Here is a 288,358-nt window from a genome sequence, read left to right on the forward strand (position 1 = left end):
TCCTATTTTATTCTTTTTGATTCTATTTTAAATAAGATTGCTTTTTTAATTTCTTTTTTAGATAATGTTTCAGATATACAGCTGACGGGTTTTTTTTTTGAGACAGTGTATCACTCTGTCACCCAGGCTAGAGTGCAGTGGCTTCATCATAACTCACTGCAACTTCAAATTCCGGGGCTCAGGCAATCCTGCTATCTTAGCTTCCTGAGTAGATGAGATGTACTGAGGCATATGCCATCATGCCTGGGTAATTTTTCTAATTTTTAAAGAGACAGGGCCTCATTCTTGCTCATACTGGTCTCAAACTCCTGGCCTCTAGTAGTCCTCCCACTGTGGCCTTCCAAAGTGCTAGGATTACAAGAGCCACCATGCCTGGCCCACAGCTCGCTTTTGTATGCTGCTTTTATAAGATTTGAAACTGTTAAACTTCAAGAAGAAAACACAGAGAAAAAAATCTCTTTGCTATTGGTTGTGGCAATGATTTCTTGGATATGCTCCCAAAGCATAGGCAATGAAAGCAAAAATAGACCGATGGGATTGTATCAAACTCAAAAGCTTCTGCATATCATCAACAAATCTATGAAATGGGAGAAAATATTTTCATGTCAGCATCTGATAAGGGATTAATATCCAAAATATATAAGGAACTCAACTTATATAACTCAAACATACACACACACAACCCTCCCCCACCATAACCTGATTAAAAAATGGGCAAAGTATCTCAATAGACATTTTCCAAAAGAAGACATACAAATGGCCAACAGGTATCGTTCAACATCACTAATCTTCAGGGAAATGCAAATCAAAATCACAACGAGATACCACCTGACACTCGTTAGGATTAGCTACTATAAAAAAGACAAGAGATAAGTGTTGTTGAGGGCACAGAGAAAAAGGAATCCTTGTACACTGTTGGTGGCAATGTAAATTAGTACAGCTATTATGGGAAACACTATAGAGGATCCTCAAAAAATTAAAAATAGATCTATTGTAGAATCCAAAAATCCCATTTCTGGGTATATAACCAAAGGAAATGAAATCAGTGTCTCAAAGTAGCTGTATCCATACATTCATTGCTGCGTTATTCACAACAGCCAAAATAGGAAAAAAACCTAAATGTCTACTGATGGATGGATGGATGGATGGATGGATGGATAAAGAAAATGTGGCATGTATGTGTGTGTGTGGCATACTTCTGTGCTTATGTGTAATAGTTTATGTTACAGAATTACATGCTTATGATTTTGAAATAAAAGGTTGGTATAGATCACCGCTTATAAAAAGGGGGCATTATTTGTGCTGTTATTTGTGAATTACATTATTTGCATGTATTTCTGTAACATTACAATATCACAGTCAAGTACAAAAGGTCATTACTACTGTTGGACACTGTATAACACAATGGAATATTATTTAGCTATAAAAAAGAAGGAAAGATTACTGTAACAACATGGATGAACCTGAAGAACATTATATTAAGTGAAATAAGTCAGGCACAGAAAGATAAATACTGTATAATCTCACATATATGAGGAATCTACAGAAATGCAATTCATAGAAACAGAGTAGAACGGATGGTTGCCAGGGGTGGGGTGTGAGGAAGTGGAGTGATCAAAGGATATAAACTTTCAGTTATAAAATAAACAAATTCTGAGGATCTAAGGTACAGCATGGGTGGTGATAGTATGTTAATTAATTTGATTATGATAATATTATACAATATATACATATATCAAGTCAACATTTGTATATATACATACATATGTACATACATATACATACAATCTTTGTCAACTAAATACATAAAAATTTTTAAGTAGGGCATAAAAGAATTGCTGGGGTGACTCCTCAGATAATTCCAAAGGACATCCAATGAGAACCACTGCTTCATTGGATTGGAAGAAGTTTATGAGAAACTGGTTAGGAGCTATATTGGAGATGGAGAAAAGCTCTGATTATAGAAAACTTAGCCATGTAGAGCTAATTACTTTATTCTAATTCTAATGTTTTGTTACAAGCTGCCTTATTTTCTTAGGTTGGGGGTACATTAATACAGAACCTGGAATATTAGATAATGTAGGCAATGGAAGATCATGTAGGGTCTTTGAAGATTTTTGAGCAGAGAAGTAATCCAAATAAAACAACATTTTGAAATACAAACCAGATGTAGGGTCTTACAGCAAGAAGAACAATATCTAATGGAACTTGATCTTGACTGGTGAGGTAGGAGGGAAGGGCTGGTAAGGGAATGAATTCTGCTCTCTAATCCTGTTAGTGTTGAGGAGACATTACCTAAGGGAGAAAGAGTCCCAGAGGTTCTAGGCGTGGGATTGCAGGAAAACAAATAGCCCCAGGTATTAAGTATCAGGTGGTTTCAGAGGTGACCTCACCATGTTTATGTGCAATAGAAAGAGAGGTGTGTAGTTCACAGGAGAGATCCCTGTTCGTATTAGAACCAGCCAGGCCAGGCATGGTGGCTCACATCTGTAATCCTAGCACTCTGGGAGGCTGAGGCAGGTGGATTGCTGAGTGCAGGAGTTCAAGACCAGCCTGAGCAAGAGTGACAGCCTCTCACTAATAAAAACAGAAAAGCTAGCCGAGCTTTGTGACAAGCACCTGTAATCCCAGCTACTAAGGAGGCTGAGGCAAGAGGATCACTTGAACTCAAGAGTCTGAGGTTGCTATTAGCTATGACTCCATGGCACTCTACCCAGGGTGACAGAGCAAGACTCTGTCTCAAAAAACAAACAAACAAAAAAAAAAAAACCATAAAAATACATTAGAATCAGCCAGAAAAGACTTGGTATTCCTGGTAATTAGGCCTAAGTAACAGTCCAGCTAAATGAAGGCAAAATATATTGGAGGAAGAAGTCAGAATAATAAATATGCTAAGCCTTGAAAAACTGAACACAAAACCAAACTGCTTTCCCAAAGATTACCTACTACATTCTTGTATAGCAAAATATATTTTGAGTTGAAAATAATATAAAGTAATATGCTTATTTTTTTAAAAAGGTGTCCACTAGAGAAGAAAAAGACAAGATTAAAGTACTGAATATTATTTTTAAAGAGGTAATGCCTCCTCAACACTAACGGTGTGAGAGTAGAATTTGTCAACAAAAAAGTCTGAGAAATTTTCAGTTAAAGATATCCTTAACATTCATGGGAATGGGAATCTTTAATTAAGAAAAGGAGAGATTATTTTTAACCTATTACTATTATTTCAGTTATCTTTTACTTAGTAGTATGTATTTGATGATAGTTTCTTGCTATGTATATTAAGGAACCAGGGAACGAGGCTATTTATTTTTTAATTATCTTGCAAAAATTTAAATTAAAAATTTTTCAGTTAGGTATTATAATGTAAAAGAGAAAATCCTGTCCTCACTTCATTCCTTACCCAGCTTAAATGTCATGCTCTGTCACTTTAACTAGCCTCCTGCCATTTTCTTTTCATCATATCCAGCTGGCAAGGCCCCAACCTTGGATGAATCCAACACCTGTCTTTGCCCAGCCTCCACCTGGGCTGTTGAGTGCTGGGGAAGAGAATTGCCCAACAGGGCAAACAGATATTGCTATGGGCCCTGCACATTGGCTAGAAGTCCCGTGATGATATCCTGCCAGCAATCTCTCCCATTTTGCCTAAAGATCATTTTTAAACTGACAGTCTTTTCAGACATATAATCACCGCTTTTTCTCTTTCTATTCCTTCCTCTAATTCATAGCAGGTGAACATTTCTTCTACTTTACAGAGAAAGCAAAGCCATCTCAAAAGGAACTGCTTCAACAGGCATCCATACTGGGGTAGACTGAAAAACATGGCCACAATATTTTGCATTTCTTACTATCAAGAAGTGGAGTCTATTTGCCCATTCCTTGAATCTGGGCTTGTCTTGTGACTTGCTTCAGCCAAAAGGATGTGGTGGAAGTGCTGTGTGAATTCCCCAAGTCCAGGTCCCAAGAGACCTTACTTACCGCTTTCATCTTTGCCCTTTCAGTACATGCTCACACCATGTAAAAAAATTTGAGGTTGATTGCTGACTGAAGAAAGACCATGCTCAATGAGAGGCCCAGCCAAGAGCCAGCACCACGGCCAGGGACATGTAAATGAGGTCATCTTAGCCAGGCGTCCTCAAACTTTTTAAACAGGGGACCAATTCACTGTCCCTCAGACCGTTGGAGGGCCGGACTATAGTTAAAAAAAAAACAACAAAACTATGAACAAATTCCTATGCACACTGCACATATCTTATTTTGAAGTAAAAAAACAAAACGGGAACAAATACAATCACACCGCCTCATGTGGCCTGCAGGCCGCAGTTTGAGGACCCCTGTCTTAGACCCTTCAGCCCTGCTATTAACTGTCTACAGCCATGTGGGTAATGTCAGGTGATACCAGCAGAACCACTTGGCTGACTCTGAACTATAGAATTGTGAGAAGTAATAAATCCTTATTGTTTTATGCCACTATGTTTTGGGTTGTTTGTAGGGCAGCATTAGTTATGTCATATGGATTGTTATTCTTTTCTCTTTCTCTTCTGTTAACATGGAAGAAATGTGTCTCCTCCAGCTCAAGAGCAATCCTTCCACCTATTCCCTCTTATAATTTTAGAGATACAGAATTATTATCCTCAATATCTTTCCTTGCAACTGGTTCCATTTAATCAGCAATGAAATATGGCAAGTGTGTTCTAATGTCTCCCCTCAACCCCATGTTCACCACCAGTGAGAGTCCTCTCTTTGATACTTAACTACTGGCTGCAGGCCTTATCTTTCATCTTCCTTTCCCAGCTAATACCATGAATGAGAAGAATAATTGCTAACACAGAACACTTACCATATATGGTAGGCAGAATTCTAAATATTCCACATATAAAATAGAAGCTCTGTAAGTGGACCATCCAAGGGACTGTAACAAACTGGTCAACATACAGAAGCAGTCAACATAAGGAATGAGGCCTACAGTACTGATACCTATTATGTGGTGCATGTCTGGTCTGTGAAAACTAGGTCAACTTAAGGAGGTGGTCAACATAGGCAGGTTGTCAACTATGGAAGTTCTACTATATTATTATTAACTCCTTTTATTCTCCCCACAACCTTATGAAGTAGTTGTTACCTACTTTTATAAATGAAGGAACAGAGATACTAAGAAATAAAGCAGCTTGGTCTGTTAGAGGTAGGTTCTAGAGGCCAGATTGCATGGCTACAAAGGCCATCCTCTTAACTATTCTGCTATAAATTTATCTAGACTCCTTGATTCATTTCCTTACTTCGAACTCACTCTTCTATCCACTGAAGACTGGCTTTGGCTCCCACTTCACCATCACAGCTACTCTTGTTAGTAACAAACATCATCCCTATGTCGACCAAGCATGCATTCTTAATGATGTTGCCCCTGAGGGGGCAAAGGTTGATTCTTACGGATTCAAAAAATCTTAAGATATTATAATGGCTTTTGTGGCTTTCTAAAATGTCACAGTGCATAAGCAGATGTACAGTATATCTGTGGTATTAAAATTCATGGCAGTGACAATTAGGAAAAAAATTAGTTTCTTTGGGGGAAATAATTTTAAAGAGGTTGGGAAACACTGATAAATTCAACACTGTGATCTTTATTTTGTTTGACTTCTTGGCAGCATCAGCAATATTGACCATCACTCTTTTTCCTTGGCTTTTGGGACACCATATCCCCTGATTTCCCAACCAACCCTCTGCCCTCTTCCTATCTGTCTCCCTTTCTGGCTCATCTCTACTCAGCCCTTGAATGTTAAAGGTCCTCAGGGACCTTTTCCTTTCTCATTATAACATACTTTTCAGGCAATTTAATCAACTTTTATAGCTGGTGATTTACAAATTCTTATCACTGCCCTGACCTCCCCTTTGAGCTTCAGACTCCACCTGTCCACTAGCTGTATTCACTTAGACTTCTGAGGCATCTCATGTTTGACATGCCCAAAATGGAACCATTACTTTTTTCTCCTAAACTTGTTCTCTCAAAGTCCTCCCCACCTCAGTAAGTAATAATGTCTTCAGAAGTCATCTTGATTCTTTCCCTTTTGTTTACTTTCCATCCAACCTATCAGCAAGTCCTTATGCATGTCTGTCTGTCTATCTATCTATCTTGCCTCCTACAAGCATTCTTCACATAGCAGCTAGGATATTCTTTTTAAAACATAAATCACATCTGGTCATTCTCCTCCTTAAAACTTTCCAATTACTTTCCCTAAAAATAAAACATAAGCCCCTTACTATGGTCCAAAAGGCCCTATGTAATATAGTCCCTGTCTGCTTCTCTGTCCTCACACAATTTCTGCCTCTTACTTACTACACTTCCTCTTTCTTCTAACATGGTGCTCCCATATGGATGCTTAATAAATGCTTTTTTGGTGATAAAGATGATGAACATACCACTTGCATAGTGGCAGGTTAGGTATTTTTCATTGATAGTATGCTTTTATTCTGAGTGAGAAAACAGAATTCAGAGAGAATGTAAAGATCAGAAGTGGTCAACTATGAAGAGACCCACTTGGGTTTCTACATGAACATACCATGAAGCACTGAGTCCATTTGGAACTGCGAAATGTACATGTTCTGAGGCAAGACTGAGACAAGATGCTAAATATTTTAAAATGAGCCCCTACCTTTATTATTGTTAAGGTCCATTTCAACCTTTATAGAAATCAGTCCAATTAAACACATTCTAATATAGTTATGCTAACTGTGTGTGTGGCACTGTAGGAGATACAGAGACAATTAAGGCAGAGACTCAGTCATTAAATTTATTAAAGGGTAGATTTTTTTAAAACTGTGTAAAATAAATGATTAAAATATAAGGGACTGGTGATGTTTCTAAGTGAGTTACAAATAAAGTACAGTGGTGCCAGGGATAGGGTAGAGGTTCACAGTAAAGAAAAGTCATATCCAGTTGTAAGAATTAGGAAAGGCTTCATGACCAACTGTATCTTGGAGGATGAGCAGGATTACAAGGTCAGAGATGATATGAGGAAGCATCTCAGCCCTCAAGAACAGGGCAGACAAAGGTGTATTTGGCATGAGCATAAAAGACAATGTGTAGTTAATGAAAGCCTGTATAAGTGGGGTTGGCAGTAAAACAACCAAATGACTATCTACTGGCTAATAATAGAAATAGGGAGGTACTGGGGACAGGATGGTATGTTCAGTTTCAGAAATTTTGTTTGAAACGATATCAGAATATTCCCTTAGGTGGTACAGAAGATAGCTGAAATGTGGGGCTGGTATTTGGGAGTCATGTTAACATTGGAGATGTTAAATTTAGACTGTAAATAAAACCACATTTTATGCAAAGAAGTATAAGCACTATTTAGAACCGGGACCAATGAAGGTCATGCACTCTACAATATCACTGGAGGTCATCATGGAACAAAGATATATGGGACATTAATATGAACTGGGATTGAAAAATTACACTGAAATGATAGGTCTGTGTCCCTTATATGTTCAATTCATTCAAATAATAATTAAGTCTGAACCTCCATCCCTTGGTCTAAAAGAAGTCCATTCTAAACACAGATTCTACTTCTCAAGTTTTTGCAATAGTAATAGCAATATGCTTTGCCTCTGCAGGCCACTTATTATCTGGCATAATCACTTTTTTTTAATTAAATCATAGCTACGTACATTAATGCAATCATGGGGTATAATGTGCTGGTTTTATATACAATTTGAAATGTTTTCATCAAACTGGTTAACATAGCCTTCACAGCATTTTCTTAGTTATTGTGTTAAGACATTTATATTCTATACCTAGTAAATTTCACATGTACCCTTGTAAGATGCACCATAGGTGTGGTCCCCCAATTACTCTCCCTCCACCCATCCTCCCCCTTCCCTTCCCTCCCTCTTCCCTTTCCCCTTCTTCTTGGGCTATAATTGGGTTAAAGCTTTCATAAGAAAGTTATAAATTGATTTCATAGTAAGACTGAGTACATTGTATACTTTCTCTTCCATTCTTGAGATACTTTGCTAAGAAGAATATGTTTGGCATAATCATCTCTTATCTGGCATAATTGACTCTCTGGTTGAAGCATTCCCCTTTCCTCAAAGTATGGACACAGGCTCGACAGCTAAGACCAGGCTAATAGCCTGGGAGAGAAGCAGGTAATTACTACACACACACACACACACACACACAACGCCCCCACACACATATATGCACACAAGCCTCTTAAAACTAGGTATTAGATGTTACTGCTCCTAAGTAACGTGGTTCCCTATGAGGGATCTCTAATGGCTATCTCTTCCTCAGCTACTCATCCTGTTACCATGTTACCAGGCCAGCTTACTTCATACCACCATATTCCTTCAATCTGGAGTCTAGACCTCTAACTCTCACCCTACCTTCAGAGAGAAAAGCAGGCCTTGTTCTTCCCTAGTTCAAGGACAGCTTCCTTTCTTGCTCTAGGATTACTGACAGTCAGGATACTCAGTTGTTTCAGGGAGAATTCTTACCTTCGTCCACAGAATGGAGCCAGCCAATCAGTAGCGAAAAGTACATTTTTAAAAGTCTGAGACCTTCAGTGTTCCAGATCAGCATTTGTAGGTGGCACAGGATGTGAAAGCAGGGGGACCACCAGTGGGGCAAGACCAAGATGAGTCCCATGCCTCTTCACAACTTTACCTCCAGGAGGATGGTTTGATTTCTCAAGATCTATGAGTAAAAATATGGACAAAAATATATAGGCCTCTAAAAACATAAAATCCATTTTTTAAGGAAGATTCTACTCTAAATTCATATTTAGAAAAAATGAATTCTTTGTGCAAAGGAGTTCTGCTAGAGAGTGACCAAATTTACATCACTGAACAGAAAAAAAAATCTATTCATGAAAATTTACATTTATTTTGCACTCACTCAAAGCTGGGGCCTTTTCTATTTCCATTTTGCAAAGAAAAAACCCCAAGGCTTCAAGAATATACTGCTAATAAATGGTGAAGCAAGATTCAAACTCAGGCCCATCCAACCAGAATCAGTATACTTAAATTGTAAATAATATTTAGTATTTTAAGTAAAAACAATTTAATTTAAACCAGTAGTGAAGTTACTAATTTTCTCCAAGGAAATTTATATAGAAGAAGGTTCCTTTTTTTTTTTTTTTTTTTTGAGACAGAGTCTCACTGTGTCACCCTTGGTAGGGTGCTGTGACATCACAGCTCACAGCAACCTCAAACTCTTGGGCTTAAGCGATTCTCTTGCCTCAGCCTATTTTTTTTTGTTGTTGTTGTTGCGGTTGTCATTGTTGTTTAGCTGGTCCCAGCTGGGTTCAAACCCACCAGCCTCGGTGCATGTGGCTGGTGGGTAACCACTGTGCTATGGGCGCCGATCCAGGGAGAAGGCCCTTTTAAGGATTTTTCACAAAGTGGTATCATTATTATCATCATCTGTACATGGATATTTACGATATAGACATGTTTATTCATTAATTTAACGATTGTTTACTATGCATAATAATCAACACATGACATTAGATGCCATGGAAGATGCAAATATGACTCTTCATAGTATTTTATAATATAGAAAGGGAGAAAAAATAAAAGACAAAACAGAATTTGATAAGTGCCGCAGGAAAGACGGGGGAGAAAGCGTTATGTGGATTTAAAAATGGGAAAGATCAGATTACATTCCCTTTGGGGAGTGGGGAGCTTTAGTGGAAATAACAACTGAAAACTAGAATAAAAAATAGATGTGCAAATAAGAGGAATAAGACAAAATGAGGGGTTACTATTAAGGTACCAGAACTCCTACAGCAGATTATCTTACCCACCTTAAATCTATTAACAAATTAGTTGCCCTAGTTTTAGATCCTTTCTATAAACATGGCTAAAAATTGGTGTTTTCATGGGCAGCAGTGCAGAGAGCTGTGCTTTATCGACGCTCCCTTTGAATGGATGGAAAGCATTTGGATGGTCCCATAGTCACGTCAGAAGAGTAACAATGTATAGAAGTAGCGTGGACAGTCATCATCGATTCACTTTTATTGATGTCTATAACGTGAGTCAGTATGTTGATATTATTGTGCAACCCTTATCAGATTGTGAACGCCAAGAGTACCCCATCGCTTCGCTCACGAGCTGTTTACAAATATCACATAGACTTTTTCCAGAGATAGTGCCCTTTAAAATCCGGAGTTGGAAAGTGGCACAAAATGTGATTTTAATTGTAATTTCAAACTAGCCTCCCACGCACGTGAATTTTGTCAAATTTATAGTCAAAATAAGACTCTAGCTACACTGCTGTTTAAAAAACAAGCAAGCAAACAAACAAAAATTCTCCTAAATGCTTGAAAGGAATTCTCATCTTGGACTACTAATCCCATAACGCAACGGCCCCTTATTCCCATCGTATGGGGGTGGAGTCGTAGAAGGGGCGGCAACAGCGGCAGCGGCGTCCGAAGCATTGTGGGCATGGTAGTCTGGGGCTCGGCCACCGCTGGGGCTGGTCCACGTGGTGCATTTAGCGGCTGCTCTGGGCAGTGGCTCTGTAGCTCTCTTCACAAGGTCCTCCGGGGCGCGGGCGCCAGCAGGGGCGGGCAGGCGCCGCGGGAGCCGACCGGTGAGCCGAAGGCAGCCCGAGGCTTCACGACGTTTTTGCGACAGCCGCGGCCGTGTTCCACCAGTGCCCTCCCTCCTCCTCTCTCTGAGGAGGTGCCGGCTGTTGTGCGGCGCTGCCTTTCTGTTTGAGTGTATGAGTGAGTGAGTGTGAGCGTGTGCGTGTGAGAGAGGGAGAGGCGTGAGTGAGCGTGTGAGAGGAGGAGAACCCGCCGTGGCCGCCCCGCTGCTCCCACGGCAGCGGGAGCAGAACGTGCGGCCGGAGAGAGTAGGACAGCCGGCGCCCAGGGATCCCGCGGGGACAAGGGCAGAGACACCGCTCCCCACCCCCAGTCCTCCTCTCTCAGCTCTCCTTCGCCCTGAGAAACATCCCCGTCTCCTTCGGCCGGCCTCTGCCCTGCTGCCCCTCTGGATGTCCTCGGCGCTCTCGCGGGGCCTCCTCCTGCTCTTGCCGCATCAGTGTGGCTGGTGCTGCGGCTGGCGGGTGTAGAGCGGGCGGGCTCCCGGGGGCTGCGGCTGCCGGTGCTTCCCTGGTCCCCACCCCTGCCCCCCGGGCCTCCGGCCCAGCTCCCCGGCCTCGGAGGCTGTGACAATGGACTATGACTTTAAAGTGAAGCTGAGCAGCGAGCGGGAGCGGGTCGAGGACCTGTTTGAATACGAGGGCTGCAAAGTTGGCCGAGGCACTTATGGTCACGTCTACAAAGCCAAGAGGAAAGATGGGTGAGTGTTTCTGTCCGTACTAGTGTCCGCGCTGGGCGGCGCTCCCGCTGGCGGAGGCAGGTAGCCCAGAGGGAAAGTTGGACTCTGGGGTGCCAGGTTCTGACTTCCTTGAAGCTCGCATCTGTCTCCGCTAGCTTGGCTTAAGGAAGGAAGTGGTCGGTGTACGAAGGAGTCAAACCCTTAAGAAATCCTGTATGCCGTATCTGCGTTGTACTGTGGTGTTGGTAAGAGGGAGAAGGGGCCTCTACCCCCGGGGACTGTATACTGTTCCAGGATTAAAAAATCATTATAAAACGCCAGTTCAATGATTTTTTTTCCTTTGGTTAATTTATCATGGTAACCTGGGGATTTCCTTACTCGCCTCTGGAGTGTCATCCATCAGTCTGGAAGGGAAGCTGTGATCCTTTCCCCCACCAGTTTGTGATCGATTTGTTATCAAATTTGGATTTTATTTGGGGGAAAGAAGGCAGCAAGTAAACGTGGTTCTAGAGAGTTCCTCATAGTGATCATCGTTGCAGTTGCTATTTAGATGACATTAGCTGTGAGTTTTTACATAGAACAATGGGGGTTTGGTGCAGGGTGGGTGGTGGGGAAAAAGACTAGTGACAAATAGGGCTATCTTGTTCAGGCTGTTTCCCCCATATTTAGGATCTGGCAATGAACTTTAAATACTTTTTGCTGTAAATATTCTTCCCTCGTAACAACTTAATTAAATCTGTGACTGGTAATGCTCCCAATTTAGTTTCTTAATAGGCAAGTGAAGTGTTCATTTTTTTCTTTGTCAGTAGGTGAATGTCTTGTAACATGACAAAAGAGAAGGCAATTCTTAGTTGAGGAGCAAATATATTTTATTAACTCCTTATTTTCCTCGTGGATAGGGAATTATTTGAAAGATAATATCAAAGCTTATTATATAATCTTTGGGTTTTATTAGAATAAAGTAGCTTTATTTGAACATCCCTGTTAATTTGGTTAGCTGCTATTTAATGTTTAAAATAATTACTTTAAAAAATTAGGTAGGATATGTTCAGAACTCCATTAGCACTAAAAAAATGAAGCCATTCATAAAGCTGAAGTAAGTTCTCTGGCTATGGAGGGGGTGAAGGAAGGTGGCCATATTTATAAATACTTTAGTATTCTGGATGTTGAAAAAGGAAGTGTATGTTTATTCAACAATTTTTCTTAGGATTACTGAAATGTCTTCCTAAAATAATTTAAAATGGACTCCAAGGGGAAGATAGTTTTAATGAATTTGGAATATGTATATCTATGCTTTTGGGCAACAGAAAAACAGTAAAAAAAAATTGGCAAAAGGTAGGAATTTGAAATCTTGATACTAGATGTTGCATGTATTTAAAAGTACTTGTAGCAGAATGGATAGTCTGGTGACATTTGAGAAATCAGTATCTGGAGTTACTGCTGATTCTGTTGTTGTCTAATTAGATTTATTGTAGTTTTACTCTGTAATGACAGATATTTAAAAAATGATCTTTGTTGACTTACAATACCATATTTTTCAAAAGCCTTAAACCATCTCCTCATCCCCCAATATTATGTAATTTTAGATATATTCATAAAATCCTCAGTTCCCCATGAGATTAGATATTGTAATACATTTGACCAATCTGTCATGTTATATAAAATTCTAATGCCTTTAAATTATTTCAAATCAGTATGAAAGAAGCCCGTTCTATTTTCATAAATTATCAATTTAAGCTAATAAGATATGCAAATTTGTTTTAACTTTGATTTTATGTTTGACGTAGTATTAAAAGACTGTAATATTGTATCTTGGCTGGAGGTACTTTAAAGCACATTTCATATCTCTAGTCAGGTTTTAATTTTACAATTGAAAATATTATGAATTACACAATTTCAAATTATCTGAAGGTATAGTGTATAAGTATTTCTTAGTTATTGGTGATAGCTGAAAAATAACATTCTATTTTGGAAAAAAGAAATTTTTATTTGTATCCTTTGGGTTTGTTTTCCAGCAGCCTTTAATGATTCTGTTTATATGATAAACTTTTCTTTAATGGATCAAATATTAAGAGAGTTTTAAAATTACTTGAAGCAGTGTTTGTTTTCCAGAAGGAAACAGGAATTTTTTGGTTTGGCTTCTTTTTTATAACCTTGCTCTGGTAAAATACCACATAGTATTTTGATCTTATGTCAGTGAAATGTAATTTAATTCATTTTAGTCGTAGTAAAATAAAATTTGTGGCTGTTTAATCTTTTATAATAAGATGATGATCAAATAATTTGTTTCTAGTATTGATTTACTTTCAAATTATATATTCTGCAACTGAAATTTCAGAGTTCTCCAGGAACTCAGGCAGTAGCACCTTAAAAGAGAACCCTGAGAGTTACAAGAAAACAAAATGACATAAATGAGCTTTGTTTAGACATATTTTACTATTAAAATGAATGTATGTAAATGTTGTGACCTTTAAATTGTCCAGTGAGCATAGAATGTGACTAGGATTGGTAAAAGAATTTAGACCAGAGGAATTAGCTTAAATTATTAAGTTTTAGGTAATAAAAAAGCTTGAAAGATCATTTCTTTGACTGAATGAATTAGTAATACTACATGATGAAACCAGTATTTTAAGAAATGTAGGAAAAGGAGAAATACTTGATTTGAGGCATGATTATGTACAGGGAAAAAGAACCTTTTATAATTGTGTTAATTTCAGGTTACAATAGAGTTAAAATGTACGATAAATTTTGGAATTAATTTGTTTTTACTTATGTCACCATAAATGAGGAGAATGTTCTTGTGTCTGAACACCAAAAGGGTTTTCAGTGAGAAGCAAGGGGAATTCATTTTCTTTCTGAGTTAGTTGAATCTCCTCTTTGCAGAATATGGGCAAACTCATTTTATTTGAAAGAAGGCAGAAACAATTCGTTTTTAAATTCGAGATTCTCAATATAGGCATTGGGCATTTGTGTAATTTAAAATATCAATTTGGAATAAGAATTTTTTCTACAAAAAAAGGCAAAAAGATTTCCTTAAATAGGGTTTTTAATCATTTATAATCTTATGTTCACAAAAACAGATAGTATATAATTAAAACTGTGTATGTACTAAACATACAGAAAACTTTCTTTGGGGCTCATTTGTGGAAATGAGGTTAGTAGGCAATGATAATGATAATAATAGCTAAATTATTGAGTAATTAAGTACTAGGTCCTGGGCAGAGCACTTTATATTCATCATCTGTTTAATCTTCCCAAGGACTGTATCAAGTTGATTGTATTATTTTTCGGTTCTATAGGTGAGGACATTAAGGTTAGGAAGGTTAAACAAATTTGCTGAAGGGTACATGGCTAATTGAATGTCAGCTAGGATTAGAGGATTAGGTTTAGGTTTTTTATTCCAGAGCCCAAGCTCTTAACTAGTATATTTCATGTAGTTAATATATTAGGTACATATAAACAAAGATGGAGAGTTTGATTTCTAGTGGTTCATTTAGGAATCCCGAATGTCTTATCATAGGACTATTCTTTTCAATAAACAGATGTACTTTTTGGGCCCATTTCCAAAGGGCCCTAGTTTTTTTAAGTGCTATAAAAGTATTATGTAGATATTTGGGTATGTCTGCAGTATGAACACACACATAATACAATTATATACATATATCTACAGATGTATACACATATGAGTGTATAGGACCAAATTCAAATGAAAGGCAGTAAGATATAAAGTTCTTCATCCAGGGAAAAGAACTCTAAATTCAGTTTTAATTCTTTATGATCAGAACTTGGTTAGAATTCTTTATTTCTGAGTGGGGCCTGTGGCTCAGTGAGTACAGCGCCAGCCCCATATACCGAGGGTGGCAGGTTCAAACCTGGACCCGGCCAAACTACAACAACAACAACAATAAAAAAAAAAAAAGCCGGGTGTTGTGGCAGGCACCTGTAATCCCAGCTACGTGGGAGGCTGAGGCAAGAGAATCGCCTAAGCCCAAGAGCTGGAGGTTGCTGTGAGCTGTGATACTACAGCACTCTACTGAGGGTGACAAAGTGAGACTCTGTCCCAAAAAAAAAAAAAAAAGAATTCTTTATTTCCCCAAAGGAATCTAAGAAGAACAAGTCAGAATCCCAATCCCCATTTTTTCCCTCCCATGTTGCTAAACTGTATGTCTGCATTCATTTTAATTTAAGCATTTCTTTAGATGTCAGAATAACCAAATACAACATGTAGTAAGTTACTTAAATTTTCTATGTTCATTAAGGAGTTTTCCTTATAACTTTTTAAAAATGTGATGGAGAGAGACAAGCAGAATATGGTTGGTCCTCTGTGTGTATCTTCAGATTCTGGATCTATGTAATCAACCAACTGAAGATCCAAAGTATTGGGAGGAAAAAAAAATGGGTGCATCTGTTTTTTTCCCCTCGTTATCATACCCTAAAAAATACAGTATAACAACTATTTACATTGTATTATGTATTATATTACTAATAATATACAGATGATTTAAAAAGTATACAGGAGGATGTGCATAGGTTATTTGTAAATATCACACCATTTTTTATAAGGAACTTGAGCATCTAAGGATTTTAGTAATGGGGGATGCCTGGAACCAATCCCCCCATGGATACCAAAGGACATCTATATTTACTGTGTACTTTTCATCCAATTGCTGTTGAATTTATCCTCCTTATATATTCTGTGCATTCAGATCTACTGTTAGGTCACTTTGAACTTTTGTGAATAGATCCCATTTTTTAGAACCAAGCTTGCAAATTAATTAATGTTCAGTTTGTGTGAGTTATTACTTTTCCCATCTTTCAACATTTAAAGAAATCCATTTACTCATTCATTCAACAAATATTTATTGGATCTTTCTATGTGCCAAGCACAGTCCAAGGTATTGGGAATGCAAAGATGAATAAAATATTCTATTATTTGAGGACATGTCTGTTGTAAAGAAACTGTTGCAATTTAGTAAGCATTATAATAATTAATACAAGGTGTTGTTGGAACCCAGAGAAGTAAGTCTCTACCTGCCTAGTGTTTTCAAGAAAAAAACCTCGCAAAGATGGCAACATTTGATTTGGATCTTAGAAGATGAAATGATTTCATCAGAAAGGGCATTTCAAGATGAGTAGAACAAAGAGGGATCCTTCTTTTTATTGTGTTTTCTGCAGACCCCAGTTAATTTTGTGGGCTTGAAATATTTCTTCTGGGCCGGGTTGGACTCCCGCGGCGAGTATCTGTAATCCTAATACCCTGGGAGGCCCAGGTGGGCAGATCCCTTGAACTCAGGAGTTTGAGACCAGCTTGATCAACGTAATGAAACCCTGTCTCTACTAAAAATAGAAGAAAATTAGCTGAGTGTTGTGGCGGGTGGGTGTAATCCCACTTATTCAGAAGGCTGAGGCAGGAGTATCTCTTGAATATAGAAATCTGAGATTGCTGTGAGCTAGGCTGTCGCCACAGGACAACAGAGTGAGACTGTCTCAAAACAAACAAAACCAGAAACCTTTCTGTGCCTTTTCCCTCCCCTCATTTTCCCTAGCCAGTTTTTTGAGCTCTTGCTGTAACATATTGTACATGTACTACTAATGTTCCATTGCAGCCGTTGCACATGATGGCGTATTTAGCAATAGGTATAAATTTATCAGCATGCACCAAACACCTTAACTGTGTACATAGGTGGTTTTTCCTAAGAATGTTGGCCATTGAGTATGAGCAACTTTGAAAACCAAATGTCTGCTTTGAGATTGGATTGCAGATGATTCTGTTTTGGCCTCACCTCCTTGAGGAATGGGGAGTTAGAATTTTCTGTGCTGTGGAGATGGTGGCAGCAAAAGATTGGAGGGGGAAAGAAGTTCTTTTACCTAGGGTTTAGAAAGTAATGATATTTCTCTTGTTGGGGCTCTGATATATGGAAAGGTGGAGGTGAGGACAGAGCTTTTGGCACACTGAGTTTCAGTTAGGAAGGCAGAAATAATGAAAAATTATAGTAAATCATTTTAGGCCATTTGCAAACTTAATTATTTCTCTGCAAAAATGTATTCAATTTCTGATTTACAAACATTCAAAATGTGACACATTTGTTAGAAGGAAACTGTATATGCCAAATTAGTGTTGATAAATGTATATTATTCCTTGTGGCTAGTGTCATCTTTCTTATAATGCCTTTCACTACTGAATTTAATCTTCACTGTCTCTTTGCTGTGTTTCTGTTGCAGCTTCTAGAGAATGAAAATCCTACTGTCATTTCTTTCTTCAGAACAATTTATAAATTCTTTCCTTTAGGTAGGCCTTGGTCCTCTCTTTGTTACTTAGAATTACTATGAGTTCTTTTGTCACCTCAAGGCAGTACTTGTTGTTACTAAAAGGTGGTTTCACCTGTTATTTTCACCTAATTAATATTTAAAGACCCTTTGGCATCATGATTCTCAATATTCTTTATACAGTATTGTCAAAGTTCCCAAATCAGGCCTCGCTGTAGGAAGCTGCCTTTACTATTAGAATTACATCATGATATGTAGTGGCAGAAAAAATGCTGAAAAACCCTTTTTAAAATCATGATTTAAAAAGCCACATTCCACAAAATTTACCCTTTAAAGTATGTGATCAAATCAGTGGTTTTTTAGTATATTCATGCTCTGCAACCATTACCACTAATTCCAGAACATTCTTGTCACTCCAAAAGAAAATGCTATACCCATTAGCAGCTACAATATATTCCCCTCTCTCCTCAGCCACTGACAGCCACTAATCTACTTTCTGTCTCTATGGATTTGCCTATTCTGGACATTTCATTATAAATGGAATCACATAATACATGGCCATTTGTGTCTGTGTTCTCATGTAGAACATGTATCAGTACTTCATATCTTTTTATGGCTGAATAATATTGAATTGTGTGTATATTCCATGTTGTATAAACATTCATCAGTTGGATGTTTGTACTTTTTGGCAATTCTGAATAATGCTGCTATGAACATTCATATATGTGTTGTTACGTGGACGTATGTTTTCAGTTCTCTGGGTATATACCTGGAAGTGCAATTTCTGAATTATATCTAAAAACAATTGAGAACCAATTTTGAGTGGCTTTTCATTGACTCTGGTATAGGATCAAATTCTTTGTCTTTTGTCTGTAAGACCTGACTGAGTAGCCTACCTCATTCCAGGACAATGCTCACACCATAATGTGTTGCAGTGATCTTGAAATATAGTTTTATATAACTGCTCCTCCTCTGTCAAGTCAGACCACTCTGACCTTTTTCTCAGGCAGCACCTTGTGCTGGAATTATTTTTCCTCTAGCCGAAAAAGATTCTAACATTCAGCCTCAGAAACCCTAAATACTTTATCTTAAGATTCAAATCTAATAATTCCCTCTTCACTTATCACCCCACAAAACATAGTCCTTCATTGATATGTAACTGCTTCAGTGTATATGTGGTTAATGTTTATATGTCCTTTGGGTCTCTCTGGTGAATGTTTATGGGTTAGATATTATAGATTTCCTCTAGGGCAATTATATTGTGTTCCCTTCAGGTCCTGGCACGTTGCCAAATGTTGAAATGTTGACAGGTATTTAATGCAATTTTGTGTGTCTCTGTACTTGAAATTTGTATTTGAAAATCTCCTAGATTTGCTAAAATTAAAAACTTCAGGCACATTAAGTGAGAGTAGAAAGGCAATGCCTTGTAAAAATACCAAATGAAGCAAAATTGGATGGGCTTGGCTGTATTGATACCCTGAATAGAAGTGAACAAAATCAAAAGTTAAAGCCAAAGGCAAACTTTGTTTATGGGTTGGATCCAAATGGATGATCTAGGTGTTTGAAAATTGAGCCACTAGATATAATGGCTTCAGTTACTCATAACTCTAGACAAGCTTTTTAAAATCTATAACTGTATTTTAGCTTGTGAACTCTAACAAACAATTATCTTCTGGAGAGGAAAATAATTTTACATTATTATGCAAAATCTATTCTTGGTGTTTCTATCCACCTGAATTTATAGATTGTCTAGAGAACTAAAGTGACTTAATTAAAAAAAAACTTATCAAGTAGTGTTACTATGGTTTATATTAAATAAGTCATATTTTGGGAGGAAAAGGGTGAAAATTAATAAGTTGATGGTGAAAATAGATAAATTTTTTTTTTTTTTTTTCACTTTATAAGAAAATCCCTTTAGGTGAGCTTGCCTAATGCTTTATTATGTGACTCAGTTTGCAAAAATTGAGTTTATACACTATTTTCAAGATAATTTCAAACACAAAGCCAGACTAACTTTGTGATTTGTTTTCTAATGTTGACTTAACCTTGATGATTCTTTGAAGTGTAAGATTAAATTAAATATTTGTCATCCCATTATAGTTTCTCTTTAACTATAACTCTTTTTATAAATTTGTATGTTTATGTTTTATTTGGTAGCTACTTACTGAATGTCTCAAATGTGCCAGACATAGGTGATACAACAGTGAACAGCAGTGAATAGCTCATGGTCTAATTCTTTAGGGAACTTACAGACTTTTGAGAGGCGTAGACAAATAAACAATTATAACAGGATAAAGACTGCAGTAGGGTATGGGTTGCCATGAGGGTACCTAATCTCTTTTGGGGGGAGGGGCTCAAGTATAGTTCACTTATGACTTAAAAGATAATTAGAAGTTATAAGGGTGCAGTAAATATGATTGGGGGTTGGAGGTGTTATGGTACAGGCTGGAGAGGTAACATGAGTTGTGGCTCCAGAATTACTTTATATAGGAGGGAGTTGCTTTCTGGTTGAAAAGAGAGTATAGTAATGTGTAGCACCAAGTTGTAATTTAAATTTTTATTTGAGGTAATTTTGGGAGCTTGTGTGTTGTAGGTGGGAAGACCAAAGCTCTCCTCAGTTACCCTTTGCAGCCACCACTGAGTAGCATGTTCAAAGATATGGCAGGTATGGTGGCTTATACCTGTCATCTTAGCACTTCAGGAGGCTGTGGCTGGTGTATTGCTTGAGCTTAGGAGCTTGGGACCAGCCTGAGCAAGAGCAAGGCACCATCTCTACTAAAAATAGAAAAACTAACTGGGCATTGTGGCCGGTGCCTCCCAGCTACTTGGGAGGCTGGGCAAAAAAAAAAAAAAAAAAAAAAAAGAAAAGAAAGAAAGATATGAAGGAAAGATAGTATGATGAGAGAGCTGAAAGAAATTCAGTGCTAGATCGTGGAAGGGAGTAGGGGGTGGAGTGAAAAATATATAAAAAAAAAGTTGGATAAGTAAGGCCATTATTGTAAATCATGTTATGGACTTTGTTGTACTATCTTCTGAAGGTGGTGGGAACCATTTGTGGGATTTTAAGCAGATAGCAATGATTTTAGATTACTCATTTAAAAAGATTGCTTGGCAACACAATCAGAATGGCTACAGGGAAGTGTGTGGGTCAAAGAATGCAATAGTAATTCAGGTGGGAGATGCTAGTGACTTAAATTAGCGAGAGAAGATGAGGAAGAGAGTCAGTAGGACTTGTTGACTTATTATATGTAAGAGATGAAGGAATGAAAAGAACCAAGGGTAATGCCCAGGTTTCTGGCTCGGGCAGCTGTATATTGCCATTCTCACACAGAAAACAGGAAGAAGAGCAAGTTTGAGAGGGAAGAGGATTGAGTTCTAGTATATTGAGTTTAGGTGAGCTATTAAACACCTAAGAAAAAATGTCCAGTGGACAGATACATGAATCTAGTACTCAAGAGAGGAATCTGGATAGAGATGGACTTTGGAGTTACAAGTACTTGAAGTTGTAGCTTTGAGTGGTGATGAAATGGCCTAGAGCAGTGGTTCTCAACTTTGGGTCATGACCCACAGGAACTGTATTAAAGCTGCAGCATTAGGAAGGTTGAGAACCACTGGCCTAGAGAGAGTGTGTAGGCTGCAGGGGTGTCCCACCTGTGGCTACATGCTATTTTGTGAGAACTTTTTCTGCACATCTGTGTCAGATACCATGGAAAATTTGCACGGACCTTTTTTTTTCCATCAGTCAGCTTTCATTAGTGTTTGTGGATTTAATGTGTAACTTAAGACATCGCTGCTTCTTCCAGTGTATGGGAGAGGGGAAAAAAAAGTTGGAAACCTCTGACATTGTAGAGTGAGAAGAGAGCCTAGGACAGTGTAGAGAAAGAGATGTTTACCCAAAAGACCAAGTAGTGGAGTCTAGAAGAGAAGAAAAAGCAAAGTTGCTCTCTGTGCAACAGTAATTGTGTAGTGTGCAGCTTATTGGTTTTACACAGTAGCTCAGACAAATACCAGGCCCTAGCAGGCAGGATCATAATACCCAGAGGGTGAGTTCTTCCAAAAGGACTGATAGGTAGGGAGTTCCAAATGGGACTCAGAGGGTAAGAGATGTAATGAAGTGTCTGGGTTAAGCAAAATATTTTAAACAGAATAAAAATTCAGCTGATGATTTTTGGACATCAGAGCTTAAATCATAACATACTTTGTAGATTTTATCCAAAATGTTTTGGTACTTTTCATGTTAGCCTTATCGTTCAGAATGAAAAGGCTTTTCACGCAATGAAAAGCTTCATTTCCATCTTTAGTTCTACACTGGCTGTGTTACTGAAGCTAAACCTGTAGGTGCCATTTATTTATTTATTTATTGCATGCTATTCAAGATAGTTCTTATATTTTAAAAACAAAAATAGCTTTATTTTTTTCTGATTATAAAAATGGTAAATGTTCATTGTAAAAAATGTAAATAGTCCAGTAATGTGTTAAGAAACTAAAACCTCTAATTCTACATTTAGGAAGTAGTATTTTCCTTATAAATCTTTTAGATAAGTCTATGAATATGTGTTATGTATAAATTAATGAAATCTGTGATCTTATGTTTTTTCACTCAGAAATATTTTTCATCTTTCCATGTCAGTAAGTGTAGTTCTAAATCATTTTTAATTATTGCAGAGCATCACATGATATATATGCATTTAATGTATAGTTAGACAGCTACAGTGCTCCAAATGTAGTAGGAAGTCCTTGAAGTGAAATTTCAGAGTCAAAGGTTATATACTTTCAACAAGTATATTTTTATTGTAAAATAAGATTGGATTATAAAAATGTATCCTCATGATAAATAAGTTCAAACAGTACTTAAGTATACCAGGGAAATCTAAATCCTCCTTTTATCTCAGATTTAGTTCTTCTCTTTAAGGGTAATCATTGCCAGTGGATTCTTGTGTGTATATATGCATACAGCAACAAATACATACAGGGATAGACTTTAAAATTTACTGTAATGCTTTATTATTTTTGAACAGATAATACATGCATATGGAAGATTTAAAATATTTGTATACTTCTTCAACTTCCTATCTGTAAGGAGTACTTTCCAAAGTTAATTAAGGAGTCACTGTATCTATGAAGAAAGAATTATATGTAGCAGTACTTAAAAGTTTTTTCAAAATTAACAAAATAACAACATCAGAGCTGTCTTATAATTACCTGCCTGCTTACCTAACATAATGATTACCTCTGAATACAAGAAGTCAAACAATTCCACCAGCAAGGGGCTCCAGTTTCTTGTTCTATGGAGCAAACCCAGAGGTGAACCCAACTGAGAAAGGTGACAAGGAACAAGGTCAAAGCCAGGGTGATGTTTGCTTCATAGAACGTGTTGGGTAGTATTCCTTCTTTTTCTGTATTTTGGAACAGATTGAGTAATATAGCTACTAGTTTCTCTTTAAAGGTTTGGTAGAATTCTGACATGAAGCCATCTGGTTCCGAGCTTTCCTTTTTCGGGAGATTTTGTATGGTTGATGCTATTTCAGAACTTGATCTAGGCCTGTTCAACATTTCCACTTGATTCTGGCTAAGTCTTGAAAGGTGACATGCTTCCAAGTATTGGTCAGTTTCCTTCAGATTTTCATATTTCTGAGAATAAAGTTTCTTGTAATATTCATTAAGGATTTTTTGAATTTCTGAGGAGTCTGTTGTTATTTTGTCTTAGTTGTTTCCTATTGATGAGATTAGATATTTTACTGTGTTTTTCCTGGTTAGGTTAGCCAAAGGTTTATTTATTTTATTGACCTTTTCAAAAAACCAACTTTTCGATTTATTGATCTGTTGTATAATCCTTTTGTTTTCAATTTTATTTAATTCTGCTGTAATTTTGGTTATTTCTTTTCTTCTACTGGATATGGGGTTGGAAAGTTCTTCCTTTTGCAGTTGCTTGAGATGTCCCATTAAGTTGTTAACTTCCTCTTTTTCCATTCTCTTGAGGAAGGCTTGCAGTGCTATAAATTTCCCTCTTAAGACTGCCTTTGCGGTATCCCAGAGGTTCTGTAATTCGTGTCTTCATTGTCATTTTGTTCTCAAAATTTGGCAATTTCCGTCTTAATCTCATCTATGACCCAGCTATCATTCAGCATAAGGTTATTTAACTTCCATGTTTTTGTATGTGTATGCAGATTCTTGTTGTTACTGAGTTCAACTTTTATTCCATGGTGGCCTCAGAAGATGCAAGGAATAATTTCTGTTTCTTTAGATTTACTGAGGTTAGATTTGTGACCTAAGGGCGGTGCCTGTGGCTCAAGGAGTAGGGCACCGGCCCCATATGCCAGAGGTGGTGGGTTCAAATCCAGACCCGGCCAAAAACTGCAAAAAAAAAAAAAAAAAAAAAAGACTTGTAGATTTGTGACCTAAGATGTGATCGATTTTGGAGTATGTTCCATGGGCTGATGAAAAGTATGTGTATTCAGTTTTGTTGGGATGAAATGTTCTGTAGATGTCTGTTAAATCCAAATATTGGATGTTTAGGTTTAAATCTAAAATTTCTTAGCTCAGCTTTTTATTGGAGGATCTATCCAACACTGCCAAAGGAGTGTTGAAATCTCCGACTATTATGGAGCTGGAGGAAATCAAGTTGCTCATGTCTGTTAGAGTTTCTCTTATAAATTGAAGCGCATTTTGGTTGGGTGCATAAATATTAATAATTGAAATCTCATCATATTGAGTATTACCCTTAACAAATATGAAGTGACCATTCTAATCCTTCCTTACTTTTGTTGGTTTAAAGCCTATTGTATCTGCAAATAGGATTGCAACCTGCTTTTTTCTGATTTCCATTTGCCTGAAATATGGACAACCATCCTTTCACCCTGAGTCTATATTTATCTTTTAAGGTAAGATGAGATTCTTGTATGCAGCAGATATCTGGCCTGAGTTTTTTTTTTATCTAATCAGCCAACCTGTGCCTCTTTAGAGGACAGTTTAAACCATTCACATTAATGGAGAATATTGATAAGCCTGGTAAAATTTTGGGTATCGAGTTTTTCCAAAGTCCAGTGGACATTTTTAATCCTTTCAATACTGTGGAAGTTGGAATTTGATCAAAAGTTTCTCAGTGAGTTTACTTTTGTGGTAGAGGATTGTGCTGGTCATTACAGAGTATAGGTCTGAGAATATCCTGAAGAGACGGTTTGGTTATGGCAAATTTCTTCAACATGCGAATGTCATTAAAGTATTGAATTTCTCCATCATAAATAAAACTCAGTTTAGCTGGATACAGGATCCGGGGTTGAAAGTTATTTTGTTTTAGGAGATTAAAAGTTGATGACCACCCTCCTCTAGCTTGAAAGGTTTCAGCTGAGAGATCTGCAGTCATTCTAATATTCTTCCTCTTGTAGGTTATGCTTTTCTTATGTCTGGCTGCTTTGAGAATTTTCTCCTTCATATTAACTTTAGTGAAGTTAATTATGATGTGTCTGGGGGATGTCTTATTCAGGTTGAGTTGTAGTGGGGTTCTGAAACGGTCTGCTATGTGAATTTTCAGAATTTCAGAATCTCTTGGGCATGTCTGGAAAATTCTCTTTCATAATTTCATGAAGAAGAGCCTCTGTGCCTTGCAAAGCCACTTCATCACTTTCAGGGATTCCAATGAGGTGGATATTAACCTTCTTCGAATTATCCCAGAGCTCTCTGAGAGAATGATCCGTTTTTGCTCTCCATTTCTCTTCCTCTTTGAGAGTTTGGGAGCGGTCAAAGGCTTTGTCTTCAATGTCAGAAATCCTTTCTTCTGCTTGCTCCACTCTGTTACTGAGGGATTCTACTGTATTTTTCAGATCTTTGAGGGCTGAAAATTCTTGCTTCAATGTGTCAAAATCTTTGGTGATCGTCTCTTTAAATTTGTTGAATTCTTTTTTTTTTTTTTTTATTTATCATTTATTTATTTATTTATTTTTTTGTGGTTTTTGGCCGGGGCTGCGTTTGAACCCGCCACCTCCAGCATATGGGACTGGCGCCCTACTCCTTGAGCCACAGGCGCCGCCCAAATTCGTTGAATTCTTGAGACAACTTTTGTATTTCTCCTCAAATTTCCAATTACCACTTTGCCTCCATTCTATTAATCTTGTTTGCAATCCAAACTCTGAACTCGATTTCTGACATCTCAGCCATCTGTTTATGAATGGTATCTTCAGTTTTGTCTGCCATATCTTTCCTGGGGTGTGGGGGGCGGGGTTGATCTACTCTGGTTATTCGTGTTACCAGAGTTTTTCCGCTGATTGCCCTATGATTATTTTATGCCGTTTGACTAGCTGAGTGGATAAAGAAAAGTTGGATTTTGGTCTCCAGGAGTAGTGATTAACCAGCCCTTTGCCCAAGTGCTGGGACTGGTGTCTGTACCTTTTCCCCTGGAGCTTTGCCAAGGATCCATACAGCCTGCTACGGCCTGAGAAACTGGGGACCTGTTTGGTGTAGTGGAGTAAGTGGCTCTGTCTTGTTTTCAGCTGGTCTCTGTCCGACCCTACTGAATTCAGTTACTCTGGGTTGAAGTCTCAGATGTGGAGAAATACTAGCAATTAAGTCACCCTGCCCCCCACAGGCAACAATTGGAAAAGGAAAATCAACCTTCCTACAATCACACACACAGGGCACCACTTGGATAGTCCTTGGGTGATTGGCCCAGTTCAAGAGGTCCAAATCAATTGTCTCAGTCAGCACCTGTCTCAGGTGGGAGAGTTTCAAAGGTCTCTGACAACTCCGGTGATCCATGCGGTCAGGAGGACCCACCCAGCAAATAGATTAGTCTGGGAAGGCTGATACCTCCTTCCCCACCTTGCACCTCTGTCACAATCAGTCACTGATAACCCCGCAGTGCTGTGACCCAGATCCCTCCAATGAACAGATACTCCAGGGATTTCCACCTGTCTGAATCACAGGGAGATCTGTGTCTCCTCAGCCAGGCTGCTGCTCTCTGCCACTATCCGGCTGGGGGTTGTGAGGCCTGACAACCATGGGTGCTTAATGGAGTCTGGGGCTGTTCACTCAGTTCCAGCCCCTCCCCTGATTGATGTTACTGACAGAATAGAACAACTTCACAGAATTTGTTTCTGTCTTGGCTATCTTCCCCTGCAGAAGAGAGGCTGTTAGAGTTCACAGAACCTGTCCCTCAGGCCCTGTCTGTGCCACTGCCTGGTTTCACTGCCATTTGTATTCCAGCAGCACACGGTTAGCTGTCAGTTCCAGCCTCTTCCTGTCCTCCTTTGTCTGGGCTAATGATCCCCTGAGGGCCAGTACATCCCAGGCTTAGTAAAGCCATCCTCTGGGTCAACCCTGCCCTGGGAATCTGCTGGCTCTGCGCGTGTGTTTCTAGTCCCTGGGCTCCACCCATGCTGGTACTGCCTCAGGCAAAGCCTTTACTCATGGGGCATGGGTTTCTGTTCCAGATCTGTTCCGCCAGTGGCTGCCACCAGAAAAGATTCCTGGCCTCTTCTGGTTGCCCAGAGAGTCAGGGGGTGTGACTCTGGAATATCCAGGGGTGAGCCCTATTGTTGCCAAAAACAGCTGCTGCTCTGTGCCTCTGGATACCACTGCTCCTGTGTGTTCCCTCTCAGCTGACCGTCCTCTCCTCACTCCCGTGCCACAGAATCAGCACTGACTAGCAGCAGTCCATGCCCTGTCCACACCTCTTGAGAAAATACCCAAGAATCTGGACAGGCTTCCAGACCTCAGAGTTGAGAATGGAGGGGAGTGCTGGGAGCTCAAAATTACGATAGAGAATATATACAGTTTTATGCCTGGCAGGAGAGTGCCATGGCACCCTAATAAGGGAAGTAGGTTCAATTTTTAGAGGGTCTCTCCTGTGGGATATAATGTGAGGAGTTTTGAACTCTGCTCATTTGTTTATGGGTACTCCGAGCCATTCTCATGGGGGAGGGGACTCCTGTCCACTTGGCAATGGATTTTGTAACTTTTGTTTGTATCCTTGGGGTTGCAGATTGCCTCAGCAGGGTTGATGTGCGTTCTTCAGCCTTCTCTCTTGGTGCAGCTCTAATCCACCAGGTTAGTTGCTAAATTTCTGTCCTTTAACGCTCCTTCTGGATGGGAGCCTTTGTAGAAAGCTGGCTTCAGTCAGCCATCTTGTCTCCGCCCCCTATATTTGTTTTTTATTTCTGGACTTTCTTGGCTAATCCATTGATCCGTCTATTCCTGTGTTACTCCTCTTCAGTTTTAAGTCTTACATATTTATAATATCTGTAAAACCAGTACTTACATTAGTCTTCTTTGAAAAAGAAATAGTTTTTCTCGTTCATTTATTCTAAAGTCTAAAATCAACAATTCAAACTCTAAAAAATATTTTGAGTTTGAGTTAAATAGTATTAAATATATACAATAATTGCTCTTCATACTCAGCAATATGATTATGTTTTTGATTTATTCAGATTCTATCTTAAGAACCTTGATAATGCCTTATAGTGTTTTTCATGTAAGTCCGACATATTGTTTATTGCAAAGTATAAGGTATATTATGTATTTAAGTAGTATTTGCACAGGTTTGTGTATCATAGGTCTCATGCAATATTTGTGACATGATAAAATATTTTTCATTGTTCATCTGAAATGTGGATTTATCTGGTTATCCTGTATTTCATTTGCTAAAACTGGCAACCCTATACACACTTTTTAACCATTCATTATGGGTGTTTGCTAAAAAAAAGCCCAAAGTGGAGACAGTTCAGTGAATCCCCAGTAACCAACCATGCATCTCAAATAATCATAAACTTTTCTGCACTTCTTATGTAGATAGTTTACATTTTATTGGCTTTTTTTAGTTCACTATCTTAGAATTTATAGGTATTTGTATAACCTGCAAATATTAATAGTTTTATTTATTTATTTTTTTTTTTTTACCCCTAGTACTTCAACTTCAAAAAATCTGGCGCTAATGCACTGGCTGTAACTTTTTAATAACTTTTTAAAAGCTTTAACTTCTTACTAGAAGTGTTAGAGATATTTTCATCTCGCTTTTGGTTTTTAAATGGGAATATTTGTAGTGTTTATCTATTAAGTAAGAGCTCTTATTTTTATTTTCCTAATATTACTAAATTTGAAATTGACATATATGATGGACTAGCTTCATGAGATTGAGCAATTTATTTAATCTCTCTAAGCACTTTGGATTTCTTGCCTGTCAGTGAATTCATCTCACAGAGCTCTTTTGTGTAACATAATAAGATAATACATGTAAAACAAGTTTTCAAGCTCGCATAGGCCATAAAGTTACCTATATTGTACTATATTAATCACACTCATTCTGTCCTTTGTGATTACCTATTTCTCTACTACTAGATTATGCTAAATTTATATTTTTCTTTTTTTTTTTTTTGCGTGGTTTTTGGCCAGGGCTGGGTTTGAACCCTCCACTTCCGGCATATGGGACTGGCGCCTTATTCCTTTGAGCCATGGTTATTTATTTTTTTGTTGCAGTTTGGCCGGGGCCGGGTTTGAACCTGCCACCCTTGGTATATGGGGCTGGTGCCCTACCCACTGAGCCACAGGCGCCACCCTAATTTATATTTTTCAATAAGAATTTCAGATGTTTATTAGATCATCGTCTGTAATGGCTTTGTTTGCAGTTAGCAAACTATAGTTGTTTCTGCTACAATGTTTTGGTTGTGTTACTGAGAAATCGCAAATAAGGAAAAGTATCTTACAAAAATAGCAGTTTCATTAGAGAAAGAGAACTAGAGAGTCTCTATAGAACTTACAAATACATAAGTATTTGTATAGCAGTAATCTAAAAATAATAAATATGCTGACTAAAATTAACAAAAACAAGCCAAATGATTCTTACCTGTTAGTCCACACATTCAGAAGATTCTTAATTCCTCCTGTCACATTTGTCCTTGACCACGTAGTTTTGTTTGCAGAACTGTTGTCCGCTGCCATTGGTAAACCAAAGAATAAAAGAACACTTGAGTAAACAAAATAGTTCTATTTCAGAAGTTATTTACACAATGCAGCTGTATGTGCCTATTCTTTGCATGCGACTCTTATTTTTCCTATTTACACTGTGCTGATTCCAGTTGGCAGTGTAATAATAATGCTTTGTGTGCTGATTTTCCCCCTAATTCAGCGGTTCCCAACTTGTGGGTTATGACCCTTTTTTAACAATGAAAATACACTGCGGCATTAGGAAGGTTGGGAACCACTGCCCTAATTAATCGGTGGTGGTAAATCTATACTGTCTTATAAAAACTTACGCTACAAGAGACTTGCTCACATTTGCTAGTACAGAGGAAATAGAACTGTAAATACTTGTTGATTGTAAATGGCCAAATACCCATTTCAAATATTGAGACTTAACTGTTACTGCCCTAGCTGGGTGCAGGTATTCAAGCCTGGCTTAGTAAACTGTACTTATTGGATATTGGTTGAAAATAAAGTAGAAAGTATAATCCTGGTATTGTACAGAGTCATAATACCTTTTTGATTTTGACAAATATTATTACATTACTGGAAGAACTACAACAGGTTTGAAGAAAGGCAAACGATGATTTGGGGAGAGTACCATAGTATATATATATATAGTAAAGGGGTTTGGGTTGTTCATCTTGGAAATTAAAGGAGTGGATTTGAAGTATAGAAAACTATGAATCATGTAGGTAAGTTGGACTTGTTTTCAAACCTCAGCCTGATAGCTATCCTTTCTTCTTTTCCCAGTCTCGAAATAGAACAGTCAGATAGAAGCTCTATCCTGCTTTACTGCTTTATTTGGAAGTTGAAAACGTAATTAACTTCCATAAAAGTTTAGGTATATTCATGAATGATAGATTCATAATTAGTTATTAAATGGAATTAAACTAGTTTAAGAATTAAACCCTTATATCCTCAGTCTTGTGAGAGTTAGATCAAGGTGCATAAGTTCATTTAAATATATGAATGTAAGTTAAAATATTTGCTTTGCTATTATATGGAAGAAGGACAAGACTACTTTGTGACCTAACATGTAGAACTGTGACCAAGGACTGAAACTAAATAGAACACACCTTGGCAGTGTAACGTAAGGAGAAGCTTATAACAGACAAGTAGATGCCAGCTTTAAGATATTATAATAAAATATTAGGAAACATTAATTAGTTACAGAATATTGGCTAAATGGGCTATAAATCTAAATAATGGAAAAGAAGTTGTGCCAAAACCTGGAGGTAGTTGTTTTGCCTTTAGAATTTAGATGAACCACAGCCCTGTTTTACATTTTTTAAATAATACTTTAAAATTTGAAAAATGAAGTGATCGATCACATAAGAAATAATAGATAATAGAAGGGTCTGAACTAAAAGTAATAGTGCTCCAATCTTCTGATCATCTTTTTTCCTTCTCTAACTAGTAGTGAGGGAAAGGTAAGTGTTGAGAATTTCTTCCAGACTCGTGGCTTGAATAATTGACAGTGGAGTAGCCATTAGATGAGAGACAGAGTAACCCTTGGAGGAATAGGAAGCTGTGTAGAGCAAGAAGTCATTCACTGAGTTGTCTTACATTGTTTGATTGAATTATTTAGGCCTTAAATGAATTGTTCCAAAAGTAGGAGCTGCCTTGAAGAGGTTTTTATTGGCCATGTTTGGAATAACTTGAGTATCAGAAAGAATATACAGTCAACCCTCTATATTTGTTATGGGTTCTATATTTGTTTGTATCTATGGATCCAGCCACAGAGTGAAAATGTAGTTAGGCTTGTTATGGTTGTATGTGCACCGAATATGTACGGGCTTTTTTCCTTGTCATCATTCCCTAAACAATACAGTATAATAACCATTTACATAGGATTTACATTGTATCAGGTATCATAAGTAGAGACCCCATCTCTACTACAAATAGAAAAACTAACTGGGTGTTGTGGTTGGCACCTGTAGTCCCAGCTACTCAGGAGGCTAAGGCAGAGGGATGAGTTGAGCCCAAGAATTTAAGGTTACTGTGTGCCATTGATGCCAGGGCACTCCACACAAGGACTCTTGTAAATAAATAAATACATAAATAAAGTATCAAGATGCTGCACATTATCTTACATGCAAATACTGTGTTCTTCATACTTATTAGGCTCTTGAGCACCTGTGGGTTTTGGTATCTTAGGGGAGTGGTTCTGGAACCAATTCCCCCCACAGACACCAAGGGATGCTGTGTCTTATAATACGTGATACAAAGAATTCGTATTGATAGTAAGAGCGGGGGAATTCTTTACAGAAGAATGTCAATTGATAAATGTAGAAGGAATGATGAATCAGAAAAACTATTTTGTTACTCCCAGTGTAATAATTGATTCAGGCAAGAATCCTTGATAGATGCTAAAGTTATTGGGCAAAAGTTTTGAGGGAATAAAATATTCATATGGCTTAAAAATATCCCCTCATAAATTATTTGCTACTAGGTTATTTTAGTATAAAATGTCTGATTTCCTCAAGTTCTAAGACAAGTTTGACAGTTGATATCTCTGACATTTCACTTTGACACTTCTTGTTTTATCTGTATTGTGAAGGTACGTCTTCATTCTTTCAAACAAATATTTTTGCTTGTGGTTATCTTTCAAAGTTTTCTTAGAACAATTTTTTGGAACCATGGATAATTCAAAAATTTCTGTTATTTTCAAATATGAGTTCGTTGTGGAACCAGTGCAGTACATACAGACAGCTAGAAATATCAACAAAGTATTTGGGAAGGATGGGGCTAATGAATGCACAGTATGTCAGTGGTTTGAGAAGTTACATTCCAGTTATTTTAATCTTGAAAATCAGATTTTAATATTGAAAATCTTGAAAACACAGACAATTTGAGACCAAGGTGGATAATGAAGAGTTTATGCTACACTGCTGGCATAAACAAGCTACTGTTAAGATGGCAGAACTGTGTTAATAGTTTAGGTGTGTACCCTAATTGTACTGCTTCTTATTTGAGATGTAGTAAACTAAATTGTTGATTCAGAATCATATATTTAATGACCTAATAATTGCAAAAGGAAAATGTACCTTTCTAATGGAGAGATCTGACAGTCACCAGCTTAATCAGATCATCAAAGTGGGACAGTCCATCATTTTTTGTCTTTGATGTGATGCGGATGGAATTATCCCACCAAAAACATTCCTTCTTGGAGTCTTCTAACCTCATTAAAACCTGAGCCTTAGCCTCACAGAAAACTGAACTGATGCAGATTTGAACTGAACTGATGAGGCACTGGCAACTGAACAATTCCAGGTCTCTGTAATAGTAAGAGTGACCTACCCAGGAACTGATATTACCTGTGTGTAATTTAAGCCACTACAATGGTATATCTATAGTAGTTTCAGTTTTCTTTCACTGATAGCTAATGAATGTGACCACCTTTTCATATGATTACTTGCCACTTGAGAAGTGTATCTTCTTTTGTGAAATTCCTGTTAACATTTTTTTGCCTCTTTTTCTACTGGCTTTTCTGCCTTTTTCTAATTGATATGTAGGAATTACTGTCATTTGTTGAATATACATATGTATTCAGCAAATAACTATAACTCTCTCAATAGTATCTTTTGATGAGACTGATGTCCTTGATTTTAGTGCAGTTTAATTTATTGTTTTCTTATGAACCGCAGTTTTTGTGTCCTGTTTAAGAAATTACTACCTTCTGTAAGGTTGATTTTTTTTTTTTTTTTTTTTTTGCATTTATAGATATAGTCCATTTGGGATTGACTTTTGTGTATTGTGCTAAATAGGGGTCAAGATTTATTTTATATGCTGTCTTAATTACTAGCCTTATAATAAATCTAATTTATAGTAAATATAATAAGCCAGGTAGTATAAATCTTCCAATTTGTTTGTTAGGATGTTCTTAGCTGTTCTGAGTTCTTTTTATTGTCTTACACTTTTTAGAGTTTACATATCAATTTCTACTAAACACACATAACATGTATATCCATACTTACACACATACATCCTGCTAGGATTTTAATTGGGATTGTTTTGAATCTCTAGACCACTGAGGGAGAAATAACATCTTTATAATTCTGAACCTTCTAATCCATGTTTATTTATTTATTTATTTGGGACTTTGATTTCTCCCAGTCTTTTGTAATTTTCAGTGTAGAGTTCTTACACATCTTTTGTTGAATTTATACCTAGATATTTGATTTTAGTTTCATTTTGTATTCTGTATTATTTACTAATTTCATTTTCTATTTGTTACTGGTATGTAGGTATACAATTGGTTTTTATATATGGACCTTATATCTAGCAAACTTTAAATTTGCTTCTTAATTTTAATTGTTTCTTAAGGATTCTTCTTATTCTTTTTTTTTTTTTTTTTCCGAGACAGAGTCTCAAGCTGTCACCCTGGGTAGAGTGCCATGGCGTCAGAGCTCACAGCAACCTCAAAATCACTTGGGCTTAAGTGATTTTCTTGCCTCAGCCTCCCATGTAGCTGGGACTACAGGCACCCACCACAATGCCCAGCTATTTATTTTTTGTTGTTGTCATTGTTGTTTTAGCTGTCCTGGGCCAGGTTCGAATACCCACTGAGCTATGGGCACTGCCCTGGTTCTTCTAATTGTTCTTGGTTTTAATCCCTGGCCTAAGACCTCCCTAACATGATCTAGTACACAAACACCAATGTTTGTAAAAATTTATTAGATTTTCTCCAGTGCATTTAGACTGGAAGTCACAATTTTTTTTTAAGAGACAGTCTCACTTTGTTGCCCTCAGTAGAGTGCTATGATGTCACAGCTCACAGCAACCTCCAGCTCTTGGGCTTAGGTGATTCTCTTGCCTCAGCCTCCCGAGTACCTGGGACTATAGGCACCCATCACAACGACCAGCTATTTTTTTATTGTGGTTTGGCCAGGGTCACGTTCAAACCTGCCACCCTCGGTATATGGGGCCGGCGCCCTACTCACTGAGCCACAGCCACTGCCAGGAAGTCACAAATTTTTGATATTAAAATAGTATGTTATAAGCTTTGAGTTTATTAAGTATTTGTAGTAGTGCAAATGTATTATTAAATGTGATTTCTTGTATGTAGAAAAATTAAAGAAATCCTATACTAGAAAGATGCTACTTTTTACCATTGCATTCTTCTAGAAAGAATTTGAGCAGAACCATATATTAAATGTTATTAAAGCAGTGTCAAATCCTATAATACTGATTTTTGAAAGTCCTGCTTATTCACACTTTTCAGAAATATGCTTTGTTTTTATTTTTTTTATTCATTTGTCAAACATTTATAAAGTGCCTTTTGTACAAGGCATGCAAAGATTCTGGAGTTCAGTAAGAGTAGTAGGAGTTGTAAAACAGATACATGAGTGTAACGGAGTGATACTCATCTGATTGCAGCAAGCTCTGTATGCCATAGGAGCTAAAAAGGGGGGGTTACGTAATCCAGAATGGAGGTTATTATACCTCCATTAGGTTATTGTACCTAAATAGTAAAAGTGCATTTTGGAATGTGATTGCTTAATACTACATACATAGGTATATGCATATAAAACTTACAGTTTAGGTTCCCTATGAGTAGATTTCTTGAAAGTTACTTTTAATCTGTCCCTTTTTGCTTTTTTTTCACTGATTAGTTAACATCGAAGTGAGTTGAAAAACTTCATTATTATATTGGAATTTGTTTAGGTTCCAAAGAAAATAACATTTTTAAAAAAGACACTTATTTAGCATCATTATCAGATTATGGCAGCACTCAACAGCAAGAGCAAAAAAAAAAAAAAAAAAAAAATTCTACATTAAAACTCTTTGTTGGAGTGCTTTACACTTACCATAAAACTGAAACTGAAATAGCCTGTTGTACAATTAGTCACGAGTACAGTCCTTGAGTTTTTTGCCCATGAACATGAGTATTGTCTAAAACATGTCTTCTTTGTAGTATATAGGCCCTGCCATCACTATGCTAGGCTGAGTTCACAAATTTGTTGTAACCTGTCCCTTCTCTGGCTCTCCTCTCCTGGTAGGCATTGTTTCCCTACAGAAATTGAAATCTTTTGCTACTGCCATAGCTACTGCTGCTACTGGAACTGCCATAGCCATCTTGGTTTCATGGTTTGGTAAAGTATCAGCCTTCATCACCACAGGTACCAAACTATCTGCCTGCAAAGTTTCCTCCCATCATGGGTCCAAAATTTAAAGATTGATTGTTGTCATTGCCAAAATTATCGTAGTTTCCACCACCTCCAAAATTGCTTCCATTGTTACCAAATTCATTCTAGCTATCCCTACCCCTACTACACCCACAAGCACCACAGCTACCACCAAAGTCACTGTGACCAGGCCACTGAAGTTTCCTCCTTGACTGGTGTTGCCATTCCTACCAAAATCATGTCCATGACCACCACCAATATTTGCAGAAGCATTTCACCCTCTTTGGCTAGATGAAGTGCTAGCCATCTCTTGCTTTCCTTATTTCATAGTTGTGGCTGTTCAAAGGATGATATTTCTGAATTATACTCTTATCTACAGACTCATGGTCAAAGGCTGTAAAAGCAAAGCCCTTCTTGCCACTGCCTTGGTTAGTTATGGTTTAAGTAACTTTAATGTTCTCATACTATTAAAAATAATCTCTTTGGTGATGTTCTTCATTGTCTTCTTTAATGCCACAAGCAAAGATCTTTTTCATAGTTAAGTGGGCACCTGTTCTTTGAGAATCTTCTTTTGAGACAGTCCTGTTTGATTTCACGACTGTTCCATTTACCTTGGAAGCCCTGCATTCATAGTTGCATCCACTTCCTCCTCAGTGGCTTACAAATCCAAAGCCCCTGAAGAGCTTTGTGTTTGGATTTCAATTGCCACACGGTCCGTGAACGTGACCATTCCTCGTTGCTCAGGACAGCTCCTCAGATTCTTATCAGTTGTTTCTCCTTCCTTCCATCCTCCCTCCCTCCCTCCCTCCCCTCCTTCCCTTCCTCCCCTTGGTAGAGTGCCATGGTGTCATAGCTCACAGGCAATCTCAAACTCTTGGGCTCAAGTGATCCTCTTGCCTCAGCCTCCCAAGTAGCTGGAACTACAGGCGCCCATCACCACATTGGCTGCTTTTAGAGACGGGGTCTTGCTCTTGCTCAGGCTGGTTTCAAACCCATGAGCTAAGGCAATCTGCCCACCTCAGCCTCCCAGAGTGCTAGGATTATAGGCATGAGCCTACGGCACAGTTGTTTCAAAGCTCGACCCTTCAATGAAGAAGCTGTTTACACTCTTTAGGAGACTAACTTAGACAAGGACTTAGACAAGAGAGACTTTAATGATGCTTCCTTTGTGCTGTGCATGGGCATAAAGAACATTTATTTTTTATAACAAAAGTAATATATCATTTTATTGTTGAAATAATATATTTTTTTATATAACTTATATAACCATCTAGTCCTACATTGCTTAACAATGGGGACACATTTTGAGAAGTGAGTCATTAGGTGATTTTCTCATGTGAGCATTGTGGAGTGTATGTACACAAACCTAGATGGTGTAATCTGTTGCATACCTAGGCTAGTGATACAGCCTGTTGCTTCTAGGCTACAAACCTGTTTAGCATGTTACTGTACTGAATACTGTCAGGTAGCATAAAACAATGGTAAGTTTTTGTGTATCTAAACTTATCTAACATAGAAAAAGGTATACTAAAAATAGGATATTACCATCTTATGTAACCACTGTTATAAATATGGTTCATTATTGATGGAAGTATTATATGACCCAAGATTATATATAATTTTTTGGAAAAAAATATAAAATGTTAAAAAATACATATCTAAAATGTCATACATAAAATGTTAACATGAACACAAGAAAGGCAAGAAGAAATTCGAGCTGAAAGGGAGTATGCCAAGATATTTATTTCTGAGTGATAGGCAGACAGATGACTTATACTCCAAATTTTCAGCACTAAAGACTATTATTTCCTTCTCTTGGACACGGAAATAAAAAAGAATGTATTTAACAGACCTCCTATTTTAGAACATTTAAGTTGTGATATAATCTAATCTTGAATTGACACAAATATACCTTGAACAATGTTCTGTATATTTTAATGCAAATTATACATCACTGTAATTTTTGTCATAAATGTTATTAGATGACTAAGTACACCAACATCAGGTTTTGTTTTGTTTCTTAATGGTAACAAGGAACTGAATAGCAGATATAAAACTTAGATGACTTTCTTTTATCTCATTTCTCTTTGTTCTCTTGTATTTTAAGATGGAGGATAGCAAATATATATTATTTTCTTAGTACCATGACTTATTTGAATTGTTTTCCTTTCCAAATTGACCTTCTTTAAAAAAAAAATATGTGGAATAATGGTCTTTCTCTAAAACTTTTCCAAATATCGATGGCATTTTGCTGTGATGGCTTTTCTAATTATTTTTTATAGAAATTTTTAAAGATTTCTTTTGCGAAGTTCTTATGTATATTAGGTAGAAAATAGAGGTGAACTTTTTTTACGCTTAAATGAGGAAGTTACTACTCTATATATGGAGCCCAGATTACATAAGGAACTGTATCTAAACAACTATGAAATAGTCCAGTGCTATATAGTATAAAGAATTAGAGTGTGAATCAACTTTCATGCTTATGTTGAATATACTCCGTGATTATAGTTCGTTGGTCTGCTAAAGATTTAGGCATATTTTATGTTCTTTAAAGTGCTCTGCAATCCAGCTATCAGCTGTCACTTCATCTGTTAAATCTTAGGTTTTCCAGTGCCTCATATTGCTTGTCTTCATTGTTTTCTGCTGATGACATCTGAAATCTGAACTCAGCACCTCTTCTAGTTCCCCCCACTTTCATCCCCTGGCATACGCACAAATGCATTACTGAGCAGTATAGACTTTACAGAAGTGTTTGTAAAGGAAATAGAGGAAGAGCTTCATATGCTTTCAAAGTTCCTAATAGACTTATGTGGTTTCTACAGCCACTTATCCTTTCTATATCACCTGCTTACATGGAGCGTCCAACATCCCTGACTTCTCTGCTTTACCTTGTTTTTTTTTCTTTTTTAGCTAGAATCTCACTCTGTCACCTGGGCTAGAGTACAGGATATCTGTATAGCTCACCTAGTTTCAAGGGATTTTTCTACCTTAGCTTCCTGAGTAGCTGGGACTACATGTGAGCAACACTATACCTGGCTATTTTTTCCTATTTTTTGTGGAGATCGGGTTTCACTCTTGGTGAAAATGGTCTCAAACTTCTGGCCTCAAGTAGTCCTCTTGCCTCAGCCTCCCAGAGTGCTAGGATTACAGGTATGAGCCAGTGCACTTAGACTCTGGTTTGCGCTTTTTTTATTTTATTTATTTGTATTTTTGAGACAGAGTCTCACTTTGTCTTCCTTGGTAGAGTGCTGTGGTGTCAGAGCTCATACCAACCTCAAACTCTTGGGCATGAGTGATCCTCTTGCCTTAGCCTTCTGAGTAGCTAGGACTACAGATGCCTACCACAACGCCGGGCTGTTTTTAGAGACAGGGTCTTGCTCTAGCTCAGGCTGGTCTTTAACTCTTGAGCTCAGGCAGTCTACCTGCCTCAGACTCCCAGAATGCTAGGATTATAGGCGTGAGCCACCACTCCTGGCCTCTGGTTTGCTCTTGACATGCCTGCTCCCTGCTCCAAATTTCTCTTCTCTATGCTTCCAAATTTGTATGCTCCAACTCTTTGTAATGCTTAATAAATAACTGTTAACAGTTTGTGTTCGTTGTGCTTTACTTTTTATCATTATTTTAGAGTGTATTCCTTTGACTTCTTAAAAAAAAAAAAAAGTGAATTGTAAAATAGTCACTCGCAGGTCCTTCAGAAGATATTCCAGAAGAAAAGATTGCTGTCATAGGGGCTAACAGGTCCCTGAATAGTATTGCCTCTGAAGACTTTCCAGTGGGACAAGATGTGGAGGTGGAAAACAGTAATATTGATGATCCTGACCCTGTGTAGGCCTAGTTTAATGTATGTACTTGTATCTTAGTTTTTAACAAAAAAGTTTAAAAACTTAAAAAAAAAAAACCTTAAAAAATAGAGAACAAGCTTATAGAATAAGGATTTAAAGAATTTTTAGTTTTGTATAGCCCTATCCAAACTTGTTTTAAACTAAGTGTTATTGTAAAAGTGAAAAAAAATTAAAGGTTTATAAAGTGAAAAGGTTACAGTAAGCTAAGGTTAATTTATTATTGAAGAATGAAAAATGTTTACAGTAATGTATAGTTTTATCTTAGGTCTTCACAGTCAATCACCACTTACTGACTCACCCTGAGCAATTTAAGTCTCGCAAGCTCATAATAAGTGCTCTATACAGGTGTGCCAATTTTTAAATCTTTTAAAATGTATTTCTACTGTACCTTTTTAATGTTTAGATATGCTTAGTTATACAAATACTTAACCATTGTTTTACAGTTCCCTACAATAACGTACTGTATAGTTTCATAGCCTTAGATGTAGACTGTTCCGTCTCGGTTTGTTTTGATGTTTTGCCTAATGGTGCATTTTTCAGAAAATATTCTTCTTGTTAACCAATATGTGACTTCTGTGTTCATAGAGAGAGAGTTGTTACACTGGTCTCTTGGTAGAATATTGAAATTGGGACAATGAAATGGTAGCTACTTAAGATTTAAAGAAAAATCAACATAATACATGTTCAAATTTTAAAAAGTAAAATTGCACCACAAAGCTTAGGCAAAAACAGCATTTTTGGCCCCAATTCTCTCTACCTTGTGTTTTTGTTTTTGTTTTTAATAGCAGTATGCAAGCACTTCTGTATCTTGGATATTCTCTATAACTTTAGCATAATGGTGTTATTTCTCCTTTTTATTTTTAAAATGTAGAGTTATCTCTTGATTTCCTAAAATGGCATATGAAGGATTTAGTACTATTACAGTTTCCCCATCATTTATTTGCAGATTTTCCTCCCTTATTCTCATAAGATGTCCTGGGACTTTCATGTACTATCATCTTCAGTATTTTCATTACCTGTCTCATGTTGAAGTTTTTATCTGGTTCTCCATTATCTTTCTGGGTTTATTCCCTTATTTTGCTGGAGGACTTCCTTGAGTAGCTTTCTAAGAAAGAATGAGTAGAAGGTACATTTTTTGAGACATTGCATGTTTAGAAAATGTCTTTATTCAACTTTTGTATTCATTCATAACTTTATATTAGTTAGGTTCACACATCATATTCATACATTAGATTCACTGTTTTCTATAAACACAGAACAAGAACGAAAATTGAGATATTAGATAAAGAATTATTCCTGTATTTTTTTAAAAAGTCAATTTGGAAAGTAAAATATATAAATGATAAAGACATTTGTTTTTCTTTCATATCTGAGGTACTGAGCAGTAGAAGGAAGGTAGGTTTGATTTGTTTGGCCTTCCAGGGATCCAGGTGCCTTCTGTTTACTTTATTGTTATACTGTTCTCTGATCTTAGGCCTCACTTTCCAAGTATGATTCCCAGAAAGATTAGCAGCATTACTTGGGAGATTATTAGAAATGCAGAATTGCAGGCTTAGCCCAAACCTACTGAATCAGAATCTGTACTAGACTATAGGTGATTCATGTGCCATGTTAAGAACTGTTTTGGGATTTAACCTTATGTACTCAAAGATGGCATATTGCTCTGAATTCTTCAACCAATGGGAAGGATAAAAGAGGAAGTGGAGAACAAGAAGATGTGTATTAAATGTATGAATAAAAAGCTGCTCATATCACCTTCACTCAGATCAAAAAGTTGTCATATAGCCTCACTTATTAAGAGTTAAAAGGGAAGCCTGTTTAGTTAGGTGGTTATGTGCTCAGCTTTTCTTGGGGAGTCTTTGTTGCTAAAGGAAAAAGAAAAAAATAGATGTGGAGGGAAACCAGCAGTGATCTTTTGATGAGATATGGAATTCTAGTTCGAAATTTTTTTTAAAGCCCCAGAATTTTGAATGTATTTTCATGTTGTCTTCTAACTTGAGCTGTTGAAAACAACAATGGCATTTAGATTTTTTTTTTTTTTAAACAGAGCTTCAAGCTTTTGCCCTGGGTAGAGTTCCATGGCATCACAGCTTACAGTAACCTCCAACTCCTGGGCTCAAGTGATTCTCCTGCCTCCATCTCCCAAGTAGCTGGGACTATAGGCGCCCACCACAAGACCTGGCTATTTTTTGGTTGCAGCTGTCATTGTTGTTTGGTGGGCTCAGGATGAATTCGAACCCGCCAGCTCAGGTGTATGTGGCTGGAGCCTTAGCCGCCTAAGCCACAGGCGCTGAGCCAGCATTTGGATTATTGATCTCTGTGTATAACTAACTTGTTTTTCTTGAAAGGTTTTAAGATTTTTAATTTTTCTTCTTTTTAAATTTCTGTTTTCCTGAACATTCATTATTATGTATTATTTGCGGTTCCTATTTCATTTATTATGCTGAGTCTTGAGATGTAGGACAGGGGCTTTCAATTAGAAAATACTTGTCTTTCAGTTTTAGGAAATGTTATTATTTGATAATTTTTCTTTTTGCATTTTCTTTATGTTTTTCTGAACTCCTAATTTTCTTTCTTTTTTTTTTTTGTAGAGACAGAGTCTCACTGTACTGCCCTCAGGTAGAGTACCATGAGGTCACACAGCTCACAGCAACCTCCAACTTCTGGGCTTAAGCGATTCTCTTGCCTCAGCCTCCTGAGCAGCTGGCACTACAGGCGCCCGCCACAACGCCTGGCTATTTTTTTGTTGCAGTTTGGCCGGAGCTGGGTTTGAACCTGCCACCCTCGGCATATGGGGCCGGCATCCTACTCACTGAGCCACAGGCGCTACCCATTAATTTTCAGCTTTATCTTTTCAGTCTTTCTGTTTATTTTTTTATTTCTGCTTTATATATATTTATTTGCCATCTGAATATTTTTCATAACCTTATTTAGATTTCCTGGGTACCATAGCTTATCATAATTATTTTAAAGCTATTTAAATTTATTTTTTATTGACAAGTAAAAATTGTATATATTTATAGTGTATGCCATATTTCAAAATGTGTATACATGTATAATAACTAAATTGAGCTCATTAACATATGCCTTAACTCATTTTTTAAATGAAGACACTACAGTTTTCCAGTATATACTATGTTATTAATTATTGTCACTTTGTTGCACAAATATATATCTTAAATTTATTTCTTCTATCTAACTGAAATTTTGTATCCTTTGACCAGTGTCTCCCCAGTCACCCCCTTCCCCTTCAGCCATAAGTGACTACCATTCTATTCTGTACTTCTGTGAATTTGACATTTTTAGATTCCACAATATAAGTGAAGCTTGTGGTATTTGTCATCCTATATAGGACTTATTTCATTTAACATAATGTCCTCCAGGTTTATCCATGTTGTTGCAAATGACAGGATTTCTTTCTTTTTAATGGCCAAGTAATGTTTCATATGGCTATGAATCATATTTTCTTTATCCAGTCATCTGTTGATGGATGCTTAGGTTATTTCCATATTTTGGCTGTTGTGAATAATGCTGCAGTGGTCATGGGAGTGCAGATACCTCTTCAACATAATGATTTTAAATCCTTTGGATATATACCCAGCAATATAAGATTGCTAGATTATATGGTAGTTCTGTTTTTAATTTTTTTGAGGAACCACTGTACTGTTTTGAGACAAAGTCTTGCTCTGTCACCTGGGCTACAGTGCATTGTGCAGTGACATCAGCATAGCTCATCACATTCTCAAACTCGTGGGCTCAAGTGACCCTCCTGCCTCAGCCTCCTGTATAGCTGGGACTACAGGCATGTACCACCACACCTGGCTAATTTTTATTTTTAATAGAGATGGAGTCTTGCTCTTGTTCAGGCTGGTCTCAGACTTCTGATCTCAAGCAATCCTCATACCGCGGCCTCTCAGAATGCTGGGATTACAGGAGTGAGCCTGTGTGCCTGGCCTTGCTTGCTTTTCTAATCTTTTTTCATAATAGTAAAGATACCAGAGAGGATTGAAAGGTTGTATGTATAACATTTTCCCCCTAACACAGACTAACATTACATTAAAAGTGTCTCTTTTCTGAACTATTCTCTATCTGGTTTCATAAACCTCTTGGATGAAGAGTTCTTTAGTTTTGTTTGCATTGTCTAGTTCCCTTATCATTCTCTAAATCTTAGCATATAGAATTCTCCCTACTTTTTTGTATAAAGCTAGAAGTGAAGAAGTTTGATGTGAGAAGGAAGCAATTCAGAATCCCCTTTAGTGATTAGGGAATTATATTCTTGAGTTTTTTTCCAAGAGAGAAAAAACTGGTGGACCAAAGTGGGCTCTAAGTGATACCAGCAATGGTCCTGAAGGGAGGTTACAGTTTACCAAGGTAACAAATCCTTGATTAGTTTGCAAGTAGTAGCAATAGACCATTAGGCTGCAAATCTACCATTAGTCTTTAGGACCCACCTGATAATCTATTGGGGCAAAATATCCCTATTGGAGTTGTCAAAGAGTAGTATAACATGGTATTAATTATCAAGAGCAATCCACTGCCAGGCATTGCATCAGTATCAAGTAGCTATAAAGCAGAAGAACATAGGTTTGAGTTTAAGTGGTCTGTCTTCACTGTAGATCTGTTGAAAGTGAGACAGCCTCCAAATAAATACCTACTGTTCTTTGGCCCTCTTCCAAAATCCACAAGTAGTGTTTGGATGAAGGTAGGAACCTCTTTTTCTATGAATGACATGATAGATGGCCTCTATTGTGAGGGTTGCTATTTAAAAACATACTTAGCCGTTGAGTCTGGTTACCTAGGAAACAGATTGATTCATTGCAAGGAACCAGTACCAAGGGAAGTTGAGTTAATTGCAACGGAAAATTGTATACATAGTAAAAACCCAACATTCAGTTTAATTGTATGCTTTAGTCAAATCATGAATAAATTTTAGTCAGTTATTGGGCTTATACTATGGAAAAATGAGTATTAAGAATAGGGGCCTCATAGATAACATAGCTAAAAGACTAACCTTGATAGCAAGAGAGGATAGCTGCAAAATAAAGACTAGAATAAAAGAAATTAAAGTATGACAATCAGTAACCTTTCAGAAATCTTGGTCTAAAAGTCTTTGATTAAAGCTCTTTCCTTCCAGAGACCTTCTGTGTCTAGAAGATTCCTCAAAATTTCTCCACTTGAGATCTCTGGTTAGGGCAGTATTCCAGTGATTCAGGCTGACTTAGGTTTTTTAACTGAGAGAAATGAGTACCAGGAGTTTTGCTGCCATTCTAGTTGTTAGCGGTAGCTGATAACATGACTTTCTATCAGATTCAAGGACTGTCTTTTTCTGTATTTCCCAAAAGACCATGTCTACAGGTTTAATTAAGGTCATACAGTGGTTATTTAGGAGGATGTTGAAGGGCTCCTTCTACCTATTGACTGGCTATATTGTGTTTGCCTTAGGCAGTTTGGCTGCTATGTAGTATAACAAAATATCATACACTGGGTGGCTAATAAACAACACAAATTTATTTCTCACGGTTAGGTTCTGGCCAGAGTCCTCCTTAGGGTTGTAGACTTGCCCTCTTCTTGCTGGAGAGAAGGCAATACAGTTCTCTAGAGTTTCTTTTATAGGGATAACAATCCCATTCATGAGAGATCTACCCTCATGCCCTAAATTACTTCACCAAAGCACTGTCTTCTTGTATCATTACATTGGAGGTTGGGATACAGACCTTCAGGCCATAACAGCAAGAGTCCCTTGTGGTAGTGCGTATTTACAGTACAGCAGTACATACTTTGCTTACTGTGGGGACTAGAATCGGTGATAATATTCTTTGTTGTAGGGGCTGACCTGTAAAAACTTATACTTGAGTATTGATTGAACTTCCCAAACAGTTGATCTCATTGTCATTAAAGCCAATGGCAATATGTTAAGCTATGGAAGTTCAAAAGAGTCTAATACCTTTGCTAATATTAGTCTCAGAATACCCTTTGTTCTTTCTTCCTTTCTTGAAGATTGTAGGAGATGTGGACAGTGCAGTTTCTGAGTAAGTGGAAAGGTTCTGCAACGTTTTCAAATAATAGCTCTAGCAAAATGGGTGCCCCTAAGAGAAAGTTTAGATTCCCCAACTTGCAAACACAAAATTGAGTTTTTGCTGCTGTTTAAACTGTAGGTTTCTGAAAGGAAAGGTCTAACCCCAAATAAGCAAATGATAAATAGAACATAGTCAAAACCCACAGCAGGGGAGTAGTTAAATGAATACCATTTAGTGGTAGTTAAAGAGACCTTGAAGTTTGGACTTTTATCTGTGCTCCACTTTTGCTTTTTTTTTTTTTTTTAACCAAGATTATGCTAATGAGAAATGAGACACAGACCTTGATACCCTCAGCAATTGTAGTGAGGTTTTCCCATTTGCATTAATAGACTTCGTTTACCAATTTGTCTTTGCCAGGTTATATAATTTTATTTCCCAGGTTCCATTTGAGGACCTCTGGTGCCACAAAGAAACAACCCTGGGAGCACCATTGGTTAACTGGTAATTTGCACCCAAATTTTACCCAATACCACTTTTTAAACTCTAGAGTTAGTTGCTAGTCTTCTCATAGCCTTCTTTGAACCTCTTTAAAGATTTGGTCCTTTGAATGTCTTGAAGGCTAATACCTTAGTAAGGGATATCTGTCTCTCAGAATGATCAGAGAGTATTTTCTTTACCCTGCATGTTATTTCTGTCTTTTTAATGGACTTATAGCTTTATAGGAGTTATCTTCTTAGGAAGCATTAATGCTAAAGTCAAGAGGCATCATTGTTTGCAAAGCATCTCAAGATCACAGACTTTTACAAAAGTGGCTCTATCTCGGTTTATACCCATATGTACAGTCATGTGTCAGTTAACGGACAGGGGTATTTTCTGAGAAATGCATTATCTTGTTTTTGTGCCAGTACCGTGCTGTTTGGTTACTATAGCCTCATAGTAACTTGAAGTCTGCTTCCTGATTTGTTCTTATTATTTAAGGTTACACTGGCTATTCAACTTCTTTTCTTGTTCTATATGAAGCTAGAATTGTATTTTGTAGATCTGTGAAAAATGATCTTTGAGTTTTGATGGGGGTTTCATTGAATCTAGAAATCACTTTGGGTAGTATAGCCGTTTTAGCAATGTTGATTCTGCCAATCCATGAGCATGGTGTGTTTTTCCATGTGTTTACGTCCTCTATAATTTCTTTCTTCCATGTTTCCTAGTTCTCCCTATAGAAGTCTTTCATCTCCTGAAATATATTCCTAGATATTTTATTTTCTTTGTTGCTTGTGTTGCTTGGGTCTTTGACTTCATTCTCAGCTTGACTTTGTCGACCTATATGAAAGCTACTAATTTGTGTACATTGATTTTTATAACCTGAAACTTTTCTGAATTTATTGATCATTTCCGGGAGTCTTTTGGTTGAGTCTTTAGAGTTTTTATGTATAAGCTCATATCATCAGTAAATAGCAATAATTTGATGTCGTCTTTCCCTTTTGGATCCCCTCGATTTCCTTCTCTTGCCTGATTGCTCTGGTGAGGACTTTGAATAAAAATGGTGAAAGTGAGCAACCTTGTCTGGTTCCACTTCTTAGCCAGAATGCATTCAATTTTTCCCCCTTCGATATGACGTTAGCTGTAGGTTTGTTGTATATAGCCTTTGTAATTTTGAGCACTTTTACAATTTATTTCTTCCTACATATCATACTTCTTTGGGGATTATTTTCCTTATGCCTGAAGAACACTCCTTAGTATTTTGTTAAATATGGAACTGTTGACAAATTCTGTTTTAGTTTATGTGAAAATATCTCTATTTCACCTTCAATCTTGAAGGACATTTCTCTGTGTATAGAAGTCTACCAATTGTATTTTAAAGATAATCTTACTTTTTTGGTTTCTCTTGTTTTGTTAAGAAATCCATCATCTGTCAATCAAACTAATTGTTTCATTGTAAGTGATGTGTTTTTTCTTCTGGCTGCTTTTAAGGTTTTCTCTTTGTGTTTGTTTTTTAATGTAAAATTTCTAAGTGTGGTTTTCTTTTTACTTATATTGCTGTGATTCATCCTACTCCTGAATCTGTAATTTGAAGTCATTAGTTTTAGAAGATTATCAGCCATCATCTCTAAATATTTTTTATGTGTTTTCTCGCTCTCTTTCTTGTCTTTATGGGATTGATTTGTGTGTATGTCAGTCTTCTCATCTGTATTATTTATTGTCTCCTACTTACTCTTTTCATACTTTTCATCATTTTTTCATTCCATTCTTTATTTTGAATATCTTCGATATCTCTTCTAGTTCATTAATCATCCCCTCTACTTTACTCCTGCTTTTAGACCCAAAGGTTATGTTACTAAATACAGTTATTTTAATGTTCAGTTTTAGATTTTTTTTTCTCAAAAATTTGCTGTGTCCTATTTGGGGGAACTCTATTAAAATTCTTAGTCTTTTATCATCCTAATATTGCATGTGTAAGAACTGTATAGACCATCTGGTGAAAAGAGTCTGTTTCTGGTGTTTGTGATTTCCACTCCTTGTCTTGTCTCTTCACATGATCTGGTTGTTTGTTTTTGTTTTTTATATTTTAGACATTGTGTTTGACATTTTTGTTGAGGAATAACTTGATACCTAGGAGATAATATCTTCCAACAGTGAGCACTTTTGTTTGGTGCCCGAAAGAGCTGGATATTTGAAGCTGAAGCATGGTCCCCACCAGAGTTAGTGTGCTCCTTATTCATAGTACTCTTAGAGTACTGCTCTTCAAGGTCTCGACTAAAAGTACGTGGGCGTTTTCTAACTAGCCATTTCTTGCTTCCTCAAGGCCATGCACTATAAGTTTTATCTCCTGATCCCTACGAGGCTATCCAGAAGTATTATTCAGTTCTTAATACTTCCTTTGTAGGATTTAAACAGTGTGTTCATTATTTATTAGTATATAAATTAATGTTATTTTATTACAGTTTTGCTTATAATCTAATGCTAATGATATTCTACTATTTAGTTTTTTTTAAATAATTTGAATCCTTTTTTTTCTTATCATAGGAAATGTTTTGTAGAAAGAAGTCAATGAAAAGAAAATCTGTTCGGATTTCAGCAGGGCCAAGGCCTTGATTCTTCCCTACTTACCTTCTTTTCCCCCTTGCATTCAGATCTGAGTGATCTCATTGAAATTTTATGACTCTCCAAAAGTTTAAGAAACTTGTCTTAGAAGAAAGTCTCACATCAACACCTTTTAAACATATTTGAGGCATATAAAAGGGTACAATAAAAAATGTAAAAATACCTTTCTTCTCTACTTAAGGAGTAAAATATTAGAAAAGCATAGCTCCTTTTAGTATTTTACTGTGGTAAGGAAAATAATCTCCCCACCCCCCAAAGATGATTATGTCCAAATCCCTGAAACCATTGAATGTAGGGACACAGAATTAAAGTTGGAGATGGAATTACAGTTTATAGTCAGCAGACCTCAAAATAGCAAGATTCTTCTTTTTTATTTTTGGCCGGGGCTCAGTTTAAACCCACTACCTCCAGCATATGGGGCTGGAGCCCTACTCCTTTGAGCTACAGGTGCCGCTCCAGATATATATATATATATATAGATAGATAGATAGATAGATATAGATATATATACACACACACACACACACACATATATACATTTTTTTTTTTTTGCAGTTTTTGGCCAGGGCCGGGATTGAACCTGCCACCTCCAGTATATGGGGCCAGCGCCCTACTCCTTTGAGCCACAGGTGCCACCCAATATTATTATTGATTATGAGAGATGTGCAATCACAAGAGCACTTAAAAGTAGAGGAGGAAGATAGAAGAGTCAGAGAAAGATATGATGACAGAAGCAAGGTTAGAATGATATGATGTGAGAACTTGACCCACTGTTTCTTGCTTTGAAGGTGGAGGAGGAGGTCCATGAGCAAAGGAATGTGGTGGCCACCTCTAGAAGTTGGGAAAGGCAGGGGAATAGATTTTCCCCTGGAACCTCCAGAGAAGAGGTCAGCCTGTTGGCACCTTAATTTTAGCTCAGTGAAACCCACATTGGACTTTCTACCTGTAAATCTATAAGAAAATAAATTTGTGTTGTTTAAAGCCAAGTTTGTGGTAATATGTTGCAGCAGCAGTAGAAAATTAATACACTCTTCCTGATCAAAGTTGGATGCCTCATCCTAGAAATAACCAACATTTTTGTGTTATATTTTCTGTGAATGCCTTTATACTTTTATACCATATACATGTACCCCTAAACAGTGTGCAGTGCTGTGTTTAAACTTCCTAAGAGTGGGATCTAACAGTACTTACCATACTGTGACTTTTTAAAAACAATTTTCTATATACTTGATACACATAGCTGTACTTTATTTTATTACCGTAAACTTCATTATACCTTATGAAATTTATTCTCCTCTTGATGGACATTTGGATAGTTTAATAAGTGGATAAGCAGGGGTATTTTTGGTTGGTTGTTTGTTTTTTGTTTTTAAGGAACCAGCATTTTAAAATTGGAAGACTTCCCATCGAATTCTTTATTTCCGGCTTATCCTAAAACAATTATAATATTCATAGTTTTCTAGAGTTGTGCTGTTCAGTGCAGTAACAGCTAGGTCACATGTGTCTGTTTAAATTTAAATTAACTAAAATGAAATAAGACATAAAGTTTAGTTCCTTAGTCACACCAGCCTTATTTCCAGTGTCCGATTCTATGAGGCTGATGAGCAGAGCAGACATAGAACATTTCCATCCCTCAGAATGTTCTATTGGACAGTGCTGTCTATAGTTGAAAGAATATAGATAGACTCTTTGAGGTAAATGTTCTCTTCAGTTTACCAAAGACCCCATATCACGTGCAGTTCTTTAACCTTTTCAGTAATACACATAGAAGATGCACTAGAGCATCCCAGCTAGCATTGTGAACTTGGCCAAGTACCAGACGTATCTCCATTAGTTTTCTCATCTATAAAATTGGACTAATTTACCATTCTCAACATTATGTGTGTTAAATATTAATAGATAAGAAGTATTTAGAAGAGTACCTAGTATATTATAAATGTATATATGTTTTCATCACTCTTATTATTACAAAGTTACCTGCATGATCTCAGTAGATATTTGAGTTTTCTACCCTACCTCTAGTATCAAGTTCAACAAGAATATGACTTTTTCTGAGCATTGAATCTTAATCCAGTTACCAACCTATCCCTTATCTTTCCTTACAGGCATATTTCTTAAAAGAGTTGATTCGTGTTGCTTCTAGTTCCTCACTTTCCATTTATTCTTCAGCCCACCTCAGTTTGGCATCTGTATCCGCCATTCCATTTAATTGTACTTGGCTGCTGTCACCATTCTCTGTGTTGTCCTACCCAGGCGATACTTACAGAGTCAGTATCACATAATGGTTAAGAATTCAGGTTCTGGAATCTGCCTGGCTTGCTAACTATGTGACCTAGAACAAGTTACTTAGCGTTTCTAGACCTTAATTTGTTCAGCTGTAAAATGGAGATAAGTAAAAGTGCTTTATCATAGGATTATTGTGAAAAGTAAATGAATCAATAATTTGCTATACTTATAAAAGTGCTAGGAACATTATACTCATTTAGTAACTACTTACCATTTTGTGTATATATATATATAATTTTTATTAAATCATAGCTGTGTACATTAATGTGATCATGGGGCACCATGCACTGGTTTTATATACAATTTGAAATATTTTCATCAAACTGGTTAACATAACCTTCGTGGCACCCTCTTAGTTATTGTGTTAAGACATTTATATTCTACATTTGGTAAGTTTCACATGTACCCTTGTAAGATGCACTGTAGGTGTGGTCTCACCAATCACCCTCCCTCCACCCTTCCTCCGCCCTCCCCTCCCCTCCCTTTCCCCTTTCCCCATATTCTTGGGTTATAATTGGGTTATAGCTTTCATCATTAGTTTCATAGTAGGGCTGAGTACATTGGATACTTTTTCTTCCATTCTTGAGATACTTTACTAAGAAGAATATGTTTCAGCTCCATCCATGTAAACATGAAAGAGGTAAAGTCTCCATCTTTTTTTTAAGGCTGCATAATATTCCATGGTGTACATATACCACAATTTATTAATTCATTCATGAGTTGATGGGCACTTGGGCTTCTTCCATGACTTAGCAATTATGAATTGGGCTGCAATAAACATTCTGGTACAAATATCTTTGTTATGATGTGATTTTTGGTCTTCCGGATATATACCTGGTAGAGGAATTGTAGGATTGAATGGCAGGTCTATTTTTAGATCTCTAAGTGTTCTCCAAACATCTTTCCAAAAGGAGTATATTAGTTTGCATTCCCACCAGCAGTGTAGAAGTGTTCCCTTTTCTCCACATCCACACCAACATCTCTGGTTTTAGGTTTTTGTGATGTGGGCTAATCATACTGGGGTTAGATGATATCTCAAAGTAGTTTTGATTTGCATTTCTATGATGATTAAGGATGATGAGCATTTTTTTCATATGTCTGTAGGCCGTGCGCCTGTCTTCTTCAGAGAAGTTTCTCTTCAAGTCCCTTGCCCAGCCCGAGATGGGATCACTTGTTCTTTTCTTGTTAATACGTTTGAGTTCTCCATGGATTCTGGTTATTAAACCTTTGTCGGAGACATAACCTGCAAATATCTTCTCCCATTCTGAGGGCTGTTTGCTTGCTTTACTTACTGTGTTCCTGGCTGTGCAGAAGCTTTTTAGTTTGATCAGGTCCCAGTAGTGTGTTTTTGATGCTGCTTCAATTTCCCGGGGGGGTCCTCCTCATAAAATACTCACCCATGCTGATTTCTTTAAGAGTTTTCCCTGTACTTTCTTCTAGTATTTTTATAATTTCATGTCTTAAGTTTAAATTTTTAATCTAGTGAGAGTCTATCTTATTTAATGGTAAAAGATGTGGGTCCAGTTTCAGTCTTCTACAGGTCACCAGCCAGTTCACCCAGCACCATTTGTTAAATAGGGAATCTTTTCCCCATTGAACGTTTTTAATTGGCTTATCAAAGATCAAATAATGGTAGGTAGCTGGGTTCATCTCTTGGTTCTCTATTCTGTTCCATACATCTACCTCTCTGTCTTTGTGCCAGTACCATGCTGTTTTGATCACTATGGATTTATAGTATAGTCTGAGGTGTGGTAGCATGATTCCTCCTGCTTTGTTTTTATTTCTGAGTAATGTCTTAGCTATTCGAGGTTTTTTTCTGATTCCAGTTAAAACGAAGTATTATTTTTTCGAGATCTTTGAAGTATGACAGTGGAGCTTTAATAGGGATTGCATTAAAATTGTATATTGCTTTGGGTAGTATGGACATTTTAACAATGTTGATCTTCCCAGCCATAAGCCTGGTATGTTTTTCCATTTGTTACCATCTTCAGCTATTTCTTTTCTTAAAGTTTCATAGTTCACCTTATAGAGATCTTTCATGTCCTTTTTTAGATAAACTCCCAAATATTTCATCTTCTTTGGCACTGTGAATAGAATAGAGTCTGTGACTGTTTTTTCAGCTTGACTATTGTTGGTGTATATAAAGGCTACCGATTTATGAGTGTTGATTTTGTAACCTGAGACACTGCTGTATTCCTTGATCACTTCTTAGTGTTTTGTGGTAGAATCCCTAGTGTTTTCCAGATATACAGTCATACCATCTGCGAAGAGTGAAAGTTTGATCTCTTCCAACGCTATATGGATACTCTTGATTGCTTTTTCTTCCCTAATTGCGATGGTTAAAACTTCCATTACAATGTTAAAGAGCATTGGAGACAATGGGCAACCTTGCCTGGTTCCTGACCTGAGTGGAGATGATTTCAGTTTAACTCCATTCAATATGATGTTGGCTGTGGGTTTGCTGTAGATGGCCTCTATCAGTTTAAGAAATGTCCCTTCTATAAACTCATTTTCTTAAGTGTTCTGATCATGAAGGGGTGCTGGATGTTTTATAAAAAGCTTTTTCTGCATCAATTGAGAGAATCATATGGTTTTTGTTTTTTAATTTGTTTATGTTCTGAATTATATTTATAGATTTACATATATTGAACCAGCCTTGAGACCCTGGGATAAAACCCACTTGATCATGGTGTATAAACTGTTTGATGTGTTCCTGGATTCTGTTTGCTAGGATGTTGTTGAATATTTTTGCATCAATATTCATTAGTAATATTGGTCTATAATTTTCTTTTCTTGTTGGGTCTTTTCTTGGTTTGGGGATCAGGGTGATGTTTGCTTCATGGAATGTGTTGGGCAGTATTCCTTCTTTTTCTATATTTTGAAAAAGGTTGAGTAATATAGGTACTAGTTCCTCTTTAAAGATTTGGTAGAATTCTGATGTGAAGCCATCTGGTCCTGGGCTTTTCTTTTTAGGGAGATTTTGTATAGTTGATGCTATTTTAGAACTTGATATAGGCTATTCAGCATTTCTACTTGATTCTGGCTAAGTCTTGGAAGGTGGCGTGCTTCCAAGTATTGGTCAGTTTCCTTCATATTTTCATATTTCTGAGAAGAAAGTTTCTTGTAATATTCATTAAGGATTTTTTGAAAATCTGAGGAGTCCGTTGTTATTTCGTCTTTGTCATTTCTGATTGATGAAATTAGAGATTTTACTCTTTTTTTCCTGGTAAGGTTAGCCAGAGGTTTATGTATTTTATTGACCTTTTCAAAAACCAACTTTTTGATTTATTGATCTGTTGTATAATCCTTTTATTTTCAATTTCATTTAATTCTGCTCTAATTTTGGTCATTTCTTCAACATGTGAATGTCATTAAAGTATTTAATTTCTCCATCGTAAATGAAACTCAGTTTAGCTGGATACAGGATCCTGGGTTGAAAGTTATTTTGTGTTAGGAGATTAAATGTTGGTGACCACCCTCTTCTGGCTTGAAAGGTTTCAGCAGAGAGATCTGCAGTCTAATCTAATATTATTCCCCTTGTAGGTTATTATTTTCTTATGTCTGGCTGCTTTCATAATTTTCTCCTTCATATTAACTTTAGTGAAGTTAATTATGATGTGTCTGGGGGATGTCTTATTCGGATTGAGTCATGCTGGGGTTCTGAAACTGTCTGCTGTCTGAATTTCAGAATCTCTTGGCATGTCTGGAAAATTCTCTTTCATAATTTCATGGAGAAGAGCTCTGTGCCTTGCAAAGCCACTTCATCACTTTCAGGGATTCCAATGAGGCGAATATTAGTGTTCTTCAAATTATCCCAGAGCTCTCTGAGTGAATGATGCATTTTTGCTCTCCATTTCTCTTCCTCTTTGAGAGTTTGGGAGCATTCAAAAGCTTCGTCTTCAGTGTCAGAAATCCTTCCTTCTGCTTGCTGCATTCTGTTACTGAGGGATTCTACTGTATTATTATTATTTTTTTTTTACAGTTTTAGGCTGGGGCTGGGTTTGAACCTACCACCTCTGGCATATGTCGCCGGCGCCCTACCCCTTTGAGCCATAGGCACCGCCCTCTACTGTATTTTTCATATCTTCAAGGGCTGGAAATTCTTATCTCAGTGTGTCAAAATGTTTTGTGATTTTTGTCTTTGAATTCGTTAAATTCTTGAGATAACTTTTAAAATGCTCCTGAAATTTCTAATTCTAACTTTTCCTCTATTATATTAATCTTGTTTGCAATCCAAATTCTGGATTTGATTTCTGACATCTCAGCCATCTGTTTATGAATGGGATCTTCAGTTGTGTCCACCATATCTTTCCTTGGGGGAAGGGGGGATTGATCTATTCTGGTTATTCATGTTACTGGAGTTTTTCCACTGATTCCGCCCCATGATCATTTTACAACATTTGACTAGATGAGTGGATAGAGAGAAGTTGAGTTCTGGTGTCCAGGAGTAGTGATTAACCAGCCCTTTGCACAAAAGCTGGGATTGGTGTCTGTACCTTTTCCCCTAGAACTTCACCAAGAACCTGTACAGTACTATGGCTTAAGAAGCTGGGGACCTGCTTCATGTGGTCGGCTCTGTCTTGTTTTCAGCTGTTCTACCTTAGTGAATCAGTTACTCTGGGTTGAAGTCTCAGCTGTGGAGAAGTACCAACAATTAAGTCACACCCCACCACCCCCACAGGCAAGTATTAGAAAAGGAAAATCAAACCTTCCCACAACCACACACCCAGGGTACCAGTTGGATAGTTCTCGGGTAATCGATTGGCCCTGTTCAAGAGGTCCAAATCAATTGTCTCAGTCAGCATCTGTCTCAGGTGGGAGAGTTCAAAGGTCTCTGGCAACTAGATAGTGGGGTTCTGTTGGTAGGCAAGTATGAGTCACTCCCAGGCTCCATGAGGTCAGAGGGATTCACCCAGCAAATAAATTAGTCTGAGAAGGTTGATGCCTTCTTTCCCACCTTGAACCTCTGTCACACCCAGTCACTGATAACCCCACAGGGCTGTGACCCAGTTCCTGCTAATGAGCAGATGCTCCAGGGGTTTGCACTTGCCTGAGTCACAGGGAGATCTATGTCTCCTTAGCCAGGCTGTTGTTATCTACCACTATCTGGCAGGGGGAGGTGAGGCCTGACAACCGCTGGTGCGTAATGGAGGCTGGGGCAATTTACTCACTTCCAGCCCTGCCCCTGATTACTGTTGCTAACAGAACAGAACAACTTCACAGAATCTGTTTCTGTGCGGGCTATATTCCCCCTGTATATCAGACGCTGTTAGAGTTCACAGAAACTGTGACTCTGCTCTGGTCTGTGCCACTGCCCGGTCTTGGCTGCTGTTTGAGTTGCGGCAGGTTGGTTATGCTCAGACTCAGCTGTCAGTTACAGCCTGTGCCTGGCCACCTTTGTCTCAGACTATGATCCCTGGAGGGCCAGGGCCAGGTGTGTCCTAGATTCAGTAAAGCGGTCCTCTGGGTGAGCCCCGCCCTGGGAATCTGCCGGCTCTGAGTGTGTGTATTCCAGTCCCCGTGCTCAGCCCAGGCCGGTACCGCCTCAGGCATAAGCTTTACTCACAGGGCCTGCGTTTCTGTCCCAGTTCTGTTCTGCCAGTGGCTGCCACCAGAGAAGATGCCCGGCCTCCTCTGGTTGCCCAGAGAGACAGGGGGTGTGACTCCAGAATATCCAGGGGTGTGAGCCCTATTGTTCCCATTGCGTTTGCTGCTCTGTTCCTCAGGGCACCACCACTCCGGTATGGTTTCCTCTCAGCTGACCATATTCTCCCTACTCCTGTGCTGCAGAATCAGCACTGACCAGCCACAGTCCATGCCCTGTCCACACCTCTTAAGTATATAGCCAAGAATCTTGCCTCCTTGGGTTACAGGGTTCCAGACCTCGGGGTGAGAGTAGAGGGGAGTTCTGGGAGTTCAGAATTGCAGGTGGAGAATATATACAGTTTTATACAGTTTTATGCCAGCAGGAGAGTGCCATGGCACCCTAATAAGGGAAGTTGGTCCGGTTTTCAGAGGGTCTCTCCCATGGGATAATAAAAGAACGTCTGGACTCTGCTTGGTCGTTTGTATTAAGTACTGAGATCCCTTCTCATGGGGAGGGGACTCCCATCTACTTGGCAATGTATTTTGTACTTTTTATTTGTATCCTTCAGATTGTAGCTCGCCTCAGCAGGTTGATAAGCGTTCTTCAACCTTCTCTCTTGGCTCAGCTCCAAACCATTGGCTTGCTTGCTAAACTTCTGTACCTTAACTCTCCTTCTGGATGGGAGCCTTCTGTGGAAAGCTGGCTCCAGTCAGCCATCTTGCCTCTGTGACCCCCTTCCCCCATTTTATATCTTCAACAATTTTCTCGTTTTGAAATATATTCTTTGTTTAGCTTTTGATGCACATAGTGGTTTTTCTTTTATATCTACAGCTTTTCCTTCTCATTATTTTATGAGAATGCCTTCTGATTTCTACCCAAAATGTAAATGTTGAAGTGTTGAACTCCTCATGGCTGGATCCCTAAAAGCCTAGATTCTGAAACTCTTTTTTTCTCCCTACACTCTCTACGTCACATTACCCACTTGTGTGCTTTATATACCATTAATATACTGAGTACTATCAAATTTCTACCAGCAGCCAAGACATCTGTTCTGAACTCAAGGCCATAGTATAAAATTTACCATCTTTAACATTTTTATGTGGATAATTGAGTGGTATTGGGTCAATCACATTTTTGTGTAGTGATCACCGCTGTCCATGTAGAGTAAAACTGGGATACATAGCCTTTGGACAATAACTCACTGATCCCTGTGTCCCCAGCCCTTGCCACCATTGTCTGGTTTCTGTCTATGAATTTGACTAGGTAACTCATGAGTGAAATTATATAGTATTTGTGAGCCTTATATTTTTTATTTGTTTCCTATATCATACTTACCTCATGTTCAGTTATTTCTCAGCATAGCAACTGGTTGTGATCTTTTCATCAAATCTGTTCATTGGCTTCACATTGCATTTAACTATTACTCAAATCTTTAACATGGCGTCTAACTCCTGGGTGATTTGTGCTTTGCCTACTTACCTTCCTACTCCCAACTTCACCTCTTATTATTTTCTCTCCTATTCACTATGCTTCAGCTTGATTTTCAGTTCCTCTAAAGCACCTACCTCTTTTATGCTTTAAGTAGACTGCTGATTTTTAATACGGGTAATAAGATCAAGGAAATGGTAGATGTTCATTAAAATGGTTGAATAAATGAAAATGAACCTTGTATATATTTTTACTAGGGATAAAATGGTGTTGCCCAGCAGAGATTTTTCTCATCCTGCCTTCTTTTTGACCTCAATTCTTTGTAACGTAAACCTTATTAAAGATCTCACATTTTCTTTTTTTTTTAGGTTACATTGTTAGGTTAGGTTACATTGTTTGCATTGGTTAGGTAAAAGTTGTAGTTGAGCCTTTCACCCAGGAAATGTGCCACATACCTCTACATTGTATCCTTTAGCAGAGTGCACACCACACCCAATCATCCCTTTTCCCCTTTCCCTCACTTGAATTTGTTATTTTTATTTAATTATTTTTAATTTTTTAATTATATTTAATTTATTTAATTTTTATTTTTCTTGAGTGGGGGTGTAATAGTTTACTAGTTTCATATTAGTATTGAGTACATTAGATGCTTGTTTTACCATTCTTATAGGAGGATGTTCTCCAAATCCACAGGTGAACACTCACATTTTCTTTATTCTTTACTATTTCTTTCTGTTTTTTTCCTGCCCACTCTTTTTTTCTATTACACCCTTCTCTTTTCTCTCTCATTCTGTTTCACAAATAAATAATATGTATTAAGTTCTCCTTTATCTATTAGGATGCATTTGGTGCAAATAATAGAAAATTCTGTCTCAAAGTGATTTAAACTGTAAGGAAATGTTATTATTTCACAAAACCATTAAGTTCTGATTTCAGGCAAACTCTAGTTGTAGTACTCTAGGCCTAGTACCTCATTGATATCATTAAGGTTCCAACTTCTTCTGTCTATACTTATTGTTCTCTGCATCAACTTGATCCTGAAAACAGGTCCCTCTCATGGATGCAAAATAGTTACCACAGGCAGTGGAGCCATGTTCTTCCTGAGAGTCTCTCTGTCGTTCTTTCTCTTTCCCTTCCCTCCCCAATTTTCAACAAAAATATCACAAGACATATAAAAAACAAGAAAGTATGACCTATTCAAAAGAAAAAAAAATAGAAACTGTCCCTGAAAAACCTTGATGGCAGATCTAGGGGGCAGAGACTTTAAAGTAGCTCTCTTAAAGTGGCCAGGTGCGAAGGCTCACTCCTATAATTCTACCACTCTAGGAGGCTAAGGCAGAAGGGTTGCATGTGGTCAGGAGTTTGAGAACAGCATGAGCAAAATGAGACCTTGTCTATTCTAAAAATAGAAAAAATTAGTCAGGCTTTGATGGCAGGTACCTGTAGTCCTGGCTATTTGGGAGGCTGAGGCAGGAGGATCACTTGAGCCTTGGAGTTTGTGGTCACTGTGAACCAGGCTGAGGCCATGGCACTAGCTGAGATGACAGAGTAAAACTCTGTCTCTGAAATCAAAACAAGAGCAACAACAAATAACCTGCTTTAAGAACTAAAGGATATATGGAAAGTTTCAAAAAAAAAGAATGAACAAAAAGGAAATAATCATTTAAGCATTAGAAAACCTAAAAAAGAAATGTAAATGAAAAGCAGTTCTACAGCTAAGAGGCACAATTAACTGAAATTTAAAACTCACCAAAGGGATTCAGAGGCAGATTTGAGCATGCAAAAGAAAGAATCAGTAAACATGAAGGGAGGATGATGGAAGTTTTCAAATATGAGGAACAGAAAGAAAACAGAATAAAATCTTCCATGGGAGGATGCATGGAGGGAGGGTAATTGGTGGGACCACAACTATGGCACATCTTACAAGGGTACATGTGAAATATACTAAGTGTAGAATATAAATGTCTTAACACAATACCGAAGAACATGCCGTGAAGGCTATGTTAACCAGTTTGATGAAAATATTTCAAATGGTATATAAAACCAGCACATTGTACCCCATGATTGCATTAATGTACACAGCTATGATTTAATTAAAAAAAAAAAAAAAGAAAGAAAATTGAATGGAGCCTAAAAGACCTGTGGGACTCCATCAAACAGATAAATACACATTGTGGGAATTGCAGGAGAAGAAGGGGAGAGAGAGAATATTTAAAGAAATAATGGCTGAAGTCTTCCCAGATTTGATGAAACATAGGTGTATATAAAGACTGAAGTTCAACAAGAGACCCACACTTAGACACATCATGATTAAGCTTTTGAAAGAGAGACAAAGGGAGAATCTTGGAACTAGCAAGAGAGAAGCACTTGTCACATACAAGGTATCTTCAATATGATTGTCAGCAAATTTCTCATCAGACACATTGGAAACCAGGAGGCCAATATATTCAAAATCCTAAAAGGAAAAAAAAAACAGAACGAAACAAAACTTGTATGCTAAGACAAAACTATCCTCTAAAAGTGAGGGAGAAATTAAGACCTTCCCAGACCAATAAAAGCTGAGGGAGTTTTTTACCACCAGACCTTACCTTTAAGAAATGCTTAAAGGAGTTCTGTAGTTTGAAGTGAAAGGACTCGAGGCAGTAACTCAAAGCCATATAAAGAAATAAGGATTTAAATATAGATTAAAATATTACTTATAAAAAGCTAACATTATTACAACCATATCTTACAGCTTTAATATGATTTCTACATGATTTAAGGGGCTAATACATTTTTTTAAAAGTTTGTTTTTGAAGTACAGAATGAATAAAGATGTAATTATATGGTATCAACAACCAAAAAGGGTGAAAATGGTACTATAAAGGACCAGGGTTTTTAATGTCTTAACACAATAACTAAGAAAATGCCATGAAGGCTATGTTAACCAGTTTGATGAAAATATTTCAAATTGTATATAAAACTAGCACATTGTACCCCATGATTGCATTGAAGTACACAGCTATGATTTAATAATAATAAAAAAAGGACCAGGGTTTTTGCAGAGTATTATTACTTTAATATTTTAACTGTAATTTCCATGGTAACCACAAAGAAAAATAGCTGTAGAGTATATACATAAGGTATTAAGAAATAAATTTAAACATTTCTCTACAAAATATCCAACTAACCACACAAGAAGGGAGTAAAGCAGGGATGATGGACAAAAAGCTATAAGGCATATAGAAAACAAATAGCAAAATGATAGGAATAAGTCTATTTTTATCTGTTAATTACTTTAAATGTCAATGGATTAAACTTCAAAGACAAAGATTGGCAATTGACAAAATGGATAAAAACACAGCATCCAACTATGCACTGTCTACAAGAGAATTATTTTGGATCCAAAGATGCAAATAGACTGAAAGTCAAAGGATAAAAACAGATAACTCAAAAAAAAAAGAAAAAAGCACTCCATGCAAATACTAACCAAAAGTGAGGAGGGTGGCTATACTAATATAAAATAGACTTTAAATTAGTGGTTCTCAACCTGTGTGTCGTGACCCCTTTTTAACCATGAAAGTACATTGCAGCATGAAGAAATTTTGAGAACCACTGCTTTAAATTAAAGGTTATGGGGCAAAATAGGAGATCAAAGTGGAGATATTAACAAAAGGTTCACCACCACAAGAAAATACAACTAACAACAGACCATCAAGAATATGAAGGAAAAAACTTACAGGGAGGAATAGACAGTTCTACAATAGTAGTTGCAGACTTCTATACCTGCCTCCACAGATGGATAGAATAACCAGCAAGATAAGTAAGGAAGTAGAGGACTTAACCTCATCAACTAGATCTAACAGAACACTCTACCTAACAAAGCAGCATACACTTTTTTTTTTTTTAAGTGCACATGGAGAGACATATTCCAGGATAGGCGTTATGTTGGGCCATAAGATGTCTTAATAGATTTTTTAAATGATAGATATTTTACAAAGTATATTCTTTAACCACAGTGAGGTGAAAATGAAATCTGTAATGGAAGTAAAATTGGAATTTTACAGAATTGCGGAACTTAATACACTCTTTAAATTTCCAGTGATTCAAAAAAGAAACCACAGGAAAACCAGAAAATATCTAGAAATGAATGAAAATGAAAACAGAACATACCAATACTTATGAGACACAGCAAAAGCAGCAGCAGTAGATGAACTCTCACTGTGTTGCCCAGGCTGGTCTCAAACTTCCAGTCTCAAGACATCCTCCTGTTTTGGCCTCCCAAAATGTTGGGATCACAGATGTGAGCCATTATGCCCAGCCCCAAATATCTTTATTTACAGACTTACATCTGTGAAGGTATGTTTTTATGTGTGTTTAAAATTTTTATATAAAGAAATTTATAGTATAAATTTGATTCTTTTAAAAATTTTTCTTTTTTTACTTAACTACACACACACAACCAGTTTATTGCTTTTGACCACATGTTCTCTTTATATGCGTACATCACCTACCCAGTGATGCACACCTAGTGTGCCTCTATTTGTTTGCTTCTAAATAAATGGCACTTTTTGCAGCTTTATGAAACCTTTTAATTTTAAAAGGCAGATTAAGAAGAAAAGATCATTTTTAGGGTGTCTTAATAGCACATCACTCTTGAATATTTATTCATAATAACACTTGGTATATAACATGTGAACATTTCAGAAATGTACAGGCACATTCACAGGCCTGAATGTAAAAATATGCCTGTGGCTCAGTGAGTATGGCGCCGGCCCCATATACCGAGGGTGGCGGGTTCAAACCCAGCCCCGGCTGAACTGCAACCAAAATAATAGCTGGGTGTTGTGGCGGGCGCCTATAGTCCCAGCTGCTCGGGAGGCTGAGGCAGGAGAATTCGCGGAAGCCCAAGAGCTAGAGGTTGCTATGAGTCCTGTGACATCATGGCACTCTACTGAAGGCGGTAAAGTGAGACTCTGTCTCTACAAAAAAAAAAAGTTTCAAGTCATCTAGAAATAAATCACACAGATGTAGCAATTCTACTTGGGGAGAATGATTCTAAGGAAAGACTAGGGCAGGTGTCCTCAAACTTTTTAAACAGGGGGCCAGTTCACTGTCCCTCAGACCGTTGGAGGGCCAGACTATAGTTTAAAAAAAAAAAACAAAAAAAAACTATGAACAAATTCCTATGCACACTGCACATATCTTATTTTGAAATAAAAAAACAAATACAATATTTAAAATGAAGAACAAGTAAAGTTAAATCAACAAACTTACCAGTAGTTCAATGGGAACTACGGGCCTGCTTTTGGCTAATGAGATAGGTGGTCAATGTCCGGTTCTATATTTGTCACTGCTAGTTGTAACAAGTGATACAAGTGTGCATCAGTTAGTCTAGATCTGGTTGGAGATTTCAGATGTTTCATTCTGGAAAAAGTCTGTTCATAGACATAAGTGCTGCCAAAGATGGTTGCCATTTTGAGTGCATGGTTCCTGAGATTAGAATATATCTCAGAGGGGAGAGATGCATAGAAATTAGGAAGGCTGCTTGACTTGAATGCATCTTTCAGAGAGTCACAATTCTGCAGTTCAGCCAGTTCCATTTGGTAAGTTGTATCCACATTTTCATTGTTAGTAGAAAATGGGTTACAGAAAAGCTGTATGTCGTGTTCATGGAGCTGAATCTCTTTAAATCTAAATTGGAACTCCTTTTGCAACTTTTCCAGTGAATCCACACGTTTTGTTTGGGAATGCAACCAATGTTTTTTCCACTAACAGATTTTGAGTTGTGGGGAGATGGCAGAAATTTTCCTCCTTCAATTGTTTGATGAGGAGGCCTGATTTTACTTCAAATGCTTTCACATGTGATTGCATATCACAGATGAGCTTCCCCTTTCCTTGAAGTTGCACATTGAAACTGTTGAGTAGCTCTGTTACATCTGTCAGAAAGGCAAGGTGCCATTTCCATTCTGCATCATTGAGCTCTGGTACTTCTTTGTTTTTTGAAAGCAGAAAAGCTGTAATCTGTGGAAGTAAGTCATAGAAATGTTTCAAAACTCTCCATTGACTTAGCCAACGGACTTCTGTATGGTACAGAACATCTTCATAGGGAACATTTAGCTCAGACAGAAATTCCTGAAATTGTGTGTGGTTTGAGGTTCAGTGCATTAACTCTAATGAAGTTAACACAAGATACCACAGTTTTCATAGTGGAGTCCCACTTCAGTGATTTACTACACAGCGCTTGTTGGTGAATGAGGCAGTGTATGGCTATTGGATGAGAATGGTTATGTTTGTCCATCCCTTGGTTAATGTGATGTTGTCCATCCCTTGGTTAATGTGAGCGATTACTCTTTTCTTTTTTTCTTCTTTCTGTTTTTTGGCCAGGGCTGGGTTTGAACCCGCCACCTCCAGCATATGGGGCTGGTACCCTACTCCTTTGAGCCACAGGTGCAACCCCAGCAATTACTCCTTTCTTAGACCCCACCACGCTAGGAGCACCATCAATTGTCACATTGGCTAGTTTAGCCCAGTCCAGCTCCATATCATTCACAGTTTGGCAAACCTTTTCATAGATATCCTCTCCTGTAGTTGTTCATTTGATGCTTTGCAGTGCAGCAAGCTCTTCTGTGACTTCAAAATAGTCATTTGTCCCACGAATAAAAATTAGAAGTTGTGTAGAATCACAAATATCATTACTTTCATCCAGTGCCAAGGAAAAATAGGAAAGTTTTTTTGTGGAGTTTTGCAGATGCTGATGCAAATTGTCTTTCATGCTGATGCAAATTGTCTCTCATTTCTTCAATCCTTCATGTAATTGTGGGTCCTGAAAAACTCACTGTACTAAATAAATCAGCCTTGTCTAGACACATCTCTTTGGCAACAGAAAGAAGGCATTCTTTAACAAATTCTCCCTCCACGAATGGTCTGCCAGGGCACGCTATTAGCTTGGCAACTTGAAAACTTGCTCGCAGTGATGAAATATTTAGCTGCTCTGCTTCACAAAAGTATTTTGCTGAGTTGTCAATGTATTTTTCAGTTTTAATATTTTCTTTTCTCACTTCTCCAACCAATCATATTTATCTTTATGTTGAGTTTGATAGTGTCAACACAAATTGTCTTCTTTGAACACAGACACTATATTCTGGCATATTAAAACACAGCTCTTTCCTTGTACTGCATGAAAAAGTAATCATTAAGTCCACTGTTCTTTGAATATCCTATGCTGCGACTCAATTTTTCTCTTTCTTGATATCATTGTTTCCAAGGGATTTCAAATTGCTATTAGTAAAATACCAATATATATATACAGCACTACAAAAATAATATACCAGCAATAACTTTGCCCACACAGAGACATATAAACTGCACTGCCCATCAATGCAGTCTGATCAGTGTCCATCAATGCAGCCTTGCCAGTCCACATCATTTCAGCCTCGCCAGTGCCCATGTGGTGGAACTCCGCTTTTACCTCAGGCTCACACTGGTGTGGTGCGGTAACCAGCACGATTACAGAGCTGGTTCCTCCACTACCTTTCTAGTACACACTACCCTGTGTGAACCACACTGCCATCTGTGAACTTGCACAGGAATCTGATCGCATGGGTGAGAAGATCCATGCAATCAAATTCCACTGTAGGAAAAAAGAAGGTATGCCTTTTTTCTTCCGAATCTAATGCGAGTTCAGCCGTACAAGCATATGGTTGAACTTGCACTGCTCAGAGATCACAACAGTGTGAACCAGGGCTTTCACAGCACACAACATACAACATCATACACAACTGAATAGCAATCAGAATATAAATGCACTTACTGTCAATTAAATTGGGTTTCCTACTCCTCGGCTGTCTGCAGAGCCAGATTAAGTTCCCATGGGGCCCTAGGCAGATTACCAGTTTGGGGCCCCCATGCAATAACACTGAGCACTGACCATTTGCATTAACACTGACCGCTGACAATTTGCATTAATACTGAGTGCTGACCATTTGCATTAAGACTGGGCACTTACTATCATTACCACCGAGCACTGACTATTCGCATTACCTCTGAGCGCTGACCATTTGCATTGCCTCTTAGCACTGACAATTTGTATTAGCACTGAGTGCTGACTATTTGCATTATCACTGTGATGCAACCCCCTCAGAAACACCCCCCAACCAACTAACCAACTTTAAAAAAAAAGGCTCTCCAGGCAGCACCTGTGGCTCAGTTGATAGGGCGCGGGACCCATATACCGAGGGTGGCGGATTTGAACCCAGCCCCGGCCAAACTGCAACAACAAAAAAGCCATGTGTTGTGGCAGGTGCCTATAGTCCCAGCTGCTCAGGAGGCTGAGGCAAGAGAATCGCCTAAGCCCAGGAGTTGGAGGTTGCTGTGAGTTGTGATCCCACGGCACTCTACCTAGGGCCATGAAGTGAGACTCTGTCTCTACAATAAAAAAGGCTCTCCTAACTTCAAAAAAATGGCGCCCCCTATCTGCAAAAAAAGACCTCCTAACTGCAGAAGAAAAAGGCCCTACTAATTGCAAAAAAAAAAAAAAAAAAATAGACCTCCTAACTTCAAAAAAAAAAAAATCCTAACTTGTTCTTACCGTGGTCCTCAGGCAGCAGCAGACTCTGCACAGGCAAGCTGGTGACTAGTTTGATCACACCCGAGACTGAGAAGAGACAGAGAGAAGGAGGGGAGTCGGAGAATGCTGTGCACATTCCACACATGCACACTGTGGCCTGGGATGAGTTGGCTGCTAAGCAGGACAGGCAGCTGTGGCAAAAAACACCCACAGGCCAGATAAATGTCCTCCATGGGCCGCATGTGGCCTGCAGGCCATAGTTTGAGGACCCCTGGACTAGGGGATGTAGAGCAGCTCTTTGGGAGAAAAATATTACCATATCTTAATTTCTGTTATTACTGTGCCCATTTCTTATAGCATGAATGTTAGGAAAAAGGGATGATTATAAATGACTGATATGAAAGAAGCAATGAGTATAATTTTTATTTTTAGTAGAGTTGTTGAGAAAAATAATACTTTGGGAAGATGATTTTTTAAAGATTGATAAATAACTTTATAGAACCCCCCCCCCCCCCACACACACACACACATTGTAGCTTTGGTAATGTACTGTAATTTTATAACAGAACAGACAGGAAAAGACCAAACATTTCTGTCAACTGCCAAGGCACATATATTTTTATGCTCCTCTAGCTGTTTCTCCAAACAAGGTAATGATGAGTTTGAAGTATGAGAGCTAATAAAAATTGGCCTGAATTTAATGAGATAATGCAGATGTGAGGTATTCATCACTAGGTTTACAGGAAGCCTTGTTAACTTTTTGCAGCTTGGCATTCAGAGCTGCCAAGAGACTTGAAAGTAATTACTGTTGCCTCCATCCTGTTCATGACCATATCTCAGAGACTTTAACAGTGCCAAACACAGGAACTCCCAAATTGCAGGAAATTCTCTCAAATCTATAATTAATTGTACACATACTAATAATCTTTTTCTTTTTTATTTTTTTTTGGGGGGACAGAGTCTCACTTGAGCTTAGGTGATTCTCTTGCCTCAGCCTCCCAAGTGTTAGGGGACTACAGGCTAGCATTAGGACTACAGACTCCTACCACATGCCCAGCTATTTTTTGGTTGCAGTTGTCATTGTTGTTCGTCAGGCCCGGGCTGTGTTCAAACCGACCAGGTCTGGTGCATGTGGCCAGTGCCCCAGCCACTGAGCTACAGGTGCCAAGCCCTAATAATATTTTTGATAAACTTATATCATTAACCAAAAATTAACTTGTGGATTTTATTTGTCAGAAGAATGATCTTAGGCATTTAATACAGTATATTCAGTGACACTCACCCCCAAACACAACACAGGCATTCTAGTGATGTTACCATGCTGCTTAGTTACCTGAACACATTATTTTTTCAGTTTTTATTTCTATTTATTAAATCATGACTGTGTACATTAATGCATTTATGGGGTACAATGTGCTGAATTGATAAACAGTGTGGAATGCTTGCCTCAAACAATTAACATAACCATCACCTCGCTTGCTTATTTGTTGTGGTAAGATATTTATACTCTATTCTTAATAGTTTTAAAATGTACCATTGAGGTATGCACCTTAGGTGAGATCCCACCAAATACCCTCCCCACTCCTGACCTTCCCTCTCCCTTCCCCCTCCCTCCTCTTCCCTCTTTGTTTCTGGACTATAGTTATGTTTTATCATTTGTATGAATGCGTAGGTGATTATATGTTGGTTTCATAGTAGTAGTGAGTACATAGGATACTTTTTCTTCCATTCTTGAGATACTTTACTAAGAAGAATATGTTCCAACTCCATCTTTACATAAAAGATGTAAAGTCTTCACCTTTTATGGCTGCATAGTATTCCATGGTATGCATATACCACAATTTGTTAATCCATTCATGAGTCACTGGGCACTTAGACTGCTTCCATGTCTTGGCAATTATGAATTGGGCTGCAATAAAAATTCTGGTGCGAATGTCTTTGTTTTAAAATGGTTTTTGATCATCTGGGTATATTCCTAGTAGAGGAATTGCACGGTTTTAGTAGTATATCATGTATTTTGCTCTGAAGTACTCACATATGAATAAATGTAAAAAAATGATAACTTATCAGTAGCATAAATTTAGAGTCAGGAATCACAGTGAGGTGAGGCCAAACAACCACAGATTGTCCACATGGATGGCTCAGATAGTGACATTTCTGCTTTCCGATGGTTCAATGTACATAAATTTTTTTCATGCACAATATTATAGGGTATATGTGAATCATAAATGAATTGAATGTTTATACCTGGATCCCATCTCCAAAACATCTCATTTTATATGTGCAGATATTCCCAAATCCCCCAAAGTCAGAAATCTGAAACACTTTTAGCCCCAAGCATTTCAGATAAGGAATGCTTAAGTCATAATTATTCAGTTATGTGATCTGACTACTTCCACTGAATCGTTATTAACATGAGGGAATAAATCTTCATCTCCTTTGCTTTTTTAACTTAAAAGTGTGTGGGTAGATAGATAAATGTATAAGTGACATAGCACCATTGTATTATGATGTGATTACCTTAGATGATTTTCAAGTGGAGCTTGCCTTTTTTATAATCAAATTTTTTATTTGATATTATTTCTATTGCACATCTCCTTCCAGTAATTTATTTTTAAATGTAAAAAACATGCATGTAATTACTTAGAATGAGGAAGAGGACTTACTGAAAATTAAATTTTTTTTTTAGTTCATTGTGGAGAAATTGTTACACAGCAACTTGGCCACCTTTTTTTTAATTTATTTAATTGTTGGAGATTCATTGAGGGTACAAAGAACCAGGTTACATTGATTGCATTTGTTAGGTAAAGTCCCTCTTATAATTGTATCCTGCCCCCAAAAGGTGTGTCACACACATGACCCCCACCCCCTCCCTCCTTCCCTCTCTCTGCTCTCCCCTTCCCCCACCCTCCAACCCTCTCTGTGTACTAGGTCATCAACTGTCCTTATATGAGAATTGAGTACATAGGATTCTTGCTTCTCCATTCTTGTGATGCTTTACTAAGAATAATGTGTTCCACTTCCATCCAGGTCAATACAAAAGATGTAAAGTCTCTATTTAAATGAATGAATAGTATTCCATGGTATACATATACCACAGCTTGTTAATCTTTTCCTGAGTTGGTGGGCATTTAGGCTGTTTCCACATTTTGGCAATTGTAAAATGAGCGCAAATAAACAGTCTAGTGCAAGGGTCCTTATAAAAGGATTTTTTTTCCTTGTGGGTAGATGCCCAGTAATGGGATTGCAGGATCAGATGGGAGGTCCAGCTTGAGTTCTTTGCGGGTTCTCCATACTTCCTTCCAAAAAGATTGTATTAGTTTGCTGCTACGGACCGCCCTGTCGGTGGCCTTCAGTCCGAGGGAGTGCAGGGAGAAGGAACGAGGAAAGTTGAGAGGTCGGCGCAGGAAAAATGACAGACTGCCACACAGCATGTGATGAAGGAAGCAGCTGTAAATTTATTGGGTACACATGTTGGTATTTATACATTTTTACAGAGCTTACATAATGCAATTTTTTGCTTACGTGTGCGGGTTATCTTTGCGTTTACAAGTGTGATTTATCATGCATTGTTATGTTTTAAAGTTCCGCTTCCGGAGGGTGGCGGTTATTAGTCAACTCTGTCTGCTTTCTCCTATCTCAGTTTCTTATTATCTTTTTAGAACAGCTTGACATCTTCTTTATGTTTAATGCTTGACTAATTTTACATTTACTATTTGATCTTATTGTTATTGATAATTATAATTTTGATTTAGAGTAAATTCCTTGACAAGTATTATTTTTCCTATTGATTTTTATTATGCGTGACAATTGGTGAAACAAGATGTTCTGAACAGGACTTTATGGTGGGTGGATGTGTTTCAGTGACTTTGTAACTTATGTAGATAATTTGTATTTCATGTCCTTGGGCTTATCGTCTTAGCTCACTGGTGGGAAAACATCTTTAGCAGCTCACAAGGCTGTGCTCTATCTGGATTAGTAGTGCATTGTGCTCATTCTTAGGAAAGTACATATTGACAATTTATCAGAACAAACAGACTTCTGGTACAGGATGACAAACACATGAGTAGACGCCACAATCTTTAAACTTAAGCGGGTAACTGAGTATGCTAGGCAACATTTCTGATGCTGTGCATACTGGGGGCAGCTGGGGGCAAAGCTCCGGGGAGCACAAACCACCTTCCCGTCGTTCTGTAACGCGGACAGCACTGCCTCACTACGGCTATATGCCGTGGGTGCGGCATTTCCCCCTTTTTTGTTTTTAAACCGCAGTTCAAAGACTTCTTGGCGTATAGAGATAATAGAGGAAAACAGATACTGTATGAGACATGGTAACAACAACACAACACAAAATGACAAACAACTAATAATGGTTATGAGCACAATATACTGGATCCAGTTAAGAGGATTGAGTGCTTTAAACCCATTAGTTAAAGATTGAGCCAATGTGTTAAGAGAAGTTATTGGTAAATGAGCTTGACTTAGGGCTGTAATATCTTGTTGTAAGCCGTGTAAATCATGTGTTATATCATTGTCTCTCTAAACACCTTGTAAATGTGCTTGTACTTTGTTCTATGAGTTAGATACATTATATGGTAAAGGTGTAATGTAAATGGCTTGAAATGTTGAGTGACATTTTGTTTGTAGTTTCTGTTGTATGTACTTAATGTTCTGACCTAAAGTTAAGACTATCCTTTTTTAACACATTTAATTTAGTTTTAAGCTTATTATCTATATTAGCTTGTGTTATTAATGTTAAAGTTATATTATTGCCAAGAGTATTGACACAGTATGTTGTATGCATTTGTTGCATTAAAGCTGTAGTAGCTACAGCAAAAGTAGTGATTATAGAAATTAAAGTTGTAATGTCTAAAATTAAAGCTGTCACAAATCTCTTAGGCCTAATTAATTCATTAAGTGTTTCTAACACTTGTAATGCTGCATTATCATACCATGGATTGTCTTGTAGATCTACAGGTAACATTACATATGAAGGTTTTTTTTACAATTAACATAACATTTACTTGTTTATCATGTTGCATATTAAAGGACGCAATACAATTAGTTATTTTTACAAGTTAAAAGATTTTAAAGGAAATACATAGTTAACTGGATCACATGTAAATTCTTTCACAAATTTTCTTTTATGAGCTTCATTTAACCTGCACAGACCATCTACAAACATTCTAAACTTTCTTGAACTTTTGTCCTGCCTTTTACTTTCTTACATAACTATTCTGTTTCAGGACAAAATTTATCACACAAGATTCTTTCTTTACACAATGTCATTCTCCTTTCTGTTTAATTTCTCTTACTCTCAAAAACTCACTTTCCACTAAACAGGATCCTAGTTTACTATGAAGTCACTTATTCACTCAGCTAAACTGATAATTAGAAGGTTTAAAAGGCAAGAATCTTATCCGTTGACAAAGATTCAGTTTGTAAAAATATTTTTCTTATTTATACAAATTATTAGTGGCAAAGGGCCAATAATAAAGGTTCTAAATCTCACCCTTGGGATTCTGCCAGTGCTGCTGTCTGGGGGCTGTAACACTTGGGAGGCAGGCCCGCCCCACGAAGGGGGGCCTGAGGGCAGGGGGGCCCTCAGCTTCCTTCTCTGCTGGGCTTTTTCAGCTGTCTTGGAGCCAGTGGAAATGCGCCCGGTGGTTTTGTTTGTTATCGGCGAGTGTACTTTCATTTTCTTCAAGCGGCGGGTGAGATCTTGTAGTAGCTGCTGGCGCCTCCTTCTGCGTTGTCTTTTCCGAAGGAGCTGGCTTGACCAGTCGGTCTGGAATCTAGATGGGTGATTCCGCATCCTGTGGAAAAACACAAGCATACCCTCTTCCCAAAGTTATGAGGACATCTGGTCTTTTATTTGTTAACCAAGTTATTTTAACTGCATGATTTTCTGTAGTGGCCCTTATATAAAATGCTGGTCATTTAAATGATCAGTAGTGACTAATTTTAAATCCATAACATGTAGGAGGTTTTTGCCCCATAGAGTGAATGGTAAAGAGGGCAATACATATGGTTGAATAAAATCTGTTTTTCCTTCAAACTCTCAAGAGAGATAAGCTGTACTTTGCATAACTTCTGCGGCTAAACCAAGTCTGATCAAAGAAGAAGCGGTTTGTTGAACCGGCTAGGACTGAGGTCATTTAGAAGCTGCAATACAGGTTTTGTCAGCTCCTGTATCCATTAACCCTTTAAATGCTTTGCCATTTAATTTTATTTCTTGGAATGGCCTGTTCCACAACCCTCAGTGTCTGTAAAGCTTCTTTAGTCATTATTCTTGGAGACTGTGGATCTGAGTCTCCTTGCAAAATAGCAAACAAAGGACTGAGAGTCCCCGTAGTAATTTTCAAATAAGGCCGAATCCAATTTATGTCTCCTAAGAGTTTTTGATAATCATTAAGTGTTTGTAATTTGTCTCTTCTTATCTGTACTTTCTGTGGAGTGATATAATCCGAATGAATCCACTGACTTTGTCCCCTAGCTGTCTTTAAATATGGTGCAGGTAAAGGGACATATGGTAATAATAATAATTGAGCTATTCTTTGTCCTTTGTGAATTTGCGTTGTTTCTACTAAAGCTCTAACCATTATTTTAATTGTACTTTGAGTATCTGAATCAATTACTCCTGGAATAACTTCAAAATGTTTAGTATAATTTGAACTTCTCCCAATAATAATTCCAACTGTCCCCGGCAAAAGTTGCCCTTTTACTGCAGTGGGGATTAAAGTAACACCGTCCCATTTGGATAATAATACATCCTTTTCACTTGCAAGATCTAAACCTGCGCTCTCAGGAGTGCCCTGTGAAAGGTCATGAATAGTAAATTCAGGGGCTTGAGGATTTAAAGTAGATAAAGGCTGTGTGTTACAAGCTACAGCCTGCTCTCCCTTGGGGTCTGGGCTGGGAGAATGCCCCTTTTACTAGTTTTTTGATCTCCGTACGTCCTGATCCTCAGGATCAGTGTCACCCTTGTCATTCAAGGGGGTTCCATCCTTATGAAATTTTGATTTGCATTCATTTTTCCAGTGTTTGCCCTTCTTACAGCGAGGGCATAAGCCGGGCGGTTCCCCCCTCGGCTTATTGGCATGGGACTGTTTACAGTCCTTCTGCATGTGACCTGGCTTGCCACAATTGTAGCAAGTGTCAGCAGGAGCTCTCGGCCCCTTACCTCCCTTATTGAAGGTATTTTTAACATAGGCGCTGAATTTCTGTCCTTGCATTGCTGCAGCATAAGCCATACCCTGGGCTATAGCTGGTGAGGCATCCATGCATGCTTCTAACTGTTTGAGCAACAGTGATGTGCCCTCAGACGGGGGGAGCATTCTGTTAATGGCTTCTTCCAGCCTTGAAATAAAGTCTTGGTACGGCTCCTCCGTACCTTGCTTAATAAGAAAATGTATAAGTTCCTCCAACCGTTTGAGGGACACATTGAACCCGTTCTTTGCCAACAAACGCTGCAACATAGTACTCAAGATTTTTTCTTCCTTAGTTAATGCGTGCCCCATGGTTCCTGTGATTGCTTACACTTAACCGGTCAGCCTTTACCGGCGGGACTGCAGCTCCCTGGTAAGAGCCGCCCTCAACCTTGAAAAAGAAAGAAAGAGAGAGAAGATTACCTGTCCTTCAGGTCCCTGTTCGGGCGCCACCTGCTACGGACCGCCCTGTCGGTGGCCTTCAGTCCGAGGGAGTGCAGGGAGAAGGAACGAGGAAAGTTGAGAGGTCGGCGCAGGAAAAATGACAGACTGCCACACAGCATGTGATGAAGGAAGCAGCTGTAAATTTATTGGGTACACATGTTGGTATTTATACATTTTTACAGAGCTTACATAATGCAATTTTTTGCTTACGTGTGCGGGTTATCTTTGCGTTTACAAGTGTGATTTATCATGCATTGTTATGTTTTAAAGTTCCGCTTCCGGAGGGTGGCGGTTATTAGTCAACTCTGTCTGCTTTCTCCTATCTCAGTTTCTTATTATCTTTTTAGAACAGCTTGACATCTTCTTTATGTTTAATGCTTGACTAATTTTACATTTACTATTTGATCTTATTGTTATTGATAATTATAATTTTGATTTAGAGTAAATTCCTTGACAAGTATTATTTTTCCTATTGATTTTTATTATGCGTGACAATTGGTGAAACAAGATGTTCTGAACAGGACTTTATGGTGGGTGGATGTGTTTCAGTGACTTTGTAACTTATGTAGATAATTTGTATTTCATGTCCTTGGGCTTATCGTCTTAGCTCACTGGTGGGAAAACATCTTTAGCAGCTCACAAGGCTGTGCTCTATCTGGATTAGTAGTGCATTGTGCTCATTCTTAGGAAAGTACATATTGACAATTTATCAGAACAAACAGACTTCTGGTACAGGATGACAAACACATGAGTAGACGCCACAATCTTTAAACTTAAGCGGGTAACTGAGTATGCTAGGCAACATTTCTGATGCTGTGCATACTGGGGGCAGCTGGGGGCAAAGCTCCGGGGAGCACAAACCACCTTCCCGTCGTTCTGTAACGCGGACAGCACTGCCTCACTACGGCTATATGCCGTGGGTGCGGCAGTTTGCAGTCCTACTAACAGTGTAAAAGTGTTCCCTTCTCTCCACATTCATGCCAGCATCTGCAGTTTTGAGATTTTGTGATGTGGGCCATTCTTGCTAGGGTTAGATGATATCTCAGGGTGGTTTTGATTTGCATTTCTCTAATAGATAGGGATGCTGAGCATTTTTTCAAATGTTTGTTAGCCATTCCTCTGTCTTCTGTAGAGAAGGTTCTATTCTCTTGCCCATTAATATATGGGATTGTTGGCTTTTTTCATGAGGATTAATTTGAATTCTCTGTAAATCCTAGTTATCAAGCTTTTGTCTGATTCAAAATATGCAAATATTGTATACAAGGCCTTAGTGGTCAAAACAGCATGGTACTGGCACAAAAATAAAGACATAGACATTTGGAATCCAATAGAAAACCAGGAAATAAAGCTAACATCTTCCAGCTACCTAATCTTTGATAAACCAAACAAGAACATACAGTGGTGGAAAGAATCTCTATTCAGTAAATGGTGCTGGGAGAACTGGATATACACATGTAAAAGACTGAAACTGGACCCGCACTTTTCTCCACTCACAAAAATGGATCAAGGTGGATAAAAGACCTAAATTTAAGGCATGAAATGATAAAAATCCTCAAAGAAAGCATAGGAAAAACACTTGAAGATATTGGCCTGGGGAAAGACTTGAAGAAGACTCTAGTGGCAATTGCAACAACAAAAAATATAAACAAATGGGATTTAAACTGAAAAGCTTCTGTACAGCTAAGCAGACAACAACCAAAGCAAATAAACTTGGCCATTTTTTGTGTTCGTTTTTTTTTTTTTTTTTTTTTTTGAGACAGAGTCTCACTATATTGCCTTCAGTAGAGTGCCCTGGCGTTACAGCTCACAGCAACTTCAAACCCTTTGGCTTAAGTGATTCTCTTGCCTCAGCCTCCCAAGTAGCTGGGACTACAGGTGTCTGCCACAATGCCCGGCTATTTTTTGATTGCAGTTGTCATTGTTGGTTAACAGGCCCTGGCTGGGCTCAAACCCACTAGCTTTGGTGTATGTGTCCAGTGCCCTACACACTGAGCTACAGGCATCAAGCCAATTTGGCCACTTTTTAATAAGAGAAAGTAGTAGGTGTTAAGGAGATGAATGGTTTAAATCTTTTCTTTCCCAATACTCTCTTTCTCCTTGGAGAACCTATATAAAGAATAATATGCTTAAACAGATAAAACAGAATGTATTCTATTCCTGGCTTAATCATCTGGTTAAGTCAATAACCATATACATGAAAGTGTCTAAATAGACTTATCCTGATCCCATTTTTATTTTTACATCCTTAAAGTATTCTTTCTTTCAGAAATCATTCAGACTTAGTGAGAATTATGTATTCTTAATGTCTTTATATATAATAAGTGTACATGGTGCTTTACTAGAAAGTATGTTACAAAGCTGATTAACGTAAAACAAATTTTTTGTAGAGAAATAACGTTACTGGGATTTGCTTTCTTGATTGTGGATTTGGTATAAAGTATTGTTGTAAAACCAAAAATAAAGCAGTGTAAGTTTTAATAATTAAAAATAGTGAAATATTAAATGGACTTAATTGATTTTATAAGAGGGTATAAATATTCTTAATCAGACCTCCACTGTGCTCTGATCTCTAACCTTATCACCTCTGCCCTTCGATTTAGTATATACCATATTTTGCCATGTACACATAATGTAATGCACACCCACATTTTTGCCCAAACTTTCAGGGGAAAAAGTCTTTCATTTTAATGTTTTAATTGAAAATTTTATTTGCACATATTTAGCTACAGTACTTGTTTTTTGTAAATAATGATATTTACACATCATAGAAGGCAAATAGTCGACATCAGAAGTATCATCTTCTTCAATTTCTACATGACCAGCGTCTTCTGAAGCGTCATTTTCCTTGTCCTGAAAATTTCATCATCTGTAGTTCCATTCCTAGCATTGCTGATGCCACATTAAAAAAAAATGTGTTCTGACTACTTCCTTCTTGACACCATTTCATAATCTTAGGATCCAATCACAAACCTCTGTGATGGATACTTTCTTGATTCTACCTTTAGGTTTTAAATTATTACCGTCTGATTATATTCACAACATCCACTCTTTCTTCATTAGGGCTTTAAAGTGCTCATTTACTGACACATCAAGAGGTTACAGATGGCTGGTTAGCCCACTGGGTATTACAGTAAGTCGAGTTTCCAAGTCTACTGCAGTTGTTTTTGCACTTTGTGTAACATGGACTTTGAAGTGATTAAAAAATAAGCAAAGCTCGTCTGTTTGTTTGTTTGTTTGTTTGTTTGTTTTTCATTTTCTAGCCGGAGTTGGGTTTGAACCCACCACCTCCGGCATATGGGGCTGGCGCCCTACTCCTTTGAGCCACAGGCACCGCTGCAAAGCTGTTTTTTTTTAAATAAAATCCTCTAGGCCTTTATGACCTGACTTTGTTAAACTGGATTTTCATGCCTTCTTTATTAGTTCATCCTTTTTCATGCACAGGGACAATAACTCCACTTGGAATTTTTTCTTTCGGAACTTTTTTGTTTTTTTTCTTGTTGAGACAGAGTCTCATTCTGTTGCCCTGGGTAGAGTGCTGTGGCATCATAGCTCGCAGCAACCTCGAACTCCTGGGTTCAAAAGATCCTCTTACCTCAACCTCCTGAGTAGCTGGGACTATGGGCACCTGCCACAAACCCAGCTAGTTTTTCTATTTTTAGTAGAGACAGGATCTTTCTGTTGCTCAGGCTGGTCTTAAACTCATGAGCTCAGGCGATTCACCTGCCTCAGCCTCCCAGAGTGCTAGGGTTACGGGTGTAGAAAAAACTGGAAATGTTTTTTCTTTTAAAGATGTTCAACAGGCTGGAACAACAGTGAAATGTGTTTCCTCATGTCCACTAGTTTTAACCGCCACAGTCTTTGTTCCTTTGATGTCTGTGGTTCTGTGGGATCAAATGTAAGTGGGACCTCATTCATATTGGGAAAGGTCAAAGTTATCTTTCAGAGATGGATAACATAAGAATGAAATTCCAAAACTTGATTCGCATAGGCTGCTCAAAGTTTGGGGGCAAGTTTTCTTCATGTCCTCATGCTTAAACCTCTCTTCATGAAGTTAAAGCAACAGGTGTCCCTGAGAAATCATCCATGTTTTTTTCGCATACAATCCTTTTGCCCTCTGCTTGTATCATCTTGGTCAAAATGAAGATCCCAGTTTGATATTGCTCCAGAATCCAGGTCTTCACCTCCTTCTTTACCTCTGGCCACTTTGGAGGTTTCCCTCACATCGCCTTCTTCTGTCTTGGCATCTGAAGAAGCTTTTCTTCCTGTTGCCTCCACAATCAGATGGCAGTGTCCGAGGAAGGTGGTCCAGAGTATCTCTCTGCAGCTCTGTTGCCATGCTCTTTAGCATCTGATATTTAATAACTGTTAGTTTAAAGTTTACAGGATACAAAAACCATTTCAACATTTTCCAAGGAATTTTCTAATAATTTTTTATAAAAATATCATCTAGATTACTAGCTTTCCCTAAAGCATATAAAGAGAAAATACATTGCTCTTTGTTGGCAGAAAATGCTTTCATTGGAAGTCTGTCGTAAATTCAACAAAGCTGATTACTGTATTCTGCTGCATATGGATATCGCTATTACTTTCTAAAGTTACACATTTCACGTATAAGCATAAATAAAAGAATTAAAAACATATAGTTACAAAATCATATGTAATGTGCATCCTTATTTTTCCCTCAAAAATTTGGGCAAAAAAGTGTGCAAATGGCAAAATACTATAACCTCATCTCCAATTTCAGAAAAAAATGAAAGTCATTGAAACGGGAACTCTCTCCAGCTTTTTACCTCAGAGCCAACCTGTTCTCATCTGTCTCCAACCTTTTCCTGTGTCCTCTTTCTTCCTATTAAAATGGAACAGGTATTTGTTATTCTAGCCATGAATCTAATTAATTTCTCTTCAGTGTCTCAGGGTCTTTGCTGTCTTAACTTTTCTCCCTCTCTCCTGTGTTAGCAGCTCCTTTTCTCTGGACTCTGTCAGAGCTTAACATGCTCAAGGTTCTTGCATCATAAAAAGTTATTTATTCTTTAACCTCATGTATTATGTTAGCTACTACCTTGTTTTCTTTCCTTCAAAGAATTGCCTACACATACTGTCTCAGTTTACATATTTCCATTCATGGACTCTGCCACTGCATCACTCCGACTGTGTCATTGTTAAATTCAGTTGATAATTCTCAGTCCTTACCTTACTAGACTTCTTTGCAGGTTTTGAATTCTGCCCATTTTGAAAATCTTTTTTCTTGACAGTCCTTTTGGTCATATTGCATCTACTTCATGACTTCTTTTACTGTGTTTATATCATTTGCAATAAATCTGTGTCTTCAGCCCTCTTTTGAGAGCTTTAACATTTATTCATCTTGCCATCAGCATTCCCACTTAGATGTCTCACAGGTCCCCAAAACTCAACATACACAGTATTGAACTTTCTTCTCCCAAATCTCTTCCTCTTAACTTTTTTACAGTGAATAATGCCATCATTCACCCATTGACCAAAGCAGAAATCATTATCTTTGACTATTTCTTACCTGCAATAGCCGATCCCCAAGTGCCATGCTGGCTCTGTCGCGCATCTCTCTCTACTCTGCCTGCTCCCTGTAGTAACCATTACCCTTCTGTAGCCACCATCATCTTTCACTGAATAATTTTAATTAATGCTAATTACTTTTAAGTATTCTGTCTTCTGTCTGTATTTACTTCCCCTAAAAATTAAGACGGCTAAATATATATTTCCCAAATAAAATATAATTGATGCTCTCATTTAAAAAAAAAAAAACAAACCTTTAAAGAAGCCCTTCTTTTTGGAGTAAGAAGACTTTGTTTTTTTTTTTGTTTGTTTGTTTGTTTTTTGTGCAGTTTTTGGCTGGGGCCGGGTTTGAACCCACTACCTCCGGCATATGGGGCCAGCACCCTTCTCCTTGAGCCACAGGTGCTGCCTAGAAGACTTTCATATTCTGGTTTCTAATTTTATCCCCAGTCTTGATTCCAAGTACATACAGTATCTTTTCTCACTAAAATGCTTTATTTTCTCGTACCTCATATGCCTTCACTTGGTCTTCTCCCTCCCAACTGATGCGCACACACACACATACACAACAGTTTTAATGTGTGATCTGGGAACTCCTAGGGGTCTCTGAGATCCTTTCAGAGAGTTTGCAATGTCAACACTATTTTCATAATAAAGCTGTGACGTTATTTGCTTTTTTCATTCTTATTCTAATGAGTATATAATAGATTTATTTCAGAGGTGATATAATATGTGATGACACCATTGCTCTGGTGGCTAGATATGTGCTTTTGTTTCATTAGTTAAAAAATTCCCTTAAAAAAATTCTTATTCTATCTCTTTTTTTGCTAAATTTGGTGAGATCTCATTTTTAAATTCTCATGGTAAATATCAATAGCTATAACAAGCAAAAGCTCTTCAGAGTTCAGTAATTTCCAAAAGAGAAAAGGGATTCTGAATCAAAAAGATTTGAGAACAGCTGTTCAGGCTTCTGTTAGATGGCATTTTCTCTGAGAAGTCTTTGCTTGGGTACTTCGTCATAGTAACCTTTTGGATGCCCTTCTCTGTGGTTTGTACTTACCCTGTTACAACACTTACCATATTGTATTATGGTGGGTTAACTTGTTTATCTGTCTAGGCCAGTAGATATAGAAAACTACATAAAAGAAGGAATCTTGTTGTATCCCTAGGACCTAGCACGGTTTAGATACTTGGTGAGTGCTCAACAAATAATAAATAAATAAAATTAAAGAACATATACAATGAATAAATGTTAAATGACTTTCTTTGAAAGCATTTGAACATTTGAATATTTTTAGTTATTCATTATCATGTTATGACTATAACATGTTTTAAATAAAATCATTTTGTACTTTAGGGATACATTCATTTCTTAACTTTTTCTGACCCCCTAATATCTGAATGGGTTTTAGAAAACAAGTTTTATTTTATATGTGTGCATGTATGGTGTTCATAAGTTAGAGCAAAAGGAGCCTATTGCTTGGAATCAGGAGTTCTGTATTTGAATCTTTGTCTTCCACAAATAACCATGGAGCCTTTGACAAGTCTTTGTATTCCCTTGAAGCTAACTTCCCTTATTAAATAATGGAATTAGACTAGATTCTCTAAAAATTTTTTTGTATGACATTATATGATGATATGTGAAGGTGTCAAATGTGTATTGAATATAATTTGCTTTGTTAAAAATATCTATAAATATAGATTTGTCTGTATATTAAAATAACTTTGTTTTTACAGGAAAGATGATAAAGACTATGCTTTAAAACAAATAGAAGGAACTGGGATCTCTATGTCGGCATGTAGAGAAATAGCAGTAAGTGAAGCTCTTTTTATTATTATTATCGACTGACTTACAAGTGTGTTATGTATGTAAGTCTCCGTATTGTATTTGTCACATTGATTGAAAGCTGATGGATATTTTTCATATCAACTATCTATAGAACAACATTTAAAAAATTTCTGTATAAATTTATTTATTTGGGTTAAAGTTAATCTCAGTTATTTATATAAATATGTATTTTCCCAGTAATGTCACTAATAGTTCAGGGTCCAGTAGTTACTTCGTTGAGTGCAGTAAAAGTTATATGTTAGTCCTCAGTAATACTTCTATTTTAATAAGTTAGGATATGTCAAATTAAAATGAGATATTATTTGAATTTTCACTGCTTGTATCTGAATATATAAAAATTTATGCCTTTTTTATTTTGAAAGCAATTTTTCATATTGTATAGAATCTCATTTTGATTCCATAGGGAAATATTCTTCATGTTAATATATTAATTATTATCCATACATTTAACTTAAACATTACTTTTTTGAAATTTCACTTCACTTTTTACTGTTATAAAACTATGGTTTGAAACTGCCTTTGCTGGCTTTAATCAGAGTAATCTAGTATATATATTATAATATTTGCTTTCACTGCACTCTACACTTATATCTACTCATATATATAGATTAGTACGACCTGGAAATACTAATTTAAATAATTTTGCTAGTTTAACAGATTCCATACTAATGGATCTTCAGCCAACAGGCATTTTTATCATGTACCATGTTGAAAAGGACTAGAGTAGGTAGAAGTAAAAAAGTATATAACAGGCTAGGGTCTCTAGCCACAAGTATTTACACTCTGTATAGGAAAGAGACTCACAGATCTTACAGGAATAGTGTGTCAATTACTATGATAAAAATATGTGGGAATGGGAGAAGGGTATGCATCTAAACTAGAAAATCAAAGAATGGGAGGCGGAGCAAGATGGCAGCCGAGTAACAGCTTCCTTGCATCTGGGCACCGTGAGTCTGGGGAGATAGGACTCCAGGCGTCTCTGGCTGGTGAGAACTGCCTATCATCACTCCTATGAGGATACAGGGAGTCAGCGAGAGACTTCTGGACCCCAAGAGGAGGACTAAATCCGTGGAAAACCGGCAAGTGGTCGCGTGTGTTCAATCCGTCTAAACCCGCCCACAACTGTAAGTTCAGTAGCAGCGAGACTGCAAACCAGAAAGGCCTTACCTGTGAACTGTTTTGATGTCCTTGGACTTGGCACTGAGTTGAACTGCCTTGGGGAAGGCCTGAGCGGGAGTGCGAGAACTTTGGCCGTTGTCTGGGGCACCAGTCTGAGCCGCTGAGCCAGACGGAGCTAATAGTGTTTGGCGGTGGGTCACACGGATCCATTGCCAGCGATCTGCCCCGGCAAGCTCCGCCCTCAGGGTCGCAGAGCTAGAAACGGGTGGGAGCTGGTAACCCAGCAACCAAGTAGCCTAAGGGTGGGGTCTGAGACGCCTTGCAGCCCTAACCCTCAGGGGCAGAGTGAGACCGGTTTTGGCACACTGAGTAAGTGGATAGCCACTTCAGCAGCAATTCCAGCAAGAAAGCTGGGAAAGCTTCTGCTCAACAAGTTTACAAGTTCGAAGTGCCTTTTAAGTAGGCTGAAGAGAGATTCAGGGTGTCTACCTGCTGGGGTTTGAGTAATCAGCAGCCTCCAGTCGTATCTGAACTGTGACTAACATCTCATACCCCAGAAGACCACGTGTTGCCCAGACAATATTCAATAACATATACAAACTGCTTTGTTTTTGGTTGTGTATTTTTTTCTTTCTTTTTTTGCTTGGTTGTTTTTTTTGTTTGTTTATTTTGACGTTGCTGATATTCTTTTGTTTTTTTAATTTCAATCTTTTCCACACAGATCCCTTTTTCTTTCTCAATTTTCCTAGTTTAATTATAATTTCCCATTGCTGCTTTTTTTAATAACTTCAACTTCATTTTTGCTAGTGTTTCTACCGATATAATTTGGTTTTTCACCCAATTTTATCCCTGTAAAGTTTTCTGTTTGCTTCTTTTGGTTTGATTTATAGCATTTTTGTCTTTCCTCTCTACTTGGTGGAGGTGGGGTACTGTGTCTGATCAGGTTAGCAAAGAGCTGCTGACCTCAAGGGAACCACGCAACTGGGCACCCCCAGAAGGTGGGGTTTTTTAAGGTTGTGTCAAAGTACCCTACTGTACACCTATATTGCCCTGTCTCCCTCTTTCTGTTCCTCTCTTCTTTTTGTCAATATTCCTTATACCCACCCCCTCTCCTTTCTCTATCTTTCTTTTTTTCTTATCACTCGGTCCTCCTTTCTTTCATCCCCTTTTTTTTTGCTCTTCAACCTTCTCACCCTTCTGGTCCTGTAACCTTTAGTCCACAGGCACAAGAACTTAAAGAGCAAGAGGAAGTGAAAGGAAAATTAGGGCAAGCAAACAGATAAAAGAAATCACTCATGAGGAAGAATCAGCAGAAAACTCCAGGCAACATGAAGAACCAGTCTAGAACAACCCCACCAAGGGACCATGAGGTAGCTACTGCAGATGATTCCACCAGTATAGAAATGTTAGGAATGACAGAAAGGGAATTTAGAATACACATGTTGAAAACAATGAAAGAAATGATGGAAACAATGAAGGAAATTGCTAATAAAGTGGAAAATAACCAAAAGGAAATCCAAAAACAGAATCAAATAAGAGATGAACGATATGAAGAATATAAAAAGGATATAGCAGACCTGAAGGAACTGAAACAGTCAATTAGGGAACTTAAAGATGCAATGGAAAGTATCAGCAACAGGTTAGACCATGCAGAAGAAAGAATTTCAGAGGTAGAAGACAAAGTTCTTGAGATAACTCAGACAGTAAAAGAGGCAGAAAAGAAGAGAGAGAAAGCAGAACGTTCACTGTCAGAATTATGGGACTTTATGAAGCGTTCCAACATTCGAGTTATAGGAATTCCAGAAGGGGAAGAAGAATGCCCCAGAGGAATGGAAGCCATACTAGAGAATATTATAAAAGAAAATTTCCCAAACATCACCAAAGATTCTGACACACTGCTTTCAGAGGGATATCGGACCCCGGGTCGCCTCAACTCTAACCGAGCTTCTCCAAGACACATTGTGATGAACCTGTCCAAGGTCAAGACAAAAGAAAAGATTCTGCAAGCTGCCAGGAGTAAGCGCCAGTTGACCTACAGGGGCAAATCCATCAGAGTTACCACAGACTTCTCTAATGAAACTTTCCAAGCAAGAAGACAGTGGTCATCTACCTTTAATCTACTTAAAAAGAACAATTTTCAGCCCAGAATTCTGTACCCTGCTAAGCTAAGCTTCAAAATTGACGGAGAAATCAAATCATTTACGGATATACAAACATTGAGGAAATTCGCCACAACAAGACCAGCTCTACAGGAAATACTTCAACCTGTTCTGCACACTGACCACCACAATGGATCAGCAGCAAAGTAAGAACTCAGAAATCAAAGGACAGAACCTAACCTCCACACTGATGCAAAAGATAAAACTAAGCAATGGACTCTCACCAAATAAGACGAATAGAATACTACCACACTTATCCATTATCTCCATAAATGTTAATGGCTTGAATTCCCCACTGAAGAGACATAGATTGGCTGACTGGATTAAAAAACACAAGCCATCCATTTGCTGTCTGCAAGAAACACACCTGGCTTCAAAAGACAAATTAAAGCTCCGAGTCAAGGGTTGGAAGACAATTTTTCAGGCAAATGGAATTCAGAAGAAAAGAGGAGTTGCAATCTTATTTTCAGATACATGTGGATTTAAAGCAACTAAAGTCAAAAAAGACAAAGATGGTCACTTTATATTGGTCAAGGGAAAACTACAACAAGAAGACATTTCCATTCTAAATATTTATGCACCCAATTTAAATGCTCCCGGATTCTTGAAGCAGACCTTACTCAGTCTGAGCAATATGATATCTGATAATACCATCATAACAGGGGACTTTAACACACCTCTTACAGAGCTGGACAGATCCTCTAAACAGAAATTAAACAAAGATGTAAGAGATTTAAATGAGACCCTAGACCAACTATGCTTGATAGACGTATATAGAACACTCCACCCCAAAGATAAAGAATATACATTCTTCTCATCACCCCATGGAACATTCTCCAAAATTGATCATATCCTGGGACACAAAACAAATATCAACAGAATCAAAAGAATTGAAATTTTACCTTGTATCTTTTCAGACCATAAGGCACTAAAGATGGAACTCAACTCTAACAAAAATGCTCAACCCCACCCAAAGGCATGGAAATTAAACAATCTTCTGTTGAATAACAGATGGGTGAAGGAAGAAATAAAACAGGAAATCATTAACTTCCTTGAGCATAACAACAATGAAGACACAAGCTACCAAAACCTGTGGGATACTGCAAAAGCAGTTTTGAGAGGAAAATTCATCGCTTTAGATGCCTACATTCAAAAAACAGAAAGAGAGCACATCAACAATCTCACAAGAGATCTTATGGAATTGGAAAAAGAAGAACAATCTAAGCCTAAACCCAGTAGAAGAAAAGAAATATCCAAAATCAAATCAGAGATCAATGAAATTGAAAACAAAAGGATCATTCAGAAAATTAATGAAACAAGGAGTTGGTTTTTTGAAAAAATAAATAAAATAGATAAACCATTGGCCAGACTAACTAGAAATAGAAAAGTAAAATCTCTAATAACCTCAATCAGAAACGATAAAGGGGAAATAACAACTGATCCCACAGAGATACAAGAGATCATCTCTGAATACTACCAGAAACTCTATGCCCAGAAATTTGACAATGTGAAGGAAATGGATCAATATTTGGAATCACACCCTCTACCTAGACTTAGCCAGGAAGAAACAGACCTCCTGAACAGACCAATTTCAAGCACTGAGATCAAAGAAACAATAAAAAAGCTTCCAACTAAAAAATGCCCTGGTCCAGATGGCTTCACTCCAGAATTCTATCAAACCTTCAAGGAAGAGCTTATTCCTGTACTGCAGAAATTATTCCAAAAAATTGAGGAAGAAGGAATCTTCCCCAACACATTCTATGAAGCAAACATCACCCTGATACCAAAACCAGGAAAAGACCCAAGCAAAAAGGAGAATTTCAGACCAATCTCACTCATGAATATAGATGGAAAAATTCTCAACAAAATCCTAGCCAATAGATTACAGCTTATCATCAAAAAAGTCATTCATCATGATCAAGTAGGCTTCATCCCAGGGATGCAAGGCTGGTTTAACATACGCAAGTCCATAAACGTTATCCACCATATTAACAGAGGCAAAAATAAAGATCACATGATCCTCTCAATAGATGCAGAAAAAGCATTCGATAAAATCCAGCATCCTTTTCTAATTAGAACACTGAAGAGTATAGGCATAGGTGGCACATTTCTAAAACTGATTGAAGCTATCTATGACAAACCCACAGCCAATATTTTACTGAATGGAGTAAAACTGAAAGCTTTTCCTCTTAGAACTGGAACCAGACAAGGTTGTCCTCTGTCACCTTTACTATTCAACATAGTGCTGGAAGTTCTAGCCAATACAATTAGGCAAGACAAGGAAATAAAGGGAATCCAAATGGGAGCAGAGGAGGTCAAACTCTCCCTCTTTGCTGACGACATGATCTTATACTTAGAGAACCCCAAAGAGTCAACCACAAGACTCCTAGAAGTCATCAGAAAATACAGTAATGTTTCAGGATATAAAATCAATGTCCACAAGTCAGTAGCCTTTGTATACACCAATAACAGTCAAGATGAGAAGCTAATTAAGGACACAACTCCCTTCACCATAGTTTCAAAGAAAATGAAATACCTAGGAATATACCTAACGAAGGAGGTGAAGGACCTCTATAAAGAAAACTATGAAATCCTCAGAAAGGAAATAGCAGAGGATATTAACAAATGGAAGAACATACCATGCTCATGGATGGGAAGAATCAACATTGTTAAAATGTCTATACTTCCCAAAGCAATCTACCTATTCAATGCCATTCCTATCAAAGTACCTACATCGTACTTTCAAGATTTGGAAAAAATGATTCTGCGTTTTGTATGGAACCGGAAAAAACCCCGTATAGCTAAGGCAGTTCTTAGTAACAAAAATAAAGCTGGGGGCATCAGCATACCAGATTTTAGTCTGTACTACAAAGCCATAGTGCTCAAGACAGCATGGTACTGGCACAAAAACAGAGACATAGACACTTGGAATCGAATTGAACACCAAGAAATGAAACTAACATCTTACAACCACCTAATCTTTGATAAACCAAACAAGAACTTACCTTGGGGGAAAGACTCCCTATTCAATAAATGGTGTTGGGAGAACTGGATGTCTACATGTAAAAGACTGAAACTGGACCCACACCTTTCCCCACTCACAAAAATTGATTCAAGATGGATAAAGGACTTAAATTTAAGGCATGAAACAATAAAAATCCTCAAAGAAAGCATAGGAAAAACACTGGAAGATATTGGCCTGGGGGAAGACTTCATGAAGAAGACTGCCATGGTAATGGCAACAACAACAAAAATAAACAAATGGGACTTCATTAAACTGAAAAGCTTCTGTACAGCTAAGGAGACAATAACCAAAGCAAAGAGACAACCTACACAATGGGAAAGGATATTTGCATATTTTCAATCAGACAAAAGCTTGATAACCAGGATCTATAGAGAACTCAAATTAATCCACATGAAAAAAGCCAATAATCCCTTATATCAATGGGCAAGAGACATGAATAGAACTTTCTCTAAAGACGACAGACGAATGGCTAACAAACACATGAAAAAATGTTCATCATCTCTATATATTAGAGAAATGCAAATCAAAACAACCCTGAGATATCATCTAACCCCAGTGAGAATGGCCCACATCACAAAATCTCAAAACTGCAGATGCTGGCGTGGATGTGGAGAGAAGGGAACACTTTTACACTGCTGGTGGGACTGCAAACTAGTACAACCTTTCTGGAAGGAAGTATGGAGAAACCTCAAAGCACTCAACCTAGACCTCCCATTCGATCCTGCAATCCCATTACTGGGCATCTACCCAGAAGGAAAAAAATCCTTTTATCATAAAGACACTTGTACTAGACTGTTTATGGCAGCTCAATTTACCATTGCCAAAATGTGGAAACAGCCTAAATGCCCACCAACCCAGGAATGGATTAACAAGCTGTGGTATATGTATACCATGGAATACTATTCAGCCATTAAAAAAAATGGAGACTTTACATCCTTCGTATTAACCTGGATGGAAGTGGAAGACATTATTCTTAGTAAAGCATCACAAAAATGGAGAAGCATGAATCCTATGTACTCAATCTTGATATGAGGACAATTAATGACAATTAAGGTTATGGGGGGGGAAGCAGAAAGAGGGATGGAGGGAGGAGGGTGGGGCCTTAGTGTGTGTCACATTTTATGGGGGCAAGACATGATTGCAAGAGGGACTTTACCTAACAATTGCAATCAGTGTAACTGGCTTATTGTACCCTCAATGAATCCCCAACAATAAAAAAAAAAAAAAAAAAAAAAAAAAAAGAAAATCAAAGAATGTTCAGGTTTTGGAGCACATATAAGAATTACCTCCATCGAGGGAAAAAGAGGGGTGAGATGGAGGACATTGTTAACCAAAGGAATACCATCCAGGAAAATCGGAAGATATTTTTCGTTTAACTGATAAATTTGTCATACTTTTGAATTCTGAGGCCAGATATCTATATGTTAGCTGTCAGTTCTTCTACATGTATTGTATACATAGTTGACCACCTCCTTGCATTGATACCTCCTTATGTTGACCTAATTTTCATAGACCAGACATGTACCTATCAGTAAGGTAGGCCTAGTTTTGTTTGTTGACCAGTTTGTTACAGTCCCTTGGGTGGTCAACTTACATAGGTTATACCATATATGATAGTTGTTTTTAAAGCGTTAAAAGGAATTCAACTATGATCAGTGATGTTAGAAGTTGGTGCTAATTACTGTTGGAGGGAACAGAGAGCTTTCAGGATGCTAGTAATGTTGTGTGTCTTGATCATGCTGTGGGTCTGGTTGCACGGGTTTAATATGTGAACATTCACTGAGCTGTGCACATATTGTTCCCATGCTTCTCTCTTGTTTGTTCTTTAAGAATATTTTTTTAAATAAAATTCCCATCGATTCAGAAATAGGCATGTTAATCTTTACATATATGTTGATAACTATAAATGAGTTAAACACAGAAATATGAAAGCCTATTTTTAATCCCCTTGATCATGGTTCTTTAATCCAAGATGAGCAGAAATTTTTAATTTTGATGACATCTAATTTATTGATTTTTCCATTTATGATTATTTTCTATATCTGGCTGAAAAAATCTTTGGGTTCATGATTGTAAAAATATTTCCTCATGTTTTCTTCTGAAAGCTTTACCTTTTATGATATGTTCACTTAATTTTTGTTTGTGGTATGATGTAGAGCCTGAGTCATCTCCTCCATGTCAGTATACAGTTGTGGCATCATTTTTGGAAAACATTCTTTACCATAAGAATTCCTTTCACACCTTTTGTAATTTTGAAAAATACTATGTAAGTAAGTCTGTTCTGGGTTCTCTGTTCCACTGGTCTCTCTGTCTAGCTTTATGCTAATACCAAATTACCTTACAGCAAAACTTGAAGTCAGGTGGTATAAGCCCTCCAGTTTTGTTCTCCATCAGATTGCTGGGATATTTTAGGACCTTTGCATTATCATATAAATTTTTAAATCAGCTAATTTCCATTTTTTAAAAAAATGCCTGTTGGAACTATAACTTGGATCAATTTGAAGAGTGATACTATTGAGACTTATGCCAATGGAAAGATAAACTGCACTTTTCATTTTTTTAAGGTTTTCATTAATTTTGCTCAACGGTGCTTTGTCGTTTTAGTGTAGAGGTTTTGCATGCCTTTTGTTAAATGTGTTCTTCATGATTGAGTTTGAAACGTGAAGTACTCCATGTCTTCAGGCACTATAAATGGAATTTTTAAAAAGATTTATTTTCCGTTTGTTTCTGTAGACAGAATTGATTTTCTCTTTTTTAATTGTTGGGGATTCATTGAGGGTACAATAAGCCAGGTTACACTGATTCCTCTTGCAATCATGTCTTGCCCCCAGAAGGTGTGGCCCACACCAAGGCCCTGCCCCCCCTTCCTTCCCTCTCTCTGTTTTTCCTTCCCCCCCACATGACTGTCCCCTGGCCTAGAGTACAAGTGGAGTCATCATAGTTTACTGCACCCTTAAACTCCAGAGCTCAAGTAATCTTACCTCAACCTCCCATGTAGTTAGGACTACAAGCGTGCACCACCACACCTGACTGATTTTTCTATCTTTTGTAGAAACAGAGTCTTGCTCATGCTCAGGCTGGTCTCGAACGCCTGTCCTCAAATAGTCCTTTTCACAGTTTCCTAAAGTGCTAGGATTAGAAGCATGCACTGCCACACCCAGCTGATTTTGACATGTGTGTGTACACACACACGTGCACACACACACACACATATATAATGTATATTGTATATCCTGAGGCATTTCTAAAGCCACTTTTTTGTTTTTTTTTTTTTAAAGGTAGAACCTTGCTTTGTCCTCTGGCCTAGAGTGCAGTAGAGTCATCATAGTTTACTGCAACCTTAAACTCCAGAGCTCAAGTAATCTTCTTACCTCAGCCTCCCATGTAGCTAGGACTACAAGCATGCACCATCCCACCTGGCTGATTTTTCTATCTTTTGTAAAAACAGGGTCTTGCTCATGCTCAGGCTGGTCTCAAATGCCTGGTCAAGCAGTCCTTTTCACCTCAGTCTCCTAGAGTGCTAGGATTAGAAGCATGAGCTGTCACACCCAGCTGATTTTGATTATATATATATGTGTGTGTACACACACACACACATATAATGTATATTGTATATCCTGAGGCATTTCTAAAGCCACCAGTGGGTTTTGGTGATTCCTTAGGATTTTCTACATAAATAATTATGTCTCTTATGAATAGGGGTACTTCTACTTTTTTCCAAATTTGTGAAGTTTTTGTGTCTTTTTCTTCTTTTTACTGGCTACGGTATTTCACACAGTATTGTGTGTGAGAGCACGCACCTTTGATTTATTCCCAATTTTGAGGGAGATGCCTTCATTTTCACCATTCTGGCTAATGATTACTATAGATTTTTCACAAATGCCATTAATCACATTTAGGAAGTTCTCTTTTATTCCTAGCTAAGTTATTAAATTTATTGGCACAAATTTTTCCATAATAACCCCTTCTTATCTTTTCATATCTGCAGGTTCTGTAGTGCAATCCCATTTTCATTGCTAATAATTTATGTTTATCTGTTTCAATGATCTCTGCTATTCATTATTTCCTTCTTCTGGGCTTACATTTCTTTATCTTTGTAAGTTGGAACCTTAGGTCATTGATTTTTAAAATATTCTTTTCTATAAAACTATGAATTTTCTTCTAAGCTGTGTTTTATCTACATTCCACAAATTTTGTAATGCTACATTTTCATTATTGCTTAATGCAAAATATTTTCAGTTTCCCTTGTGATTTTTTTCTTTCATATGAGTTATATACAATATATTCAATTTTTAAATATGGAAGGCTTTTCTAGATAAACTAGTTAATGATTACTAATTTGTTTTTCACCAAAGTCAGAGAAAAGAGACCCTATATTTTAGAGATACAGACTGAAATGTTTATAGGTGAGATTATATGATATCTGAGATTTACCTCAAAATACTCCACGGTAGAGTGGGAGGAGTGGGTATTAATATAGGTAAGATAAATTGGCTGTGAGTAGATAATGGTACATAGAAGTTTATTTTAATAGTCTACTTACCTTTGAAATTTGTATAACAAAAATTTAAGAAAAAAGAATTCCCATCTTTTCTGGTAAATTTTATCAGACCTTCCCTTCCATGTATTAATTCTTTTTTTTTTTTGCATTTTTTGCCCGGGGCTGGGTTTGAACCGCCACCTCTGGCATATGGGGCTGGCGCCCTACTCCTTTGCGCCATAGGCGCCATCCCTATGTATTAATTCTTCCTCAGAGAAGTCCTCTGTGTCTTTACCACTTATCTCTGTTATTTTTTATGACTATACCCAGTTTGTTTCTTTAATAATACTCATTACAAATTGTAATTTTAAGGGGGTTCTTTTGTTTACTTTTTGGTAAGTAATTTTTCTGTTACCCCCACTCCCTTTAGACTGTAACACATTTCTTCACATAGTTCTTGTTTCATTAAGTCATTATAGAAAGGAAGAGGGAAAGAAAAAACTCCGAGAATTTCTTCTGAAAGTTAAGAGTGCTGCATATCTTCATCTTATTATTATAAGTGGTTTGTTTTGTAAGAATTTCCTGTGAGCTGGTCATTTTTCAAACTGTTGTCATTAGTGGCCCATCAGAATTCCAAGAGGCTACCTTGTATTTGGGATGGGAGAGAAAGGGTATAATATAAAGCTCCAAACTCTCCTATTCATAGCTCACCTCTGCTTTAACCATAACTCCTCAGTTTTTATCAATTTGTAAGAAATAGGTTGAAAAAAGCTCTATAGCTCTTTAAAAAAATGAAATTGTTTTGAATTTTTTTTATAGTGAATTCAGCTCACCATACTGATGGCATGCATGCAGAATTTATTATATTTGCTGTGTTGTAAGATTTTTAATATTAGAACATAATCTAGCATTAAGAATATTATAGGCTTTTTTACCTACTTTCTTATTCATTATCTAAGTGATATTTGACAAAACATAGTTTTAACTGTTAATAATTTATGTTTTACTTATTTGTACATTAGAAGTTCAAATTAAATGCAATTTTTTTATTAAATGCAATTTTATGTGATAATTGTAATGGATCAAGTTCATAGAGAACAAAATATTAAAAAAAGTAGTACTCAGAAAGTTATAAAGATACTTTTTGCCCCAACAGAATTGGAAGAACAGATAGTTTCTCTGATGGAAACCACTGTATGAATGTATTTAGACCTTTAGTTCCCCCAAAATATTTTAACATAAAATCTTCAGAAGGGCAAGAAATAATTTCAAAACTGTTGAGAACTAGAATCTACGTGATCTGAGGTCTGTACACAGTGCTGAAGTTCCATTTATCACAAAGGAAACCTGAAATACTCCCCAGTGTCAGAGCATAAAACCACACAGTAGTGCATATAGTAGGTAAGACCCTCACCAGAGTTCTTAAGGGCGCTTATCTGGCTCTGCCAGTCCCTAGTTTATAACATCTAAAGCACGTTACTTAATTTCCCTGTGTTTCAGTTTCTTTGTTTGTAAAATTGGAGTAATAATAATATCTCACAGAGTTGTTGTTAGGAACTTAGAGCACTTAGAACCAGAGTATAATAAGTTTGCAGTAAATGTTAGCATTCTCATTAGCTGCTACTGTCACACAGTATTAGAATTGTCTGCCTACTTTTATTTATTATCTTCAATGAAAGGTCTTAAAACATTTGATGTCCCTGGGACCTAACCACAGTACCTACCATGTAGTAGGCATTTAGTAGTATATTTACTTAAAGGTAATACTAGACTCCTAAGTTTCATCTCCAACCCCACAGTGGTCATTTGCTTTTAATCCCAAAGTGACTTGTCTTCTGGGGGGGGTTGGAACTAACCTAATATATGATATTTTGTTTGCTTCAATAGTAATTGTTACTTTATTGTATGTACTAGTTTGCTAGGGTTATCATAACAAAATATTATAGACTGTGTAGCTTAAGCAACAGAAATTTATTTTCTCACAGTTGTGGAGGCTAGAAATCCAGTATCAAAGTTCTGGCAGGATTAGCTTCCTCTGACTCTTTTCTCCTTCGAAAGATAGCCTCCCCTTTCCTGTCTCTTCCTGTCATTCTAGAGGCATGACATGTCTCTTCTTATAAGGACACTGTTCAGATTGACTAGGACTCATTCGGAAGGCCTTATTTTAACTTAATAACCTCTTTAAAGAGCTTATCTCCAAATATAGTCATGCATCACTCAGGTACATATTCTGAGAAATGCACTGTTAGGTGTTATCATCGTTGTGCGTTCATAGAGTATACTTACACAAACCTATATGGTATAGCTTACTACACATCTAGATTATATGGTATTTATACACACACAAATATACACGTGTAACCTGTTGCTTCAAGGCTATAAATCTGCACAGTGTTACTATACTTAGGCAATTGTAACAGTGTTTGTGTATCCAAATATTTTCAAACATAGAAAAGGTACAGTGGGCAGCGCCTGTGGCTCAGTGAGTAGGGCGCCGGCCCCATATGCCGAGGGTGGCGGGTTCAAACCCAGCCCCGGCCAAACTCCAACAAAAAAATAGCTGGGCGTTGTGGCGGGCGCCTGTAGTCCCAGCTGCTCGGGAGACTGAGGCAAGAGAATCGTGTAAGCCCAAGAGTTACAGGTTGCTGTGAGCCGTGTGATGCCACGGCACTCTACCCGAGGGCGGTACAGTGAGACTCTGTCTCTACAAAAAAAAAAAAAAAAAAATACAGTGTAAAAGATACAAAAATGGTACCTCTATATTGTGCACTTTACCATGAATGTGCAGGATTGGAAATTGCTCTAGGTGAATCAGGGAGTAGTAAATGAATATGAAGGCTTAAGACATAACTATACTACTGTAGACTTCATACACATAAAAAATATTTTTATTTAATAATAAGTTAGCCTTACTTTACAGTAACTTTTATTTTATAAACTTTGTAATTTGTTTAACTTCAAGACTCTTGTAATGACACTACCTTAAAACACACTTACAGGTATATAAAAATAGTTTCTTTATATCCTGATTCTACAAGTTTTTTCTATTTTTAAAAGTTTTTATATTTTTATTTTCTAAACATTTTTGCTAAAAACTAGATACTAAGATAATGTAAGATACATACATCAGCCTAGATCTGTACAGGGTCAGGATCATCAATATCTCTTCCACCTCCACACCTCCACATCTTTGGTGGGTCACTGGGAAGAAAACAAAGTCTCACTCCGTTGCTCCAGGTAGATTGTAGTGGTGTCATCATAGCTCACCAGAACCACCAATGCTTGGGCTCAGACAGTCCTCCAGCGTCACCCTCCTCAGTAGCTGAGACTACAGACATACACCACCATGAGCACCAAACACTACCATGGCCAGCAGACTTTCTGTTTTTATTAGAGACAGGGTTTTGTTCTTGCTAAGGCTGGTCTCAAACTCCTGACCTGAAGCTGTCCTCCCATCTTGGCCTCCCGGAGCCACCACACCCAGCTCACCCCAATATCTTGGCCACCTGCAAGGTCTTCAGGGGCACCAAAACCCAAGGAGCTGCCATCTCCTATGAAAACAAATGTCCTCTTCTGAAATACCTCCTTAAGGATCTGCTTGAGGCTGTTTCACAGTTAACTTTTTTCCCTACATAAGTAGAAGGAGTATATTCTAAAATAATGATTAAAAAGTATAGTATACTATAAGCCAGTAACATAGTTGTTTACTCTCATTATCAAGTGTTCTAAGTATTATGTGCTATACATAATTATGTATGTTAGACTTACAATTATATGACTGACAGTGCAGTATGTTTATTTACACCAGCATCACCACACACATGTGAATAACGTGCTATGCTGTAATGTTACAAAGACTGTTAATCTTTAGCACTAGCTAATAGGAATTTTTCAGCTCCATTATAATCTTATACAACCAGGTCATTATGCTGTTCATCATTGACTGGAACATCATTTATGCAGCACATGACTTTTACTGTAACATTCTAACTGTAATGTGGTTAGGGCTTCAGCATTTGATTTTTGGGTAAACAATTCAGTCTGTAACACTATTTTACTACTGCTACTATTTTAGTAGTTATCAACTCACTAGTAAAATCATTACCCTCGTAGATTTGTTGTCTGGCTAATCAGATGGATTTTTGGGGGGATTAATATAAGGGTACATATGATTAGGTTAGATTGTTTGCATTTGTAAGTTAAAGTCCAAGTCCATCACCCTAGAGATGTGCCACATTGTACTTGTTGGGTGGGAGCTTACCAAACTCCCTCTCCCTCCTTTCCCCATCACCCTTCTTGACTTTGTGTTTTTCTCTCCTGGGGGCCTGGGCCTGAGTTGTTCATCTACTAGTTTCAGATTTGTATGGAGTACATCGGAAGCTTGCTTTTGCATTCTTGGGTACTTTGATTAGGAGAATATTCTCCAAATTCATCCAGGTAAATACAAAACCTGCAAAGTCTCCATTTTTTTTTTTTTTTTTTTTTATGACTGAAGAGTATTCTCTGGTATACATATACCATAGTTTATTAACCCATTTGTGGGTTAATGGGTTGAGCACTTGGGTTGCTTTCACATTTTGGTGATTATGAATTGAGATACTGTAAACACTTGAGTGGGAATGTCCTTAGGATAAAATGATTTTTTTTTTCTTCTGGATAGATTACCTAGTAATGGGATTGTGGGATCTACTTTTAGCTCTTTGAAGATTCTCCATACTTCTTTACAAAAAGACTGTATTAGTTTGCAACCCCACCAACAGCCTGTAAGTGTTCCCTTCTCTCCACACCCATGCCAGCATCTATAGCTTTAGGCCTTTGTGATACGGGCTGTTCCCTCAGAGTTAGGTCATATCTCAGGGTGGTTTTGATTTGCATTTCCCTGACGTCTGGGGACAGTGAGCATTTTTTCATGTGTTTGTTGGCCATTTGTCTGTCTTCTTTGGGAGAAGGTTCTGTACATGTCTGTAGCCCAGTGATTAATAGGGTTGTTTGCTTTTTTCTCCTTAATTTGCTTTAGTTCTTTGTAGATTCTGGTTATTAGCACTTTGTCAGATTCATAGTATGCAAGTATCTTCTCCTACTGTGAAAGTTGTCTGTTTGCTCTGTTTATTGTGTCCTTAACTGTGCAGAAGCTTTTTTGTTTGATCAGGTCCCATTTGTTTATTTTTGTTGTTGCTACAGTTGCCAATGGGGTTGTATTCATAAAATCTTTCCTCAAGCCAGTATTGGTAAGAATTTCCCCACACTTTTTCTAGAGTTTTTATTGTGTTGTGTCTTAGATTTCAATCTTTTACCCAGCATGAGTTAATTTTTGTAAGTGGTGAGAGATGTGAGTCTAGTTTGTTTTTTACCTGTAGCTAACCAGTTCTCCCAGCACCATTCATTAAATACAGATTCTTCTTCTCAGTGTATGCTTTTGTTTTGTTTATTGAAGATCAGATAGATAAATGAGGCTGGTTTCATCTCTGAAGTTGTCTATTTTGTTCCATAGATTGATGTCTCTATTTTTAAGCTAATACCATGCTGTTTTGATAACTGCAGACTAGTAGCATACCCTGAGGTCTGGTAAAGTGATGCCTCCAGATTTGGGGTTTTTTTTGTAGAATTGCGAAGGCTATTTAGGTTTTTTCTGAGTCCATATAGAATGAAGAACTATTTTTCAAGTTCCTCAAAGTATGATGTTTGTGTTTTAAGGGGGATTGTTTATTGCTTTGGGTGTGTGGACATTTTAACAACATTGATTTTCCCAGCCATGAGCATAATGTGTTCTACCATTTCTTAACATCTCAGAGTTTCATAGTTCGCTCTGTAGAAAACCTTCACTTCCTTTGTTAGGTATGTTCCTAGGTATTTCATTTCTTTGAAGCTACTGTGAAGGGTGTTGTGTCTTTGATTTGATTGTCAGCTTCACTGTTGTTGATGTATATGAAAGCTACTGATTTGTGGACATTGATTTTTTTTTTTTTTTTATTGTTGGGGATTCATTGAGGGTACAATAAGCCAGGTTACACTGATTGCAATTGTTAGGTAAAGTCCCTCTTGCAATCATGTCTTGACCCCATAAAGTGTGACACACACCAAGGCCCCATCCCCGTCCCTCCATCCCTCTTTCTACTTTTCCTCCCCCCTCCATAACCTTAATTGTCATTAATTGTCCTCAAATCAAAATTGAGTACATAGGATTCATGCTTCTCCATTCTTGTGATGCTTTACTAAGAATAATGTCTTCCACTTCCATCCAGGCTAATATGAAGGATGTAAAGTCTCCATTTTTTTTAATAGCTGAGTAGTATTCCATGGTATACATATACCACAGCCTGTTAATCCATTCCTGGGTTGGTGGGCATTTAGGCTGTTTCCACATTTTGGCGATTGTAAATTGAGCTGCAATAAACAGTCTAGTACAAGTGTCCTTATGATAAAAGGATTTTTTTCCTTCTGGGTAGATGCCCAGTAATGGGATTGCAGGATCAAATGGGAGGTCTAGCTTGAGTGCTTTGAGGTTTCTCCATACTTCCTTCCAGAAAGGTTGTACTAGTTTGCAGTCCCACCAGCAGTGTAAGTGTTCCCTTCTCTCCACATCCACGCCAACATCTGCAGTTTTGAGATTTTGTGATGTGGGCCATTCTCACTGGGGTTAGATGGTATCTCAGGGTTGTTTTGATTTGCATTTCTCTAATATATAGACCTGATCAACATTTTTTCATGTGTTTGTTAGCAATTCGTCGTCATCTTTAGAGAAGGTTCTATTCATGACTCTTGCCCACTGATATATGGGATTGTTAGCTTTTTTCATGTGGATTAATTTGAGTTCTCTATAGATCCTAGTTATCAAGCTTTTGTCTGATTGAAAATATGCAAATATCCTTTCCCATTGTGTAGGTTGTCTCTTTGCTGTGGTTATTGTCTCCTTAGCTGTACAGAAGCTTTTCAGTTTAATGAAGTCCCATTTGCTTATTTTTGTTGTTGCAGTTGCCACGGCAGTCTTCTTCATGAAGTCTTTCCCCAGGCCAATATCTTCCAGTATTTTCCCTGTGCTTTCTTTGAGGATTTTTATTGTTTCATGCTTTAATTTAAGTCCTTTATCCATTTTGAATCAATTTTTGTGAGTGGGGAAAGGTGTGGCTCCAGTTTCAGTCTTTTACATGTAGACATCCAGTTCTCCCAACACCATTTATTGAATACGAAGTCTTTCCCCCAAGGTATGTTCTTGTTTGGTTTATCGAAGATTAGGTGGTTGTAAGATGTTAGTTTCATTTCTTGGTTTTCAATTCGATTCCAAGTGTCTATGTCTCCGTTTTTGTGCCAGTACCATGCTGTCTTGACCACTATGGCTTTGTAGTACAGACTAAAATCTGGTATGCTGATGCCCCCAGCTTTATTTTTGTTACTAAGAACTGCCTTAGCTATACGGGTTTTTTTCCAATTCCATACAAAACGCAGAATCATTTTCTCCAAATCTTGAAAGTACGATGTTGGTATTTTGATAGGAATGGCATTGAGTAGGTAGATTGTTTTGGGAAGTATAGACATTTTAACAATGTTGATTCTTCCCATCCATGAGCATAGTATGTTCTTCCATTTGTTAATATCCTCTGCTATTTCCTTTCTGAGGATTTCATAATTTTCTTTATAGAGGTCCTTTACCTCCTTCGTTAGGTATATGCCTAGGTATTTCATTTTCTTCGAAACTATGGTGAAGGGAGTTGTGTCCTTAATTAGCTTCTCATATTGACTGTTACTGGCATATACAAAGGCTACTGACTTGTGGACATTGATTTTATATCCTGAAACATTACTGTATTTTTTGATGACTTCTAGGGGTCTTGTGGTTGAGTCTTTGGGCTTCTCTAAGTATAAGATCATGTCGTCAGCAAAGAGGGAGAGTTTGACCTCCTCTGCTCCCATTTGGATTCCCTTTATTTCCTTGTCTTGCCTAATTGTATTGGCTAGAACTTCCAGCACTATGTTGAATAGTAAAGGTGACAGAGGACAACCTTGTCTGGTTCCAGTTCTAAGAGGAAAAGCTTTCAGTTTTACTCCATTCAGTAAAATATTAGCTGTGGGTTTGTCGTAGATAGCTTCAATCAGTTTTAGAAATGTGCCACCTATGCCTATACTCTTCAGTGTTCTAATTAGAAAAGGATGCTGGATTTTATCAAATGCTTTTTCTGCATCTATTGAGAGGATCATGTGATCTTTATTTTTGCCTCTGTTAATATGGTGGATAACGTTTTATGGACTTGCGTAAGTTAAACCAGCCTTGCAACCTTGGGATGAAGCCTACTTGATCATGATGGATGACTTTTTTGATGATAAGCTGTAATCTATTGGCTAGGATTTTGTTGAGAATTTTTGCATCTATATTCATGAGTGAGACTTGTCTGAAATTCTCCTTTTTGTTTGGGTCTTTTCCTGGTTTTGGTATCAGGGTGATGCTTGCTTCATAGAATGTGTTGGGGAAGATTCCTTCTTCCTCAATTTTTTGGAATAATTTCTGCAGTACAGGAATGAGCTCTTCTTTGAAGGTTTGATAGAATTCTGGTGTGAAGCCATCTGGACCAGGGTATTCTATGGTTGGAAGATTTTTTATTCTTTCTTTGATCTCAGTGCTTGAAATTGGTCTGTCCAGTAGCTCTGTTTCTTCCTGGCTAAGTCTAGGGAGAGGGTGTGATTCCAAATATTGATCCATTTCCTTCACATTGTCAAATTTCTGGGCATAGAGTTTCTGGTAGTATTCAGAGATGATCTCTTGTATGTCTGTGGGATCAGTTGTTATTTCCCCTTTATCATTTCTGATTGAGGTTACTAGAGATTTTACTTTTCTATTCCTCGTTAGTCTGGCCAATGGTTTATCTATTTTATTTATTTTTTCAAAAAACCAACTTCTTGTTTCATTAATTTTCTGAATGATTCTTTTGTTTTCAATTTCATTGATCTCTGATTTGATTTTGGATATTTCTTTTCTTCTACTGAGTTTAGGCTAAGATTCTTCTTCTTTTTCCAATTCCATAAGATCTCTTGTGAGATTGTTGATGCGCTCTCTTTCTGTTTTTCGAATGTAGGCATCTAAAGCGATGAATTTTCCTCTCAAAACTGCTTTTGCAGTATCCCACAGGTTTTGTTAGCTTGTGTCTTCATTATTGTTATGCTGAAGGAAGTTAATGATTTCCTGTTTTATTTCTTCCTTCACCCATCTGTTATTCAACAGAAGGTTGTTTAATTTCCATGCCTTTGTGTGGGGTCGAGCGTTTTTGTTAGAGTTGAGTTCCACCTTTAGTGCTTTATGGTCTGAGAAGATACAAGGTAAAATTTCAATTCTTTTGATTCTGTTGATATTTGTTTTGTGATCAGGATATGATCAATTTTGGAGAATGTTCCATGGGGTGATGAGAAGAATGTATATTCTTTTTTTTTTTTTTTTTTTGGCCAGGGCTGGGTTTGAACCCGCCACCTCCGGCATATGGGACCGGCGCCCTACCCCTTGACCCACAGGCGCCGCCCAGAATGTATATTCTTTATCTTTGTGACGGAGAGTTCTATATGCCTCTATCAAGCTCAGTTGTTCTAGGGTCTCATTTAAATCTCTTATATCTTTGTTTAATTTCTGTTTAGAGGATCTGTCCAGCTCTGTAAGAGGAGTATTTAAGTCCCCTGTTATTATGGTATTATCTGATATCATATTGGTCAGACTGAGTAAGATCTGTTTCAAGAATCTGGGAGCATTTAAATTGGGTGCACAAATATTTAGAATTGAAACGTCTTCTTGTTGTATTTTTCCCTTGACCAATATAAAGTGACCATCTTTGTCTTTTTTGACTTTAGTTGCTTTAAATCTACATGAATCTGAAAATAAGATTGCAACTCCTCTTTTCTTCTGAATTCCATTTGCCTGAAAAATTGTCTTCCAACCCTTGACTCGGAGCTTTAATTTGTCTTTTGAAGCCAGGTGTGTTTCTTATAGATAGCAAATGGATGGCTTGTGTTTTTTAATCCAGTCAGCCAATCTATGTCTCTTCAGTGCGGAATTGAAGCCATTAACATTTATTGAGATAATTGATAAGTGTGGTAGTATTCTATTCATCTTATTTTGTGAGAGTCCATTGGTTTGTTTTATCTTTTGCATCAGTGTGGAGGTTAGGTGTTGTTCTTTAATTTCTGAGTTCTTACTTTGCTGCTGATCCATTGTGGTGGTCAGTGTGCAGAACAGGTTGAAGTATTTCCTGTAGAGCTGGTCTTGTTGTGGAGAATTTCCTCAATGTTTGTATATCTGTGAACGATTTGATTTCTCAGTCAATTTTGAAGCTTAGCTTAGCAGGGTACAGAATTCTGGGCTGGAAATTGTTCTGTTTAAGTAGATTAAAGGTAGATGACCATTTTCTTCTTGGTTGGAAAGTTTCATTAGAGAAGTCTGCGGTCACTGTGATGGATTTGCCCCTGTAGGTCAACTGGCGCTTACTCCTGGCAGCTTGCAGAATCTTTTCTTTTGTCTTGACTTTGGACAGGTTCATCACAATGTGTCTTGGAGAAGCTTGGTTAGAGTTGAGGCGACCTGGGGTCCGATATCCCTCTGAAAGCAGTGTGTCAGAATCTTTGGTGATATTTGGGAAATTTTTTTTTATAATATTCTCTAGTATGGCTTCCATTCCTCTGGGGCATTCTTCTTCCCCTTCTGGGATTCCTATAACTCGTATGTTGGAACGCTTCATAAAGTCCCATTATTTTGACAGTGAACGTTCTGCTTTCTCTCTCTTCTTTTTTGCCTCTTTTACTATCTGAGTTATCTCAAGAACTTTGTCTTCTACCTCTGAAATTCTTTCTTCTGCATGGTCTAACCTGTTGCTGATACTTTCCATTGCATCTTTAAGTTCCCTAATTGACTGTTTCAGTTCCTTCAGCTCTGCTATATCCTTTTTATATTCTTCATATCGTTTATCTCTTATTTGATTGTTTTTTGATTTCCTTTTGGTTATTTTCCACTTTATTAGCAGTTTCCTTCATTGTTTCCATTATTTCTTTCATTGTTTTCATCATGTGTACTCTAAATTCCCTTTCTGTCACTCCTAACATTTCTGTATAGGTGGAATCCTCTGCAGTAGCTACCTCATGGTCCCTTGGCGTTGTTGTTCTGGACTGGTTCTTCATGTTGCCTGGAGTTTTCTGCTGATTCTTCCTCATGAGTGATTTATTTTATCTTTTTCCTTGCCCTAATTTTCCTTTCACTTCCTCTTGCTCTTTACGTTCTCGTGCCTGTGGACTCAGTGTTCCATGAGTCCTTTTGGTACAGGATCAGAAGGGTGAGAAGGTTGAAGAGCAAGAAAGGGATGAAAGAAAGGAGGACCGAGTGAAAAGAAAAAAGAAAAATAGGAAAGGAGAGGATGTGGGTAAAAGGAATATTGAGAAAAAGAAGAGAGGCACAGAAAGAGGGAGACAGAGCAATATAGGTGTACCATAGGGTACTTTGATGCAACCTTAAAAAAACCCACCTTTTGGGGGTGCCCAGTTGGGTGGTTCCCTTGAGGTCAGTAGCTCTTTGCTAACCTGATCAGACACAGTACCCCACCTCCACCAAGTAGAGAGGAAAGATAAGAATGCTAGAAATCAAACCAAAACAAGCAAACAGAAAACTTTACAGGATGGAATTGGGTGAAAAACCAAATAGTAGTGGTAGAAACACTAGCAAAAATGAAGTTCTCATTATGAAAAAGGCGACAATGGGAAATTATAATTAAACTAGAAAATTTGAGAAAGAAAAAAGATCTGTATGGAAAAGGTTGAAATTAAAAAACAAAACAACATCAAAATAAACAAAAAAACAGCCAAATGAACAAAGAACAAAATAAAAACAGAACCAAGAACAAAACAGTATGTATATGTTGTTGAATATTGTCTGGGCAACATGTGGTCTTCTGGGGTATGAGATGTTACTCACAGTTCTGATATGACTGGAGGCTGCTGATTTCTCTAACCCCAGCAGGTAGACACCCTAAATCTCTCTTCAGCACACTTAAAAGGCACTTTAAACTTGTAAACTTGCTGAGCAGAAGCTTTCCCAGGAAAGTGCTTGGTCACTGGAATCACTGCTGAGGTAGCTATCCACTTACCCAGTGTGCCAAAACCAGTCTCACTCTGCCCCTGAGGGTTAGGGCTGCTAGGTTTCTTAGACCCCACCCTTAGGCTACTCAGTCTCTAGGTTACCAGCTCCCACCCAACTGCAACCCTGAGGGCGGAGCTTCCTGGGGCAGATCACTCACAATGGCTCCCTGTGGCCCACAGTCAAACACTATTAGCTCTGTGTGGCTCAGCGGCTCAGACTGGGGCCCTAGACAAAGGCCAAAGTTCTCCGCACTCCCGCTCAGGCTCTCCCCAAGGCAGTTCAACTGAGTGCCAAGTCCAAAGACACCAAAACAGTTCACAGGTAAGGCCTTTCCGGTTTGCAGTCTAGCTGTTACTGAACTTATAGTTGCGGGCGGGTTTAGACCGATTGAATACAGGCGACCACTTGCCGGTTTTCCACTGTTTTAGTCCTCCTCTTGGGGTCCAGAAGTCTCTCGCTGACTCCCTGTATCCTCACAGGGGTGATAATAGGCAGATCCCACCAGCCAGAGATGCCTGGAGTCCTATCTCCCCAGACTCACGGTGCCCAGATGCAAGGAAGCTGTTACTCCGCCACCATCTTTGAGATCCCCCCAATTAAATTTTTTATAGCAATGCTTCCATGGACAAATACATCCAAAGAGAAAAAGGGAAAACAAATCTTTCAGGGAGGGTGTTTGTCTTTGTCATAGGAAAAGAATAACAACTGCAAAAAGCTAAACAGAGCTCATCCTTTGGAGACCCGGGTTTTATGAGGGATCTGGGCCAGGCCTTAGATGCCAGATCTGGAACAGCCACCTGTCAGAGGTGAGGGAGCTGCCAGGGGGAGAGGATATCTCTAGAAAGAGGTGCCCTTCCCAGGATCCTAAGTAACTCGTGGACATTGATTTTATATCCTCAGATACTATCATATTTCTTGATCCCTTCCAGGAGTCTCGTAGTTGAGACCTTTGAATTTTCTAAGTATAAAATCATATCATCTGCAAAGAGATAAAGTTTGACTTCACTGTTTCCATTTGGATACCTTTGAAATCCTTCTTTTGCCTGATTTCACTGGGTAGGACTTCTGACACTATGTTGAATAATGACAAAAGTGGACATCCTTCTCTGGTTCCAGTTTTGAATGGAAATGCTTTTAGTTTTTTTTCCATTCAATATAATAATGGCTGTGGGTTTGTTTTGACAAGTAGATGGCTTCTATTAATTTAAGAAATGTCCCATCTGTGCCTATATTCTTGATTTTTATTGTTTCAGATTGAGGGTACAAAGAATTTGGTTATAATGTTTATATTTGTTAGGTAAAGTCCCTCCTATAATTCTGTCTCACACCCAGTAAATGTGCCATACACCCTAACATTGTGCCTATTAAGTGGGAGCACCCCATCCCCCTCCTCCTCTCTACTCCCCACTCCCTTGTTTCCTCGCCCTGCCCCACACACACACACACACACCTTGAATTGATTTGAACTTTTTCTCTAATGTGGGTGTGTATTAGATCATCTACTGGCTTCATATTAGAATTCTTTACTAAGAAGAATATGTTCCAGCTCTATCCAGGTTAATAAAAAGATGTCAAGTCTCCAGTTTTATTAATGCCTGAATAGTTTTCCATGTTATACATATATCACAGCTTGTTCATTCATTCCTGGGTTCATGGACATTTAGGCTGTTTGCACGTTTTGACAATTTTACACTGAGCTGCAATATACAGTATAGTGAAAATAGTCCCTTGTGGTAAAATGATTTTTTTTTCTTGCCTAGTAATGGAATTGTGGGATCAAATGGGAGATAATTTGAATTCTTTGAGGATTCTCTATACTTCCTTCCAAAAAGATTGTGGTAGTTTGCAGTCCCATCAACAGTGTAAAAGTGCCTCTAGATTATAAAGAGAACTATTTCTCTAGGACAGTGGTTCTCAACCTTCCTAATGCCACGACCCTTTAATACAGTTCTTCATGTTGTGGTTCCTCCCAACCATAAAATTATTTTCGTCGCCACTTCATAACTGTAATTTTGCTATTGTTATGAATCATAATATAAGTATCTGATATGAAAGAGACCCCTAAAGGGGTCATGACCCACAGGTTGAGAACCCCTGCTCTAGGATATTAGCTCTTGAGAAGGTCTTCTTAGATCATAGAAGTTAGAAGTACTAACTTTGTGTTTTAAAAGTTAATTAATTTTAAAAGTGTTTAAGTCCTGGTTCTACCATTTTCTAGGAATGTGGCCTTGAGAAAATTATTTAACCCTCTTAAACCACTGTTCTCATTTGTAAAATAGGGGTTATATAAATATATCATAGGTGGGTGGCGCCTGTGGCTCAAGGAGTAGGGCGCCGGTCCCATATGCCAGAGGTGGCGGGTTCAAACCTAGCCCCGGCCAAAAACAAAACAAAAATAAATAAATAAATAAATATATCATAGGATAAATTCATGATTAAGTGAAATAATGGATGTCACATGCTTTGTTCCATACTCAGTACCTTGGAAGAGCTTAATAAAATATTTGTTACTGCTGTTTCCTTTTTTTGATAAAGGAGCAAAACCTCATATTAGAGGTGAAATTCAGTGGTATAACTTTATATGTAGGTTTCTAATAATTGTAGAGATCCTTTGCCAGTGCTTTGGAGCTTGTTTGTTACAATTTATACCCTGCCAATTTCCAGAAGGGATTTAAAATAGCTATTTCGCTTAGGAGTGTGTTCCAATTTCAAGGTATTAGAATAAACACTGAAGTGGAATTGCTACCTTAGGATTAGACGTAGTTCTTCCAGCCAGCTGGAAGATCCGGGGTGACTTCAAAATCTATTTATTTATTCGTTAGGAAATGGTCATTTAGATACTGGCTTTTAGACTCCTGAGGATTGGTACATTTCTAAAGCCTTATAAGTTTGAAAGTATATTCTAAAAGCAGAAATGTATAGACTGAATTTGATCTTATACCTCAATAAAATAAATTATTGCTCTCTTCAGAAGATAATCTTTAATATGTGACTTAATATTTAGTTCATTCAAAGTCTCTTCTTTGCTGAAATTCGTCTCAGAGCCCTTAATATGTTAACACTTCATTTATATTAATTCTTAATTTGGTGGCAGTATTCTTAAAAAGTCGCTGAAGTTGTAGTTGTAAGGCCTTGACTTTCTCGCAATGCTATCTGGAATTTGGAGCACATTTGGAAGGGACCATGTAAATCTGTTTTAACTGATAAAGGTGTAATATCCGGCTTCATAAGAAGCTTTTCCTTGTCATTGTTGCAATTGTTTTTGTTTTTGCTTGGCAGGGGTAGGGGTTCTTAATTGAATGAATGTTACAGCCAGCTATTTTGGTTATCATAAAATAAGGAGATAAAAGATTTTAAATGAATATCCATTTTAGGATGTGAGAAAGGCTAAACTCATGAAAATGTGTTCTACTTGGATGCTTCTATGTGTATTTATTATTTTATGAAAAGGGTTATAAAATTTTAATCAACTTTATGTATTTTAAATCCCTGAAATTAGGTACTCTAACAGAGTTATAGATCTTAATTTTCATCTGATATTTAGTGTTCATGAGTGTTTTCTAATGTTGTAATTAGGTAAGCCTTTGATATTTTTTAAAGAATTAATAACTACAGATTTAAGTTCAGTTACTTTATGAGGTCAAAGTATAGACAACTGACAGAATGGGAGAAAATATTTATAAGTCATGTAATTGATAGTGGATTAACAGCTAGAATATGTAAAGAATATCTACAACTCAAAAACAAAACACCATGACTCAAAAGGACTTAAATAGGGATTTCTCCAAAGAAGATACCCAAGTGGCCAATAAACACATGAAAATATGTTCATCCTCATTAGTCATTTGGGAAATGCAATTCAAAACCAAACTGAGATGCCATTTCATACTCATCAAGGTGATTGTTAATTTTAAATTGATGTAAAATATATATAAAATTTACCATTTTTAACATTTTTAAATGTATAGGTTAATGGCAATAAGTACATTTATATTCCTTTTTCCTCCTTTATCCCTCCATCTTTCCCCTTTCCTGGACTCTGATAAACACTGGTCTACTCTCTACCTTTATGAGACCTGCCTTTTTTGCTCCCATGTAGAGTGAGAGAGAACATGCTATATTTATATTTCTGTGCTTGGCTTATTTCACTTATAATATCCTGCATTCATGTTACTGAAGATGACAAGATTTCTTTTTTCTGGCTGAATACTCCATTTTGTATATATGCCACATTTGGCTGCTAATTTTTAATTTAATAAAGAAGGAAAATAATGTTGGTGAGGATGTGGAGAAAGAGGAATTCCTCAGGTGTTGCAGATAGGTATATAAAATTGTACAGCTATGACTTTGGTGGTTTCTCAAAACGTTAAGCATAGAGCAATCATGTGATCAAGTAATTCATTCCTAGGGATGTACCTGAAGAAAGCAGGGACTTAAACAGATACTTGTATACCAAGTACCTAACAGCATTACTAGCCAAAAAGTGGAAACAGTCCAGATGTCCATCAGCAGATCAGTAGATTAAAATAATATGGGATATACAGGCAATGGAATATGTTCATTTATAAAAAGAAATAAAATTCTGATATCTACTACAAAATAGATGAGCTTTCAAGACATTATGTAAAGTAACATAAGCCAGACATGAAAGGACTTGTATCATACAATTCTGTTTATATAGGCTAATTTTTAGAGACAGAAAATAGAATAGAGCCTATGGGAGAAAAGTAGAATAGAGCTTATGGGGAAGAGTAGGACGATCAAACAAGTTCTTATAGTTTTTTTTTGGCTGGGGCTGGGTTTGAACCTGCCACCTCTGGCATATGGGACCAGTGCCCTACTCCTTTGAACCACAGGCGCCGCCCGGATAAAACAAGTTCTAAAATAGATATTGGTGATGACTGCAGAGCATTGTGAATATGCTTAATGCCACTGAATTATACACTGAAAAAATGGTTAAAATTGTAATTTTTGTGTTACATATGTTACACCAAAATAAAAATTAAAACAAAGTAACCAACGAAATAACAAAAAAAAAAAGATTTACTCAGTTATGCCTTTTCACTTATCTTTTTTCCATAGATTTTCCCTAATTTGTTACTAAAGCACTTGTATGTCTTAAAATTGTGTGGGTGCTTTTTAGATTTTTGACATTATTGCTACTGGGTTTGCGTTGCCTTTTAATTACAAATGGTATGATTTTTTTTTTTTTTTTTGGCGGCAAAATTTTTTAATGGATCTCTTGTTTTGCAGTTACTTCGAGAACTTAAGCATCCAAACGTCATCTCTCTTCAGAAGGTGTTTCTGTCTCATGCTGATAGGAAAGTATGGCTTCTTTTTGACTACGCTGAACATGACCTTTGGGTAAGGTGAATTGCTGGTAGACATGAGCCACTGGTTTCAGTTAGGGATTGTTAAGACTAAAAACAATTAGGGGGGTACTCTTACTATAGCATTTATGTTATTTAAATGAAAATAACCTCATAGAATATGTTTGGTGCATTAACAAGGCTAGAATAGTTTGCTTTGTTAGTATTTTTGGTCCTCTCGATTTGACCTTTGTAATACATAATAAAGAAAATAATAGAATCTAAAGAGTAGAAACAACTATTCAATATTGTTTCATAGTTATAGACTTTTTTATAAAATAAAAAAGTAATGTGCTATAAAATTTAAAAGTAGCATATTTTCTTTTATTCTGTAGTGTAAAGGAATATAAAATGAGAAGGTAATATCCTTAAGTAGGAGGACAGATGTCATATTTGGAAAACTAGACTAAGTCTAGTGATCTAATCATTCTACTGTTATTTATCATATAACATTAGGCAATGGCTCTGAAGCTGTAGTTGCCTACACCTGTAACGTGTAATACTTCTCTTAACTTTTTTATAGGGTTTTTCTAAGGAGCAATTTTGTACTTGAAATTGTTATAAATGAAATATACCTTACAAATGTATAAAAATTATTGTTAATCATTTATCATTTACAACTGAATTTATCATTCACAACTGAAATTCAGTATTCTAATGTGATTCTTATTTTCATCAGCGGCAGTTCAATATATCACATCCCTCATAACAAGGTTTTGATCAGTGACGTACTGCATATATGGCAGTGGTCCATAAGATTATAATACTGCATTTTTACTGTACCTTTTCTAGGTTTAGATATAAAGATACAAAGATACCATAATTGCCTACAGTGTTCAGCAAGTAACATGCTGTACAGGTTTGCAGCTTAGGAGCAGGAGGCTATATACCCCATAACCTAGGTGTATAGTATGCTCTACCATTTAGGTTTGTGTATAGTATATTCCATGATGTTCACACAGTGATGAAATCGCCTAATGGCACATTTCTTAGAGCATAATACCCATCGTTAAGTGATGCATGACTGTATTGTATAATACTTACTTGAACTGGGCATTTGGGATTAGGAAGAATTTTTTATGGATGAGAGCTCTACTCCAAAATAAGATTGGTATGAAAATAGATTCTACAGTCTCTTATGGCTTTGGGTTATTATTTATTTGGCCTACGATACAAATATTTTTAGGTATTTGCTTCAAATACCTGAAGATTTTTCAAAGTCAGGTATTTTTCACGTATTGCCATATTTGTTTATCTAATGCAATGAAGAAAATGCTGCAGTGAAAAACAGTTGTGAAATCAGAATTTAAATTTATCTTCCTCAAATGAGTAAAATACGAAACACCTGCCTCTCTTATTTGCACCTCACTAAGCAGTTTGTTTTTAAAATTGGTATTTTAAAGAATCTTGGGTTACTCTAAAATTTACTCCTTTATTAAACATAACAGTTGTATTTGTTATTTATTTTTATTTTTATTTTTATTTTGAGACAGTCTCAAGCTGTCATCCTGGGTAGAGTGCCGTGACACCATCATAACTCACAGCAACTTCCAATTCTTGGGCTCAAGCAATCATTTTGCCTCAGTTTTCTTCTATTTTTAGTAGAGACAGTGTCTCACTTTTTTGTTCAGGCTGGTCTGGAACTCTTGAGCTCAAGCTATCCATCTGCCTTGGCCTCCCAGAGTGCTAGGATTACAGGCGTGAACCACCACCTTTGGCCAACAGTTACATTTTTTAAAATCTAAAACATTATCTTAGTGATAAGACTTTCTGACAGATAAAATGAAAACTGTAACAAGGTAGCCAAACTAATTTTGAAACATGTTAACAAAATTTACATCTTAATCAATCTTGTGTCAAGAAAGAATATTAGTTAATACAGGTTGGAGTTTTAAAAATAAGTGAGCAAACCTCCCATTGTTACCTTGTGATAATTCATTAACAACTACTTTTCTTCTGTGAACTACATTTTTTCTGATATTTAATAATATCTTAAAACATTTTATTGATCTTAAAAATCTATGTTTTGCATGGCTGTGCTTTTATTGAGATAAATAAAAGAAAAACATATATACTGATGGGCAAATATCATGGTTCATTTTTCAGAAATCTCAATTTCTTTTTGCATTTAGCTGTAGTTTAAAAATGCCAATACTATATCAATACAAAATAAAGCTAGAACAAATACTAGCAAAATTATTTAAAATAGTAAACTCACCTCTAAAAATAGTAAAATAGTTTTAGACTGTTTGGCTAATTTTCACAATTAGCTTCATTTATATAATTATAGCTTAATAGTGTCGATTTCAGAAATTGAAACTTGATATGGGTTTCAGATTTCTAAGAAGTGTTTTACTTTATTGATTACTGCTTTTCATAGCTACATATGATTTATTTCAAACTTTTAAAAGAAGTTATCTGAATTGTGGTATATGTATACCATGGAATACTATTCAGCCATAAAAAAGATGGAGACTTTACATCTTTTGTATTAATCTGAATGGAGTTGAAACACATTCTTCTTAGTAAGGTATCGCTAGAATGGAAAAGCAAGTATCCAATGTACTCAATACTAATATGAAGCCAGTAGATGAACTAATATACATCCACATAAGAGAAAAACTCAATTCAATTCAAGATGTGAGGCCCAGGGAGAAGGGGAGGAGGAGAGGATGGAGGGAGATTGATGTGCTTCCACTTAATGGGCACAGTGTAAGGGTATATGGTACACCTCTTGGCTGTGGGACACAACTACAACAGGGATTTTACCTAACAAATGCAAACATTATAACCTAATTGTTTGTACCCTCATATTAATCTGAAATTTTAAAAAGTTATCTGAAAAAGACTGTTTCAGAACTGATAGTAGATACATGAGATTTCTGTTTCATGTTATGAAACTGTTATTCAAGGTTTACGCTGGTTGTAAATTTTTCCTTCTTTGCCAGGGTAGTATTTAGCATCTGCTTTTTTAAAAGAAATCTAATCAAATAGAATTGAGATTCTCTTGAAATTTGTTAAATCAAGGTGGCCAGTGTTCAGTTGAACACTTACCATACTGAAGCCTAATTCCAGGCCAATTTGCAAACAAGTGCAAAAATAACCATAGTGGAACATAGGAGATAGTAGTATATTCAGTGTGATTTCTGATAGGCTGATATGTAAGATTTAACAATCTAATAATTTTACATATAGTCGCAATGATGATACTTTAGCAGATTATATCATATATACTGTTGTACTCTGCATATATATAGTCCATCAATAGCTTTGTCATTATCTTATTAATGTTCGTTTAAGCCAAGTAAGTATTTCTAATGTTCATTTTTAATTTTCATTTACAAAATGATAACTCAGTTTACTAATACTTTTTCATCCATTTTATTTTCTTATTTTAATTAGCATGCTGAAGTAAATTCGCAAAAAGCAGTAGAGAGTAACAAAGCAGTTGCAATAAAAAGTTATTTTTGAAAAGTCACTTAGGCGTTGGTACAATTTCATGGTATGCATATCACATATTTGTTATATAGACCTGGAATATAAAGAGAATGATAGAAACTGTCATTAGTTTTGTAATATTGGTAAAAAAAATAAAAAACGTCACTTGTAATAACCTAGTGAAAGTACTAACTGAAGAAATGGATATGGACTCCATTAATTATCTTACTTCTCCTACATATTTATTTCTTTCATTTTTACTCTGGCAAGGTTTTAATTTTTTTCTTTTAAGTGCTCTATCTTTATTAAGCTTGGAGAGCCAGTGAATCTTTTTAAGGAGAAAAGATTTGATTATCACATCATATCTTAAGACAGGTGACAAAACATTCTAAATTATTAAGTTGTTATAGACCTATTTCGTTTGCCTACTATTGAATATCCTGATACGAAGGCTGAGAAGATGTGGTGGCTCCCACTTATGACCTTGGCACTTTGGGAAGTCAAGGAAATAGTATCACTGAGGGCAGGAGTTGAAGAGCAGGCTGGGCAACACACTGAGACACCATCTTACAAAAAACTAGGGGGAAAAAATTGGCCAGGTATGGTGGCATGTGTCTGTAGTCTCAGCTGCTCAGTAGACTGAAGTAGAAGGATCCCTTGAGCCTAGGAGTTTGAGGTTGCAGTCAGCTCTGATGATGCCACTGATAGCCCCAGCAAGAGAGGAAGACTTTGTCTCAAAAAAAAAAAAAAAAAGAAATTATAAACAAAGACTGAGAAGAAAATTAAAATAGCATAATGCTGCTAGTAAGTTATAGATTTATCATACTACTTATACACTGATACACTTTACCTTCTTGTTTTGCTATATGTTTTTACCTTGGAAAGTAAAGTTCATTTATTCATTAATCATTAGTTGCTCTTTATCCATGCCTTATTCACAGAAAGTAGAAAGTGAAAATGTTAGCCTATAATTTTAAATATCTCACTCTTATTTTTATTATGTTTACTAATTTCAAGAATGTGCTGAATATTCACTTAGATAAATTGCTTACAAGTCTGTTCTGTACAATATTAGTGCCAGGGATATGTACAATGGTGTGCAAAGTCTAGTTGCATACTGCTAACTTATGGATTTTCCTGCAATTTAAGAATACTCTAATTAAAATGAAGAAGACTATTAAGAGAGTTTGAAAGTTTAAGAAAAAAATCTGAGGTGCATTTATTTATAAAGTAATTTTTATATTTGTAAAGTTGTTTTACTGGATGTCCAAAAGCACTTATCCATAGATAGTTTTGATGAATGATATAAGGCCATTTTTTTCCCTTTGTTGGAATCTGTCATATTTCTAAGTATTTAATGTGTGAACTGGTCATTTACATGTTATAATTTCTTTGTGATTATGTGTATTTTATTGAATTATCTCCCCATTTGCTTTCTTTATAACCTATGTCATATATAGGAACCCTTTACATGCATTGTCAGCCAGCCATAAGTATCACTTGAATTTTATAATGTGTTTTGGTTTTTTTTTTGCCCCTTTCATGTTACCATGACAGAATTTGTTCTTGAAAATTCCTACCAGTTAAATAGGGGTCAAGTATAGTCTGAAAGTAATTAAATTTTAATTATACTGAAAAAACACATATTTTCTATTTCCCTGTTGTAATCATTTATTTTCTGAGATACCATCATATACTTAGGAAATGGAATTTTACCCTGAGTTAGTAGGACTTTTAAAGTTATTTATGTTAATTATATTTTCAATATCTTTGGGAATTCCTGAGTGTTTCTTTTTCTGTTAGGAAAATATTATGCATCAAGTTATCTTTCTCTCTTTTCCTTTTTAAGCTTTTGGTGGTCTGTTTTCTTTCTTTCAGCACATAATCAAGTTTCACAGAGCTTCTAAAGCAAACAAGAAGCCAGTTCAGTTACCTCGGGGAATGGTGAAGTCACTATTATATCAGATCCTAGATGGTATTCACTACCTGCATGCTAACTGGGTGTTGCACAGGGATTTGGTAAGTTGATCGGTAGCTGAGTTTAAACTAGAAAGATGCGTTTACAGTTGAATGTTTCCCTAGTTGTCTGTAGATACCAGTGCTATATGTAGGCCTGCAGACCTTATAGAGGGAATGAATACATGTGTAGTGAATACCTTATAGGCTTTGAGGTGGAACTGATCCCCTCGGAAAGATATTCTTCTCAAACTGCCTGTATTTAATATATTTAATCTCTGGCCTTCAAATGAGATGTTCCAGTGGCATGGTTTCTACTACTTTATCTAGCTTCAAGAAATCTCTTTGAAGTACTTTTAATAATAGTTATTTTATCTTTAGTTCTTGTGTCTACTAATCATTTAGACTAGGACTAGTAACACAGCAGAAATTTAGTTGAACTGTTTCCCTTATTTATGCAAACTTTCATTTTTAATAGAATTAGAATATTTTATTTACAAATAGTAGATTTGTAGAACATAAATAAGACAAATCCTTTGGCTTTTTATGAAGCTGACAATAAATTTCAGCTTTTAGGTGTTGAGTCAAGTTAGGGGAAAACATTTTGACTTTTTTATGACTCTCAAAGAAATAAAAGTCTGTGTCATTTTTTTTCTTTTTAGAGTCCGTTATGCTAAAATAGCTCTACATTTTATTTTTCTTATAATTTGGTTCACTTTAAATGTATATTTGTTAGGTAAATATAGACTGATCTTTTAAACCAGTATTTACTTTTTTATGTTAATAATATATACTTGAGCCACATATAGTAATATTAGCTGTAGGAGTGAAAATACTTATGATATCTAATTTCTTTTATCTCTGTTTCAATAAAGCTCATTCTACTGATGTAGCTTAAACAGATTATCTTTGACTTAGGGATAGTATAACAGATCATTTCAGAAGTCTGTTATAGTGACCTCAAAAGTAGAAGGCAGAGATATTAGTGCTCCCTGATAAATGCAACAGGGATACATTGTCTGAAGATGATTTAAAAATAATAATAAGACACACCAAAAGTTGTTGCTTTTTATTGTCACTGTATGCTGTCAGTTCTCAATGAGATCAGTAATAAAATATTCCTCTTCAGTGAGGCAAACCACTCCCATTTCTCTATCCCTCCTGATATGTCACTGCTATCTGTTTATCCAAAATATTTTCCAAACAGCATGCAATGTATTAGGGCTTTCCAGAGAAACAGAAGCAACAAGGTGTCAAAAGATAGGTAGGTAGGTAGGTAGGTAGATAGATAGCAACTTACTTTAATTGGCTCATGTGGTCAGAGGCTTGATAGATCCAAAATCTGCAGAGTAGGCCTCAGGCTAGAGACTTACGGAAAAAGTTACAGTTCTAGTCCAAAGGCTGACTGCTGACAGAATTCCTTCTTGCTTAGGGGAGGTCAGTCTGTTCTATTAAGGCCTTTGATTTAATGGATAACAGGCCTACCCATGTTAAGAAAGGTTATCTGGACCAGGTACTATGGTTCACACCTGTAATTTGGGAGGCTGAGACAAGGATCAATTGAGGCCAAGAATTCAATATCAGCATAGACAACATAGCAAGACCTCATCTCATTAAAAAAAAAAAAAAAGTGATCTGTTTCATTCAAAGTCTACTGATTTAAATGTTAGTCTCATCTAAAAACACTTTGAAAGAAACATCCAGAATAGTGTTTGACCAAACATCTGGGCACTGTGGCCCAGCAAACTTAACAAATAAAATTAGTCATCTTGGCCAGGTATGGTGGCTCAGGTCTATAATCCTAGCACTCTGGGAGTCTGAGGTAGGTGGATCCCTTGAGTTTAGGAATTTAAGACCATCCTGAGCCAGAGTAAGACCCTGTCTCTACTAAAAATAGAAAAATCTAGCTAGACATTGTGGCAAGTGTATATAGCCCTAACTACTTGGGAGGCTGAGGCAAAAGGACCACTTGAGCCCAGGAGTTTGAGGTTGCTGTGAATTAGGCTGATGCCACAACTCTAGTCTGGGCAACAGAGTGAGACTATGTCTCAAAAAAAAAAAAAAAAAAAAATTATCCTATATAAATGAATGAACAGGCACCAGTTGAAATAATGTGGGGTAAGTTATTTGTCTCCTTCCACTCCCTTGTTAAACTGCATATTAAGAATTTTTAGCTGGTAAAAAGAACCAAGTGGGAAATAGTTATGAAACGATCATATAACGATATGTTCGACATTTGTGTACTGTTGCTGAGGACATAAAATAATACAAGCGCTGTGGAAAACAGAATGGCAGTTCCTAAAAAAAATTAAAAATAGAATTAACATGTTATCCAGCAGTCCCACTCCTGGGTATATAGTCAAAAGAATTCAGTGCAGAGTCTCAAGAGATATTTGTATACCCATGTTTACAGAAGCATTTCTCAACAGTAGTCAAGAGGTAGAAGCAACCCAACCCAGAAGTTCACTGATGGATGGATGGATGGATGGATGGATAAACAAAATGTGGTATATATATGCAATATAATATTATTAAGCCTTAAGAAGGAAGGGATTTACTCAGAACAAATGTGAATTTTAAAAAAATAAAGGAAGAGAATTCTGACATATGTACAAGGATGAAACTTGAGGATGTGAAATTAAGCCAGTCCCAAAAACTTAGAAGTGCAGTGCTAGGGATACAGAGAGGGGCGAATATGTGGAATAATTTTTTAATGAATACAGAGTCATTTTAACAGGATGAAAGAGTGTGATGGATGGTGGTAATGATGGCACAACATTATGAATGTATTTAATACTGCTGAGCTATATACTTTAAAATGATTAAGATGATCAATTTTATGTTATGTGTATCTTACCACAATAAAAAATAAAATTGGGAACCTGATGCAGTGGCTCACTCCTAGCACTCTGGAAGGCCAAGGCAGGAGGATTGCTTGAGCTCAGGAGTTCAAGACCAGCCTGAACAAAGTGAGAACCCATCCCTACTAAAAAGAGAAAAAATTACCCAGGCATTGTGGTGGGTGCCTCTAGTCCCAGCTACTCAGGAGGCTGAGGCAGGAGAATTGCTCAGGCCCAGGAGTTTGAGGTTGCTGAGCTAGGCAGAGATCATGGCACTTTAAGCCAAGCAACAGAGCAAGACTCCATCTCAAAAAAAAGGGTGAGGAGGAGGGTTAGGATGAACATGTTTAAGTGATTTGCAGTAAGGAAAATTTTTGAAACTGTTAGCTTGATTGGATTGAGTTTAACATTTTTCTGAGCCCAGTGAAATAAAAAGATATGAAGCAGCAAAGTATTTGACACCTTTTATGTAGAAGCCCAGGTTTGATTTGCAATGATATCTAAACTCTTTTATCTGAAAAGTTAGTCCTTCCTGGTGGAATTAAAACCCATCAGCAAGGGCATGAGAGAGTTTTCACTACCAATGCCTGGGTTGTGACCATTTTGAGAGTAACCAGACAAGTTCACTCCCTATAACTGTTTATGTGGCCACTTTGAGTAGAACTGATTGTTTTGTATAAAACTTTTTAAAGTTAGAATGATTTTCTCATGCAGTTTACGAAATAAATTTCAAAGTTTGCTAGGAAGAATTCTCTGATAAATTAAAAATTTGAAACTGTCAAATTTGCTAGTATTTGTAAATCCAAGTGAACACTGATGCCATAGTCTGACTCCAATCTCCTTTTCTTTCCCTGTCTCACTCCTTAAACTTACTTTCCATCCAGTACCAAAGTTCCCCCCTCCCCTCATCTCCATTTGAACTCCTGTTCATCTTTTACAGCTGCCTGGTCCATAAAGCATTTCCTAGTTCTCCTAGCTGGAAGTTCACAGCTACTTTGGACCACCCATGGGGCACTTATTAGTTTGGGTAATATATTCTCTCTTTGGTTATAAGTTCCTGAGGGTAAAGACAGTGGCTTGATACATGTTCATATCCGTCCTAATGCCTAAATATCTAGCAAAATATACAATCTCTATATACAATATTGCTTATGTTTGTTGTATTAGCTAACTAGTTCACTTGTAATAGAAACAAAGTAGCTTCCAAGGTTTCTCTCTGCAGGTTATTTCTGATATTTATATTATATTTCCCCACGTTTACAGACACATGCATACCCTATTGCATTTCTTTTTTTACCCTTTCCTCTCTGATGTGGTTTTCGGCAGTGTAGCAATGCATCCAAACTTTTCTTTTTCTTTTATAGTGCATTTTAAATCCTTTCAGCTGCTTTCCTCTTACTACCTAAAAGAACTCCAGTCTTGCCAGTCAGTTCACCAACCATTCAACTAATGGTATTGACCTGTTGATCTCCATTTTTTTCTTTAATATTAATGTTGGAAAATTGCCATCATAGTGCATTTATATGTCTCCCTTTATCCAAAATTATCTTAAGGCCCTTTGTGTAAATTATTCTTCAATTGTAGATAAGGTGGCAATGTCTAACTTCTTCTAAATATTGCACCTGTTCTGAACTTGAAATTCTTATATTTTATACTGCGTTAAATTGACTGGTCCATTACTGGTCATGATATAAATGCAGATGTTTCTTGACTTAGGATGTTATTACATCCCAACAAAACCCATCCTAAGTTGAAAATATTTTAAGTCAAAAGTATATTTAATACTCTTAACCTACCAGACATTAGAGCTTAGCCTACCCTACCTTAAATGTGCCCAGAACACAACATTAACCTATAGTTGGGCAAAATCATCTAACACAGGTCTATTATATAATAAAGGTAGAATATCTCATGTAATTTATTAAATACTGTACTGAAAAACAATTGTATGGATATTCAAAGCACTTTTTATCTTCAAGTAAAAAAAATGTATGTTGAACCATTGTAAATTGGTTACTATAATTCTAGCTATATTGCTCATTTTTAGGGGTGCTTTTAAAAGTTTTCTAATGAACTCTTTGTTAGCTATATTTTATGTTTTTTGTTGAAAATATTCATATAGCTATATCAAACCCTAGGAATAGTTTACACTTAACTCAAAGTCTAAGTATTAAAGACTTGGATTTTTTTAATGTATTTTGTAGGAAAATTAATTGAAAGTAGAGCAGTGGTTTTATGACTGGCCTACTAGTCATTTAATTTTGTTAAGTATATGTATTAGAGATCTCCAGAGAGATCGCTTCTCAGCCAAATTTTGGCTAAGATCAAGTGTAGAGTTCTCCAGAGAAACAACACCAACAGAAAGGATAGATAGGTCAGTGGATGGATGAGAGGGGATAAATTATAGAATTTATACTCATATAGAATTCCCATGATAAAGCCATCTGCAAGCTGGAGCACCAGGGAAGCTGGTAGAATGGCTCAGTCCAAGGGCAAAGGTCTGAGAATGAGGGGAGCCAGTGGTGTAATTCTCAATCTGAGGCCAAAGGCATGAGAATCTCAGGGGCCACTCATGGAGGTCTCAAAGGCCAAAGGCCAGAGAACCTGGAATTCTGATGTCCAAGGGCAGGAGAAGATGGGTGTCCCAGCCACATGAGAGAGAGAATTCGCCTTTTCATCTGTTCTTTGTTCTATCAGGAATCTCAGCTGATTGGAATAGTGCCCATCCACATTGGGTGAGGGTAGTACTTTCTTAGTCCACTCATTCAAATGCCACCCTCACAAACTCACCCAGAAATAATGCTTGACCAACTGTACGGGTATCCCTTAATTCAGCCAAGTTGAAACTAAAATTAACCATTACAGTAGTTATTAATATCAAGTTCTAGTATGGTCATTGATGTTTTCCACATTTTGAAATATCTAATATGGTTACTTTAATGGTTTTATTATAGTGGTAGTTAACTTGGGCAAGCACACACATGAGCATGATCTTTTTGTGTTTTAAATTGTTGTACTTAGTAGTATTAAAAGTGCAATATACTATAATTTTTCAATGTGGTTTTGGTTTTCTCTTTAAGCTGAATTTACGAAGATTATATATGAAATTAGGAGTGTTTTGGAGTATTGAAAGTATTGGTAGCTATCTCCTTATGGGCCACTTCTGCCCTAAACCAATTCAAAATAGTATTTTGTGCCATCATAAAAAATTTTAGAAAATAAATCTCTACAGAGATTTTCTTTGGGAGTATCCCAGTGGGGATGTACTACCTTGGGGAGTGCATGATGTGAAAAAGCCCAGTATACCACTGCAAGAGCATATCTAAAAGATGTTAGAGCTATTTCAAAATTTTAATCCAACTTATTTTTTTAAAAATCTGATAGTGCTGCTGTCCTACCATTTATTTTCATTGTACTGGGTGACTTGAAACCATTTGGTGGTGGTGAAGATTATGTTGGTTTCCTAGTAACTGTTAAATAAGATCAAAATCTTGGAGTGAGCCATTGACTCAAACTCAGTTATTTCAGTATGTATTGGCAGTGGCATGGTGAATTATTAGGGCATTTTGGATCTGTTAGGCAAAATGAAAAAACACTTGATTTTTCACTATAGTTTTGTTTACAAATACTAATGTTTGGTCATTGTTATATGGAGTTTTGGTTTGTTTAAGGTGTATTTTCTTAGGGTCTGGACAATTCTCCTACCAGTAAATAGAAAACTTGAGAAGTAAAGATGTAATATGACTTAGTTATGGTTCCTCAGATGCTATAGCAAAGCTGGACTACTGAATTTAGAGTTTTTCCTCCAGATCAGTGATTTTTAAATTTAAACCATAAATGAGTCAAGAAATAACAGAATCTGGTTTTGTTTTTTATTAATGAAATCAAGTAAGATAGAAATTTATCAGAATGTATCATTTCTATAGGGCAATTACTGTTTCATGAAACTTAATTCATTTATGTTTATATGTAAATATTATCATGTAATGTTAAGTGATTCTTTTTTGTGTAAATTGTGTTCAAAAGGTTTTAGAGCTACTACACGAGGCTATTGTTTCTCAGAGAGTATTTGATATAGTTAGGAAGTAACATCAAGAAGCTTAGAAAATACTTAGCCCCAAATTATAAGTACCTTAATGTTTATATAGACTTCTTGACATTGATAATAAAACCATTTTGAATAGCAGTAGATCTTTATAGTTTTCTAAGTAGGGATTATATATGAGCAGTAGAAGTTCCAGAAAAGATTCATTTTCTTTTTTTCCTTTCCAAATTGTTTGAATAGTGTATGGTTTGCATTATTATTACAATCAGAAGACATGTATTAATCTGGACCAGAAAACTGAAGAGAATGTTTATTTACTTTGTTATTGAAGTTCACATATAACATTCAGTGTGGTTTTATGTATTTCATCTTGGTAAAGAATGATTGTTACTTTTTTTTAGAAGAGGCATACATATACCTTCTATTTAAAATGAGGCTCCAGTAAATTCTTTAGAAAAGAAAAACGAAGCAGAAAAGAACTTGAAATTATCCAAATGCTGAAAGTGGCAAAGCAGTAAAGTCATGGGCTGTGGGGAAGAAGGGAGCCTGTGTCCCTTCTGTTCTGTTTATACCCCTTCTCTGTGCTGTCACTTCCTTGAAATGAGTTGGGAAACACATGAAGCATGTTTCTTTAAAACAGAGCTTTTCAGAAGAAGATGCTATATAACTGTCAGGTTTAATCATTCCTTATTATTGCATTAGCAACTGATTGATTAAGACAAACTTAAATGAGATTTACATTAATTTTAGTTAACATAATGAATATTTTGTTTATTCTAGAGCCTGTTTACTTGATTGACCAACTGGGCAGTTTTCCTTCAATAAACAGATTGCTTCTGTAAATAGTCCATTTGTTTTTTGATAAATACGACATTTGCTTAAGGGTGTTATTGAACATACACAATGGACTGAGTTCTGTTATATGTAAAAAAAAAAAAAAATGGCCCACTTCATATTACTAAATGTCACAAATGCAAAATAGCATATAAGGTTATATGGGCAGATTACAAGTTGATAATAAAAATATTTTTTCAGACACAAATATTTTGAGCACAGCGCCAGCATATTTCTAGTCAGACAGACTTCTCACCAGTCAAGAATAGTTATGCTAATTTATCTCATCAAGTTTTCGTTTTAAGTAGTTTCTTTAAAATCATGTTTTTGAGTGATCCTATAAATGTACTAGAGGTAGAACATTATCTGTGTTTTTTCTATTCTTAACATAATTTATATAATACATCATTATGTAATTTATATAACTGTTCCCATTTTTATAAATAAATTTATTTTCCACAGCAGTGTGTTTCAGGACACTGGACAGATCTGGGGACAAGAACTTACCGTATCTCTTGTCTGGATTGGACATAAGCTGTTACTTGATTTAATGTGCTGTCAAATTTGGTAACAACCAAATTTTTCTCTTTTGACCTTTTGACTTTCACATTAGCAAAAGAGAAATACACCTCCTGTAGCCAGACTACCAAGAAATGGGCCAGAGCATGATGGCTTGTGCCCATAATACCAGCACTTTAGGAGGCCGAGGTTAGGAGGATCACTTAATAGCACAAGTTTGAGACTAGCCTGGGCAACATAGCAAATAATGAAAAATTTAGGAAATTAGTCAGGCTTGCTGGTGCATGCCTTTTAAAAAAAAAAACAATTTCGGGCGGCGCCTGTGGCTCAAAGGGGTAGGGCGCCAGTCCCATATGCCGGAGGTGGTGGGTTCAAACCCAGCCCAGGCCAGAAACTGCAAAAAAAAATAATAAATAAATTTCTAAATAATGAAAAATTTAGAAAATTAGGCTTGCTGGTGCATGCCTTTTTTTTTTATTTTGAGACAGAGTCTCACTTTGTCACCCTCAGTAGAGTGCTATGGTGTCATAGCTCACAGCAACCTCAAGCTCTTGGGCTCAAGCAGTTCTCTTGCCTCAGGCTCCCAAGTAGCTGTGACTACAGGTGCCTGTCACAACACCCAGCTGTTTATAGAGACAGGGTCTCGCTCTTGCTCAGGCTGGTCTCAAACCCGTGAGCACAGGCAGTCTACCCACCATGGCCTCCCAGAGTGCTAAGATTACAGGCATGAGCTACCTGGCCCTGCCTTTGTGCCTATAGTCTTAAGCTACTTGGATGCTGAGGCGGGAGGATCACTTGAGCCTAGGAATTTGAGGTTGCTTTTGAGCTATGATCAGGCCACTACACTCCAGCATGGGTGACAAAGTGAGACACTATCTCTTAAAAAAAAGAATAGCAAGAAATGGTTTTTCTAAAGAGGGTTTCAGAATACTCTGAATTATACTATGAAAAAGCATACAAAAATTAATATTCCAATCTAACTTTGTCGTAAAAGAGTGAGGCTGCAGACTAGAGTATGAAATTACTTCCCAAATTTCTGAAGATTTGCAAAAGTATTTTAATCTTTAAAGATAGAATATATTAAGCAAGATTTCCTTTTATCTCAGCTAAAATTATCTAAACCTATTTTAAGACACTGGTGTCTTTGACACACAAACCTTTCCTTAAGTCTTTCTCAGTTTGATAACCTTTTCTCTTTACTGCATACGAGCAAATGAGAGTTAATCAAGTAAGAGGGCAAAAGTAAGTCTTCCTACAGAAACAAACAGAGGTAGATATATATATTTCAAAATCAGTTCAACCCAAAGTTCATTTTGTGTAAATTTGTATAAATGTTGTTTGAGTCAACACATAGGAATTTTTTTAAGATTTAATAAAACTAAAAATTTCCTCAGGTACAATTAAGATGTAAAATCGGTGGCAGTTATTAGATTAGCTATTGAAAAAAACGTTTCTTTATTATAAAGTCTCCTTCCTATTTTCCCCACAAGTACACTATTTTCCCCACAATGATCACCATTATAATGACCTATGTCTATTTTTATTATTTGTGTGCAATTTGCCCCCAGATCTTTATCATGCTGCTAAGTATATTAAGTAGTTATGTAATCTGAGGATTCCTAACATTGTTCTAAAATAAATAGCTGAATTTCTAAGATTAGTTTCAGTTCTCAGTTTAATCACAGATATGCTTGTAAGTCAGGTTAGTATGGTTTAATAGGCCTATTTAACAAAAACAAAAGGTAGAAAATAAACTTATTTTTTCTTTAACTCATTAATCTAAAAATATATTTATGTAAACACCTGGTACCATTTGAAATATAAGTCATTTTTTGTTTTCCTTCATTTCATGGACTAATAGACCTTCAAGTTGGAAGGTATCGTACCCAAGACTATTCCAGTCTCTTACTTAATATAGTAAATCTTAGTATTATCACAGCTGATAACCATCCTCTCACTACTTAAACATTTCCAGCATGGCTAATTATCTTATTAGGGCAAACTTATTGCTACACAGCTGTAATCCTCAGAAAATAGAGTCAAAAATTTGGAATTCATCCTTTCTCTATTTTGATTGATCTTTTCTTTATTTCCCCCTTTACCCCTCCCAATTAATACCAGCTGATAAAACCAAATGTTGTGTGAGCCCTCATACTGAAGAGGAAATGCAAAAAAAAAAAAGAGGTAGGGAGAAGTAAAGAGTAACTAAAGGGCCAGGTATGGTGACTCATGCCTGTGAACCTAGCACCCTGAGAGACCAAGGCAGGAGGATTGCTTAAGGCCATGAGTTTGAGGTTGCATTGAACTATGATGATACCACCTCACCCTAGCCCAGGCAACAGACCAATGCTTTGTCTCAAAAATAATAAAAAAAGAGTAACAAAGGAGAAATTAAGAATAAAAATAAGAAAGAGTTGCGTATAATAGGGTGCAGTAGAGAATCTTAGATTGTCTATCCCTGAGTAATTGATTTCTGTCATCAGAGGCTGAAGAGTCAAGGCACCTGGGCCTGAGGTTTTTTTGAGTTTTGATTCAATTATATAACCTTGGGAAGGGTTAACCTCTCTCTGTGTTATTTTTCTCATTTATAAAATGGGGCCAGACCTTTGTTTTTGTCCTTTGGTGGAAATTCATATGAAACATTAAGACCATGGCACGTAATAAATGTTCAGTAAGTACATTTCTCTTTCAGTCTGTCATCAAGTTGCCCCGGAAGTACAACCACCTTAGGGACAGGAACTATCCATTTTCATTTTTTGCTGCTGTAACATTACTATCCAGAATATCCCATGGTGCCTATTAGATACACACAAATACATTATTGAATGTATAAATGGACTCTTGTCAGCTCTACCATCAAAACATACCTAGCACTCAGGGCTGCTGAGGAGGGAGGATTGCTTGAGTTCAGGATTTGGAGACCCCCATCTCTACTAAAAATAGAAAAATTAACCAGCCATTGTGGTATGCACCTGTAGTCTCAGCTGATTAGGAAGCTGAGGGAGGAGGACCACTTGAGCCCAGGAGTGTAAGGTTATAGTGAGCTATGATGATGCCACTGCCCTCCATCCAGGGCAACAGAGTGAGCTCTGACTCCAAAAAAAAAAAAATGTATCTCAGATCCAGCTACAATAAGACCTCCGTTTATATGAATATGGTAGGTCGACAGTTTTAATCACATGTCCTGTGTAATTTCTCCAAAAAAGAGTAAACTGGGGTGCTTATTTCCTAATGGAAAAAGAGGGTTCAAAGAGTAAACCATGGAGGGAAAGGCAAATATTGGAAATCTTCTAGCCCAGTATCCCTGGATCAATCCAGTAAATCAGTTGCCAACTCACAAAGAGACTCCAGAATTCCCTTCTGCCAGCACATGGATTTGGATTTACCAGATGGGCATTGGGATTGCTAGGTGGCATAGACTCACCTTGTTCACTTCATTACTCCCTATTTATTTACCCTACAATAACCTGACTCCACATTTTACACACTCGAATTTATTAGACGGTATTAATTGCCTCACAGCCTCACTGCTAATCATTTCTATTAGAACTACTTTAATCCAGCCCACCTGGATCACTGCAAAAACTTCCCAGTGATCTTCCTCACTTGTCCACTTGTTCTCGTTTGATCTAATATCCACAATCAGAATGGTCTTTCTAAAAAAAACAAGTCACATCATATTATCATTCCCCTATCTAAAATTCCTCAGTAGCTTCCCAACTAGAAGACTGATATATTCAAAATCTTCCCTAATTACATTGTATGGTGTGATATCTTTTCACTACGATGAAAGCTCTACCTTTATTTTATGTATCACTAAGAAAGAAAACCTACTACCAATTCACAATCACACCATAGAGATTGTAAGATAATCTCATTTTCAGAAACAGTAAAATTTAGAAAGGAAAGTGAAAATTACAATACATGAAATACATTTTTTTTTGTATTATAGAGTAATGGCTAAGACTTACTCATTTAGTACAATAACATGATAGAAGTGGTTGTTACTTCTGTCTTTAATTTCACTATTAGATATGATGTCTGCTCTTGCGTTTTGGTTAAAGGTCAGGTTAAATACTATGTTCTGTTCTATGCCTATTTAAGTTGTTTGTTTTTAACTCAAGAATAGATTTTATTAAATGCTTTTTCTGCACATTTGGAGGGGATCATATGGTTATTTCATTTAATCTGTTAATATCATAAATTACATTTATACGGTTTTATTTTTTTATTTTTTATTAAATCATAGTCATGTACATTAATGCAATCATCGGGCACCATATATGGGTTTTATAGACCATGTGACACATTTTCATTACAATGGTTAACAAAGGCTTCCTGGTATTTTCTTACTTCTTGTGTTAAAACATTTATATTCTACATTTACTAAGTTTCACATGTACCCTTCTAAGATGCACCGCAGTTGTAATCCCACCAATCGCCCTCCCTCTGCCCATCCTCCCACTTCCCTCCCCTCCCTCTTTCCCTTCCCCATATTCTTAGGTTATAACTGGGTTATACCTTTCATATGAAAGCCATAAATTAGTTTCATAGTAGGGCTGAGTACATTGGATACTTTTTCTTCCATTCTTGAGATACTTTACTAAGAAGAATATGTTCCAGCTCCATCCATGTAAACATGAAAGAGGTAAACTCTCCATCTTTCTTTAAGGCTGCATAATATTCCATGGTGTACATATACCACAATTTATTAATCCATTCGTGGATCGATGGGCACTTGGGCTTCTTCCATGACTTAGCAATTATGAATTGGGCTGCAATAAACATTCTGGTACAAATATCTTTATTATGATGTGATTTTTGGTCTTCTGGGTATATGCCTAGTAGAGGAATTACAGGATTGAATGGCAGATCTATTTTTAGATCTCTAAGTGTTCTCCAAGCATCTTTCCAAAAGGAATGTATTAATTTGCATTCCCACCAGCAGTGTAGAAGTGTTCCCTTTTCTCCACATCCATGCCAACATCTCTGGTCTTGGGATTTTGTGATATGGGCTAATCTTACTGGAGTTAGATGATATCTCAAAGTAGTTTTGATTTGCATTTCTCTGATGATTAAGGATGATGAGCATTTTTTTCATATATCTGAAGGCTGTGCGCCTGTCTTCTTCAGAGAAGTTTCTCTTCAAATCCCTTGCCCAGCCTGCAATGAGATCACTTGTTCTTTTCTTGCTTATACGTTTGAGTTCTCTGTGGATTCTGGCTATTAAACCTTTGTTGGAGACATAACCTGCAAATATCTTCTCCCATTCTGAGGGCTGTTTGCTTGCTTTACTTACTGTGTTCCTGGCTGTGCAGAAGCTTTTTAGTTTGATCAGGTCCCAGTAGTGTATTTTTGAAGCTGCTTCAATTGCCTGGGGGGTCCTCCTCATAAAATACTCGCCCAGGCTGATTTCTACAAGGGTTTTCCCTGCACTCTCTTCTAGTATTTTTTTAGTCTCATGTCTTAAGTTTAAATCTTTAATCCAGTGAGAGTCTATCTTACTTAATGGTAAAAAGTGTGGGTCCAGTTTCAGTCTTTTACAGATTGCCAGCCAGTTACCCAGCACCATTTGTAAAATAGGGAATCTTTTCCCCACTGAATGTTTTTAATTGGCTTCTCAAAGATCAAATAATGGTAAGTATCTGGGTTGATCTCTTGGTTCTCTATTCTGTTCCATACATCTACCTCTCTGATTTTGTGCCAGTACCATGCTGTTTTGATCACTATCGATTTATAGTATAGTCTGAGGTCCAGTAGCATGATTCCTACTGCTTTGTTTTTATTTCTGAGTAATATGTTGGCTATTCAAAGTTTTTTCTGATTCCATATAAAACGAAGTATTGTTTTTTCAAGATCTTTAAAGTATGACAGTGGAGCTTCAATAGGGATTGCATTAAAATTGAATATTGCTTTTGGTAGTATGGACATTTTAACAATGTTGAGTCTTCCCAGCCATGAGCATGGTATGTTTTTCCATTTGTTAACATTTTCAGCTATTTCTTTTCTTAGAGTTTCATAGTTCTCTTTATAGAGATCTTTCACGTCCTTTGTTAGATAAATTCCCAAATATTTCATCTTCTTTGGCACTACTGTGAATGGAATGGAGGTTTTGACTATTTTTTCAGCTTGACTATTGTTGGTATATGTAAAAGCTACCGATTTATGAATGGTGATTTTGTAACCTGAGACACTGCTATATTCCTTGATCACTTCTAAGAGTTTTGTGGTAGAATCCCTAGTGTTTTCCAGGTAATACAATCATATCATCTGCAAAGAGCGAAAGTTTGATCTCTTCTGACCCTCTATGGATACCCTTGATCGCCTTTTCTTCTCTAATTGCAATGGCCAAAACTTCCATTACAATGTTAAAGAGCAGTGGTTCCTGATCTCAGTGGAAATGATTTCAGTTTAACTCCATTCAATATATTAGCTGTGGGTTTGCTAAAGATGACCTCTATTAGTTTAAGAAGTGTCCCTTCTATACTAATTTTCTTAAGTGTTCTGATCATGAAGGAATGCTGGATATTATCAAAAGCTTTTTCTGCATCAATTGAGAGAATCATATGGTCTTTGTTTTTTTATTTGTTTGTGTGCTGAATTATACTTATAGGTATACGAATATTGAACCAGCCTTGAGACCCTGGAATAAGACCGACTTGGTCATGATGTATAATTTGTTTGATGTGTTGCTGGATTCTGTTTGTTAGGATCTTGTTGAATATTTTTGCATCTATATTCATTAGTGATATTGGTCTATAATTTTCTTTTCTTTTTGGGTCTTTTCCTGGTTTGAGGATCAGGATGATATTTCCTTCATAGAACATGTTGGGCAGTCTTCCTTCTTTTTCTACATTTTGGAACAGGTTGAGTAATATAGGTACTAGTTCCTCTTTAAAGGTTTGGTAGAATTCTGACGTGAAGCCATCTGGTCCCAGGCTTTTCTTCTTAGGGATATTTTGCATGGTTGATGCTATTTCAGAACTTGATATTGGCTTGTTCAACATTTCCACTTGATTCTGGCTAAGTCTTGGAAGGTGACTTGCTTCCAAGTATTGGTCAATTTCCTTCGGGTTTTCATATTTCTGAGAATGAAGTTTCTTACAATATTCATTAAGGATTTTTTGAATTTCTGAGGAGTCTGTTGTTATTTCATCTTTGTCAATTCTGATTGATGAGATTAGAGATTTTACTCTTTTTTTCCTGGTTAGGTTAGCCAGATGTTTATCTATATTATTGACCTTTTCAAAAAAAGAACTTTTTGATTTATTGATGTGTTGTATAATTCTTTTGTTTTCTATTTCATATAATTCTGCTCTAATTTTTGTTATTTCTTTTCTTCTACTGGGTTTGGGCTTTGAATATTCTTCCTTTTCCATTTGCTTGAGATGTCCCATTAAGTTGTTAACTTCCTCTCTTTCATTGTCTTCAGGAAGGTTTGCAGTGGTATAAATTTCCCTCTTAGTACTGCCCTTATGATATCCCAGAGGTTCTGATAATTCGTGTCTTCATTGTCATTTTGTTCCAAAAATTTGGCAATTTCCGTCTTAATCTCATCTCTCACCCAGCTGTCATTCAGCATAAGGTTATTTAACTTCCATGTTTTTGTGTGAGTATTCAGATTCCTATTGTTACTGAGTTCAACTTTTATTCCATGGTGGTCCAAGAATATGCAAGGAATAATTTCTATTCCTTTAAGTTTACTGAGATTAGACTTGTGACCTAAGATATACTCGATTTTGGAGTATGTTCCGTCAGCAGATGAGAAGTATGTGTATTCAGTTTTGGGGAGGATGAAATATTCTGCAGATGTCTGCTAAATCCAAATGTTGGATGGTTAGGTTTAAATCTAAAATTTCTTTGCTCAGCTTTGTATTGGAGGATCTATCCAACACTGCCAAAGGGGTGTTGAAATCTCCGACTATTATGGAGCTGGAGGAAATGAAGTTGCTCATGTCTGTTAGAGTTTCTCTTATAAATTGAGGTGCATTCTGGTTGGGTTCATAAATATTAATAATTGAAATCTCATCATATTGAGTATTACCCTTAACAAATATGAAGTGACCATTCTTACCCTTCCTTACTTTTGTTGGTTTAAAGCCTATTGTGTCTGCAAATAGAATTGCAACACCTGCTTTTTTCTGATTACCATTTGCCTGAAATGTGGATGACCATCCTTTCACCCTAAGTCTATATTTATCTTTTAAGGTATGACGTGACTCTTGAGTGCAGCAAATATCTGGCCTGAGTTATTGTAACCAGTCAGCTAACATGTGCCTCTTTAGAGGACAGTTTAAGCCGTTTATATTAATGGAGAATATTGATAAGTCTGGTAAAATTGGATATCGAGTTTTTTGACAGTCCAGTGGACATTTTTAATATTTTCACCACTGTGGAAGTTGGAGTTTGATCAAAAATTTGTTGAGTGAATTCACTTTTGTGGTAGAGGATTGGGCTGGTCATTATGCAGGATACGTCTGAGAATATCCTGAAGTGTTGGTTTGGTTATGGCAAATTTCTTCAAAATATGAATGTCATTAAAGTATTTAATTTCTCTATCAGAAATGAAACTCAGTTTAGCTGGATACAGGATCTGGGGTTGAAAGTTATTTTGTTTTAGGAGATTAAAAGTCGATGACCACCCTCTTCTGGCTGAAAAGTTCAGCAGAGAGATCTGCAGTCATTCTAATATTCTTCCCTTTGTAGGTAATAGATTTCTTACATCTGGCTGCTTTCAGAATTTTCTCCTTCATATTAACTTTAGTGAAGTTAATTATGACATGCCTGGGGGGGTGTCTTATTTGGATTGAGTCATGCTGGGGTTCTGAAACTGTCTGCTATCTGAATTTCAGAATCTCTTGGAATGTCTGGAAAATTCTCTTTCATAATTTCATAGAGAAGGGTCTCTGTGCCTTGCGAGGTCACTTTATCACTTTCAGGGATTCCAATGAGGCTGACATTAGCCTTCTTCGAATTATCCTAGAGCTCTCTGAGAGAATGATCAGTTTTTGCTCTCCATTTCTCTTCCTGTTTGAGAGTTTAGGAGCGTTCAAAAGCTTTGTCTTCAATCTCAGAAATCCTTTCTTCTGCTCACTCCACTCTGTTACTGGGGGATTCTACTATACTTTTCAGATCTTTGAGGGCTGCAAATTCTTGCTTCAGTGTGTCAAAATCTTTGGTGGTTTTGTCTTTAAATTCATTAAATTCTTGAGACAACTTTTGAATTTCTAATTCCAAATTTTCCTCCATTCTGTTAATCTTGTTTGCAATCCAAATTCTGAATTCGATTTCTGACGTCTTAGCCAGCTTTTTCTGAATGGGATCTTTAGTTACATCTGCCATATCCTTCCTTGGTGGGGATTATCTATTCTGGTTATTCATGTTACCAGACTTTTTCGCTGATTCTGCCCCACGATTATTTTACACCGTTCGACTTTTCCCCTGGAGCTTTGTCGAGGACCCGTACAGTGCTATGGCCTGAGAAACTGGGGACCTGTTTTGTATGGTGGGGCTAAGTGGTTCTGTCTTGTTTTCAGCTGTTCTCTGTCTGACCCTAGTGAAACAGTTACTCTGGGTTGAAGTCTCGGCTGTGGAGAAATACCAGCAATTAAGTCACCCCACCCCTACAGGCAACAATTGGAAAAGGAAAATCAAACCTTCCTACAACCACACACCCAGGGCACCACTTGGATAGTCCTCAGGCGATTGACTCAGTTCAAAAGGTCCAAATCAGTAGTCTCAGTCAGCACCTGTCTCAGTTGGGAGAGCTTCAAATATCTCTGGCAACTGGATCGCAGGGTTCTGCTGACAACTCAAAAATGACTTGCTCTGGTGCTCCGTGAAGTCAGGAGGACCCACCCAGCTGATAGATTAGTCTGGGAAGGTTGCTGCTTCCTTCCCTACCTTGCATCTCTGTCACACTCAGTCACTGATAGCCCCGCTGGGCTGTGACCCAGATGCCTCCAGTGAGCAGGTACTCCAGGGGTTTGCACCTGCCTAAATCACAAGGAAATCTATATATGCTCAGCTAGGCCGCTGCTCTTTGCCTCTATCCAGCCGGGAGAGGTGAGGCCTGACAACCTTGGGCACTGATAGGGGATGGGGGGTGTTCACTCAGTTCCAGCCCCACCCCTGATTGATGTTACTGACAGAACAGAACAGCTTTTTGGGAATTTGTTTCTGTCCCTGCTAAATTCCCCTGCAGAAGAGAAGCTGTTTTGAGTTCCCGGAATCTGGGGCTCAGGCCCTGTTTTTCCTCCAGCAGGTTTGTATTCACAGCACGGTTAACTGTCAGTTCTTGCTTCCTGCCTTCTTTTATCTATAGGCTGATGATCCCCTGAGGGCCTGGTGCATGTTAGGCCCTGCCCTGGGAGTCAACCGGCCCTGGTGTGAGTTTTCTAGTCCCCATGTTCCACCCTGGCTGGTACCGCCTCAGGCAAACCCTTTACTCACAGGGCCTGCATTTCTGTCCCAAATCTGTTCTGCGGTGCTTGCCACCTGAGAAGATTCACAGCCTCCTCTGGTTGCCCAGAGAGACAGGGGGTGTAGCTTCGGAATATCCGGGGTAAGCCCTATTGTTGCCAAAAATGCTGCTCTGCTCCTCGGGGCACCGCCCCAACGGCATGGTTCCCTCTCAACCGACCATCCTCTCCTCACTCCCATGCCGCAGAATCAGCACTGACCAGCTGTAGTCCAGGCCCTGTCCACACCCTTCGAGAAATCACCCAAGAATCTGGACTCCTGAGGGATAGGCCTCCAGACCTCAGAGTGAGAGTCAAGGGGTATGCTGGGAGCTCAGAATTGCAGGTAGAGAATATATACTGTTTTATACAGTTTTATGCCTGTCAGGAGAATGCCGTGGCACCCTAGTAGGGGATGTAGATCCAGATTTTAGAGGGTCTCTCCCCTGGAGTGTAGTGGGAGGACCTTTGAATTCTGCTCGTTTGTTTGTGGGGCACTCCAAGCCATTCTCGTGGGGGAGGGGACTCCCGTCTACTTGGTGATGGACTTTTTACCTTTTGTTTGTATCCTTGGGGTCACATCTCACCTCAGTGGGGTTGATGTGCATTCTTCAACCTTCTCTCTTGGTGCAGCTCTAATTCACCAGGTTATTTGCTACATTTCTGTCCTTTAACTCTCCTTCTGGACGGGAGCCTCTGTGGAAAGCTGGCTTCAGACAGCCATCTTGTCTCCTATAAGGTTTTCTTTTATTTTTAATGGTGAATTCTCCTTACATTAGTGGCACCAACACTTAGTCATTTTTTTTTTATTCATTACTGGATTCCTTTGCTATTTCGTCTGTCTTCACAAGTGAAATTGATCAATAATCTTCTGTTTATATATGGCTTTTGTACTATTTGTTATGATTACATTAGCCTCATAAAATTAGTCTCTGGAATAGTTTGTATAACATAGGAATTATTCTTCAAAAGATTAATAAAAGTCATCTGTATAACTGTTTAATTCTGGTGCAGCGAAGTGAAGATGATCTTTGACTACCATTTCACTTTCTTTAGTGATTATTATTTAGGTATCCTTCAAACTCTGGACTAAATAAGCATTTTATAATAAAATACAAATTACCATGACTGCTTCTAGGTAAAGAAGTAGAAGAACTAAGTAGATCAGTAACTGAAAAAAATAAAGGCATTTGTCACAGGAGTACCACTAAAAAATGTCAGAAGTACAAATGGTTTCACAATTCCTTCAAACCCACAATCAAAAGGTAATCTTACAGTATATAAACAATTACAGACTACTGCAAGAGAAAGAACATTTTCTTAGTAACTTGGTAAGGAGAAAGCACAGCACTGACACAGAATGTGATAAAAATAATGCCTACAGCCCTAGACCAGTATCACATGTAAATATTTACATGTATATTTTAAATAAAATATTAGCACATAGGATCCTGATGCACTTTATAGAATTCTGTGCTATAAGTAAGGGAGGTACATTTTAAGACTGCGAATGATTTTGTTTTTGGAAACCTATTAACAAAATTCACCTTATTAATAGTGCTGAGACTATAACATTATGGTTATCTCAAAAGTTATAAATGTAACACTTGTATTTCAAGTGTTTCGATTTCATTTACTCAAAAGTTATAAATGTAACACTTCAATATTTGGCAAATTTTAATGTTTATTTCTGGCTGAAACTTTTAATAAAATGAGAAAAGAAGGAAACTTCCAACCTTGAAAAATGTGCATCCCCATCCCATGTCCCAACTCATATCCCTGATCAGTAGCCTTTATTAATCTAACATTCCATCACCAGTAGTGTTTAACAATGTTCTTGAACAGTTTTAGTTCACAAATAAATTATTCATGATAGGGGATTGGTTAAATAAAACAGGGTAAATGCAATAATGCTATCCAACTATTAAACCAGTTTACATAAATTTGTTTATTAATAAGTTTATTAATAATGAAAGCAGGAATCAAGAACTTTTGTTAGATATTAAATGTAAATAATTAAGATGTAGAGAAATTTGAAACTGTTCAACAAAATGTTTATAATGATTTAACTCTGAAGCAAAACTCCAGGTGAATTTCACTTGTATATTTTTCTTTATTATTTAGTCTTATCTACAAGCATGTGTATTTTTGTTACTTTAATTTTTTAAAAACTGCTGAGTTTAACAAGCAATATTTTAATCTGTAAAAGGTATAAATAGATGAAAAACTAAAATGTGATCAAAAGCAATTAGGAGTATCTCATAGAGTAGTATAGCAAATTCATCATCCAGTCCTGCCTGGGTCCCATGTGAGGCTTCCCACCCCCAGATATTTTTACTTAAGAACCACTGTAATAGGGAATCATTGTGCAGGGGTCCTCAAACTGCCGCCTGTGGGCCACATGGGGCAGTGTGATTGTATTTGTTCCCGTTTTGTTTTTTTACTTCAAAATAAGATATGTGCAGTGTGCATAGGAATTTGTTCATAGTTTTTTTTTTTTTTTTAAACTATAGTCCGGCCTTTCAACGGTCTGAGGGACAGTGAATTGGCCCCCTGTTTAAAAAGTTTGAGGACACCTGTAAGTATTAGCTGCCATTTTGATTATCTGATACAGCTAGGACTTTTTATATATCAGGCCTTTTTGTGCATTAGTCACTTTTAATCTATGCAACAACTCTAGATTGTTATTTTTAATCTATACTTTATAGATGAAGAAATGGAAGTTCAGATTACATAACTAGTAGCTGATGGCATCTCTGTTTTTTTCAGCCTCATTCTGTTAACCGCTTAACTATATTTCCTCATCTTCTGAAAAAGTTTATCATATTCCTCAAATATTTAGGGTGAGAACAGAGGTGGAAAACTGTTGGTCTAAAGTCTCCTGTGTCTGTTGGAGTACAGAAAAGGAAGTTACTACCGTAGTATCAGATACTACATAAAGTATATTTTACTGCAAAAATTGAAACAGGCTGGGTGTGGTGGCTCACGCCTATAATCCTAGCATTATGGGAGGCAGAGGCAGGTGGATTGCTTGAGCTCAGGAGTTCAAGACCAGCTGAGCAAGCGTGCGACCCCCATCTCTACTAAAAATACAAAAATTAGCCAGGCATAGTGGTGCATGCCTGTAGTCCCAGCTACTCAGGAGGCTGATGCATAGTTTCTATAAGCTACTATGACACCAAGGCACTCAACCCAGGGCAACGAGTGCGACGGTTTCAAAAAAAGAAAAAAAGATTGTAACACATGACATCAAAAGGATTAAAGTAGTGTAAATATATCAAAGAACTGTTTAAGTTTGGCAATTACACAAAAAGAGATAGAAATTTATGTACCTTGACATTTCTTTATCAGATTAGGAGAAACTTTTGTAAATAAAGAATAAGCCAGCCAGGCATAGGTGGCTCATGCCTGCAATCCCAGCATTTGGGAGGCCACGACAGGGGAGTCACTTGAAGCCAGAGTTCAAAACCAGCTTGGGCAACATAGCAGACCTTGTCTCTACAAAAAATTTTAAAAGTTAGCCAGGCACAGTTGCAGCACCTGTAATCCTAACTACTTAGGAGGAGGAGGCAGGAGTGTCACTTTGCTTGAGCCAACGAGTTCAAAGCTACAGTGAGCTATGATTATGTCACTGCATTCCAGCCTGGATGACAGAATGAGACCCTGTCCCTTTATTAAAAAAAAAAAAAGTTAAAAAAAGAAGGAGCTGAGCAAAAACTTACAGAGTAAAGGAATGTGGTGTAATAGAATCACTTGGCTTTTAGGGTTATCTAGAAGGGTATATTTCAAGTAAACTTCCACTGAAGAAAATTGTGACTGGAATAGCTCTATGTTTACCAGACAATAGAGATATACATGTTAAGTATTGACAAAGGTACAAAGTCTACATTAGTATCTCAGGACACACAAAAAAACTGGAAGTAAAGACAGTTATATTTTCTTGACTGTTAGACATCATCAATTGAAAATGTGCCATTTCATTCAAAGTTTGAAATTACAAAAGATACTTTTCAGTTAAATGTATACATTTCAAATTGAAAGACACATCCCAATATTAGAATTTCTTGAAATTGTACAAATAGCTTCAAACAAATTGTTTGAAAGAAACATTACAAAACACAAACTTTTAGAACACAATAGAAAAAGAAATAATAACAGATCATATAAGTTAATAAAAACACCCAGACTAATACTCACAGGTCAGGCTTTTGATATAAGCAGTTAATTCACTATGGATACATACATAGTTTGTATATATAAACATGTATTTTTAAAAGTTTGATTTCCCTAGCAAAGCTATGGATTGATATTTAGGAGTTACCATTTTTCCTATAAGATAGTAGTCCTTGGTTGTTGACTATGCAGTGACAGGTGTAATGCAGTAGTTAAGAGGATGGATTCTAGAACCTAGCAGTCTGTTTGAATACCCCACTACTGCAGAGGCTATATGAATGGCTTTCATGAACTAACTCAGTTCCACTGTAGCCTTTCTGGCTTTGGTCATTTCATCTGTAAACTGGGTTAATATACCTCTTGGAGTCATCATGAGGATTAAATTTAACTGTGCAGAGGACTAGTCTTGTAACTGACATTCATGTTGCTTTTGTCAAACTGACACTCCTCTGCTTGAAACTCTTCAGCGAAATTTCATGTTACACATAAAAATAACATTTTATTTGCAAATTAGACCCAGCAGTAGCTGACACACACTTGTCTTTGCAACCACATTTCCTATCAGTATAGTCTGTGAATTATGCAATACCCACAAATGCCTTCTAGAATAAACCAAGCTATTTCTCACTTCAGATGTTCTTGTTTTTCCCTCTATCTAAATTTTCCTGCCCACTGCCTCTTAGTAAGTAACCCTTTTCTCTGGCTAGTTCATTCTTATCCTTTAGGTCCTAACTTAAAAGTCACTTCAAAGAGACCTTCCCTCGCCAGTCTGTCTACTGTGGTGCCCCTGTTATTCTGTCTAATTCAATTTTTTTCTTTCCTAGTATTTAGCACAATTTGTTGTTTTTTATGGGGTTTGTTTGTTTTGTTATGTTTTTGTTTTTTTCTAGTGTCTGCCTTCCCTTTGTGACAAGAATATCTATTTTGTTACTATCTATGGTATACCAAGGATAGTGCCTGATACATAATTTGCATTGAGTGTTTTGAATGAATGAATGCTACTGCCGTGATATAAATTACAGTCTTTTTAGAATGTAGGAATTACCTAGAACTTTTAAAAAATTCATTCCTTTTGATCGAGCACTCTTTTAGCAAATTCTCTTACAGATGTTATTAAAAATGGAATAAAGGCCATCATAGAATTAATGGTAGTAATTACAAATTGAAAGAAATCTGGGCATCTAAAAACCTGAGAATAGTTGAGTGAATTATGTCACATAGAAAAGATCAATGGGCTAATGAGCAACTGAACAGTTGCTCAGTTCTAAAAGCTGAGAAAGGAAGACCACTTGAGACCAGGAGTTTGAATCTAGCCTGGGCAATGTAGTAAGACCCTGTTTCTACAAAATTGTTTTCAAAAAATAGCCAGGCCTGGTGGCACTTGCCTGTGGTCCTAGCTACTCAGGAAGCTGAAGCAGGATTGCTTGATTGAGGCTGAAGTGAGGTATGATCACACCACGACACTTTGGCCTGGGCAAAAAAAAAAAAAAGAGAGAGAGAGAGTGGAAGGGGGAGAAAGAAAGAAAGAAAACAAACTGTTGTGTAGTCATTTAAAATTATTTTTGTGGTAAGTTTAAAGAATGTTGTTAATAAAAGCAAACTACAAAATAGGAATGAAATGTTGTGTAAATAAATACATCACCAAAAGAAAGAAAATAGACTGAAAAAATGTAGTTAAATCTGGGTAGCTAATTTTATTTTCTTAATTGTATTTGAAAAAATGAACTTTCCTACAAAAAGGACACCCTTTCTAGAAGGAAAAGGTGTATTTTTTAAAAACTACAAGAACTATTAAAAATTTCAGGATTAGATTCTCATTATTATGAGAACTTATATAATAAACTAGATGTTATTTCACAATAAAGAAGATATCACTCTTTATTGTGAGTAGGAAGAAAAACTTTCTTGCCTGTAATTAAATTTTGTTTGTTGTTACTTGTTTATCTTAAACTTTTTGATACTCACATGGATCATAGAATATAAAAATTAGCATTTTTATTCTAGCTAAAGCTGGAGGTAAATTTCTGACTAAGAATTGACTACTGTCACTACAGGTGGGATAGGGTGAATATAAAAGCACTAGTTGAAATACTCTTATTAGATATGAAATGTAAAATTAGTAGAAAGAGAAAAGCAATATGTGAGAAAAATAGCAAAAATAGTTGAATACACTATCTATAAAATCGATTTGACTATGTAGGCTTAATAACAAAAGTATCTTCAGTAAAATGAAACTAAAGAGTAAATCATAACATGATTAGCAATGAAAGATGTACAAATTAAAATATTTAATTTGCTATTATACAGAGCTTTCAGTTTTGCAGCTTTGTTTTATCATACATGATGGTATTATTTTTATAAAAGATAATGCTAAATTTATAAAACTAATACTTCAGCCTTTCAAGAGCAAAATCTGTTAATGTATATCAAAATGTTTTTAAATGTTTATAGTCTTTACCCAGATATTTTACTTTTTAGGAATATATCATAGATACACAGAAATGTTTGTCATGGCTTTTATTATTATTATTATAAAGCATGTAGGATAACCTTAAATGTTTAATTGAAGATAAGTTAAGTAAGTTATGGTGAATTCATATCAGAAAAGTAATTTACATACCAGCTACTTGGGAGGCTGAGGCAAGAGAATCACTTAAGCCCAAGAGTTTGAGGTTGCTGTGAGTTCTGATGCCACGGCACTCTACCGAGGGTGACAAAGTGAGACTCTGTCTCAAAAAAAAAAAAAAAAAGGCTCAGTGTACATAGCACAGTTACAGCGCCAGCCACATACACTGAGGCTGGCAGATTCCAACCTGGCCCGGGCCAGCTAAACAACGATGACAACCTCAACAAAAAATAGGCAAGCATTACGGCAGGCACCTGTAGTCCCAGCTACTTGGGAGGCTAAGGCAAGACAATCGTTTAAACTCAAGAGTTTGAGGTTGTTGTGAGCTGTGATGCCGTAGCACTCTAACGAGGGTGACATAGTAAAACTCTGTCTCAAAAACAGTAAAAAAAAAAGGAAGGAAGGGAAAAGCAGATTAAAAAATCTTCATGATATAATGCTAAGTGAGAAATATATTTAGTTTGGTGCTTTTTAATTTTATAAGAAAGAAAAAAGACAAAAATAGATTGAAATGCTTACAATAGTCATTGCTTATTTAGAGATTATAGATGATTTGAGTTCACTGTACTTTTCTTCATTTCACAAGTTTTATTCATTTAGCATGTATTACCTTTGAAATTTAGAAAACAAAATACAAAAAAATTTCTTGAAAACTCAGGAAAATAATAATTGGGAAGACAGAACACTAAACAATATTATAATTTACTCTTAACTACCAAATCTGTAAATGTTCATTGTTTAGAATAATGTTTAGATTTACAGTATTTTTCAAATTTGAATATGTTATGTTCTGTTTTTTTTGTAAATTGGGTTAAATTAGTAATAATGAAAGAAGACAGGAACTACTTTGAAAGCTAAAAGATTTTTGATACTCTAGCACTGCCCCTTAGTGCTTCTTCTTTAAGATGCATTTGCTTTTGGTCTCCTTACTGTTACTCAGTTTTCTAGTCTTCAGGTTGCATTTTCCTCTTCTTTCCAATTTGACTTTTCATTAGAATGTGTTTAAACTGTGTTATAAAACTTTACTGCTTTATAAAATGCAATTAACGAATTAGACTTGAGACAATACGTTTCCATCCACATGAAAATGTACACATGTATATTAATATGTACACACATGCACCCACACATATTCTTTATTAGAAATAAGTGCTATCTGTGCCTAGAAATTTAGAAGTATATGTTTATTGCCATGCAGTTTCTGTTCTATGCACGCCTGCTTCATTGTTAAGGATATGAATATTACCATGCTAGTCTCTGCAACAGTTAATTAAATGGTCTTTGTGTCAGTGAAAATAGGAAGTTATATTTTCCATATTGATTTCTTAGCACTTAAACTAGTGTGCTATGCCTCAATTGCCTAAAACAGACAGTTTAAGAATTTTGTAATTTAAAAACAGAAAACCCATGGATTTTAAAGATACTGATTTTAACGTAGTAATCTGAACCATGTTTATTATTTTAAATACTTTTTATTTTTTAGAGACAGAGTCTCATTTTGTCGCTCTTGGTAGAGTACCATAGCGTCTCAGCTCACAGCAACCTCCAGCTCTTGGGCTTAGGTGATTCTTTTGCCTCAGCCTCCCAAGTAGCTGGAATTACATGTGGCAGTTTGGCTGGGGCTGGGCTTGAACCCACCACCCTCAGTATGTGGGGCCAGTGCCCTACTCACTGAGCCACAGGCGCCGCCCTATTTTAAATACTTTTGATAAGATATTTACAGTCTGATGAAAGACCATTTTAGGGCGGCGCCTGTGGCTCAAAGGGCTAGGGCGCTGGTCCCATATGCCAGAGGTGGTGGGTTCAAATCCAGCCCTGGCCAAAAACCACAAAAAAAAAAAAAAGAAAGAAAGAAAGACCATTTTAGTTTAACTTTGTATTACTTACTAGGAAGTAGTTGAAAACAAAAGTAGAGTTAATAGAATGGATTGGAGGAAAAGGTAAAGGAAGTATGAAAAGATAATGTCATCAATAATTAGCACTGTTACTCTTGTGAAGTTAATACTTATTTCACAAAATAACCTTGATTTGCGTTGAAGATGACAGTCAAAGAACCTAATTTCTATTCTCCCTGAAAGGAAGCTTATTAGGTAAGTCAAAAACTAGTCAACATCCCTGTGGTCTAGGGATGTATGGCTCACTCTACTAGAGTGCTCCCTTCCTCCTCCCACAGAGCTTTCAGCCCAGCTCAGTGATTTCTTGAGGCACACTGTGGTGTCCCTCACATTTGAGGCAGTCAGACCTGTGAAACTCTCCCTTTCCTGAATATTCACGTGTTTAGTATAGAGTAACCTTTGGAGGCAGGAATTGTTTGTGTCTTTGTTGATCTCTATCTCTCAGTGCCTCTAAATTCTGTAGATACAGGAATGAATGTGTAGTACTTGAACTGTTTTTTTTTTTTTTTTTTTTTTTTTTTTAATTTGGCCGGGGCTGGGTTTGAACCCGCAACCTCCGGCATATGGGACCGGCGCCCTACCCGCTGAGCCACAGGCGCCGCCCTGAACTGTTTATTGTAGAGGAAGAAATTAGGTGTTATAAGTAACATTTCTGTTGTTCTTATCCAGAAGCAGAATGGGTTTTAAATTCTCCTATTCTTTTTTTCAAATTTATACAAAAGTCTAACTGGACTCTGGTTTATGCCTGTAATCCCAGCACTTTGGGAGGATCACTTGAGGCCAAGAGTTTGAAACCAGCCTGAGTAACATCACAAGAACCCCTTTCCTTTACAAAAAATAAAAGAATTAGTTGGTGGGGTGGCACTCATATAGTTCTCGCTACTTGAGAAGTTGAGGGAAGATCACTGGAACCCAGAAGTTCAAGGTTGCAGTGAGCTGTGATCACACCAGTGCACTCCAACCTGGGAGACAGAGCAACACCTGTCTTACAAAACATAAAATAAACAAAAGATAGGGGAGAAACAACTCTACTAGGAGTTGATAACTTCTCTTTTAGCTTAAAGAGAACTTTAGCAGTAACTCCATTTTAGAAGTAAACATTAGTATTAGAGGTAAAAAGTTCACCGCTTTGAAGAAAACATGAACAACTGCATTATAAAGCTATCTTTCAGACCGTACTCATTGGATTTCCAGATTCCTATCTATAACTTAACTCCTTAGAAGATTTCATTAAAAGTTTTTTTTAATTACTGAATATGTGTTCATTTCAGACTTTGCTGCTTACATTTGAATCACATAGGACTTCTGATACATACGATATGGGTCAGAGTAAGTCATACAGTTCTTTCAGTGTTAATTGTAGTACAAAATAAATCACAACCAAACTGGAACAAAATCATCATTCAGTATCTAGAAAGTTTTCTGAATAGCTGTGTTATTTGCATTGTTTGTGAAAGTTTAATTCTGGACAAATCTTGGAGAAAAGCAGTGGTTTCTAATGGATCACTGTTTATTTTCATAGATCATCAAGAATCAACTTTTCCTATTGGCTCAAAGTCTACAATTTGCCTTAATACATTAGTGAACCTATGAAGACCCCCATTTCACCTCTAGATTAAAGTTCTTGCAGTTAACTTGAGAGATGTGCCACTTCCACACCTATGGCAGATAGCTGTGATAAATGCTGGCTGGTCCTTCATCAGCCCATCTTTGCCTTTCTCCAGATAGAACATGGGTTGGCTTCTACAATGAAACCATTGCCAACACTGCTATATGCCAAAATCATCATGCTGTCCCCTAGCATGACAAATCTGAAGATCAGAAAGCTTCTACAAGAATGGTTATCCTTGCAATATAAGCATCTGCTTTAGGAAATAACAAATGAGCTTTTTTGAGAGCACAGCAGCAGAAGCAAGAAGAAAAGCTTGGGAGAAATAAAACCATAAGAGAAAGGCATTGTTTCACATGATAGCATCTCATTGGTTTATATCATTGTTCAGCAGGCACTAAAAAATGTTCTATAATCTATTCCTGTATATAGGATAGCTATCCTCGAAGATGTTGCCATAATACTTTTAAAGTCATGTTGGACGTCTGATTTCCATGACAGCAAGTATAATTTAATGGAGAATATGCATATGCTTCATAAGAATGTCACCAGCAAAGTTCTGTATATTCTTTCAAAGTTATGTCTGATAACATATAAAAGATTAGAAATTATTTACCAACTTATGGTTATGACTAATCACACAATAATAATCTGCTACCAGATTCTGCCATTGATCAAAGAAAGGAAAGGAAAGAAATTTATTTCAAAAAGTTAGGTTTCTGAGACAGAATATTGTTTCCATGTGGCATTAAGTATTAAAATTTATTAATCAAGTCTTTTGAAGTCTTCCTTAATACTGAATAAGTAATAAAACAGAAACACTGACTAGAGTGGTCATGGCCAGTAGGGCCTTTCTTGCATTTTTCTCTCCAGATTCCCATTAGATTACATTCAAAAGAAAGAAGAAATTTAGAGTTAGATTTGTTTACCAAGTATGTTGAAGGTTACCATCGAAAGTATTGTTCTTAAAACAACATTAAAACTATTCTCCTTTATGATTGTCATGTTCAAACTGAATCCAAATGAAAAGTAAGATAGCATTGGAATAAAAACGAGATGCCAGGAAAATGGCTTTTGGCCCCCAAATCTGCTTCCAATCATGCAATAAGCAGTGAGTTGCCTAACAAAGTAATTTTTAATTATTAACTGGAGCTTTAGCCCCAAACTTTCACAATAGGCCAGACTTTGACAAAGAAACTGTTTATTCCCCACCAGTGCTCAAGCCCAGGTTTGGAACTTGCCCAGTTCAATAAGTCTAGAATAAAAGAAACCTGAAATGAAAAGCAAGAGAAGGATTGGGCAGTGTCTAGCTGCCCAATCCCACCATCCCTGGGCTTCACAGATTTGGGCCCAGCTGCTAATATGCAAGGATAGCAAGGTGAATAAGATCTGGGGAGAAAACTATTGCTTTGTTTCATCTTTCTTTTTTCTCTACCCTCCCCCCTCACTTCCTCCTCCTCTCCCTTCTTGAGGAAGGGGCAACCTATACAGGATACAGGATAGTTTAGTAGATTCCACCGTAACAGTTGTAAATGAGTTAATACAATACATTTTTAGAAAATTTAAAAAGAGTAAGAAAGTGTGTTGAAAGGGAGGAAACAAAAGAGAAAGAGCAAAATATCTTTTCTACTTCATCTAAAATAGAAGGAGGAAAGATATGTCCATGTGTACATTGTGCTTTTGGCAGATACAGACATAATCTTTTAGGATTGAACACTCCAGTGCTAGAAAAATAAGTCACAACAATCCAGTTAATCACTTTGTACCTCTGGAGAAGGTAATGGGATTTGGGATGGGGTAGAAGAGGGATTGGTGGTGAAACATTTAACTGAATACAACTTTGTAGGTTATGTTCATTTATATTCAGAATGTTTTCATGTATTAAATAGTGTTTTCTATTCCTCCTCCCCTTCTATCATTAAGGGGGAGAAAAGAATGAAAATTTAGCATGGAGGAAAAGTCCTTTGGGGCAGAAATAATGCATAGCAATGACGCATTTGTGAAGAACGCTGAAAGGATTCATGTGGCAGCAGCAACAGTGTGGGGCAGGAAAGGAGGGCTGAAGGTGGTGGACACCAGCCTGCAGGTGCTTTGCATCCCGCCACGTCTTATCTAGGGGTGGGGAAGAGCCAATCAAAGTTGAAATAATATATTAATAATCATCATAAAGCAGGGCAAAAACATGCAAAGAAATGTTTGAAAAGATTCATTTATACCTTCATTACTCTATATTTTTGTTCTTCTGTCACTTATTTATAGGAGGTTTTTAAAACTTAATTCTAATCACAATCTATATGTCCTTTTGTGTTCTGGTTTAACCTAGTCTTCTTATCATTGTCCATGTTACTGTGGAAGGTTCTAAGCAGGGGAGTGATATAATTAGATTTTTCTTTTAGAAAGAGAACCCTGGCAATGGAACAGAAGATAAATTTGTTGAGAGGAGATTTAAAATGAGGTTTAAGAGTACAGAATGTATTCAAGAGGTGTTTAGAGAGTCCTGCTCTTAAGAATCATGAGAAGAGAGTTCTAATATAATCATCAAAGTTCCTTTCTGAGCCCAAGTTGGGCCTTCAGAGCAAGTCTCAACAAGTATACAAACAGAAACTCCACCTGATTGTGTTTGAAAAGCCCCTGTTTGCCTGCTGCATGTCACTGTCTCAGAAGCCTGGCTTTACTTTAAAGCAGGCTGAGCCCTAAGAAACTACAGGAATAACCCAGTGTTGATTAATTAACAGTACACAGAAGCAATTTTATTTGTCCTGAGCAACACCTGTGCTTAGCTCTTGGGCAATATTATTAGTGCTGTGCTTACTTTTGGTACTTAGCCTTTTATCCCAGTGGTCAGAGTTTGTGTGGTAATGGTAGAGGATCAGAGTTTTTTTCTTAAATGTTTATATCATCATTTTTATTAAAGAAATACACATTAATTTCAAAAATTGCTACATAAAATTGCTTCCAGAATGTTACGTTAGAAAAGGAGCCCCAGACTATTCAGAGGCAGACTAAATTTTGCTGCAGCCCAACCTTGCTGATTATACTTAGGGTAACCTCTAAAATGTATATCCTACCATTTCAGCAATAACTTTTTTTCCACTGGGAATAAAAAAGTAATTTTTTTCTTTTTGGTAGAATAATATACCAGAAATTAAATGTTGGCAGTAACAGTCCTAGGGGGCCATCACTAACTGTTGTTAGGGAAGCCTATGAAACGTTACCACTGTAAACAGCCTTCATTAAAATCTCTAATTTGATTTTAAGGTTGCTTTGATCAATATTCGAAGAGGATGCTAATCTAGTTTCAGTTTTATTTAGCAGACTGGTGGAATTAAAGTCAGATCAAGTTGCTAGCAGGATAGCAAGGTGAATAAGATCTGGGGAGAAAACCTATTGCTTTGTTTCATCTTTCTTTTTTCTCTACCCTCACCCTTCACTTCCTTCTCCTCTCCCTTCTTGAGGAAGGGGCAACCTATACAGGATAGTTTAGTAGATTCCACCATAACAGTTGTAAATGAGTTAATACAATACACTTTTAGAAAATTTAAAACTGAAATACTTGTTTTGTAAAATCTCATTTAAATTTTAGCTTCCTTTTTCACTTACAAATGAAAAACTCAAAATAGCACCTGTTGTGAAAAATTCCTATTACTAAACTAATTTGTTTTTTAAAGACTTCATTAAATTTCTCAATAATTTGTTTATTTAAACATAGACATATATCTTGCTGTTTCCAAAAAAGGACATCAGTGACTCCTTGCCTGTAATTAATTTACTACTTTGTATTAAATTGTCTTTGCAGGTTTGTTTTTCTTTTAAAGTCATAGACATTTTATATAATTAAAAGAGTGTGAAGGAACCACAACATTGTAACTCTATCTGAGATGTTCCACAGTAGTTAAGAATAGACTGATAAGAGGGCCAAGAAAAGCCTTAGCTCTCTTAGGAGAACAACACTCCCATGTTTGGGCCTTTGTGAAATTTGCATACTGCTTTACATATATACACATACAGTTTCTTTGGTGACTTCCTGTATTTGGTATTAATTTTTGCATAAATGAGATTTTTTTTAAAGATGGATTTATGTTATATTGACATAATTGTCTATTTAAAAGAAACCACTACTGTCTACTGAAAAAAAACACTATTTTGTTTCCACAGAAACCTGCTAATATTTTAGTTATGGGTGAAGGTCCTGAGCGAGGAAGAGTAAAAATTGGTATGTTATATCTTTGATAAGTCACAGTGCAGTGCTCTTTTAACTTTCATAGGCAGCTATATCACTTCTAATTTTTGCTGTAATAATATGCATATATTCATGTGGTTCCATATGATCGAAGCCATTTCTAAAGAGTACACGTAAAAGTGAAAAATGTTTCACACTCTTGAAAGGTGTCATTCTTTAGAGACTGAAGTGTTCCAACTAGAAGTGTTCCACTCTTTAGAGACTGAAGTTGTATCACTTCTAGGAAACAAGGTGTGCAGGTTTCCTAGAAATCTCTGCCTTCATTAAAAATAGCCTACAGAGGTGAGTGGCTTCTATCCCTATTAGAGGCCAGCCTCACCTTTAGTCACAGGGCATACAGCATGCTGATCATTCTGCCATCAATCCTATTCACTTTAGCCACATTCATGAGAAAATAACCCTCTGCTGACCTCATCTAGATTAGGAGTCACCAACTAGGAAAAGCCTTTAGGCCGGGTAGGTATAGAACCTTAAGTTCTAACAATACTATCTTGTAGTAGGCCTTTGCCTGATGGGGAAAAAAATTAATGGGCGTTCTGTACCTTGACATGTTTTCTTATAGCTCTGTTTCGCTCTGTTTCCCTATATATCAAAGCAAGATTTTACCCATTTCTGGTGTGGTAATCTGTAAGGAGAGAACTAAATTTGTTTAACGTAGCTAGTTATTTTTTTTCATTGTCATTTCCAAGTTGTATTTGTCACATATGTTTAGTTTGTTTTTTGTGTGTCTGTGTAAAAGAAATGTTATAACTAAATCACATTAATTTAAAAACAAAAGGACTATAAGAGTATATACTAATAATAGTATATACTATTAATAATTAATAGTAATTAATAGTAATTTCTGATTGAAATTAATATGAATTAGAAATATCAGCTGATTTGTATCACTTCACCAACAAAGAAAAACAAGTATTGTTAGCCCTTCTTCCCTATTTCCCCTTAAAAATTACTCAACTCTCACTTTCTTTTTCTGATTAGACTCTTAACATACTCTTTTATAATACAAACTTTGCAAAGTTTAGTTGTGAGAATATTTGATATACCTCAGCATACTCTTAGCCATTGGCTTCCCTTGAGAACCGGGTCCTGTCAGTCCTTATCCTATGGTCATCAAGTAAATGCCTAAGTCTTTATATGTGCTTTTAAAGGACTATGTCCTGTCCAATTTGGTAGCATCGAATTCAAATGTAAGTTCAAAGCATGCAAAATAGAAAAGACTTAGCCAAGCAGTAGTTTCAAATGTATCATCTACTATATAATTTGGGGAATATTAATATAGTACATTAAAATAATCTAGTTTGGAATTACATGTCTACGTAATGTATATGATATTTTCAGGTTTGAGCAATAGTATGTCTTAAAGTATTCATATGTAAGAATACTATGATATGATATTGTCAGGTTTGAGCAATAGTATGTCTTAAAGTATTCACATGTAAGTTTACTTTTGTAAACTAGTATTTAGTAATCTGACTTGTGGTTTTAATTGTTTGTCAAATTTGGGCGATTTTTACCTCCTTAATTAAGTTGATTAAAATAGAGCATACATTATTTTAAAAATGTATGTTAGGAGAATAGAACTAAACTTATGAAATGGTGGATGAATTTTGAAATCTTTGAATAGGTAGTATTAATAGTGGTCATTCAGCAAAAGCTATGTGTAATGACATGTACAGCAAAACTTTGTACGTGATACTATTAGAGATAAAGAGAGGAAAGAGACACAGTTTTTGCCTTTAAGATTATGGTATGGCAGGATAAGCAGCCATGCCTGGATAACTGCGTTGCATGTTAAATTGTATTAAATTCTATGAACTATATCTAAGCTCAGTTCCAGCTCTGAGGTATGAATTTATGAACTTTGTCAAATCACTTAACTTCTTGAAGTGTAGTTTCCTCATCTGAAGGAGGTGATTGAATTAAAGTCTTTTGCAGCTTAAAATGATACTATAATTCTTTAAAATTAAGTTAGTGAAATTCAACCTAAATAAATGGGAAGGGGGTAGATAGTCGTGTTCACTGGTGTAGTTAATCAGTGAACAGGCTTGTTGATGTAAATGGAAAACCTTACTTGAGTTTCTCAGTGCTTGTGACCAGTACTAAGAATGGAAATGCAGGTCAACAACCCTGTCCCAGTGGTAGTTTGGCAATGAGAAAGAAATCTGCCTAGAGCAGACCTTGATTTCAGGCAGCAGAGCTTGTGTATTACCCAGTTGAAGAGCTGGGTAACAGTAGTTTGAAGAGAACAGAAATCTCAAACTTGTTTTATATTTAGACTTCCAAAAGGGGTGAGATGTTTTGGGGTTTTTCTTCCTAGAATTTAATAGATTTTTCATATCTCACTAAATAAACAGTTTTAAAATTAGTCTAATTTGATGTGTTAGTAAAAATCTATTTGCGTAACATGATTTTTTTTTTCCTGTTTTACAGCTGATATGGGCTTTGCCCGATTATTTAATTCACCTTTGAAGCCTTTAGCAGATTTGGATCCAGTGGTTGTAACATTCTGGTACCGAGCCCCTGAACTGCTTCTTGGAGCAAGACATTATACCAAAGCTATTGGTGAGTAGAACTAAATATAATTCCATGACTTTTTAAAAGTAGCTGTAAAAGATGCATATTCCTATACATTTTTTAATTAAGTAGTAAAGCAAATTATAAAATTAAGAGCCAAAACTAATCCAAAATTCTATCTAGAAATACCCATCATTAGCATTAGTGTATAATTCCATACATCTCTCTGCATAGAAGTGTAGATATTTTCACAATTTTAAAATAAATGAGATCATCCTGTGCATTCTAGTTTAAACAAAAGTTTTGCATTTAATTTTATTTGAAAAGAGAAATAGGACAGTAAAATTTTGAAACCCTTGAACTTCAGACAAATGTTTCTTTCACCAAAAGATATATTAACTTCTAAAAGATATCCCTAAAAGTAAAGGAAAAGCATTATGAAAAAATAATTAGCAATTTAGGGCATATAATTCATTTTTAATAGTATTGATTACCACCCTATTATGAAGATTTAGGAAATTAATGCTCTTACACTTCTCCTACCAACTGGTTTATAAGCTACATTAGTAATATCATCATCATTACTCTGTGAATGTTTGTGTTTTTTTTCGGTTTGCTAACTTCAGTTCCCAATGAAAGGTGTAAACAGTGGTGCCCAGAGACAAGGCAGGTTTATTGAAAGGTTTATTGAAAGGGAGGGTGTCCCACCTTTGTGGTGCAAAAATGGTGTCTGTGCCTGGGGGCGAGGGTGGAGACCACTTTTATATGGGGCCCTGCAGGTGGGCACCTTTCACTGGTTGCCTGTCAGGTTAGGATCTGTTGACCTGAACTTTGGGGAGTTGGGGAGGGGAAACTAGCCAGATCCTTTGTGTCTTTGTCTTAGGAGGAGAGGCGGTGGAGGAGAGAAGGGTTTGTGTGTGGCTGCATTAGGCACCCCCAACACCCACATTTATTATAATGAATTTAATACTCAGCTATCACTCTTCTTTTTTTTTGTTTTTTTTGGCAATCATTTTATCAGATGTAATTTCTAATCTTACAGCCACTTCTTACAGGTACTGAGGGAATTGGGTAAGGATCTTCCCAAAGGTTGTCTGTGCAGGTTCTGTCCAGTTTAAGGTGGCAGGTTTAAGCTTTATGAAGCATTATCACAGCTCATCAGGGGCAGTCACAGCAAAGCAATCCCCTAAACCCAGACAGGTGGCCCCCAATGTTAGAGGCTATCTAATTAATGTCAATCTCTGATCAAAGTCATTGCCTTCCCTGGACCCCTCCCTCTGCCTATAGAGCTGATGCAACCTCAAAGGCACTTGGGGAATTCAGCCTGAGAAGTGGTCTGGTCTCTTCAGTGTGATCACCTGAACTCTAGGTGAGGTCTGGATTACACAGGGTTGCTAGACCCAAAGACACCCTAGAAGGCTGCCAGTATGACAATGTGATTAAAGGCAAGTGGCATTAAAACCTCCTGGGCCAAGCACAGCAGCTTACACCTCCAATCCCAGCACTTTGGGAGGCGCAAGTGGGAAGATCCCTTGAGCCCAGTCCTTCAGGACCAGTCTGGGGAAGACCCCATCTCTACAAAAATAAAAATAAACAAATTAGCCAGGCATGATGCATGTACTTCTGGTCCAGGCTGCTCAGGAGGCTGAGGCAGGAGAATCACCTGAGTCCAGGAGTTCAGGGTTATAGTCAGCTAGGATCATGCCACTCTATTCCCACCTGGGTGACAGAGATCTTGTCTCTAAAACAAAGAAAGAAAGAAAAAAGAAAATAAATCTCACCCTGGTCTGACATTGTGTTCAAAACCCAGAGGTGGGCATGTGACCCAGTGCAGGTATATGCATGATCGCCACCCAGCATTTCCTACTGTGAGTTGGTTAAAGAGAAGGAAAACTTGCAGGCAGGGGATGTACTGGTATACGTAGCACTAACCCTAAAAATCTTGGTTACCTAATTCCCTCTTTTGGTGAATTCCTCCCTTTCAGCTTTTATCCTGCTGCTTGCTTAGCACTAATTTAATTACAGCAGCTTTTACCCTTTCTTTGTTTGTTTTTGTTGTTGTTGTTATTTATTGTTGGGGATTCATTGAGGGTATAATAAGCCAGGTTACACTGATTGAATTTGTTAGTAAAGTCCCTCTTACACATGTAAGATAGACGGCTATCACATGTCTTTTGCCACTACTTCTCCATCACTTACATCTTTATTCTGCTTCATTTTATTCAGTTGCATTTCTTCATCAAGTGGTTTTTTTTCTTAATGTGCTTTGCCTTTTTTCTTTATTATATATCTTTATTGCGTCCTTAATTTGTTATGTTGTATTCTCTGGGACGTTATTAAACTCATGTTTCCTTTACTAGATAACTCCAACATGGAGTTTTCTATTCTGAGTTGATTGGTCTCCAGGCATAATCTGCCATTTCATCCTGGCTTTTTCCTTTTTTATTCCTCTGGGTTAGATCTGTTGCTTTCTAGGTCTCATAATTTCATCTCTTATTTTGCTATAGTGTATCCTTTGGAACAGTATTTTGGAGGTAATGTTTCTGATTCCTGTATTTCTGAAAAATGCCTTTATCATACTTGATAGCTTGGCAGGGTTTAAAATTCTAGGTATAAAATAATTTGCTCTCAGAACTTTGATAATATACCCCCACCCCCAATTATCTTCTAGCATCAGTGTTGCTAATGAAGTCTCATGTCAATCTTGTTTGCAGTCATTGCTGGATAACTTGGGTTTTGTTCTTACTGGAAATAAATAAGATTTCTCATCTTCATGTTTTACTGAAATGCTGGTCACTTAATGTGCACATGCATTCTGACCTTCAGAACATCATGAATCTGTGGGGAACTTTTGTGTGTAGTCCTTTGATTTCCTTCTCATGTTTTCTATTTCCCTCTTTTCTAAACTCAGTATACGCCAATGTTAAACTTCTTGAATTGATTATTTATACTGTTTTTCTTTTCATAATTTTTTGTCTGTCTTTTTTATTTCTAAGAACCCCTTCTTGTTCTCTGATAAGCACTTTTTCATAGTATTTTATATTTTTTTATGGAAAAAAACTTCTCAAATATTTGTGAGAACAGTGGTAATGGTGTTTGTAATTTTGCCATAAAAGCTAACAGTTATTAGCTATTTTCTTTATAGACACTTTTCATTTTATGTCTTGATCTTTCTCTTGCATGTGGCAAGTGTTCTTCAACTGTTTGGTGACCCTTATGTGTCTCCCCATATTTAATAAAAACACCACAGGGGAACTTTGGGAGCATAGAGTATAGGGCTCAGAGACCAACAACTTTAGGGTGATCCATCAAAGCATCACCATTCCCAGAGAAAATCCTAAGTGTGGTAGAACAAAGACTTGCCTCTGAAAGCATTCAGAGTCTTCAGAGAGAATCTTCCAGCTGTTGACCCAAGCTTTGTAGACCTGGCAGCCCCAGGGCAATGATGGAGAGTGAGGAGGAGGATCAGCTGTTCAAAACACAGCCTTGTACTTCCAAGTACAAAACCTTCCCAGAATTGTGTAGGACAAATCTGCTTCCCACTCAACAGCAGTACTGTGGACTGAGGCCTTCTCTGAACTTTTTGTCTGCCTTCCATCTTGCAGGTCTCCACATGGCCAGTTTCTTTTTCTCATTCAGACCTTAGTCAAAGTACTACCTCTTCAGAGAGAACTTTCTTAATCACACAGTCTAAAATAGCATCCTCCTTCTCCTGTATTGTCTTCATTGCCTGGAATATTACCTCAAATCCACTAAAGTAGCTTTCACCTAGCTGTTCACCATTATAAATCCATGCCTTTGTGGTATATAGTAAAAGCTCAAAGCTCTTTGTTGAATGAATGAATTAATCTTGTCCCTGACAAGAAGGAAAAGTAGAAATAATTTAAGCTAGCTCTGTTTCTGAATACATGTTATTAGCTAAATAACACACATGGATGTTTTTTGCAGGTGTATTTAAGACACCTACATAAACTAATTATGCTACTCAGCTATATTTTTTCCACCTAGAAAACAAATTTTTAAAAGCAATGTTACTTTTTGGTAAGATATATTAACAGACTATATAAACAAGAAAGTGATTACCTAATCTTAGCTCCTTTTAACTAAATACCTGAGACTTGAATTATTTTAAACTGAGTAAAAGTATACTATTATAGAAGCTTATGACTCTGGTTCATTATTTATTCTTATTTTTCCTAAGAAACTTATGTTTTATTGGGAACATGAAGATTTATGTAATCTGTTATTCACTAGTCCAGTAATTTTAATGTAGGGTATGTGCCACAAAGCTAACTACCAGCAGTTAGAAAGTCAGATTACATTGTTCCAAAGGCTATATAATTTGGGAGAGAAAAGATGTTTATGATTTTCTCCTTCCTTGTTCTTCTCACTAGCATCAAAAATTATTGGGTAACTTTTGGGTAAACTTTCTAAAACTTAGGAAAAGCCAATATTAATGCAAAGTATGGCCTTTACCCTTAAGAGATTTACAATCCAGGCTGGGTGCAGTGGCTCACTCCTATAATCCTAGCACTCTGGGAGGCCAAGGCAGGTGGCTTGTTTGAGCTCTGGAGTTCGAGACCAGGGTGAGCTAGAATGACCTGTGTCTCTAAAAATAGCCAGGCCAGATGTCACGACACTCTACCATAGGTGACAAAGTGATACTATATCTCAAAAAAAAGAGAGAGAGATTTACAATCCAGTTGAAAAGATAGTATGAATAGAATATATGCATAAAATGACTTTGTGATCAGTGAATATAACATAGAGTCACAGTCTTATCTCTCACTCAGGTGGAGAGTGGGGGTGGTGTTCAGGCTAGGCATTTAGTCCTTTAACCTCATTTTTGGAAAATGAAAATTAAGTCTGAGTCATCTTAGATCTCCTTCAACTCCAAAAGTTATCTAGGGGTCTCCTGAGGTAGGGAGATCACAGAGGAAACCAATTTGGGTACAGATGATTGAAAGCAAGGTTAGAGTCATTTCCTCAGCAGTGATGAATCCCCACCCCCACACCAGTGTACACCAACTTGCCCAAAGTCAATCTTGAAGAACACTTTTTTTCTATCAAAACATGGGCTCTAAAAGTTATAATGTAGATTTCTTACCAATTGCTTTTTTCCTTGAGATGGAAATCACACACAAACCATTTTTAATGTTTTTAAAAACAAAAGTAATGAAGTGTAAAATGAAAATGAAACTTCTTTCTCAATTCCAGTCTCTACGGCAAAGTGCCATGCCTCCTTCCCAGAGAAGTATCTTAAAGGTCCAGTAAAATGCTTAACAGAGTCCTCACACCACCATTAAAGCTATTTAGCAAGAACGGCCCTAGCATTTTGACTGTCCTCTTGTATTGTGAGCAGTTGGTAGAATAACCTTTGTAGTGGAACAGACATATAATTTGTTGAATACATTCACATGTTCATTTTACAGCATTTAGAAGGATTAGATCTATTATTGGAATTTGGTGGATTATGTTAAACTAAAGCTACTAAAAAGGAGCAAAACATGGGGTAAAAATCTAATCTGAACATATCAAACTACCCTGTTTCCCCTGAAAATAAGACAGTGTCTTATTTTAAGGTGTGCTCCCAAAGATGCTGTAGGTCTTATTTTCAGGGGACATCTTATCTTTCCTGTAAGTAGGTATTATTTTTGGAGGATGTCTTATTTTTGGAGAAACAGGGTAACATGCCTGACACACACTACAAACACATTTTAGTGCTACAGTCATTTTTTTTGGTTGTACAGAACTGCAAGCTGAATCATTAAACCAAAGAGGAGAAATAATAGTTTAGTAATATTGTAATTGTTTGTTTGTTTGGCTTTGGGGAGAAAGCTGAAAGAATATCAATCCCTAATGAATTATCACTAACATAGTCTTAAAAGTTTTACTATACTATGGACTTTTAAGCTCAAGTATTTGTCTTCAAATAGTTGAATGCCCACTAAATTAGTGCCATTCTATTAAGTGTGAAATATACAATAAAATAAGGAAAATGAGAATTTACTCTTTTATCAAGATAGAAGTTTGCTATTAATATACCTATGGATTAAAACATTACTGAACAAACTTTTTTTCTCCTCAGTTTTTGTATATGTTGTATACGGAGCATGCCGGTTACTATTTACTTTGCCTGGTTAGCTCAGTAGCTACATATGAGCATCACATACTTTGCAAAGTAAATGGAATTTAAGGTTTTTAATTTGAAAAGTCTGTTTTAATTTGAAAAGACAGTTGGAGCAGTCAGGCACGTAGGTGAGTAGGAAGGAGACTTTTCCAAAATATATGGCACAATCTGAAAAAAATAGCTAAGGTAGGAAGGAGAGACTTCTTTGCAAGAATTAAGAATTTGTCTAAAATAGTAGCCTGATCAGCTGACTCAGTTCATGAGTAGTGTCTGGATCAGGATTCTGAAGAAAGGAAGAATGATGAAACTGATAGAGGTAAAATAGAAGATACAAAGGAAGATGTTACTAGGGCAGGGTTAAGCAAAGGGTCCACAAACTATTTTTCCCTACTTACCTGATTTTTTATTTTAAAAGCAGTAAAGTTATTCTCATCTTTCTTTGCATATTTTATTTTCTTCTTTAGAATTTTTAATAGCTAACCAAATTGTTATAGTGTCTCTTGAATATACTATGAGTAGAGGTTTAAATGTGCAAAATGATTCATCATCTCTTTTTGTGATCTACTTAGCTTGCGTATATGATCATTGATTATCAAGGGTCAGATTTACCTGAGATGCCTATATAAAAAGAACAATCATAAAGTAATTAATTTTTATATTTACATTCTGAGGATAAAAACAAAATACTTTGGCCTATATTTCTTGATGAGACTTTCCCATATAGTTGTATTGGCTACACTTGGTTCTTTGATATGCAAATATGATGTCATTTTAAAAAATCGCTCCCTTATAGTCAAAAGTGTGAGTATTTAAATAAATAGGTGATTAACCTGTTACTTTGAAATACAAATGTGGTAATTTCACATGATATTAAATATCTATGTTCCAATTTTAAAGTTCAGGTATTCTCACTTATAAATAACATTTTTTCTATTTCCTTTTTAAGTGATAGTTTATTAACATACCTAAACAATCAGCTTTAATAACATAGTAATTTTTATTTGTCCCCATCAGTATTTACATTTGTCATAGATATTGGTTAGATAAATAAAAAACAACTTATTGAGGGTTTGCTGTGTGCACACCATTGTACTTACTGTCGGGAAATAATGTTGCCAAGTTAGGGATTTGTTAAGGATAGAATTGGAATATTTTCAGCTTTAAATTCTAAATTGGCATAGAGATCTTACCTTTATAAATAGTTCTATTGAATTGCGAGGTTAATGTGAATGAAAGTATATCTATGTTTTGTGGATAAAGGGAATTTACTTTGTTGTTTCCAGAGAAATCCATTAGCCTGGCTTTTATAAATAATGTTTATAAATTTATAGCCATTCTAAATGTAGTATTTTGCTGCCAGTAATCTTGTCCTTTTTATTAAATACTGAAATTTACAAAATCTAACACTCCTGTAGCATAAAGAAACACTTTAAAAGAAAAACTGTAAAAGTAGAAATGCTGTTTCATTAGACTGTTTGAGGTGAGGCATTGGCTCTTGTAATAGCACCTTGTTAATTATTGCTAACATAAGAGGATAATTATTAGACTTTAAAAATTTTCAAGTAAATTAGATAAAAAATTATTTTGTCACAAAAATTTATGCTGATTGTTTTTGGCGAGTGTTCAGTTTCATAGGCTATTTGGGTTTTCTGTTTACTTTTTGTTCAGTTTTCTTTGTTTGCGGTTCCCATGCTCCATATGCAGCTTTGTATGTATTTCATAGAAAAGGTAATGTTTGGGCCATTTCAAATTTGCCAAATTTCTAACTAATAACTTTAATTAGGTATAGGATGAAGCGACTGAGTGGGCTGGAGGTATAATAGGAAACAATAAGTTAGGGTGGGTGGCGTGGGAGTATATATTTACAAACAATGTTTTGTGAGTTTAGTAATCATAATTGCTTAGGAATTAATATGACATTAGGGAAAGAAGAAAAGAAAAAAAACACTCCCCACCAAAATAAAAATGTATTTTCTTTTGGAAAGAACCACTTTATTTTCCTCCTTTCTTTTTCTTTTTTCCTTGCCTTTTTTTCTTTTCTTTTTTTTTTTTTTTTCTTTTTAAAGATATTTGGGCTATAGGGTGTATATTTGCAGAACTACTAACGTCAGAACCAATATTTCACTGTCGACAAGAGGACATCAAAACTAGTAATCCTTATCACCATGACCAGCTGGACAGAATATTCAATGTAATGGGATTTCCTGCAGGTACACATTATGTTTTTGTTTTTGTTTTTGTTTTTAAATCACTGTTGTTTGAACTTAGATGTCTTCACTGGAAAGATGTATGCTTTTAGTTGATAAAAGCTACTATTACTCAATTCTTTGTTACTATCCATAGAAATGTCAGCAAAATTCACATCTTAGTATAAAAATATTTGTGAATTTCTTGAATACAAGGACTGTATTTTTCTTTCATTTTGTTTTGCTTTTTTTTGTTCTTTGATGTTTGAAATGAAAAAAAAATGCAATATCTGTATTAAAAACATGCCCTTAGTTCTTACCAGTATAAACTATAAATAAAATGCAGTAGTAGGAATTTTTTTCTGGGAGCACATATAATACTGTCCCTATTTGGCATTTGAATACCGATTTGAAACATTATTTAGGGCACTCTACAGAAACACATTATATTGAATAATAGCATTTTTGCTGTATAACCCTTGTTAATAAGAACATTCTTTTAAGCGTTCTGTTAAGAACAGTCAAAATGTGGGTGAAAGTTATAGCACTCCAGGTGAGCTGGCCCACTGTTCTGCAACAGGGAAACAGTTTACAGGTGTCCCATTCCTGGCATTAGTTATCTCCCGCTATATCTCAGTCCCTAGTTACACTACAGAGTGGTAGTTCATCAGTTACAAGAACTTCCCAGAGGTCCAGAATAATGAGAGTTTGTTTAAAATACCTAAATAATTGTTGTTAGTCAAGTATTAAATAGAAATTGTTTCTCGTTAGAAATATTTCTCATGACACCATAATTCAAGACAATTATAGATATATCTGAGATTTTTAATTCTGTATTCCCTTTTAGAGGTGTTAATTATCCATAAATCCAGAATAACTATACAAATACTACCTTTCTAAAAAATTGCTCAACAGTCTTAGGAGGAGCACTTTTTGTGATGGCAGTTTCATTTATTCACTAAATATTTGAGTTCCTGCCATGTGCCGGATACTATCTTAAGAAAAACACATTGATCATGTAATTCTTGCTGTCGGGGTGTTTACATTGTACTGCTATAAGTAGAATGTTTAAAAAATAGATATGGTTTGAATAGATAGTGAAGAATGACCTTTTCTTCCTGATTTCTGAATGTGGCCATTTCTGAAGCCCACAGGGAAAAAGAGACGTAGTTTTATGAGGGGTTGAATGTGGTGGGGTCCTCTAGGAAGTGATGCTTAATGTGTGATTCAACAGTTAGAGTAGGCTCAGTTTCCCATCCAACTACTAACCAGGCCTGACCCTGCTTAGCTTCCAAGATCATGTGTGTTCAGGGTGGTATGGGTGTAGACAAGGGTAGGCACAGTTTATAAGGAACCCTCAAAAGCAGGCAGCAGAGGTTAAGTTTTACATGCTAAAGATTAAGAAGCCACGATAAGTTCTTGAGTTGCAGAAACATGATTTATTTACATTACATTTTATAAAAATGAGTAAGACAGTGGTAGGTAAAAATCAATCTAAAAGAGGTAACTGAAATCAGACAAATCTGCTTGCAATAGCAATGCTACAGACATGAAGTGATAATAAGGACAGAGAATAAAGAACAGATATTAATCTTTCATAGGAACTGTGTAATTAAGGTAAGAATAAAAGATTATCTCAAGATTTCTAACTTGAAAAATTGAAGAGATAGAGAAATTGGAACAAGGACACAGTTCAGAAGAAAATTTCATTTAGGAGTATCCATCTAGTTTACAATACAGGATGTCTTTGGACAATAGTTAGCAAATAATTTCACAAGTAGGTTCAAAGGAAAGCAAACCTCTAAAAGTCATTTAAAAGCTAAAGGTGCAGTTAAGTTACCTGCAACAGTGCTGTGCATCTAGTAGACTCTCAGTGAAAGCCACTGGTAGTGATGGTTATCTACCATGTATTATTTGCAACTCTAAGTTGAGTAAAACATTTTGTACTTAATGTATTTAGTAAGTAGCTGGAGTTGCTTTGGGCAATGTTATTAAGATTAGCCAAGGTACCAAGTGACTTATTAATATACTAGCTATTTCATATCCTGTTTTACTGCTAACAGTTACTACTGTTTACATTGATTGCTGAAGTAAATAAATATATTTAATAAGGTGAAAAGAGGGCCATAACATAAAAAGTGCGACTTAAAGTCATGGAAGGGAAAGATCTTAGATTTCTCATTGAAGAGATTGGTGTTAATTTAACCAAGAAATTTGGAGGTTAAATAGAGGGGAAATAAGTGGTTTTACTAATAGAACTATTTAATTATAGAAATAGAAATATGTACTACTGTATTCCCTTCTAGTGATAGAAATTGAGGTAGCTTATAGTAAAGCAGATAGGAATTAAACAGTTTAAAATGAAAAAGATAAACAGATATGTAAATCTATATAAGAGATAAGGAATTATATTTATGATTCAAGTTGTTTACTGTAGCTGAGCATTTATTTGAAGTCTGAGCTTTCATGGAAGTTAGAAAGTATAGGAAATAGAAAAATAATGGTAAGCTTTTTAAAATTTTTTGAGAACAGTAGCCTAGGTAACATAAAAACTTATCAATGTGTTTCACAGACAAAGATTGGGAAGATATAAAAAAGATGCCCGAACATTCAACATTAATGAAAGATTTCAGAAGAACTACGTAAGTTGGAAAGAAAATAAGACCGTTTATTGATTCTTGCTTTCTCAGAATACTCAGTACGAGATTGAATATTCAACATAATACAATAGTCAACTTAAAAATTAAGATGGCTCGGCACCCATAGCACAGTGGTTACAGCGCCAGCCACATACACCAAGGGAGCAGGTTCAAACCAGGCCCGGGCGAGCTAAACAGCAGATAAACAACTGCAACAAAAAAACAACCAGGCATTGTGGTGGGCACCTATAGTCCCAGCTACTTGGGAGGCTAAGGCAAGAGAATCGCTTAAGCCCAAGAGTTGGAGGTTGCTATGAGCTGTGACGCCATGGCACTCTACTGAGGGTGACATAGTGAGACTCTGTCTCCAAAAAAAAAAAGATTAATAAGTAATCTTATTGTTTAAGTATCTGTATTGTTTAAACAAGTAATCTTTACTTGTTTAAAATATTTCATGATGGGCATCTTCATTCTAAAGATACTTCAATTATATAAGGAAGGTGACTAATATTAGCAGCTGATTTGGATATAAGAAAAACATGAATTCTTTTTTTCCATATTTACTTCTTTATGGAAGGTAGAATTAAGTGGGAAGTATTATGGCTGAAGAAATAAGAGACTAAAATAAATAAACCTTGCTAATAGCCACTTATCCACTGACCTAGGTTATATGAGAGAAAAATGAATACTTCATTTATTTACATATGCAGGGTTAAGAATTAGGGGAGTACAGTTTATAGACTTAGCAACAAATATATCTTAAACTTCTTAGTAAGGCTGAGTTAAATTTTTGACTGAGGTGTTATTTAAAATAATTGTTAAATTATTGTTAAAATACAATTTATGTGAAAAAAGCTATTCAGGGCTCGGCACCCATAGCTCAGCGAGTAGGGTGCCGGCCACTTACATTGAGGCTGGTGGGTTTGAGCCTAGCCCAGACCTGCTAAATAATAACAACTGAAACCAAAAATAGTCGGGTGTTGTGGTGGGTGCCTGTAGTCCCAGCTACTTGGGAGGCTGAGGCAAGATAATTGCTTAAGCCCAAGAGTTTGAGGTTGCTTTGAGCTGTGACTCCACAGCATGCTACCAAGGGCGACATAGTGACACTCTGTCTCAAAGAAAAAAAAAAAGCTATTCAGTGTCTGTTATTCATGAAATTATCTTACATTTAATCACCAGTACCCATTCAAAAGTGACTATTGTGGATGTTGAATTAAATATAAAATTGACGTAATAGTATTCTTTTTGTGCTGATCATACTATTTTCAACATATATTTTATATCAGTTATGATCAAAATAATTCTGTTTGGAAGAACTTTGATGCAAAATTAACCTCAAATCTAATATAGATATTTCATAGTATTTCTCTTTCAGGTATACCAACTGCAGCCTTATCAAGTATATGGAAAAACATAAAGTTAAACCAGATAGTAAAGCATTCCACTTGGTAAGCTTTAGGTAACAGTACTAATGAAGTGTATTTATTTTCTAATTTTCTAACCCAATCTAAGGCTTTCTGATTACTTAGCACTCATAAAAGTACTTTAATGGTAAATGCAGAGATTTTATTGGTATGTATCAGTAAAAACATCACAATACAGTAGAACCTCTGTAAATTGACTACTCAAGGGACTTGTAACCAACTAGTCCATATACAGAGGTTGTCAACATAAGGAACTAGACCTACTGTACTGATACTACACATGCTTCATATCTGGTCTGTGAAAATTAGGCCAACTTCAGGTGGTCAACTATGGAGGTTCTACTGTATATGCATTTCCAGACCCATATTATAGTTCAACAGACTAATGTTTGGTCAGATTATATTTTCCAAAGGTAGTGATTATAACAAGTCTGTCAAAAACCTTTTTAAAATTACCCTCTCTATTTTTCATTGGTTATGTTAAAATTTCAAAGAAGTATCAAGAAGAAAACAATCCCACCATTCAGAAATAATTTTTGTAGAGCTAATTATATTGTATTTCAATTTTTTGAGAGTTTGTTTATAACATTCTTAAGTCTCAAAATAACTCTTATAATCTTGAGTATTAGAAGTCTTTCAGTGAAGGTATATGTTATTTGCTTTTTCTAGGAGAGCGTGAAAGATGCTGTATTTATCAGTGTGTAGTGGAAAAATGATTCGACCTAGAATTTAAATGAATTAATTTATTAGGATAGTTTATGATGGGATTATATTCAATTATTGTCAAATTAAATTTGTTTATAATAAAATTTTTATTACAACACTATAGTAAGTGTGTTTTTTAGCTCTATGTTTTCAAAAAAGGTTTGTAATACATAAAGGGGAGATTTTAGCTGGGTACGGTGGTGTACACCTGTAATCCCAGCACTTTGGGAGGCCCAGGTGGGACGATAGCTTGAGCCTAGGAGTTAAACACCATCTGGAGTAACGTATGAAAGCCTATCTCTACAAAAAATTTATAGAATTAGCCAGGCATCATGGCACAAGCCCGTAGTCCTAGCTACTCTGAAAGCTGAAGCAAGGGAGAACACTTGAGCTGAGGAGTTCAAGGCTACACTTAGCTAGCTATGACTGTGCTACTGTACTCCAGCCTGGATAACAGCAAGATCTCATTTCTAAAGAAATGGGATGAATATGGGGAAATAGGTTGTGTTTTGCTTGCCTTGAAATTATTTAATACTTAATACTAAGTATTCTTAGATGAGAATTTTCTTAAGTAAGGAGTTACTTTCCTTTATTATAACCAGGCCACATGGCAAACATTCCTCTATTTCTGCTCTTTTTTCTCCCTCTATTGCTTCTGCTGCTTCTTCTATATCTTCTACTTACTGTGTCATGTTATATTTTATATCATCTATTTCATATTTTATTAGATATTTAAAAGCAATGATAAAACTGTCATATTATCATACAAGGTATTAACCAAATGATGGTTTATTATACTGTGCTTACCACAGGACCCAAATTGAAAGGTTAAGTCAAAATTATGGGCTTATTTATTCCTTTTTTTTTTTTTTTGTTGAGACAGGGTCCCACCCTATGCCCCTGAGCAGAGTGCAGTGGGCGTGGTAGCTCACCACAACCTCAGACTCGGGCTGCGGGCACCCCGCTGCCTCAGCCTCCGTAAGCCGCTGGGATTACAGGCGCTCGCCGCGGCGCCCAGCTGGGTTTTTCCTTTTTTTTTTCCTTTTTTTTCACGAGTCGGGGTCTCACTGTCGCTCAGGCGAGTCTCGAACTCCTGAGCACAAGCTATTCTCCCTCCTCAGCCTTCCACAGTGCTGGGATTACAGGCGTGAGCCACCGCGCCCGGCGGGGCTTAATTATTCTAAGAAAATAATGATAGTGGGGTAAACTAAAAAGTCATGATTTAGGGGAATTATACCCGCCCCATTCCCTGCTACTCATTACAGTATGAGATGATTCTCCCTATCATTACCACTACAACTAGGGATACACCTTCCTTGTACCTTATTTGCTTTTTCTTACTAGACTGACCTTAATTGTTGATAATCTTGGGTGGTCCCATTTGAAAGCTCTGTTATAATTCCATTAAAATTGTTGGGTATTTTAAATAGCATATCCAAGCTTTTCCTTTCAACTCTAAAAACAAAATTGTGATTTCACTGAAATAGCAGATCATTAAAACCAAATTTGAATCTCATCTGTCTAGCATTTTATCTTCATTTTAAAATATTTTATGTCTTTTTAGCCTCTAAAATTTATCATCTCCCTTAAGCTTAATGTGTCTTTTAGTTCATTAATTCTGTAGTGAGATCCCAGTGCAACAGCATAGCAACGCCTGGAGCCTGTTAGAAATGCAAGTTCTTAGGCTGCTGCCCACACCGACCAATAAGAAACCCCATGAGTAGGACGTAGCAGTTTAAGAACTCGTCCAAGTGATTCTGACACATGCTAAAGTCTGAAAACCACTGTGTTAGATCAGGGTACAAACTAAAAGACCACAACATAATCTCCTAAAAGCACATATTAGAATCAAATATTCTGGTTCATAAAGCCTTCAGTGTACTATGTTTTAACTAAAAAATACTGAATCTTCACGTTAGTGTAAAATTTCCGTATATAGTAAAAGTAATAATAATAACTAGCATTTACATAGTGATTTCTTTTTGCCAGGCACCATTATAATTATTTTTCATATATTCATTTAATATTGAAAACAAATTTGTGATAATAGATAGTATTTTTAATCTCTTTTTTGACAGATGAGTTAAAAAACTTGCCTGGTGTCACTCAACTAAGAAATGTTGAGTCGGAATTTGGACCAAGCTATCTACTTCCAGAGTCTCGGCTCATAATCACAACTCTGTACTTTACAAGTTGTGAATCACAATTTTTATTTACTAGTGCAGCACTGTGCAATACAACTTTCTGTCACAATCTGTCTGCACTATCTAGGAGGGTGGTCACCAACCACATCTGGCTCTTGAGCTCTTGAAATGTATCTGGTATCACTTTTAATTAATTTGAATCTGAATTGGAATTGTTACATGTGACTAGCATCTTATTTGTGTTGCAACAGTTTTTCCCCTTAATAGAAAAAGAGTAGAAAATATAAGAGTTTTAGTCTTGTTCTAAATTAGATAAAGCAATTAAGATATTGTAGAAGGAGGAGAAGAGTTATTGGTTTAGATTCAGAAGACATAAGTTTAGTTAATATGTGATACTCAAGTGAGATAATGAATGTTAGAATGAATGTGAATTACTATATGAAATTTAGTAATTAGGGGGTTTGTTAATTTAGGGACATTAAATACCCTCTAAATTGTGGTGGTATTCATCAAAAAATATACTACCTTCATATATGTACTAAAAGGTTAACTATGAGAAGTATTGCAGTAATGTTTTTTTATTTATATTTTCAGCTTCAGAAATTGCTTACAATGGACCCAATAAAGCGAATTACCTCAGAACAGGCTATGCAGGATCCGTATTTCTTAGAAGACCCACTTCCTACATCAGAGTAAGTAATCTACTTATTAACTCACTAGCATGGAATTTTTGGAGCATGCTTTCGTTTAATTGTTAACTCTAAGTTGCCACACTTACTTGGGGAACCAAGCACAAAATGAGCTCTGCTGATTGAAGTGTCATTTTAGGGCCTTTGTGGTTAAGAGGCATTTCTCTTCATCTCTAGCTTTATGAAATGTCTATCACGTTAGTTTCAGCAGTAATCCAGTAACTCGGTGACAGGTTGATTATGCATACGGGAGCTCCTTCAGACACAGTAAGATTGCTTGCTGCTTGCACTAACATTTTGTGTTCCAAAATTGCTAAGACCATTCCCAAATGAATGTGCATTCTCTGTACCAGAGAGTGAAACAAAAATTATCTTTGAATAGTGGCACATATTTCAGCTGAAATCTACATTTTGGTTATATATAGTAATAAAAGAATAATCCTGGGATAAAAGAAAGCTGAATCATATTAGATGATTATTGATTATTTTTATATAATGAAAGGCCCTTAAATGGCCTGTTGTAACCAGTGTCACTGGTTACAGAGAAAAGATTCATTGTTATCACAGTTGCGTGAAAGGTGCTTTATGTTTGCAAATATGGAGACAGAGTTCATCTTAGACGATTAAAATGAAAATTGCCTAAATGAAACATTGGAGACATTGATTAGCCTGCTAGAAATTGTATTTCTGTTTTTCTCGCAATCAGTGTTTTTGCCGGTTGTCAAATCCCTTACCCCAAACGAGAATTTTTAACAGAAGAAGAACCTGATGACAAAGGAGACAAAGTAAGTATTAAAGTACAGTTGGCAGCTTCTTGTTTTATGAATGCTTCCAGAATATTTTCCTGTATGGATATATTTTGTTCTCCATCTGAGCTGAACTTTATTTTTTTGTTTAACCAATTGAGAAGAACCAGCAGCAGCAACAGGGCAATAACCACACTAATGGAACTGGTCACCCAGGGAATCAAGACAGCAGTCATACACAGGGACCCCCGTTGAAAAAAGTGAGAGTTGTTCCTCCTACCACTACCTCAGGTGGACTAATCATGACCTCAGACTATCAGGTATTTCCAAGTTTATTCTGTACTGACCCTGCCATGCTGGTGTTTGCAATGCCGTTGAGAAATACAGATCTCTATGTTCCTGGGGAAATACATTTGACATGAAATGTTATTGGCATGGAAAAATAAATTGACAATGGTATAGTAGGAAGGGTTTAGACCAGGCGTTCTCAAACTTTTTAAACAGAGGGCCAATTCACTGTCTCTCAGACCGTCGGAGGGCTGGACTATAGTTTAAAAAAAAAACTATGAACAAATTCCTATGCACACTGCACATATCTTATTTTGAAGTAAAAAAACAAAACGGGAACAAATATAATCACACCGCCTCATGTGGCCCACGGGCCACAGTTTGAGGACCCCTGGTTGAGCCAAAAAGACTTGGAATGATCAAATATAAATTATGCCATTTGTTAGCTGTGTGATGTTGGGCAAGTCATATAACATCTCTTGGCTTTAGTTTTTTCATCTGTGAAATGAGTTAGTAAAATACATAGCTTGTAATTGTCAGATTAGTCATGATATGTCTTAGCTCCTGGCTTATAGTAGGAGCTCAACAGATGATTGTTGTCTTAAAGCTATACCATAGTGCTTAAGAACCTAGGCTTTCAAATCCCATCCTGGTCATTGACTTCTGTGTAACTTGAGTGGTAATTCAAACATTCTCAGTTCCCCTGTTAGTAGAATATGGATAAAGATAAATGTGAAGTTGTAGTTAAAATTAAATGAGATAATGTATGCAGAGTCACAGTGGCTAGCCTGACATAAACACGTAATAAATAATACCAATTACTTTTATCATTTTTATTACTATTATCACATTAAAATTCTTAGTAGCATTCACAGTATTTAGTAAGCTTTTCTTAGGTAATGGTAGTACTCGTTATGCTATAATCATAACAACTTATTGAGTACTTACCGTGTGCCACCTTCTATACTAAATGTGAAACATACATTATTAATTCCCTTGATCATTGTGCTAACTTGGGGAAGTAATTGCCATCTCAGGAAACTCAGCCTCCTAGATGTTAGGTAACTTGCACATGGTCACCCAGACTATGCCAGTTGCAGACCCAGACTCAGATCTGCTCCCTGTCTGCTATGGATCCTACCATGTGACACTGTCAGTTCCTTTGTGGAAAGATCTGCTTTGAAAATTTATTGTAAAACACCTGCATATCTCTTCTGCTTTTTCTAATCATAGAAACCCAACTAAATTGGGTTTTCATGTGGAAGGATACTGAAAATCTGACAAATTAGAATTATTTACTTACCAAAAAGAAAAGAGATCTTATGAAACTAATAAGGTCCCCAGTGCCCATTCTTGTACTTCAAGAATTAGATATTAACGCATTGCTTTGGGTTAAGGGAGAAGTCTATCCTGTTATACCACAGAAATCATTGTCTGAGTAGTAATTCTCTTCCAGTTAGCCGAACAAGGAAATCAAGGACAGACATCTGTGGGAGTCAATGTTTGTTCCAACATCATTTTTTTCCCTATCTGAATGGGAAGTGTGTATCTCTGTCTGGCTCACAAGCGTGTTTGCATACTAAGGTGACAGCATCCTTAGAATGAAGCAGAGTCGTGCTCTGACCTTTGCTCTGAAGCCACGAATGTGATGTTGTACTGCTTTGCTGGCGTTATTGTTGCAGTTGGGTTTTGTGCATAATTTTAAAAATAATATTTCTGACTATAGTCTTATAAGTCCACTGTTTTTTAAATGTTATTTCTGCTAGGGTTGGTAAAATTTTAAATTATATATGTCTTGCTAAATATTCTTTGAAAGAGAAAAGTAATAAATTATAGTAAATCTTTTATAGTGTTTATCTTAGGAGCAAATAGTATGAGAGAGATACAGAAATAGAAATAATAATAATGATATAACATCAAAATTAAAGCATTCTAGACTCTCACTGTTCTGCCTCTTTGTGCCATTTTTAGAATTTAGATTACCACTTTTATGTTTCTGTGATTATATATTGTATATAAACTTGTATCAGAAACTAAGATTCAATAATTTCAAGGGAATAAAAATGTGTTAATGCCATAGAAATGGATCCTGTGGTGCCTTTTCTTATCATATTCATTTGTATTCAGTCATGTGTGTGTTGGGTTTTCTATTGCAGAAATGAGCATGTAAATTAGCTTCGAATTTCTTAATGTGTACATCAAGTTGTTATGTAAACCTCACAAGTAAATTATTCACTCTTTCCCAAGTAGATACAAAGCAGCATAAAATTGGGTTGCTGCCCTAGAAACAAAAGCAAATGTATTTGTACAGCATAGTAATAATACTCAGTATTATTTACTAGCAATACTTATGACATTCCTAAAGAAAAGTTGATGTTAAAGATCTAGGTTTTCTGGGGCAGCGCCTAATGGCTCAAGGAGTAGGGCATCAGCCCCATATGCCCAAGGTGGCAGATTCAAACCCGACCCCGGCCAAAAACTGCAAAAAAAAATCTAGGTTTTTTAATTTTTAATTCTTAACTAGTACACAGCACAAAAACTGTACAGACACTTGAATACATACAAGTTTTGCTGCTTAAGATAGAGCTGCTCAATCCCAAACAGAACCTGAATCACTCTTCTCTCTCGTCTCCTTTCCAGCGTTCCAATCCACATGCTGCCTATCCCAACCCTGGACCAAGCACATCACAGCCGCAGAGCAGCATGGGATACTCAACTACCTCCCAGCAGCCTCCACAGTACTCACATCAGACACATCGGTACTGAGCTGCATCTGAATCTTGTCAATGCACTGTTGCGAATGCTGCAGGGCTGACTGTGCAGCTCTCTGCAGGAACCTGGTATGGGCCATGAGAATGTACTGTACAACCACATCTTCAAAATGTCCAGTAGCCAAGTTCCACCACTTTTCACAGATTGGGGTAGTGGCTTCCAAGTTGTACCTATTTTGGAGTTAGACTTGAAAAGAAAGTGCTAGCACAGTTTGTGTTGTGGATTTGCTACTTCCATAGTTTACTTGACATGGTTCAGACTGACCAATGCATTTTTTTCAGTGACAGTCTGTAGCAGTTGAAGCTGTGAAATGTGCTAGGGGCAAGCATTTGTTGTTGTATGTGGTGAATTCTTTCAGTGTAACAACATTATCTGACCAATAGTACACACAGACACAAAGTTTAACTGGTACTTGAAACATACAGTATATGTTAACTCAACGAAATAACCAAGACTCAAAATGAGATTATTTTGGTACACCTTTCTTTTTAGTGTCTTATCAGTGGATTGATTATTTTCTACATTAATCAGTGTTTTTTGACCAAGAATATTGCTTGGATTTTTTGAAAGTACAAAAAGCCACATAGTTTTTCCAGAAAGGTTTCAAAATTCCCAAAGATTAATTTCCAATTTATAAGTTTGCTTTTATTTTCAATCTGTGACTTGACTGGTATTAAAGCTGCTATTTGATAGTAATTGAATATGTTGTCATTGATATAAACATGTTTGGTTCAGCAAACAAACTGAAATGATTGTCATAGACAGTGTTTTATTTTTCCTGTTGGTGTTGCTGATTTGTGAGCATGCTTTAAGATGAAAAAAGCATGAATGGTAACTTCTTTAAAGAGGTGCGGCATCCAATTCAGATATTTTGTCCTGATTTTAAAGCTGGTTGGTATAGTGCTATTAAAATTTTGTTCAGTTAATTTTCTTTATTAAAACTCGTTCGCACGTTGTGTAGGGTGCCCTTACTTCAGCAAAGGAGGAGTAGGAGAGCCTTAGAATTTTTGAGGAAAAAAAAACCTATAACATACAATGTACTGTATCAAACTATTTTACATGAATGACACAAGTATTCTGAATAAAAAAAATAATTGAACATTGTTAAAAACAAGGTGTTATGTAATAAATTTATTTTTCATAAATCAAAATATGGGGTCAGCTGTATTTTTTTATATATACAAAGAGGGTTTTTAGTTTTAATTTTAAAATGTGCCTTGCCAAGTGGCCTCTTAATGAATCTCTTTAGTTTTCATGTTCTGCCTCCATAATGGAGTAATGACTTAAGTCTTATATATTTGTTTTTCTATTACACTTAGTACTGTAATGTAAGATATGAAATACAGACACCTTTCTAATTGAAAGATATATTATCATAGGCCTTCAATCTCTGGAATAATGCTTAATCTATTCTGTGTTATGCTGAGAAGGATTTGTCTATTTGATCCCGAGTCATTCTTTTTCCTCCTCTTTCACAAAATACAGATGATTTCAAAGAAATTAACATTCTTTTTTTCTTAAAAACTCAACTCTTTCATATAAAAACCTTTCTAAAACATTTTAAGAACTAAGGAATCTTAGCACTGATAGGTCTCATCTTAGCAGTAAGGATAATTTTTAGGAGCTGAATTCATGTTTCCATTTTAAGTCCTCCCACCCTAGTTCTTTGACATGATATGGAGCTTCCCTGGGACCACAAACTTGAGTCAAAGCCCGCCACAAGTCTGGTTTCTGTCTGTCTCACTTCTTACCGTGCCTTCCTATTTCCCTTCCACTCAAATTGTCTTCTAGTTTTTCTCCCTGCCTTTTATGGTGTAGTTTTCAAGCTTAGTGGATATGAGCGTTTTCCTCCCTTCACTGGCCAGTCCCAGAGGTTGACTCAGTAGAGTTAGGATGAAACATGAAAACTCATTTTTAACAAGCTCCTCAGTTGGTTCTGATGCAGTAGTCTGAGGAATATATGTTACAAAAAATAGCATGCGCTCACTTCCAAGGTTCAAAGATAGAATAAACAGTGGCAGGTAAGTGGTGTGGAGAGAAGGCTGCTCTAAGGACAGCCCATCTCTGCATCCTACATGCATTTCCAAAAGCAAATCACATTATGACAAGTTCCACTCTAAATGTCCAAAAGCCCGAAGGCTTCATTTCTCTATTTCTCTATCTTTGCCCATCTCTAAGTGAGTCTGTCAATCTCATTTCATTAAACATAGTGATCATCAAATTTACATATCCAGCCTTTCTCCCTGAGCACCTGGTTCCTAAATTTAATTACATCTGTGACAAATAACATTCATATGCACATATCGGTCATCATTCTCTATCCCATTCCCCTCCTTTTTTCCAGGTGGCACTTACCACTTGACCAGTGATCTCTGTTTGCCACTCTTCTGTTTCTTCCTGTTACAGTGGAAGCTCGCTGAGAGCAGGGGTTCTGTTCTACCTCAGATCTCACTTCTTGATCTGCATTTGCTCCTTAGGTAATGTCATCAGGCTTGTGACTTTGGTAGGCTGATGACTCCCAGATTTCCTATTCAGAACTTCTGTCCTGTCTGGCTCATTCCTACTCATTATCTAGATGGGGTGCTTCTGGGCCTAGAAGTGAGTGGGCACCTGCCCTTCCAGCTGGCTAGGACAGGCAACAACTCAAGCACCTCCTCTCCCACACAACTTACATCCTGTCCATTTACAGATGTGCCAGCTTTCCCTTCAAAACACATCTGGAATGGCTCCATCCTCACCACCTGCACGCCCCTGCATGGCCTTGTACAAGCCACAGTCACTTCTGTCCTAGACTGTTCCAGTAAACTCCATCTCTTCCTCTGCAGCCTTCACACAGCAGCCTTAGGTGAGCCTTCACCACGGCAATCCTGTCACTCCTCTGCTGTGCCCAGCAAGGGCCTAGCATCCTGGCCTTCCTTTCCTCATGGATCCCGGCTTACAATCCTTTCCTCCCTGCCCACTCGACTCTGGTCCTTCGTGCCTGCCACAAGCACATTTTGTCTCAAGGCTTTCACAGCTGTCTGTTCCATCTGTGTTTTCCCCAGTGAGCTATCTGGCTTACTCCCTCACTGTTTCAGACCTGTTCAAGTCTCTTCTCTGTCCCTCCCACTATCTATGAAATCGCAGCCTGCCCTTGTCTCCCCATCCCAGCATTCTGTCTCCCCTTTGCCTGCTAGGTTTTCCTGCATAGCATTGGGCATCAGTGACCTATCTACTTGATTTTTGTTCCGCATCCCCAGCTAAAAGAGAAACTCCAGGAGGGCAGCCTTTATTTACTACAATAGTCCCAGCGATGAGAAGAGTGCCTTGCAGTAGTGCTTATAAGCATGCTAAATGAATGAATGACTCTTATTTGGATGGCAGTGTCTGGAACTGACCATATCCAAAAGAGAACTTTTTGGGGGGGTGGGGGGTGGGGTTCCTAGCAAATTTTATCTCATTCCACATCTAAGTTCTCATTTGGAAGCAATTGATGATAGAATACTTTTTAAAATATGGAAATTTGGCTGGGCCTGGTGGTTCATGCCTGTAATCCTAGCACTCTAGGATGCCTAGGTGGGTGGTTTGCTTCAGTTCAAGAGTTAGAGACCAGCCTGAACAAGATTGAGACCATATCTCTACTATATATAGAAAATCTAGCTGGGTGTAGTAGTGCAAGCCTGTGGTCCCAGCTACTTGGGAGGCGAGGAAAGTGGATTCCTCAAGACTAAGAGTTTGAGGTTGTTATGAGCTATGATGCCACAGGTATTCTACCCAGGGCAACAGAGTTGCCTCTGTCTCAAAAAATGATTGATAGATAGATAGATAGATAGATAGATAGATAGATAGATAGATAGATAGATAGATAGATAGATAAAGGAAATTAGTTATGTCCACATTTCACAAAACACTTGGAATCTGATAATAGCCCCTACTTTATACTGACTTCCTTGACATTTATTAGTGCTACCATTTGTTTTTCTATGTATTTTATACTTCTTTTTTTTGTCTTCAGCTTAAAAAAAAATGCCATTTATAGAGTCCATAATATGCAAACAAAATCTTAGATATCATGATGCTAGCCACCAGCCAAATTTATTGCCTAAAAAACAAATTCCTAATTCTCTAATTCCTATGGGAAACAACGAAATTTGCTGTTAGTGATATAAGCAATAAAAATTTAAATATTTTTATTTAATATTAGATGACTGAAATGATCTTTTTTTAACCAAACCTAGATACTTCCCCTTTAAAATTACCTCACATTGACCTTCCTTTTTTTATTGAAGAGATCTAAATGCATGCAATGTATTGGAATATATACTCTTTTTGAAAGACCATAAACAGAAAATAATTAGCTTTGCACGAAAATAATTTGGCTCTCATTGATAAAATTCGGGGCAGTTAAAGCACAAAACTGTGCCAATACCTTGGTAATGTGGAAGAATGAATAAAAATGCTTTATTCAAGGTCATAACCTCTAATTGACCAGACATTTGGGTAACCACTGTCTGCTAAGGCGGAACACAATACAGCCCTCAAGGCGTAATTTCCAAAAGCTATGACATACTCAGCTTTAATCACTTTATTGAATGACATACACGAATTAAAGCATGCTATCATTAATACAAAGAGGGTCAGTCTAATGGGTAGGTATGCCATGAGAATCCAGAGAGTGCCTGGAGGTCACCTACGTGTGAGAGAGATCCGTTTATATTATTTGAGGCATTGTATTCACCAGGAGTTGAGGTTTCATAGAGCAAACATCATCCACGACAGCTGGAGGAAGTTTTAGGGGAGCTCTCTAGTCTTAAAAAGGACCTACATTAGTCATCTGTTCTTTTTTTGTTTTTTGTTTTTTTTGAGACACGAGTCTCAACTGTCACCCCTGATAGAGTGCCCTGGCATCATAGTTCACAGCAACCTCCATCTCCTGGGCTGAAGCAATTCCCTTGCCTCCCAGTGACTAGGACTACAGGTGCCTGCCACAACACCCGGCTATTCTTTTTTTTTTATTATTATTAAATCAAAGCTGTGTACATTAACACGATCATGGGGCACCATACACTGGTTTTATAGACCGTTTGACACATTTTCATCACAATGGTTAACATAGACTTCCTGGCATTTTCTTAGTTATTGTGTTAAGACATTTACATTCTACATTTACTAAGTTTCACATATACCCTTGTAAGATGCACTGCAGGTATAATCCTCCAACAATCACCCTCCCTCCGCCAACCTCCCTCCCCTCCCTTTACCGCTTCCCCCTATTCTTAGGTTATAACTGGGTTATAGCTTTCATGTGAAAGACAAATTAGTTTCATAGTAGGGCTGAGTACATTGGATACTTTTTCTTCCATTCTTGAGATACTTTACTAAGAAGAATATGTTCCAGCTCCATCCATGTAAACATGAAAGAGGTAAAGTCTCCATCTTTCTTTAATGCAGCATAATATTCCATGGTGTACAAATACCACAATTTATTAATCCATTCATGGATCAAGGGGCACTTGGGCTTCTTCCATGACTTAGCAATTATGAATTGGGCTGCAATAAACATTCTGGTACAAATATCTTTGTTATGATGTGATTTTTGGTCTTCTGGGTATACACCTAGTAGAGGGATTACAGGATTGAATGGCAGATCTATTTTTAGATCTCTAAGTGTTCTCCAAACATCTTTCCAAAAGGAATGTATTAATTTGCATTCCCACCAGCAGTGTAGAAGTGTTCCTTTTTCTCCACATCCACGCCAACATCTCTGGTCTTGGGATTTTGTGATATGGGCTAATCTTACTGGAGTTAGATGATATCTCAAAGTAGTTTCGATTTGCATTTCTCTGACAATTAAAGATGATGAGCATTTTTTCATATGTCTGTAGGCCGTACGCCTGTCTTCTTCAGAGAAGTTTCTCTTCAAGTCCCTTGCCCAGCCTGCAATGGGATCCCTTGTTCTTTTTTTGTTTGTACATTTGAGTTCTCTGTGGATTCTGGTTATTAAACCTCTTTCGGAGACATAACCTGCAAATATCTTCTCCCATTCAGAGGGCTATTTGCTTGCTTTACTAACTGTGTTCCTGGCTGTGCAGAAGCTTTTTAGTTTGATCAGGTCCCAGTAGTGTATTTTTGAAGCTGCTTCAATTGCCCAGGGGGTCCTCCTCATAAAATACTTGCCCAGGCCGATTTCTTCAAGGGTTTTCCCTGCACTATCTTCTAGGATTTTTATAGTTTCATGTCTTAAGTTTAAATCTTTCATCCAGTGAGAGTCTATCTTAGTTAATGGTGAAAGGTGTGGGTCCAGTTTCAGTCTTTTACAGGTTGGCAGCCAGTTCACCCAGCACCATTTGTTAAATAGGGAATCTTTTCCCCACTGAACGTTTTTAATTGGCTTTTCTAAGATCATATAATGGTAAGTAGCTTGGATTCATCTCTTGGTTCTCTATTCTGTTCCAGACATCTACTTCTCTGTTTTTGTGGCAGTACCATGCTGTTTTGATCACTATCGATTTATAGTATAGTCTGAGGTCTGATAATGTGATTCCTCCTGCTTTGTTTTTATTTCTGAGTAATGTCTTGGCTATTCGAAGTTTTCTCTGATTCCATATAAAACGAAGTATTATTTTTTCAAGATCTTTAAAGTATGACAGTGGAGCTTTAATATGGATTGGATTAAAATTGTATATTGCTTTGGGTAGTATGGACATTTTAACAATGTTGATTCTTCCCAACCATGAGCATGGTATGTTTTTCCATTTGTTAACATTTTCAGCTATTTCTTTTCTAAGAGTTTCATAGTTCTCTTTATAGAGATCTTTCACGTCCTTTGTTTGATAAACTGCCAAATATTTCATCTTCTTTGGCACTACTGTGAATGGAATAGAGTCCTTAACTGTTTTTTCAGCTTGACTATTGTTGGTATATGTAAAGGCTACCGATTTATGAATGTTGATTTTGTAACCTGAGACACTGCTGTATTCCTTGATCACTTCTAAGATTCTTGTAGTAGAATCCCTGGTGATTTCCAGATATACAATCATACCCTCTGTGAAGAACAAAAGTTTGATCTCTTCTGACCCTATATGGATACCCTTGATCGCCTTTTCTTCCCTAATTGCCGTGGCTAAAACTTCCATTGCAATGTTAAAGAGCAGTGGAGATTTTGTATGGTTGATGCTATTTCAGGACTTGATATGGGCCTGTTCAACATTTCCACTGGATTCTGGCTAAGTCTTGGAAGGTGACGTGCTTCCAAGTATTGGTCAATTTCCTTCAGATTTTCATATTTCTAAGAATAAAGGTTCTTGTAATATTCATTAAGGATTTTTTGAATTTCTGAGGAGTCTGTTGTTGTTTCAGCTTTGTCGTTTCTAATTGATGAGATTAGCGATTTTACTCTTTTTTTTTCCTGGTTCTGTTAGCCAAAGGTTTATCTATTTTATTGACCTTTTCATAAAACGAACTTTTTGATCTGTTGTATAATTCTTTTGTTTTCAATTTCATTTAATTCTGCTGTAATTTTGGTTATTTCTTTTCTTCTACTGGGTTTGGGGTTGGAATGTTCTTTTCTAGTTGCTTGAGATGTCCCATTAAGTTGTTAACTTCCTCTCTTTCCGTTCTCTTGAGGAAGGCTTGCATTGCTATAAATTTCCCTCTTAGAACTGCCATTGCGGTATCCCACAGTTTCTGATAATTCATGTCTTCATTGTCATTTTGTTCCAAAAATTTGGCAGTTTCCCTCTTAATCTCATCTCTGACCCAGCTATCATTCAGCATAAGGTTATTTAACTTCCATGTTTTTGTATGAGTATGCAGATTCCTGTTGTTACTGAGTTCAACTTTTATTCTATGGTGGTCCGAGAAGATGCAAGGAATAATTTCTATTCCTTTAAATTTACTGAGGTTAGATTTGTGACCTAAGATGTGATCGATTTTGCAGTATGTTCCGTGTGCGATGAGACGTATGTGTATTCAGTTTTGTTGAAACTGAATGGATGAAATGTTCTGTAGATGTCTGCTAAATCCAAATGTTGGATGGTTAGGTTTAAATATAAAATTTCTTTGCTCAGCTTCTTTTTGGAGGATCTATCCAACACTGCCAAAGGAGTGTTGAAATCTCTATTATGGAGCTGGAGAAAATCAAGTTGCTCATGTCTGTTAGATTTTCTCTTATAAATTGAGCCTCATTCTGGTTGGTTGCATAGATATTAATAATTGAAATCTCATCATATTGAGTATTACCCTTAACAAATATGAAGTGACCATTCTAATCCTTCCTTACTTTTGTTGGTTTAAAGCCTATTGTATCTGCTAATAAAATTGCAACACCTGCTTTTTTCTGATTGCCATTTGCCTGTATGGATGACCATCCTTTCACCCTGAGTCTATATTTATCTTTTAAGTTAAGATGTGACTCTTGTATGCAGCAAATATCTGGCCTGAGTTTTTGTATCCAGTCAGCTAACCTGTGCCTCTTTAGGGACAGTTTAAGCCATTCACATTAATGGAGAATATTGGTAAGTCTGGTAAAATTTTGGGTATTGAGTTTTCGAAAGTCCAGTGAACATTTTTAATCCTTTTGCCACTGTGGAAGTTGGAGTTTGATCAAAAGTTTCTGAGTGAGTTTACTTTTGTCTTAGAGCCTTGGGCTGGTCATTATGAAGGATAGGTCTGAGAATATCCTGAAGAGCTGGTTTGGTTATGGCAAATTTCATCAACATATGAATGTCATTAAAGTATTTAATTTCTCCATCAGAAATGAAACTCAGTTTAGCTGGATATAGGATCTGGGGTCGAAAGTTATTTTGCTTTAGGAGATTAAAAGTCGATGACCACCCTCTTCTGGCTTAAAAAGTTTCAGCAGAGAGATCTGCAGTCATTCTAATATTCTTCCCTTTGTAGGTAATGACTTTCTTCCGTCTGCCTGCTTTCAGAATTTTCTGCTTCATATTAACTTTAGTGAAGTTAATTATGATATGCCTGGGGGATGTCTTATTGGGGTTGAGTCGTGCTGGGGTTCTGAAACTGTGTACTATCTGAATTTCAGAATCTCTTAGCATGTCTGGAAAATTCTCTTTCAAAATTTCATGGAGAAGGGCCTCTGTGCCTTGCGAGGCCACTTTATCACTCAGGGATTCCAGTGAGGCTGATATTAGCCTTCTTTGAATTATCCCATTACTCTCTGAGATAATGATCCATGTTTGCTTTCCATTTCTCTTCCTCTTTGAGAGTTTGAGAGCATTCAAAGGCTTTTCTTCAATGTCAGAAATCCTTTCTCCTGCTTGCTTCACTCTGTTACTGAGAGATTCTACTGTATTTTTCAGATCTTTGAGGGCTGCAAATTCTTGCTTCAGTGCATCAAAATCTTTGGTGGTTTTGTCTTTAAATTCGTTAAATTCTTGAGGCAACTTATGAATTTCTCCTTGAATTTGTAATTCTGACTTTTGAATTGCTCCTCAAATTTTTAATTCCAAATTTTCCTCCATTTTATTAATCTTGTTTGCAATCCAAATTCTGAATTCGATTTCTGATATCTCGGCCAGCTGTTTATGAATGGGATCTTCATTTATATCTGCCATATCTTTCCTTGGGGGGGTTGATCTATTCTGGTTATTCATGTTACCTGAGTTTTTCCACTGATTCCGCCCCATGATTGTTTTACACGGTTTGATTTTTCCCCTGGAGCTTTGTCGAGGACCCTTACAGTGCTATGGCCTGAGAAACTGGGGACCCGTTTGGTGTGGTTGGGCTAAGTGGTTCTGTCTTGTTTTCAGCTGGTCTCTGTTCGACCCTAGTGAAACAGTTACTCTAGGTTGACATCTCAGCTGTTTAGAAATACCAGCAATTAAGTCACCCCACCCCCCCCACAGTCAACAATTGAAAAAAGAAAATCAAACCTTCCTACAACCACACACCCCAGACACCACCTGACTAGTCCTCGGGCAATTGGCTCTGTTCAAAAGGTCCAAATCAATTGTCTCAGTTTGCACCTGTCTCAGGTGGGAGAGTCTGAAAGGTCTTTGGCAACTGGATCGCAGGGGTCTGGTGACTACTCAGATATGGCTTGCTCCAGTGCTCTGTGGAGTCAGGAGGACCCATCCAGCAAATAGATCAGTCTGGGAAGGTTGATGCCTCCTTCCCCACCTTGTACCTCTGTCACACCCAGTCTCTGATAGCCCTGCAGTTGGCTAACCCAGTTGCCTGTAGTTGGCTAACCCAGTTGCCTGTAGTGAACAGATACTCCAGGGGTTTGCACCTGCCTGAATCATAAAGAAATCTATTTCTGCTCAACCAGGCCACTGCGCTCTGCCTCTATCTAGCAGGGGGAAGTGAGGCCTGACAACCTCGGGCGCTTGATGGAAGCTGGGGAGAGCTTCCTCAGTTCCAGCCCCGCCCCTGATTGATGTTACTGACAGAACAGAACAGAACAACTTTGCGGGAATTTGTTTCTGTCCCTGATAAATTCCCCTGCAGAAGAGAAGCTGTTTTGAGTTCCCAGAGCCTGCGCCTCAGGCCCTGTCTTTGCTCCTGCAGGTTTGTATTCAGTTACCTGTCAGTTCTAGCCTTCTGTCTTCCTTTGTCTATAGGCTGACAATCCCCTGAGGGTGGGTGTGTATTAGGCTCAGTAAAGCAGTTCTCTGGGTCAACCCTGCCCTGGGAACTTCCCGGCTCTGCGTGTGCATTTCTAGTCCCCATGCTCCACCCAGGCCAGTACTACCTCAGACAAACCCTTTACTCACAGGGCCTGCATTTTCGTCCCAGATCTGTTCTATGGTGGTTGCCACCTGAGTAGTTGCCTGGCCTCCTCTGATTGCCCAGGGAGACAGGGGGTGTGGCTTCGCAATATCCGGGAGTGAGCCCTATTGTTGCCAAAAGACAGCTGCTGCTCTGCGCCTCGGGGCACCGCCACTCTGGTGTGGTTCCCTCTCAGCTGACCGTCCTCTCCTCAATCCCATGCTGCAGAGTGAGCACTGACCAGCTGCAGTTTACGCCATGCCCACACCCCTTGAGAAATCACCCAAGAATCTGGACTCGTGGGGGACAGGCCTCCAGACCTCAGAGTGAGAGTGGAGGAGAGTGCTGGGAGCTAAGAGTTGCAGATAGAGAATATATACAGTTTTATACAGTTTTATGCCTGGAGGAGAATGCTGTGGCACCCTAGTAGGGGAGGTAGGTCCAGTTTTTAGAGGGTCTCTCCCATGGAGTGTAGTGGGAGGACCTTTGAACTCTGCTCATTTGTTTGTGGAGCACTCTGAGTTGTTCTCATGGGGGAGAGGACTCCTGTCCACTTGGTGATGGATTTTGTACCTTTTGTTTGTATCCTTGGGGTTGCAGCTCGCCTCAGTAGGGTTGATGTGCGTTCTTCAACCATCTCTCTTGGTGCAGCTCTAATCCACCAGGTTACTTGCTAAATTTTTGTCCTTTATCCTTTTGGACAGGAACCTCTGTGGAAAGCTGGCTTCAGTCAGCCATCTTGTCTCCACCCCCCACCCCCCACCTGGCTATTCTTAGAGATGAAGTTTTGCTCTGGCTCAGGCTGGTCTCAAACTTGTGAGCTCAGGCAATCCACTTGCCTTGGCCTCCCAAGTCCTGGGATTACAGGTGTGAGCCACCGTGCCCGGCTCCATCTGTTCTTTTTCCTTCCATTTGTTGCATACCTACTATATGCCTAGCACTTCCCAGTGAATTGTAGCTATCATAAAGAACAGTCAGGACTAGTTTCCTGTGCTTGTACATAGTATATTTTAATGATAAAAGATGATAACCAATCAAGCAGTAGATGAAAATAATACCACCTTATGATAAAAAATTTACAAAAGTGAGGTGAATTGAATGAGAATATCTTTGAGGTTCAGTGTTAAGTCAGATATTCAGAAGTTTCCAAGGAGATACTTGAGCTAAGGCTTGAGAATTATCAACAGAAACAGGAAATATTTGAAATAACATGAAATGCAAGTATAAGGGCTTTTCACATAGGAAGAATTGCATGTGTAAAGATCCTGCTGCAGAAATGGGCTTGGTATGTCAGTGGAAATGAATGGACACCCCTGTGCCAGAAGAGAATGGATCCCAAGGCATAGAGGAGAGAAGAGTAAGGAAAAATAGGAGAGTATGACCGTGCCCTGGGGGCTACTTGAGAAGGATGCACAAGTAAGACTGTCAGTTGTCAGCATGTGGACACCCCAGGGACTTGACTCCTGTGGTGGAAGATGGCCTGATGGTTGAAGCCAGAGCCTGCTCATCATCATCAGCTGCGAAAACATATTCCCCAGCTCCCCAGCTACTTCCAAGCCTAAGAGAACTTCTAATTCCCCCTCTCTGACTACCATCATCTCTCAACAAGAACTAGCTTCCTACCCTGCCTCCTCCCCACACCATTCTGTAGTCTGTCTTCTGCACAAGGCTTATGATCCTTCTAAAGCAGTGGTTCTTAACCTTCCTAATGCCACAATATATTTTCATTGTTACAAAGGTGTTAGGACTCACAGATTGAGAACCGCTGTTCTAAAGGATAGGTCAGAGCAATCACCCCAGGCTCTTAAACATTCAGTGGCCTCCCATCGCATTTAGAATAAATGATAAAAAGTCAGAATTTCTGAACACTGCCTAAAACATTCCAGTTTGGCACCTGTCACTCAGTTTTTGCCTCCACTGTCTGCCTGGATGATGACACTTCAATTACTATAGCTTCCTTACTCTAACTTGAAAATGTCAGGCACATGCCTGTCTCGAGACTTTTGCTTGCTGGGCCTACTGCTGAGAATTGCCGTGCCCTGGATTTTGTCTGGCTCTTCTCAGTTCATTTAGGTCTGCTGAGATGCCATCTCCTCAGAGATGCCTTCCCCAGCTATGCTCCCTTCCCTCAGTCAAATGTATTTTGGTTTTCATGCTTCATTTTTTTTCAGCACAGTGGTCCCTACCTAGTGTTTTTATACATGTGGGTTTTTTTGTATGTTATTGTTTATTGTCTGCCTCCTCAATGAGGGTAGGGACTTTGTATTCCTTGCCCCAGCATTCCAGATCCCCTGCAGCCAGGATGGCTTGTGCACATATGTATTCAGAAGCTATATAGCTGATCTTAGAAAAGAACTGAACTAAAATAATCACCATCTGTATTTTCTACTTATGCTGTTCTAATAATTTCTGAAATTATTCTACCTACCTTATTAAATTTCATTATTCTTGATACACTTTCACATCAATTTACATTAAGTTTAACAAATAAAAGGCATTCAGGCTGGGAAGACATGAAACTGTCTCTATTAACAGACAATGTGATTGTCTATGTAGAAATTCAAAAGAATTTACAAAAGAAGCTATGAGAACCAGTAATTGAATTTGGCAAATTTGCAGGATACAGAATAAATAAGCAAAAATTGTCATATTTCTATGTACTAGGAATAAATAATTAGAAACCAAATAATTTTTAAAATACCATTTATAATAGTATCAAAACCCATAAAATATTTAAGCACAAATCTTGTATGTGTAAGATATTTTTGCTGAAAACTACAAAAGGCTGAGGTGGGAGGATTGCTTGAGGCCAGGAGTTCAAGATCAGCTTGAGCATGAGACCTTGTCTACAAAAACAGAAAAATTAGTCTGGGTATAATGTCTTACACCTGTAATTCTAGCCCTCCAGAAGGTCTTGAGCTCAGGAGTTCAAGAGCAAGACACCCACCCACCCACCCACCTAAGTTGTGGCAGGCACCTATAATTTCAAGCTACTCAGGAGAACCCAGAAATTTGAGTTTGCTGTGAGCTAGGCTGACTCTAGCCTGGGCAACAAAGTAAGACATGATCTCAAACAAAAAAATAAATAAAAATAAAGAAAAACAGAAAAATTAGCCAGGCATGTTGACACAGGCCTTTAGTCCCAGCTACTTGAGAAGCTGAGGCAAGAAGATCACTTGAGCCAGGAGTTTGAGGTTGCTGTGAGCTACAATGACACCACTGTACTTTAGCTGGGGCAATTGAGTGAATCCCTGTCTTGAAAATAAACCAAAAAACCTTAAAAAGAAGGGCAGTGCCTGTGGCTCAAAGGAGTAGAGCGCTGACCCCATATGCTGGAGGTGGTGGATTCAAATCCAGCCCTGGCCAAAAACTGCAAAAAAAAAAAAAAAACTTAAAAAAAAAACCCAAAGAATACCTAAATAAATGGAGAATTACAGTTTTCATGGATTGGAAATGTTAAAATATAAGTCTTCTAACTGATCTGTAGAGTCAACATAATGCTATTCAAAATCCCATTAGTGTATCTGGCAGAAATCAATAAACTTTTTCTAAAATCCATATTGAAAAGCAAAGGAACCTGGAATGAAGTATAGATGCATTACCTGATTTTTAAGACACATTCTAAACACACAGAATCAAGACAATGTTGTATTATAGGGGAAAAAAAAAAGGCATATAAGTCAACAGAACAGTAGGAGAGTCAGAAAAAGTCTAACACATAATATGAACAATTGATTTTCAACAAAAGTGCAAAGAGTTTTAGCAGAGAAAGCATACTCTTCAACAAATGGTACTGGGCTGTATTACTCAGCAATAAAAATGGATGCTCAGTAGAATCTTGATTGTATGGTAGTTACATGGGTGCATGTACATTTTTCATACCTCATCAAACTGTATGCTTTAAATTGGCAGTGTGTATTACATATAAATTATACCTCAAAGTTGATTTGTTTAAAATGTAATATGCATAAAACACTTATCACATACCTAGCATGTAAGCATTCATTAAACGTTAGCTATTACTGAGCATACTATATATAAAAAAATCATAATTTTTTCTTAAGAATTATAATATGACCTAGTTCTAGAAGGTATTTTAAATTTTCTGGGTCATTCCATGACCAAATGTTTCCTGTTCTTCCATGTATAAACTCCACACATTTACATGAGCATAAGCAAAATGCAAGACCTGAGATAATCCCAGGGCTAAAATATTTAAAAGTCCTTCTGAATTCAATAATCTCCAGTTAGCTTTCTTCTAACATTCTCCAAAGGGTAAGGAATTCTGCTTTTCAAAAAAGTTACTGAATAATTAATACTCTTCACAATATTCATCTCATCTAGGGTCAGCTGTGAATTTTCTCCTAACCTGAATATTCTTTGAGGGAGCAGTTGAATTAAATTTACTAGATATTTACTGAGCATTTGGTATTTGTTTGATAGTCTTTTAGCCAAATGGAACTGAAATCTCACCACAATCCCTATCCTTAAATACTCAAGGAACTTAATTTATTTCAGGGGCTAGGATACAATGGAAGCCATTATAGGATCAAACATTAAAGAGAAGGTTAAGCACCATAACCATTTCTCTGGAGAAGAGAAGGCAGCATGTGGGAGAAAGGCTTCTTCAGGGAGGTGGGATTGGTGTGGAACATCAGAAAGAAAACTATGTTTGGGATTAGAAATCCTAGGCCCTGGATCTGCCTGTTACTGACTAACGGGCCTTGGTCAAGTCATTTAATTTTCCAGGCATCTGTAAATTTATTATTCTTATTGAATTATAGGCCAGGTGTGGTGGCTCATGCCTGTAATCCTAGCACTTTGGGATGCCAAGGCAGAAGGATTGCTTGAGGTCAGGAGTTCGAGGCCAGAGCAAGAGAAACCCCTGTCTCTCCTAAAACTAAAAGGAAAGAAAGAAAGGAGGGAGGGGGGGAGGGAGGGAGGAAGGAGAGTTAGCTGGCTATAGTGGGATGATACTACTGTGGAAGGAAGGAAGGAAGGAAGGAAGGAAGGAAGGAAGGAAGGAAGGAAGGAAGGAAGGAAGGAAGGAAGGGAGGAAGGAAGGGAGGGAGGGAGGGAGGGAGGGAGGGGAGTTAGCTGGGTATAGTGGGATTATACTACTGTGGAAGGAAGGAAGGGAGGGAGGGAGGGTTAGCTGGGTATATAAGGATGATACTACTGTGCCCTAACCCAGGCAACAGAGTGAGACCCTAGCTCAAAAAAATTAAATATAAACAATCATAATGACAGCCACACAAATGCTGAAAGACACTTTTATTTCTTTATTATTTCACCTAAACCCTAAAATAACCATGTTCCAGACACCATGCTAACCATTTGACACATACTATTATTCCTTACAAAAACATTGTGAGTCAAGTATTATTATTTTCCCCATTGTATAGATGAGGAAAATAAAGTTCAGAGGGACTGTACCCTACTCAAATTCAGTTAACTGGTAACTCAAATTTGAACCCAGGTCCTCAGCCTCCAGGCCCCAGAAAAAGTAATAAACCAGATGGTCATACTCCAGTAAAGTGGCCACTCTTTCCAGAGTCCAAAATGTGTCCTGGGCAAGAAGAGCCAGAGAGGAAATTGGTACACTTGGAGGCTGCCAGGGAGGGCTATCTATTTACAAATACAGTAATTGCTTAAGTCTTTCCCATCTGTGTTACAAAGTACAAGAAGAATTTATATTTTACTTGTGAATAAATTTATCTATTTAAAGCATACAGTTCTTTTTTGTTTGTTTGTTTGTTTTTGACTGGGCCCGGGTATGAATCTGCCACCTCCAGTATATGGGGCCGGCACCCTACTCCTTTGAGCCACAGACAGTTCTAATAGATTTAAAAACTGATGCTAGTGTAACAATCATCCAAATCAGCTTGTTTAATGTACAGTAATTGTTTTGCCATTTGAGGTTTTTCATTGGCAAAAATATATGCTAAAATAAACAATTAGCAGTTACTCTGAATTAGTATTAATCAAAGCTTTCCACTATGCCAAGTTATCTGGACTCCTTGTGTACCCCCATTGGCCCCTTTCTTTCTCCAACCACTGCAACAGTGACTAGTCCTACAAACGCTTTGACCAGATTTGAACAGGTGCTTTGCCTTTGTCCTTTGTCAAATATGCATCCCTGCCTGCTACAGAGCTTCTCTGAAAGTGTTGTAGGAATGCACCCTGAACTCAGGAATCCACAGCAAGATATGATGGGGGAACTAAAGCCCATAGGGTTACCCTTGATCAATGGATTAAGGGAGTTGATGAGTACCTGCTTCCTCCTTGATTCCCAGAGCGGAACAATTTGATGAGTACCTGCTTCCTCCTTGATTCCCAGAGCAGAATAGGGCACCACTGCCTATTGTGCTAGTCAACTGAATAATGGATTGTTCCACTCCAAGGAAGGAATGGGTTCCTTCCTTGTACTCTTCCTTATCTCGTACTCCTGCTCACTGAGATCACATTCACAGGTAAACACCTGCACACAATTCTTTGTCTCAGGTTCTGCATTAGGAGAGGGCAGAATCCAGGCAGAGAAAGTTTGTATTTAAATGGGTCCTCCAAAATAGTCAGCAATAAAGAACTCATTGCTAGTAGGAAGTGGGATCGCAATGACTAGTGATTTCCCTCAGCTAGTTTAGAATGAGATAAAGGTAGAAGATGAATTATTGCATTATGCACATGCTAACCTCTTGAATAGTTTGAAAACAATAATATTAAGAAGACTGTGAAATTGGCTGGATTTTATTAACTTTTTTGGAAATCTTGAAAAAAATAAAATGACAAGCTCAGCCAGCCAATTTTCAACCCATGGCATGCTGTGAGAATCGAAGGTCAGAGTGGATGCGAACATAATGTAAACTGCCCCAATTGCAGCAACTGTGCCAGATGTGTTATCTTTATTAGAACAAATCAACAGGGCTTCTAGCACATTGTATGTGGCTTTACTCGTAATCTCTTTCAATAAAGAAGATCAAAAACACTTCATGGTTACATAGGAAGGACAATAGTACAATGTCTTACTCCGAGGCTACATTAACTCTCCTGCTCTTTGTTATAATATTATCTGTAGAGAAGTGATGTCAGGGAAGATAGCAGAATTGAAAGCTTCCAGGAATCTATCTTTCCACCTGGACAATAATAGTGCTGGCAGAAACAGTCTAACATGACCATTTTGGAACTCTGAAGTTTATTTGAATACTTTCAGATTCCAGGGATCAGCATGGCTGGTAAATTGCAGTTGATTTCAACTGTCAGTATGTGCCAGGCAGCTAGGGAATGGCAAGCCACATTTCTAGCACAGCTTGCTGGAGCCATGATGGGGAATGATAACCTGTCCTTCAAATATCGAGGTTCTGTGTTCTGACTGGAGTTCTGCTTGGATCACTCATTAATGGGCACGGAGTTTGAGTGTCATTGTATTGAATCAGTGCCCACCAGCTGAAGAAGCTTCCAGTAGATTTATTATTTTATTTTTTTTTTATTAAATCATAGCTGTGTACATTAATGTGCTCATGGGGCACCATACACTGGTTTTATAAACCATTTGACACATTTTCATCACACTGGTTAACATAGCCTTATTGTCATTTTCCTAGTTATTGTGTTAGACATTTATTAAGTTTCACATGTACCCTTGTAAGATGTACCATAAGTATACTCCCACCAATCACCCTTCCTCTGCCCATCCGCCTTCCTCCATCTCCTCCCTCTCCCCCTTCCCCAAATTCTTAGGTTATAACTGGATTATAGCTTTCATATGAAAGCCATAAATTAGTTTCATAGTAGGACCGAGTACATTGGATACTTTTTCTTCCATTCTTGAGATACTTTACTATGAAGAATATATTCCAGCTCCATCCATGTAAACATGAAAGAGGTAAAGTCTCCATCTTTCTTTAATGCTGCATAATATTCCATGGTGTACATATACCACAATTTATTAATCCATTCATGGATCGATGGGCGCTTGGGCTTTTTCCATGACTTAGCAATTATGAATTGGGCTACAATAAACATTCTGGTACAAATATCTTCGTTATAATGTGATTTTTGGTCTTCTGGGTATACACCTAGTAGAGGGATTACAGGATTGAATGGCAGATCTATTTTTAGATCTCTAAGTGTTCTCCAAACATCTTTCCAAAAGGAATGTATTAATTTGCATTCTCACCAGCAGTGTAGAAGTGTTCCCTTTTCTCCACGTCCACGCCAACATCTCTGGTCTTGAGATTTTGTGATATGGGCTAATCTTACTGGAGTTAGATGATAATCTCAAAGCAGTTTTGATTTGCATTTCTCTGATGATTAAGGATGATGAGCATTTTTTCGTATATCTGAAGGCTGTGCGCCTGTCTTCTTCAGAGAAGTTTCTCTTCAAGTCCCTTGCCCAGCCTGCGATGGGATCACTTGTTCTTTTCTTTCTTATATGTTTGAGTTCTCTGTGGATTCTGGTTATTAAACCTTTGTTGGAGACATAACCTGCAAATATCTTCTCCCATTCTGAGGGCTGTTTGCTTGCTTTACTTACTGTGTACTTGGCTGTGCAGAAGCTTTTTAGTTTGATCAGGTCCCAGTAGTGTATTTTTGAAGCTGCTTCAATTGCCCAGGGGGTCCTCCTCATAAAATACTCGCCCAGACCGATTTCTTCAAGGGTTTTCCCTGCATTCTCTTCTAATATTTTTTTGTTTCATATCTTAAGTTTAAATCATTAATCCAGTGAGAGTCTATCTTAGTTAATGGTGAGAGGTGTGGGTCCAGTTTCAGTCTTCTACAGGTTGCCAGCACCATTTGTTAAATAGGGAATCTTTTCTCCACTGAATGTTTTTAATTGGCTTGTCAAAGATCCATTAATGGTAAGTAGATGGGTTAATCTCTTGGTTCTCTATTCTGTTCCATACATCTACCTCTCTGATTTTGTGCCAGTACCATGCTGTATTGATCACTATTGATTTATAGTATAGTCTGAGGTCTGGTAGGGTGATTCCTCCTGCTTTGTTTTTATTTCTGAGTAATGTCTTGGCTATTCAAGGTTTTTTCTGATTCCATATAAAATGAAGTATTATTTTTTCAGGATCTTTAAAGTATTACAGTGAAGCTTCCATAGGGATTGCATTAAAATTATATATTGCTTTGGGTAGTATGGACATTTTAACAATGTTGATTCTTCCCAGCCAGGAGCATGGTATGTTTTTCCATGTGTTAACATTTTCAGCTATTTCGTTTCTTAGAGTTTCATAGTTCTCTTTATATAGATCTTTCACGTCCTTTGTTAGATAAACTCCCAAGTATTTCATCTTCTTTGGCACTACTGTGAATGGGATAGAGTCCTTAATTGTTTTCTCAACAATTGGTATATATAAAGGCTACCGATTTATTTATATATATGTGTATATATATAATATAGTTGGTATATATAAAGGCTACCAATTTATGAATGTTGATTTTGTAACCTGAGATGCTACTGTATTCCTTGATCACTTCTAAGAGTTTTGTAGTAGAGTCCCTAGTATTTTCCAGATATACAATCATATCATATGCGAAGAGCAAAAGTTTGATCTCTTCTGACCCGATGTGAATACCCTTGATCACCTTTTCTTCCCTAATTGCGGTGGCTAACACTTCCATTACAATGTTAAAAAGCAATGGAGACAATGGGCAGCCTTGTCTGGTTCCTGATCTGAGTAGAAATGATTCCAATTTAACTCCATTCAATATGATATTGCCTGTGGGTTTGCTGTAGATGGTCTCTATCAGTTTAAGAAATGTCCCTTCTATACCGATTTTCTTAAGTGTTCTGATCATGAAGGGATGCTGGATATTATCAAAAGCTTTTTCTGCATCAATTGAGAGAATCATATGGTCTTTGTTTTTTAATTTGTTTATGTGCTGGATTACATTTAGAGATTTATGTATATTGAACCAGCCTTGAGACCGTGGGATGAAACCAACTTGGTCATGATGTATAATTAGTTTGATGTGTTGCTGGATTCTGTTTGTTAGGATCTTGTTGAATATTTTTGCATCTATATTCATTAGTGATATTGGTCTATAATTTTCTTTTCTTGTTGGGTCTTTTCCTGGTTTGGGGATCAGGGTGATGTTTGCTTCATAAAATGTGTTAGGTAGTCTTCCTTCTTTTTCTACCATTTGGAACAGGTTGAGTAATATAGGTACTAATTCCTCTTTAAAAGTTTGGTAGAATTCTGATATGAAACCATCTGGTCACGGGCTTTTCTTTTTAGGGAGGTTTTGTATGGTTGATGCTATTTCCGAACTTGATATGGGCCTGTTCAACATTTCCACTTGATTCTGGCTAAGTCTTGGAAGGTGTCGTGCTTCCAAGTATTGGTAAATTTCCTTCAGATTTTCATATTTCTGAGAATACAGTTTCTTGTAATATTCATGAAGGATTTTTTGGATTTCTGAGGAGTCTGTTGTTATTTCGTCTTTGTTGTTTCTGATTGATGAAATTAGAGATTTTACTCTTTTTTTCCTGATTAGGTTGGCCAAAGGTTTATCTATTTTATTGACCTTTTCAAAAAACCAACTTTTCGATTTATTGATCTGTTGTATTATTCTTTTGTTTTCAATTTCATTTAATTCTGCTCTAATTTTGGTTATTTCGTTTCTTCTACTGGGTTTGGGGTTGGAATGTTCTTCCTTTTCCAGTTGCTTGAGATGTCCCATTAAGTTGTTAACTTCCTCTCTTTCTGTTCTCTTGAGGAAGGCTTGCAGTGCTATAAATTTCCCTCTTAGAACTGCCTTTGCGGTGTCCCAGAGGTTCTGATAGTTCGTGTCTTCCTTGTTGTTTTGTTCCAAAAAGTTGGCAATTTCTTTCTTAATCTCATCTCTGACCCAGCTATCATTCAGCATAAGGTTATTTAACTTCCATGTTTTTGTATGAGTATGCAGATTCCTGTTGTTACTCAGCTCGAGTTTTATTCCATGGTGGTCCGAGAAGATGCATGGAATAATTTCTATTCCTTTAAATTTACTGAGGTTAGACTTGTGACCTAAGATGTGATCGATTTTGGAGTAAGTTCCATGGGCTGATGAGAAGTATGTGTATTCAGTTTTGTTGGGATGAACTGTTCTGTAGATGTCTGCTAAATCCAAATGTTGGATGGTTAGGTTTAAATCTAAGATTTCTTTGCTCAGCTTCTTGTTGGAGGATCGATCCAACACTGCCAAAGAAGTGTTAAAATCTCCAATGATTATGGAGATGTAATAAATCAAGTTGCTCATGTCTGTTAGAGTTTCTCTTATAAAGTGAGGTGCATTCTGGTTGGGTGCATAGATATTAATAATTGAGATCTCATCAAATTGAGTATTACCCTTAACAAATATGAAGTGACCATTCTTGTCCTTCCTTACTTTTGTTGGTTTAAAGCCTATTGTATCTGCAAATAAAATTGCAACACCTGCTTTTTTCTGATTACCATTTGCCTGAAATATGGATGACCATCCTTTCACCCTGAGTCTGTATTTGTCTTTTAAGTTAAGATGTGACTCTTGTATGCAACAGATATCTGGCCTGAGTTTTTGTATCCAGTCAGCTAACCTATTCCTCTTTAGACGACAGTTTTAGCCGTTCACATTAATGGAGAATATTGATATGTCTGGTGAAGTTTTGGGTATCGAGTTTTTCAAAAGTCCAGTGGGCATTTTTAATCCTTTCGCCAGTGTGGAAATTGGAGTTTGATCCGAAGTTTCTGAGTGAGTTTACTTTTGTGGTATAGGATTGGGTTGGTCATTATGGAGGATACGTCTGAGAATATCCTGAGGAGCTGGTTTTGTTATGGCAAATTTCTTCAACATATGAATGTCATTAAAGTATTTAATTTCTCCATCAAAAATGAAACTCAGTTTAGCTGGATACAAGATCCGGGGTTGAAAGTTATTTTGCTTTAGGAGATTAAAAGTCAGCGACCACCCTCTTCGGGCTTAAAAAGTTTCAGCAGCGAGAACTGCAGTCATTCTATTATTCTTCCCTTTGAAGGTAATGGTTTTCTTTCTCCTGGCAGCTTTGAGGATTTTTTCCTTCATATTAACTTTAGTGAAGTTAATTATGATATGCCTGGGGGATGTCTTATTGGGGTTGAGTCATGCTGGGGTTCTGAAGCTGTCCGCTATCTGAATTTCAGGTTCTCTAGTCCTGTCTGGAAAATTCTCTTTCATAATTTCATGCAGAAGGGCGTCTGTGCCCAGTGAGGCCACTTCATCTGTTTCTGGAACTCCTATGATTCGGATATTCACCTTCTTCGAATTATCCCAGAGCTCTCTGAGACAATGATCCATTTTTGCTCTCCATTTCTCTTCCTCTTTGAGAGTTTCGGAGCATTCAAAGGCTTTATCTAGGATGTCAGAAATCCTTTCTTCTGCTTGCTCCATTCTGTTGCTGAGGGATTCTACTGTATTTTTCATATCTTTGAGGGCTGCAAATTCTTGCTTCAGTGTGTCTAAGACTTTGGTGGTTTTGTCTTTAAATTCATTAAATCCTTGAGACAACTTTTGAATTTCTCCTCGAATTCCTAATTGCATTTTGTTAATCTTGTCTGCAATCCAAATTCTGAATTCGATTTCTGACATCTCAGCCAGTTGTTTATGAATGGGATCTTCAATTGCATCTGCCATATCTTTCCTTGGGGGGGGTTGATCTATTCTGGTTATTCATGTTACCAGAGTTTTTCTGCTGATTCCGCCCCATGGTTGTTTTACTCCCTCTGATTTTTTCCCCTGGGGCTTTGTCGAGGGCCTGTACAGTGCTGTGGCCTGAGAAACTGGGGCCCTATCTGGTGTGGTGGGGCTCAGTGGTTCTGTCTTGTTTTCAGCTGGTTTCTGTTCTACCCTAGTGAAACAGATACTCTGGATTGAGGTCTCAGCTGTGGAGAAATATCAGCAATTAAGTCACCCCACCCCCCACCGGCAAACAATTGGGAACGAAAAATCAAACCTTCCTACCACCGTGCACCCTGGGCACCACCTGATTTGTCCTCAGGCGATTGGTTCAGTTCAAAAAGTCCAAATCAATTGTCTCAGTCTGCACCTGTCTCAGGTGAGAGAGTTTAAGAGGTCTCTGGGAACTGGATCACTGGGGTCTGGTGACTACTCTGGTGTGGCTTGCTCCAGTGCTGCGTGGAGTCAGGAGGAGCCACCCAGCCAATAGATCAGTCTGGGAAGGTTGCTTCCTCCTTGCCCACCTTGCACCACTGTCACACCCAGTCACTGATAGCTCTGTAGTTGGCTGACCCAGTTGCCTGTAGTGAATCGGTACTCCAGGAGTTTGCACCTGCCTGAATCAGAAGGAAGTCTGCCAGGCCGCTGTGCTCTGCCTCTCTCTAGCAGGAGGAGGTGAGGCCTGACAACCTCAGGCGCTTGATGAAGGTTGGGGGGTTTTCACTCAGGTCCAGTCTCGCCCCTGATTAATGTTACTGACGGAACAGAACAGAACAGCTCTGCGGTTCCCCTTTTGTTTGTATCCTTCTGGTCGCAGCTCACTTCAGCTGAGTTGACGTGCATTCTTCAACCTTCTCTCTTAGTGCAGCTCAAATCCACCAGGTTACTTGCTGAATTTTTGTCCTTTAACTCTCCTACTGGACGGGAGCCTCTGTGGAAAGCTGGCTTCAGTCAGCCATCTTGTCTCCTCCCCCCCTCACAAAATTTTAAATATTTATTATTATTGTGTCTGTTTTGGTGATGTGTAATCAGAGATCTTTGAGGCTAATATTGTAATTGTTTGGGGTAACAATTATAAACAGTTAGCCAAGTTGCAAATGCAAAGGTAAAGTTCTTAAAGGAAATTAAAAATGCTACTTCAGTGAATGCACAAATGATAAGAAAGCAAACAGACATAGTGGCTTATGTCTATTATCCCAAAAATTTGTGAGTCCCAGGCAGGAGGATCACTTGCGGCCAGGAGTTCAAGACCAGCCTGGGAAACATAGAAAGACCTTGTCTCTACAAAAAAGTAAAAAGTTAGCCAAGCATGGTGGTGAAGACCGAGTAGTTCCAGCTATTGGGGAGGCTGAGGCAGGAGGATTGCTTGAACCCAGGAGTTTGAGGTTGCAGTGAGCTACGTTTGTGCCACTCCACTCCTAAACAACAGAGCAAAATCCTGTCTCGAAAGAGAGAGGGATCACAGGGGAAAGGAATGGTAGAAAGGGAGGGAGAGAGGAAAAGAAGCAAAGTAGTCTTACTGTTGTTATGAAGGAAGTTTTTAATGGCCTGGATAGAAGATCAAACTAGCCACAATATTCCCTTAAGCCAATGCCTAATCCAGAGCAAGGCCCTAATTCTCCTTTATTCCATGAAGACTGAGAGAGGTGAGGAAGCTGCAAAATAAAAGTTGGAAATTAGCAGAGTTTGATTCATGAGGTTTAAGGAAAGAAGTCAGAACATAAAAATGCAAGGTGATAACAGCAAGTGCTGATTGAGAAGCTGCAGTAAATTATCCAGAAGATCTGGCTAAGATCGTAGATGAAGGTGGCTACACTATATAACAGATTTTTCACATGGATAAAACAGCTTTCTATTGGAGAAAGATGCCATCTAGGACTTTTCTAGATAGAAAAAGGAAGTCAATGCACGTCTTCAAAGAGTCAAAGGACAGGTGACTTTCTTGTTAGGGAACAGAGCACCTTTTGACTTGAAGTTGAACCCAATGTTCATTTACCATTCTGAAAATAATAGAGTTCTTAATAATTATTCTAAATCTACTCTGCCTGTGCTCTATGAATCAAACAACAAGGCCTAGATGACAGCACATCTGTTTACAGCATGGCTTACTGAATATTTTCAGCCCACCATTGAAACCTACTGTTCTGAAAAAAAAAATTGTTTCAAAATATTACTGCTCATTGGCAATGTACCTAGTTACCCAGGAGCTCTGATGGAGACAAACAAGGAGATTAATGTTGTTCTCATGCCTGCTAATACACTATTTATTCTTCAGTCCATGGACCAAGTAGTTATTTCAACTTTCATCTCATAAGGCTATAACTGTGAAAGATAGTGATTCCTCTGATGGGTGTGGGAAAAGTAAATTTAAAATATTCTGGAAAGGATTCACTATTCTAGATTAAGAACACTGGAAGGATGGAAAGAAAGAAAGAAGGGAAGAAGGGATGAGGGGAGACATTTGTGATTCATGGGAGGGTGTCAACTTTAACAAGAGTATGGAAGAAGTTGATTCCAACCTTTATGATGAACTTTGAGGGTTTCAAGACCTCAATGGATGAGGTAACTGTAGAGGTGGAGGAAATAGCAAGAGAAGTAGAATTAAAAGTGGAGCCTGAAGATATGACTGAATTGCTGCAATCTCATGATAAAATCTGAGTGGATGCAGAGTGGATGCAAAGAAAGTGGTTTCTTCAGATGAATTCTATGTCTGGTGAAGATGCTGTGAACATCGTTGAAATGACAACAAAGGATTTATAATTGTACATAAATTTACCAGATAAAGTAACAGTGGAGTTTGAGAGGATTTCTTCCAAATTTGAAAGAACTTCTGTGAGTAATATGTAATCAAATAGCTGTATATGCTATGGAGAAATCCTTCATGAAAGGAAGAGTCAATAGATGTGGCAAAGATTGTTTGTCTTACTTTTTAAGATTGTTGTCTTACTTTTTTAATTGCCACAGCCACCCCAACTTTCAGCAACTACCACCCTGATCATATCAAGGCAACATGCTCCACCAACAAAAATATTACAACTTGCTGAAGGTTCAGATGTTCCTTAGAAATGTTTTAGTAATAAAATAATTTTAATTGAGGTATATACATTTTTTAGATCTAATACTATTCCACACTGAGTAGAGTACAATATTGTACTCTACAAGTTGTAAAGATAACTTTTATATCTACTGGGAAAATCATGCATCTTGTTTAGTGTAGTATTTGCTTTATTGCAGTTGTCTGGAAACAAACCCACAATATCTCTGAGGTATGCCTGTAAATAGTTATTTATAATGACTTTTTAAACATCCTCATCTGCAACTTCCAGTATTTCTGTCTTTTTTACTCCAATTATTGATTTTTTTAGTCTAATAATTGATTTTTCTTCCATTTATGAGTCATAGTTTTCTTCTTTGTATGTCTGGTAATTTTTTATTGGATGCTGGATATTGTGACTTCTGCTTAGTTGGTTGTTAAATCTTATGTTTGGAGTTTGTTATGACACACTGTTAAATTAGTTGAAATCAACTGGACCCTTTTGATACTTTCTCTTAAGCCTAATATATCAGAATAGCCTTTAGTCTAAGCCTAATTAAGCCCTACTATGGAAATGTTCTTCTAAGAATTGTGCTAGCTTCCCCTGCTACTACTCTTGACTGATAGGAACATTGACTATTCTCAGCCCTGTGTGAACCCTAGGAATTGTTCTGCCTACTCTTTTTCAGGGTTATTTCTCTGACCTAATGTAGTTTCTTCTCACACATGCAGATCGGTACTCAGAAAAAGATTCGAGCAGACCCTGTGTGTGTCTCCAGAGCAATTTGTGTGTGTGGTATATGTGTGCACATCTGTGCACACACAGCTCCCTCTTCCCCACCCCAATATAATTTTTCTTAAATTCTAACCACCATAGCTTTTATTTGCTCAACACACCAAGACCACTGGGTTGCATTTGGATTTTCCTCACACATGCGCTGAAGCCTGAAAACTGCTTTCAAGCAGTAAACTCATGTAACAGTGAAACTCACATTGTTTGTTTCTAGGGAATTACATAACAGCACTGCACTGCCTTTAATCTAATGTCTGAAAACAGGTTTTAAATATATTTTGTCCAATTTTCTAAATTATTTAAGGGGAAAGGGTAAGTCTGGTCTCGTTACTCCCTGTTGGCTAGAAGTGAAAGTTATAGCTGTTTGTTAGGGGGATAAAAATTTTGAGCTGGCTCACAGATTTATTTATTTATTTATTTATTTATTTTTGCAGTTTTTGGCTGGGGCTGGGTTTGAACCCACCACCTCCAGTATATGGGGCCAGTGCCTTACTCCTTTGAGCCACAGGAGCCACCCCGGCTCACAGATTTATTGTCTGTGAGGTATACCTGAGTTTGTCTTATTGTCCCAATAAGAAAATCAATACTTTTTCCTGAAATTTATGGACACTGTGTCTATTTTTAGTCCAAACATTTTTTTGAACACATGTCCAAACATAAGGCAGTCTGGTATACAATGTGATCCTCTAGTTTCCCTATGAGACGATTTTAAAAAGAAAAAAAGGTGGGGGGGAATAAATCGTCTCCTTTAAGGGATAGAGATGGAATGCTTAAATATCTACTTACAATGTTCAATTAAGTTACAAAGATATAAAATTACATATATTTGTATATATTATATTTTAAAATTACGTATGTTTGTATATATTATTGTTATTTAAAATAATAAAATACTACCTTCTCCCACTCTCACTGAATCACTGAAATGATTCTACCCAAACTCTTTGGTGCCCCTTTGACTTTAATAGTTTTGTCATTGTTATAATCTCTGTTTGAGTTATCTAAAACATCATCCTCATGCCACCAAAGTTATTTAAGGTACAGCACTATTTTATTTTTTATGTATGTCACTATCACTGAAACTTTTACGTAGGCCATAAATATTCATTTACATTATAGGAAAAAGCTAGTGTGTCTTTCTTGTCTTTTTTTTGTTTTTTCATCTGGCAATCACCATATGTGATTTTTATAAACCTTGTCTACAATATTCCAACAATTTAATTGTGTACCATTCTCAAGAATAATTACTAAAGACTAAACCTGTTCAATTTCTTTTTCTCCTTTTTAAAAAACAATCCATCCCGTCAGGCAACTACTATAATCATCTAAAACTAGAATTTCATCGTCAGTTTAGAATAGGTTTACAAGATAAAAGGCAAGTTATCCAGTGAAATTTGAATTTTAGATAAACAACAAATTTTTTATTCCAAGAATGCCCCAAATATTGCATAGAATATACTTATACTAAAAAAAAAATGTGATTGTCTGAAAGTCAAATTTCTCTGGGCCACCCATGTCTTTATTCACTAAATCCAGCAACCCCATTTTTTTTTTTAGTTTTTGCCCGGGGCTGGGTTTGAACCCGCCACCTCTGTCATATGGGGCCAGCACCCCACCCATTTGACCCACAGGTGCTGCCCCTAGCAACCCCATTTTTTATCATTGTGTCTTTCTCAATCAACCCTTTTAATCAAGTTATAACCAATCCATTTGTAAGATGTTGCTTATCAGTAATTCCCTCTATTTTGAATAATATTGAGAAAAATATTACTTTATATTTAGGCAGAAATAGTAATTTCCACCATCACTTTCTTCCAAAGGATGTAATACCATGAGCACTACTGAATTTATTTCTAAATAATCTTCCTTGGTGAGAGATAGAAATTAATTCAGAGAATAAAATATTAGAAGATTGGATTTATCAATTCTCTAACTATGTCATGAGAACATATAAATTAAAACATTATGATAGTCATTAATATGAGTTTGGACTAGATAAGTATGTTCTTTTTTCTTTTTGTATTTTTAGAATTATGTTCCTGATTCTTTTTGGCATACCAGAATTTTTTCAAAGGTAAAGGCTATGTTCATCGTGATCAGTATTTCCTAGACCAAACATACCAGGAAAGTCATTTAAATGGCAAATCGTAGTATCTAAAAAGAAACATTTCCTTTCCCTTTAATGAGACTCACTCTATCACCTAGGTAGAGCTCCATGGTGTCATAGCTCATAGCAACCTCAAACTTTTGAGCATGAGCAATACTCTAGCCTGAGCCTCCCAAGTAGCCATGACTATAGGCATGCACCACTATGCTAGGCTAGTTTTACTATTTTTAGTAGAGATGGGGTCTTGCTCTTGCTCATCTGGTCTTGAACTCCTGACCTTGAGCAATCCACCTGCCTCAGACTCCCAGAGTGCCAGGATTACAGGTATGAGCCACCTTAGCCTGGCCCAATTGATTGTTTTAAAAGAAAAAAACTCAGAAGTCTCTAGGACTGAATTTCTTCATAAAACTAAACATGTTTTCTTCATTTATTCTTAGGCATGATAACTCTAGTGTTTTCATTTTCATCTTGTATACTAGTTAGAAAGAGTAATGAAATTTACCCACTACTTCAGAATCCTAGTGGAGTGTTAGATCCATAATAACTTAACTTGTTCTGTCATTTTATTAAATGAGGAAAAAAGAGTAACCCTTTGCCACTTTGGATCCCATTTTAGACTCCATGAAAAAGTGCCAAGTTCTTTTGTGGCTACTGAATATCTTCAGTTAATGTCAAATTGTGCCCAGTTTGAATCATTTCCCATGATTCAGAAAATCATTTTTGTTCTGTCCCTAAGGTTATAAATTGGAAATAAAGTAATAAAACTTGGAAGTGAAGCAATAAAACATCCCTAGGAAGCTTGCAGATCTTAGATTAAACAGTTGGTGGGTTTAATTTTAAAGCTGAAAATATGCTTTCCACATAACAAAAATATTAACTGCCTTCTTGAAATCAGTGATTTTTTTTTTTTTTTTGACAGAAAAGCTGCTGTGCTGGTCTTGTTGGCAGTTGACACAATAAGATGTCATGTGTTGACAGTTTTGGGCAAAATCAGACCGCTTACTGCCTGTGAGGCTGCAGCAATGCAGAGGTCCCACAATTTCTTTATACCCTGGCTTAAAAAGGTTTCTCCCAAAACATCCCTGTCCCTGAAGAACATCCCCACCTGCCTTCTTTGGCGCTTCTATCTCTCTGTGGCAGACTATTCTCTGCCAGGGCTGGTTGCCCAGTGCTAACATCAACCAGCACTCCATCAGCACATTAGGTATTCATTTTCAAAGGAAAGAAAATTCCATGTGTGCTAAGTTGAGCATTTTTAAACAAGGAGTTTTTTAAAGATAAATTTCACAAATGCTATTTCTTAGGGCTCTTCAGCTCCCACCCCTTTAAGGGCAGGTGTGCCTGGAGCACGCTGCTTAGGGCATGCTTTCCCATCCAGTAACTCCCAAAACCAAGGGGAAAGATGCATGAGGTCCTTCCTGTTAGGACATGATTATCAGGGTATTTTATACCGAATGATAACTGGTTCATGTCAGACTGGAAGTGGTCTAGGGAGATGGCAGATTCTGGAGGCAAGAAACCTGGTACCTTGGTACTTCACTATGACCTGAGCTGAGCTCTTGGGGCTGAATTAAGCCTTTCAGTCTGTTCCTCTGGGTCTCAGTTTTCCTTCCTAAAGCAGCAAATGTTAGCAGATGAAGAGGATCCAGCTACCTGTCACTGTCAGCCAAATACAAAAACTGGGGTAGGTGCACCAAGCTTTATTATCAGAAGGCCAGCAATTCAGAGAACAGTGACAGTAGCCTCTTCCAGGCTGTTCTGCCCTCCAATTTCGAAAACCACACTTTTATACATAAAAGTTCAAAGCAAAAACCATGTTAACACTTATCTTAAACAACACGAATTAGCCCTTGTCTTAAACAACAATTATCAGCATAACCCATGACCCAAAACAACATTTCTAATTCAGAAGTTAATCTACTAAATAAATCGCCCTAAACTACTCAAGAAATACACTTTTAGGAGGGCAGAGACAAGATGGCTGACTGAAGCCAGCTTTCCGCAGAGGTTCCTGTCCAGAAGGAGAGTTAAAGGACAGAAATGTAGCAAGTAACCTGGTGGATTAGAGCGGCACCAAGAGAGAAGGTTGAAGAATGCACATCAACCCTGCTGAGGCGAGCTGCAACCCCAAGGATACAAGCAAAAGGTACAAAATCCATCACCAAGCAGACGGGGGTCCCCTCCTCCATGAGAATGGCTCAGAGTGCCCCACAAACAAACAAGCAGAGTTCAAAGGTCCTCCCACTACATCCACAGGAGAGACCCTCTAAAAACTGTACCTACCTCCCCTAATAAGGTGCCATGGCATTCTCCTGCCAGGCATAAAACTGTATATATTCTCTACCTGCAATTCTGAGCTCCCAGCACTCCCCTCCACTCTCACTCTGAAGTCTTGAGGCCTGCCCCCAGGAGTCCAGATTCTTGGGTGATTTCTCGAGAAGTGTGGACAGGACCTGGACTGCAGCCGGTCAGTGCTGATTCTGCAGCATGGGAGTGAGGAGAGGACGGTCAGCTGAGAGGGACCATGCTGAAACAGTGGTGCCCAGAAGCGCAGAGCAGCAGCCATTTTTGGCAACAATAGGGCTCACCCCCAGATATTCCGAAGCCACACCCCCTGTCTCCCTGGGCAACCAGAGGAGGCCAGGCATCTTTCAGGTGGCAACCACCATGGAACAGATCTGGGATTGAAACACAGGCCCCATGAGTAAAGGGTTTGCCTGAGACAGTACTGGCCTGGGTGTAGTGCAGGGACTAGAAAACACATGTGCAGAGCTGGGAAATTCCCAGCGTGGGGCAGACCCAGAGGACTGCTTTACTGAGTCTAAGATGCACCCGGCCCTCAGAGGCTCATCAGCCTATAGACAAAGGAAGGCAGGAGGCTAGAACTAACAGCTAACTGGGATGCGAATACAAACCTGCAGGAGCAAAGATAGGGCCTGAGGCACAGGTTCTGTGAACTCAAAACAGCTTCTCTTCTGCAGGGAAATTTAGCAGGGACAGAAACAAATTCCCTCAAAGTTGTTCTGTTCTGTCAGTAACATCAATCAGGGGCGGGGCTGGAATTGAGTGAACACCCCCCAGCCTCCATCAAGCACCTGAGGTTGTCAGGCCTCAACTCCCCCTGCTGGATAGAGGCAAAGAGCAGCGGCCTGGCTGAGCAAATATCGATTTCCTTGAGATTCAGGCAGTTGCAAACCTCGGGAGTATCTGCTCATTGGAAGTAACTGAATCACAGCCCTGCAGGGATATCAGTAACTGGGTGTGACAGAGGTGCAAGGTGGGGAAGGAGGCATCAACCTTCCCGGACTGATCTATTTGCTGGGTGGGTCCTCCGGACTTCACAGAGCACCGGAGCAAGTCATATTTGAGTTGTCAGCAGACCCCTGCGATCTAGTTGCCAGAGGCCTTTTAAACTCTCCTACCTAAGACAGGTGAGACAATTGCTTTGGAACTTTTGAATTGAGCCAATCACCTGAGGACTATCCAAGTGGTGCCCTGGGTGTGTGGTTGTAGGAAGGAATGATTTTCCTTTACCAATTGTGGCCTGTGAGGGGGCAGGGTGACTTAATTGCTGAGGTTCCTCCACAGAGGAGACTTCAACCCACTGTAACTGTTTCACTAGGGTCAGACAGAGACCAGCTGAAAACAAGACAGAGCCACTTAGCCCCATCCACCAAACAGGTCCCCAGTTTCTTAGGCTGTAGCACTGTATGGGTCCTCGACAAAGGTTCAGGGGAAAAGTCAAATGGTGTAAAATAATCATGGGGAAGAATCAGTGGAACAACTCTGGTAACATGAATAACCAGAATATATCATCCCCCCAAAGGAAAGATATGGCAGATGTAACTGAAGATCCTATTCATAAACAGCTGGCCGAGATGTCTGAAATTGAATTCAGAATTTGGATTGCAAACAAGATTAATAGAATGGAGGAAAATTTGGAATTAGAAATTCGAGGAGCAATTCAAAAGTCGGAATTAAAAATTCGAGAAGAAATTCAAAAGTTGCCTCAAGAATTTAATGAATTTAAAGACAAAACCACCAAAGATTTTGACACACAAAGCAATAATTCGCAGCCCTCAAAGATCTGAAAAATACAGTAGAATCCCTCAGTAACAGAGTGGAGCAAGCACAGGAAAGGATTTCTGACATTGAAGACAAAGCTTTTGAACACTCCCAAACTCTCAAAGAGGAAGAGAAATGGAGAGCAAAAATGGATCATTCTCTCAGAGAACTCTGGGATAATTCGAAGAAGGCTAATATCCACCTCATTGGAATCCCTGAAAGTGATGAAGTGGCCTCACAAGGCACAGAGGCCCTTTTCCATGAAATTATGACAGAGAATTTTCTAGACATGCCAAGAGATTCTGTAATTAAGATAGCAGATAGTTTCAGAACCCCAGCATGACTCAACCCCAATAAGACATCTCCCAGGCATATCATAATTAACTTCACTAAAGTTAATATGAAGGAGAAAATTCTGAAAGCAGCCAGACGTAAGAAAGTCATTACCTATAAAGGGAAGAATATTAGAATGCCTGCAGATCTCTCTGCTGAAACTTTTCAAGTCAGAAGAGGGTGGTCATCGACTTTTAATCTCCTAAAGCAAAATAACTTTCAATCCTGGATCCTGTATCCAGATAAACTGAGTTTCATTTATGATGGAGAAATTAAATACTTTAATGATATTCATATGTTGAAGAAATTTGCCTAACCAAACCAGCTCTTCAGGGTATTCTCAGACCTATTCTCCATAATGACCAGCCCAATCCTCTACCACAAAAGTAAACTCACTCAGAAACTTTTGATCAAACTCCAACTTCCACAGTGGCAAAAGGATTAAAAATGTTCACTGGACTTTCAAAAACTTGATACCCAAAATTTTACCAGACTTACCAAAATTCTACATTAATGTGAATGGCTTAAACTATCCTCTAAAGAGGCACACGTTAGCTGACTGGATACAAAAACTCAGGCCGTATATTTGCTGCATACAAGAGTCACATCTTACCTTAAAAGATAAATACAGAACAGGTAGAAAGGATGGTCGTCCATAATTCAGGCAAATTGTAATCAGAAAAAAGCGGGTGTTGCAATTCCATTTGCAGACACAATAAGCTTTAAACCAACAAACTCTAAGAAAAGAAATAGCTGAAAATGTTAAAGAATGGAAAAATATATCACGCTCATGGCTGGGAAGAATCAACATTGTTAAAATGTCCATACTACCCAAAGCAATATACAATTTTAATGCAATCCCTATTAAAGCTTCACTGTCATACTTTAGAGATCTTGACAATATAATACTTCCTTTTAATGGAATCAGAAAAAATCCCAAATAGCCAAGACATTACTCAGAAACAAAAACAAAGCAGGAGTAATCACGCTGCCAGACCTCAGACTATACTACAAATCAATAGTGATCAATACAGCATGGTACTGGCACAAAAACAGAGAGGTAGATGTATGGAACAGAATAGAGAACCAAGAGATGAATCCAGCTACTTACCATTATTTGATCTTTGACAAGCCAATTAAAAACATTCAGTGGGGAAAAGATTCCCTATTTAACAAATGGTGCTGGATGAACTGGTTGGCAACCTGCAGAAGACTGAAACTGGACCCGCACCTTTCACCATTAACTAAGATAGACTCTCACTGGATTAAAGATTTAAACTTAAGACATGAAACTATAAAAATCCTAGAAGAGAGTGTAGGGAAAACCCTTGAAGAAATCGGTCTGGGTGAGTATTTTATGAGGAGGACCCCCCGGGCAATTGAAGCAGCTTCAAAAATACACTATTGGGACCTGATCAAACTAAAAAGCTTCTGCACAGCCAAGTACACAGTAAGTAAAGCAAGCAAACAGCCCTCAGAATGGGAGAAGATATCTTCAAGTTATGTCTTCGACAAAGGTTTAATAACTAGAATCCACAGAGAACTCAAACGTATAAGCAAGAAAAGAACAAGTGATCTCATCGCAGGCTGGGCAGGGGACTTGAACAGAAACTTCTCTGAAGAAGACATGTGCACGGCCTACAGACATATGGAAAAATCATCCTTAATCATCAGAGAATGCAAATCAAAACTACTTTGAGATATCATCTAACTCCAATAAGATTATCCCATATCACAAAAGGGCTAATTTAAGACCAGAGACATTGGCGTGGATGTGGAGAAAAGGGAACACTTCTACACTGCTGGTGGGAATGCAAATTAATACATTCCTTTTGGAAAGATGTTTGGAGAACACTTAGAAATCTAAAAATATATCTGCCATTCAATCCTATAATTCCTCTATTACGTATAAACCCAGAAGACAAAAAATCACATTACAACAAAGATATTTGTAACAGAATGTTTATTGCAGTGCAATTCATAATTGCTAAGTCATTTTTTTTTAATTGCTAAGTCATTTAAAATAGCCCAAGTGCCCATTGATCCACGAATGGATTAATAAATTGTGGTATATGTACACCATTGAATATTATGCAGCCTTAAAGAAAGATGGAGACTTTACCTCTTTCATGTTTACATGGATGGAGCTGGAACATATTCTTCTTAGTAAAGTGTCTCAAGAATGGAAGAAAAAGTATCCAATGTACTCAGCCCTACTATGAAACTAATTTATGGCTTTCATATGAAAGCTATAACCCAGTTATAACCTAAGAATTTGGGGAAAGGGGTGAGGGAGTTGAGGGAGGGGGGAGGCTGGACAGAGGGAGGGTGATTGGTGGGATTACACCTATGGTGCATCTTACAAGGGTGAAACTTAGTAAATGTAGAGTATAAATGTCTTAACACAATATCTAGGAAAATGCCAGGAAGGCTATGTTAACCAGTGTGATGAAAATGTGTCAAACGGTCTATAAAACCAGTGTATGGTGCCCCATGATCACATTAATGTACACAGCTATGATTTAATAGTAATAAAAAAAAATTAAAAAAAAAAAGAAATACACTCTTAGTTTAAAGCTGTATTTACAAAACAACAAGGAGGGAAGACAGGAGGTGAAGGTAAGCCCACCAGCCCAGCTGTGTTGCCTTGGCCCTAGCCTGACTGACTCCATCTTATTCTCACTACATGTGCTCTGAGGAGGACAGAGAGCACCAGACTGAAACAGGCAAATAACTTCTGGAGCTGAGGCTTGTGTCTGTCCAGGGCTGGTCCCCATCTGCACGGCCACACTGAGCCTGAGAGAGAGCCTGGACCCAGGACATGACCACGAGAGCCCCACTGCCCTTTTTTGTGGGCTCCATGGCCTCCCTGTGAGCTTTTCACGCAGGAATCAGCTTTATATCCACCTGGCCCAGTGGCACCAGGCACTGTGGCTGGCAGGAAGGGGTTGCTTGATTAATGTCAGCTTGATAAATCAATCTGGGAAGATGATGATATTTAAGACTATTATTTCTACTTGTCTTTTCTGCCTGTGATGAACAGAACTGAAGGGGAAAAATGACAGGCAGTAAGGACAGGAGGAGCAGTGTGCAACGACATCTTCCAAGAGGTCACGGGTCTTAACTTCTATGGTTCTATTAAATAGACTTCAGTTGCTTTTTCTCTTCTCAGGAGAGTTGTTTTACCTTTTCCATTTTTGATAGTTACTTAAAGCACCTAACATTTTTAAAAACAGTTAAGTACTTGCCCAAACAGCATCCAGAAATAACCAGAAAGATCCTTTCCCTGATCCTGTCACTTCCTGTGGCTCTACACCACACAGGTTCTCAAAGGGAGTCAACCACACTTTTTCTTTCCACCCATGATAGTAGAGTCCTTGGTTTGAATTGAAATTAAATGTGAGACCAAATCTGTGCTTTACACAGGGAGCCTAATGACTCCAAGTGATTCTGGAAGCCAGTGTCACCTTCCCGTGTTGCCCACTTACCTCTCTGCCATCTGCCAGGTGCCAGTCTGACACGTCCCTAGTCTTGTTCCTATTATAGGGATGGGACATCAAGGGTAGAATACCTACCACACTGCATCCTAATAGCTTAACTGCTTGTCTGTGTTCCTGACAATGCTCATCTCTTTGAGCTAGCAGGTAGTCAGCAGTAGGTACATATTTATTAAGTTCTGTAAAGGCCAAGAGCAACCTCTTGCTCACAACAATCCTAGGACATAGACACTGATTATTCCTGTTTTCTAGGTAAGGAACCTGGTGCTTAAGAGGCTCTCATTATGCCCAAAGACACACAGCTCTTGAGCAAAGCCAGGATTCAGATTAGGCTTCTAGAGTGCACATCTTCCCCTCCATAGTGAATACTGCATCCACATTGCTCCATTAAGGCCAGAGAGGGGGCAAGGTTGGGACAAAGTTGATGTCAAGGGAGGAGCAGAGAGACCACAAGAAGCCGGGGACCTGAGGTGGACCTGCACCCCGGAAGCATGCTCCACCCTTGGACTTTCAAGTTACACAAGCAAATAAGCCATTTGGGATTGACTTGGTGCTATTTGCAACAGAAAGCACTGGACAAGGCCACTTTGGGATCCTTCACCCATCACTACTTCTTTTGCTTACTAATTATTTAGGAATGTGCTTATTTTCTGTAATAAAATATCCTTTAATAAAATTTTTATTGATATTTATTGATATATCAGTTGGAAATCAAACTATATTTATAGGTAGACTTTCCAATGATTACAAATGCATTCACATCCCTTTGCTTTTTGTGATTTTTTTCATCTTTTAACTTCTGTGTTTATTTCATGCCCCTAAGAATTTATGTCTCCCACTCTACATTGAAACAGAGGTGACATTTATTTCTTGATGGTGCATTCCAAGCATACTCTCTATTTGCAAAGCCCTCGTAGCTCTCCTTTCTGAGCTCATTTATTTATTTAAGAACACCACAATCCCAGCTTTGTCCCCATAGGGGGAAGAGATTCTACCACAGTCAGACAACAATGACTGTTTTAGAAATGGTTTGTCCAGGTCCAAGCCAAAGTCTCTTCTGCATCCTTGATTATATCTAAATGATGCTCTTATCTTTAAACAGAACCCACTTTGTCAGTCCATCAGGAAGTACTTGATTTATTTACCAGCCCCAGGGAGAGGAAGAAGCAGCTGTCCAAAGGGTAATCACACAGCCAGGTGAGTTGCCACTGAGCTGAGGCTTAGGAGGAAATGGTTTTAAATGCTGAAAGGGTTTGGTGTCATGCCAGCCTCTTTGCTAAGGAACCCGCTCAGCCCTGCCTGGGAAATTGGGTTGGGTGGAAAGAAAGGATTCAAAGCACTTTTAAAGGGGAACATCTGAGGTAGCTGCCATTGTCCTGGCCATAGGAGACAGTCACTTGGGGATATTGTCCATGGCACATATGACCTAGAGAAGGGAGACCCAGCAAAGCACAGGTTCACAGCAATCCCAGCCCTCAGGGATAGGGAGTCTGGGGTTCTGGCATCCACTGAGGACTGGTTTTTCTAGTGAGTGGCTTTGATGATTTGCTTTAAGGCCAAGTATAGCTAGCTCCAGGTGTCTCAGGGAAGACAGAAAAATTGATCAAGTCTCCCCTGGGAGGACAGATGACCCTGGCCCATCAGGCTTGCACCACCAATGAGGACATGAAACTGTTGAATTAAGGGGCCACTGTCCCTAAGGGTAAGCCAGGACTCGCAGAAGGCAATTTAAGGCACAGCTGAAAGATTAGAGTCTAATGGGGCTGCTCTTAACACTTCATTCACTCACTCATACATGGTGCTAGGCTGCAGGAATGCCATGAGAATAGGGGTGTGTGTGTGTGTGTGCGTGTGCGTGTGCGTGTGTGTGTGTGTGTGTATGATGTTGTGCAAGTAAGGGAGGGTGGGTTGTGTTGCAAGTCTGAAAATAGTTTAAGGATGCCAAACTACCTACTTATTCAAAGACATGTTGTTATAATTCCTTTCCTAAACATTGCAATTCAAAGTTAGCCCTTTATTTAATACTTCAAAGTAAACACTGGGATTTCAAGAAGCAGGCCCACATGAGGGCCCAGGAAGCCTTATAGTAGCTGAATTCAGCTTTTGAGATTATCTGAAAGGGGTCCTACTGCTTTGAGACCATGTCCCCAAACCTCTGAATAATGGCAGGGCAACCACAGGTGCCCTCATCTGCCCTCAGCTCCAGCCCAACTTCCCAGTTGTTCCACCTGAATCTCCACTCACTATGATGTGTCCTGTGATGTTCATTTCAGGCCACAGGGTCTGCCCACAGAAAGAGGATAGGGATCACTGGAGGAATTAGACATTCCTCAAGACAATCATCTGGAGAGAGGCAGTCCCCAAACCAAGAAGCGGACAGCAGGCCCTGCTGGCAAGGCTGGGCTTCTGATCTCCAAGCTTCACTTGGGTGTGTACACCAGGGCCTGCAGGATCATCCCCACACCCCATGCACAAGGAGCCTCCATTTCAGACTTTTCAACATTGCTTCAAATTAAAGTTATACATTCAGTCCCAGAGAACACTAACATGAAAGAAAGGTTTTCATCATCCAACCCTAAAATCATGTCCTGGTCCCAGATGACACAGTCACAGTGCTCTGGAAATTAATATGGTTGGGTGAGTGTAGTAATTATTTTGTGACGGGCACAATTCTGTGCAGGCATGATAAATATGTTAATTTGTTAAACTGTGAACATTTTAAATATGCCAATATTTTTGTAATTCCTTTTTGGCATTTATCCATTTTTTGATATATTGGGTGATTTACAAAAGAAGAAAAGAATTGTGGTCCTGGCCTTTTTCAGTCTGAGAGAGGTCCTGCTGGCCTGGACATCAAAGCCACCCAAGTGGAGGAGGCTTTGCTTCTTGAAGTGTGGTCTCCAGGCCAATGCATCTCAGAGCTTGCTCAGAATGTGGAATCCCGAGCCCACCTTGGAATCTGCTTTTCAACAAGATCCCTGAGTGATCTCTAAGCTCTTTGAGGGTTTAGAAAACACTACTGTAGGGAAGACAAGGGGTAGATGAGTCAGATGTAGGTTCAGCCTAATGACAGCATCCTACTCTTGTCTCTCCATCTCCAGATGTCAGGCACCATCTTTAGCACAGTTCTGCTGGAGTGCTCTGCCCCCTTTACTGTGTTTGGGGTTAAGAAGTGAACACCCTCTTGTGCACCACACTGAGACCCCTGAAGAAGGGGAAGGTGTTGGAGAGTCAGGCTCTGAGATACTCCCACTCCACATCTATGCTCACAGTCAACCAGGCTTTCACTCACTGAGCATGTGCTTGATGGCAAAGGAGGCAAATGGATCTGGGAGAAGAGAGTGCTCAGCCATATGGCCTGACAGGCCATTTCCATCAGAGCATCTTATCCTTAATCCAAGCCTGATTTCTGTGCCTAAAGTATCACCAAGGAGCAAACACCATGTTAGAGCAGGTTGAGACTGAGATTGATTTCATTTATTCAACAGTTGTTCGTTAAATACCTGGCTAAAGACTCAGAAAGCTACAGTTCAAGGGCCAAACTTGGGCCACTGGCTATTTTGTATGGCCTTTGAGTTTTTATAGATAAACATCTGTAACTGATTTGATGATAGGAAGCATTAACTTTGAACCCCAATTAATCATAAACTTACTCCACCTAAAAAAATTCTATTCTTCTCACTAGTAGATCTGTATTTTTTAAATTATACTAAGAGCTTCTGGTCACTTAGATCCAAGTTAGTAGGATAGGTTCTATGTCTTCATCTCTGCACAGAAAACCAAATACTGATAGCTATCCACAAACCAGAATAGTCCAGAGAGGGCTCAAGGACCCACTAAAGAAGCTGCAGCAACACAGTGGGGTCGGGTGGGTGGGAGCAGAGCCTGGAGCATATCCACATAGAAAAGATTACTGGTGAGACTGACAGACCTGAGACTCCGGAATATGCAAGAAACAGAAAAAAGGCAGAGGCTATCAGTATCAACCATAGCAAGAACCACTGTGGTCTTCTCTGCCGAAGACATAAGCATCTCTTGCTAGGGAAGCAACCAACAGCCATCCTTACTGGGGAATCGCAGAGAGGACAATGCATCCATACACCCCTCCCCTATGCAAGAAGCGGCTGCTATTGAGTTGCTTTGGGAAAAGAGCCATACCCATCCCCCTCACGTTGTGGCATGCTCTATCCCTGGAGCTGTGGCTGCTACATGACTTTCCAAACCCAGACCTAGGCTCTGTGGTGGCATCAGACCTGCCTACATCTCAGACACTGCAGCCATTGCCATAGCAAGGTGGTTCACACTCTGAGCCTGGAACCAATGAGTGAAAGCTCTAGGCACTGGCTCAGCCATCATAGAGAGGTGGATACCAGAGCCACTGTAATGCTGAATCCACTGGTGCTCCCATTCTTGGCTCCCCCATTGTCTCACATTTTGTTCCTAAGGCAACAGCAGGGACACCTGTGCTCCATGCACCAGGGCTATTACTACCCATGATCCCTACCCAGAGTTCCTCCATGAATCCCAGGGCCATAGGCTCTCCATGCTTCAGGCTTCAACTCCATGGCCACTACCTAGCTGTCACTCATTAGATCCTGGAGCCATCACCACTCTAAGTGAGCCCACAAGATAGACCTAGTGCCAAGAGGAACCCCCTCAACCATAACTTCCTCAATAGGAGGAAAAAAGATTGGCAGAAACTTTTGGGGGTGGCCATTGCCACCAAAGACCCCAATGCTTGCTGCCACCATAGAAATTCACAATATTGGTTACTGAGGATCCTTGAGTCTTTGTCAACACTACCCTCAGAGGACAGAGCTGCACAGAGATCACACAGCTGGCACCTCACTGGTACCAAAACCATTGTATCATACCCAGAAAGGGGTGTCTTCATACCCCTTGGAAGGGAAAGATATTTCCTTAATGAAGTGACTGCTCCACTAAAGGGATAAATGTAAGGCAACAGGAAACATGAAAAACCAAGGAGGTATATAACACCACCAAAAGAGCAAAATAATTGCCCAGTAGCTGAAACTAAAGAAATAGAGACATACAAACTTCAGATAAAGAATTCTGGGACTTTGGCTCAGCACCCATAGCTCAGTGGTTAGGGAGCAGCCACATACACCAAGGCTGGAGGGTTTGAACCCAGCCAAGGCCTGCTAAACAATGACAACTACAACAAAAGAATAGCCAGGCATTGTGGCCATCACCTATAGTCCCAGCTACTCAGGAGGCTGAGGCAAGAGAATTGCTTAAGCCCAAGAGTTTGAGGTTGCTGTGAACTGTGATGCCACAGCACTCTATTGAGGCGTGATATAGTGAGACTCTGTCTCCAAAAAAAAAAAAAAGAATTCTGGGACTTTTTGACATGAGCCATTCTCACTGAAGTTGGGTGATATTGCAATGTGGTTTGGTATGCATTTTCCTGGTGATTAGAGACAATGAGTTTGTTTTTATGTGTTTCTTGGCCATTAGTTTATCTTCTTTTAAAAAGCTTCCATTCGTGGGTTTTTCCCACTTTTTAATGGGGGTTGTTTGATCTTTTCTTACTGATTTGCTTGAGTTCTTTTTCTTTTTTTTTTGCAGTTTTTGGCTGGGGCTGGGTTTGAACCCGCTGCTTCTGGCATATGGGGCCAGTGCCCTACTCCTTTGAGCCATAGGCACTGCCCCTTGAGTTCTTTGTAGATTCAGATTATCAGCCCTTTATCAGCTGTAACAAGGTCTGACAATTAAGTTCACCATCTTGCCACCATGCACTTATGTTGGCAGCACTGTACAAACAACTTAGTAAGGTTTCATAACCTTGGTATATCGTTGTATCACAGTTGTGTTTGTGTTAACATATGGCAATGTCTTGCTAAGTGGTGTTCATTATTGTTATTGCATGTTTTGGGGTACAATCACAGGAATGTCAGTGTTTCAATTAGAGCAATGAACAAACATTAATTTTTTTGTTAAACTTGGCAAGAATGAAGCATAATTAGTGACATGTTAGTCCAAGTTTATAGGGATAATGTTATAAAGAATACAGCAGTATACAAATGGATTAAATGTTTTCCTGAGAGGAAAGAATGCTTTATTGATGAAAAGAGGCCTGGGCAGCCGGTAGCAAGAAGAATTGATGGAAACATTGAAAAATTTCATTGACTTGTGCATCAAAATTGTCAGATAACTGAGAGAAACATAGCACACCAAGTAAATATCAGTAGAGAAACAGGAAAATGTTAACTGAAAATCTTGGCCAAGAACTCATGACTCTTGCATCATGACAATGCACCAGCTCATGTGGCACATTCTGTGACAGAGTTTTTAGCCAGTAGATACAACTAAGTGTATTGGAACATCCTCCCTACTCACCTGATCTGCACCCAGTGACATTTTCTTTACCCAAAGATAAAGGAAATATTGAAAGGAAGACATTTTGATGACATTCAGGGTAACATGATGACAGCTTTGATGGCCATTCCATAAAGAGTTCCAACATTACTTTGAAGGGTGGACTAGATGCTGGCATCAGTGCATAGCTTCTCAAAGGGAGTACTTCAAAGGTGACCATAGTGACATTCAGCAGTGAGGTATGTAGCACTTTTTCTAGGATGAGCTCATGAACTTAATTATCAGACCTTGTATGCAGAGAGAAAGGAACACTCATACACTCTTGGTGGAAGTGAAAATTAGTACAACTTTTATGGAGATACCTCTAAGACAGTGAGTGGTTCTCAACCTTCCTAATGTTGCAATGTATTTTCATTGTTAAAAGGGGTCACAACCCACAGGTTGAGAACTGCTGCTCTAAGAACTAAAAGTAGATCTACCATTTGATCCTTCAATTCCATTACTAGGTATTTACCCAAAAGAAAAAAGACACTTTAGGAAAAAAGACACTTGCACTTAAATGTTTATAGCAGCACAATTCATAATCATAACCCAAGTGCCCATGAATATATGAATGTATTGATAAAATGTGATATATATATACCATGAAATACCACTCCACCTTAAAAAAAAATACTGATCTAGTATCCTTTGTAACATCCTGGGTGAAATTGGAAACTATTCTTCTGAGTGAAGTATCACAAGAATGGAAAAACAAATCCCACATGTATTCAATACTGAATTGGAACTAGTTGATCAACACTTGTGTGTACATATGAAAGCAAAACTCAGCAGAATTCAAGTAGGTAAAAGAGGAGTATAAGGGATGGACAAAATCATACCTAACGGGTGAAGAACTAAGATACTGAAGTTTGTAGTTGTATTGATCTTGTAGACAGAAAAGAAACCATTGTTTGTAAAATAATTTAAAGAGGTATATTCTGAGCCAAATTTGAGTACCAGGACCAAGCCACACTCAAGAAGGCTTCCAACAAGTGGACTTACTATGGTTGGGTCACAGTTTGGTTTTATACATTTTAGGGAGACAGGCCAAACTACAGGCAAAGTCATAAATCAATATATGCAAGGCATACATTGATTTTGACCAAAAATGGTGGGACATCTCAAAGCAGGGGAATTACAGGTTATAGGAGGGTTTAGAGATCCTTTAGCTGAACATTGGCTGAAAGAGTTAGGCTCTATCTAATAGACTAGGAGTCAGGGAAAAGGAATGCTAAGATAAGAGTCTGTTAATCAGAGATGAAGTACTGGACATGTGCTCAGGCTCAAGTGGTTTGTTGTCTATATTGAGGACTTAGAAGTATGTTTTGCATAGCCTTAGCCTGTTAATGAGTCACAGAGGACATCACTAAGAAGAAAGGGGGATATGATGAGGCACGCCTGATGTCCTTTCTCAGGGCTAACAACTCAGTTTAAGGGATCCCCTTGGCCAAGAGGGGCATCCAGCCAGTCAGTGGTTGAGGAGAGCCTTAAGATTTTATTTAGTTCACAACATCACCTAAACCTCTTCCCTAGGTTCCCACTGACACCAGAAAGTAGACCCCCAAACAGTGGTCCAGCTGAAGGCCAAGTGTTCTTAGCTTTGTGCAGGCAAGAATTCAAGATTGAACCTTACATGAAAGCAGCACTCATTAAACAAACGAACAGCAAGCAGGCTACCCCAGAGACAGTGTCCCCTGTCCATGCCTGGCAGGCTGTATATATGGTTAATTTCTTGATTATATGCTAAATAAATGGTGCATTTTCCACCAGTTTTCTGGGAAAAAGTTGGAGATTTCCAGGAATGGAGGTGGGAGTTCTTCTTTTTTCACACCACATAAAGTAACTTTGGGGTGGTCTTGGTGATTGTAAACTGCCTGGTCCTGGTGGAAATTTTTTTTAGTATGTGAATGCCTTAAAGTTTGGGTATAATGATCCCCAAAGGCAGCTGCGGCTGTTTACTGCCATCTTGGCACTTACTGGTCTTAACCACTTTCTTCACTGCATCCTGTTTTCCTGTTTTTGTTGGAGGTTTTGTTGCTGTCTTGCCACCTTTGTTTTGTTTTTGTTTTTTTTTAATTTGAGACAAAGTCTCACTCTGTCACACCAGCTAGAGTGCCATGGCCTAGGCTAGCTCACAGCAACCTCAACCTCCTAGGCTAAAGTGATCCTCTTGCCCTAGCCTTCAGAATAGCTGGAACTACTGGCTCCTGCTGCAATGCCTGGCTAATTTTTGTATTTTTAAGTGGAGATGAGGTCTAGCTCTTGGTCCTGCTGGTCTTGAACTTTTGACCTCCAGGAATCCTCATAACTTGACTTCCCAGAGAGCTAGGATTACAGGCATGAACTTTTTAAAGAGTTGGGCCTGCCTTTTCCTCTTTGACTATGACCCTCTAGGCCTGTGTGTGTGTGCTTACTATGACCCTCTAGGCCTCTAGGATGTATGTTTGTGCATGTGCATGTGCGTGTGTGTGTGTGTGTGTATAAGAAAGTGGGAAATGATTCATTTCTGAAGATGGATGCAGCCGGAGACCCCAAGCACATCACCTACCTCCACCCCCAGAAATTCTCAGCACAGATCTAAAGCAGCCACTCTCAACCTGGCTGCGCATTCGAGTCTCCTGAAAAGGAGGAAGCCATTTAAAACAATGCCAGGTGTCCCCTCCCCATGCCCAATCTGTATCTAACCTGTCCTGCCAGTGGGCTCAGGTCTTGGTTTTAAACACTCTTGGAGTTATTCAAATGTGCAGAGGGGTTGAGGACCACTGGCCTGAGGGTGAGGCCAGGAAAGGGAGAACGCCCAGTGAGTGTCAAGCAGGGGTGGGAAACAGGGAAGCTTAGGTGAAGGGTCCCCAGTACAGGCTCTGTGCTGGGCACTGCTGGGGCCAATTACCTCTCTTGGACTATGGGCTCTCCTTTTATAGATCAGGCCCTGGTGCTTCCCACTGCTTCAAGCACCTGGCTCTGGCCCAGCACCTCTGTGCAGGTGGGTGTAGGGCTCAGGGAATCTGCTTGGGACCAATGAAACCTGGGTTCCTCCAATGATATGGGTGTGCACCCCAGCAGTGCCCCAGCACCTTACTGCCCTTCTGCAGAGGGGTCTTAGAGCTGGGGCTTCTTCTGCTCTTTCCATGGTTAAAACTGCTTTTCTGTGGCTTTACAATGATCATTTTTAAAAATTGTATATTATCTTGTGGAAATGAGGGGGGGAAAAATTTGGTTGCTTAAATGTATTAATGAACTGTTGTTTACTCTGAATTCTGCATGGGGACCTGGATCTATCCGGAAGGGGGGAAAAGTCATAGATATTCACCAACCCAGGTGTTACCAAGGCCCACAGCCCAGGCTGAAGTTCACAAACACTAAACTAAACAGGCTTGAGATCCAGCAGCAGAGGGAGCTAGGGAAGACACTTGAATGTTTGGGACCATTTCTAATCTCCACCCCAAAGATGGGCATTCTTAGGTGTTCCCAGGAGCCTATATTTTTAATTCCCAGGGTTATTCTGAGTAGCAAGGCTTAGGAACCTGTGTCAGGAAAGGCCCAGAAACCAGAAAACCATCCCATTATCCCAGTTGGATTTACACAAAGAAAGTTGGTGGGAGGGGGATGGATGACGGGAAGTTGTTCGGAGAGTACAGTGAGTGTGTGTTCTTTTAGTGATATATGCACCAAAGCCCCTGATTTCACAACACAGTATGTCAACATAGCAAAATTGTTCTTGTGCCCTATGAATATATGCACATAAAAAACAAATGGGAAAATTTTAAAAATAAAATAAAAGTTAAAAAATTAAAAAGTCAGGGCGGCACCTGTGGCTCAAGGAGTAGGGCGCCAGCCCCAAATACCAGGGGTGGCAGGTTCCAGCCTGGCCCCAGCCAAAACTGCAAAAAAGTATATATGTAGATATATATTAAAAAGTCAGAGGATAACTGGTGGGACAAAAAGGTGGCTCTGCTCTTAGCAACAATGTTGACCCAGTCCTCAACTCCCATAACCTCCAGTTTCTTATCTTTGAAATAAGAAAATTGGACAAAATAATCTCTAATCCTTTCCTGTTATGAATTTATCTGATTTTATGTAGGCTGAATTTCCTATCATTCAGGGTAAGGATATTTTGAAAGGAATTGGGATTAACCCCCAGAGAGGAGTTGTGATATTTTTATACCTCCCCTGATTTTGCTAAGGAACTGATGTCCAGCTCTCATCTTCCTTCCCTGTGTTAAGACGGTGATCCCTGAGACTGGGGCTGTTTCCTCCTTGCCCAACATTCTCAGAAATCTGTCCTCTTGCCTGTCTCTGCTCCCCAGAAACCCCAGAATTACAGTTTTAAAATCTTGCTTTATATTAAGTTTACCATGAAAGCTTTTTATAAAGCACAGGTACCCTTGACAATTAAATCAAAATCTTGGTGATGAGGCTTGGGTATCTGCATTTTTTTATTAAATCATTTGTACATAGATCATAAATACATTTATGCCATTATGGGATTCAATGTGTTGATTATTTGTACAAATTGGAGTACTTACATCATACTAATCAACATAGCCTTCACCTCCTTTACCCAATTACAGTATTAAGACATTTGTGTTCTACACCTGATAGATCCAACTTGTACTTGCAATATGCTCTATAGGTGTGGTCCCCCTACTAACCCTCCCTCCATAGACCCACCTCCCCTCCCTTCTCCTCCTCTTCCCTCCTTCATCCTAGGCTATAGTTGTGTTTCATTTTTCATATGCAAGTGTGAGTGATTATAAATTGGTTTCACACTAGTACTGAGTACATTGGATGTCTTTTTTTCCATTCCTGAGATATTTTACTAAGAAGAATATTTTCCAACTCCAGCCATATAAACATAAAAGAGGTAAAGTCTCCACTTTTTTAATGCTGCATAGTATTCCATGGTATACATATACCACAATTTATTAATCCATTCATGGGTCAGTGGGCACTTGGGCTTCTTCCATGCCTTGGCAATTATGAATTGAGCTGCAGTGAACAATCTGGTGCAAATATCTTTATTGCCAAATGATTCTTGGTCCTTTGGATATACACCTAGAAGAGGAATTGCAGGATCAAATGACAGGTCTACATTTAGATACCTGAGTGTTCTCCAAACTTCTTTCCAAAAGGAACATGCTAGCTTGCATTCCCACCAGTAGTGCAGAAGTGTTCCCTTTTCTCCACATCCATGCCAACATATGTAGTTTTAGGATTTTGTGATGTGGGCTACTCTTACTGGAGTTAGATGGTATCTCAGAGTAGTTTTGGTTTGCATTTCTCTGATGATTAAAGATGATGAGCATTTTTTCATGTCTGTAGGCCATGCGCCTGCCTTCTTCAGAGAAGCTTCTGTTCATGTCTCTTGCCCACAATGAAATGGGGTCACTTTTTTTTCTTAGTATTGAGTTTTCTGTGGATTCTGGTTATTAGACCTTTTTGCAAAAATCCACTCCCATTCTGAGGGCTGTCTATTTGCTTTACTTAGTGTGTTCTTGGCACTGCAGAAGCTTTTTAATTTCATCAGATCCCAGTAATGTATTTTTGATGTTGCTTTAATTGCCCAGGGTGTCCTCCTCATAAAGTATTGTCTTAGACCAATTTTTTCAAGTGTTTCTTCTGTACTCTCTCTAAGAATTTTTATAGTTTCATGTATTTTTAAGTCCTTTAACCAGTGAGAGTCACTTTTTTTTGGAGGAGAAAGGTGTGAGCCCAGTGGCAGGCTCTGGCCAGGCGGAGGGTGGGGTGGTTGGTCCAGCAAGGGGGGATGGGCACTGCTCCTGAGCCTCCTCCCACAGTCTCTGCAGGGGTTAGGCTTCTGGTTCGTCAGGCAAAGTGGGGAAGAATCAACTGGAAGTTCAGCATGGCAGGGAAAACTTTTGTTCAATTTTTCTGCCTGGCAAGAGAATGCTAAGGGTCACAACAGGGTTCCTCTGGGGAAGCAGACCCCACTTCCTACAGCTCTCACCCGTGGGGTGAGACAAGAGGTCCTCAGTTCACTGCTCACCTGTAGAAAACCTACAGGAGCAGGGCGGCGCCTGTGGCTCAAAGGAGTAGGGCACCAGCCCCATATGCTGGAGGTGGTGGGTTCAAGTCCAGCCCTGGCCAAAAACTAAAAAAAAAAAGACAGAAAAGAAAAAGAAAACCTACAGGAGCAAATGAAGAGAAAAAGAAAAACAAACAAACAAAAAGAAACACACAACTTTCTTGGGGGAGGGGACGGACACTTTTCCTTTCCTTTCCTGTTTACCTGAAGTTTGCTATCTTGAAGTCACAGCTTGCCTCAGCAGAGGTGACCTGCAGTTATCACTCTTCTCTCTCAGCTCAGCTCCCAGTCTTCAGCTTCACTGGGTACTTTCTGGACATTATCCTTCCCTCTGGATGGGAACTTCTGTCGGAGGTTGGCTCCAGTCGGTCATCTTGTCCCCCCAGCAGGTATCTGCATTTTTAAAGTCAATCAAATAATGGTGTTGCATAAGAATGTTAGAGCCACTGAGCTAGGATATCCCAAAGCTGGTCTGAACTCAGCAGGGGTGTTTGGGTCCCTATGTGCCTCTTCAAGTAAAAAGAATGAGAGCGTAGGGGAGAATTTGCTGCATTTCAAAAATCAGTTTTCTGAATATAGCTCTTCTCTGCTTAGTCCTACATACCAAATTTTAGATACACCAAGTCAATATTTAGTCCATACTGGAGATATCAAATGGAAAATCCAGGTCAAGTGTCACAATAATGTACCCACTAGCTAAGACCTAAGTTGAATCTCCTAAGACTCCATTTCTTCCTTTGCAAAATGAGGCTGACATTTCCTTTAGACTTCACAGGGTTGTTAAGTAGGTCCAACAGGATCATATTTGTGAATTTTCCTTGTAAATTATAAAGTCCTATGCATATTGAATAAGTTTAAGCACCTTATGTCCTTACATAAAGAAGTAGTTCACAAATTTAACAGAAATGATGTCAATTCTCCACAAAATAATGTATAGATTCAATGTAATATTAGTAACAATCAAAATCCCCAAGTTTTTTAAATAGAAAGTGAGAAGTTGATTCTAAAATTTGCATGGAAAAGCAAAGGAGCTAGAATAGTCAAAACAATTCTGAAAAAGCTATACAAACTTGAAGAACTGAAATTACTGATTATGAAGCAACAATACTCAAGATAGTGTGGTATTAGTATAAAGATAAGTATATAGTTCAATGAAATAGAGTAGTGAATCCCAGAATAGACCTTTATATATTAAATATATTACCATTTGATTTTTGACAAAATCAAGGCAAGTCAATTAGATGGAGAAAGGATAATCTCTTCAACAAATGGAGTACAAATGTAAATAGCTATGACTACTAGAAGAAATCATAGGAAAAAAAATCTTACTGACTCCTCTTAGCCAAAGTTAAAATCTAAAGATTCCCCTTAGCCAGTGTTACTTTGGGCTAAGCAAGGATTTATTGAATAGGACACAAAAAGCAAAAATTGATAAATTCTATTTCATCAAATTAAAAAGTTCTGTCCTTCCAAAGACAGTGTTTATTTGATAAAATACTTGTATCAACAATATATAAGGAATGCACACAACCAAATAAAAGTCACAACTTATGAAAAAAGAGATGTACAACTTATGTGCAAAAGATTTAAACATATAATTTACCAACAATGATACATGTACAGCAAAAGAATACACAAAAAGATGCTCACCATCACTAGTTAATGAGATTCCACTGCACACCTACTAGAATAGCTAAAGTTAAAAAGACAGTGGCAAGAATATGGAATGGCTAGAACACCTATGCATTGATGGTGGAAATGAAAAGTGTTATGGTCACTTTGGAAAACAGTTTGGCTTCTTGCAAAGTTCAACATACACTTACCATATCACCCAAGAATTTCATGCCTACCATATGTCCACAATGGGTTGCTCAAAAACTTTCTTATTAGCTTTTTTCATCACAGCTGTCATAGTCCATTTTTGTTGCTACAAAGGAACAACTGAAGATGGGTAATTTATTTATAAAACAAAGAGGCTTATTTGGCTCATGGTTCTGCAGGATATACAAGAAGCATGGTACCAGCATCTGCATCTGATGAGGGTCTCACATTGCTTCCATTCATGGCAGATACTAAAGGAAAGAAGGCATCACGTGGCAAGAGGAAGGAAGCAAGAGAGAGGGAAGGGAGGGGCCTGGCTCTTTTTAACTATCAGTTCTCATCAGAACTAAGAGTGAGAACTCACTTTCTTTCACAAGCATGGCATCAAGGCATTCAAGAGGGATCCACCCCAAGGACCCAAACACCTCCCACCAGTCCTTACTTCCAAAATTCGGGATCAATTTCAACATGAGGTTTGGAGGAAACAAATATCTAAACTATGTCAACAGCCAAAACTAGAAATAACTTCAATTGTTAATCAACTGGTGAGTGGATAAACAAACTGTGGTGTGACTGTACAATGGAATACTACTCAGAAAGAAAGATATAATATATACTTCAGCATAGATGAATTGCTAAAGCACTATATTAAATGAAAGAAGGCAGACACAAAAGATATATACTATTTGATTATATTTATATGAAATTCTAGAAAAGACAAAACGGATAGAAAGCAGATCTCAGGTTGCCAATGTTCAGGGAGTAGAGGTGGGTGATTGAATACATAGGGACCTGAGGGAATTTTTGGAGTAATGAAAATATTCTATATCATGACATGGTGATAGTACAGACCTGTATGGATTTATCAAAACTCAATGATTGCTTAATCAAAATGGTGAACATTTATATATAAATTATAATTCAAGAAAGATGACAAAATATTATTAGAGGCTTCTATTTGTCAGGCACTGTGCTAGGAATATCAAGAGGAATCAGACATGGCTCCTGTCCACAAATGCTTGCAATAATAATTTTTTAAAAGTATAGTAAAACATTATAAGTGCTGTGATCGAGATCTATAACACAATAAAGATTGAGTCTAACCAGGGGCAGGAGAGCAGGCTAGGTAGTATTAGAGCTAAGTCTTGAAAGACAGGTAGCTATTTGACAAGTAATAAAGGAGAGAAAAGCAATTCTAGGCAACAAGAGCTGAAGAACAAAGCCTTGCAATCTGGAAATATCTCTGTATATTTTAGGAAATTCAAGTGGTTAGTGGAAAAATAAGATTCCAGGAACAGCATGTCTAGAGATGAAAATGTGGATGGTGGAAGACCTTAAAGTGTTGCATAACATGTACTAAGTGCTCAGATTTTATCCTATAAACAAAAAGAAACTTATGAGTTGTTTTAAGCTATAACATACATATTCAATTTTGTGTCTTGTAAATAATACTTTGGAAGCAGGGAGGAAGACAGATTGGAAGGTACTGACAGATTAAAAACTGAGAGACCAGCTAAAAGACTATTGCAATCATTCACATAAAAAAAAATCATGGCTCAGTGCCTATAACTCAAGAGGCTAGGGTGCCAGCCACATACACCAGAACTGGCAGGTTCGAATCCAGCCCGGGACTGACAAACAATGACAACTATAACCAAAAAATAGCTGGGCATTGTGGTGGGTGCCTGTAGTCCCAGCTACTTGGGAGGCTGAGGCAAGAGAATCACTTAAGCCCAAGAATTTGAGGTTGCTGTGAGCTGTGATGCCACAACACTCTACCCAGGGTGACAGCTTGAGACTCTGTCTCAAAAAAAAAAAAAAAAAGAAAAGAAAAATTATGAAATTTTTCTGTGGAGCAGAGTGATCTAGAGGGGAAATATATGAAAGCTAATAAAAGAATATAACTGGACAGAATGGGTTTGTGAATGCCACATAAGAGAATGGTAAAGAGTCAAAGAAGACCTGTTAGATTCTAACTTGGGTGACTGGGTGGCTGGTGGTGATATATATCAAAATTGAGAATGCAAAGAAAGAACAAGTTTGGGAGGGAAAGATGAATTCAGTCGGAGGCATACTGAGTATGCCACCATCCTGGCTGCATGGCGCCTAGGCTCAGGATTGGCTGTGACTCTGATCCTGCATAGCAGGGAAATCAATCCCTGCCAATTGTACTCCCAGCCAGAGAAATAGTCTGGTGGACCCATCCAGAATAGACCTACCCTTGAGCTGGCCAAACTGCCATATGTCCTTGACCAAATGAAGAAGTCCTTGACCAAATGAAGAAGTCCCTGACCTCTAAGGAGTTGACATGCCCCCATTTTGGCCAAGGTCTGTGTGCCCATATCCAGGACCTAAAACCAGCCCTGAAAACATGCCTCCAGATTGGCCTAGCATCTCTGTATTCAGGCCCAGGGCCAGAGCAGCTACATGCTGATGGCCCAGGCCAGAGAAATAGCCCTATGATCCCACCCTGTGGACATCTATCTGAATCCACCAAGAAGACATACACCTGTGCATCTGGCCAGATTAACAGCCCCATGGCTCTGACATGAGCAAGCTAGACCTCGACCTGGCCAACCTATGTGGATGCACATACTCCTGGCTTAAGAAAAAGCCCAGCCAGCCAACCACTAGCAAGTCTAAGCTACTACCACCCCAAACTTTCACAGACCACTAACAAACTTGCAAACATCACTAGCATGGATTAAAGCTGAAAAAACTTCACGGAGACTACACTGCTAACAGCCACTTGGAACCAAAGCCAATGTACCACACCCAGATGACATTCTAAGACCCGTATATAAGAATAAGTCTTTCTCTAGAAAACCTCCATAAAATTGGAAGAGGCAACTATTCCATCAGATGCATAGAAATCAGAAGAGGGACACATTAAACATGAAAAAGGAAGGAAAAATGGCACCTTTAAAGAAACACAATTATTCTCTAGTAAAAGACCTCAATAATAAGCAAACATACAATATGTCAAAAAAGGAATTCAAAATAATAATCTAAGTAAATATAGTGAGATACAAGAGAACACAGATAGACAATTCAACAAAACCAGGAAAACAACTCATGATTTGAATGAGAAATTCAACAAAAAGATATAAAAAAAACAAACAAAAATTTTGGAGTTGACAAATTCAATGAGTGACATAAAAAATACAATTAGGAACTTTAATATGACAGACTAGATCAAGCAGAAGAAAGTTTCTGAACTTGAAGACATATCTTTTGAAATAACTCAGGCATCCAAAAAAGAACAATAAGGTGGTGGAGGAGAAGGAGAAAGAAGAACAAAAGAAAAAAAATGAAGAAAGTCTATGAGATTTATTGGACATTATTAAGCAAACAAATTTCTCATTATGGGAACTCCAGAAGATGAGAAAAAAGAAAAGGGTGTAGAAACCTATTTAATAAAATTATAGCTGAAAACTTCCCAAGTTTTTGGAGAAAGATGAACAACCAAACCCAGGAAGGTCAAAGATCCCTAAATATATTCAACCCAAACAGGTCCTCTCCAAGGTATATTATAGTCAAACTTCAAAGTGAAAGGGGGCGGGGGATGGGGAGGGGAATTGCCTGACAAGAATATTATACTCAGCAAAAATATCCTGCTGAAAGGAAGGAGAAATAAACTCTTAACTAAGGGAATTCATCACCAGTACTTTGGCCTTACAAGAAATGCTTAAGGGAGACCTATACCTGAAAGCAAAAAGATAACTATCATGATGAAAATACACAAAATTATAAAACTCATTGGTACACAACAGAATGAAGAATAAACTATATCATCATCTCAATAGATGCAGAAAAAAACCTTTGATAAAATTCAACATCCTTTCATGATAAAAAGTCTAAATAAATTAGGTATAGAATGAAATCACCTCCATGCAATAAAGAATATATATGACAAATCCACTAGTAACCTCATATTGAATGGGGAAAAGCTAATGCTTTTTCTCTGAGAACTACAGCAAGACAAGGATGCCCAATTATTCAACATAGTTCTGGCCAAAGAAATTAGGCAAAAGAAAAAAGAAATAAAGGGCATTCAATTTGGAAATGAGAAAGTCATATTGTTTCTATATACAAAGGACATAATCTCATATGTAGAAAAACCTAAAGACTCTACCAAAAAACTCCTAGACTGATAAATAAATTCAGTAAAGTTCTAGGAAACAAAACCAACATACAAAAATCAGTAGTGTTTTTATGCATTGACAGAAATAAACCCGAAAAAGAAATAAAGAAAGCAATCCCAATTAACAATAGTTACCAAAAAAAGCAAACAAACAGAAAAAACAGCCTAGGAGTAAATTTAAACAAGGAAATGCGATATCTTTATAAGGAAAAGTATAAAACATTGATGAAAGAAATTAAAGAAGATACACAAAAATTGAAAACATCTTACATTTATAAACTAGAAAAATTAATACCATTAAGATGACTATATTACCCAAAATAATCTACAGATACAATATAATCCCTATCAAAATACTAATGGCACTCTTTACAAAAACAGGAAAAAAATATAAAATATGTATATAACCATGAAAGACCTTAATAGACAAAGCAATCCTGAGCAAAAAGAAGAAAGCAGGAGATTCCAGAATCTACTACAAAGCTATAGTAACTGAAACAGCATAATACTGGCATAAAAAGACACATAGACCAATGAAACAGAAAAGAGAACTCAGAAATTAATCCACATGTCTTAAACTAATGTTTGACAAAGATGCCAACAACATTCACTGAGGAGAAGGAGAGTCTTTTTCATAAATCATACTGGGGAAACAATATATCCATATGTAAAACAATGAAACTAGACCCCCACCTTTTACCTTATACAAAAATTAAATGTCTAAAGACTAAATGTAATACCCAAGAAAAAAGCAAATCAAAACCACACTGAGATATCACCTAACCCCTGTAAGATTAGCCCACATCACAAAGTCCCAAAGCTGCAGAGTGCAGATGTGGAGAGAGGGGAACACTTTTACACTGTTGATGTGACTGCAAACTAATGCAGCCTCTTTGGAAAGAAGTATGGAGAATCCTCAAAAAACTCAAATTGAGTTTTTTTTTCTACTTTAGGATTGAAGTGTTTATGTGTGGCAGCCAGAAAAGAATATCACTGGACTGGTTGAAGATATAGACGAAATGGGAGGATATGGTAGAAAGGCAAGGTAGTGAAGACATGAACAAACTCCTTAGCAGAGTGGAAAAAGTGAGGCATTCCAGGAACTGGGGGTGGGGAGGAAGTGGGTAGAGAAAAGGTGGAGATATGCCAATAAAATTTACAGGAGAAAGACAGAGATTAGAGGAGTAAGGGGTCTCCATGAGCATGACAAGCAGTTGCATTGGTAGAGCAGAATGATAGAAGGTTATAGTCAAGAGTAGGACACTCCAATTTAAGATTTCAGAGAAGAGATCATCTTGGTTGTGCTAAGATCCAAACTATGGCCATGGGAGTGGGAAAGAGAAGGGAAGAACATGGAAATTCATTGGTGGAGGTTGCAAGACCATCTTAGCTGAAGATGAGATTAATCTGGCCAGAAGTCATGAGATTATTTTAGCCAAAAATGGGATTGTGGAGTTAATCAGAACCTTTAAAAGCTCTGTGCTTCTGCTCACAAGCAGGAAATTTGGTTCTTTGAGACAACAGTCCTCCATTTTTCTTCCTTTTCCAGCAAATTAATAAACTCTTTCCTTCTCCTCCAAAAAAGAAGAAAGAAGAAGGATAAAGGAATAAGAAGAAGAATAAGAAGGAGGAGAGGGAAGTTCATATATCCATGTTATGGTGGTGTGAGTCCATGAATGTTAATTTTTCCAAGATGACATGGGTAAAGTGGAGTCTTGGGAGCAAGGTGCCAACGTCCTCAATGAACGAAGTAGGGGAGGACAAGAAGATCATAAAACATCAGCCATATGAACAGTGAGCATGGCCTCGACTTCAAAAGAGAAGTTTGAATGTAGAGTAACAGTAATGGTCTGAGAGAAGGCATAGGGAGCAAGAATGCTGCTGACAGCCAAGTGTTTAAAGATATTTGGGGTATAAAGGAAAATCAGGAGTTCACTTGAGAAAGAGGGTGGGAGTGTTCTTGAGACTTGGCCAGACCTCCAGCAAGACTAGAGGGTGAGGAAGTTAGAGATGATGGCACAGCTAATCTGGACAATAATAAAGCACAGAGGGGAGGGAGCAGCTGCTGGGAACTGAGAGGAGGAAGCCCAGCAAGCAGTGGGTACATGAGGACACCACAAGGCCCATGTCTTGGATGGTGATAGGATGGCAGAGGAGAGGCACACAGGTGGGGTTAACTGGCCTCAAGGTTCTGGACAACTAAATGAGGAGGCCTCAGGAGTCTTAGACCCAAACAGAGTTTGATAAAGAGTTTTTGCTGATGCCCTGGAAGAGGAAGAGCCAGAGACATTGTACTGGGTTCAGGCTTGGAAAAGATCCCAGCCCAGGAGGATTTGGAGACCAATTTCTTAGGATGTTTACCACCCAGTGGAATTAGGAGTTGCTTATAGCTAATGGTAGGAGAAAGATTTTACCTGCAGACTTTCTTTAAAGGGCAAACATTATCTCAAAATGTCTCTCAGTAGATATTTGTTTAACTTAATTGAAGTAGAGTTCAGTGTATCTGTTACTTGTGGGATAATAGAACTTCAAAGACCAAAGGACCTATGGGATGGAGTCTGCTCCTCACACACATTTTAGCAATCTCCCTGCATGGGCCCCTATCTCCCTCCCCTGCCCCATCACTCCCCACTGGGGTTGCCCTTCATCAGTCTCCCACTATCATCCTTCCTCAGGTTTGTCTGGCTTTTTCATACTTCAGTGCATATACTCATCACTGTTCTTGGAAGGAATCTTCCCCACTTCTGTCTGGCTAACTCCTACTCATTTTTCAAGTGTCAGGCAAAGCCAAATGTTTCTTTCTCCTTAAGCTCTTTCTGGCTCTCCCAGGCCAACTTAGAGATTCTTTTTTCTACATTCCTACTGTGGTCTCTCATACTTTCCTTAAGCAATGATCTTACAACTGTAGAACTATCTCTTAACTAAACTATAAACTCTTGAGGTTAAAGACTTAGTAATTTTGCATTATATCCTTAGCTCCTAGAACAATGATGCCAGGAACATTATAGTTTCTCAATTACTAGTTGAATGAGGAAGGAGGGAAGGAAGAAGGGATGGAAGGGAGGTATGAGTAGTGGACAGACACTTTGGAGTCAAACAGCCTGGGACTCATATCTTTATCCTATAATTTATTATTTTCTCACTTAAGAAAAATGACTCAATTCATCTTCTGTAAAAAAACATAATAATACATTCCCTAACTGCAAAAAAATGTCTATAAACTGCCTGTCCCATAGTTGGCACAAGATACATGTAGCTATTGTGTTATTGCTAAAGTTCCCAGAGTCTGGTAATGCAAAGGGAATGTCTGAAGTAGGAAGTCTGGGCTCTTCCTGGAGAGAACAGCCTCATTTCTCACCTTCCTCTTTGGACACAGAGCCATTCAGCTCTGTTAATCCTTTATTCTGACACTTTCTCTCAATTGTCTCTCAAATTCCATCATTTCCATTATTTTCATCTCTACTACCCTTATTTGGGTTTGAATTATGTCAAAAAGTGTCCTAATGGCTTTCTTGACTCCACTCTTTTCAGGATAAACTGCACATCCTTACAACAGCCCTCCTCTGCTCAAGAATTTGCCATGGATCCCTATTGCCCTCTGATTAAAATCTAAATTACTTGTTCTCATGTCAAGGCTTTCCATGAATGAGCTCCATATCAGCTAGTCAGTCTTTGCTCACTGTCCTCCAGCCAAGTTGTTCTATTTGGTTCCCAGTTTCTGTTCTTGCTAATCCTTCTCATTAGAATACTCTTTCACTCCTCATGAGTAGTTGACATCTGATCCTTCTAAATTTAGCTGAAGATTAATCATTCCTATTAAACCTTCTTTGACTGTTCCCACTGGACATCACGATCTTTTTTTTTTTTTCCTTGCACTGGTTTCCTTCCATACTTTGGAATTCATCTTGGACTTAATCTCTACCACCTTATTTGTAGATTATTATAGAATTTTCCTGGAGCTATTGTATATCTTCAACCCATTTACAAGCTTCTTAAATGCAAGGGCTGAATTTCCCTTCTTGTGTTGTGTAACTCCAAAATACCTGGAATGCTGCTGGGCTTTCTATAAGTAAACAGATGTCTATTTCAGATATAACCCAGGGGAAACAGAACACCCAAAACATCATGTTGGCAGGCAGAATGATGGCCCCCAAAGATGCCAGGCCCTCAACCCTGGCAACTACAAATGTTACCTTATGTAGAAAAAAGATCTTTACTAATGTGATAAAGTTTAGGCTCTTGAGATGGGGGATTATCCTGAATTATTTGGATAGACTCTAAATTCCATTACAAATGTCCTTATAGGAGAGAGGTAGAGGAAGCTTAGATAAACACACATGACGGGAGAAGACAAAGTGGCCACAGAGACCAAGGTCAGAGCAACAAGGGCACAAGCCAGGGCATGCTGACAGCATCCACCTGGGGCAGGGTTCTCCACTAAAGCCTCAGAGGGAGCTTCACTCTGCTCACACCCTGATTTCAGCCCAGTAAAACTGATTTAGTAATTCCAGCCTCCATAACCATCAGAGAGTACATTAATGTTATTTAAAGTCTCTAAGTTTGTGGTACTTTGTTACACAAGCCACAGAAAACTCAAATAATCATCACACCTATGTTTAGAGATTAAATTGAAGGAATGAGTGGGATGGTTTACCTGCAAAAGAGAAAGAAAATATTGTGAGAAAAATTTAGACTCTATTAGAAGAAGAGACCCTTCTCCACTCAAGTTTATCCCAAGTATTTGTGGCTGTGTCTTCCCTTCATGTCTCCCAGGACTGCTGGGAGGACCCAAGGAGCTCTGCAAGCGCAGGCATGCCACATGTGCTGTTTTGTTTAATCCTCTTAATAAACTTGGAGGTAGATGCTATTAGTTACCCTCATTTAATAGGCAAGAAACCCAAGGCTCAGAAAAATTAGCCCTGGCCAAGATTACACAGAACCTCATTTGCTAAATGGGGCTTTGCACTCTGGTCTGTTAAAGTCCTTTCTTCAATTATGCATCTCTACATTCAGCTCTTTAAGTCTCAGGGTCTCAGCCACTTCTACTACCTTAGTCAGTGATTAAGTGTGTAGATCTTGCAGCCATATAAAACCTAGGATCAAATCCCTACTCTGCCACTTGCTACCCTTATTCTTAGGCAAGTTGCTTAACTTCTTTAAGCCTCAACAAAATGCGGATTGTGGTGGAGGGGTGGAGGCAAGATGGCTGACTGGAGCCAGCTTTCCACAGAGGCCCCCGTCCAGAAGGAGACTTAAAGGACAGAAGTTTAGCAAGCAAGCCAATGGTTTGGAGCTGAGCCAAGAGAGAAGATTGAAGAATGCACATCAACCATGCTGAGGTGAGCTGCAACCACAAGGAAACAAACAATAGGTACAAAACCCATCACCAAGTGGACACGAGTCCCCTCCCCCAGGAGAACTACTCAGCTCACAGTTTACTCTATACAAACAAGTGAGTAGAGTTCAGATCCCCTCCTATTTTACCCCACAGGAAAGACCCTCTAAAAAACACAACTCCTTCCCCAGAGAGGACTTATGAATGTACCATGGCACTCTCCTGCCAGGCATAAAACTATATTAAACTGTATGTATTCTCTACCTGCAATTCTGAACTCTCTGCCCTCCCCTCCACTCTCACCCCATAGTCTGGAAGCCTGTCTGGAGTCCAAATTCTGGGGCATTTTCTTGAGAGGTATGGACAGGGCATGGCTGTTGCTGGTCTGTGCTGATTCTGCGGCACAGGAGTAAAGAGAAGATGGTGAACTGAAGCTGAGGGAACCCTACAGGAGAAGGAGAGGCAGTGCCCCATGGCACAGAGCAGCACTGGTGGCGGGAACAATAGGGCTTACACCGCAGGGGATATTTTGAAGAGACACTCCCTGACTCTCTGGGCAACCAGAGAAAGTTGGGCATCTTTTTTGTGGCAGCCAACCGGCGGAACAAATCTAGAATGAAAAACATAGTAAAGGGTATGCCTGAGGCAGTACAGCCTGCGTGGGGTGCAGTGGGGATGGGTGCAGACACAGCATACTCCCAGGGTGGGGCTGAGCAGAAGGACTGCTTTAGTGAGCCTAAGACACACCCAGCCCTCATGGGATCATAGCTGAGACAAAGGCAAGTGGGAAACTGACAGCTGAGTGTGAGCTCTAACTGCGCCCACCCCAACACAGACTGCAGCCAAGACAGACATGCCAGCTCTGGGCAGCAGCACAGACCGGGGCTGAGTAGCAGTTTCTGTGAACTCAAACAGTATCTGATCTTCAGGGGAATATAGCTGGGACAGGAACAAATTCTGCGAAATTATTCTTTCTGTCAGCCACATCAGCTGCTGGAACTGAGTGAACCACCCAAGCCTCCATTAAGCACCCGAGGTTGTTAGGCCTCAGGTTCCCCTGCCACCTAGTGGCAGACTGTGGAGGTCTGGCCTAGGAGACATAGATCTCTTTGTGACTCAGGCAGGCACAAACCCCTGGAGCATCTGCTCATTGGAGGGAACAGGGTCACAGCCCTGCAGGGGTACAAATGACTGGGTGTGACAGAGGTGCAAGGTGTGGAAGGAGGCATCAACCTTCCCAGATTAATTTATTTGTTGGGTGGATCCTTCTGACCTCACGGAGCACTGGAGCTAGTCATACTTCAGTTTCCAGTAGACCCCTGCTATCCAGTTGCTGGAGACCTTTTGAAGTCTCCCACCTGAGACCAGTGCTGACTGGGACAATTGATTTGGACCTTTTAGAACTGGTCTAATCACCGGAGGACTATCCAAAGTAGTGCCTTCGATGTGTGGTTGTGGGAAGGGTTGATTTTCCTTTTCCTGTTGTTGCCCATGGGGAGCAGGGTGACTTAATTGCTGGTATTTCTACACAACTAAAAAACTTCAACCCAGAGTAACTGATTCACTAGGGTAGGACAGAGACCATCTGAAAATAAGACAAAGCCACTTAGCCCCACCACACCAAGCAGGTCCCCAGTGTCTCAGGCCATAGCATTTTACAGGTCCTTGACAAATCTCTAGGGGAAAAGGTACAGACATCAATCCCAGATTGTGGGCAAAAGGTTGGTTAATCACTATGACAGGACCCAACCCAACTTCACCTTATCTGCTCATCTAGCAAAACAATGTAAAATAATTATGTGGCAGAATCGGTGGGAAAACTCCAGTAACATGAATAATCAGAGTAGATCAACTCCCCCAAGGAACAATGTGGCAGACACAACTGAAGATCCCATTCATAAACAAATGGCTGAGAAGTCAGAAATCAAATTCAGAAACTTGATAGCAAATAAGATTAATAAAATGGAGGTAAAGTTGGAATTAGAAATTCAAGGAGTATGTCAAAAGTTGTCTCAAGAATTCAATGAATTCAAAGACAAAATCACCAAAGATTTTGATACATTGAGACAAGAATTTGCAGCCCTCAAATATCTGAGAATCCCTCAGTAACAGAATGGAGCAAGCAGAAGAAAGAATTTCTGACATTAAAGATAAAGCTTTTGAATGCTCCCAAATGCTCAAAGAGGAAGAGAAATGGAGAGCAAAAATGGATCATTCTTTCAGAGAGTTCTGGGATAATTCAAATAAAACTAATATTCACCTTATAGAAATCCCTGAAGCTGACAAAGTTGCTTCTCAAGGCACAGAGGCAGCCAAACAGAAGAAAACCATAACCTACAGGGGAAGAATATTAGAATGACTACAGATCTCTCTGCTGAAACTTTTCAAGCTAGAAGGGGGTACTCATTGACTTTTAATATCCTAAAAAAAAAAAAAAAATAGCATTCAACCCAGGATCCTATATCCAGCAAAACTGAGTTTCATTTATGATGGAGAAATTAAATACTTTAATGACATTCACATGTTGAAGAAATGTGCCATAACTAAACCAGCTCTCCAGGATATTCTTAGACCTATCCTCCATAATGACCAGCACAATCCTCTACCACAAAAATAAACTCATTCAGAAACTTTTGATCAAACTCCAACTTCCACAGTGGTAAAAGAATTAAAAATGTCCACTGGACTTGCAAAAAACTCAATACCCCAAATTCTACCAGGCTCGTCAATATTCTCCATTAATGTGAATGGCTTAAATTGACATCTAAAGAGGCACAGGTTGGCTGAGTGGACACAAAAACTCAGGCCAGATATCTGCTGCATACAAGAATCTCATCTTACCTTAAATGATAAATATAGGCTCAGGGTGAAGGGATAGTCATCTATAATTCAGACAAACAGAAAGAAGAAAAAAGCACGAGTGTTGCAATTTTATTTGAAGATACAATAGGCTTTAAACCAACAAAAGTAAGGAAAGATAAGGATGGTCACTTCATATTTGTTAAGGGTAACCCGCAACATGATGAGATTTCAATTATTAACATTTATGCACCCAACCAGAATGTGCCTCAATTTATAAGAGAGACTCTAACATACATGAGCAACTTGATGTCTTCCAGCAACATAATAGTCAGAGATTTTAACACTCCTTTGGCAGTGTTGGATAGATCCTCTAAAAAGAAGCTAAGCAAAGAAATTTTCAGTTTCCTTGTTTTCATTCAAGGTGGATTTAACAGACATCTATAGAACATTTCATCCTAACAAAATGGAATACACATTCTTCTCATCAGCCCATGGAACATACTCCAAAATTGATCACATCTTAGGTCAGAAGTCTAACCTCACCAAATTTAAAAGAATTGAAATTATTCCTTGCATCTTCTCACACCTTCATGGAAGAAAAGTTGAACTGCTTAACAACGGGAATCTGCATACTCATACAAAAACATGGAAACTAAATAACCTTATGCTGAATAATACCTGTGTGATAGACAAGATTAAGAAGGAAATTACCAAATTTTTGGAACAAAACGATAATGAAGACATGAAGTATAAGAACCTCTGGGATACCACAAAGGCCATCCTAAGAGGGAAATTTATAGAACTGCAAGCTTTCCTCAAGAAACAGAAAGAGAGGAAGTTAACAACTTAATGGAACATCTCAAGCAACTGGAAAAGGAAGAGCATTCCAATCCCAAACCCAGCAGAAGAAAAGAAATAACCAAAATTAGAGCAGAATTAAATGACATTGAAAACAAAAGGATTATACAACATCAATAAATCAAAAAAGGTGGTTTTTTGAAAGTCAGTAAAATAGATAAACCTTTGGCTAATCTAATCAAGAAAAAAAAGAGTAAAATCTCTAATTTCATCAATCAGAAATGGCAAAGATGAAATAACAACAGACTCCTCAGAAATTCAAAAAATCCTTAATGAATATTATAAAGAACTCTATTCTCAGAAATACAAAATTCTGAAGGGAATACATCAATACTTGGAAGCACACCACCTTCCTAGACTTAGACAGAATGAAGTGCAAATGTTGAATAGGTCTATATCAAGTTCTGAAATAGCATCAATTATACAAAATCTCCCTAAAAAAAAAAAAAAGCCAGGACCAGATGGCTTCACATCAGAATTCTACCAAACCTTGAAAGAGGAACTAGTACCTGTATTACTTAAATATTTTTCAAAATGTAGAAAAAGAAGGAATACTACCCAACACATTCTATGAAGCAAACATCACCTTGATCCCCAAACCAGCAAAAGACCCAACCAGAAAAGAAAATTATAGACCAATATCACTAATGAATATTGATGTAAAAATATTCAACAAGATCCTAGCAAACAGAATCCATCAAATTATACACCATGACCAAGTGGGTTTTATCCCAGTGTCTCAAGGCTGGCTCAATATACATAAATCTATAAATATAATTCAAATTAAAAAACAAAGACCATATGATTCTCTCAATTGATGTAGAAAAAGCTTTTGATAATATCCAGCATCCTTTCATGATCAGAACACTTAAGAAACTGGGTATAGAAGGGACATTTCTTAAACTGAGAGAGGCCATCTACAGCAAACCCACAGCCAATATCGTATTGAATGGAGTTAAACTGAAATCATTTCCACTCATATCAGGAACCAGACAAGGCTGCCCATTGTCTCCATTGCTCCTTAACATTGTAACGAAAGTTTTAGCCATCGCAATTAGGCATGAAAAGGATATCAAGGGACAGAAGGCATCAAACTTTCACTCTTTGCAGATGATATGATTGTATATCTGGAAAACACCAGGTATTTTTTTTATAAAACTCTTAGAAGAGATCAAGGAATATAGCAGCATCTCAGGTTATAAAATCAACACTCATAAATTGGTACTCTTTATATATACCAACAATAGTCAAGTTGAAAAAAAAGTCAAGAACTCTATTCTGTTGACAGTAGTACCAAACAAGATGAAATATTTGAGAGTTTACCTAATGAAGGACATAAAGAGTGCTATGAAACTCTAAGAAAAGAAATAGGTGAAGATGTTAAAAATGGAAAACCATACCATACTCATGGCTGGCAAGAATCAACATTGTTAAAATGTCCATACTACCCAAAGTAATATACAATTTTAATGCAATCCCTATTAAAGCTCCACTGTCATACTTTAAAGATCTTGAAAAAACAATACTTCATTTTATATGGAATCAGAAAAAACCTCGAATAGCCAAGATATTACCCAGAAATAAAAGCAAAGCAGGAGGAATCACGCTACCAGACCTCAGACTATATGATCAATAGGTAATGATCAAAACAGCATGGTACTGGCACAAAAACAGGGAGGTAGATTTATGAACAGAATAGAGAACCAAGTGATGAACCCAGCTACTTACCCCTATTTGATCTTTGACAAGCCAATTAAAAACATACAATGGCGCTTAAGCCCAGGAGTTGGAGGTTGCTGTGAGCTGTGTGAGGCCACGGCACTCTACCGAGGGCCATAAAGTGAGACTCTGTCTCTACAAAAACAAACAAACAAAAAAAACATACAATGGGAAAATATTCCCTATTTAAGAAATGGTGCTGGGTGAGCTAGCGACCTATAGAAGACTGAAACTGAACCCACACCTTTCACCATTAACTAAAATAGACTCTCACTGGATTGAAGAGTTAAACTTAATACAAGAAACTATAAAAATAGTAGAAGAAAGTGCAGGGAAAACACTTGAAGAAATCGGCCTGGGCGAATATTTTATGAGGAGGACCCCCTGGCAATCGAAGCAACACCAAAAATACATTACTGGGACATGATCAAACAAAAAAGCTTCTGCACAGCCAAGAACACAGTAAATAAAGCAAGCAGACACCCTTTGGAAGGAGAGAAGATATTTGCAGGTTACATCTCCGACAAAGGTTTAATAACCAGAATCCACACAGAACTCAAACGTCTTGGCCAGAAAAGAACAAGTGATCCCATCTCAGGAGGGCCAAGGGACTTGAAGAGAAACTTCTCTGAAGACAGGCGCATGGCCCACAGACACATGAAAAAATGCTCATCATCCTTAATCACCAGAGAAATGCAAGTCAAAATTACTTTGAGATATCATCTAACTGCAATAAGATTAGCCCACATCACAAAAACCCCAAACCAGAAATGTTACGATGGATGTGGAGAAAAGGGAACACTTCTACACTACTGGTGGGAATGTAAACTAATGTGTTCCTTTTGGAAAGATGTATGGAGAACACTTAGGGATCTAAAAATAGATCTGCCATTCGATCCTACAATTCTTCTATTAGGTATATATCCAGAACACCAAAAATCACATTATAACAAAGATATTTGTACCAGAATGTTTATTGCAGCCCTATTCATAATTGCTAAATCATGGAAGAAGCCCAAGTGCCCATTGATCCACAAACTGATTAATAATAAATTGTAGTATATGTACACCATGGTATATTATGCAGCCTTAAAGAAAGATGGAGACTTTACCTCTTTCATGTTTACATGGATAGAGCTGGAATATATTCTTCTTAGTAAAGTATCTCAAGAATGGAAGAAAAAGTATCCAATGTACTCATCCCTACTATGAAACCAATTTATAGCTTTCATATGAAAGCTATAACCCAATTATAGCCCAAGAATATGGGGAAAGGGGATAAGGAGAAAAGGGAAGGGCGGAGGATGGGAGGGAGGGTAATTGGAGGGACCACACCTACAGTGTGGTGTGAAATACATGTGAAATTTACTAAATGTAGAATATAAATGTCTTAACGGGATAACTAAGAGAATGCCGTGAAGGCGATGTTAACAAGTTTCACGAAAATATTTCAAATTGTATATAAAACCAGCACATTGTATCCCACGATTGCATTAATGTACGCAGCTATGATTTAATAAAAACAGGTGAGGATGGTTGTGGTAATAAACAATAGTGCTGTTCTGAACTTTAAATGAGGTAGTATATACAAAGCTCTTCAGAGGATGCCTGGAACACAGTAAAGTCTTGCTATATCTTAACCATCACTTTTATTACTGTGTTGTTGTGTGTTTTTTTTTATTAAATCATAGCTATGTACATTAACGCCATCATGGGGCACCACTAGTTTAATAGACCGTTTGACACATTTTCATCACACTGGTTAACATAGCCTTCCTAGCATTTTCTTAGTTATTGTGCCAAGATATTTACATTCCACATTTACTAAGTTTCACATATACCCTTGTAAGATGCACCACAGGTGTAATTCCACCAATTCCCCTCCCTCTACCCATCTCCCCCATCCCGCCCCTCCCTTTTCCCCTTCCCCCATTCTTAGGTTGTAACTGGGTTATAGCTTTCATGTGAAAGCCATAAATTAGTTGACTACACTGGGTACTTTTTCTACCGTTCTTGGGATACTTTACTAAGAAGAATATGCTCCAGCTCCATCCATATAAACATGAAAGAGGTAAAGTCTCCATCTTTCTTTAAGGCTGCATAATATTCCATGGTGTACATATACCACAATTTATTAATCCATTAATGGATCAATGGGCACTTGGGCTTTTTCCATGACTTAGCAATTATGAATTGGGCTGGAATAAACATTCTGGTGCAAATATCTTTGTTGTGATGTGATTTTTGGTCTTCTGGGTATATGCCTAGTAGAGGGATTACAGGATTGAATGGCAGATCTATTTTTAAATCTCTAAGTGTTCTCCAAACATGTTTCCAAAAGGAATGTATTAATTTGCATTCCCACCAGCAGTGTAGAAGTGTTCCCTTTTCTCCACATCTGCACCAACATCTCTGGTCTTGGGATTTTGTGATATAGGCTAGTCTTACTGGAGTTAGATGATATCTCAAAGTAGTTTTGATTTGCATTTCTCTGATGATTAAAGATGATGAGCATTTTTTCATATCTCTGTAGGCCACTTGCCTGTCTTCTTCAGAGAAGTTTCTCTTCAAATCCCTTGCCCAGCCTGTGATGGAATCCCTTGTTCTTTTCTTGCGTATACAGTTGAGTTCTCTGCGGATTCTGGTTATTAAACCTTTGTCAGAGACATAACCTGCAAGTATCTTCTCACATTCTGAGAGCTGTTTGCTTGCTTTACTTACTGTGTTCTTGGCTGTGCAGAAGCTTTTTAGTTTGATCAAGTCCCAGTACTGTATTTTTGAAGCTGCTTTAATTGCCCGGGGGGTCCTCCTCACAAAATACTCACCCAGGCCAATTTCTTCAAGGGTTTTCTCTGCACTCTCTTCTAGTATTTTTATAGTTTCATGTCTTAAGTTTAAATCTTTAATCCAGTGAGAGTCTATCTTAGTTAATGGTGAAAGGTGTCGGTCCAGTTTCAGTCTTCTGCAGGTTGCCAGCCAGTTCACCCAGCACCATTTCTTAAATAGGGAATCTTTTCCCCACTGAATGTTTTTAATTGGCTTCTCAAAGTTTAAATAATGGTAAGTAGCTGGATTCATCTCTTGGTTCTCTATTCTGTTCCATATATCTACTTCTCTATTTTTGTGCCAGTACCATGCTGTTTTGATCACTATTGATTTGTAGTATAGTCTGAGGTCTGCTAGCGTGATTCTTCCTGCTTTGTTTTTATTTCTGAGTAATGTCTTGGCTAATCAAGGTTTTTTCTGATTCCATATAAAATGAAGTATTGTTTTTTCAAGATCTTTAAAGTATGACAGTGGAGCTTTAGTAGGGATTGCGTTAAAATTATATATTGCTTTGGGTAGTATGGACATTTTAACAATGTTGATTCTTGCCAGCCATGAGCATGGTATGTTTTTCCATTTGTTAACATTTTCGGCTATTTCTTTCCTTAGAGTTTCATAGTTCTCTTTATAGAGATCTTTCACGTCCTTTGTTCAATAAACTCCCAAATATTTCATCTACTTTGGCACTACTGTGAATGGGATAGAGTCCTTAACTGTTTTTTCAAGTTGACTATTGTTGGTATACATATAGGCTACTGATTTATGAATGTTGATTTTGTAACCTGAGATGGTACTGTATTCCTTGATCACTTCTAAGCGTTTTTGAGTAGAATCCCTGGTGTTTTCCAGATATACAATCACATCATCTGCAAAGAGCAAAAGTTTGATCTCTTCTGACCCTATATGGATACCCTTGATTGCCTTTTCTTCCCTAATTGCAGTGGCTAAAACTTCCATTACAATGTTAAAGAGCAGTGGAGACAATGGGCAGCCTTGTCTGGTTCCTGATCTGAGTGTAAATGATTTCAATTTAACTCCATTCAATATGATATTGGCTGTGTGTTTGCTGTACATGGCCTCTATCAGTTTAAGAAATGTTCCTTCTATACCAATTTTCTTAAGTGTTCTGATCATGAAGGGATGCTGGATATTATCAAAACCTTTTTCTGCATCGATTGAGAGAATCATATGGTCTTTGTTTTTTAATTTGTTTATGTGCTGGATTACATTTAGAGATTTATGTATATTGAACCAGCCTTGAGACCGTGGGATGAAACCAACTTGGTCATGATGTATAATTAGTTTGATGTGTTGCTGGATTCTGTTTGTTAGGATCTTGTTGAATATTTTTGCATCTATATTCATTACTGATATTGGTCTATAATTTTATTTTCTTGTTGGGTCTTTTCCTGGTTTGGGGATCAGGGTGATGTTTGCTTCATAGAACGTGTTGGGTAGTCTTTCTTCTTTTTCTACCTTTTGGAACAGGTTGAGTAATATAAGTACTATCCTCTTTAACGGTTTGGCAGAATTCTGATGTGAAGCCATCTGGTCCTGGGCTTTTCTTTTTAGGGAGGTTTTGTATGGTTGATGGTATTTGAGAACTTGATATGGGCCTGTTCAACATTCCCACTTGCTTCTGGCTAAGTCTTGGAAGGTGACGTGCTTCCAAGTATTGGTCAATTTCCTTCAGATTTTCATATTTCTGAGAATAAATTTTCTTGTAATATTCATTAAGGATTTTTTGAATTTCTGAGGAGTCTATTGTTATTTCATCTTTGTCATTTCTCATTGATGAGATTAGAGATTTTACTCTTTTTCTCCTGATTGGGTTGGCCAAAGGTTTATCTATTTAATTGACCTTTTCAAAAAACCAACTTTTCGATTTATTGATCTGTTGTATAATTCTTTTGTTTTCAATTTCATTTAATTCTGCTCTAATTTTGGTTATTTCTTTTCTTCTACTGGGTTTGGGATTGGAATGTTCTTCCTTTTCCAGTTGCTTGAGATGTCCCATTAAGTTGTTAACTTCCTCTTTTTCTGTTCTCTTGAGGAATGCTTGCAGTGCTATAAATTTCCCTCTTAGGACTGCCTTTGTGGTATCCCAGGGGTTCTGATAATTTGTGTCTTCATTGTCGTTTCATTCCAAAAATTTGGCAATTTCCTTCTTAATCTCATCTCTGACCCAGTTATCATTCAGCATAATGTTATTTAACTTCCATGGTTTTGTATGAGTATGCAGATTCCTGTTGTTACTCAGGTCAACTTTTATTCCATGGTGGTCTGAGAAGATGCATGGAATAATTTCTATTCCATTAAATTTACTGAGGTTAGACTTGTTTCCTTAGATGTGATCAATTTTGGAGTAAGTTCCATGGGCTGAGAAGTATGTGTATTCGGTTTTGTTGGATGAAATGTTCTGTAGATGTCTGCTAAATCCAAATGTTGGATGGTTAGGTTTAAATCTAAAATTTCTTTGCTCAGCTTCTTATTGGAGATCAATCCAACACTGCCAAAGGAGTGTTGAAATCTCTGACTATTATGGAGCTGGAGGAAATCAAGTTGCTCATGTCTGTTAGAGTTTCTCTTATAAATTGAGGTGCATTCTGGTTGGGTGCATAGTTATTAATAATTGAAATCTAATCATATTGAGTATTACCCTTAACAAATATGAAGTGACCATTCTTATCCTTCCTTACTTTTGTCGGTTTAAAGCCTGTTATGCCTGCAAATAAAATTGCAACATCTGCTTTTTTCTGATTACCATTTGCCTGAAATATGGATGACCATCCTTTCACCCTGAGTCAATATTTGTCTTTTAAGGTAAGATGTAACTCTTGTATGCACAAAATATCTGGCCTGAGTTTTTGTATCCAGTCCACTAACCTATGCCTCTTTAGAGGACAGTTTAAGTCGTTCACATTAATGGAGAATATTGATAAGTCTGGTAAAATTTTGGGTATCGAGTTTTTCAAAAGTCCAGTGGACATTTTTAATCCTTTTGCCAGTGTGGAAGTTGGAGTTTGATCAAAAGTTTCTGAGTGAGTTTACTTTTGTTGTAGAGGATTGGGTTAGTCATTATGGAGGATAGGTCTGAGAATATCCTGAAGAGCTGGTTTGGTTATGGCAAATTTCATCAACATATGAATGTCATTAAAGTATTTAATTTCTCCATCATAAATGAAACTCAGTTTAGCTGGATACAGGATCCAGGGTTGAAAGTTATTTTGCTTTAGGAAATTAAAAGTCGATGACCACCCTCTTCTGGCTTGAAAAGTTTCAGCAGAGAGATCTGCAGGCATTCAAATAGTCTTCCCTTTGTAGGTAATGGCTTTCTTCCGTCTGGCTGCTTTGAGAATTTTCCTTCATATTAACTTTACTGAAGTTAATTATGATATGCCTGGGGGATGTCTTATTGGGGTTGAGTCGTGCTGGGGTTCTGAAGTTGTCTGCTATCTGAATTTCACAATCTTTAGGCATGTCTGGAAAATTCTCTTTCATAATTACATGGAGATGGGCCTCTGTGCCTAGCGAGGCCACTTCATCGGTTTCAGGAATTCCAATGAGTCGGATATTAACCTTCTTCGAATTATCCCAGAGCTCTCTGAGAGCATGATCTGTTTTTGATCTCCATTTCTCTTCCTCTTTGAGAGTTTGTGAGTGTTCAAAGGCTTTGTCTTCAATGTCAGAAATCCTTTCTTCTGCTTGCTCCACTCTGTCACTGAGGGATTTTACTGTATTTTTCAGATCTTTGAGGGCTGCAAATTCTTGCTTCAGTGTGTTTAAGTCTTTTGTGTTTTTGTCTTTAAATTCGTTAAATTTTTGAGACAACTTTTGAATTTCTCCTCGAATTCCTAATTCTGACTTTGAATTGTTGCTCGATGTTCTAATTCCAAATTTTCCTCCACTTTATTAATCTTGTTTGCAATCCAAATTCTGAATTTGATTTCTGACATCTCAGCCAGTTGTTTATGAATGGGATCTTCAATTACATCTGCCATATCTTTCCTTGGGGGGGTTGATCTATTCTGGTTATTCATGTTACCGGAGTTTTTCCGCTGATTCTGCCCCATAATTGTTTTACTCCCTTTAGATTTTTTGCCTGGAACTTTGTCGAGGACCTGTACAGTGCTGTGGCCTGAGAAACTGGGGCCCTGTTTGGTGTGGTGGGGCTAAGTGGTTCTGTTTTGTTTTCAGCTGGTTTGTGTTTGACCCTAGTGAAATAGTTACTCTGGGTTGACGTCTCAGCTGTGGAGAAATACCTGCAATTAATTCACCAGGCCCACCACAGGCAACAATTGGAAAAGGAAAATCAAACCTTCCTACAACCACACACCCAGGGCACCCCCGAATAGTCCTCAAGTGATTGGCTCAGTTCAAAAGGTCCAAATCAATTGTCTCAGTCAGCACCTGTCTAGGGTGGGAGAGTTTAAGAGGTCTCTGGGAACTGGATCACAGGGGTCTGGTGACTACTCTGATATGGCTTGCTCCAGTGCTGCGTGGAGTCAGGAGGAGCCATCCAGCAAATAGGTCAGTCTGGGAAGGTTGATGCCTTCTTCCCCACCTTGCGCCTCTGTCACACCCCGTCACTGATAGCCCTGCAGTTGGCTGACCCAGTTGCCTGTAGTGAACAGATACTCCAGGGGTTTGCGCCTGCCTGAATCACAAGGAAATCTGCCAGGCCTCTGCGCTCTGCCTCTATCTAGCAGGAGGAGGTGAGGCCTGACAGCCTCAGGTGCTTGGTGAAAGTTGGGGGGTGTTCACTCAGGTCCAGCCCCCCCCCCGATTGATGTTACTGACAGATCATAACAGAACTGCTAAATTCCCCTGAAGAAGAGAGGCTGTTTTGAGTTCCAAAGCCCTGTCTTTGCTCCTGCAGGTTTGTATTAGGTTACCTGTCAGTTCTATCTTGCTGCCTTCCTTTGTCTATAGGCTGACGATCCCCTGAGGACCAGGTGCATCTTAGGCTCTGTAAAGCGGTCCTCTGGATCAGCACCACCCTGGGAGCTTCCTGGGTCTGTGAGTTGGTACCGCCTCAGGCAAATCCTTTACTCCCGGGTTGTTGCCGGCCTCTTCTGGTTGCCCAGGGAGACAAGGCTTGTGGCTTCGGAATATCCCGGAGTGAACCATATTGCTGCTAAAAGATGGGTAACTGCTGCTCTGGTGTGGTTCCCTCTCAGCCAACCATCCTCTCCTCGCTCCCATGCCCCAGAGTCAGCACTGACCAGCTGCAGTTTAGGCACTATCCACACCCCTCTAAAAATCACTCAAGTATCTGGACTCCTGAGGGACAGGCTTCCAGACCTCAGAGTGAGAGTGGAGGGGAGTGCTGGGAGCTCAGATACTGTGTTGTTTTTTAAAGAGATTCAGAAATTAATCCTAAAACCTAGATGGTTTCAAATCTCAGTGAGGTGATTATAAACCAGAATACCAAATTATTACTTCACTTCTTATAATAAGTTTGCCAAGCATATCAGACATCATGTTACTCTCCCAACTCCCTTCCTGGGGACAGTGTCAGGGACCTACTGAGAAATTCTCATTACCACCTTGCATTTTTTACATTCTGATAGGTATCTTTTCTTTCTTTTCTTTCTTTCTTTCTTTCTTTCTTTCTTTCTTTCTTTCTTTCTTTCTTTCTTTCTTTCTTTCTTTCTTTCTTTCTTCCTTCCTTCCTTCCTTCCTTCCTTCCTTCCTTCCTTCCTTCCTTCCTTCCTTTCTTTCTTTTTTTCTTCCTTTCTTTCTTTCCCTCTTTATCTCTCCTCCTCTCACCCTCTCCTCTCTCTCTCTCCTCACTTTGGTATTCTCAGTAGAGCACTGTGATGTCACAGCTCACAGCAACTTCAAACTCTTTGGCTCAAGCAATCTTCTTGCCTCAGCCTCCCAAGTAGCTGGAACTACAGGCACCTGCCACAAGGACCAGCTATTTTTAGAGATGGGGTATCACTCTTGCTCAGGCTAGTCCCCAACATCCTGAGCTAGGATTATAGGCATGAAACACCATACCCATCCTATTATCACTTTCTTTGCAATCTCATTTTACCTTCCTCTTATAGCATGTCACATTTCCAAGTTTATTTCAAGTTAGCTATGACAGTGAAAGTCTCCATAATTCAAACTCTCAGTCCAAAAAGATAACCTTCTCCAACCCTGAGTCCAAGACTTGTGCTCTGTGTTACTTTGGGGGCTATAATTCCTCCCCTTGTCCATTGATAACACTATTTATCACCAAAGGAAAGAAAAGTGCATTTTTAAATTGTGCTTTTAATTTGTGCTTTAATTTGTGCAAATGATGTGTTATATAGAGTTGCAAAGAGCTCCCCAATGGAGATCTCAGCAGCAGAGGGCCAAGTGTGTTAGTCAAAGATGTTATTGATGCAAAGGGAATAGCACCAAGTGTCCTTAGCATGTCGCTGAGATGTTTGGGAGGTGTCTGGGGAGTAGGTCTTACATTTCTGACATTTGCAACAGAGTCTGTGGAGACTGCTGTCTAAAATACAGGAACCAGCTGGAAACTCATTCCTACTATCAGCCCTGAAATGCTGTGAAATTCCTTTGTTTCCAGTAGCCTGGGAAGGGACCTTAGTGATATGAATGGATAATCACAGAATGTTCTTAAATCAAACCTGGTTCCCAGCCAAAGAGAGAGTCAAATATATTCTTTTCTGTCATTATTTCTGTCTGTGTTCCTCTCATTATTTATTTCTCTCCAGTATTCTTTGTATTTTATTTTCTTGCCCATGTATGTGTGAATTTGTCCATGGTTACACAGAACCTCATTTGTTCCACAGTACACTATTATAAAAGTGATAATGAAAGTTAAATATATTTGGATTTAACTGTACTTTTACTGTAAGTCCATTTAAAATTAAACAAAAATCCTGAAGGACCATAAGGGATGTATTGGGAGTATCAGGAAAGAGCAAATTTCAAACATCTTATCTGAGAAAAGAAACTTCAAATATGGTTCTAGTGTTACAATCCCAGACCCAAGTTTCAAATCTCAGCCTCCCATTCAGATGCTGTGGCTAGTTGGATTGTTCCTTTTCTCCTCCATAAGAAAATACAGAATGTGTTATATTTGGGGGTCATGTTTACTCAAAATCAGTGTACCCTCCTGTGCAGCTCTTCTCCTTGTAATGGAATTGGTGGTTTTAAAAATCCCATGAGTTACCACCACAAGCCTTAACACTGGCCATGATGAAACTTCTAAGTCATAAACTATGACGACCCAAAGAAATACTATACCATAAGGAAGTTTTGGCTTTCCAGCTATACTTAACACCATTTTCCCCTTTCCTAGGGGAAAAGCTTCTTCTACCTATTGGACTAGGCAATGATTTCTGTGTTTTCAATGTCATATCCAAGAAATTATTGCCCAGTCCAATATCATGAAGCAAAAATAGACAAATGGGATGGCATCAAACTAAAAAACTTCTGCACAGCAAAGGAAACAACAAAGAAAATAAAAAAGAGAAAATATGTTTGCAGACCATATATCCAATAAGGAGTTAGTATCCAAAATACATAAAGAACTCCTACAACTCAATAATAAGAAAACAAAGAACCTCATTTAAAAATGAGCAAATGAACTGAATAGGTATTTCTCCAAAGAAGATATACAATTTCCCAACAGATATATGAAAAGGTGCTTGATATTACTTATCACTGGGGAAATGCAAATCAAAACCACAAGGAGCTATCACCTCACATATGTTAGGATGGCTACTATCAAAAAAAAAAAATAAAAACGAAGGACAACAAGAGTTGGCAAGGATGTGGAGATATTCCCACACTGTTGGTGGGAATATACATATCTTGGTGCAGCTACTATAAAAATCATTTTTTTGCTCAAAAAATTAAAAGTAGAATTATCATTAGATACAGCAATCCCACTTCTGAGTACATATTCAAAAGTTATGGATCAGTATGTTGAAGTGGTATCTGTTCTATGTTCATTGCAGCATTATTCACAATAGCCAAGACGTAGAATCAACCTGTGTCCAAAGAGAGATGAATAAATAAAATGTAATGCATGCACTCCTATGCTCACACATTCACACACTGGAATATCATTCAGCTTTGAAAAAGAGGGAATCCTGCCATTTGGATTTGGAACAACGTGGATGAAACTGGAGGGCATTATGCTGAGTGAAATAAGCCAGAAGCAGAAAGACAAAGGCTGTGTGATCTCACTCATGCAGAGTATGTTACGGTCAAACACACAGAAGCAGTGAGCTGGTTGCCAGTAGGTGGGAGGAGCAGAAAATGAGAAGGTATTGGTCAAAGAGTCCAGAGTTTCAGTTATACAAAATAAATATGATCTGGAGATCTAATTCATGAAACAAGGCCTATGACTAGCAATACTTTATTGTATACTTAAAAATTTGCTAAAAGGGTAGATCTTATATTAAGTGGATCCTTTACAGCTAAAGGAGCTCAGAGTTTGTGGAAATAGTATCATTTGATACTATCATTTGATACCACCTTATAAAAGGGTGGATCTTATATTTCTTACCAGAATAGAAGAAAAATGGGGGAGGAGAGGAAAAAATTTGGAGGTGATAGAGCTAATGGTTTGATGGTTTCCTGGGTTATATTTATCTCCAAACACATCCAAGTTGCATACATTAAATATCCGCAGCTTTTTGTGTGTCAATCACATCTCAAAAAATGTGGTTAAAAATTTATTTTTCACCAAGCCCAGTTTTCTTTAGCTCTGACCTAATTTATTCCTGTTGCTGAGATGCAGAGCTACTGTTCAGTAGAGTCAGGTAGGTTAGCAGGTTTAGTAACTCTTTCATCAGAGTCCATGCAATGACACTTCCCATGTTCTGTCCTCACAATCCCTCATCCTCCACAGCCTCAGTGTCCCCACCCCTCACAGTGACACCTGGAGCTTCTCTGAACCTTGGATTGGTTTCCCTTCCCCTCCTCCAACTTCACATCTCTCTCCCTTAATCCACTTTTCAGCCTCTCCCCCTGCATTGTATTCATTCCCTTAGCCTAGCAATAGTGTGTAATAAACGGCAGCCTGAGGGGAGGCAGCTGATTTGTTGCACTTGCCAATTTCTGTAGTGTAAACATTCCCATTATGGGAGTGCTTCAAGCTAGTTTAACAAGTGGCTCAAAAATTCCTGAACATTTCAAAACCAGCTCTCCCAAAGGTAGTAGGGTTATCTAGCACATCATTGACCAAAAGCTTCTGTTGCCTCAGCACTTACTTGAACTATTTTTCCCCTCTTTGTTGTGCAACTTTTCCAAGAGCAATCTGCAATCATTGTTTGTATTTACTAACCTTGCCTTCTCCCCTTAAATGTTTACAGTCTGTTTTTAGCTCTTTAGTGATGTTACTATTGTAGTTGTTGAAAAAGGAGTCCACAGAAAACCCCAAAACAAAACAACTTTCATGAACAAAAATGAAAAGGAGTGTAAGAGATACCATTGATAGCATTGAACTGCAAAACAACACTTTTGTTCCTCCTCTTCTCTAACCTCTCTGAACCACTGCTCATAAGCCACCTACCCCTTCTACCAGGAGCTTCCCCTTCTTTGGCATCCACAACGCTGTGTTCTCCCATCCTCTTGGCTCTCTGTTATACCTTCCCTGTGCCCTCGGCTCCCACTTCTACCTTCTCCAGCCCCACAATGTCCATGTCCCCAGAACTCTGTCTTCAACCCTCTCGTCTCTCTTTCACATCTCCCTTGAATTCAATCTTGGTGACTCACAAGCCATTCTATGTGGGATCTCTCCTTTGAGCTCCAGTTAGTGTAATATCTCAGTTGTCTATAGGTCTTTTCTTCCCACAAGTCTGAGTAGCTCAGAATAGACTCTGTCAGAGGGACCTTCATCATCACTTCTACCACCTGTATCTTTCCTGTTTCTGTCTATGGGGCCACCATCCTTCCAGATGCTAAGGCTACAAGTGGGCTCCTTCATGCTCACCCATCCAACATAGTACCTCTGTTCCGTTTTCACCTCTATGGTTTAGACTATTATTCCTATTATCATACCTTTTGGCCACTAGAATTGCTCAGATGGATAAGAAACTCAGCTGTAAGATTTATAACTATAGCTTGACCAATCCCACTCTTCTGCCCAAACTTCAGCCCAAACTTAAGTTCAACTTTAGCCCATCACTCAAGGCCCTCAGCAGATTACCTTCCAACATTTCCTAGCACTTCCAGCATTAACCTGCCCTGAGACTTTGGCCATATTATTCCTTCACTCTGGAATTCCTCATCTCCTTTCCTACTTATCCAAATCTTCCCATCTTCAAAGTTAAGTTCAAATGATTCTATTTCCACAAACTCTTAGCTCCTTCAGCTGTAAATAATTCCACCTTCATTCTCTAAACTCTCAGAACACCCTCTGAGACATGTCAGTTTCCGCCTTGCATCTCAGTAATCTGTAGAAGAAAGAAGGGAAATGAACTTTTACTGGGTCTGCATGAGGACTTTTTATCAGCTTCTCTACTGTTTAGACAATGTGCAAGGACTGTCTGGAAAGTGTCCAGGCACATACTATGAAAAACAGAGATATGCATATCCCTACATAACTGCGAGAAGTAGCTGATTTACCCTTGTTAAAGAAGAGGAAACAGTGGCTCAGAGTGGCACCTGGAAAGTTATTTCTCATGACAGCCTGTCTGACACCATGACTATGCATTTACTACCCCCGTGTGTGTGCCCTAACTCCACTTTGAATGATTACTCTCCTGTCTTGAGAGTAAGCATCTTGCTTTTCACCTTCACAGACCCCAGACTCTCAGCACTGAGCATGGCACACTGCCGGAGCTCCATAAGTGTGAAGGACTTAAGGAAGGGTGGATTGATGGATGGGTTCCATTTCCCAGATGTGCCAAGGATCACTGGTGTGTATGCCAGAGTTACTCAGGCTATAAACATCTCACCGCCCATTCGTGTTTGCATGTTTTCTCCTTGCTGTGTCCTACTTACGTGTTTCTCTAAGACTGACAAGCTTTGGAGGAGGGAGAGATCGAATCTGCGGTACCCTTTTGTTCAGGACATCAGCGTATGATTCACAAATGATTTCTGGTGAGGAAAACAAGTTGTTATTCGGGATGATTTTGTGCTTTCTGGACCAATTCTACTTGCATTTTTCTCATCTCATTTTCACAACAGAAACTGCGTGTGGAGACCACTGTTTCTAAAATTGTTTCTTCTGGAGACCCCAGCCTATTTTAACCTATTTCACATTTCCCCCACCCCCTGCCAGCTACCCATAGCCCTCACTCTGTGCAGGTGCAGGCCTGCAAGACACCCCACACTGTGGTCCCTACTCTCCCCCTGCAAAGTTTAATTGTGCCTGTCTCAGTTAGACCTGTTTAATCTTATAGATTAACTGAGACCAGGCAACTCTTCACAGAGCTACTGTGTTAATTCCTTATTCTTTCCAGTTTATCGTTGGCTTTATGAAATAATTTAATTTGAAAAACTAATGGTAGGAACTCAGGCACTACCATGCCTTTGCTGTTGGGAAGATATTTGGGGACAGGGGACATTTCTGAAGATCTTTCCATCTCACCCATGTCCCCAACCCCCAATCCTCCCCCACTTGGTTTATGGCCGGAAGGTGCCAAGCCCTAATTGTTGATCCTGTTTGCCATCTCATATGTGACATGACTCACCGGTGGGACTGATAAAACTCATAATAAATATAAACGTGATTCCCACAAAGAGCAATGGTGACATGCTGTGTGGGTCTGGGCTCTCCCTGCACCAAGAGGACTGAGACAAGCTGGGGCAGGGTTTCTTCTCTTCTGACTCCTAGTCCATCAGCAGTGCCTTTGACAGAATGTCATACTGCTCTGTCCCAGAACACACCAGCCTTTGATGGAAGATGGGAGGGGATAGAATCTAGTGCTGTCTACTGACAACGAGGCCCCCACAGAAATGGGCAAAGCTCCTTGGCAGGGTTTTCACTACCCTGCAGATGGTGGACTGGCAGGACCCTGCAAGCACTTTCAATTTTTTTTGAAATGCCAGAAAGCCTCTGATTCCCTTGGTGTTCTGCTTTGATATTAGAAATCCTTGTTTTACCTCCAAATCCAGGCATAAATCCTCACAAGGCCCCGGTTTTATGGTGGATGGATTTCATGGGCATCAGTGGTTCTGAGCAGCTGTTGTGGTATTTCTGACTTCTGAATACATGGTTCATTCCCATGAAATGTTTCAGGGACATCTAAGCTCCTAGATACTCCCTCCCCTGCCTGTCCTCTTTCTGTCCCAACACATGAGTTATTGCAGCTATTTCCGCAACTGTTCTGGGCTCATTCATTATAAGGCTGCCCCTTTCAATCCTGTGTTAATGAAGTGTTCTAGTTTATTTGCATGTATTTATTTGTATCTCAACAGTGTATCATGAGATAAAATGGAACACTAGGAAGTGTAATTGCTCTACCGTGACTATGGATAATGCTCGTTATTACTGGCCTCTTCAGGCATATGTGAAACATTTCATTTGTGACCAGGTGATAGGTTGAAAAAGAGAGACACATATCCAGGTAGAAGGGTTAGGAATTGCCAGGTAAATGTCAGGCAAGGTAGACAGACAGGTAGACAGATAATATAGAGATGCTAATCTCAAGTATTCAATAATGGGAATCCAAACCTTTTTCTTTAGGGAGAAAGAACTAAGGCAGATGCCAAGACAGAGGAGACCTCTGAGCTCCCAAAGGAGGGAAGGTCTGCTGTCCTGCATGATCAGCCACACCGGTTGCTGAGTGATGTGCGGCTCTTGGCCTGACACTAAGGATTCACTTCAGTCCTCACGGGGCCACAGAGCAAAGCAGATGCTCACAGCTGTTCCCAGGCATCAACAGCAGCCAGGGGTATGCTCATGAGGCAAGGCCATTCCCTGAAACTCTCTGGGAATTCAGCCTTTGCAAAGGCCTGGCTCATGCACTTGACTCCCAGCTGCAGCGGGAAGTAATCCCTGGCAGCAACGGCATCCCTAAATCTGAGGAGCAGTGTGATCCTGACTGTCTTGAGGAATAAGGAACTCTGAAGCTTACCCTTTTTAATTCTGTTAGATTTTGAATAGTTTCTTGACTCTCAGAGTCATCATTTTATACATATATATATATATATTTTTTTTTTTTTTTTGAGACAGAGTCTCACTATGTCACCCTTGGTAGAGTGCCGTGGTGTGTCACAGCCCACAGCAACCTCAAAGTCTTGGGCTTAAGCAATTAACTTGCCTCAGCCTCCCAAGTATTTGGGACTACAGGTGCCCGCCATAACGCCCAGCTATTTTTTTGTTGTGGTTGTCGTTGTTGTTTAGTAGGCCCAAGCTGGGTTCAAACCTGTATGTGGCTAGTACCCTAACCACTGAGCCGTGGGTGCTTGGTGCAGAGGCATCATTATAGAAAAGCAGAAATGTGATCTTCATTTTAGAGGCAAGATCATCTAATCTAGCAGTTCTCAGATACCAGTCCCCCAAGACAAACAGCATCAAATAATATGGTTACCTCACTGAGAATACAGATCCCAACCCTCCATTTTGAGGGTAGGTCTGGAATAAGCTTTGGGGCTTGCATTTAAACAAGCTGATTTATACAGCCAGATCTGGGGACACTGTTTCCTGGTCTAATTCCCACAAGCATAGAAATCTGTTCCACAATATTCCTCAACTGAAGAGTCGAAACAACATTTGTTTCTCTCACTGAGCTGAAAATTGCTTCTGAGTAATGTTTTCCCATGTGCCCTGGTTCCCACTGGCACAATAGGACAAAGCCCTCTTGATTTGAAGGTTTGGGAAAATAGCCCAGGGCACAGGAGTCAGTGTGTGTGCGTGTGCGTGAGTGCATGCTTTTGTGCTGGGAACACTGGTTGGAGCAGGTATGAAGCAGAAGGGAAGGTAATATTTAGAGATCAAACTGGGGCTCAGTACATCCAGTCCAGCAGCTGTCAAGAACCAAGGGAAGCAGAAATGGGGGGGATGAAAGGACAAGTGTACAAAAACATAGTGATGCAATGCAAGACCAGCTTGTCCAAGAAACTCCATCAGCAATGTGACTAGGGGAGAACACAGAGACACGTCTCCCAGAGATAGAGACCTGAAGGGAGAGGCTGAGGAGCCAGCACCAGGGACTGGCTGATGTTACGGAAACTTCATAGTAACCAAGAGACTTGAGCAATTCCTCTTTACAGGTGCAAGAAAGGTAGCTCATCGCCAGTGTGCTCCTGGACACTGTCCTGGACATGGGGCCCTTAGCACAGAACTATAAAAACTATTTCTACGGTTTGCGAGGCAGAGCTGTCATCAGCACAGGCCCCTTAGTTCTATGAGGGGCAGGGGACCTGCCAAGGATGGGTCTCATTGGGCACCTCTACTGCCCCTGGTGGGAGAGAGGGAGGGAGCAGGCCCTGGATCCTTTGGGCTCCAGCTGCATCTTGGTTTTCATGGTCTCTGGGCTGTGGATGACCCAGGTACAGCACCATCAGTTAGTAGATTCTAGAAGCAATCTAATCAGAATGGAATAGAGTGGCGCTAACACAGAACAAATATGTTCTATGTTCTGGACATTGTACTGTTACAGTAGCTACTGAATGGCTTGCTTGCCTTTTAGCAGCCATTTAATAAGGTTGGTTAATATTGAACTTACAGACATCTAAACTCTCTAAAACTCTTTCACAGAATGTCTCTTAAAATCGTATCTGAATGCAATTGGTGACATTATATTTTTCCTTATCAAATTTTATCTTTTATTTTAGACATATCTTTTCTAGGTTTCAGACGTTTTTCTGAATCCTGATCTGAGGCCAATGTATTAGCTATCCCCCACAAGTTGATTTCATTGGCAAACTCGATTGATTTGACTTTGATGGCTTCATCTAAGTCTTGAAAAGAGTTTGCAAAACATAGAACTGATATAAACATGTGGTGCAACACTCGAGACTTTCTTCCACCTTGATGTTGGACAATTAGTGTTTTTCAACCAGCTACAAAGTCACCTGGTTATACTGACACATACAGCACTTTGTAAATGACTCAGTGATGGCATTTATCAAAGTGTACCATAATTATTTCTTTTTAATTTCAGATTAATATAAGGGTATAAATGATTGGGTTACAATGTTTGCATTTATTAGGCAAAGTCCAAGTTGTAGTCAAGCCCTTCACCCAGGAGGTGAGCCATATACCCCTACATTGTGCCCATTGAGTGAGAGCTTACCACTCCCTCTTCCCTCTCCCCACCACTTGAATTTAATTGTAATTTTCTCTCCTGTGGGCATGTAGTTGTTCATCTAATAGTTTCATATTAGTATTGAGTACACTAGATGCTTATTTTTCTATTCTTGTGGTAATTTACTTAGGAGAACGTTCTCAAATCTATCTAGATGTAAAGCCCCCATCATTCTTTATGGCTGAATAGTATTCCATGGTAAACATATACCACGGGTTACTCACCAGGCTGAGGTTCTCTAAGGCAAGGGCCACGTTTTGTTACTTTTGTGATTACAATGCCTAGCACATCATAGTTAGTGTGTAACGTATGTGGTGCATTTCCACAACCTGCCTACAGTGCTATCCAGAAGACTTGGCATTTTTCTTGCCAAAATTAAAGTACTCTATTTTGCACTACATTTCAGTCTATCAAGAAATTTAATTATATGTGAGCTTAACTTATTTCAAGTTTACTTCTCACAATCATTCATTCTTCTTAAACAGGAAACATTCGTTTAATATTATGCCACTGGCTTTGTATTAACCTGGGTGGAAATGGAACACATTATTCTTAGTAAAGCATCACAAGAATGGAGAAGCAAGAATCCCATGTACTTGATTTTGATATGAGGACAATTAATGACCTAGTACATGGTGGGGGTGGGGGAAGGGGAGAGCAGAGAGAGGGAAGGAGGGAGGGGGGCGGGGTACCAGTGTGTGACACACTTTTTAGGGGCAGGACATAATCATAAGAGGGACTTTACCTAACAAATACAATCAATGTAATCTGGTTTCTTGTACCCTTAATGAATCCCCAACGATAAAAAATATGTATATATTATGCCACTGGTTTGTTAACCTAACCTACTTTTGTTAGTACTCTGGGTCTCATGCATTGCTCTGTAGTTTTTGGTGTCCATCTTTTTTCTCTGTTCCCTCCACCCCTGAATATCTACAGTACTTTAGCCTCTAGCCATTGCCTGTGATTTCTCAGAGATTTTTAACCATGTCCCTGGAACTCCAGTGATCCTCCTCTGGCTCTCAGGAGGTCCCTGCATGATGGACACCTTCCATTTTCCAGCTCCCTATTTCCTCATCCTTCCTGAACCACTTACATTTCCCTGTTATCTGGGACTCCAGATGGACCTCTATTGCCAGATCGGGAAGAGGGTAAAGATTTCACTGAGCAGCCCTCACCCTCTTGTGGCTGGCCTGGGTCAGGGCAAGGAGACAGTGTTAGTGTCATGCAGGGTCCATAGGGAAGAGGCCTCCACAGAATCATAGAGATTGGATTTCCTGCTAATCCTGGAAGAAGGGGTGGGAGGAGGCTGGATGTGATTTTGAAAAATCTAAGAACGTGGCTTGTCTTCCCTCCTGAGCATCTCAGAGATAATTCATACCATTACTTAAGTCTTGCTCCCCTTCCAGTGTTCATTTTCATTGAGAGAGAAGGAAAGGGAGCAGATTGGGACTGAGCAGTTCTGTCCTTCCCAGGTTGTCTCCCCCACCCCCACCCCAGGCCACCTGCTGAGCACAGTTCAGGGTTTCCAGGCTGTGTGCTTCCTGAAGCTGCTCAGAAAACTTGGCTCACCCTGGCTCTGTGTTCTCAGCTGGATGTCCCTCCCTGCTGCCATCAAACATGTTTATTCATTCTACACAGAGGTGACCAGCACCCTGGGCTAACTAGGGATGCAGCCCTGGGCCACACAGAAAACACAACATCCCCCAACCGGAGCTGATGTCCCACCAGGACACAAACAACAAACAAGACAAATAAGCCCAATAACTTCTATGCTGGGGCGTGAGAGCTGCTGTGGAGGAGAGCAAAGTGCTAGAGGGGAGGAACAGGGAATTGAGACCTTAAAAGATCTCAGCTTCCCAGAGCCTGGATGTCCCTCAGAGGTGAAGAGAAGGGATAGACCATGCAGTTGCCTAGGAGGACTCCACACAGGGGGAGCCACCGACCCTGAGGCACAGTCTCCCTGACTTATGAGGAGGCAGAGAGACCAGACAGAGAGTTGGAATGTGTCCTATTACAACCCGATTCCCCAGAGAACCTGCTAGTTTCTCCTTCTCTGTGTCAGAACAGACTGTTCTGGACTCTGAAGCAGCAAAGCTTTTAGAAGCCAGGGAATTAAGTGGCCAGGACTCTTTGTCTCACATTAGGTGGTCTCAGGTGGCTGTGCTCCCTGAGCACTTGTGACCAGACTGTCAACTGTCAGATTGTCCACACGCTATGCGTGTTCCTATTGAGTGCCCAAAATACAGCCACCAGTGAAACATTCATACTCCTGTCTGCGTGTGCCTGGGGATGCCAAGAATACAGCAATTGTTCTGACAGAGGACATGAGTTTCCAGGGGCACACAGAACAATCCAAGGGCCTCTAGTGGGAAATGCTGTCCAAAGCTCATCTTGAAGACAATGGATAGGAGCTTTGACAGAGTGTGTCAGGCTGTCGGAGATCCCTGCACATATTCAAGACATTCTCAGAATAGATATGATGTTGACAGGGGCTTGGGTGCAGCGAGGGAGTGAGGACACAGGAAAGATGCAGGAGTGAGGATGGCAGGAAGTGAGTATGGCGAAGTCAGCAAGGCCCTGGTCAGGCCTGGTCTTGCCCGTGGGTCACTCAGGACTGCATTCTAAACCAAGTGGAAGTGCTGAGCAGTCTGGGCAGGGAAGTGACAAGGTTCAATGTTCTCTGGTGACACAAGAACACATTGGACAGCAACAAAACCAATAGCAGCAGCAGAGCTGTGAGAAACCAGAGTGGCCAGACTCCAGTGGTGTCTACAAGATGGCAGCAAGTAGACAAACTCAAGACAAGGAGCTAATTTGCAGGCCTTGAGGTTGACCTGCTGCCTAGCATGCAGGAAGGAGAATGAAGGATGACAGCCCAGTGTCTGACTTGGAAGCAGTGGACAGTGGTGCCCTCTGCTATGGCACATCCACATCTTCTCTCTTCCAAGCCCTCAGTTCCAGCTCAGGTCTCCTAGATGCAGAGCCTGAGGCAAGGATTGTGATGCATGTGATTTATTAAGGGTATATTCCTGAGGAAAAGACTGGGCAGGGGACAAACTCAGCAAGCAGGTGCAGTCTCAGCTGGAGGCTGATGGTGCCAGGAACTCCGAAGCATGAAATTCATTGAGTTGGCTCCATCTTGAAGCAAGGAAGTCAGACTTGTGTGCCCCTATGTCAGTCACTCACCAGCTAAGACCCTGGGTCGGCATGGGGGTTGCTTGGAACCCCTAAGGCAAGTTGGATCTTGTTCTGCTGAAGACAGTTCTCCTGAGAAAGGGGGCATTTAAGAGTCCTTAATGGCCAATAATCTAAGTGCTAAGGGTCATGGGACAGGTGCACAGGCCTCATTTCAGGGGTCTGGGAGAGATAGCCATTCTGCTGACAGACTTTACTCATCTTCTATTGGCTGTGAGCACAGAAGTATTAGTGAGGGTTGTTCAGAGAGAGAGAACAAATAGTACACACATATACCCGTCCTATAGATATAGAGATTTTTTTATAGTGGATTGGCTCATGTGATGAGAGGCTGGGAAGTCCCACAATCTGTGGTCCACAAGCAGGAGACCCAGGAAAGCTGACAGTGCAATTCTAGTTCAAGACTGAAGGCCTGAGAACCAAGGGAGCCAACGGTGTGATCCCCGTCTGAGGGCAGAAGGGAAGGTGAGATGTCCCCACTCAGCCACTCAGGGAGAGATTGGACAATGCCCCTCCACAGTGGACAGGGCCTCTTATTTACTGAGTCCAAGTTAAATGCCAGTCTTATCCAGAAGCACTTGGAGATGGACCAGATAAGAGAAAATTGCTCTGACTGCACTTGCCAGTGACTGGAAGTTCTTTTCATTTTAATATTTTTTAATTTATTTTTATTTCATTTTTCTAGCTCTAATGAGGTATAATTGACAAATAAAAATCAGATTTATTTAAGATGTACGACATTATGATTTCATATGTGTATACGATGTGAAGTCAAGTTAATTACACATTCATTAACACATTCATAACACATTAGCACATTCATCACTTCACAGGTATTTGAGTTTTGGGGCTAAAACAAAAACCCAAGAAAATCTGTTTTTCTGCTTCCCATCTGGTATTCTTTATCCTTGAGGTTACTAAAAAAGTGAGTTCTGGATAAATGAATTGTTGTTTGGGTCCCAGGTAGATTGTTCTAATTTTCTTGCAGGAGGTGGCTGGGGGGAGTCCAGGTCATGATGGTACAAACTGCAGAGATGATGTTCTCATCATTATCTGTGCAAATAATTCCCAAGAGCTCTGAGAGTGGTGACACCTGTGCTGCCCTGCGCAGAGAACCAGAATGCTCTGAACTCACCACTAAAGAAACGCATACCAAGGTCAAGCACGGTGGCTCATGCTAGTAATCCTAACACTCTGGGAAGTGAGGCAGGTGGATTACTTGAGCTCAGGAGTTAGAAAGCAGCCTGAGCAGGAGAGAGATCCTGTCTCTACTAAAAATAGACAAACCAGCTGGGCATTGTGTCAGGCAACTTGGAAGTCCCAGCCACTTGGGAGGCTGAGGCAAGAGGATCATGGGAGCCCAAGAATTAGAGGTTGCTATGTGCTAAGATGGTGCCATGGCACTGTAGCCTGGGTGACAGAGTGAGAAGAGAGAGAGAGAAGAAGAAAGAAAGAAAGAAAAAAGAAAGAAAGGGAGGGAGGGAGGAAGAGAGAGAGAAGCAAAGGGAAAGAAGGAAAGGAAAGGAAAGGATAGGAAAGGAAAGGAAAGGAGAAAGGGGAAGGAAGAAAGGCACACCAATGTTGCTCTTGGTCAGTTTCTGGTACTCCTGTTGCTTCTAGTGGAAGGCAGATGCAACTGGCAGGTCACCTGGGGAGAGGACTGCTGGCTTGCTGCTCTGTGGAAACACAGCAGTGCCAAACATGGTTCACACAGGCCCCAGGTGCCCTGCAGGAGACCTGTCCCTGCCAAGCTTCCCGCCCACAGCTAAGTACGGTGTGCCTGTGACCTCAACCCCGGCTGGACTGTGGCTCTTTCACAATATTGCTGGGACTGTCCAGGTTGCCATGGGAACGTGCAGGGCCTCTTCTGTCAAAACCAGATCCCTCAAATTGCTGCAAAAATAAACAAAATCCACAGGGACAAGTCCCTATTTCTGTGGCTCCTATAGCTAAGGGGCAAAAGAGACTGGAAAGGGTGGTGTCCCGCTGTGTGCCTGTGGCCAGGAGAATGTACTCCTCCCTCATTGGAGGAAGCTCTGTTCACAGAGGGGTAGGAAGACAGGGGGGCAGAGGTTGGGGTATGTCCTGGAGAAAGAGAGCTTTGGAATCAGGGGGATGAGATTTAAATCTGAGTTCCTAATCCACAATTGTCCATAGGGAATGAAATCAATGTGTTGAAGAGCTATTTGCACTCCCACACTCACTGAAGCACCATTCACAACAGCCAGGACACTGTTCAGTGGAAGAAGGAATGAAGAGAATGTGGTATATACTCAGTGGAATACTATTCAGCCTTTTTAAAAAAGAAGGAAATCCTATCATTTGGGATAACATGAGTGAAGCTGGAGGTCTTATTAAATGAATACTCCAGGCACAGAAAGGCAAAATACTATAAATACTACATGATCTGCCTAATATGTGGAATCTAAACAAGTCGAATTCATAGACTAGGGAGAAGAATAGTGATTACCAGAGGCTGGGGGTGGGGAGTTGGGGAGATGGTCATCAAAGGATACAAAGTTCCAGTGAGTTAGACTGTGCAGGGTAAGTTCAGGAGATCTACTGTGCAACATGATGACTAGAGTAAGTAACAACTTCCTGTATTCTTGAAAATCCCTGAGTATATTTAAGTGACCTCACCATGAAAGAAAGAAAAGAAAGAAAGAAACATATGTGAGGTAATGTATATGTTAATTAGCTCTATTTAGCTATTTCACAATGTTGTGTGTGTATATATATGTATGTATGTGTGTGTGTGTATGTGTGTGTGTGCGTGTGTGTAAGAGAAAGAGAGACAGTGTCTCACTTTGATGTCCTGGGTAGAGTGCCATGGTGTCATAGCTCACAACAATCTTAAAGTCTTGGGCTCAAGTGATCCTTTTGCCTCAGCCTCCCATGTAGTTGGGATTACAGGCATTTGACACAACACCTGGCTATTTTTAGAGACGGGGTCTTGCTCTGGCTCAGGCTGGTCTCAAACTCATGAGCTCAAGCAATCCACCCACCTTGACTTCCCAGAAAGCTAGGATTATAAGCATGAGCCATCTCATCTGGCCTAATATATGTGAAGAGTAATGTATATGTTATTAGCTGTACTTAACCATTTCACAATGTATACATGTACATATTTCAAAAGGGCATATGATATGTGATTAAATATATACCATTTTAATTTGTCAAATAAAAAAAATGAGGCTGGGCTCACACCTATAATCCTGTCACTCTGGGAGGCTGAGGTCGATGGATCACCTGAGCAAGAGCGAGACCCCATCTCTAAAAATAGCCAGGCATTGTGGCCAGTGCCTCTAGGCCTGGCTACTGGGAGGCTAAGGCAATAGGATCATTTGAGCTCAAGAGTTTGATTTTGAGGTTGCTATGAGCTATGACACCATGGCACTCTACCAGGGTGGCAAAATGAGACTCTCTCTCATAAAATAAAAAAGAAATAAAATGGCAACAACAACAACTATATATATATATATATATATATATATATATATATATATATATATATATATATATATAAGCTCCTGCACTCAGAGCCATCCCTCAGGGTCATTATAGGGGTTAGAAGTGGAAACACAGTAAAGTACTGACCCCAGAACCTACCACACAGCCAGTGTCCATGAAACAGCAATCAGCCTGGGCCAGAAGGGAAACAATCTTTCCACCAGACAGCATCATACCTTTTGCATATACGCTGAGTCCTTGTTTGCACTTGGTGCCTAGAAGCTTGGTAAATGTGAGGTCGCGCCTTCACTGCCTGGTTCTTCCCTTGACACCCAGCCTAATTATTGCCTCTTCAGTTCACCTGCAGAGTTACACACTCAGCCTAATAAAAAACCTCTTAGCTTTGCAACTATAGTTTCTTTTGAGTGCCCCTTTTCGTGTACCATAATGAGAGATTAAAAAAAAAATCATACTCTAGTAATACATTACCACCACAGAAAAGTTAGATAATACAGATAAATAAAAAGCAGAAATATAATTAAAATAACTCCAAATCGTTCCACCCCAAGACAATCACTATACACTGATTGCAGACTAGGTGAATATGTGTGTTCTTTTTAAACAAATTTGATTCATATAACTCAACTGGCTCTTTAAACTTCTTTTCAGTTCAAATATACTGAACATCCTTCCAAATTAGTAAAGATAAAACTATAATCTACAGTATCCTCTGAAATAGTTTTCATAGCTACATTACGTATTTCACCAATTATTTAGAAAGTTTAGGTTATTTGTGCTACTATGAGCAACATCGCAATAAGTAATCTAGTGCACATATTTTTGTGCACTTACCCACTAATTTGTTGAGAACAATGGCTGGAAGTGGAATTCCATAAAGAGTATGTGTATCTTTTTAAGGCTTTTGATACATCTTACCTAACTGTTCCACAAGTGTAAGAATTTATGGTCTTCTAATCTGAGTATGTGAATCATTTTCTTCATTCTCTATTCTTTAAATGTTGTTTTCCATCCCAACATATGAACAAAATGTGTTCTTGTTACTGTCTTCCATGTTTTATTATTACTCACATGGTCTCTTTTGACTGTATTTCTTACTGTATTAAATGTGTCTTTATTGCTACTCTTAGCCATTTTCCCATTAGGGTGTTTATCATTCTTTGTGGATTTATACGAGGTTTTTATGTAATAAAATCTCTTACACAAATTGCTGTGCAGTGGTTCTGATGCAGGACAAGGAAGCACCATGACCTGCTGCCTTAGCCCTGGAGGTGTTGATGCTCCTGGGGACAGAGGAACCAGCTCACTGCAAGGGCCAGACACCTGCCGGGGAGATGCTAGCACCATGCTGTCCCCTACACTAGCACTTCTGACTGGTTAGTTTCATGGATGGTGCCTTGCTGTCTCCTCCACATGCACTTCTGACTGGTGGATTTCCTGTCAGTTTCCAAGGCCTGAGGGTTCATTGGACAGCTGGCTGTAACTGACAGGACTCACACCCTAGCAGAACAACCCCTGCCACTATATAAACCCCTGAGCAGACAGCCTAAAGACAAACCTCCAGGAAGGAGCAGGAGAGCTTGTTCCTTTCCTGGGTTCTCTCTGCCAGGAGGTTTGGTTTTTGTATTTGTTGTAATTTTTGGTTTCTGCAAATAAATCCTGACTTTCCACTGATCCTGTGGTCCGTCAATTTATTCTTCAAATCTCTGAGACCAAGAACCTGAAATTGCAGTATCATATTTGGCGAGCCAGCCAGGAGAGAAGACAAAATTTCGGTAACATATTTGGTGGCCCATATGGGGACAGAAAGAAGACATCTGTGGTAAGCAATGGGACCGCTTATCTCTATCCTGTTTTTCTCTGTAGCTATCCTACTGGAGATTAATAAATTCAATGCCCCCCAGCATGTAACTGTGCATAGTGTAGATGCTGACCTCCAGGTCACGGGCAAACTTTCTCATTCCCCTTGGCTTCAGAAAGGAGGCAGAGGGTTTGTTGAAAGAATGTTGAACCTATTCTCTGTTTATTCCTTTTCCTGGTCAAAAGCCAAGTAAGGAGGTAGCCCTCAGATGCCCTGAGGTCCCCAGCAATAGTTCTGACCCCAGGACTTGGGTGGGCCTTCGAAAACTCGTGCTTTCCCAGCTTTTACCATCTTCTCTTCTCTTCCATGGTCCCAAATTTTGTCTAGTTATCTCTGTAAACCTCTTCTCGTTCTCTCCCTCTCCTTCATAGTAAATATGCTTTGTTTGAATGTAGGTAAGAATTGTTTATATATTTAGTTAATGTTGTAAGGGTATTCTTGTTTTTTAGAAGTGTGTATTAGATGTTTTAAGGAGGTTTCAAATGTTGTAGGTGGGTTGAGAGTTTTTACTGTCCATTCATGTTTTGATGTCACTAAAAACAGAAGGTCTGACCTTGTTAAAGAGAAGTCAGCCCCAAACAAGGGGCAATATGACTCCCCTCTACAGTTTGTCTGGGCAACCAGAGGCCTGTGAAGGGAAGCCCAGGATGACTCCCAGGAATTGCCCTGAACTTTGGCTACTGCTCAGTCTTTTGAACATAAAGAAGAGCAACGAGGATGACCCTGGGTATTTAATTTTTTCTGGTATGGGGAAATTTAACGTAATTCTAGGTTTCTCTAGGACCTCAGCTAAGTGCAACTAATTGTAATACAAGTTTCACAGGGTCTCTCAACTCAACCCTAATTTATTGTTGCCTTGCTAACCTTTGAGAAAGAAAGGGAAATTAGAAAAGCATAGCGTTTAACACCAAGACGTGCTCATGCTGGAAAGCCTACTTTCCTTTTTTGTTACAGGGAGTTTAGAAAAAGCTTTCTATAGAATTAAATGTGCAAACATCACACAGCCATTTTCTCCAGAATGGGGCTCATCCCCATTTTGATTGATACTCTGAGGCTTGTGGGGGGAAGGGGCAGAAAGGGGCAGAATATATGCATCAGGTGGGACCAAGCCTCCCTGATACCTGATTTCTCGGAGTTGTGCTGCCAGCACGTTATAAGCACAGGAGAACCAGTGGGCACTAAGCGCTACACTGGTAAGAGTGGCTAATTCCAGACACGTGCAGGGCTGAGGAGGCCACTCTCCTCAGGTACTCTTCCCCAAGCACTGGAAGGACGCTTCCTTTTGTTTGGTCAGAAGGCTTCTTGGGTTGGTCAGAGGACACTCTGTTGACTCAGAAATACAGGGTGGGATTGATGTTTGTTCTTTCTCACAGATGGGTAACATGTTCTCTATATGCTGGGCTGTATTCTGGAGCACTGGGACATGTTTAATCCCCAGACGCTGAAAAAAAGAATGTATGGTTTTCTTCTGCACCCACGCCTGGCCTCGGTATCTACTCTCCACTGGTGAACAATAGCCCCCAGAGGGTACTCTTAATTATGACACCATTTTTCAGCTATATGCTTTTTGTAAACAGGAAGAAAAGTGGTCTGAGGTGCCCTATGTGCAAGCTTTCTTTTCCCTCAGGGACAACCCCCAGCTGTGTAGGACCTGTCAGATAGTCTGCTCTCTTAGCTGTAGTAACTTCCCCAAATGGTCAGAGATTCTCAAGGGAGACACCATCACTCCCCAGTTCAAACCCTCCATCTACTTCTCCCACACCTTCCTCCTCCATGTGTTCAGAAAATCCCAGGAGGGAGACTGTCCCAAGAGTTTTTACTGGTCCTACTGGGACCCCAAATGACAACCATATCCTTCTTTATGTCCCTTGGTTGAGACTGCAAGTGGTGAAAGGGGAAATGTGCAAGTATTCACTCCATTTTATCTAGCAGATTTAAGGAAAATTAAAGTTGATTTAGGAAAATTTTCTGATGACCTCGATAAGTACATAGATGTTCTCCAAGGGTTAGGACAAAGTTTTAACCTCTCTTGGGGAGATATAATGTTACTATTAGATCAAACTTTAACATTTAATGAAAAAAATGAAGTCCTGGATGAAGCTAGGAAGTGGGGTGATTTGTGGTTCATGTCCAATACTGACGGCAGTATGTCTCCTGGAGACAGGGACAGATACCCCACAGTAAGACAGGCAGTTCCCCTTCAGGATCCTGAATGGGATCCTGAGAAGGAAGGTGATTGGTGGTGTAAACATTTTCTAACATGTATCCTAGAAGATTTACGTCAGTCCAAGAAAAAGCCTGTGAATTATTCCAAGTTGTCTACTATTTGCCAGGAGCAAAATGAGAACCAAGAGATGAATCCAGCTACTTACCGCTATTTGATTTTTGACAAGCCAATTAAAAACATTCAGTGGGGAAAAGATTCCCTATTTAACAAATGATGCTGGGTGAACTGGCTGGCAACCTGTAGAAGACTGAAACTGGACCCACACCTTTCACCATTAACTAAGATAGACTCTCACTGGATAAAAGATTTAAACTTAAGACATGAAACTATAAAGATACTAGAGGAGAGTGCAGGGAAAACCCTTGAAGAAATCAATCTGGGCGAGTATTTTATGAGGAGGACCCCCCGGGCAATTGAAGCAGCTTCAAAAATACACTACTGGGACTTGATCAAACTAAAAAGCTTCTCCACAGCCAAGAACACAGTAAGTAAAGCAAACAAACAGCCCTCAGAATGGGAGAAGATATTTGCAGGTTATGTCTCCGACAAAGGTTTAGTAACCAGAATCCACAGAGAACTCAAACGCATTAGGAAGAAAAGAACAAGGGATCCCATCGCAGGCTGGGCAAGGGATTTGAAGAGAAACTTCTCTGAAGAAGACAGGTGCATGGCCTTCAGACATATGAAAAAATGCTCATCATCTTTAATCATTGGAGAATTGCAAATCAAAACTACTTTCAGATACCATCTAACTCCAGTGAGACTAGCCTATATCACAAAATCCCCAAACCAGAGATGTTGGCGTGGATGTGGAGGAAAGGGAACACTTTTGCACTGCTGGTGGGAATGCAAATTAATGCAATCCTTTTGGAAAGAGATATGGAGAACACTTAGAGATCTAAAAATAGATCTGCCATTCAATCCTGTAATCCCTCTACTGGGCATATACCCAGAAGACCAAAATCACGTCATAACAAAGATATTTGTACCAGAATGTTTATTGCAGCCCAATTCATAATTGCTAAGTCATGGAAGAAGCCCAAGTGCCCATCGATCCACGAATGGATTAATGAATTGTGGTATATGTACACCATCGAATATTATGCAGCCTTAAAGAAAGATGGAGACTTTACCTCTTTCATGTTTACATGGATGGAGCTGGAACATATTCTTCTTAGTAAGTATCTCAAGAATGGAAGAAAAAGTACCCAATGTACTCAGCCCTACTATGAAACTAATTTAGGGCTTTCACATGAAAGCTATAACCCAGTTACAATCTAAGAATAGGGGGAGGGGGAAAGGGAGACGAGGGAGGGGGGAGGTGGGTAGAGGGAAGGGGATGGTGGGATTACACCAGCAGTGCATCTTACAAGGGTATATGTGAAATTTGGTAAATGGTCTGTGAAGCTATTGAATGATGCCCCATGAATATATCAATGTACACAGCTATGATTTAATAAAAAAAAAAAAAGAAATTGGGAGAAACAAATGAGTCAATATATACACTGACTCAAAATATGCCTTTCTCATTTTACATGCTCATGCTGCTATTTGGAAGGAAAGACAATATCTATCTTCCAATGGTTCTCCCATAAAACATCATCATGAAATAGACAGGTTGCTGCAAGCCATTCATGCTCCACAAGAAGTAGCAGTTATTCATTGTAAGAGACACCAGAAGACCTTACATGAGATTTCTGCAGGTAACCAACTTGCTGATAAAGAGGCTAAAATGGCAGCACAGAAAGTACTAAATCGCCCTGTGGCACCACTTATTTGGGAGGGATCACTTGAGAATCATGCACCTCAATATACCCAAAAAGAGAGAGAGTGGGCTTTAGCCAGAGACTATTCACTACTACCATCAGTCTGGTTACAAAATAAAAGTGGATTTTTGTTATTACCTGCTTCAAGCCAATGGAAAATACTTAAAACTTTACATCAGTCTTTTCATTTTGGCACCAAAAATACCTATCAAATGGCTAAGGCTCTCTTTAAAGGCAAAAACCTATTCCAAGCCATAAAACAGATAACAAGGACTTGTGAGATATGTCAGAGAAACAATCCTTTAAATAACCATCTAGCTCCCCCAGGCATACAGAGACACAGTAGATATCCAGGTGAAGATTGGCAAATGGATTTCACTCAACCTCTTTAAAGTACATGGCATACAATATTTAAAAACCTCCCAACTACATTCAACACTGAAGAAGCTTTTTTCTCCTGGGGATCTAGTCATGATCAAACTCTTCTCTCTAATTCACCTTCCCTAACCCATACTTGGGAAGGTCCCTTTTCTGTTATCTTATCTTCCTCTACAGCTGTTAAAGTTACAGGAGTGGATTCCTGGATACATCATTCACAAGCAAAATCCTAGAACCCTCCACCCTCTACAGAAGCAGACTATGAAGAGAGCCAGCCACAGTCCACCTACACTTGTGAGCCAAAAGAAGAAATGTCATCAGGCCACACACAGTAAAGATGGTTCCAATCCAAGACCTGAACCCCTGTATTGCTCTCTGTCCGGAAAAACCCTAACTGCCCCTTCTATCATCGCCCTATTCAGCAGGAAGCACTTAGATCAAGTCTTCACGCTTTTCCCTAATAGCAGTTAGAGTTTCCACTCGGAGAGGGAGAATTGATACAGGGCACGGCAGCACCATGACCTGCTGCCTTAGCCCTGGAGGTGTTGATGCTCCTTGGGACAGAGGAACCAGCTTGCTGCAAGGGCTGGACACCTGTGGGGGAGATGCTGGCACCATGCTGTCTCCTCCACGTGCACTTCTGACTGGTCAGTTTCCAAGGCCTGAGAGTTCATTGGACAGCTGGCTGTAACTGACAGGACTCACACCCTAGCAGAACAACCCCTGCCACTATATAACCCCCTGAGTAGAGAGCCTAAAGACAGACCTCCAGAAAGGAGCAGGAGAGCTTGTTCCCTTCCTGGGTTCTTTCTGTCAGGAGGTTTGGTTTTTGTAGTTGTTGTAATTTTTGGTTTCTGCAAATAAATCCTGACTTACCACTGGTCCTATGGTCCGTCGATTTATTCTTCAAATTGCTGAGACCAAGAACCTGAAATTCCGGTATCAGTTCCACGGCTATCACTCAGTAACCTCTTTAGCAATGCACATTCTCAGGCCCTAGCCCAGGGGCCTTGTAAGCACACAATACTTTCTATTATTGTGGTAAAATATGCATGACGTAAAACTTACCATTTTGACCATTTTTTAAAATTAAATCATAGCTGTGTACATTAATGCAATCCTGAGGTACATTGTGCTGGTTTTATATACAATTTGAAATGTTTTCATCAAACTGGTTAGCACAGCCTTCACAGCATTTTCTAGTTATTGTGTTAAGACATTTATATTCTACACCTAGTAAATGTCACATGTATCATAGGCGTGGTCCCACCAATTACTCTCCCTCCACCCATCTTCCCCCCTACTCTCCTCTCCCTCTCTCCTTTCATCTTGACCATTTTTAAGTGGACAGTTCAGTGGCATTAAGTATGTTCACACTGTCATTAGCCATCACCAACATCTGTCTATCCAGAGAACACATTTCATCTTCCCAAACTAAAACTCTATATGCATTGAACAGCAGCTCCCATTCAACAGCAGTCCCTCCGGCCCCTGGCCACCACCCTTCTACTTTCTGCCTCTCTGAATTTGCCTGTTTAGTTAGGTACATCATGTGAGTGGAATTCATAGTAGTTGCCCTTCTGTATCTGGCTTATTTCACCTAGCATAATGACTCAAGGTTCATCCACCTTTTATACACAACCCATGTCAGGATTTCCCTCATCTTTAAAGCTGAATAATATTCCACTGTATGTATATGCCAAATTTTGTCTCTCTATTCATCTGTTGATGGGCACACAAAAATCAGTTGGGAAGTAATGTGAGCAGGATTCAATGGGAAAAGGCCTAAAATATGAATTTTGATCAATAGTTCTGTGAGTGGGCCTGAGAATCTGCAGGAGGCCTCTGAACCATTTGCCCTACAAGCCAGGCAAATTCCTTATTTATTTCATCAAATCCCACTCATAAAAATAAACACAGCACTGAAAGTTGACTTCAGTGAGCAAGCCCCACAAATTTTATGGAAAGCTTTTAAAAAATACAAATTGTCTATGCTCCGCTTTCCAGATTGATTCCATCAAGTCTCACCTTTGCCAACTGCTCTAGCAGTCTGAGTAGGACTGAGCCTCTCAGCTGGGGCAGGCCTCCCCCCAACGCCCTGCCAAGTTCCCAACTCCCTACAGACTGCTTCCTGCTTTTCCAGTCCTCCAGCACTGTTTTTGTTATATATATTTGCCTTCTCTCATTTTTTTTTTTTTTATTGTTGGAGATTCATTGAGGGTACAATAAGCCAGGTTACACTGATTGCAATTGTTAGGTAAAATCCCTCTTGCAATCATGTCTTGCCTGTATAAAGTGTGACACACACCAAGGCCCCACCCCCTGCCCCATCCCTCTTTCTGCTTCCCCCCCATAACCTTAATTGTCATTAATAGTCCTCATATCAAAATTGAGTACATAAGATTCATGCTTCTCCATTCTTGTGATGCTTTACTAAGAATAATGTCTTCCACTTCCATCCAGGTTAATACAAAGGATGTAAAGTCTCCATTTTTTTTAATGTTGAATAGTATTCCATGGTATACAAATACCACAGCTTGTCAATCCATTCCTGGGTTGGTGGGCATTTAGGCTGTTTCCACATTTTGGCAATTGTAAATTGAGCTGCAATAAACAGTCTAGTACAAGTGTCCTTATGATAAAAGGATTATTTTCCTTCTGGGTAGATGCCCAGTAATGGGATTGCAGGATCAAATGGGAGGTCTAGCTTGAGTGCTTTGAGGTTTCTCCATACTTCCTTCCAGAAAGGTTGTACTAGTTTGCAGTCCCACCAGCGGTGTAAAAGTGTTCCCTTCTCTCCATATCCATGCCAGCATCTGCAGTTTTGAGATTTTGTGATGTGGGCCATTCTCACTGGGCTTAGATGATATGTCAGGGTTGTTTTTATTTGCATTTCTCTAATAGATAGAGATGATGAACATTTTTTCATGTGTTTGTTAGCCATTCATCTGTCATCTTTAGAGAAGGTTCTATTCATGTCTCTTGCCCATTGATATATGGGATTGTTGGCTTTTTTCATCTGGATTAATTTCAGTTCTCTATAGATCCTAGTTATCAAGCTTTTGTCTGATTCAAAATATGCAAATATCCTTTCCCATTGTGTAGGTTGTCTCTTTGCTTTGGTTGTTGTCTCCTTAGCTGTACAGAAGCTTTTCAGTTTACTGAAGTCCCATTTGTTTATTTTTGTTGTTGTTGCAATTGCCATGGCAGTCTTCTTCATGAAGTCTTCCCCCAGGCCAATATCTTCCAGTGTTTTTCCTATGCTTTCTTTGAGGATTTTTATTGTTTCATGCCTTAAATTTAAGTCCTTTATCCATTTTGAATCAATTTTTGTGAGTGGGGAAAGGTGTGGGTCCAGTTTCAGTCTTTTACATGTAGACATCCAGTTCTCCCAACACCATTTATTGAATAGGGAATCTTTCCCCCAAGGTATGTTGTTGTTTGGTTTATCGAAGATTAGGTGGTTGTAAGATGTTAGTTTCATTTCTTGGTTTTCAATTCGATTCTAAGTGTCTATGTCTCTGTTTTCGTGCCAGTACCATGCTGTCTTGAGCACTATGGCTGTGTAGAGCAGACTAAAATCTGGTATGCTGATGCCCCCAGCTTTATTTTTATTACTAAGAACTGCCTTAGCTATACGGGGTTTTTTCCAGTTGCATACAAAACGCAGAACCATTTTTCCATATCTTGAAAATACTATGTTGGTATTTTGATAGGAATGGCATTGAATAGGTAGATTGCTTTGGGAAGTATAGACATTTTAACAATGTTTATTCTTCACATCTATGAGCATGGTATGTTCTTCCATTTGTTAAAATCCTCTGCTATTTCCTTTCTGAGGATTTCATAATTTTCTTTATGGAGGTCCTTCACCTCCTTCATTAGGTATATTCCTAGGTATTTCATTTTCTTTGAAACTATGGTGAAGGGAGTTGTGTCCTTAATTAGCTTCTCATCTTGACTGTTATTGGCGTATACAAAGGCTACCGACTTGTGGACACTGATTTTATATCCTGAAACATTACTGTATTTTTTGATGACTTCGAGGAGTCTTGTGGTTGAGTCTTTGGAGTTCTCTAAGTATAAGATCAGGTCGTCAGCAAAGAGGGAGAGTTTGACCTCCTCTGCTCCCATTTGGATTCCCATTTATTTCCTGGTCTTGCCTAATTGTATTGGCAAGAACTTCCAGCACTATGTTGAATAGTAAAGGTGACAGAGGACAACCTTGTCTGGTTCCAGTTCTAAGAGGAAAAGCTTTCAGTTTTATTCCATTCAGTAAAATATTACCTGTGGGTTTGTTGTAGATAGCTTCAATCAGTTTTAGAAATGTGCCACCTATGCCTATACTCTTCAGTGTTCTAATTAGAAAAGGATGCTGGATTTTATCAAATACTTTTTCTGCATCTATTGAGAGGATCATGTGATCTTTATTTTTGCCTCTGTTAATATGGTGGATAACGTTTATGGACTTGCGTATGTTAAATCAGCCTTGCATCCCTGGGATGAAGCCTACTTGATCATGATGACTGACTTTTTTGATGATAAGCTGTAATCTATTGGCTAGGATTTTGTTGAGAATTTTTGCATCTATATTCATGAGTGAGATTGGTCTGAAATTCTCCTTTTTGGTTGGGTCTTTTCCTGGTTTTGGTATCAGGGTGATGTTTGCTTCATAGAACATGTTGGGGAAGATTCCTTTTTCCTCAATTTTTTTGGAATAATTTCTGCAGTAGAATCCTCTGCAGTAGCTACCTCATGGTCCCTTGGCAGGGTTGTTCTGGACTGGTTCTTCAAGTTGCCTGGAGTTTTCTGCTGATTCTTCCTCATGAGTGATTTCTTTTATCTGTTTCCTTGCCCTAATTTTCCTTTCACTTCCTCTTGCTCTTTAAGTTCTTGTGCAGTTGCTGGTGGGTTTAGACCGATTGAACACACACAACCACTTGCTGGTTTTCCACTGTGTTAGTCCTCCTCTTGGGGTCCAGAGGTCTCTCGCTGACTCCCTGTATCCTCACAGGGATGATCATAGGCAGATCCCACCAGCCAGAGATGCCTAGAGTCCTATATCCCCAGACTCACCGTGCCCAGATGCAAGGAAGCTGTTACTCGGCCGCCATCTTGCTCAGCCTGCTATAATCACCATTTGTTTCTTATATGTAGATAACATATATATAGATATTATAGAAAAAGTAGACAAGCGCAAATAAGAAAATATTATAAAACCTGACCGGGCATGGTGGTTTGTCGCTTAAGGCCAAGACTTGGACACCAGGCTGAGCAACATAGCAGGATCCTATCTCTCCAAAATATGAGAAATTAACAGAAGTTGGGGGTATACAACTGTAACACCTGTAGCCCCAAATGCTTTGGAGGCTGAGGCAGGATGATCACTTGAGCCCAGGCATTGAGGGCTGCAGTGAGTTGTGATCAGGTCATTGCACTCCTACCTGGGCAACAGAGTGAGACCCTGTCTCAAAAAGAAAAGAAAGAAAAGGAAAGAAAATCTAACCATAATTCCCCTGTAGTTAGATTTCTCATTCATGGTGGGGTATTTTGTTTTTCTTCCTGTGAACCTACATACGTAGTTTTGGTTCATTTACAAAAATGAGAGCATCCTATACACTTTGGTTTTAATTTTTCCTCACAAAAATATAACATGAATGACTTTCCACATCATCAGATATTGTTCTACAGCATTATTTGTATGACTTACAGTATTTTACTCTCAATATATATCTTAGTTTATTAATTAATCCTCTGTAGATGGGTGCTTTATTTCTAATTATTATTATTGTTATTATTGATAGTCTAGACAATTGCAACACTGTCTAGGCTATCAATAATAACAATAACCTGATAACCTTTGCTTATATCCATGATCATTTTCTTAGAATGCTAAATTTTTATTTTTAATATTTACCTGCAACCACTGGTAAATAAGAAAAATCCCCTATATTCCCAAACAATAAATGATCTAAACTAGATAATTAGCAGGAACAAAGCATTGTGTAAGTTTTTGTCTTTTGTAATGAATTATGAGGATGGCAGCAATGCACAGAAAATTGCTAGGAAATTAACCAGGGGAGAAGAGTGATGGGAAAAGGAGGGATAATGTCCATACCTTTCCACGGCTGGGCTGAAAAACTGCCAGAAAACAAGGAAAGAAATGAAAAGATAAGTCAAGAGAGCTAAAGAATGATGAGTAGGATTGTTGAAGGGAGTGGAGACAGAATGGCACAGCTTTAAGACCTGGTATGACGGGTATGCAGAAAGCTGCCACGTCCTGGGGTGCTGCTTAGCACGTCTGTTGCACCCCAGTAGGGTCAGGTGACATGAAATATTTATCTGGTTTCCCCACTCAGTGTCCCTGACATTAGGTGCACTCAGGAAAACAAAGAAGTGGAACAGTAGGTTTGGCAAAGCATAAAAAGGAGGCATACCTGCTAAGAAGAAAACACATTCAATGCTTTATGAAGTGAAGCTTATATGAATCTGAGTATTCTGTTTTTCTCCTCAGCTTGCTTTCTAAATATGGAAAATCCAAAATTTTATCTGTAGTAGAAAATTTTTAAGATGACCTGTATAGGCCATTTCTTGATCTACCAATCTGGCAAGAAGCAGATGTGTGCATGTGTGGGTGAGTGTGCATGCTCACGTGTATGTGTGTGCGTGTTGGCATGTTACATGTGTGCATACGTGTCCTCATAGTGTGTGTGCAGGCACGTGCTTTAATTAACTGTCTGATCTCTTAGGAAAGCAGTAATTACTGTGTCAGAGCCGGGTCAAGGACCTCTGTGATGATGACCACACAACTGTTAAGAAAAAGTGTCCTAGGCAGGCAGAGCTCAGACTAGGAGAATTTTTTAAGGCCACATGTCTCTGTACCTGCCTTTGTGGTTCCTGGTCTGAACTTTTCTGCAGTGACACCTCTTGGTGTCTGTCTGTGGACTCTTGTTGGCTGCTAGTGGAGAATTTTGGGCCCCTGAAACTTCACTCTCCCCCTCTGAACACAAACGTGCTGACTCTGCCTTGTGTGTGTCGTGCTCACTTCTGGGGCCTGGTGCTGCCCAGGACTCATGCTGCCCTGGAGTGGTGAGCAGGAAGGCAGGAGTACAGTGTGGGCAATACAATGCTCAGAGTTGGGCTGGACTCTAATACAACTTTAATAACATCCTAAAACCTACTCACAGTGTCTGAGGTTGTGGACATTCAGATGGGGAATGTGTTGCATGGGCTCTTGATGGTGGTAGAGATGTTTCTTTAACAAACACTTTAACAAAGGGAAGGACTTTTGCCTGGGAAGGAAACCTCATTGCTGCATTTGACCTAATCAGTCATCTGAGGATGGGTGCTGTGGTCTAGTGGGCTCTGTAGAGCAGGTTGCCCACAGAATTCTAAACTCCATTCTATTACAGGAAACATTCCTGACATGAAGCCAAAGTCCACAGCTCAAAAGGGGCCCCCATGATGAGATTCAGAGACTTTCAAGGAGGGGCCTCACTGACTGGGGAGGATGTATTTGTTTCAAGAGCTATGTAAGGCCATGAGGCAGAACCAGGGGTCAGAGGGCAGGGAGAAGGAAAGAGAAGATGGAAAACTTGTGGACGACGAGTGGTAGTCAGAAGAAAGTACAACCTATGGTTGGAAAAAAGCACATATTTGATAGTCCATTTATCTAAAACTCAAAAACAGGCACAACTACCTTGTGTCAAAAGCAGCATGGGCAAAGTGAGACACTGAGGGCAGAGGGTAAGGGCGTGCACACACTTGATTTTGAACATGGACACTCCTTAAGTAGTCCACCCGGGACACCTCTGCTGGTCCTGACTGTGGTTGAAGTGATGATTACCCTGGAGGCCACTGTTACCATTCTGTGTCTTTGTCTGAGTGCTGAGGGCATCAGGTGTTCAGTTCCTGCCCATGTATGATTGGTGCACCTTTTCTGTGTGTAAATACAGAATAATCTTTTAATAAAAGATTAAATACATATTCGATCAGAATAATGCCTGTATTTCAGTGATGAATAGCCTTGGAGTGATTGCTTTCAGGCCATGAGCTTTTGTGTGTATATGTGTTTTAACAGGCTCAGAAAGTAGCCAAAACAAACAAACAAAAATTCAGAGTCAAATCTGGTAGATAAGATACAAGATTATCATTCTAAAAACATGAAACAGGGTTTCTGATGTGACTTCCAGGGACTCTGAAAGCCATTGCCAAGGAGAAGAAAGTTCCAGATGTACTGTGAGGGCAGAAAAAAAGTGGATAAGAGTATAATTTCCCAGAGGACATATTTGAGGGGTCCTCCCTGAAGCCTGTGATTTCTGGCACAGGTGCTAGCAGACCAGCCACCCTGCTTCATAGACACACCTAGTAAAGAAACAGTCTGTATCCTGTGTCACCTACTTCCTGGGAAAGCAGAGGTTTTCATTTGACTCAACACTTCTATTTTACTTCATGCCTTGGTGAACTCTGTGTGTGGCTTATTCCAACTGCGTCTTTGAACTCAAAGGAGAAATATCCCCAGTGGCCATGCTGCGTGCAGCTGGCCTGGACTTAGCTACACCACGCAGAGGAAGCCAGATCTCAGGAATCTAAAGCATTCTGTTTGGACTATCAGGAAAATCTGAACAAAGAGTTCTGGCACCTCCCAGATGAATGCTGGGGTGCATCTGTGAAGGAAGGGACCATTGGCAGAACAAACCCTGACTGACTCCTGACTCTTGGGCCCTGGGCCAGGCAGAGGAATAAATCAAGATGCCTTGGGGAAGCAGAAAGTGGCAAATAGCTGTCATTTCACTTTTGACTCAGAATGAAAATGTATCAGTGCTGCAGCAAAGCCCTTGGAGCATCCTGGGTAAGAGGTGAGGTATGAAAACTAGAGAGGCTCTGCCCAGCCTGAACACATGCCCTCCCTGGGTTCTGAACTACTCAGGGGACAGACCCCTCCCTGACCCCACTCAGGACCATACCAAGGCAGCCCCTGGGCAAATGAGCTGGTAGGAACACAGTGACCCAGTGCTCGGATGCAGAAAGTATCATGACCCAAGCAGGCCTGGCAAAATGACAGGTGGATGTGAGCAGCCAGCAGAGAATAACTCTGTCTCTCAGTATTACTTCACTGTCTAAACTCCCCTGGAATTTCATTGAGTACCTAAGTATTCCAACAAAGGCGTTAGCCCACGCATCCTCAAGCATACCAGGAAGTGTCTAGATCCAAATGACTTTTGTGAGAAATCATGTCGTAATCTGTCTGTCTGCCTATCTCTGTCCAGCACACGGCAGCTTCCCTCGACCTCTACAGCCCAAGTCCCTCCCTCCCTGAAGTATGGCCAAAGCCTCTTAACTATCCCTTTGTTTCCACCTTCACCCCCTTCCCATTTCTCCACTGCCAAAAAGGAGACCCTGTCAAACAACATCAGCCGGATCACATCCCTCCTGGGCTTCAGCTGTGCTCTTACTTAATCATGGGATCCTGACAGGCCTTGCTGACTCAGTGGTGGTGGGGTGTCCCTTCCTGAGATGGTAGATGATTGCTGTGTACACACACCAGGCAAAGGTAGAGCCACAGAATGCCACCCCTCTACACTCCTGCCCACTGCCCTAGTTACCTAGGGCCGGGCACCAGGCAACTTGGACAGCCCTGTGCCCGGAGCCTGCTGAGATTACTGAAGCTGGTCAATCCTAAGCCTGCTTACCCCGTCCTGCCTGTTCTTTCCCACAGAAACCACAATAAAGATTCCTGCCCACTTGTCCCTTTACTTTCTTGGTCTCCTGACTAACCCTGGCTCTTCCCAATGGCCCCTGACTGTGGCGAGCACGCTCCTCTTGGGAGCCATGAGTGTAACCAACTAACTTTTTTTTTTTTTGCAGTTTTTGGCTGGGACTAGGTTGGAACCCACCACCTCTAGTATATGGAACCAGTGTCCTTGAGCCACAGGCGCCGCCCTAACCAACTAATTTTTCAAAGACAGTCATCTGATCTGTGGGCCTTGTCATACCTAAATAATAATGAAAGCTAAACTTTTTTATGATATATGATATTAAAAATATTTAATAACTGGTAAGACATAAGCCCTGACAAGCATAAAAAAATAGAACTGACAAATAAAAATAAACTAAGCCATAAATACATAATTAACAGCTGTGATCACAATGATATGTGTTGACTGAATGTCAGACCTGTCCTTAACTCTTGATTTTATACTCATCTGTTGCATGATTAGAAAGATTCTAATTATTAAAAACATGTTAAACAGATTAAATAATAAATAATTTGTGAAACCTAAACTTTAAAACATCCTCAGAGGGAAAGCCAATGTCTTCACATGGGCTGTTGCCCACTGTGGTAGCCACTAGTCAACTGTGGTGAGTGAGCACTTGAATGAGGCTAGACAAACTCAAGAAGTGTTCTGAGTGTGAAATACACACTGAACTTGGAAGATTTCATGGAACATAAAAACAAATGTAAATATTGCATGAAATAATTTTTATATTACCCACATATTAAAATAATATTCCAGATATATTGGATTCAATAAAAATGTTAAAATTAATTTTATTTTTCCCCCTTTTTAGTACAGCTATTAGAAAATTTAAAAGTGCTCATGTCGCTCCCACCATATTCCCATTAGATGGTGTTGGTCTACAGGGTCCTCCTGACTTCATCTTCTTTCCGTCTGCCTCACTCACCCTGTTCTCCTTACACTGGCCTCCTTGCTGTGCTTTGAATCCACTAGGCAGCCTGGGCCTCAGGACCTTTGCACGTGCTATTCTTTTTAGCTGGACTGATCCCCCCAGATTTCTTCAAGGCTGGCTGCTTCTCCACCTTTGTGTTTCTGCTGCACTGTCACCTCCTCATGAAGCCCGGCTGTCTTCCCTCTCAACACACTGATACCTACCAAACTCCTCTCTCATTCCTGCTTTAGTTTTCATGCTTACCATGCATCTCTTGTCAATATTTGCTCATTTATCTAGTTTATATGATCAGCATGAAGCTCATAAAGGCAAGGATTTTTACCTCTTTTGTTCTCTGCTGTATTCCCTGTGCCTGGAAACAATAGTGCTCCACATACGGTCACACTCAGTAAAGATTTGTTGAGTGAATGAACATAAAATACAGGCATTTAGCCTTAGGATCCTCATCTTAAATGAGAGAAGCCATCCTCAACAAAGATGGCGGCCAAGTAACAGCTTCCTTGCATCTGGACACCGTGAGTCTGGGGAGATAGGACTCCAGGCATCTCTGGCTGGTAGGATCTGCCTATCATCACCCCTGTGAGGATATAGGGAGTCAGCGAGAGACTTCTAGACCCCAAGAGGAGGACTAAAACAGTGGAAAACCGGCAAGTGGTCACGTGTGTTCAGTCAGTCTAAACCCGCCCGCAACTGTAAGTTCAGTAGCAGTGAGACTGCAAACCGGAAAGGCCTTACCTGTGAACTGTTTTGGTGTCTTTGGACTTGGCACTCAATTGAACTGCCTTGGGGAGAGCCTGAGCGGGAGTGCGGAGAACTTTGGCCATTGTCTAGGGCCCCAGTCTGAGCCACTGAGCCAGACGGAGCTAATAGTGTTTGGCTGTGGGCCACAGGGAGCCATTGTGAGTGATCTGCCCCAGCAAGCTCCGCTCTCAGGGTCACAGAGCTACAATCAGGTGGGAGCTGGTAACCTAGTGACTGAGTAGCCTAAGGGTGGGGTCTGAGCTGCCTTGCAGCCCTAACCATCAGGGGCAGAGTGAGACTGGTTTCAGCACACTGGGTAAGTGGATAGCCACTTCAGCAGTGATTCCAGCAACAAGCACTTTCCTGGGAAAGCTTCTGCTCAGCAAGTTTGCAAGTTCAAAGTGCCTTTTAAGTAGGCTGAAGAGAGATTTAGGGTGTCTACCTGCTGGGGTTTGAGAAATCAGCAGCCTCCAGTGGTATCAGAACTGTGATTAACATCTCATACCCCAGAAGACCACGTGTTGCCCAGACAATATTCACCAACATATATATACTGCTTTGTTTTTGGTTTGGTTGTTTTTTTGTTTATTTTGATGTTGTAGATGTTGTTTTGTTTTTTATTTTCAACTTTTCCATACAGATCTTTTCTCTTTCTCAATTTTTCTAGTTTAATTATAATTTCCCATTGAGGCCTTTTTCAATAACTAGAACTTCATTTTTGCTAATGTTTCTACCACTATTATTTGGTTTTTCACCAAATTTTATCCCATAAAGTTTTCTGTTTGCTTGTTTTGGTTTGATTTCTAGCATTTTTGTCTTTCCTCTCTACTTGGTGGAGGTGGGGTACTGTGTCTGATGGGGCTATCAAAGAGCTGCTGACCTCAAGGGAACCACCCAACTGGGTACCCCCAGAAGGTGGGTTTTTTTTAAGATTGTGTCAAAGTACCCTACTGTACACCTATATTGCTCTGTCTCCCTCTTTCTGTGACTCTCTTCTTTTTGTCAATATTCCTTTTACACACGCCCTCTCCTTTCTCTATTTTCTTTTCTTTCTTTCCTTCTTTCTTTAATCCATTCTTGCTTTTCAACCTTCTCATCCTTCTGGTCTTATACCAAAAGGACTCATTGAAACCTTAGCCCACAGGCATGGGAACTTAAAGAGCAAGAGGAAGTGAAAGGAAAATTAGGGCAAGGAAACAGATAAAAGAAATCACTCATGAGGAAGAATCAGCAGAAAACTCCAGGCAACTTGAAGAACCAGTCCAGAACAACCCCACCAAGGGACCAGGAGGTAGCTACTGCTGAGGATTCCACCTATAACGAAATGTTAGGAATGAAAGAAATGATGGAAACAATGAAGGAAACTGCTAATAAAGTGGAAAATAACCAAAAGGAAATACAAAAACAGAATCAAATAAGAGATGAACAATATGAAGAATATAGAAAGGATATAGCAGAACTGAAGGAACTGAAACAGTCAATTAGGGAAATTAAAGATGCAATGGAAAGTATCAGCAACCGGTTAGACCATGCAGAAGAAAGAATTTCAGAGGTAGAAGACAAAGTTCTTGAGATAACTCAGATAGTAAAAGAAGTAGAAAAGAAGAGAGAGAAAGCAGAACGTTCACTGTCAGAATTATGGGACTTTATGAAGCATTCCAACATACGAGTTATAGGAATCCCAGAAGGGGAAGAAGAATGCCCCAGAGGAATGGAAGCCATACTAGAGAATATTATAAAAGAAAATTTCCCAAATATCACCAAAGATTCTGACACACTGCTTTCAGAGGGATATCGGACCCCAGGTCGCCTCAACTCTAATTGAGCTTCTCCAAGACACATTGTGATGAACCTGTCCAAAGTCAAGACAAAAGAAAAGATTCTGCAAGCTGCCAGGAGTAAGCACCAGTTGACCTACAGGGGCAAATCCATCAGAGTGACCGCAGACTTCTCTAATGAAACTTTCCAAGCAAGAAGACAATGGTCATCTACCTTAATCCATTTAAACAGAACAATTTTCAGCCCAGAATTCTGTACCCTGCTAAGCTAAGCTTAAAAATTGACAGAGAAATCAAATCATTCACGGATATACACACATTGAGGAAATTCTCCACAACAAGACCAGCTCTACAGGAAATATTTCAACCTGTTCTGCACACTGACCACTACAATGGATCAGCAGCAAACTAAGAACTCATAAATTAAAGGACAGAACCTAACCTCCACACTGATGCAAAAGATAAAACTAAGCAATGGACTCTCACAAAATAAGATGAATAGAATACTACCACACTTATCAATTATCTCAATAAATGTTAATGGCTTGAATTCCCCACTGAAGAGACATAGATTGGCTGACTGGATTAAAAAACACAAGCATCCATTTGCTGTCTGCAAGAAACACACCTGGCTTCAAAAGACAAATTAAAACTCCGAGTCAAGGGTCGGAAGACAATTTTTCAGGCAAATGGAATTCAGAAGAGAAGAGGAGTTGCAATCTTATTTTCAGATTCATGTGGATTTAAAGAAACTAAAGTCAAAAAAGACAAAGATGGTCACTTTATATTGGTCAAGGGAAAAATACAACAAGAAGAAATTTCAATTCTAAATATTTATGCACCCAATTTAAATGCTCCCAGATTCTTGAAACACACCTTACTCAGTCTGAGCAATATGATATCTGATATACCATAATAACAGGGGACTTTAACACTCCTCTTACAGAGCTGGACAGATCCTCTAAACAGAAATTAAACAAAGATATAAGAGATTTAAATGAGACCCTAGAACAACTGTGCTTGATAGACGCATATAGAACACTCCACCCCAAAGATAAAGAATATACATTCTTGTCATCACCCCATGGAACATTCGCCAAAATTGATCATATCCTGGGACACAAAACAAATATCAACAGAATCAAAAGAATGAAAATTTACCTTGTATCTTCTCAGACCATAAGGCACTAAAGGTGGAACTCAACTCTAACAAAAACACTCGACCCCACACAAAGGCATGGAAATTAAGCAACCTTCTGTTGAATAACAGATGAGTGCAGGAAGAAATAAAACAGGAAATCATTAACTTCCTTGAGCATAAGAACAATGAAGACACAAGCTGCCAAAACCTGTGGGATACTGCAAAAGCAGTTTTGAGAGGAAAATTCATCGCTTTAGATGCCTACATTTGAAAAACAGAAAGAGAGCGCATCAACAATCTCACAAGCCATCTCATGGAATTGGAAAAAGAAGAACAATCTAAGCCTAAACTCAGTAGAAGAAAAGAAATATCCAAAATAAAATCAGAGATCAATGATATTGAAAACAAAAGAATCATTCAGAAAATTAATGAAACAAGGAGTTGGTTTTTTGAAAAAATAAATAAAATAGATAAACCATTGGCCAGACTAACGAGAAATAGAAAAGTAAAATCTCTAGTAACTTCAATCAGAAATGATAAAGGGGAAATAACAACCGATCCCAGAGATACAAGAGATTATCTCTGAATACTACCAGAAATTCTATGCCCAGAAATTTGACAATGTGAAGGAAATGGATCAATATTTGGAATCACACCCTCACCCTAGACTTAGCCAGGAAGAAATAGAGCTCCTGGACAGAGCAATTTCAAGCACTGAGATCAAGGAAACAATAAAAAATCGTCCAACCAAAAAATGCCCTGGTCCAGATGGCTTCACACCAGAATTCTATCAAACCTTTAAGGGAGAGGTTATTCCTGTACTGCAGAAATTATTCCAAAAAATTGAGGAAGAAGGAATCTTCCCCCAACACATTCTATGAAGCAAAGTCACCCTGATACCAAAACCAGGAAAAGACCCAACCAAAAAGGAGAATTTCAGACTAACCTCACTCATGAATATAGATGCAAAAATTCTCAACAAAATCCTAGCCAATAGATTACAGCTTATCATCAAAAAAGTCAATCATGATCAAATAGGTTTCATCACAGGGATGCAAGGCTGATTTAACATACGCAAGTCCATAAATGTTATCCACCATATTAACAGAGGCAAAAATAAAGATCATATGATCCTCTCAATAGATGCAGAAAAAAAATTTGATAAAATCCAGCATCCTCTTCTAACTAGAACACTGAAGAGTATAGGCATAGGTGGCACATTTCTAAAACTGATTGAAGCTATCTATGAAAAAACCCACAGGTAATATTTTACTGAATGGAGTAAAACTGAAAGCTTTTCCTCTTAGAACTGGTACCAGACAAGGTTGTCCTCTGTCACCTTTACTATTGAACATAGTGCTGGAAGTTCTAGCCAATACAACTAGACAAGACAAGGAAATAAAGGGAATCCAAATGGGAGCAGAGGAGGTCAAACTCTCCCTCTTTGCTGATGACATGATCTTATACTTAGAGAACTCCAAAGACTCAACCACAAGACTCCTCAAAGTCATCAAAAAATACAGTAATGTTTCAGGATATCAAATCAATGTCCACAGGTCAGTAGCCGTTGTATACGCCAATAACAGTCAAGATGAGAAGCTAATTAAGGACACAACTCCCTTCACCATAGTCTCAAAGAAAATGAAATACCTAGGAATATACCTAATGAAGGAGGTGAAGGACCTCTATAAGGAAAATTATGAAATCCTGAGAAAGGAAATAGCAGAGGATATTAACAAATGGAAGAACACACCATGCTCATGGATGAGAAGAATCAACATTGTTAAAATGTCTAAACTTCCCAAAGCAATCTACCTATTCAATGCCATTCCTATCAAAATACCAACATCGTACTTTCAAGATTTGGAGAAAATGATTCTGCATTTTGTATGGAACTAGAAAAAACCCTGTATAGCTAAGGCAGTTCTTAGTAATAAAAATAAAGCTGGGGGCATCAGCATACCAGATTTTAGTCTGTACTACAAAGCCATAGTGGCCAAGACAGCATGGTACTGGCACAAAAGTAGAGACATAGACACTTGGAATCGAATTGAAAACCAAGAAATGAAACTAACATCTTAAAACCACCTAATCTTCGATGAACCAAAGAAGAACATACCTTGGGGGAAAGACTCCCTATTCAATAAATGGTGTTGGGAGAACTGGATGTCTACATGTAAAAGACTGAAACTGGACCCACACCTTTCCCCACTCACAAAAATTGATTCAAAATGGATAAAGGACTTAAATTTAAGGCATGAAAAAATAAAAATCCTCAAAGAAAGCATAGGAAAAACACTGGAAGATATTGGCCTGGGGAAAGACTTCATGAAGAAGACTGCCATGGCAATTGCAACAACAACAAAAATAAACAAATAGGACTTCATTAAACTGAAAAGCTTCTGTACAGCTAAGGAGACAACAACCAAAGCAAAGAGACAACCTACACAATGTTAAAGGATATTTGCATATTTTGAATCAAACAAAAGCTTGATAACTAGGATCTATAGAGAACTGAAATTAATCCAGATGAAAAAAGCCAACAATCCCATATATCAATGGGCAAGAGACATGAATAGAACCTTCTCTAAAGATGTCAGACGAATGGCTAACAAACACATGAAAAAATGTTCATCATCTCTATCTATTAGAGAAATGCAAATCAAAACAACCCTGAGATATCATCTAACCCCAGTGAGAATGGCCCACATAACAAAATCTCAAAACTGCATATGCTGGCGTGGATGTGGAGAGAAGGGAACACTTTTACACTGCTGGTGGGACTGCAAACTAGTACAACCTTTCTGGAAGGAAGTATGGAGAAACCTCAAAGCACTCAAGCTAGACCTCCCATTTGATCCTGCAATCCCATTACTGGGCATCTACCCAGAAGGAAAAAAATCCTTTTATCATAAGGACACTTGTACTAGACTGTTTATTGCAGCTCAATTTACAATCGCCAAAATGTGGAAACAGCCTAAATGCCCACCAACCCAGGAATGGATTCACAAGCTGTGGTATATGTATACCATGGAATACTATTCAGCTATTAAAAAAAATGGAGACTTTACATCCTTCGTATTAACCTGGATGGAAGTGGAAGACATTATTCTTAGTAAAGCATCACAAGAATGGAGAAGCATGAATCCTATGTACTCAATTTTGATATGAGGACAATTAATGACAATTAAGGTTATGGGGACAGAAGAAAAGCAGAAAGAGGGATGGGGGAGGGGGGTCGGGCCTTGGTGTGTGTCACACTTTATGGGGTCAAGACATGATTGCAAGAGGGACTTTGCCTAACAATTTCAATCAGTGTAACCTGGCTTATTGTACCCTCAGTAAAAAAAAAAAAGAAAGAAATGGTGATTTTAAAAAAATTTTATTAAAATTTTCAGTACATAAAGATATAGTTACTAGGAACCCAAAAGGAGGAGAAAGGCAAGCAAATGCTCATTTTGAATCAACAATGTGCTGCCATGTAAGCCCTCACTTTTCTCATGGATGAGTAGTTGGAGTGTTATTTAGGTTAGACTGCAATTAGCCACAAAAGATCCCTTCACAGGTAAAACATAAGTTTAAAGGATAGATGCTCAACGATAGACTGAATCTCTAACTTGCTTACTGCGGGGTCAACTCATTCCTGAACAGTGGCGGTATTAGTTTGCTAGGACTAGCTGGGTTAAACCAGACGTTGATTGTCTCACAGTGCCAGAGGAGGGGAAGCCCAAGAACAGGCCATGGCAAGTTCAGTTTCTTCTGAGCCTTCTCTTCTTGACCTGCAGAAGCCTGTCTTCTCACTGTGTCTTCTTATAGCCTCTCCTCTGTGCATGCACCCCTGAAATCACTCTGTGTGTCCTAAGCTCGTCTTACAGACAGGGTTGGGGTCCATCTATGTTAGTGGCTTCCTTTTAACTCAGTCATTACTTTAAAGGACCTATCTCCAACTACAGTCACATTCTGAGGAACTGAGGGTTAGTGCTGAATCTTTGGGGACATGATTCAGCCCATAACAGTGACCGGTTTTCTGAAAGAAGAATGACCTCAGAAAAACAGAAAGGGAGAAATCTACCTTGCTTTAACCACCTTGTTTTCCTGGACACGGTATGCATTTTTCCTTCTGTCCACCAGAGGGCAAACCTCTAAAGTGCTTGTTTTAAATCCTCTTGTCCCTGGAACTGTTTTTGTCAACCTTTATACCCCGAAGTATCTCATCTAAACAGATCGATAGGCAACACTTGTACTGTTCATGAACATACTTATCAGTTCAAGTTTCAACAAATCAGAAAGTTCAAGATCATAGGCTAATAGGTTTTCATTACTGAATTTAAATGTGTGGACAATTTAGAAATCACTTGTACAGAAAAGCAAGTCTTTGCTTATATTGCCTTTTATTATAACTCATAAAATTTTAGTTTCATTTACTTATCTTCTAAACACTTTATAGGATCCTAGAACAGTACCATGCAAGAGTAAAAAAAAAAAAAATAAAGAGGGCTTGAAACTATTTATTTATTCACTCATTTGTCCAATTAACAAACATCTTGTGTGCCAGGTGCTGAAGTGGGTGCTGGATTCAAGTCGTCATTCTGCCACTTGGTAACTTTGGGGACTATAGGAAGGATAACTTCCAGTTATTTCCTTTTCTTTGTTTGTATAATAAAAGAGGTGTGAGACTCACAGGCAGTCCTGTGCATGCAGGGTATTGAGGGGCATCCCTGGCCCCTGCCCAGCAGATGCCGGCAGCACACCTCCCCTCTTTGTCACAACAGAAATGTCTTTAGACATTGCCAAATGTACCTTGGGGAATAAGATCGCCTCCAGTGGAGGACCACCAAACTAGAGAAGTTGAATTGGTCACGGTGATGCCATCCAGCGTTGCCACAGTCCCAGCCTTGTCCCCTCTTCCGGGTCTAAGGCCCTCAGTCCTGCCCTCCCAACTGGACTACCCTGTTCACACTCTCATTTTAAACTCACGTTTGTCCTCTCATGGCCCTTTCTGAGGTGATCATACCATACAGTACTCACAATGCTCAACATAAACAAGCCAAATGAACCTATGAGCAACCCATTGGGGGTGGGCGTCATGCTGAATTCTGGCTTCGGAGGGAAGAGCAGCACATTCCGAGACTTGCGCCCACAGTCCCACGAGAGTCCTAATCTGTCTCAAACTCTTTGGTCCAGTGTTTCTCCACCCACTGAGCCGTTGACACCCTTGTGGTCAGTCACCTGGTATATTCCATCTCATCCAATGATGGGCTCTTAAAGAGCTTTATTCTAGGAAGCTGTGAGTAGTGACTCAAGTGCCAGCAGCTGGTGACCAGCCTCAATGAACTGACCTAGCAGTTTCTCTCCTCTCTGCTGGGAGGTACACCCTTTTATCTTTTGAAAATCATTAGTGAATTAGGGAGTTATTGTCTTTGCTCCCTCTCATAGAAAGGGCTATTACTAGGGCCCGGCGTGGTGGCTCATACCTGTAATCCTAGCACTTTGGGAGGCCAAGGCGGGTGGATTCTTGAGCTCATGAGTTCCAGACCAGCCTGAGCAAAAATGAGACCCCATCTCTACTAAAAATAGAAAAACTGAGGCAAGAGTATCACTTGAACCAACTTGGAGGTTGCTGTGAGCTATCATGCCATGGCACTCTACCCAGGGTGACAGCTTGAGACTCTGTCTCAAAAAGAAAATAAAAGAAAAGAAAAGGGTCCTTACTAATATCATGATTGTTAAGTTACATTTATGGAGATAACCCATCTTTTGGGGAAGCCGTGGAAATCTTTATCTGTAAGGAACATAGATACTCAGGCTCACCAGTGAGGCTTTCTGACTGTTTAGCAGGGGAATTGGAGGTAGCACTTAAAATCTTATGCCTGAGATTTTGACTTTTTTATCATTTTTGACATACAGAGTCGGTGTAACACACACATATCAAGAAGGGAGTCACACACCAGTGAGATTGACTAGAGGCCAGAAATCAACAGGCTGAAAAGAAAACAAATATGCCTTCGATGAAAAAAAGAAAACTGAGAATCAGACTCAAAAGTCTGAAGCCAGCACAGTACATGGTACAGAGGAGGATAAAGAAGTGGAAAATGGGTCCACTTCCAGATGGCCCCAGGGATTCCATCTGTACGATGCTCACAT

General features: G+C 38.5%; 1 protein-coding gene across 10 annotated transcripts; it reads left to right on the top strand.

Moving 5' to 3' along the window:
* Positions 1–10,661: 10,661 nt before the first annotated feature.
* Positions 10,662–171,748, top strand: CDK8 (cyclin dependent kinase 8). 10 transcript variants are annotated; one of them, XM_053563206.1, is made up of 13 exons: positions 10,662–11,310; positions 81,362–81,437; positions 109,607–109,717; positions 115,039–115,179; positions 148,273–148,330; positions 150,791–150,922; positions 159,071–159,214; positions 161,763–161,832; positions 163,205–163,277; positions 166,697–166,794; positions 167,498–167,576; positions 167,699–167,857; positions 170,466–171,748. In XM_053563206.1, exons 1-13 carry the CDS (start codon positions 11,183–11,185, stop codon positions 170,589–170,591), a joined length of 1,395 nt encoding a protein of 464 aa, XP_053419181.1. In that variant the 5' UTR covers positions 10,662–11,182; the 3' UTR covers positions 170,592–171,748. The 10 variants fall into 10 exon arrangements, with proteins under 10 accessions (XP_053419181.1, XP_053419182.1, XP_053419183.1 ...); XM_053563207.1 differs by having other exon boundaries at positions 167,702–167,857; XM_053563208.1 differs by having other exon boundaries at positions 159,101–159,214.
* Positions 171,749–288,358: the final 116,610 nt, after the last annotated feature.

This window comes from Nycticebus coucang, chromosome 15, assembly GCF_027406575.1.
Source record: "Nycticebus coucang isolate mNycCou1 chromosome 15, mNycCou1.pri, whole genome shotgun sequence".
Lineage (NCBI taxonomy): Eukaryota > Metazoa > Chordata > Mammalia > Primates > Lorisidae > Nycticebus > Nycticebus coucang.

What these genes read in the sequence shown, in the direction of transcription:
- CDK8 (XM_053563206.1), top strand. Translation starts at nt 11,183, where the DNA reads ATGGACTATGACTTTAAAGTGAAGCTGAGCAGCGAGCGGGAGCGGGTC. An exon ending in GCGAGGAAGAGTAAAAATTG is followed by an intron (nt 148,331 to 150,790) that starts GTATGTTATATC and finishes CCTGTTTTACAG; the next exon opens with CTGATATGGGCTTTGCCCGA. An exon ending in AAAGATTTCAGAAGAACTAC is followed by an intron (nt 161,833 to 163,204) that starts GTAAGTTGGAAA and finishes TTTCTCTTTCAG; the next exon opens with GTATACCAACTGCAGCCTTA.